Source organism: Anas platyrhynchos, chromosome 7 (genome assembly GCF_047663525.1).
Source record: "Anas platyrhynchos isolate ZD024472 breed Pekin duck chromosome 7, IASCAAS_PekinDuck_T2T, whole genome shotgun sequence".
Classification (NCBI taxonomy): Eukaryota; Metazoa; Chordata; class Aves; order Anseriformes; family Anatidae; genus Anas; species Anas platyrhynchos.
The window spans coordinates 11,127,801-11,385,440 of NC_092593.1; the positions used below are offsets into that span (position 1 = coordinate 11,127,801).

At 39.1% G+C, this 257,640-nt stretch overlaps 6 protein-coding genes and 1 long non-coding RNA gene across 24 annotated transcripts; 2 read left to right on the forward strand and 5 right to left on the reverse strand.

Annotated features, from left to right (window-relative positions):
• Positions 1 to 254: 254 nt before the first annotated feature.
• On the forward strand, positions 255 to 50,774 carry R3HDM1 (R3H domain containing 1). Of its 15 annotated transcripts, none has more exons than XM_027461238.3 (27): positions 255 to 393; positions 1,268 to 1,478; positions 8,532 to 8,573; positions 9,027 to 9,116; positions 14,593 to 14,707; positions 16,914 to 16,992; positions 18,511 to 18,570; positions 18,660 to 18,800; positions 21,325 to 21,433; positions 21,533 to 21,628; positions 23,072 to 23,109; positions 23,192 to 23,242; positions 23,385 to 23,611; positions 26,217 to 26,471; positions 29,814 to 29,968; positions 31,487 to 31,588; positions 34,075 to 34,335; positions 35,092 to 35,212; positions 39,247 to 39,401; positions 39,956 to 40,104; positions 41,619 to 41,722; positions 42,302 to 42,469; positions 45,502 to 45,671; positions 45,896 to 46,046; positions 47,472 to 47,554; positions 48,353 to 48,437; positions 49,349 to 50,774. In XM_027461238.3, the coding sequence occupies exons 2-27, from the start codon at positions 1,308 to 1,310 to the stop codon at positions 49,708 to 49,710; spliced, it is 3,540 nt and encodes a 1,179-aa protein (XP_027317039.1). In that variant the 5' UTR covers positions 255 to 393; positions 1,268 to 1,307; the 3' UTR covers positions 49,711 to 50,774. The 15 variants fall into 15 exon arrangements, with proteins under 15 accessions (XP_027317039.1, XP_027317040.1, XP_071896826.1 ...); XM_027461239.3 differs by having other exon boundaries at positions 31,487 to 31,585; XM_072040725.1 differs by lacking the exon at positions 42,302 to 42,469.
• On the reverse strand, positions 50,219 to 56,873 carry LOC106017335 (uncharacterized). Its single transcript, XR_003498321.3, has 2 exons — positions 56,729 to 56,873; positions 50,219 to 56,506 (listed from the first exon to the last, which is right to left on the reverse strand). It is a non-coding gene; the product is annotated as an uncharacterized lncRNA (long non-coding RNA).
• An 85-nt stretch (positions 56,874 to 56,958) lies between these two features.
• UBXN4 (UBX domain protein 4) lies at positions 56,959 to 69,330 on the forward strand. Of its 2 annotated transcripts, none has more exons than XM_027461256.3 (13): positions 56,959 to 57,117; positions 60,597 to 60,699; positions 61,591 to 61,619; positions 62,249 to 62,367; positions 62,872 to 63,040; positions 63,473 to 63,575; positions 64,885 to 64,939; positions 65,089 to 65,253; positions 66,043 to 66,170; positions 66,934 to 67,036; positions 67,396 to 67,527; positions 67,847 to 68,055; positions 68,703 to 69,330. In XM_027461256.3, the coding sequence occupies exons 1-13, from the start codon at positions 57,036 to 57,038 to the stop codon at positions 68,839 to 68,841; spliced, it is 1,536 nt and encodes a 511-aa protein (XP_027317057.2). In that variant the 5' UTR covers positions 56,959 to 57,035; the 3' UTR covers positions 68,842 to 69,330. The 2 variants fall into 2 exon arrangements, with proteins under 2 accessions (XP_027317057.2, XP_027317058.2); XM_027461257.3 differs by having other exon boundaries at positions 67,985 to 68,055.
• A 469-nt stretch (positions 69,331 to 69,799) lies between these two features.
• Positions 69,800 to 91,026, reverse strand: LCT (lactase). 3 transcript variants are annotated; one of them, XM_072040718.1, is made up of 18 exons: positions 89,454 to 91,026; positions 89,186 to 89,354; positions 86,874 to 86,953; positions 85,495 to 85,578; positions 84,075 to 84,177; positions 83,647 to 83,722; positions 82,593 to 83,280; positions 81,694 to 82,339; positions 79,252 to 80,811; positions 78,665 to 78,933; positions 77,940 to 78,230; positions 76,476 to 76,674; positions 76,047 to 76,249; positions 75,597 to 75,706; positions 73,478 to 73,612; positions 72,234 to 72,457; positions 71,211 to 71,447; positions 69,800 to 70,518 (listed from the first exon to the last, which is right to left on the reverse strand). In XM_072040718.1, exons 3-18 carry the CDS (start codon positions 86,925 to 86,927, stop codon positions 70,307 to 70,309), a joined length of 5,091 nt encoding a protein of 1,696 aa, XP_071896819.1. In that variant the 5' UTR covers positions 86,928 to 86,953; positions 89,186 to 89,354; positions 89,454 to 91,026; the 3' UTR covers positions 69,800 to 70,306. The 3 variants fall into 3 exon arrangements, with proteins under 3 accessions (XP_071896819.1, XP_071896821.1, XP_021128627.4); XM_072040720.1 differs by having other exon boundaries at positions 89,186 to 91,026; XM_021272952.4 differs by lacking the exons at positions 89,186 to 89,354; positions 89,454 to 91,026 and adding an exon at positions 88,094 to 89,140.
• A 701-nt stretch (positions 91,027 to 91,727) lies between these two features.
• On the reverse strand, positions 91,728 to 104,421 carry MCM6 (minichromosome maintenance complex component 6). Its single transcript, XM_038182593.2, has 17 exons — positions 104,263 to 104,421; positions 103,048 to 103,194; positions 102,758 to 102,868; positions 102,008 to 102,257; positions 101,126 to 101,291; positions 100,898 to 101,043; positions 99,909 to 100,059; positions 99,119 to 99,260; positions 97,991 to 98,132; positions 97,740 to 97,847; positions 96,956 to 97,111; positions 95,773 to 95,901; positions 94,628 to 94,789; positions 93,917 to 94,052; positions 93,479 to 93,646; positions 92,978 to 93,117; positions 91,728 to 92,258 (listed from the first exon to the last, which is right to left on the reverse strand). The coding sequence occupies exons 1-17, from the start codon at positions 104,370 to 104,372 to the stop codon at positions 92,145 to 92,147; spliced, it is 2,478 nt and encodes an 825-aa protein (XP_038038521.2). The 5' UTR covers positions 104,373 to 104,421; the 3' UTR covers positions 91,728 to 92,144.
• A 5,666-nt stretch (positions 104,422 to 110,087) lies between these two features.
• DARS1 (aspartyl-tRNA synthetase 1) lies at positions 110,088 to 149,625 on the reverse strand. Its single transcript, XM_027461333.2, has 16 exons — positions 149,470 to 149,625; positions 148,329 to 148,386; positions 142,928 to 143,020; positions 137,849 to 137,951; positions 129,777 to 129,879; positions 128,553 to 128,633; positions 128,053 to 128,112; positions 120,164 to 120,275; positions 118,050 to 118,184; positions 116,746 to 116,893; positions 115,602 to 115,748; positions 114,556 to 114,598; positions 113,827 to 113,907; positions 113,056 to 113,167; positions 112,103 to 112,174; positions 110,088 to 110,712 (listed from the first exon to the last, which is right to left on the reverse strand). Exons 1-16 carry the CDS (start codon positions 149,545 to 149,547, stop codon positions 110,621 to 110,623), a joined length of 1,518 nt encoding a protein of 505 aa, XP_027317134.1. The 5' UTR covers positions 149,548 to 149,625; the 3' UTR covers positions 110,088 to 110,620.
• A 42,216-nt stretch (positions 149,626 to 191,841) lies between these two features.
• On the reverse strand, positions 191,842 to 194,402 carry CXCR4 (C-X-C motif chemokine receptor 4). Its single transcript, XM_027461870.3, has 2 exons — positions 194,256 to 194,402; positions 191,842 to 193,448 (listed from the first exon to the last, which is right to left on the reverse strand). The coding sequence occupies exons 1-2, from the start codon at positions 194,292 to 194,294 to the stop codon at positions 192,387 to 192,389; spliced, it is 1,101 nt and encodes a 366-aa protein (XP_027317671.1). The 5' UTR covers positions 194,295 to 194,402; the 3' UTR covers positions 191,842 to 192,386.
• Between the last annotated feature and the right edge of the window lie 63,238 nt (positions 194,403 to 257,640).

Genomic DNA, 257,640 nt, shown 5'->3' on the forward strand with positions numbered 1-257,640 from the left:
CCTGATGAAAAGTATAGCTGCTGCTAGCTAAAGCAAGTCATATGAGAAATGCAGATTTATTGTGTTTTTGTTTTGTTTTCTTTTTTCTTAAAATGAATTCACGTTTCTGGGTTGGTTCCCTCCTCCCAAATATAATTATCATGTATTTCCTTTGTTGATTTTAAAAATCTGTTTGTTTATTTAGGCATTTGAAAGGGATGTTCTTCCTAATTCAAGACAACATAGTTCTGTTCAAGACTCTACACTGGGGATAAGGACATGGGACTCCTCCTGGCAGATTCCAGATGGTTCATTACAACTGACATCTTGGTTGACAACTGTGAAAAGGAACTTTGGATTATTTTATTTTATTTTTGTGGTAGACCACAATCCCCAAACTGTAGAACACATCAGGTAATAAATCAGATGTTTGCTTAGACTCTTCTATACTCTCATTTTATTTTTTTCCCTATAAAAGACTTTAAGCATGCAGAACTTACTCTGTTTCTTTAAAAACAAAAATAAATAAAAAATGGATAATTCTTGGTTTTACATATTACACTGCAACTGAGTCATGGGAATAAGTTGTATTTTGTATTTATTAGGGAAAACTAAGATGGTTCTGTTATTAGCTTGAATCATTAGAGTTCTCTGAATTTATTATAAATTATTGTTATCAGTAATTATTGATAATGGTCATTATTATAATTGCCAAAGCTGTTTCTGTCTTTATTGCTTCTGAGAGTGCTTAATTTTATCAGGACCAGTTTCATTACGTATCTTATGTAAGAGAGTTCCTGTGTTCAGTACTTGCCCATTTGTTATTGGCAACCAGGAAACTTAAAATGATTTAATGAAACTTAATGTATTTGCACTCCTCGTGCATTGTCATTTATCTGTTTTTTCTCAACCCTTTCAAAGTAAATCTACCTGTAATTCCTTCTTCATTTCAAATGAGAAAATCTATCCCTGTTTCTGTTAGAACCTAATTTGATTTGGAGCATTGAAATGTTCAAGCATTTATTTTTAAATACAGAAGGGAAAATCTGCAAGTGTTATCCCACAGTGTAGTTGTTTAGTTCTCTCATATAGATATGTGGTTATATGCCTCTTGATAGAAGTGGTGAAAAGATGATGATCACTCCTCCCCTCCGATATGAGAAATGAGAAATACAGGAGTGCAAATCTTCATGGTAGTGAAATCATTTCTATTTTGGATAGCTGTTTAAATATGTGCATTTATTTAATTTAAAAATACTCAGTGATCCCCTTTTTCTTTGTCCTAAAGGTTCCATATTTCTTGTAGAATTTTAAAATAATCTTTACTAATGAGGATGTCTGATATTCTTACTGTAAAAGATGAAACTGATGCAATGAAGGGTTCAGAAGCTGAATTTAAAGATACAGAACCAGATGAAAACCTTATAAAATCAGGAAGTCAGGAGCAGATCCAAGCGGAAAAGGATGAAAATTGTCCTGATAGCAAAAACAATATGCCGGTAAGAAGCTTTTCACTTCATTTGTCACTAATATATCTTGTTAAATGAGTCTTTGTCATGTTCTTCTTTTTGTCATGGTCCTCTTACATGTTATTTTGGTATTGGCTGGGAAAATTTTGCCCTTTTTTTGGAATCAAGTAGGATGATTGTTTCTTCCTTTGCCTCACTTCTTTGTTTATACTCATGTATATTTATATTTATATTCATGAGGGTCAGTCATTTTTAATTGTTTGAGTTGTGTAAGTGGTTTTCATGGGAAAGCCAAATTGTCCGTTACATATGTTCTCCGAAGTGCACATGTGAAGTTGAGTCAAATCTTCTCCTACCTTAGCAGAACAGGGGAAAAACTTAGCACTCAAATCACCTTTTGGTTATTGCTGAATCTTGACCAAGTTTCAGAGACTGTGCTGCACTGGCAATACTCTATCTAGTAATAATATGGTTTGGTCAAGGCACTAAAATGGTGAGTGTTGTTCCTCAGCACAGCTGCACGGAGTAGTGGTAATCAGTATAGAGCTCTCAAGCTACAAATGGGCTCAGGTGTAACTCTTAGAGCAGAGCTGTACTGTGCAAGGCTAAAGTAAGCAGATGTAGGTAATGTAAATCCTCAGGTATCAGAGGAATCAAGCCAGCAGAGCTGCTAAGGCCAGTGGGTTCAGGTCCTGCCCTAGATAGCAGAAAGTCCAGCCTTCCTCCCTGCATCAATGGTGGAGTAGAATGGGGACTTACTGTCCTGTCTTGGCTGCTAGTGAGTACTCCCATAGCTTCCCTTTCCTTCAGTTCTCCACCTCTTGTCAGTTTTGGTATGTAATCTATCAGGTGGGAAAGCTTAGGCTGTCCTCTTGCATACCTGAAGGAGCTGATACACATAAACATACGGTCTTTGGAGATGTACCTACAAAAAAATACAGTATCAGATTTCAAGTGAGATGGGTAGTGGGGAAATGCTGTGGAAACGTCTTGTGTTAGGGGGAAGCACAGCAGTGTTTGTAACACCAGTTCAGTAGGTATGGTGGCATGTTTGATACCTCTGAGATTCAGCTATGCTGCATTTATGTGTAAGAGCCCTGAAAGAAGGGCGTCTTGTGTGGCACAAACTGGTGAACTCCTGGCCGAGGCTGCCCATGCTCGCTGGGGACAGTAAGCACCTGAGGTGAACTTGAGGAAGGCAACTGAAATTTTCTGCCATAACTTGGGAAAAGGGGCAGATTTCTAAGAAGGCTTGGAAGAAATTAACTTCCTGTAGTTTTTTTTTAAATCTGTGGGTTATGAATAAAAAATCTCCTGATAAAAATCATGACTGGGATATGGGGTATGCCAGTATTCTCTTGTGGGTTGCAAAACCAGGACAGTGGCTTATTAGATTCTTGTTATTGAGAATTGAGTAAAACGTTCTTTGGGGAGTAGTTTTGCTCATGACTAGCAATTCAATATTCTGCTGAGTGAAGTAAACTCTGTTTGCTAGGTTAAATTGCTTCCAAATAAATCTTGTCGACCACTATAATAACAATACAGTTTTACTCTTTAATATCTGCTGGCTTTATTAAAGTTGGCATCAGCGTAAATGGATAATTTTTATGGAAAGCAAATCCTTAAAATGAAATACTTCTCCTGTAACATATGAGAAATAACTGCTGCTGAAACATTGGTGGATGTTAGAACTGAGCTGATATTCTCTTTAATCAATGGAATATCCCAGTAGTCAACATTTAGAAATGTTTTTAAGGTTTATTTTCCTACAGTTCAGTAACTTAGAAGAAACTCATTCACATTTTCTCATTCAACAACTATTAGTGTAGAAACTTATGAGACTCAGGTGGCAAATCTGCCTTCCTGCAAACAAGTGTTCCTGTCCAGAGAAATGAAGCTGTCAGTGGCTATGAGCTTTGGCTCTGGCTTGTTTGACAGGGGTTTTTGGTTGGTTGGTTTTGGTCTTGTGTGGGAGTAATATCTGGTGGCTGAAATAATTATCTAGCACGCACCCTAGGAACTGTACAACTGTGTAATGAAGGCTTCTTGATGCAGGCAGCTTTGCTGTCTTTTTCATCTAGTGTTGATGTGAACGTTGTGTCTAGGAGTGTCCATCAGAACCAGAGTGCTGCCATTACATGAGTAGTGTAATTAAAAACTGTGGTCTGAGAAGGTGGATTTCCAGAGCAGGAGGTAGACAGCTGTTTATGAAGAAAGTTGTTCATGTAAGGCCTTTGCAACTGCACATAAACCACGTCAGTGAGTTAATGTTACTTGCAATATGATCGCTGGTAGTGCAAACACACATGACATATACTTGCTTTGGAAGTTGCTATTTAATTTCTCTAAAGTCAAGTAAGAAACTAGCTTTGATTGCTCCTCTGTCTAAACCTAGCGGGTTTGAATTCAGATATGCTTCTGAATCTTTGCAGTCGAGTAACTAACTGATTGTTATGTTTTGAAATACAAGATTGCTTTCATATGTTGTGCACTAGTCCCCACTTTGCTGTTGTGTATAGTGTGAATGAGAAAAATGTCTCAGTGTATGGGCAACTTTCACAGTCCTTTTAAGTAGTGGGAAAGTACATTAATTGATACAGGGGCTATTAGGGACCATTTTTTAATTGTCATGGTTTAAAATTGCCATCAAGTAACACTTAAATGGCACTGGAAATCAGTGGCACGCATGAAAAGTACTTGTAGAGGAGTGCGTTGTCAGTACTATGGAGGTGTTTTGGTGGTGGTGTTTTTTTGTTGTTGTGGGGTGGGGTTTCTATGACAGCTTTTTATTCATGCTAAGAATATTTATTTTTTTAAAGAAAATATTTAACGCCTCTCTACTAATTCATGCTGGCTATTCTAGAAAAGGCAGGCTAGTACTTACCCCACAGTCCATGCACTGTGGAGTAGGGTGGGGAGAAGAACGTTAATCTTAATTGCCATCATCTCTGCAATTAAAAAAAAAATCACTGCTATGTGGATAGAAGGTCCTTAGTGGATGGTGATAACCAAGGCAGTAGAAGACTGGGAGAAAGCAAGCTGCACATTACCGTGCTGCAGTAAAGACACTTGCAAACTAGAAAATAAAAGGAAAAAAAACTCACCAAGTGATAGAGGCTGATGCATGAATGCAAGACTTGCGTGCATTCGTTGTTTGATAGGAGCAAGGTAAATGTTGTATTAAGTAGGTGTAATTCTGGTTTTGATTTATACTAATTAAGCAGATACCTAGTTTCTCCAAGGGACTAGGCTGAAATGTTTGTTCTTAACAACTGGACGTGCTTCTTGACATGTTTCTTCCCTTCATACTAGGACGAATCTTTGTTTTCTTTCTCTGTTCCACAGCTGAGCTCTGTGAGGCCTTTCTTTGCCTCCTCCTCAGCTATTCTGATCTTGTCAAAATTTATGTACTTGTTTCCAAAATACACAACTTTAGTAATTTTTAATAGACAGATTCTGATCAGCTTCTTTTAAACTGTAGAAAATGCTTCTGCATCCAGTAGGGAAGCTATTTTTCTAGTTATATTCCTAAGTCGTCCTCTGCTGTGTCACGGAAAATTGCTGTCACCACTCACTAGTGCAGGAACGCGAGTAACCATACACCATGCTGGTTTTTCCTTCAGCATTATACAAGCTAACTATGGTTGTTAGAACTGTAGCCCTTATCTGAATTTAAAACTGAAGCCTAGTTTAGTAAAACGATGGAAAACTGCAAGGCCTTAGAGTGCTCTTTTCAGGTCTGCCATGTCATGCCTGACCTCTGAAATGTCCCAATAGTAATGCAAAAATCTGTGTAGTACCTTTTCACAAGGCTTTTCTTGCTTCTGAATTTGTATTCTTGTGCCTGAGCTGCTTGTTTGGGCAGCACAGCGGTGGTAGAAGAAGGGATGTAAATGTTCCAGATCTTTACTTTGTAGTTAATATACATGATCTGTGGGGTAATTAGGAAAAAAGAACAGGGAAATACTTCCATTAAAACCTGGATATATAGGGTTGTATGTGTTCAGTAAACTATCTTAACGTCCACTTTATTTTGTTGATTGCATTGTATTAATTAGATGGAAGTGAAACACAGTAGTTTGTCTCAAAAAAAAAAAAAAAAAAAACTTTTAAGGCAAAAAACAGGTCATTGTTTTCATTATGCAAATTTTTTGCAACACTTGCTTTTAAAGTGTCTTGATATTGTGCCTGTAGCAACTTTAAATGGAGCATAAATATATTTTTAATGTAGCTTTTATTAACAGTATTTTCTCATGTCAGTAAAACTCTGAGAGCTGCAGTTACAAAGAAGTTGCTTAACTTGCACTCGCTATGGACTGTATATTCTAAAATAGCTAGGAATTGTCTTTACAATTAGGAACATAAAGGTGTAGCATAGGAACAAAGCAAATGCAGAAATCAGTACTAAAATTCCAGGTGAAGTTGGTGCCTATCCCACAGAGTTTGAGCTGGACGCAGAGGCTTGTATTGCAGGCTTGGATATCTTTAGTCATACGGGAAGGCAAACAATTGAGGCTGGCAAAGAATTGATTTACAAGGCATAAGAAAGTTGTTGTCGCCAGTTAACAGATGTTAATGATGGATCTGATGACGCTCATCTCATGTGCAGCTCTGAGGTTTGATTCATTTCAATCATGGGAGATTGACAGGTCCCTAAAAATTGGGAACGCTCCCTCCTACAATGCCCCTGCCCCTGACTGTCCCCAGTGTTATTGCTATCGGATTGGTCCCTAAAAATTTTCAGGTGTTTATGAAATTGAGCACCAGAGTATTCAAATACTTCTGTTTGCTACCCTGAATACCTTATCTTATTCCTCATGGGCTGCAAACACCTAACTTCAAGAAATCTGAAATGCGGTGTGACTGACAGTGTCAGCTTAGTTGGCTTTTCCGCCTGGAACCAAAACTCTAATTCTGCAAGCGAAATGAAAGGTGATGGGAATGTACTGTCAACCATAGCCTATTGTGGCTGAATTCTGAAAAACATACTCATTTTAAGCATTGCTACAAATATTTTGGGTTTGATACCAGCTTATCTCAATTTTAGTATATCAATTTAATTTTGAGATTTTCTGCACTTTATCTGGCATAACCAAATACACTTTACTTTGGCTGCTGTGGATTCCTGAGACTTTACTGCGTTGAGGTAAGGTGAGGAGGAGATCTGTGCTTTGTATAGAACTGCTTTCCAGCAACTTTCTCTACTCTTTTTCTTTCCTTTAAATTATTTTCCTAAAAGTAATGGAATATGTGTCTTCAGTAAATCATAGAAGTCTATTTGGCTAGTTTAAAATGTTCTGCATAACTAAGTTGACTTTATTTTTTTCCATGTAAATGGTGGATCCAGGGTGTTTGCTTCATTAGACTGTTTTTAGTTATGTACCGGATTCAAAGCTTCCAAAATTTTCCAAGACGTAAACAATTTCTTGAGTAGGTTCTTCTGCATGTTGTTTTGATAGTCAACTGAGGATCCCACTAGCATTGTTGATTGATTTTATGTTTATACTGCTTGATTTGAACCTACCTAAGATAATTGATGCTGCATTAATTGATAGCAGCTGGGAAATCATCCAGTTCTTGAAAGCTCATTAGCTTGGCATAATGCAAACTTTGCCAAGGATATACAAATGCCAGCTTTCAGTAAACAGGGCATGCTTTCGGCATAGGTTCAGGGGATTGATTGATTGAGGAGGAAAAAATGACTTTCAGATACCAATACATTTTCATCTTTGTATTGTTCCAGGTATGTGAAAAGTTGAACTGACTTTGCTCAGAATCTCAGCAAGCTTTTTTTTTTTTTTAAAAAAAAAAAAAGAAGAAAAAATCTATCTCTATATATAGATATCAGTTCAGTCAGTTTTCAGCACAGCTATTTAAAATCCTGTTACACAGTGAAATGAATAATATTTAAATGAGCTTCTCAGTGAAGCTGGGTCAACATCCGAAAAAAGATACTTGATACTTGAGGAAAATGAGAGAGAGCTGTTCTTCTGCCTTGACATGGCTGAACCCTTCAATTTAGGTTAGCAGTTTTTTAACAACATGTATTTCCTGCAAGAAATTAGGAGCAGATGTCTATCAAGTGCCTTGTGTATGAGCTATGGGCAGAGTTTCCTTTCTTCATGTAGTTTTCAGACTGGGTTTTTGTTTAGTTTGCTTCTGGCAGGATTCCCCTTTCATAAAGGAGCGAATGTTGTCCATTAAACAACACTTGAAACTGTATTTCCAATGTTAGCTTTCACTTACAAGTATTAGGCTTGTGCTCACTAAAATTGATTCTGGTAAAGGCTTGTGTATCCATCAGTTTTAGTTCTGTAGTGAAACCAGTGCTTTCATTATCTTGTGCCACTCGAAATGCCTCCATACCTGTGCAGGTATCACAGGGGTGCATTTTAACCATGGAGTTAAAAACCTGACAAACTCTCAAATATACATTTCAATCATGCATGCTGCAAGTTTGTGATTAATAGTTTCTTTAAAAAAAAGTAAATGGGAAAAGGTTTCTGGGTAGATGAAGATCATATCTGTGCACAGTAAGTTACCTTTGACCAGCAGCTTTTTCTAAAGTTGTTTTTTATAGCTCCTAATCATCTTCTATATTTTAATATGAATCAAATACATTTAAATTGTTAGTATTGATTGCCTTGTAGAGGCAATGTGTTTGTGCTTTGTGTTTTTTTTCCCTTCTTTGCCCGTTTTCATCATTTTTTTTAGGTAGGTTTCAGGAAATAGGAAGAAAATTTAAAGCCAGTCATGTTGCCAAGGAAATTAGGACATGATAATTTTAAACATAGGAGCGGACAGAGTAAACAGCCTGGATCTTACTGACCAAGAACAATGCTTACTTCCTGTTAAATTTCTGTACTATCTATTGCTGATAAATGAAAGAGATTTTCAAGGACAAGCACAATGAAAAAGAGAGCATATAATCCTTCAGCCAAAAGCACCTGCTGTTCCTTTCACAGACTTAACCGCCATGTCAGTAATAACTGTTAAAACTTTCTCTGTTAAGCAGTCTTTTGCATTACTAAAGTTGAAGTCCTAAGTGTAATATAAACCTTTTCTGTTGTGCCCATCATCCAGCGGCCAGTGCAGTCTTTTGGACAGACAGCCAAAAGGTCGAAGGTACGGTAGCCTTGTGTGCTGGCATGCTAAGGAAGCCCTTCATGCTTGGTGAAGCCTTGTTACTTTGTGAAAAGTGCCTTTAGTTTCATCCTTTATTTTTTTGGCAATGAAGCTTTGTTTTCTTCTGTTGGATTTTTGTCTTGCCTAGTTGTCTGCTTTTGTGGTTTGCCTTTATATTTTTGGTGGCTTTTTATTGTTATGGAGAGCAGCACTTTCCCAACGATTTTATTTACTTTTCATTAGATGTGCGCTATTGTGCTGACAGTGCCTTCAAAAGCTGCAATTGCTTGGGTAATTTTTTCCTAAAGGAAATAATTTGTTCTTTTGAAAACATTAAAAATGCAGTTCTCAGCCAATTTGTTTTACATAACATGAATGGAAAAATAACGGCTTATGGTATACTTATATAATATTTATAAGCCATAGTTTTTAATTTTACATACTTTCCTTTAGTCAAACACAAAGTTAAAGTTAGTTCGGAGCCTTGCTGTATGTGAAGAATATCCACCACCTCCTACAGCTGAAATATCACAGGACTTCCAGGTAAAAGTCACATTACTGAAGTTTCTAAAACAATTTAAAATAACTTACTGTTCAAAAGAAGTTATTTTGGGTACTCTTTAAATATGCAGACACCATATGATTATGATTATTTTTGATACAGTTTTAACAGAGGTGGTAATATCTGGCGAAGAGTCTGCTACTGTGGTTTTCTGAAGTATTATGGTTGATATCTGGGGAACAGAAAAAGGGGGGCTTGGTTAGTTGTTTCAGCTTTCTGGTGTTACAGTGCACTTGGCAGTTGCAAACTGCTTAATGCTGTGTGGCATCATTAAGACAAATGTGTTAATATGCGGCATAATTTAACAACTTTTCATATCTAAAGATGTAAATGGTTGTAAGTTTTGGTGTTTGTAAATTTGGTGATGGAATTTCTGCATGTTATTCATTATTGCTGGTTAACGCATGCCTGAGGTATGCCTGGAGACTAATCTGTTAAGATTTTTTAACATACTCAAAGAAATTCCTAAATAACGGGCAAAATATGTAAAATGGGTTTAGAGAATTTTCAATCTAACTTTCCTGATTTTGCTTTTATAGAAGCCTGTATCTTTAGAGTGAAATGCTGTTACTAGCTTTAGTTTGGGCCATGGAAGAGAGGCACTGAAATGATTTTCATGCTGCTCTTGTTTTCACTCCTAACAAAAGTGAAATGATTCTTAGTGGCTTTCTTGTGAAGCATGTTGAAATATTTTACTGTTATCTGAAAAGCTTCTGAATGGTCTTCTTGTGAGAAGTCTCGCTTTCCTTAACGAGCAGAAGGAACCATAGAATAGCAGACAGTGAGGGTTTATTGCTGTGGGACTACTAATTCAGTTTTGGGGAGGAAAGGAGGTTGAAAACTCAAACGAGTTAAATCTTATGAAGAATGAACTGTCAAGTATCTAGGTTTTGGTCTTCGGAAAACTGAAAAATGTGTTGCTGTTTTTTCCTCAGTCCTGCACTAATACGTGTATACTTACTGATACTTGAACAGTTCACAGGAGAAATTTTAGAACTGGGCCTGCTAATTTAATAAAAATCCAAGTCTGGTACAGCACATGGTGTAAGAATTTAAAAGCCAACAGAAAAATTCATGCCATTTACCGTGATTTATATTCCTGTTGCAGTGTTTCCCATCAGATTACCCAAACTAAGAGATCTAATTCTGGCTTAGTTGTTCAGGCTTGAAGTGGTAGGGCTTTGCTGCATCAGGCATTGTATCTGAGTACAAGAGGAGAGAATCCTAATTTGATGAACTATTCATCCACAGCACATTTTAAATGTAAGTCAGGAGGATTTTTAGAACTCCAGCACTACATGACACCTTGTATTTAATGGTTTAATATCACAGCCTTATTATAAGCATGCTCTGCAGGTGGCATTTGTTGCAGTGCCCTAGGGGAGTCTCTCCTTAGCTGCACGTACTGCTGAGTGCTTCTTGAAAGCAATTAGTGCAGCAGCAGAAGAGATGTAAAGGCCAATTCTACAGAACGAACTGAATTGTGGGATAATCTAAGTTTGTACAGAATGAATGTCATAAATGAGACTGTATATTAGAAAGAAAACTAGATCAGGCTGCAAATTTTCTTTAGAAACAGTAATCTAGAAAAAAATGGTTTAGGGATCCCAGTAACTATGCAAATGATGGAGAGAACAAATTGAATTCTGCTTTGAATAGAGAGAGATGCATGTTAGGAGGAGAGTCAGAAGTGGGAATTTGTTGCAATTCCTGGTGCTGCAGTGCACATCTTAATGGCCGTAGGTCTTGTGTGACCTTCTAAAACAACACAGACAATTTCTTCAACTGCTTGCTTCCTTTCCCAAGGATTTTTTTGGGAACTGTGGAAGGCAGCAATCTGCAGGTGGGTGCCTCGAGCCCCACGCTGGAAGCATGCTATGCGTGGGAGGTGATGGGCTGTATGGCACAGCCCTCCCTGGCAGCATTGGAATAGTGTGCGAGTGCCTCCCCTTGCTGGAAAAGTCACTGCTCCGTTGTGGCAGTGAGACTGCAGCTGAAACACAGCTTTCCTTTTTCTGTTTGCACTTAAAATAGACTTTAAGCCTTAGGAAGAATAAAATTCAGGATAGAGTTGCTGATAATCCTTAAAGAGTCCTGATTTTTGGTCTGTAGAAAGCAGGAACTGGTGTGAGTGTTGGAATAACTGTAGTCTTGCCTGTTCACAGTCACCCCTTCCACACGGCTGTGCCGCAGCTCTTTGCAGGGTGTAAAGCTCCTCGATGTATCCAGGTACAGAAGTAGTTCTGCAAGCCACTCTGCCACTGCTGCCTGTCTCTCCTCAGAAGGCTGCAGCGGAGGAGGTGATGGCCCAGACAAATCACCTCTGGAAGATCATTTTATTTTCTGAAATACTTGTTTATATTTTCTGGAGCAATTGTAACATGGGAGAAGATGCTCTTTGTTACTGAGAAACCAGAGAGCTCATAAGCGTTTCGCCTTAGTTGTTGAAAAGCACTAGCAGCCCTTTAAGTAAACGGTGCTGTCGAAGTGTGAGCTTGTCAATTTATTGCTTGAAGAAAACCAGAACTGATTTATTTGATCTTTTATTTTTGCAAATATGCTAACTCTTTATTCTTTTGCCGTCCTTTGTCTAAATTTAGGTGCTGGAATTTTTCCGCTTCTGTGTGCTCTGATACGAAGTACAAACATTAGCCAAAGTGTGATCAATTTCAGCCCTGATTGAGAAAGGGCTGGTTTCTTGTGAATGAGCTGTTACTGATATTAACAAGTAAACCGATCTTTGCAAGATTGAACTTTAATATAATAAAACAGCCCAAAGGGAAAGAAAAAAAATAATAATAAAAAAAAAACAACCGGCGTCTGCAACGTCAGTGAGTTTATATTGACTTGGGTAAATTCAGATTACTGGTAAAGCAACCCAGGATGGGTTACCTTTACCCAACCTAGGACCTTTGATTAATCCTTCAGTTATGCTTCCCAATGTTCTTATACTACTTTTTTTTTTTTTTTTCCAAGTGTATTAAACTGGAGGGATTTTCAGATTTTGATGGTTCTGGTTTGGAGGTTTTTGCTTTACTGTTTGGCTACTTTTTTTTTTTTTCCCCAAAATTTGGTGACAATTCGTGCTGCTGCAACAAGGAATTCAGGTAGGAAGGTGATTTGTGTTACCAAAAAGAGTCTGTTAAATTAGTATGTGCTAGCAGAGACCAGCTATCACCAGGGTGGGATTAAAAAGAATTTTAAGGAAAAGAAGCTAAAATATTTTTCAGCAGCTTTGCCATGAAGTAGGTCATGTTTAATTAGATGCTACATTTTTATAGCATGAAATCACAAGAAAGTGCCCTTTGGTACACAGTTCTGTATCACACTTTGAAGTCGAATTGATGCTAGCAGAATTGGCTGCTCAGATGGCTCTTCCTTTTTTAGCACTTGGTGGGGAAAGAAGTATGAAAATGATTGCTTGCTGAAGCCCTTTGACTAAACTATTGCTGCATGCTTTTTTTTTTTTTTTGTCCTCTGGGTAGGTTTAGAGCATGTAGCCAATCAATCTCTTTCCTAATAAAGGAAAATCTGAATCAGACTCTGTAAAAAAAAAAAAAACTTAATTTACTAATAGATTTATAGAACATTGAAAAGTGGAGAAAAACATGTCACATTGGTGGATGAGAGTCAGAATTAATTTCTTAATAGCTCATGCACTGTGCTTCTTTTATTCTTTTTCAAATAGAAGTTACGTAGCTACTAGGTGAACAGTCAGCATGTAATGCACTATATAGTGAAAAACAATTTGCTTATGTTTATATGTATGAGGTAAGGAATGCAAAGTTTTGTTTTGGAATCTTTAAGGTTTTCAGCCAAGTGAATTCTCAAGACCAGTAAAGAAGCATGCTAACGAGTTCATTAGTTGTGAAAGATAATGTTTTTATCAGGCTTGAATATAGATAACCTCATAGAAGCTGAGAAGTCTTCACACTTACAGTGCTGTTTTGCAGGGTGCTGATGGATTAATAACTTTAATTAGAACATTTTTTGGGGGGGAACATGTCATAATGAAAGGGAGAGCTGGTAGTTTTCTCAGCTAAGCTTTTTCGCTTATTTGAAACAGTTTTAACTCCGCAAACTTATTCAAACAGACTTTTAACCATAGCCTCCTTAGTGCAGGGCTCCTATGGCTCAGATCGGAAGAAACCAAGGTGGCAAGCAGTTTATGCTAGCTAGGGCAGGGAGGAGCTTTAGTACAGGTTATGTAGAGATGTGTTTGCAGGTGAAGCAGTCTTCAGCCTTGGCTTTAATTGTCAGATCAAGTCTGTGGTATAAGACATCAGGAGAAGCTTACAGCAGGTGCCTCGATGTGGGTAAGCATGGGCTTGAAGGAAGAGTGAGGACTTGAGTGGGAAAGGATTTGGTGCAGGAGTCAGGAGTGGTAGGGAAACCTGGATATGGGGCAGGTCTGAGCCTTGGGCTGGGAGGGATGGGATGTTCACGCATAGGGGCGATGACAGCATCTCGAGTTGGCTTCTGGGGGAACAGAAGTGATGTCTGAGGGACTTCCATATACAAGGAATGGGGGAGTGTTACTATGGGACTTTGCCACCCTTCTTCTTAGCATCACTCCGACACAGGATTTTTCTCCATTTCTCTCTACTCCCTCTCGTTTTGCTGTCTGAAATATGATAGTCCTTTGTTCTAACAGTCCTGTTGAAGACAAAAGAGGCATGAAGAACAAAATGACTCTTGCCTACTAATTAGGGAACCATTTTGTCACTTTATTTTAAAAGGGAAAGGCTTTTTTTTCTGTATTTGGAAAACAGGGTTCATGATACTTCACTGACTTGTGTAGAAAAGTGGATTTTTGAGATGATTGCACACAAAGCTACTCTGTCAAAATATACAAAAAGATAAAGCTAAGCCTTGATGACGGTAAGGTCTGCACATTTTGCCTTGGTGTATTATTGTACTGTATTTTTTTTTCTTTTTTTGCAAGTCTGATAATGCTGGTCAGTCTTAGAAATCGCAACATTTTTTTTACTCTTTTTCCTTGATATAAACCAAATCAAAACTTGAACCCAGCTGTTACAGTCGAAAACTGTGAGTAATGAAGGGAAAAAAAAAAAAAGCATTGTGGATGATGTGTTACCTTAAAAAAAAAAAAAAAGTAAATGTATAAAATTTGCGCACCTGAAAAACTGGGACATTTTCATGCTTGTCTCAAGGTAGTTTAGAGTCATTTTGAAAAAGCATTCAGGGCTTGGAAGCGTGTGTGTGAATTCAAAAATGTGTACATTACTTTCCATGTCTTCTGTGTAGTTGTTGATTCACTGATAAATAATTCCATTTTGTTTGCATAAAGTATATGTGTGATCAGAAAAAATATGAGGACAGTTATTTTCCTTGTTAGCTCTTCATTTTTGCAGGTGATATAGTACAGAACAGTTTTCCTGCAGATCTGTATTATTTGAAATAATTTCCATGATGACTGACTTTTACTTTTGACAGGAGAAAATTCAAATCCAGTTGTCACATTGTTTTGAAAAAGAAGAAAAGCCTGCAAAAGATGAAACGGAAAAGGAAAAGTCCAGTGATAAATTACCCAGAAAAATGTTATCAAGAGGTTTGCTATCTGCTTTTAATTTGTATTTTTAGATCACACTTTCTATAAAATCTGTTAATGACCTCAAGTGACCTTGTCTTTGGGAAAAGTGTTAGAATGTTTTTAATGTAAAAAGTGTTTTCTTAAGACTAAAAATTTTTTTGTGGGTGTGTGAGCTGCAGTGAATTTTTGTGCATGTTAATATTTCACTGTATATTGTGTACCTGAATATATGATAGTCCAGACTTGCATGTGGAAGATAATTTGCAGAGCTAAATTACTCATTTCGCTATGTCAAAGTAGTATGCATAGATACAGGTAGTAATATCCAGAGAGTAGTATCTGTATTATATGGATAGAGATGAAAAAATGGCATGTACAGATGGAGTTGTCACCTGGTGAAAAGTCAGGCCCCCTTTTCTCTGTCTTTTGTTAGCTTAAATTTAAATAAAAGATTTTTATAGTTAGCACCTGTCCAGATGTGACAAGCTCAAATCTTATCCAGCTTTTTAGTATACCTGTTGGTGAAATTAATTATCTGTCTGCATACCAGCAAATACTTAAGTGTCATCAAATGGCCTAATCCCTGTGTTAATCAGATAGTAGGTTATGTCCTGGGTATAGAAAGAATCTGGAATTCATTCATTTTAATTTGGAGTGGAACTGCCAGGTGTAACAACAGAAGACTGTCTCTGTCCATGTTGTCTAATGCTTTGTGTATTGTATCAGAACTAACTTGCCTAACCTTTAAAGTACATTCCCACCTTCTGAAATTTAAAAAAAAAAAAAAAAAAAAAAAGACAGCAAAGGCTAAGTAATGTTGAAGAGTTGAGAGCTGAGTGACAAAACGTCTAAGCTGTTGTAAATACACCCAGCATAACCTGTGGAGGTTAATTGCTCTCTAATTTAAGACATGTCAAAATATATTGTGATGGAATTTAAACATCAATCTTCCAGTAATTACTTAATTATTGTTCACTTGGCAAATTAAGAAAACGAAGGTAAATAATTATACAAGTTTTTTCTTTTTTTTTTTTTTTTTTTTTTACCAGGCATGCCTCTTTTTCTTCTTCCTCTTTGGAATCAAAAGTAATCACAAAAGATAAATGCTCAGACTTGCTTGGTTTCATTTCTATTCTCTTGACAATGCTAGGGCAGGATTGATAGTGTACTGAGCTCTGCAGAGCTCAAGGAACTCACTGTCATTCTTCTTTAGGGAACTAGAGGTTCCCTGTCCTCAGATGGACTTGGAGTCTCTCCAGGAACAATTTCAGTCTCATTTGTGAAAATCAAACACTTTAGTCACCCTGTTTCCCACTACGCCAAGAGACTGAGCTCTCTTGGCACTGTTGCTTGTAATAAAAAAAAAAAAGCATAGATTCTGCATCCACTGAATCTTTCCTTCTTTGTGCAGTAGTCCCCTCAATCATTGCTAATAAAAGCTAATTTGCGAGGATTGTACTTCATACTAACCACAGAAAGACCTGGAACAGCAAGGCATAAGTCTGAAGTGTGCATAAATTAAGAGGTTGGCGCTTGAGTAGTTCTTGGAAGAAACCTAGTTCCAAAGGTTATTAAAGCATCTCTAGCTTTTAATTCTGGGATACAGAACTCTGGAAGGTGCTGGTGTAAGGAAAGACTTGGTGTTAGAAGTATTTCTTTCAGTGACACAATGTAACCTGGAAACACTTGTTCCAAGTCAGACCTTTGTGGGACTTCTCTGAAAATTTTCAAATATCATGTTGTGAAAAGAAGACCAACTGAACATGGATTTTTAGTAGTGCAGAACAACAATAATGGTGATTAAACTGTTAGATACCAACTTACAGTATTTCTTTGGGCAGCATCCAGTAATTCTGGACATCAGCTAGTGGTCCACAGAAGTGCATACAACAGTGCAGTGGAGAAAACTTGGGGGGTTGATGGGAATGACACGACTCAAGGTGATATGCTGCTTCAAAATGTATAGCAGTTTGTTAATAGATTGACAGCATTACTGGAGCTTTTGCCTTCTGTATTACACTTCAGTGGGAGAATTGGGGAGGTCATACTGGGTTTTCTGTTTTTGTTTTTTTTTATTTGAGCCTTTTCTTTGGAAAATGAAAGTATCCAGTTTAGAATAACATGCCTATTAGTTCTGATCCATAAATAATATGTTCAGCAATAATTGAGGAAAAATACTTTTTTTTGCAAAGTGTAATTGTGCTCTCTTCCCCCCTACCCTTAGATTCCAGCCAAGAATACACAGATTCCACTGGTATAGATCTTCATGAATTTTTAGTAAATACGTTAAAAAACAATCCCAGGTAAGCATCATTAAGCTTAACTTTGTTCTTCTGTTTTGTTGTTACCTGAAGTATAACACCACATTTTGTTCTGTTCTTTTTGTTTTTTTATCTTTCCTCTTCACTGACATGTAGCGCTAGACATTTATTTAGGATGAATTTTTGTTATGGAGGCTATCTGAAACACCAGTCCACGGTAATTTGTGTGTTATGTGAATGCAGGTTCAGGACACTGAACTGTTTTAAATGGTATTCATGTTTAATAAACAAATAAGGAGTTCAGATAGAGTTTTAGAGTCTCTTCTGTATTTAGTTCTAAAACTTATACTTGTTTAGCATCTACTTGTTAGGTACCAAACTACCTTTTACTTTTGTCTGCCTTTTAGTGAATTTCTAGACAAAGGAGTTTCTTTTAAGCTGTACTATATAAACCATAGATCAGTATACATTCAGTCTGCACATCAGAAACCAAATCTGACCTTATCCAAGTCCATCATTTAGCAAGAGTTGACATAATTTGGTTGCTTTGAGGTTTGGAGTGCATTGTCTTGTTTGTTCTTTTCCTAAACAGGGTTTAATACTAGGTCTGTGGCTGTACATACAAGGCAAGAAATAAACTTGCTGTAGTTGCGCTGCTATCGCAAAAAACTATTCCACTGCTATTTGTTACTCGTGCATATTATAGTTAGCATTTCCCATGTGATAATGTATTGGGATTCTGCTTTATTGAAAAAAAATTTTTGAAGAGGCTATCATAAGTGTCCAACAGCTTTTAGTCCTATAGAGTAAAATTAGGAAGCACAGACCTGTGCTAGACTCATACTTTGGCCATATTGGAAGTCATAAATCTTCACAGTGAAAATAAGAATCGCAGATGAAGACCTACTGTAGGCCTTTATTCTTGCAATATCTGAGAAGCTTAGTTATCTGATGCATGCAAATTATCAGCTGTGGGACAGTTAATTTTATTATATGTTAATGATTTACTGAAATTGGCATAAGCGTTTTTAAGATACTATTTTATAGTGTTTCAGCTAATGTTCCTTTCAGTCAGCTTGAGTTTTAGCTTTTTCATATTATCTTAACATCTCAACACATAGTAATTTATGCTGGTTTTTAACCACTTAAAGTGCCCTGCTTACGGTGTATCTCGATGATCCTGTGATGTGTTTCACAATCCAAGGGTCAGTTCAGACCTCTGCAAATCTCTGCTAATGAGAACAAACCTGGTCACACTTTCCCTTCTTTCTGAGTCTTGCCAATGATTGTGCTTTCTATTGGGCAGAGATTACTTGGAGAGTCTTTGTACTCTTATTTCTGAGATAAAAACAGCTCGTTTTAGTAGGTGGGTTCAATAAAATACAGCTTAGTGAAAAATGAATAGTTTCTCCTAAAAATCCTGCATTTTGAGATTCGGTGGTCCTATTTAGAGTCTTCAATCATCGCTTGATCACAGATGTTATCTGTGTATTCTTAAGGTGAATACAGCTGCAGTTATTGGAGTGTCTCATATGTGAGCTGCTGTGTTTTTATTTTCAGGGACAGAATGATGCTGCTGAAATTAGAACAGGAAATTTTAGATTTCATTGGTAATAATGAGTAAGTACTGTATTCTTATAGGAGAAAAAAAAAAAAAAACTGAAGAGCGTTCCTGTTTATTTAATAAAGCTACTATTCCTCTCTTCCAGAGTTCCAAGAAAAAAGTTTCCCCCAATGACATCTTACCATAGAATGCTGTTGCACAGGGTAGCTGCTTATTTTGGATTAGAGCACAACGTGGACCAGAGTGGGAAGTCAGTCATAGTAAATAAAACTAGCAATACAAGAATGTAAGTGTAAACGTCTTGAAAAAAAAATTCTTGGTACACAGATTAAACACCTGGGATGTGCAGTGATGCTGCATCTGTAGCAGTAGAAGTTTGTCTATTCATTGGGAAGCATGCAGCAAGGAGAAAGGTGTTTCTGAGATCTTCACTGTTTATGCTCCAGATAATGTGATCTGCTTCACATTTAAACATTCAGGGAGGAAAAAATATGCTATCTGTAGATCAAGGTTTTGTTGCTTTTCTTTCAGAGATGCTTTGTGAACTGTGTTTCCATAAAATATGAATTTATATCAACCATTTGTCTGTTTAAAGATTTACACCAGCTTCAAGCACATTTTTTTTTCCTTTTGGGAAGCAAAACAGCCCTTAGAACATGGCCGCTTTATAACAGGGTGAACATAGGGGAACAGACTTGGAGACCTGGCTACAAGATAGATACTGTAGAAATATATATATATATATATATATATATATATATATATATATATATATATATATATATAACAAGATAGGTACTATAAAAATCTAATGGGAAAATTCAGGCATTGAAATCTGTTGCTAGACTAATGTTGCCTTCAAGTCACGAGCCTTACAAAGTAAACGTAGCAAGGAAGACAGACATCTCATTAGTGGAAGTGTCAGCCAGGTTAACTGCTCATGGCGTGCTAGTTTGCTGTGACAGCTGGGGAGTTCTTGGAGAAACTGTTAGAAAAATCTGTGTTTAAAAATACAAGCATGGGGGTCACAGCATCTCCAAAACTCAAGTAGTTGACACTTTCATTCCAAGGACCTAGCTATTCTGTCTTCTGTGCTTGTTCTGTCTCCTGTTCTTTCTCAGAAAGATGAAGGATTAATGTGTTTGGTATGATAAAGTTTTGTGTTACCTAGTTTCTGGTTTTAGCTTTGCATGACATTTTAAGTACTGTGATATGAGCATGGAAACAGGAGTTCACAGCTCCTGCATTCTAATCCCAGCCTCTATAGACTACCCATAGTTTTGGAGGAACAAAATCTAATTATCCGCCCTCATTTTAGAGTCAGCAGAACTAAAATAATATACCACATTGAAATTTCAATTAAGTAGATAGTTTCCTCCTCAGAAGTTTTTAGAAAAACATGTAGAGCCTAAATATATGTTAAATAATTTATGTATTCATGTATGTGTTTCTGCTTTGGCTATAAATTCTCTATTGGAATATAATTATAAAGCCATGCATTTCAATCTGTTGCCTTAGCATCTACCATCATCCCTAGGCTGAAGATTCACACATTCAAGTGTGGAATAAGAACTATTAAAAGATGAATTAATTTTTTTCTAAACTGTATTAAAATAGCCGATTGCCTCTGGAAGCCCCCTGTAGGTGTAGTTACTAATTAGCAGGCATTTCATCTAACCCGCAGACATTAAGAGTCTTAATGTTTTCAGTATTCTTATTTTAAATCACTTTGGATATAAAATAAGAATTTAGAAAGAAAACCTTGGAGATCTGCTCCATGTTGAATAAAACCAAACTTACCTTTTCCTCATAGGCAGATTCCCGGCTCCAGCGCCGATCAGTGATGTTACTGACATCAACAACCCAGTGCGTACTGGCACGTCTCAGTGGAGTGGGAAGTTGGTGATTGCAGGGCAGTAAATTCAGGGACCTTTAAAAGAAAGAGGTAAGACAGTCTAAAGGTTCTCTGAAATGCCTGCTAATTATGTTTGGGCATCCAGTATCTAATAGTTAGGCTTGGCTGTTGTACAGAAGAAGATCTCCTGATTTTATATATATGCCCTGAGTAGCGAAGAGTAAACAGAAGAGTATACATATGTCTTGTTTTTTAATAGGCAAATTCTTCCTGGTTATCTGAGATTATCTCTTACAATAGTAGTAGTTTTATTGTCTAGGTATTTGTTATCCAAAATTGGTGACAAGATTGCAAAATACTGTGTTTTCTTTCCCAATGTAGATGAAGTACCGAAAGAATATATATAATTTGTTGCTTCATCCTCTCACTATGGTCTTGTGAAGCTCTTGCTTTCCTGCATTTTTGTATCATTCTTCTCTTGCTTATTTCTCCTTAATTTTGTTTTAGAATCTTCTAAGTTTCAGTGCTTTCTTCTCTCTATATCTCTTTATCTTCTGTTTTCCCTTGAAATGAACTGAGGTATTACAACTGTAGCAGAAAAAAAAACCTTTCTTCACTTCTGTGCCTGCCCAATATCCATTGCATGGCACCAGTCTGGATTCAAGAACACGTCTGGTTCCCCAAGGGCATGGTTGCTTGCCACCTTAATTGGAAACTGGAGCAAAAGTTTTGGAGGAGGAGGAGATTTAAAAGCAGGTTTGTTATGTTTCAGGAACAGGAGTTGTTAGGTGTATTCAACAGTGTGTATTTTTGGTACCTTTTCATTGTTTAGACAACCAAAATCAATCACTTCTGTTAAACAATTAAATATATTGAATGCATTTCAGTTGGTTCCACTGTGTATAGTGTATGTTTACAAGCCCATAAATCTTCTCTTTCTAACAACTTTTCATAGACCTGACCAAAAGTTTTGTGAGCATATAAAGGATGAGAAGGGTGATGATTTTCAGAAGCGGTACATCCTTAAAAGAGATAACTCTAGTTTAGACAAAGATGACAACCAGGTAAATCCATATTGGTTATTTTTCCCTTCAATTTGTTATATTTGATTGTGTATTTATACTATTTTCACGTAGAAGTTGACACTTTATCACTTAATTTAGATGAGAATACGATTAAAAGATGACAGAAGAAGTAAATCAATAGAAGAACGTGAAGAAGAATACCAGAGGGCTAGAGAAAGAATATTTGCACAAGATGTATGTATCAAAGAAAATCTTAATGTACAAATACTTCATACATATATATATATGCGTGTGCTTCTGGTTTTTGTTAAGAGGTGCTTCCTTCCAGGAAACTTTCTATATCTGAAGAGGGCTGAGCAGATAAGAATCATTAATGTGGTTTGAGTGAGTTTTAAATGATATCGAAGTCACAGAAAAATCTTTCTTTAACCATTATTGCATGAATCCCGGGCAACCTTCAGGAATGATTTTGGTGAATTATTTAGCATTATCTACTTCAATGCAAAAGCTTGCCCCTTACTGAAATTTAAGTTTAGTTCTGGTAATGCAGTGTAACTCAGAGCAATATTTTTTGTTTGCTTGTTTATTTTAAATAACTTTTTCTCACTTGTGTCTATTTCAAATGCACCTTATGACTAATCACAGTAAAATGATTTGAATTCTCACACGTGAAAAATGAGTCAGAAATCTGGAAGTCCAGTCTCTTGACTGGAGGTAACAAGTAGGATAAAAATTCTGCACCTGTAGTTTAGTTAATAGGTTTGTGGTGTTGATGATGTGCAAGCCATAAAAATATACTAAGCTGTTCCACACTGTCATATGATGACATTTTGTAAACTACAGTTCAACTTTACATTTTTTTTCCAAGTAATATGTATTTTAAATAATACTGACTGAAATAAGAAATGCGTCTTGAAAAAAGTTACTTTTAATAATCTACTTTTCCTGACATTTTCTGTAGCTTTCCTACATCCAAAACCAGATTCGTATTCTGAAGAAAGTGTAATGAGCTCTGTGAGGCTAATTGGCTATATTCAAATATGTTCCAAAAATGTTTTTTTGTTCACCCTACTTACAAAAGGATAGACTTCTAGTTTTAAAATGACATTTTTCATACTCGTTTACCATATGTTGTACTCTTAGAAAGCTTTTTACCTTATCTTAGAAGTCATTAAGGACAATGCAATTAAGTTATTAAGAGCCTTTTTGATCATATATTCTCTTTCCTTTTAACTGTATCCGTGTTTGTACCTAATGAGTTCGGAAAAGTTACTGCAGTAGCCAGTAGTATTGATTCATGCTTTCAAGAAGAAGAAAGGGCACCAAGGTCTTGTTAGCAGACTTGTGCAGACGTCAACTGGAAGTTGCATAAGGGAGGAAAGGCCCCCTGTAAAGAACTGTAACTTTAGAATAGTTATAATGCTATCTTACTCGTATCAGTGTTTTTCTGAAGTTAACTTTTATTTCTTGTGCATAGGTGGTCTTACATTGTTTCTTCCCCATAACGTGGAATTACTCACCAAAAAGGTTGTTTTCAAGCAGCTTAATATATAGAGAGGGTTATAAAAGTCCATACATAATATAAAAGGTTTTAAATTGCACCTTGTTTTGTTACTGTGCCACAGTAGGGGTTCCAGATGCCATTAATGTAATTTCTACACTTTTTTTGCCACTCAGTCCCTGTGTTCCCAAGAGAATTATTTCACTGATAAAAGGTAAGAGAATTTGCAGTTCAATTCTGTTTTGTTTTTCTGTTTTCTTAATAAATATTAAGCTATCTTATTAAAATGTCAACAGAATCCAGGAGGAAGAAACTAATAGTACACAACAAAGACGACAGATATTTAGGTATTTGATGCATTCTTTAAAAAAAAATAAAATCCCAAAGTATTCTGCATGCATTTCACCTTTTTCTTTCTTCTTTTTTTTTTTTCTTTTCCCTTATTTTGCAATTGATGCTTGTGCTAAAAGTTTAGTTTATAACTTACAGAGTCAATAAGGAAACATCAGGGAGATCAGCCAACAGCCATCAGAGCAGTACTGAGAATGAGCTGAAGTATTGTGAACCCCGTCCCTGGAGCAGCACCGACTCTGATAGTTCCATCCGCAATCTGAAGCCAGCTGTAACGAAAGCCAGCAGCTTCAGTGGGATATCAGTTCTGACAAGAGGAGATAGCTCTGGAAGCAGCAAAAGCACAGGCAGGCTGTCTAAGACAGGTATTACAAAATCTGTACAACTACATAGTTCCATAGCAGTGAAGTACCTGATGGTTTGAGACGTGATGAATATTGCAGACATGTGCATAAGTAGTGGCCTCAGTCTTGTAGGTGCTCCGTGCATACAACTCCCTCTGGACGCAGTGGGTGCTGCATACATAGAATGACTACAGACCTAGGCCTATAGTGCAAAACTGCCTCGGAGAACTAGAATTCAGGTTACAAATTAAATGAAGGCTTTTGACTTTGGAAGTAGAACTTAAAAATGCATTACAGGTGGCTTTAAATTAAGCTAAATGCATTTCATCTGATACAAAGGATTTGAAAGGACTTACCAACATAAGTACTTTATATGAAATAAAAACATATTTGGAGTTAAACTCTAGTTTCAGTGGGGCAAAGCTGCTTTGTGCAGCCTGAGGAAACTGTGCTGCTATCCTACTAGCTAGGAAAAAACAGCATTAAAACCTATGATCTATTAATTATATCTGTTGTGGTATCTTTCAATGCCATTGTCAGAATTTAAGTGAATATGTCTAAAAAGTTTACTTAATTCTTAAACTGCTGAAAAAAATCAAAAGAGACGAACAAAGTGTACTGTTTAATTGTAAGATTCAGAAATTTTGGGGTAAAATACTAATTTTATAAGGTTTTGGATTTCAAAGGTGTGCTAATATGTAACTGATGTCAAAACAATCTCAGAAAATATGGGTACAATTCTGTAGATCAGAAATGAAATTTGGTAAATATTTCTGTTCTGAATGCTAAAGTGATTTGACACAATAAATGAGCTTGGTTGTGGAGAATTTTGAGGCCTGAAGGGGATAGGAGGGTGACAGATGTTCTACTTGCGAATTTGAAGTAGAACTTCAAAAAAGCAGAATGTTTTCTTGTCTGTATTGTGCTTGGCTTTGCTATTATTTATAAAACTGATTTCTAAGTAGAAACCATTTAAGTTTTTGCTTTCCCTGAAACCACCACTACCTCACAGGTACATGGCCACACTTCTGTATCTTAATGCAGTAAAGATTGTTTGTCTACTGTGTACTTGTATAAAAATGTATTCCAAGAGTACTTCTACTGATGTTTCAAAACATGTATGTTCGTATAAATCTTTTTTCTAAATTGCAAGAAGGTAAATGAATTCTTAAAATGTTGCTGGAAACATTATTTTGGCATTTGGAGAGTTAACGCTCCGAGTTCAGGATGCCTGTGTTGATGCTTCACTGCAGCTACAGGTGGTGGTGATTTAGCATGTGTTGGGGTTGTTTCTGTTTGTTCATTTTGATAAAGGGTGTAATTGGCTTTAATTATGATAGCATTAGCCAAATTTCTCTGTATAATCTAGAAGTGGATATGTTTGTAAACAAATCGAATCAAAGTAACGGGTCAAGCAAGGCTTGTTTAACAGAGCTGGGATATGCTGTTCTGCCCAATTTACAATTGATAGCTTTGTATTTCACTTCATCTAGCAGTAGAACAAAGGCTAACAGGCAGCATCAGCAAATGCTTTGAGCTGTACTAATTTTTCATACTAACAAAATGGTTGCAATTAGAACTCGTTGTGAAGGACTTAAAGGACATGACTTAAAATAGTAGATAAATTTCATCACAGCCCTGTTTGAGTCTTGCTTTCTCTTCTAGATTGTATAGAGGCTGCTAATAAAGAGCTCTTCAATATTTTGTTTCCAAGTCCTGCAAGTATCATAGCAAAGACTTACTAAAGAATATGTTAAACGGTATGCTTAGAGACTGTGCAGTTCTGTAGAACACCTCATATTGGACTTCTGGATTATTGCTTTTGGCTGCATGCATTGGCTTTCAGAAAGCTCAGGGTCTGGTTCTCCACTGCCTTGCAATGTTTATAGCTATTCATATCTGTAAAATAATTGCTTTCAGTAAGCTCTTTTATATTCCTTTCAAACTTTGAATTGTTGCTTTAGACTATTTTTAAAACTACCATATTACCTTAACTTATTTCCAGCTCCATTCCCAACGTGAGCCTGAAAATTGGGGTGACGTGGGGGAACAACAACAAAAAAAAGGGGTGTGTTGGGGGGGTTTTAGTATTCTGCAATTTGTCCAGCAGGTGAGACAGATCTGACATCTAGTAGGCACAGAAAAGTGGTCATTGCTTGCATGCAGGCTGTGTCTATGTAGCACATAAATTTATGGCCTGTGCACATGCAATCAATCCTTTGAGCCTGCATGTGCAGAGCTCTGGTGTATCCAGACCCTTGGGTACATCAACACGTATGTGTGCATCATCTGGGAATAGCAACTAGTTCTGTGAATTGTGGAAGAACTGCACCATAGCACATGTGCACACATACAGGGACATACTATCTGTCCAGAAATCAGGTCTAGAGATGATCACTTCTCAGTGCAAAGCAGTGCTGAATTGACCCTTGGTTTACAGAAAGAGTCTTGTAATGGCATTCCAGGGGAGATAAAGGGGGACTTCATTGGAAGGGCACTGTTTGCTAATGTATTTATGCTAAGCTTTAAGGGTAAGCGCTTATGAAGCATATACATATATGTATATAAAGTGAGTGTGATGTTTCTGTCTCTAGGTAAAAACAATTTCTCATTACTCCTTTCCTAGGTTCAGAGTCTTCTAGTAGTGTAGGGTCATCCACGGGTTCTCTTTCTCACACCCAGCAGCCTCTTCCACTGCCAGCTCTAAGCCAGCCTTCTCATGGCACGCCTGCCGTCTATCCAACTGTCAGCACTAGTAACTCTCTTTCCTTTGATGGTGGCATAAATGGGCAAGTGGCACCTACTAGCACTAGCTTCTTTTTGCTTCCCTTGGAAGCGGCAGGCATACCACCTGGCAGTATTCTGATCAACCCGCAAACAGGTTGGTACCGCTCGCGGATGTTCTTGTTACAGTTGAGAACCTGGGCAAAAGTGTGCGAGTGTTTACGTGAGACTTAATTTCAGTATTGTTCTTTTTATTTTTTGGTGTGTGTATCTGTTCAGTGTACTAATTTTAAAAAGAGAGCATGAGTCTTGGATAAAAGGGATAAGTAAACTCACTTGGGTTTTGATATTAAGAGTTTTAATTTATACATACTATCTTAATGGTGACTAGCACAAACTATGAAAATACTATGATTATTATCCAGAACACAGAATAATTAAAATTCTTTTTTTTTTTTTTTTTTTTTTTGTGGGGAGATGGAAAAGTCTTTTTTCCAGTGCTAGTATAAAAGTTGCGGGGAGGGGAGAGCTCCTGAGCAAGTATTCACATTGACTTGAAGGAATCTATCATCCTTCATTTTGTTTGTCACAACATACATTCTTTCTCTGTGTACTCATGACGCTGACTTAATACAAGAGAAAGAAATGAGGATGAGATTACATGCTATTTTTAAACTTCTGTTTCAGTTTAAAACAAGATTTAAATCACTGTTGCTGTATTTGGCCAATACTGATATTTTCAATAAGCAGTGGGAGAATGATACTTCATTGTGTAGATGCAGAGATGTGTAACTACTTGTCTGGATTTAAAAAAACAAAACAAACAAAAAAAAAACCTTGGTTGTAGAAATTAAGAAATCCTGAAATTTTTATTTTTACCTTTTTTGTGCAACCCATCTTTATCATTACACTAAAATTAAAATATAATCATAGTCTAAAGATTTGTTTTGCTTGTAGACAAGGAAATGCTTTAGGATCTCTCCCATCACTTTGTAGATACGCTTTATTGTATTTGAATATAATTGCATGTACTTTTTAACTAACTTTTTCTCACTAGTGCTGCTAAAATAATTATTAAATTTCTCTCCTGAAACTAAATAGTTTTATATTCTATTTTTCTTCTTTTTTTATGTAACTTGGTTGCCATTCTTACATATGAAACTAGAGAATCTTTTTTAGTTAATGATTCTGACTATTGGGAGGCCACCTAAGGGCTCTTAAAAGCTTCTAAACAAATAGTTAAAGCTGGTCCTGCTAGAAGCTATATGTAGCATATCATCTTCCTAGATAGCTGTTGAATTTGGAGGGGGGTGTATTTGCTGTCTTATATCCAGCTTCTGGACATAGCACTACTGACTTAGCTTTTCTGGTCCTGATGGATTTGTTGCACAGCTTATTTGTGAATTTTCCGTTGTGTGAAGACAAATGTGACTAGTGATAAAGTTTTGCTAGAGCAATAAATTCTAGCATTTGTGTATGCTAGAGTATTCTGTGGCTTACATCAATACGAAGAATGCTGGCTGTCATTTTTATGTTATGAGTTTATAGCATGACCATGCTGAAGTCTTTGGAGTTACCAAACAACAAAACAGATAACTGCAGGTATAGCAGGCAGGACGCTGTCAGTTAGAAAGTAGCGGCATCTAAAAGATGACACAGCTTAAGCAGTGATTCTTTTTTTTGAGTCATCCTAATTTGACTTATATGTCATCGCTTTGCATGTGATATTAGTTTCACTTTCTTCCTCCTGTAGTGTCGGTCGTTTTCCCAGTGACGTTGATGAGGCTTCCACATACAGCAGTGAGGAAGGGCAGAGAAAAGTAATTGTAAAAGAGTTTTCATCTGCAAACATTCCTTTTACTCACACCCTCCTCAGTAAAGGCAGCAGGATTGTAGAACTGACTGTTCAATGTTCATTTAAATTAGCTTGACTTTCAAGTTGTGGTGATTCTTATATTTTATTTATTTTTAATGTATTTAGACCAGCCATTAATGTTCTTTCATAATAGAAGATTATCTTAATATCTGACTGTGTAGCAGAAGCTCAAGCGCAATTCCAGAGCGAGGAGAATCTAGGTTCAGCTAAACTTTTGATTTCTAATGTAGTGGCATCATCACATTCTGTAACTGTTCATTTGGCTTTACTGTTCCAAATGACAGTCAGGGTTCAAAACCCATAGATGAGTTTGTCAGCGCTTCTGACAGAAGATCTCATAGGCATAGGTCAAAGGACTTGTTCTTAGCAATTGAGGACCATGCTTGAGAAAAGTCAGTTCTTACTCGGTCGCTACAGGAAACATGCTCCAGGGATTGCTAGTTAAGTGGTAGAAAGAAATCCCGTTCCTTATTTACATGAATATTCACGATTCTAGAACGTTAGAGAGGAATCCATTAAGCTATATTGAATATAGCTTCACCACCTGCAGTGTGTCTGTGCTGCTTACTTTTTGTAGCTGTGCACATGCTTCTCCTGTCTCGCATCAGCTGCCTCAGTCCTGTCTCCAATAACTTCTGGGTTGGCCACTTGCTTTGAAATGGGATGGGATGAAGAGGTCTGAGGGAACATTACAGTCTGCTTTTAACAGGACCTGGGATAGGATGCAAAGGCTTTAGTCTCAGCTTATGCCTCTGGAAAGAATCCCACAAAGGAAAATATTTATATTGGAGGAGGGGAAAATTTACAGGAGTCTTTGGACCTTCTTAAGCATCAAAATGAGCCAAGGCAAGCCACGTGTCATTAAGCAGCTAGACCGAAACACAGGCCCTTGCTGACTAATCTGTTGTTCCTTTAGTTCTTTTTTTTTCCTCCGACCCAGACAACCAAATTAATCACTGTTTGCTTACAATTTACTTTTAAATAGTTTATTTTTAAGAAGTTTTGCAGTAGTCCAACGCTGTAGTCTATGCTGAAGATGCAGACTATTAAATAGGAGAATCATTGCTTATTTTATTGAAGAGCCAGTTCATCTATGAATAGGGGAAGAGAGTACTTCAATCTTACTAAGTAGCAGTTATAAGAGTACAATTGCAGCTACCGTTTTATATATATTTTATAAAAATGTTTGCCTTTAAGATGTCCAGTGTTCAAACTGATTAAAGAAGATTCATTTAATTGTCTTTTTAAAAGGTTTTTAAAACAGTGTTTTTATTAGGGGTTTATTACTCTTGAGTTTTTTTAGTCTACTTAATAAAAATGAATTTTTAGCAGGGTATGACAAATATTTATGAGTGATCACTAAGTAAAGACTGGGTTTCTTTGTTTACTTTAAACACATGTCTTAGCTGCATGAAGTTTGGCAGTTAAGGCCCTTTTAATCATGGCAATTCTAAACGTAGTTGTGGGGATTTGGCATAAATCTTGCATGAAATGGTGTGGCTTTGTTTTTAAATTGTATTAATTGATTCGTTTTGCTTACTGTAAACACATTTGTCTTCATTTTCTCCAAACTTGGTTAATACAGCTGCCTGTCTCTGGTTGTGTTCTTTTTCAACTTCCCAGGTCAGCCGTTCCTCAATCCAGATGGCACTCCTGTTGTCTACAATCCTCCTATGCCTCAGCAGCCCGTTAGGACCCAAGTGCCTGGACCTCCACAACAGCCACCTCTTCCCCCACCACCTCAGCAACAGCCAGCAGCTAATCACATCCTCTCACAGGTGCACATGTCAAACACATGCTGCTTGTTCTGATGATTGATGCTGTCATATTGCTGTCTGATAATCAGGGATTAGTAGGGCTGCTCTGGTGACGCGTATGTTAAAAGCAGCAGCAATGGCTGCAGAGATGAGTGGGGCTGGGCTTCTTCCCCACAACCCTCAGAACTATCAGTTCTCCCAATAACTGAATGTCGTAGGCAGCCTTTTCTTATAAAAACAGAAAACTAAAGAAAAAATAGTGAAAATGTTACGGTATCAAGAATATAGCATGCCTAGATTGCTCTGGAAAAGGAGTTCTGCCTTCATCCCGTGTCACACTTAGTCACACACACACACAAACACCCCTAGCATACAGTCACATAGTCAGCAAACTGGGTAGGGAGTTAATCCAGTTGAAATCTCTTTTCATTAAGGTTATTTTTCAGTCTGATGAATTCCTGGGCCATACTGTACAAGCAGTACGGTGGCACAAAAGAGGTGGTTTAGGACTGGTGGGTATGAATGCCTCTTTGGTAGTACCTTGGCTTACCCTACTTAGAAAACCCTGTGCTGAAGAAAAACCCCATGCTGAAGAACAGGCTTTTTTATTTTTCTCATCTTGCACAAGAGGAATTTGGTAAAATAAGCCAGATTAAAGATGACTCAGCCCTTGAAGAAGAAAAGAAAAGTGAGCAATGTGTTATAGGCAGGAGAAAGTAGAGTTCTACCTCTTTTTGCAGCAGCTATTTCAAGCACCAAGGTATTGGCTATAGTCCCCTGTGGTGTTTTCAAATTGTTCTCAAGTTTTGTCAGAAAGTTATTTATAGAACTTTATCTGGCTTTATCCTTGTCCATTTTCCTTGGCTTAAATCTTCTGTTCAGGCTACCTGCATGTGACACAGTAATGATGGGCTGTTTTTGAAACAGGTTCGTTTATACAATTTCTCTCTGTCTGATCTACAAAAGCGTGCAGTATTTGTAGTTTTCTTCGCAAATCCTTTACCACTTCTATAATTGCTTTCTCAATGGCTGCTGGAGTTAAACCTGCTCAAAATATTATTAGCAATGATAGATCTCTGATGTTTAAATAACCCCAATGCATACAAAATATTTCAGTGTTGTTGGATAAAGGAAAGTAATACGTTCTAATCTGTGGTTAGTACTAGATTCATTCTGTATTGAGATGCTTTAAAATAACTTGTATTTAGAATGCATGTGCAGTTCTTATTTATAATTTCAAAAGAATCTCTCTCTCAAATAGTATATGCTAAATAGAAGCAATTTGACTTATTTGTTATACATAAGCTCAGAAATAAAGCAAATGCATTTCTGCTGGGATACAGATATTGAAAATTACGTTTATTTTAATTCTGTTCAGTCTTCAGCTTGATTTAATTGGGGAGAAAATGTATCCCTTCCCTCTCTGGTAATGACTGGAGCACGGTTGCTTTTTTTTTTTTTTTCCTATTACAAAAGACTTTGTTTTCACTTCTCTTACTCCTAATGTTAACCATGTTTCTAAACCTGTTATTTCTTCAGCCTATCCGGCCTCTGCAGCCTTCTTCCCAGCCTGTTCAGTACTCTGCAGTCTCTTATCCACCCCCGCTCCTGCCAGTCTCCTCTACCCAGCAATATTCTGTGGTATTATATCTTCTGTTCATTTCCTCTCTGCATGGGTTAATCTTTAGTGGGTGCTGACCTTTGGTTGGGTTGTTTGTAAGTGGTGTCTGATACCAGTGTAATGACTGGCTGGCTTCTTAATCGCAGTAAAATATTACCTGAGTGGTTGAAAATAGTTCCTGAGGTTTTACCCTCTAAATTTCAAGCTCAACAGAAATACATACAATTGGACTATTCCTATATACTTGTATTAATTGATTTATTTTTTTTTTTTTCCTTTGTAGAGGGGAAGCTTTTTCAAAGTTTTGTTAGCCAGTCAATCAATACCTTCTATGTCTTTCAATTAACTTTTCTCCATCCTTTCTTCTTGTTGCTATGTCTGCTCTCTCTTCTGCTGACCCCTAATCTCTTTTCAGGGATCACATGTACGGTGTTGTTGTTTTTGTGGTTATATTTTCTAGCCTCTTTGCCAGAACTTTAACACTCCCAGTTCATGAGCATCCAGTATTAAATAGATGGAAGCTGGAAACAAAAAAATTAATATTCACTAAGAATCTTAACACCAAGACAAAATGAAGCCTAGGAAAGAAGAAAAGTTACCCAAAACAGAATATAAACTGGGGTTTGGGTCAAAAATTAGGCTTCCCAGCTTTCCATGCAGCTCTACATGTTATACAATAGCTATTTCAATATGTATTCAGAGTATTTTGTTACTGGTTTTGGTATTAATCAGAAACATTGTCTAGTAATAAATATAGATCTGAATTCAATAGGCTGCATATAATTAAAACTGTATTATAAGTGTTATCTGTACTTTAGATATACAATCCTAAAAAGGAATTGCACCTCACAAAGGGTGTATTGTTTTTAGCAGTGTTGTTTCTCATGGTATTTTAGAGTTTGAATACATGTGAATTGCATTGAAAATAACTTAACCATTCTCATCTCATTAACTGAGAAGGTAATTAACCAATGTGAACTTCCTACGCAGTTTTAGCATATGAATAAATTGCTGCCTGTGGCAGCTAGTTCAAACATAGCTTAGGTTTCTGTGCTGTAATTTGCAATCATTGTTAGGCATACGTTTCTTAAAACAATGAAACTTCCCCAGGTTTATAATAGTTTCAAACCATTTCATGTTCAGGAAATGAGTTGAAGTACTAATTGTGCTGTCAGCTTCAAAAATGTATTTCTACTTATGGCAACTTACATAATGTAGGGAAAAGGAATGATGGTCTAGGCTCGTAATCTAAATTGAACACCTTCATAGTTGGTAGCAGGAAAGTTTGCTTTATCCATGTCTGGCAATAGTGTTTCAATGGTTGATCATACTTGTACTGTACCTGTTGTTGTGGGAAGAATTGACCAGATCAGAATTAACTTGTATTCAGTGTATAACATAAATAAACTTGCGGTGGTGCTTTAGCCATTTGTAAAAGTAATATTTAATCAGAACTAAATATCAGGATCTCTTCTCTTAACTAGATATTATGGGGAGCAGAATGTAAAATCCAGTGTAGAGAAGTATTATGGTTGCATTAATAGGCCTTATCTCAAAATGAAGTGACAACGACAAGTTAAATAGTTGATACAATGAAAATAAGTCTTTTTAAGATGTAAAGGTATTCTAAATAAAGTTTTAAGTGCAAATTCACATTTCTAGTATTTAACTTCATCAAACAATGTGAATATAGATCCATAAAAGACAGAGGTTGAACTTAGATTTTGTCAATTAACTCATATTTCGTCATGTTGTCTTCAAATTTTTGAGTTTCTTCACATTTGGATTTTACTTGTGAACCTTCATTTTTAACAAAAGATAATTTATTAGAGATCACTTCTTATTTTCAGAATGCTGGTAATCCATTTGATGCTGAATTGCTTGAAAAGAAAAATGCTTGGGGTTACAGGAAGAGGAGTTTCATATTCCATGGGACTCCTGCAGTGCTCAGTGCTGTCAGTACCATAGTTTCAGATGTTAATAAAATACAGATAATGGGTAGCCGCTAGAATAGATTTTTGCAGCTGTTGGAAGGATTGTTGTTTTTTTAGCATGACAAGTATGTAGTATAATACCAAGCTAGACAAATGTCTCTTGTTATCCAGGATTAGAGCCTCATTAACTGAAAATTAAAAATTACTTTAACAATACTGTTGCCTTCTGCTGTCTTAACTGCGGGTTAATGTTATTACTCAGGCTTTGGAGTCCAATCAGAAAATAAATTGAATTCTTACAATAAGTAGATAGAGGCAGATGTGGAGTGAGTAAAGTCTCTCAACATGGATGTTCTTTCCCACTGTCAGCCCTGAAGATAATTTGCTGCTGTGTTCTATCATGTGCCATCATCCTTCCTCTTGCTGTTTGGCTGATGTTGTAATTTGAGACATTCCTATATGAAAATTTTACTTACTGAGCTATTTGTCTTTCACTTACTGTGATATACTTACTTTATTTTGAGTACCTGTGAATGTAATTTTTGCTTTTTTTTTTTTTTTAACAACTACAGCAAGACAACCTAGGATCACAATTTAGCCATATGAGTCTTGCCCGTCAGCCACCTGCTGATCCAGCTGAACCTCATACCACTATGTTCCAGTCCACTGTAGTCCTTCAGCCCCCACAGCAGTCTGGTTATATCATCGCAGCTGCTCCACCTCCACCACCCTCTGGCCAACCAGTTTCTACTCAAGGCTACTCTACGTCTAGCCACCCTGTCAGCCAGCAAGTGCTCCAGCAGCAGGGATATATGCAGCAACCTGTGCCACAGGTACAATGGTTCTGTTTCCAGTCTACCAAAAGCTAAAATTAAAATATGATGATGCAGTTCCATTAATGGGCTTTTTATATGCTGTGGGGCTCCCTGTTAATTTGTGGCTGTGTGCATTTTTTTTTCTCGTTTGTGTTTTGAAATGAATGACCTTGGTTTACTTGAGGAGGAATAATCACTCAGATTTGTCTATTTAGCTAGTTAAATAAAAACAAACAAAAACCATAAATATCAGAGCACTGTGTTACTGGTAGTGACATTTTAAAACTAGCAAATGTGGATTTTGTACATCCTTGTGTTCTCCATTGTTTTCTAGTGTCTCAGATGTTTCCTTATGCAAATTGATCCAAAGATCCTGAATCTGCTCCCATCTCCCCTCCAACCTTCTCCATGGTTCCACCACGTAGTTATTGCAGTTTAAAAGTAGCAGTGCATTACTTTCCTCTGGCATTGGCTAAAATGACATGTATTGTCACCAGAGACTGCTAAAAACAGTTCATGAAAATAGTGCTGATGTAGGGGAATTTAGTGTTTTGGAACTTATTTCTTCTACAATGAAAGTACAAGAAATCAGCTGTTAAAAGAGAGACTTTATATAATACAGAGTAAGTATTTTTATTTGCTAAAGCATTTAACATTAGTTGCACCATTAAAGTTTTGCACCTCTTTTATTGTGTGCACCTCTTTTTGTGTTTATGTGTATGCCTGCTACAAACTTGCAGGTAGTACATCTCTTTAATTGTCATTTGTCTTTAGATGCCAGCTTGTTATTGTACACCCAATCAGTACTCGCACTCCAGCCAACAGTATCGACCTGTTTCTGTCCATTACAACACGCAGCAAAACCAACCATTGGCACAGCCTGGACAGCAGACAGGTTTGTTGAACTTAATTCAGCATTTTGAATACCTTGGGTGTGTTTTTTCCTGTTTTAAAGTGAATAAATAACTTTAAATGACGTAACGCTGCAGAGATACACCTTATCACCTTATCTCTTGTTTTGAAGCTTTGGTTACTAATTTTAGATGTGGCATGAAAACACTGCTATGCAGACCATGTTGGTAATACTGTCATTTATTTTTAAATGCAGTTGAAAATAATATAGAGTAATTTTTTTGTCCTTTGACTAAAGGTATCTGGATATTGAACGGTATATATCATGAGACTTAAGTGGCTAGAATTAGTTTTCTGATCCTCCTATTTCGGTAAAGGCTTCTCTAGTGTTTTGACTTACCTTCCTATGAATGTTATCAAGCTTTGTCTGTTCCCCTGCTTTCCTGTTGTCTTTTTTTCCTTTTGAATTAAGTATAGCCATCATATTCTAATAGCCTTCATACTTACAAATATTGTTGCAACTTCTTCAGTAAGGTTTGGATTCCTAAAGCAAATTTATTTCTGAGTAGTATCTTAACTCATAGTAAAAACTTTCAGAAGTAGCTAGTGACATATGAAGGCAGAGAACATTTTGGCTGAGTCCCTTAAAAATCAGGGATTTAGTGTCATTCAGAAAGAAGGATTCATTTATTTGCACCTCCCGCCCCCCAAATCTGAGTTTAAAAGCATGGGGTGATGTGCATCAGCATTAAGATGCAAAGGGAGGAATCAGTTGCTATTATGTAAGCAAATTTGGTGCTTGTGTGTTTTCAACTGTTGATGCTTTACTTGAATTTCACCGTCTGTAACATGGACGGGTGAAAAGTAGCAGCCACAAAAATCTATTTCTGGCCTAGAAGAAATAAATATAATAACGGGAGAAAGATAGCTGTGCAGACAACTCTTACTGCTTTGATAAAGTACCTTGTGCCTCTATTCCCAATATCAAGGGATCTTGTTAGGGTAGTGAAAGGATGGTCCAGCCAATAATTCAATTCCACTCATTCCTGCTTGGTTACTTGGTGTGTGGATAGCACTAATGGTAAAGAAAAACATTTTACTAGGAACCAATTGCTACCTTGCCATTGCTGGCTCTCATTTACTGCTTTATAGACAACTCCGAATCTCCATTCTGGACATTAAAAAGGTTTCACCTTGTAGTTTTTGTTCTGCAAACTGCTTATGAGATTGTATGTTTTGTAATTACCTCTCGTGGGTTTATTTTAAACATTTGTACTGAGCTAACACAAAGCTACATCTGAAATGGTTGATGCTTACTAGCGATGGCTGGTGGTGAGCTGAAGGACAGCATGCTACTTGGCTAACGTGGCAATGAGTCCTTTGGGCTGGGGCCCTTCCAACTGCGGATATTCTGGGATTCTGGCTCTGCTCAAGAGTGAGAACAAACAAATCACATGTTACATAAAAACCAGGGGTTTTACTCATTTTGTAAAGCAGTTGCTAACTCTGAAATTGCTTTCCAAACACAAAGTTAAGTGAAAGATGACAGCTTCTGAGAGCGTGGCACCTGAAGCCACGTTTGGTTTAACATTATGAGCTGGCCTGACTTTGAGCTGTTGAATTCGGGGCCGTAACACTGTCTGAGAGGTTTACATTTCTCACAGTGAACCGGTCTCTTTTTCAGCTGCTTCCTAGCTTCCTTGCTAAAGGGGTTTCACCTGTAATATTTAGTTGTCTGTTTTTTTTGTTTGTTTGTTTTCCCACTTCTGTTTTAAATGCTTTGCCCAAAACAGAGGTATTCCATGTCCTCATGATCGTGAGGGCCAACTGACCAAAAGACCTAACTGTAGGTTGATTAAAAGTCTTATCTGAACAGCAGTTACTGTAGGAACATCAGCTGAAGTTCAACTAGCTTCTGCTACAAAACTGCCAATCATCACTGTCACAGTAATAATAGCTCTATTTGTAATAGATACCGAGCCTTATTCAGAGCTGGTTAACCAGGTTATTTTACTTTCTTGTTCTTGAATAAAAGCCATTTTTCACTCTTAACATGTTATTCAGAAATGTATTTCTATATCCTGTGGGTTAATTCCTCTTATATTAAGTAATTACTTTATGGAAATACCAAGAAATATGCTTCTTTTTGTAGCTGCTGCTTTTTGTAGCTGCTGTTCTGGAATATTTCTTGGTAATGAGGCAGTCTGCTCAGGCAGGTGCGGGTTTTCTTTTTCTGCTGAGTGTTGCATTTCTGTCATACCACTTTCTATGCAGAGGTGAAACTGGGAAACTAAAAATAGAGCATTCTTCAGAATTCTGTGGGGAACCTTCTTGGCACTCAATTTATATTGTTCCAGTTCTCTCCGCTTGCAAAATTGATTATGTCTGTCGCTGAAAGAGTCAGGAAAAAAAGCTGAAAAATATTCTCAGCGATGTTACAGTGGCGGGGAAGTGAGGGCTTTAGATTGCAGATGTAGTAATTGTATCTGTTGTATACTGCAGCTTTGCATTCTATTGCTTTTTAGGTGCCATAGATCACTTGGTAACAAAGCACATTTAAATATTTTGTTTGTTACAGATGAGAGATGGATTTTTCTATGCAGTCCAAGCTCAGTTATTAAAAATTGTAACTACTGACCTATTTGAGCAGGCATGGTTGTGAAGTTACATAGTACTCTGAAAATATTTATAGTGTCTTCTGTGTTTCTAATGAATAGCTCTCTTGGTTTTAACGAACTGAACCTTCTTCCCTTTAATTTTCTCCAGCATTATTTGGTGATGTTAACAGGCGTTGTTAGTCTTCATTGTTGCAATTTCTGTAAGAGAGATAGCCAGCTGAGACTTAATTCATAATGTTCATTGTACCTTGGATGTATGTAATCAGTGAATGTCTCTGGGTTTTGTTGTTTTTTTTTTTTAAAAAGAAAAGTGTTTGTTAACTGAATAATTATTTTCTAAATAGACCAAGCAATTTTTAAACATAATTTAAAAAAAAAAATCCATGTGACTTTTTGCAGCTGTATTGCTTTAGCAAATACATAGTTCCATATCAAGCCAGGGAGCATGGGGAATGTCAGATTCCTTGGAATATCAATGTGTCCAAGTAATACAGGACTCCTCTTGCCATTGGTCCTTCTGACAAGCCCAGATTTTTACTCTACAGTGGTAACTGGCATAGTCTCAGAAGCACAGTTAGTTATGGTTTTGTTGCTGATGTGGTAAGTATTTAAGCACATAACCTGTATGATGGAATAGGACAAAAAGAACTCATGTCCTGCATGTGTTTTGATCATTACCTGTAACAGGTACCTACTATATGCTTAAAAAAAAGTGGGAACAAGGCTGGAGCGTAATAAACGCTCAGGTGCCATTTCCTGTTTGGCACTCATGCTTGTTTTTTCTTCTTTTTTTCATTATTTATTTATATTTTTTTTATTTAGGACATTTTTGAAAGACAGCAAAGGGTGCCAGCTTAAGCAGTAATAAAGCGTTGCGGAGGCACTACAGTGGGGTGAATATGAAAAATCAGTTTGGTTTTGGTTATTGTTTTTTAAAGGACTTGCACAAGTGCATTGCACAGTGTGCTTCAGCCTTGACTCATAGGTGAGATACTTTCATCGTGGGGCACCTGAGATGCTAGCAGAATTTATCATAACCAGAATTTCAAAGCTGAAGTATTATAAACAGCCTTGTTTATAATAATAGACAATGAATTGTTTTTGACATTATTTAGCATGGTTTTTTCAAATGCTTTCAGCTTTCACCAATCAAATCAAGGTGTCAACGCATGTAACTCAGTAGAGTGCAAAGAAATATTGCAAGCATGTGAGTGCAGCCTTGCAGACAGTATGTGTGGTATGTAATGGTGGGGCCAGGTGGTTGTAAATGAATGAAATCTGTTGATTTTTTAATGTGGGCTTCTTTTTATATGCATGGTAAGTTCAACTCTTAAGAAGTTGCCAGATGTAAAAAGCCATTGGAAAATGCCACACATACTTTTTCATACAGGCAGCTCTGTATAAAATGTCTTACATTTAGACAGTACTTCCAAAGTAATATTTAAATGTATAATTTCAGGTTACCAAGTTTTGCCTAACCAGCAGCAAAACTACCAGGGGTTAGTTGGAGTTCAGCAGTCTCAGAATCAGAATCTAGTCAGTGGCCAACACAACAATGTTGGGAATCAAATTCAAGGTGTGATTGTTCCATATCCTTCAGTGCCATCGTATCAGGTGGGTAATTTACTCATAACTTTCCAGTCACTCTTCTGTACTGTTGAGTGATCTTTTTTATTGAAGTGCATTGCTTTGTAAATGCAGGAAAGCTGCAAGTACATTTTAAAGGTGACTTGGAGGAGAGAGATTTAAAATAAATAAATAAATGATTGAAGCATGAAGCAGACCTATCACAAATTGACAGATTTTATCCCTCTTGAATACTAAGTGCTGCATTAATTGTGGTTCAGAGGATAGGGAAGAAAAAGCTTGTAAGAATTCCACCCACTCCACTCCTTAACTATTGTAGAGAAATTCTTTTGTTAATTTATGGAGTCCCTTGGATGCAAAATATCCATTTTTAGGGAAGAAGGTAAAAACTTTTGTTTTATAAAGCACTGTTATTTCAACTCGTGTTATCACTAGTGTTCTGGATTTAGAGAATTCTGGTAGATCTTTGTTGTTTTGTTAAAAAAAAAAATTTTGATAAAAAATCTTAAAGTAGGTGATGGTCAAGAAGCAGAAGGAAAAATTTTCTGCACAAGAAGGTCTTAACGTGTTCTCAATTTTAGGTTTCGGTGCCTCAAGGTTCCCAGGCAGTGCCCCAGCAGACATATCAACAGCCTGTAATAATTCCCGGTCAGTCAAATCAAGGATTGCCCACAACAGGAATGCCAGTTTACTACAGTGTCATTCCATCAGGTCAACAGAATAACTTAAGGTTGGTTATTTGATTTCTCAGCAACCAGGTTTAATTGCCTTGTAGTAACTGATAGGATCTGCTACATTACTGCATGTATATTTTAAAGGTAGACTTAAAAACACTTTATTAGCTGTTTTTTTCTCTTATGCAATTCAGTTTTTGTGTCACTGCTGCATGGCTTTGTCTACTTAAATTAATCTGAGTTCTTGTTCTTTGTACTCAAACGGTTCTTAACCTTTTCTGTAGTTATGTTTGAGGCTCAGTGAATTCACCTGTAGACGTAATCCCAGATTTGTTTTGTAAATCAGTTTTATTGCTTATTCCCTTGCATCATTTACAATGGCCATCTCTATCAAACAGGGTAACTTCTGTTTGGAATTCAAAGCAGACTAGCAGCTAAGGACAGCGTCTTGCCTTTATTGCAGTAATAGGTCGTAATACATTTCAACAGAGAGGTGGAATACTGTTCTGCAGGAACTGAATAGTCTCAAACCTGTGGGTCACCACTGAGAACTATAATCATTAGACAGACGAGAAGCTGTGTGAGGCAATACATCCCACGCAGATTGAAAACTGAAACAGGTTGCTTTCTGAGTTTGGTTTGTTTCAATGGCATCTTTAAATTAAAATCATATACTTGACACATGGGACAAAGGATGGGAAAATTTTCATGTGAAGTTACAGGTGAAAATGGATTCCCAGTGGAGGCTTAAAAAGATTGTCCCTCCTTTTTTCCACAGTTTGGAGTTATAAAAACTTATTTCTCATTCCCTCAGAACATTCAGTTCATCTGTTGATGAAAACTTCAACTTTATGCTGAAGTACCAGATGCTGTAGACAACATCCTGCTTATAGTCCACCAACCTGATGTTCTGCCTCTGGCAGAATGATCAGTTACTGTTACGATAGAATCTGTTACTTACCTGTTTTTGCCCTTAATGCCATAAAAAATACCTGGCATAAATAAACTTTGTTCTTTTCTTAAGTATTACAAATGCAAGGCTGTTTCTTTCCTTGAGTCTTCTTCCATGACCAGGTGTTTTTCTGATTTGGTGAAGCCGCAGTAAGGCAACCCCTGCAGACATCTGTTTAGGCTGTGTTACTCTGCACTGAAGCATCTGAAATCCTTGTGGCAGGTTCTGTGGTGGCCATTTAACCAAGACCTAGTTACGGTTAATTAAGACAATGAATTGCCATTTTTCCATATTCTATGCATCTTTATACCTATACAGTTCTCTTTGCACAAAGGTAGTACATCAAAATATTAAATTAGTACTGTTTTTGATATACGCAGACTGTAAGTTATGGCCAAGGAAGAGCTGTGAAACTTCTGTCGTCTTCAGAAGCAGATTCCTGGGTGGGGAATAGCGGGGAATATTGCTGATTGAAGTTAACGGGGAATATTGCTGATTGAAGTTAGCAATACCCCAGTAACTTGCCGTCTGTGTAGACAGCAAACACAATGGTTATGATTAAATAAATACATGACATAAACCTCTGGTAGTCATGTTTGTTTTTTATTGTTATTATAGTTCATCAGTAGGATATTTGCAGCCTCCTGGATCAGAGCAGATACAGTTTCCTAGAACATCATCACCATGTAACTCACAGCAGCTTCAAGGACAGCAATGTGCAGGTTGGAGGATTGAAGTGTGTTTTTGTGTGTGTGTGTTGTGGTTTTGTTTGTTAGTTTGTGTTGTTTGTTTTTGTTTTTTTTGAAAGACTTATAAGTTTCTAACAATTATTATGCTGGGTGATTGCATAAGGGTTTAATTTAGAATTAACTATTGTATTGTATTTCCTTCTGTATACTATGTTTAAAATTATATTGCAAGCAGATTAACTTCACATCTTAATTTATCACTGAGAGCCCTCAAGTTACTTTCTTAGAATTTAGTCCTGTATGGCATAATGGCTTGCAAGTCAGCTTTTGAATTGAGACAGACATGGGAACAATGCTTTCTCACCCAAATGACTTTCATCTTTTCCTCAATTATGGGAGCTATGTGGGTCTGATTGATTTATTTATTTTTGGAGTTCCTGAGAAGAGGCTAAAAATTGTAATCATTCTGGGTCTGGACTGAGACGAGTAGTCACTTTTTTTTTTTTTTTTACTGTTGAAAGGGGAAATGTAATACTCATAAGTTGTGTGGTGCATTCTGTTTTCCTGTTTGTTTTTTTCTGTTAGCCTTATTTACTGCTTCTGCTTTCATAGTTTATAGCAACCATTCAAGTCAGAAGCCATCACCTCCTACATTATTGCCACCTTCATCAAAGTCAAAGCCGCAACAGGCTGCTTCCATTGTGCACTACAGCATAGTGTCTCCACCCTCATCATGTAAAAGTTCACCCACTGGTCTTTCCATCATGCAGCCAATAAAAGGTATATTTTATTGGGATTTTCATCTACACCATTCTGTCTAGACATCTGTTGTAAATGGTCAGACTGATTTTATGGCTCCCTGCTAGAACAGTTGTGACTTGAATGAATACTTTTTTCTTAATTCTTCGTCTAAATTGCTATCATTGTAACATTAAAAATTACAACTTTTGAACTGAAATGAAACAAAAGCCAACCTCACGTGGGCAGCTTGGAGGCAGCCTTCTTCAACAGAGAAGATTGTCACATAGCAGAAGCATTTAAATCAGGTTTGGAGTGTTTCAGTCTTTTAGGTAATTTTTAAAAGGCATATAAATAGCAGCTTCAGTGGCGTGTGAAAACACCAGTGATACAGAGCTTGTCTTATGCGTGAAACGTTTGTAAATATTAACATCCAAACACTTAAAACCTCTGAATTTCCAAACACAATTATCATAAAATTGGGCTGGTCAGGAGGTTAAGAGTATAAAGTAGCCTTCAAACCAGAGGTTATAGATCAATCATAGCGAGTGGTACTGTCCTTATTTCACTGCTGATGTTTGATGCATCAGAGAGATTTGGTTGGCAAAAAAGGGAGTAATCTCAAACATTGCTATCTCAGTATTTTTCAGGCAAGTAATAGATTAAACAACTAGGTCAGTGTCCTAGTTTCCAGTATAGATGTGATGGTTCTTACAAACTTATAAGATACTTTTAGAGCCTGTTTATTAGTAAATAGGTAACATCCAGTTAAGTGGCAGGATAGCTGTTCACAGCAGTTCTGGTTTTGTTTCCAGTTCTTCAACACTTCAAATTTGTTTGGATGTAGTTCTAGAAGACTGTCATTTCAGGATGTCCAAAATCAGTCTAGCCCTACTTGGTTCTACCCTTACCTTGGTAGTTTTGGTTTTATGCCATTTTGAAGGCCTGATTCAAAGCTGTTGAACTGTGATTAATACAAGTTTGGGGAAGGGGAGAGCCTCTGTGACAGAGAACAAGTACCGAGTGAATAAAGAAAAGCATGCGCTCCAGCTACAGTGATACTGAGATGATACCTCAAGGTGATTGAGGTGAGGACATATGCAGACAAGCAGCTGAGTGGTAGATTTGTAGAAGACCAGACTCCCAATCTGGGAGATTTTTCAGGGGTTTCTTCTGTGTTTTTTCTTCTCATGCATTTTGATAATTGAAGTGAAGTGTCTACAAACAGCTATGCTATCGATGACGCTTTATTTCAAGCATGCTTGTTTAGGCAAAGATTTCCATTTGTTTTCACTTACTGAAATGCTGTAGAAGTAGAAAGAACCAGCATTTGGGGGATTTATGGAGGGTGTTTTTTTTGTAGTTTAAGTAGAATTTACAGATTGTGACACATTTTAGAAATGATGCTATTGATAATTCTGAAATACAAGCGTGTTTTTGTTGGGCATTCTTATTGAACAGAGATGAGACAAAAGAGTTGTATGCCAAGTGTTGCAGAATAATATAAAATATAGTATTTTAAGACAGTAAGATGTAAATATACCATTTTAATGTTTATAAATATATGCATAAAAATTAAATAATATAAATATAAATATATGCATAAAAATGAAATATTTTTTAATGTGTAAAACAGTGTGTACATAGATGTTTGCTTGGTACACCTCAGGTTTATGTATAGGGTTTACATAAGCTTATGGCTTGGCCACTTGGAAAGTGTTGTGGGGTGTGTTGTTCTGATTGTGTAGCAGATACCTGTAAGTAGATGTATGTTTTCTTTTGCCATGCAACAAAATAGAACAATTCGCAATGTGGCTCTTACAGGAACACTCAAATTTATATCCACTAAAATTGGTGAGGTAATCTGATGATTACATCTAAGTCTGTAATACCTGGGTAGAACGTTTTTGCCATTAAAAAGATTGTAAATGGAATATAGATGCGAAAGTACTGCTTGTATCACTTTATTTTGATAAAAATCAGTATAATAAGTATTTCAGAATACAGTTTAGAAAAGCTAATATAGTTTTATTATTGAATTTGTTATTTTATGTTACTTGGTTTGCATTTCAAAGGAGTCAGATTGTTTTCACTGCCCCTACGGTCCAAAAAGAAACAATAGTACATATAAAATGCATTTAAAAAAAAATCCATATCTGACTTACTGTTCCTAACTGATGCTACAACATAGGCGGTGAGTTGAGAAGATTGTAGATCCCATCTTTATAGGTGAATGATTAAATGCAGTTTCAATCACATATTTTAATCATTGTTTCAAATAAATTATGTAAGCAGTGGGTAGAGGAAAAAAGGAAACTGAAAACAACCATTTTCACATGAACATGATATTATATAAATTACCTGGGAAAGGGACAGGTCAACAGGGGGAGGGCCAGTTTTCTCTCTGGAAACCTCTCATCACAACTCTTACACAAAACTGTAAGGAACAGCATCAGCTGTTTGGCCATTCTCTAACTGGAGTTTGTGTAGCTACCACAGTGGCAAAGTGGTACAGGATGTGGGGATCAGCTTGCAGTCTCTGCGCAGAAGAACAATCTCAGTTATGTAAAAATCCATTGTAAAATTTGTAAATGAGGGTAATTTTGCCTCGGACTGAAGATTAATTAGGTCTTTCTAATGTATGGTATAATATCAGATAAAACATCTGGCGTATCTTGTAAACTAACTAGGTAAACTGTTTTTAAATGATGTATATTTTTCTTGATAGGATTGTTCTTCAATGCATTACTCTGACAGTAACTGCAATGAATGTTGAGTAATTTCAACTACCATTAAATAGAATTTATTTCAAAAATATTCTCAATAATGAGTTTCATTGGTTCCATTTATCTTTTATAGTTCTGGGAAGCCTTCTCAAGTTAGTCTAGTGCACGTTTATCTGATAGTGGAAATATAATTGTTCAGAAGATACTTGTCCTAGTTTTCTGTAATTGAGCAGCTTATTTAGCAAGATATCCATTATGCTATTTCTCTTTTTTCACATTTTTTCTTGTAAAATAAAAATTTAAATATATGATAAGCTAACTGTATTCTACCAATTTCTTGTCTTGCAGCAGTAGCAGCACCACCAGGTGGAGGAGTAGTAATGATGCAGCTAAATATACCTAACAATCCTCAGCCTCGGAACCATTCACCTCCACAGTGGAAACAGAATAAATACTACTGTGATCATCAAAGGGGGCAGAAGTCCGCAGAACTTAGCACTTTAGACAGTGCTGCACAGGTATGAGCTTTTGGATTTATTTTCCAGCATGACTTATTTGCATAAATTGCACCTTTGCATGTCATTTTGTGTTGGTTTTCTTTCTCCCCAAAAGTGCTTTTGGGGAATAAAATCTGTTCTGATGGTATTTAATATACCAATTTTAATTTTGCTTCCAGCGTTTGAATGCTGTAGATGTCATTGCTCACCTAGATACTTTCTAAAACACTAACTTGTTTATCCAGTTGCAGCATAGTCCTCAAGTAGGTAGTCCCGTCACCTCACCGGCCCAATCACCAGCACCAGCTCAGCTATCAAACATGAAGAACATCCGTCCCACATTAACACCTCTTTCTATTGTGCCCCAGTTTTCTAGACCTTTCGTCCCTGGACAAGGTATATTTTTAGTTAACTAAAATATTTCTGTGGTTTTATTTTCAATAAATGTTTTAAAATACAAGCTATATAAGGATTTTGTGACGAACTGTGGCTCACTTGAGTAGTCTTGCTGCTGAAGCAGGATCATCAAAACTGCCCACCTTGCATCATGTACAATTTGGCCTTATCACTCTGCACTGGTATCATTCCCCATATTCTCAAACGCCTCAATCTTTTGTTGTTGGACCTTCTTTAACTCACTAGCTTTCTCTCATGAGAAATTGCCCACTGTAGAATTGAAAATATTAATACAATGTTTGATATAATTTAGTTTCAAGTTTTAACCATAAATCAAGAACTCTACATCTATTTACAAAAGGCATAATTTTAGAGCTACAAAGATAAATCATGTGGGACAAACTGACCTTAACACATTGGGTGGTAATGGTATCTTTTGGAGAAAAGGACACAGAAATGTCACGTTAAGATGAATGTTCTACCAAACTCATTTACTCGTTGATGATGCAATGAATCAAACCACTGCCTAAGTGCAAATTCTTCATTCCTTTTAGAAAAACTAGCATGATAGAAGAAAAATCCTTGTAGAATAATTTCATTCATTCCTCTGCTGCCATGTTATCGTAAAACAGAAAATAGGGAATTTTCACTGAGATGTGATTAAAAATTGGAAAAACAAATGATAAATCCTGTGTCAGTGACCAAGGATGCCCATTATGTTTGGACATCTGCAATTGCCAAACTTGAAATCAGTGGGTCTTACTTTATAGAAAAATTGCATTAAAGTAAAACAAAACTTAGAGAAAAATCTGTTAGGTCTTCCTTACTGATAGAGAAGACCTTATTTTCCTTTGTTTGCCTTTGTCTTACCTTCTGCATGATCTTTACACTATTGCTTTGTGTTCCATTCCTCTTGTAAAAAAAAAAAAAAAAAAATCCAGGTTGCCTGTTGTAAGTCGTGTCCCTCAACTTTCTTAATCTTCTGTGATTTATTAAAAATTTATGTTCACCGATCTTGTGGCTCCTTGGCGCAAAAAGGATATACAGATGTACCTGGCACTAGATTACCAGGAATATAGGGATATTACCATGGAAATGGTTAAACTGTTACACTGAGAGCAGCCTCATTAAGCTCATTTTGATGTGACAGGATTTAGAGAAGACTGCTTTGAAGGGGAAAAAAAATAGTACATTTTCCCGTGGAACTCTGAAATACAAGAGAGCCTTAGGCTTGTAGCCTTCCACCTTGTGATCAGTAAGACTTATTTATATGCATTTACTTAACTGCCAAATCTTATTTTCTTAGCTTAGCTAAATACACTGCTTTGTGAAGTCATTCTGATTTCTCTTTGGTGTAAGAGAATTTGGAGAGAGTTTTTATATTACAGAAAAAAAAAAAGCTTTCTAATTACCTTTCTCTTTAAGGAGATGCCAGATACCCATTGCTCGGCCAGCCCCTGCAATACAATCCACCATCTTTGTTACGTGGACAAGTAGCAAGCCAACAGGTATTAAAGACAACACTCTCCTGGAAACACTGAAGAAAACAGTTCAGGACTACAGTTATAATAACCATGAACAGGAGAATATATCATTGCATTAGAAAAGTAACTGATTGGAAAGCACGTGCTTTCCAATAACTGTTTTTATTCTGTGTTGATCCTTCCCATTGTTCCTGTTGCAAAAATATAGAGAAGCATCATGAAATGTAGCTTTTCTTTTGAAACGAAATTCCAACCTACAAAAGATAGAAGCCCAGTGTAGAATATGGATTCTTTTGGAGGCAGTTTGCCAGCAGTTCCAAAAATTGGAGAGAGACTGTTTCTGTAAATTATTGTTTTATTTGAATAAGTTTTTTAAAAATAGAAAATACATACGGGTCTTTCTAAGCAAAGGGTGTCTTTGTTTCTTACAAGAAAGCCAAAATATTAAGAGTTGGCAAAGCTCACAAGTCTTGCCATCTATTTAATTTCTGGGACAGACATAGACCCTCTCCCTTGCTCAGTTCTACCTGAGATCAGCCAGAAGGTGTGTTGGGTTTGGGGGCGGGGATGGATTTTTTTTCCAAGAAGGGTTGAGGTGATTTTTCGTCATTTGCTTCCTTTCTTCTGAAGGATTGAATGCCCCTGACTGCAGGATTGCTAAACTCCATGACTAAAATCAGACATGGAAATCTTTTCTATACCGCAGTAGCACAGGTTACTTTTCAGACATTCTTCTGCATCATTTTTCACTGAGCTAACCCAGATATTTCAAATTACTGATGCGCTGTCATTAAAGTACATCATTTATATCCATCTCTCCAGTGTCAGCCTGGAAACAGACACGGAAACAGGGGGAAGAAACCAGCAAAGAAGGCTGCTTCAACAGATCTTGGTGCGGGAGAACCAGGTATAGAATTGCTGACTGACACAGTCCTCCAGCAGAATAAATTGTGGTGACAGGCTAGGGATGTAATGAGAAAAGCACAGGTGAGAAAAGGGCCAGAATGAAATGTAACTGGGCAGAAATGGGCATGGCAAACCATGGAAACAAAGATGGACAGAAGACTTGATTAGGAGAGAGAGGAAAGATAATGAGAGAGAGAGAGGAATGAGAAAAGCGTAGTTTTGAAAGCTGGAGAAAAGACTAGAGAAGACCAGGACTGGACAGTACTAAAAGGAAAAGCAAGTTTACTGGATTCAAGCCAAGTCCAAAACCCTTCTCCCATAATATTTTAGTAAACGTGTACCCCTGCTTCCTCTTACTTCTGTGAAATGCAAAATCATACCTAAACCAGAAAAAAGTTAATACTTAGTTTTTTCCTTCTAATAAAAATAAATCCATGAATTTTGAGAACACGCTAGGAGATCTGCAGGTTGGGTCTTCGGAGTTGGTAAAGATGTCATCCAAATAAAACCTGACATCAGCTGTTCTCCCATCTTTACTGGAAATTACTTGTGTTGCAAGTGTTACCTACCATCAGCTCTTTGCAGAAAATTACTGATAAATCAGTTCTTTCTAACCATTTTCTGGAGAAGATTCTGAAAGCAGAGAGACTAGCTGTTTAGCACAGTGATGTGTGAAGAGCGTCAGGTGGTAGAGTGAGTGTTCAAATCTACTGCAAAATTTGGTGTGGATTCCCTGCCCCACTCTTCTGAGGGGCCTCTTTGTATCCTCAGCTTTTCTGTGACAGCAGAATGCCCCTCAAGTTTCATGGCATCAGGCAGTTGGAGATGTGAGATGAAATAACTCACTTTCCGCTGTGTGATGTACATTTCAATACAACTGCCGATTTTGATTCCATCTTTTTCTTGTTTCAGTTGTGGGAAAAGTTCTAGAAATAACTGAACTGCCAGAAGGCATAACTCGTATGGAAGCAGAGAAACTATTCGGAGAACTTTTAAAAGTTGGTGCCAAGATTCGGTGGCTAAGGGATTCGCAGTGTCTGCAGACGCAGCAGCACCGTCGTTACTGTGGCAGCGGGGATAGCAATGTGAACACTGAGCCATCCAAACCCAGTGACTTGGCCTCCACGTACACGGTTCTAGCTACGTTCCCTACGATGTCAGCTGCTCAGAACGCATTGAAGAAACAAAATAGTACCTCAGTGAACAAGTTCAGGCTGAGAACGAGCAAGAAGCACTACGACTTTCACATTCTGGAAAGGGCTAGTTCTCAGTAGCAGTTCTATCAGTGGACACTCAGCCTTTACTACTTCATGTCCTCCTCTCCTCGATTGGCTTGATGTTACGGGGTTTCTGCTCTCTTTAGAGAGACTCCTGGGATGTTTTGTCATGTGACATTAACCATTGAAGAATAACCCAGTGATCCAGCGAGATGAAGAAAAAAAAATAAAGAGTTGATCCCAGACAATAGCAAGGAATCACCTTTGAGAAAAGGCAGCTTTCTATAAGGAATGCCGCTGAGATGCCCCCTACTTTTATAATAGTTTTGTTTTATATTTTTGAATTCTTGTATCAGATCCAAAGTTCTATTGTACAGCAAACATTCATAAAATCCCACGTCCAGATTTGTATTTTATAATCCCTTTTCACAGCCAGCACGCAGCTGTCCATTCCAAAGCAGGAGCCTGAGGATTGGTGGAGGGGAAAAGAGAACCATGTCCAAGGAATTACTCTCATTTTCTAGCGAAGTACCCCAAATCTTCAAATTAACCTGTTCCTTTCCCCTTGTGTTTTTTTTGTTTTGTTTTGTTGTTTTTTTTTTAAAGGAAAAAAATATAATTTTAGTAACTAGCTAACTCCTTAGATGGTGGTTTTCTTTTGAGATTCATTCAAGCAATGTCAAAAGAAATCAGAAGTTGGTTGTAACCTTGAAGGATTTGCTTCTGATCCAACAAGTTTAATAAGTATTTAAGGGGGAATATGAATAGATTACAAAGAATGTTCACTGAATCACATTTTAATATTTCTTTTTAGCAAAAAGGTGAAGAAACTAAATTGTCTTCACAAGTGACAAAATGTTTGCACTTTAATTGTGTTCCCACCAGTATGAATCTCTTTCTCTTCCTTTTCACGCTAAGATAATTGTATTTGATAAGTGCTGGAAACCTTTTTAATGGTTTAAGTTTTCATCATTTGCAGATGCTCACTGGACATTAAAGATTAATTGCACATAAAAATGAAACAAACATTTTTTTTTTCAATTTGTGTAATTTGCAAGGCTGTACAATGTGTGCTGATGCAAGCCTTTTTCAGTTCAAGAAAATAAATGTTTACAAACAAACTTTTTCAGTGCACTTGTTTAAACTTCTAGGATTCTTCTGAAACCTGGATGAACGCATCGATGGTTTGGATCCTTTAATGTGAGAAAATAACTTGTTAATAACATAAACACTAGAATTTCTCAAAGAACCGCTCTCTCTGTTCCTCTTCTTGAAGCATTTATTTATGTCAGCCTCCTTGTTTTTTTTGGGTTTTTTTTTGTTTTTTTTTTTGTTTTTAAGTGTTTCCCTATATAAGTAAAACTAGGAAGAAATTGATCAGGGACCATGAGGTGCTGCTCCTGTTTTTGTTTTTTATTATTCTTAGCATGGGCACTGACTTGCTGCATAGACAAGTAATAACTTGTTCCCTTCCTTTACAGCTGTAGTTCTGTAAAACATTCATTTGTAATTTCCATAAGTGGAAACTTGAGGTAAATGTTATATTATAAAAATACATTTTACAGAGGGAAAGAATTTAGAGGCATTAATTTTCACCATGTTTTGAAAACTCTACCACTCAACAACCAAATGTAAACATGTGAAGTGGTAGTAACAGTCCTGTGCATGCTCAAATCATTCATGTGATAGATCAATTTTCTTCTACGTATTTTTGATTAGTCTGGGAATGATGCAGCCTAACGAACGAGGCATGTGGGACTTGACCCTGCAAAATGCCATAGTGACAGGTATTTACATGGCTGAGGGTACACTTACGCTTGGATGTTCTCCTGAAGTAGAGGGAAAATGTTCAACTTCAAGCCCTTAGCCAAAAGACAGATTTACTTATCAACAGATAAGCAGATCCACTTTGCTAAGTCCGTTTCACTAAAAGGATGGATGTTTCTTGGCATTCAAGTTCATTTGTTACTACTTGAATGAAGAGTCATGCCTGAGAGGACGTATTTCTTCCTCCTGAGGTGGGAGTGCTGTAGCACTCAGTGCCTCTATCACCCCCAAGTTACGCGGATTACAATATTCCGCTCCTCTCAGCAGCCCAGAGGTGGTAACACAACCACTGCACAGGCTACATCACTGCTTCTTGTCAATTCTCCAGCACTAGCTCAAGATTACTGTTTTACTCCCGTGAAAGTAGTTAACAAATTAAATGTCTGTACTGACGGGTGTTGAAACAAAGAAAGGCAGCTGCTTCCTGTGGCTAAACATTTCCAGGACATTGTTCCATAAATGTAGAAGAGGAATGTATAACGGAGACTTTTCATCTATTCTGAATGACCTAAGACCAGAGCTAAGCGTAACATTAAATCTAGGTATTTCCAAAGGATGCTGCATGACTCGCTTCATTTAATAAACTTTCCCCGTAATAACCAAAGAGAAGAAAACAAAGAGGAGAGAGGTAAGCATGGAGAATGTGAGCGAGGCAAACAAAAGGAGGAGAGGAACAAGTCTCAGCCAATATTTCTTAACAAGTATGTTGTAAATTTGAGTGAAAGTTCCTCCAGAAGAAAAAAAGCATTTAGTAAGTCAGTTTTATTCTAATCCTGAATGACTCTTATCTACAGTTAGTTTCCCCTTTCTGGGCATGCTTTCTTTCCTGTTAAGTAGGGGCCGTTAAAGTTTTTGATCTGGGTATGCTGATGTGTACTTCATTGATTAACACCCCTGAAGTCCTATTAATTATAAAGGTCTCTGATGTCTAAAATGGGCACAAACTAACATATTTCCACTTTACAGTCTTTTGTTCATTCCAGCTGTTGTGCCATTTCATACTGTCTCTAGTAACTGGCCAGGGTTCATCAGACATCAGCTCTCAAACTTGTTGAACCAAGACCAGCCCCACTCTCCTGGCTTTTACACTTCTGCCCCTTCTGGTTCCCTAAAACACCCAAGTCTAGGGACTGCACAAAAACCCTGAAACTAGGTTTATTCCATGGGTTTGGATCACGTTCTACAAAGCAAATGACTGTACTTCATGGCTTGAAATAGACGCTATATATAAAACTCGCTTTCTCAAGTGTGCTCAGCTAATCCAGAACCAGCCTATTTGAGCTTCCTGTCATTCCACAGTGAAGCTATTTTAAAAGTAAGTAACAGCCAACAGAATTAAACAGGGACTCGAACTGTTGCAGTGGTTTAAGGCTTTTTATTTGTCTGTGAGCATGTCTTAACTGTTGAAGGTGAGGAAAAAGCACTGGAAGAATAACCAGAAAACACAAGCTCATCTGGCTATTACCTACCCCCCAAGTGGTAAGGCTACTACTCGAGTAAGCTTTTATTAATGCAGTAACATTACTGTATAAAATGCATCCCTGAACTGTGGACAGATTCAATGTTATTTGTGATAGTACAACGAAAATGATTGCTTAAAATCAAGAAAACAAGCAAACCCCATCCTTTAGGAACAGTGAAAAAACAATGGGCATGAGGTTGGACTCAGGAAGATCTCCTCACAGCACTGCAGAGCTGCCAAACTGCCCTTGTGTGCTTCACGTTTCATTAAGTCTGGAGTGGTATAAAATTAAAAAACCAGTACGCTGCACCTTACCTAAAACAAATCTTACCCTGAGCAAATCTAACCCATTTTAATCTGAAAGTCTTTTCTTTTGCTCACACATGTAGAAGATGACTGTAAAAAGTAGTGGAACATCATCTACAAAGAAAGGACTTCAGCACTGTTGTGTACTAGCAACTGAAGACTACAGAACTTGGGTGCTCCTACCTGTGACTGTCCCTGATCTCAGAAGCCCATCCCTTACATTTCAAGGTCCAGATGAGGACGGTGGCACAGAGATGGGAGTTTAGTTCTGTTGAAGCATGAGAAGAATCATTTAGTATTGAATAAGGCACTTTGATACGCAGCTTGCCTTTCCCAGCAAAACCAGTTTTGTTGTCCTGTATTAGTCAAACTGCTCTATACCCCTTTCCTATCCAGTAATGCAAGCCCTTTCCCTCTGAAGGTAGAATAAAGTCACGTTCTCATGCTTTAACACTCATTTGTGCCTTAAAATTGCACATCCAGCACGTTGTTTTGAGTTGATCCTGTAGTAGCTTGTTTGGATGTCTGAAAGGGAGTCAAAATTGCAACTAACTTCTATGAAGATCTAATTTAGCTCCATGAATTTATTTTTCCCTAAAAAAAAAAAAAGTGGCATGGGCTGCAATTTCATGTATTTAGCCCTGAGGCAAGGAACACTTGCATGAAGTTTTAGAGGAAATTGATCAAACCGCTTTTATGCCAAGGGTCATGACAAATTATTGTAGCTCAAAAAGGACAGCCTTCAATCCCTTTGGTTCTTCTACAGTCCAGTCTTGTGCCATCTCTTATAACATCACTGATGAGGTACCTCTATTCAAAGTGTTGGTTCTGCTCACATTTAAAGTGTTCTGGGTTTGGGTATTTCCGGTTAGTGATGTCGATAAGCGTAAAAACAGTGCACAATGTTAATGTTACTTCATTTTGGAAGTCTTAATTCCTGTGTGTAGTTGAGAACACTTAAAAGGGTCCAGTTTCCAAAACCTGAACATTAAGTCTCTTTAAGCTATCTTATTCTGGAACCGAAGAGCAAAGTCACTATTCACAGCTGAAAATTTTAGATGTAAGGTCCAATGTAAATGAGGAAGTCTCTTGGTTGCCTTGAAAATGATGCAGTTGTGTTGTTACCGTAACACGTACGAGCCTCCCTTTGGTTCAATGTCTACCTTCTGTGTTTAGGCTTGTAGGGCTGGAGTTGGGACCTGTCTGGCAGCCCCTTGTTAGCAAGGCTTATTTTTTATCCTGCTTGTAACTACTTGACTGCTTTGCAATGCTAGCAGATATTGTCAAAATTTGTCAGGTTGAAAGCGGGTCTTGCTTAAGAGATGATTAAGAAGCATTAAAAATTGGTACAGGGCACAAAGACTTTACCATTTGCTGCTTTTTTAATGTTAATTTTCAGTCTTACTGTTAAAGCAGACAAGCCTAGTCATCATATGGGCTGCATGCAACTGTAATGAACTGTTTCTGCACTTCTGAAGAGAAATTTGAATGTCAGATAAGACTAGTGCTGTAAACCAAAGAGCTCTGTAGGAAAACCTGTATGTTGCTGACACTTGTTTGCTTTTAAAACTGGTTAAAAATATAAAAATAAACTGTGCTGCTGTGTATAATTTTTAACAGTGAAGTTTATTCTTAATTCAGATCCCATGCCCCAGTTAACTGCAAATCGGAGTTAGACTAAGTTATGATGATAAACCGTGCTGACAGCAGTGAAACCTCTCAGACATAGGCGCAGCAGAGGTAGAAGTGCTAGAAGATGGCTGCAGCATGCACTGGTTTCAACCCTAAACGATCTGCTACATTTGTTTTCCTAAAATCACTTGACAGCTAACTTAAAGAAAATCTATACATATCTATTTATAAAAATGGACTAATGCACATCATGCACAATTTACATAGGACCTCAGACGGAACTTGAAATGGGGACACTGGCATTCTCCTTCTTTCTAACACCTAACTTGTAACTTTTTTGCACTAGTTATAAGATTAGTTAGGGAGATGGGTATGCAGCACAGCCTTGCCCTTCTGATGGTTTCCAAATTAGTTACTCTAAGAAATAGCACCATTAAGTGTGCTATGATAGCCTCCAGTATTGGTTTATAGATATGAGGAAGTGCACCACAGCTTGTCTTGTTTAGTCAAATTATTTGCCTTTTAACCTGGCTTAAATTGATACTTTGAACTGTTAATGAACCACTGATTAGCATCAAGTGACAGTGCAATTAAAAATAATTCACTAATAAAAATATTTTCCTGTACAAAGTCAATCTGCAGTGTTGTTCTGTTGTTGTTGCTGCTGCTATTTATTGCTTGGTGTTGTGTTTTTTTTTTGAGGGGGTCGTGATTCACCAATCTCTTAAAATGTAAATGAGTCTCTTGCATTGTTTCCCATACTAATTGCCAAATTCAAGCTTTGTGTATTTTATCTTAAACTAGCTGAAGTTTCCCCAAGAGCAACAGATGTGATTTCCATCAAATTTGGATCAGTATGTTCTGAAAAGTTTCAGACTTGCAATACCAAATGCTCTGGAGGTGGACTGTGAAGCTACCTCACACATTACGCAATGTTGCCATTACAAGTGATTTGGGAAGCAGGCTGGATGTGAGAGAAGCCTTTCCAAATCACTTTAAAGAAAGGCTCAGGAAGGTTCCCTAATCCACATGTGGCATTTTTTTCCTTTAGGGTTCTTATTTGTCCCCACCTAGTGTCTGAGGTGGTGCAACCCGCCCAACTCCATCCCTCTGCCCTGCACTACAAATGCTCCCTATGCATGGAGCGTTCTGCTGCTCCTCAGGGACACCTGCTCAAGGGGCTCTCAGATTAATTAGTTATACCTGCAGAGACACGTGCAACTGCAGCAACTCAATGGCCCCACGGTTAGAGAATTATACTTGTTACATTTTAATTATTTGAAAATTCTAATACTTCTTCAAGATGTAAAGATTGTCCGCTCTCACAAAAGTCACCTATCCAGTCATTAGTAAGCCTTTCACTTTTATGTTTAAACAAAATTCCTTTCTTGAAGTGGTATAAAAATTTTTGAGAATCATGTTTGCAAAACAATTTCCCAAACGAGTGGTGTTCAGCACCTCTTACCCTTCTTGTGCAACTCAGCTTCTAACTGGAGGTTCCAAACGCAGGGTGGGTGATTAATGCAAACTGCAGCTGCCGGGAACGCCATGAGGATGAGCACAGCAACGTATCACACGTCTGCATCGAGCTCATGATGCTTGTACACGTTACACCCTAACCTCTGCCTTTACACGAAGATACATAACAGGGATGAACAAAAAGTCATCTCTAAAAAATGTGTATTGTTTACATTGCTACCACCCCCCCCACCTCCCACTAACCCTGTCCCCAGGCGCCAGCCCCAGCCCCTCCTCCAGCACCCCGAGGGGCGGTGACCCCCCCCTCCCTGGGCAACCCGTCCCAGCGCCTGGCTGCTTTCTGAGGAGAAATATCTCCTCATTTCCAACCTGAGCCTCCCTGGCGCACCCTGGGGCTGTTCCCTGTGGCCCCATCGCTCACACAGCGCGCAGTTCCCCCACTTTCCCCTCAGGGTCCCCCCGCGCTCCCTCCCCCCCTCATCCCGCAGCCCCCTCCCTGCCCCCAGCCCCCAAGATGGCGCCCGCCCCTTCCCCTCCCCTCCCCTCCCCTCAGGAGGCGGCTCCGGGCGCGCGCACGCGGGGGGCCCTTGGAGGCTGTTGGGAGGGGGCGGGGCCGCGCGCATGCGCCCCGGGGGCGGCGGCGGCGGCGGGCCGGGAGCGGGGCCGTGCGGGCGCCATGTTGTGGTTCGGCGGCTCCATCCCCGCCGCCATCGCCGCGGCCAAGCAGCGCGGCGCCGTCTTCGTCGTCGTCGTCTCAGGTACCGGGGGGCAGCGGGGGACAGCGGGGAGGGGCTCGGCTGGGCTCGGCTCGGCGCTGCCCGGCACGGCCCGGCCCGGCGCGTTGTGCTGTGTCAGGGCCGGGCGCTGCGCCCCCGCCTCGGCTCCGTGAGGGGACGGCGGCGCCGCGCGGAGCCCCCCCAGAGCCCTCACGGAGCCCTCACAGAGCCCGCCCGGCGCTGAGGCGGCTCCGCGGGTGCCCCCGGGGCACGGAGCCTTCGGATCCTTGGAGGTGTTCGGTGGCGCCTCAGTGTCCGGGGCTGCCCGGGGCTGCCCGGGGCTCGGTGGGTGGCTGAGCAGCGAGCGTCGCGGCTGGCTCCTGGTGTCTCTGCGGAGCTGCGGCTCCGCGCAGAGCGGGCCCCGTCCCTCAGGTGCGGCTGGCCGGGTTGTGCTTGCAGGGCCTTGGTGTAAACAACGCAAGGATGTGCGTGTTGGGCTCTGGGAGCCCTGCTCGAAGGGTGCCGGGGGCCAGCACACTGCCGGCAGCGGCGGGGGTTGTGGCTCAGGTGGATCCACGCTGGAAACCTCACGCGTGGCCACGGGCAGAGAGGAGAAGCGCTGGGGGCAGCTTTCTGTGCAGGACACGCTCTGTGCTTTGGTTTTGTGCACTTTGCCCAGTAATCTCCATCTGGAGAAAACGTTAATAAAGGGGAACAGTTAGCAAGAGAAATGACAGCTATAAATCAGTTGTGGTTTTAGGGTGGCCACTGTGATGGACGGTTACTAGAGCCAGTCTTGATGGAAAGTGCTGAAGCCCGTTGGGCTCGCTTCATTTGCTCTGGTTCCTGCCACCATCTGTCTGCGCCTCTCATCCTGCTCCCTGCACTTCTCTAAACAAGTGGTGCAAAATGAAGAACTGGATTGTTCGTTCTGATTCTAGAATAATTTTTAGCCAAGCAAGAAATAACATAGCTGTTTACCTTAATGATGAGGAGGTGCTGTGTGAGACTGCAGTTGCATGTTGTTCAGCCAGTTTTTATTGTTAACATTTTTGTTTGCAGCTGTAATCCTAACACTTGTAGTTTACTTTTTAAACCTTCACGGCATGGTTCTGATGATGCAGTTGTGTGAGTGTGTTAAAGATCCCATCTCATGAACACCCTGAGTACCTTGGAAGAGGTTCTGCAGATGATTTTCTTGCCTTCAGGGTTAGAAGACTCCTTTAATGGTTTGAGTTACTTCATCTGAAGTTGTGTGGTTTTGGTGTGTTTCTTTTTTTAATGGAACTTCTTCAGATGCCTCCTCTGTGCTGACTGAGGTGTTTGAGATTGTTGTTACCAAAAGTTTGACATGTTCTGATAACAAAAATACCAGGCCACTCATAACCAGTGCGTTTTCAGAAGTGGAAGAGGAAGGGGAAAGTGTAGAAAGGACTTCAAGCTAGAATGTTTGTTTTTAGAAACATTTGTGGAAATGGTTTTGCTTATAACTTTATTTGTAGTTGATTATTTTTTGTAACAGAACCCAGATTTGCAATCCCAAGTTATTTGTTAGTGTTTTCTATCCAAGCTGTATCAAAGTGCTTTTCAAGCTGGCTGTGTGGGATGCCGCGAGGAGGAGGAGGTGAGCAGCTCAGCGCTCCAGCCCATGGAGCGGGCAGTCCTTACCCCTAGTGGGTAGTTACGAAACGGTGAACGGTTTGTGTGAAGTCAGCTGGGCTTGTTGTCTTCTGTAAGGGAAACATTTTTCCCTGATGACTGTGTGCTACGCGAGCTGTAACTTAGGACGTCGTGAATTTTGTCAAGTCCTGTTGAGCTCAGCCTCTAGACTTCTCTGATGCTTTTTGTGCTTCGTTTCCAGGATGTTGTTACTGCTACAAAACCGTGACAGATGAACCTTAACCCGCAAATGGGACAAGGTTATTAAATCAAAAAGCTACACGAGTGTTTTTTCTGTGGGTAGTCACAACATTAAACCGTGCTCCCTGACATTCAGGCCTGCAATACATGAGTTACCAGCATTTTTGTTCCCGGGGCATATCTCTGAGATGTGCTGTGAGTGATCTCCAACCTGCTTTTGTCTTTCAACATTCTTTCTCCAACTGCAGCAGTTGTTGGGATGGACAAGTTGCGTTAGGCAAGCACTGAGATATTTTTAGTAGCCTAATCGGATGAGCACATGTGCTCCGAAGAAGTGCGTGCAGTGCAGGGGCTGCCTGTCCCTGAGCATTTGGGAACGGGGAGGAGGCTGTGGCGCTCTCGGCACGGCAGCTGCATCCATAGGCCACAGTGGGAAGCGCTGCAGCCACAGGAGAACGAAGGGCTGCTGTGTAAGTCATCCTAGTTAGTAACTCGGGATGTGCAGAGTAAGAGCAATAGAGCCGAGTACTTCCTTAGCATCTACAGTCCTTCCAGTGAAAAGCCACGTTTCCAAAATCGGTGTATTTTAGATGCCTTTCTTGCTGAGCAGCGTTATGGCCAGCCAGTTGTAGCCTTGAGGGAGCAGGGCTTCACCGGGGAGCTGCGCAGAAAGCTCTGATCTTTAACGAGTGAAAAGCACTGCATGAAATAGCAATTGGGATGAAACAAACAAACCGTTTGTTGTTGAATAATGGACTTGTGCTGGAAGCCAACGTGTGACTCAATTCTTCATCAAGAGCACAGGCAATCCCAAGCTGCGAGGAAGTACTAGAAATGAAAGATAAACAAAAGCTTGTAGGTTGGTTCGCTTGTGGAAAAATAACAAACTCATCTGAATGTATTTATTAACCCAAGTCCTCACTAAACAGGTGCTTGGGAAGGTAAAAGGATGACTGGCATTGTTTCACCTGGTTAAAATAACGTCCCGAGTGTGCGTCACCAAAACACTTTCACTTTTCCTGGCTTATGTAGCTCTCCTACTGCCGATCTGGTTCTGGTGGGTTCCTGACTCCTTTTAAACAAAATAAATGGATTTTTTAACATTATTAAACTCCGAAGCGCTGTTTGCTGAATTATGTTTTCCACGGGGTGAGAAGTGCAGTTCTATCTCTGTTAGCAGCTGTTGCACCAACGCGTACTTATATTTGTAAGGACTGGTGAGCAAAGGATGGTAGGTGAAGGCTAGCGCTGGGGAGGCACAGTGTTTTGATGACTGCTGCGAGCGCTCTGTGCGTGTTTGGAGCGTACACCAAAGCAGAATGTTAAAGCATGAACGTATTCCTGTAACATGAAAACAAGGCCCGTCACAAGTTGGGCAGTGAGGTGATGCCACCGAGCTGATCTCCAGACTCGCTGTCAGATCCAGTCCCTTGATCTCTCCTCCGTCAGTGTGTCCAGTCCCTTCTGTCCATCCAGTGCATCAGCTGGAGTGAATTGCCTTCAGATTATAGTAAAAAAAAAATCAACCCATTTGAAAATGATTGTGAGAGACTTTTGCAAAGCTGATTTCAAGTGGCTGAAGCAAAGCTTAAATCAGCTTAAATCGGGCTGGAGGCATTTGCTTGTGGCACGGTTTGCTTCATGTGTGCTGCATTTTGCAGGTGAAGATGAACAATCTACTGAGATGGCTGCGAGGTGGGAAGATGAGAAGGTGACCGAGGCTGCTTCAGATGGTTTTGTTGCTATTAAAATTGACACCAAAAGGTTTGATCCTATTCTCATTCTGTTTCTTACATGATCTTCCTTTGATGATGATGAAAGTAGGAGGCTTTTGAAGTCCTGTCCCTGATTTGAAAGTAGTCTAAATAACATGTTCCAGAGCATGAGTGAGTTTGGTGCTGCTGGAGCCTATGGAGTCAGAGAAAATTCAAAATTCCCAGGTTTCCTGTTATAGTGTGCAGAATATTCACTGTATTTTTCCTACTGAATTTCAGTTTTAGAATACTAGAGTTTTAGAATATAGTAAAGAATATTTGAGGATGTCCTTCATCAACAGAAAAGGATAGCAAAAAAAAAAAAAAAAAAAACAAGCCAAGAAAAAAAAAGGAATAAAAATGCAAGTACTTACAAGGCAATTCTTGGTTTGCCAAGCTACATCATGAATTTGAAAATTCTTAGGAATTCATTAAGATAGGTCTGTAAGGCCCTGGAGAAAAAATGCTTCTGTCTTGTGACACGCAGTGCAGAAGCAGTAATATTCCTGGATGAGTTACTCAGTTTTGTTAGTATGAGCACCCCAGTTCTTGTGCAGAAAACACGTTGACATTTCCAAAAGTTGCATTATTTTGGAATGCTCTATAGGCATTTTAGAAGAATTTGTCTTATTTGCACACAGTACACTTGATGTCTTTTTCTTGAATTGCTTCTTAGAATTACTTCCATAAATAATAATCTGTAGTCAACTGTGACAAGCAGGGATTGTCACCATGTCAACACTTATGCAAAATGTTAATGAGAAGATGTGTTTTTTAGTGTTCTCTCAAGTATTTAAATAGTTTTGTGTGTGGTGGTAGGACAGTTATTTTTATGTTGAAAGACTTAAAGTTGTTGCAAAGTGATTGCTTCTCCTAAACATGCATCTTTTCTTTCAAACAGTGAAGCATGCCTGCAGTTTTCTCAAATTTGTATCCTTTGAAAACAATTTAGATACTGCATTATGATCATAGCTAATTGAAATCCAGAAGATAATAATGTTCTTAAGACAAATAATTACAGGCAATGTTATTAAAGGTACTTCTGAGTGCAGAAAAACGTGTAATAAGATGTGTAGTTCAGAATTGCAGAGGAGGAGGAACAAGTGGGTTGGGTTCTGCCAGATACATAGGTATGAGGTTAGGTAGGTTGCTGTTTGTAGCTCAGAAATGCTGTGGGATGCTGAGAAAGGGAGAGCTGTACCTTGGCGTGCATCATCATGGTATTGTAAAGATTTCGGTAGTATCTACATTAGAAGTCATCTCACTTCAAAACAAAGTCTTTCAGCTTCAAAGTGTAGTTGGTTGGCTACGCGTGTGTTGGAGTAATTTATTTTGGCTCAGACCATTTCAAGGAAAAGAAGAAATACCAATCAGTTGTACGTAGTGTTTTCCAGCATATTTGGTAGCTCCTTTTTTCTTTCTCCTCTGGCACTTAATACTAGTAGCAGGTGGAAATAGAGTATTGGGCTAGAGGATGCTGTGGGGAGGACTTCTGCTTTTGCTTTAAATGTCACTCTATAAATTTTTGTTGTTTGTTCCCCTTAACTGTAGCTGTGCAGATCCTGTAGTGTGTGTTCCATCCAGTTTTTTTATAGGAGACAATGGAATCCCTCTGGAAGTAATTGCTGGCAGTGTTTCTGTAGAAGAGCTCGTTACCAGAATCCATAAAGTCAAACAGGTAACGCTGGCTGGCAGGCTAGAGCTGTCACACAGATACGCATGCGTGTTCAAGACAGGCCCTTAGCGTGCACCTTGCTGAAGTCTGAATTACTGGGTTTATATCCCTCCAGCAACAAACTCAGCAAATTTTAAATTCAATACAAAAGCTGAACAGGTTTGAAAGCACTGTGCAGAAGTGCTGCGCTATGTTGTGTTGTTTCACAGATTATATTTTTATATTGATTTGTGTAACACCTACAGAAATGAAGTATATCAAGAACCCTAAACTGGAACGTGTGATGTACTACAAGCATAGGTAGTTTTTATCACTTTGATTTCAATTGTGAGACTACAGTTAGGAAAAAAAATTAATATTCTGTGTCACACTGAACAATATAGGATAATTATAGTTTTATATTTTAAATAAGAGTGATTCTCCAAAAATAATTCAGTAGCCTTGGCTTTCGAACCTGAGGAAAACACCTGAAGTTTCATAGTCTGGCTTTTCACCCCAATTTCCTAGATGCATGCAGAAAAAGGGCAACCTCTGGAAAATCCTGGTCAGTCATCTGCTCCGTGTCCCTCATCTCAATCTGATGGTGCTCCAGAAAACGTGCAATCCACAGCAGCAGGGTTCTGTGACTCTGCTGAGTCTGTTACGTCAGAGACAGTAAGGCCTTCTGCTGCTAACGGTTAGTATTGTTACCAAAATTATACCTGATTTGCTTGGAAATGGCTTTCCTTGTCTTACAGTGTTATATGTTACGTAAAAGACAGAATGGACTTGCTGAGGAAAAACTTGAGTATAGGAGATGCTTCTTACAGGACTTGTCATTCTCCTCCTGTTGTAACACGAGAGGCGTGCCCCGTTTACCCATTTATAACACAACACAACCTGTGTGTGCTGTCTTGCAATAACATTCGGTAAAAGAGGTTTCTCTAGGTTAGTAACCTGAACCAAGAGGGGGGGAATGGCACAAAGAGTTTAAACAGCAGAATTTCTTATCTTCTTGAGATGTTCTAGCTGCTGCCAGTTATGGCTAATAATGAGCGTTTGATAATACTTCTGTGCTAAGAGGCATGCCTTTTCTCTTGTGCGTTACCTTCTTGTAAATCACTTGAAGATGGAGCAAATTCAGGTCAAGCAAGCCAGGAAGCTGCTCAGTCTTCAGATGCACAAGCGAGTGGTGCTCAGCCCGCGAATGACCTTGCACTCAAAGTAGAAAGGTAACTCTTCTTTTGTAGCCTTTCAGTGTACTGTATTTGTTTCTCGGGAGGCACTTCTGGATCAGACAGGCTCAGTTACAGGATTTTGGTGCTGATTCTGCTGTCATCCAGGCATTTATGTGGCCTTATTTTTGTTTGGATGTTTGAGATAGTAGTAAGGTTGATACAAAACCCAACTTTTAAATTAATTTCTTGTATACTCTGAAAGAAGAGGGTGATCTGGAAAAACTATTATTGTCACTACTTTGATACAACTTTGCAATTATTTTGATAGAACTTGAATTCAGACTGTTTTGAAGGAGTTAAAACACTGAAGGGAAAGTATATGTAAGACAGATACTGTTTATAATATCCTACCTAAAACCAGTAACACATATGTAGTAAATATATTTTAGTAGCATAAATCATCCTATTTTTAAAACTTCATACTTAATTTCCATGTTATTCCAAAGAAGTTGGACAGTGAGCGTAATTTTACCTGTAACAGCTCAGAAAATGCACTGGCAAGACTGATAAGAAAGTCAGTGTTTTTATGTAGATACTGTCATTCCTTTTTTAAACCTGTATTAATCTTAAATTGTACCATATTTGCATACACCTAAAGCATTTCTTCTGGGCAGAAGAAAAGAGAAGACTGTGTGGTAGTTCCCATTTTCTTTTAAAATGACAAAACGACAGCTACTGTACAAACAAAAAAGTTTCTCCTTTTATCAGACTGCTCGTATTATTTGGTCATATCTGTTCCCAGACTTGAAATATGTTGCACCTCAGTATGTTTTTGGAAATCAGTCCTCATTTTAAGGCATCTTTCTGGAGAAATGAGACACATGTGCATCTGTATTACAGCTGAGTGCTATGTAATATTTTTTCTCCAGTTTAGGAAGTGATGTGCAGAAGAAACCCGACACGTTACATAGTTAAGAACAGATTGAGACTTGCTTGGTGTTTCTTCTACCACAGGTCATAAATAGTATTGCTTATTGTATGTTCTAAAAGTTGATTCAACAATAAGAATATGTGATATTATTCATTTTCTGAGCGGAAGAGGATAGAAGGAATGTGATAGAACTACCATTCAAAAACTGGAAGCTAGGGGGTGGATCCCAACCTCATGGTTTTATGGACTGCACAGCCACATGTGGATGGATCATTACCCTTTACACTAGGGGTTAGCAATGTGTTCCTGTTTCTGTTCATTTTCATGTGTTTCCTTCTTCTGTGTTTGCAAATGCATCATCAAAATTAAAAAAAATAGTAATAACAGTAGATACTGTGATTTTAAGACTTTTCACTTTGTTTGTAAATTTAGGATAACAAAAAAGCTTGAAGAAAGGCGAGAAGAGAAAAGGAAAGAAGAAGAACAGGTAACACAAAAATGTAAAATTGCTTGCAGTATTTATTTAGATACCTGTATTTGAATAAATGCTTAATTCCCGTTAAAAAAAAAATATGTTTCAGTCTTGTCTAAGGCAATTTTGTGGTCCTGTTTTTATTGTCTCTGTTCTTTATGCAGAAAGAAATTAAGAAAGAAATCGAACGGAGAAAAACCGGTAAAGAAATGCTAGAGTACAAAAGACGGCAAGAAGAAGAATTGACAAAACGGATGTTAGAGGAAAGGAACAGAGAAAAGGCAGAAGAGAAGGCAGCTAGAGAGCGTATAAGACAACAGATTGCAATGGTAAAATTTTGTGTTTTGAAGGGTAGCTTGCTGCTTCTCTCTCTTGCAAGGGCCAACAGCATACTAAAAAAGTAAACTTTCTTGTTAGGAGAAACATTGAAAGATCTTATTTTTTTTCTGTTTGGAATCCCGTGGCCTTGGGTGATAACAATCTGCATTTGTGGTTTTATAGTAGCACTTGTGGTGTATAAAATGAAGCTTCTGCTTTCATATTCATGATGATATCTATCAGAATGAGCATACCAACTTGTCTTCTACATTGTTGGAGCCAAGTGGTGGATTATCATTAAATATTAAAATAAAAAAAATACACAATTTAACTGAGATCGGAAACAGAAACACAGGGAGTACTTCATTGTGGAGCATGCCAAGGAATGCTGGCTTCCAAGTGGCGGGGGTTATTTTTTGTTTTAAATTTGTATCTACACACAAACATCTATATATACAAGCATTTCACAACATCTGAAATTCCACCTCATTTCTAAGTTTTGGCCTAGAAAACAGCAGCACTGCAACTTGTAAGATTTTTTTTCCCTTTCTCTTCCCTGGAATGTTAAACTTCCATGGGAAGACCATCTGTTAACTACGTGGATGAAGTGACTCATTGCAAAGCGTGTGTCATCTCGTCTAACGATGGGCTCATGAAGTTTGGCAGTGAGCACAGCTCTGCAGCCTGACTGTCTCTCCTACTTGTATCAGTGCCGTTGGGTTTGCAGTACAGGTTGTGCTTTAGTGAGAGTTAAGCTACGGTTTATGGTAAAAATGAAGTTTTGTTTGGTCTTTCCAAAGGATCGTGCTGAGAGAGCGGCTCGCTTTGCAAAATCCAAGGAAGAAGCAGAAGCTGCAAAAGCTGCAGCTCTTCAGGCTAAACAGGCTGAGCTGGAGGCCAGAAAAGAAGCATCTCAAAAGGAACGAAGGTGAGTTGTTGGAAAGAAAGCAGAAGTGTATGTTTTTGGGAAAAGGTTTAAAAAAAAAGTTTATATAAGCTTTAGGAAATTAAATAGTATATCCTAATCTGTTATTTGATGCTAGGTTGGAATGTTTAGTGACATGAAAAGTAGCTTTCTCTTGCAATGGTTACTGACAGCTATCTACGTGAATGTTACGTTCTCTGATAACTTGCATTGGTTAAACATTTCTAATCGTGGTGCTCACCTCCTTTTCTTGCATGTTTAGTAGGGAAGAGCTTTTTCTGTCTGAGCCTTGATTTGAATGCCATGCACAATGGGCTGGGTAGGGAGCTGGATAAGGTGACTGTGTCCGAACCATGCCCGAGTGCATGGTACAGGCCCAGTTGTGCAGCTGTGCGTGGAGTTGGCTTGGAGCTGTGCTGATGATGGACCTCAGACAGAAATGCTGGGCCTTAGCTAGCTGAGAATAGTTATTTGCCAAGCCAGCCTAAGTGAGGCTACACAAAATATTGTGTGGTTTGTATTTCTTCCATGTATTTACTAAATTCTGCATATCAACGTAAGCATCCTCTCTGAATATCGGTGGGTTTTGGATTCTGATAAAAATGCAGAGGAGATGCATTGTGATACGTAAGCAGGATCCAAATTCGTAAACCATCGACACTGCCCTAAGTAGGATGACTGTTCCCCCCCACGTGACTACTGCCCAGCTAAAGCCCCAGGAGCGGCTGTCTGTAAGTGCTGACTGACCGTGGTGCATGTCCCGCAGCCTGGTAGCCAGGATTCAGTTCCGCCTGCCAGATGGGTCTTCGTTCACTAACCAGTTCCCCTCCGAAGCACGGCTGGAAGAGGCAAGGCAGTTTGCTGCACAGGTAAGTCAGTGTCTCATGTTGATGCATGCTGATTAGTGTGGTGTAGCAGCACCTAGTCAGTAAGTGTGGTGGGATTGCCACCAGCTGCTTGCCTTTTTCTTTGTATGAAGCAGGTTTGGTTAGCACCCTTTTCTGCTGCCACCAGCTGCCTTTGTGTAACTGGTGAGCTGCAAGATACGAGAAATTCTCCATTTCTTCAGGTGGACAGCGTTGTCATTTTGATAAAAAAACAAAACAAAAACAACAACAACAACAAAAAAAACTCCTTGTCAGTAAAGCGAGGGGTGCTCAATTGGCAACTCGGTGATTGTTAGGAAGTGAGCAGTTAGAAATAAAGTGTTTTATTCATATTTTCACAGACGGTTGGTAATGCTTATGGCAATTTTTCGCTGGCGACAATGTTTCCCAGAAGGGAATTTACCAAAGAAGATTATGGAAAGAAATTACTGGAGCTAGAGCTGGTACCCAGCGCTTCAGTGGTGCTGCTGCCGGTAGGTGCTGGGGTTTGGTTGGTTTGTTCTTCACTTACCCCCAAGCAGTGACACTGTTGCTGTCTAGCTGCTTTTAGTCAGCCGTTAAAACATTCAGCTTGAATTTTGGTCGTTCCTTTGTCTAAGATAGCCTAATCAAGACTATAAAAAGGACTTTTTTCTGAGATGGATAGGTGGTGGCATAGGGATTTTTTTAATGTGTAACCAAAGGGGTTCTTTTCTCGTATCTACTGAAAAGCTTCTAAATTCGGTATGAAGTACTCTGTCTAAACGAGTAGCGCTTTAATACCTGAGAAGCTTGCTCTGTGTTCACGTCCAGGCGGGAAGACCGGCTACTTCGGTTGTTCAGGCTTCAGGTGGTGATCTGTGGAAGTTCTTGGGCACAATACTTTATCCCCTCTTAGCAGTCTGGAGATTTATTAGCAATTTCCTGTTTACAAGTCCACCTCCCTCACAGTCTGCTGCGAGAACCGCGCATCAGCAAGACCATTCAAATCCTTCAAAGCCCAGCAACAGTGAGCAAAGCAGGTAATCAAAACTGTTTTGGGTGGCCGTTTCTCAAAATACTTCTTAGAAAGATTTTTGTCTTATGTTGGAGAACTGCATGCCTGTCCTCCTCGAACTGCTGCTCTGTCCTGGCCTTTTCTGGCCACCATCCTTCCTATGGATGGTGGATAAACTGGTGGCTAGTAAACTGCACTGCAGCCCTGCTGAGGGTATCTTGATTTTTACGTGTGTGATTAATCCAACGCTTTACTGTTTGCTTTGATTTCCAACTACAGAGCAGAAAAAAAGCATTGTCTTGCAGTCATTTATGACTAGGGAGTTCAACTGTAGCTACAGGTGTGAGCACCATCACTTGAAAGATGAGATTGGATTTTCAACATTTTTATGTTGTTACAGTGTGGTTGTACACAAAACACAAGCAGAGCAGCTCAGCTGTTGCATGTGAAGCAGCCATGTATTACCTCATCCTTTCCAAGGAAAAGGAGATTCTGTCAGTTTGTCTGACTCCTAAGTGCCACATTTTCAGCTGGGGAGAGCTTCCCTGTGAGCCAAAGGGCTGAAGAAGCTTGTTCTGGGGGAGAAGAGAAGGAGGAGGCCTTGCTTGCACAAGAGAAGCCAATGCAGTAACTAGGGGAAAGTGTCAAACTTCACTGTCATTTGTACCCTAGGCAAACAGTCAGGAAACGAGTCATGGAGAAGCGAGGGGAAGACTTCAAAAAAGAAGGCAAAATCTATAGACTGAGGACTCAAGATGACGGAGAAGATGAAAACAACACTTGGAATGGAAATTCTACACAACAAATGTAGTTTTGAGTAACTGCAGTAACTACTGTCTGGCTTTCTTTTTTTCTCTCCTTAATTGATCTAAGTCAACTACAGCTTCTGGACAAGTGGGGCTTATTTCACACCAAGTGAGTTACTTAATTCTTATTCCTGCAGGGGAGGATGGAATAAATTTGCCTAAGTCAGAGAAATGAAGGGGGTGGCGCTGAGGCTTAGAAGGCAAGTTAAGACTGAAAATCTACATCAGCTTTCATAATCAATACCCTACTGCCCTTAGGAAGGCACTTTTTAATCTTTAAATATTCTGCTACATAAATTTAAGGGTCAGATATATTAATATAAAGGTTGTGAGAGGGGAATGACTGGTTAAAATGAGGTTTTCAGAAGCACTATAAGTAGCAAATCAGGTAACTAATTTATGTTTAACTTTTTTCTTGCTTCTGCAACTGCAAGCAAAACCTTGTAGTTTTTAATTCCCCAAGCACTCAATAAAATATTTTCCAGAAAACATAACTGTCATTTCTTGTAACATTCCTCTGAAGTACTGGAGTCACAACCAAGTAAACAGCTAGGCTTAGGCACTAAAACTTAAAATACAGTGAGCAATCTTTTTCATAGAATCATAAAGGTTGGAAAAAGACCTTCAAGCTTTTTGTTGCAGTTTAAAAGATCTTACTTGGGAGTTGTTCCTGTTGAAATCTGGTCAAATGTGTATGAAAAATTGTTACATCCAGGAGATGGCACAGAGAGAAAGTAAGTACTTTCTTCTTTCTCGCATAAAATAGAAATATTGCTGGAAAGAGGGGCTGTAATAGAAGAATGGGGAAACTTACTTTGGAAGTAGGAACAAAGCTTTCCTCTGTGGAATTGTGCATTTATATTTTTTGTACGGCCCTAAACATCACAGGTGTTCTGTGCTGCTTCAGCCTTCTATTTAAAGATGCTTCAGTGAAGTATCACTACAAATGCGAAGGCAGAGGGCTAGGCCAATTTTCATTTTTTAATAATTTATGATAAAATTCAAAAAGAGGAATAGAAAAACCCATGCTGTACAGTGTCTGTGAGAACAATATCCTCCTCCACCTGTTCTTACCAGCCCTACCTTGTCTTTGGACCATTAAGGTTCAGTAGAGCTTCATGGGAATTCTCTCAGATGCCTTGAAGAGACCAGCAGGACACCAGGGAAGGTGACGAAGGCGAACAGATGAACGGTCAGGTTCAAAGTTCTTGCACGACTAGGAACAAGCTATTTTAGTTCTGATGTGAAGAAATCAAATCAGTAACAGCTGGGAAGAAGTCAATTAACAGAACATTTTTTGCTTCATATTTTAACGAACAACAAAAAGACGAAACGCTATCTCTAAGGCTTCCTTCCCCTCATTAAGGTGCAGTAGTACGAGCGCTCTATCGTTCTTTCTGCTGCAGTAGAATACAATGTGATAGGGTTTCATTGTTTCAGTCCATTCCCCATATTTAATCCGATTGAACTTCACATTTTACTGAGTTCCATGGGTGATTGTTTACGGGATTTTTTGGATAATGTTCCATATTTATAAGCAAGAAGAGCCAGGCCCAGTGCTCCAACTCCAGAAAGAGCAAAAAGCACGTACAGCGCGATTTCGGCACTGTGTGACGTTAAGTCCAAGCCCAGGAAGCGCACATTGTCAGCCAGTTCCACTGTCGTGGGGACCGTCGGGGTCGCTGTGCAGGGGAAGACAACAAGAATTAGTACCCAGCCTGTTGTGAACTTACTCATGTATGTGTGCATCACTTCTTCCTTCCTCTGCAGGAGGCTCAGTGGTGCTGGGCAGGGCCCTGGCTGTAGCTGTAGGTCTTTGGGATCAGGGACTGACAACTCCAGCTCAGGGGAAAGGCACAACCCAGGGTTAAGAGAGAGCTCTTGAGGCCAGAGGAGGGGCAAGTGTTCCCTGGCAGTCATGGCTAATAAAAACAAACCTCTGAACAGCCCCAACTGACAAGTTAACATACTTAACCCAGAGAACACAAACAATGGAAGTATTTCCAATGTTTCTTAGAATGCAGTCAAAATTGTTTTTTAAAAAATACTGCAGGACTACTAGATGGGCGTGACTGGGGATACATTTTGTGAATCAGAAAAGAGTAGAATGGCCCAACTCTTTGCTGTATTTTCAGTACAGGCACATAGCTGGGTGCTACCACAACATCCTTTAAAGTTATTCTGGCTTTGCAAACAGAAGTGACCTAATTCCACACGGCTACCTTTAGTCCTAACAGAGGCTGACTGTCAGGCAGTTTGCTGCCAAAACCCTTAAAAATAATATTGTAAAAATAGCTGGTGTCTTTTAGGACTACAGTTTATAGAAGGTGTCTGGGTTTAGCATCAGACGCATGATTTCTGCTGCATCACTCACCTTCCGGCTCCGGTTCCAGACAGGGATGTGGGCCTGCCGCTGGATCTGGAAACCCGTTGCAGCTTATGATCTGCGAGTAGTACCTGGCGGAGGCCTTGGGGAGCCGCGGCAGGCTGGGGTCTGTGTAGTTGACGTGGTAGAAGCCAAACTTCTCATCAAAGCCCACGGCCCACTCGAAGTTGTCCATCAGCGTCCAGGCCGTGTAGCCTCGCAGGTCGACATCGTCCAGCACAACAGCTGCTCAGGAGCACACACAGCAGGGGGCTGAGCAGGCAGGCAGCACGGAGCTGCCCCTCAGCCCGCAGCGCTATGAACAGGGCACCACACAAAAATGCAGCTGGGTGCAATGAACCTATTGCCAACCCAGCCTCGGGGGGGGCTCACCACCTCCCTGTCCCCACCTCTGGCACGTGCTGCTCTGAGGTGGTTCAACAGCCAAGTTACACCTAGCCACTGACCAGGGCAGCTCTGTCAGCCCTGGAGACTGCTCCTCTCTCCTCCCAAAATCAAAGCTTTCATTCAGTACACAAAGGTCTAAGTACAGAGAGAAGAACTTAACAACACACCATGGGTGTTCAAACAAGTGTTCATGGGGCCCTCGCTGCTAAAAGGCAGTAAACAAGTGTGTTGGGAACACCTGGCAGTCAGCTCCCCTATGGCAAGGCAGCAAAACTGACCACAGCTGTAACTGAAACCAGGTCCCTGTGTGTTTGTTCTGAGTAAGGTGCTATTTATAGAACCAGCAGCAAAGAACCCTCTCTTGCCAGATGCAGCTGTACAAGGAATCTGCCCTCCCTTATCCCACTCTACTAACCCCATGGTTTGCTCTGCCTCTGCTTCATCTTTCCCTGCACGAGTCTCCACACACCCAAAGGCTCGCAGCTGCAGACCCAGAGTTAACCCCATGCGTACGTGTAGTTGACAAATGTGTCGCCAGTGGCCTTTCAGCTCTGTACAGCTCACTTTGTACGTGCCAGGCTTGTTGGGAGACACCACTAATCAGCTTTAAATAGTCACTCTTACCTTTCAGTGCTTCGTTAATGTAGTTCCGATGGTAATGTATCCGCCAGGTGTCATTGAGATCTGTGTCTCCCCGTTCCGATACCCCATTTTCAGTCACATAAATGGGAAGGTCACCGTACTCTTCCTTTATCCACCTCAGGAGCTTTCGGAAGCCAAAGGGCGTCACCTTGAGCCAGAAGGACCCCGAGTTCAGCCAGGTGCGGTCGGTTACTGAAGCGACACCCCTGTGGAGGAGGACACTGATCACAGTCCTGTCCCTGGTGCCTGGCCCCGTGTCACTGCTCACCTGAGAAGTGACTGTGGCAGGGTGGGAAGAGCACAGAGCTCTGGGGAGGTAAAGAGCTACTGATGCTCACAAACCTCGAGAAAACACCTCATACTTCACTTTAGAAATTACATTCTGCCTTCATTGGCAGTCACTGAGGGTGTGCTGTGTGCCCAACTCATGAGCCTGCCCCATCTTTGCATTTAAAGCAATTTCTACTTTCAACCTCTGATCCACAACACAGTGACTGAGCACACATCTCTGCAGGAATGCAGGACAGATCCCAGCATCCACCAAGGGACACAGCTCAAGGGCAGTGCTGCGGCAGCAAAGGGCAAGGGGAGGTTACCCCAATTCCACTCTTTTGTGAAAATAGCTCAGAAAACAGCCAATCATGATCATGATCACCCTCATGAGTGATCCCACAATTGCGTTAATTCTCAGCAGAAAAACTCAATAAGCTCCTATCATTTACCTTTTGTAACTTGGGAGAGAAATCAATGTGTCAAAAAGCTTGATTTACATATATTTAAGAAGTGATTTAACTACTTAGGCTTTAAATTTAAGCTAAACTAATGTGCAGAGAGAGCCAACAACTGTTTAACAGTAAATACAGTAGTACCCACAAACCAGGAAAATCTCCCTCTTCAAACTACGGACTGGGGGAAGGAAATACAATAAATACTCTTGAGAGCTGATACCAGGTGGGAGGAGACTCAGAAGAGCTGATTCCTTCCTTTTAGTAGATGCTCTAATTTTTCTTGTTCTGTTTTAACCATTCATTTTGGGTCATAAAGAAGGGGCTTTTGTGAAAATAATAGCATCACGGGTATTGTTTGGGGATATTTTCCCTAGTATTGGTTATAAGAGCCTAATAAATCTCTCATGGCTTTATGTGCTGTTAGTTTATATTGCTTAGTTGGCCCAGGCTCCAGGCACGCACATTTGACTTGACCAGTAGCGTACATTTATATCTTACCTGTCAGAGTCGTATGACAGGATCCCAGTAGAATAATTAAAGTTGTATGCTAAAACCGTAGTGTAGTGATTTAGACCGAAGTAGTCATATGTGCCTTTAATTCTTTGCTTTTCACTTTCAGTGAATTCTGGAAGTCTGCAACAGAAAACAGAGAAAAAGCATAAACCCATAGAAATGCAGCTCTTTTCAGGATTTCCCCTTCTTTTGTTTCTACCCCTCCCTCGGTCCCGGTGGCTAACTAAATGAAGCTTTTGCTAGAACTCAGGCAATTCACGTTGCCTGATGTAGAGTTCCCCAGGAGAGGAGCGGACCTTCCACTGACTGGAAGCGAAACCCTGCATGGTTCACACTCAAATAAAAGGTAGTGACAGAAACACAACCTCAGCACAGAGCTGCTGACAGCCACGGGGCTCCACGACCCACTAACACCTGCTCTAGAGCAGACAACAGAACTAAAGACAAGGCTGTTCTTTACCAGTCCTGCTGTTTTCTTTTGCTGTGCTTGAGCTCAGAAGTACCTTGGAGTCAGAGAAGTCAGAAACTTTCCCTAAGAGCACCTGTAACACTGACGTGACTTCGTCCCTGTATCCCTTTATTCTGGGACCCAGAAAGGTTAAACTGGCACAGGGTTTGTCTTCACTGAAGCAGTTTGTGGGCTGTAACACCGAGGTGTTGAAAAGCACAAAGGAATGATGAAGGAAAGTAGCTAACGTGTTTATAGGTGCATTTGCATGGGGCAAGAGGCTTTCAAGTAAAGATATAAAGTGGCTTTCAGCAGGAGTCAGAGCAGTGCTGAAAAGAAACAACACAAACAAGCTCTACAGCTGAGAAAATCAGATGAGGTGGGAGGCACTTCTGTACTGGTGACCTGGGGACCTACTCCATGTTCAGCTGGATCACCCAGAAGGGAGCTGGAACAATGTGGCCATGGCCAAGGCCCCCAGCCGTGAAGAAACGCAGAGCACAGGAGAAGCGCAGCAGAGAGCTGCACCCTGATCTTCTTGGAGGAAGACGGGAAAACCCAGAAGAAACTGGTAACTAGCCCGGGTGAGGGGAGCTCTGCTAGTTAATCCCCAAAGCACTTGGTTCCCTCCAAAAGGGAGGCCTCAGAGAACCTTTGGGATCTCAGCTCTACATGATCACTGCTGTGGTGAGAGAGCAAGAAACAGTCAGGAACATCCAGGGTGCCCTGGAGCAAGGGAGAGTTTTCAGTTCTCTTTTAGCCAGAAAAGAGAGAAAATTCTTTTGGGAATTCAGTCCCTAGGCAACCACTGCTCAACGTGCACTCCTGGCAATTCGGTGATGCTTGAGAGTTCGCTCTTAGGCTGAGGACAGGACTTCTTCCCCAGACAGAGACACTTGCACACTTCAACTCATAAGGCAACACACAGTGACTGTGCTCTTATTTGTGGTAGCAACCACCACAGAAGAAATAACATTTTAAAAAATGCTCAAGAATTCAAATATTTTAGGCGCATAAAAACAAGATTTAAGTCTTGAAGAGCCCTGTCTTTGCTGCAGAGCACACACCAACTCTTCTGTCACCTCCCTCATTTCAGAACAAGGGGTCTTATCAGAAAGGACTGATCAGTAATACCCCCACACCTAACATACCCCCAAGAAATTGTTATTAGAGTCAAGAGGGAGAAAGAAAAAGTGCTTTCCTGGTACGAGTCTAGAAAGAGAGAAAAAAGGAAAAACATTCACACTGCAACACGGATAGTGAAATAGGGTTACACATAATTAACTGGAATGGCAAACTAGAAATGTAATTCGGAGGCACCGATGAGTTCAGTACATCATTTTATGAACGATTAAAGCACATTTATCACTGTCAGGCAAATCACAGCATCTAATGCGGATCATTCATTACCTCATTCTGAGCTGCCAACCTAGTACCCCACAGGTTGGAGCTTAGAGAGAGATTTATTCATATTAGTAAATTTAGTTTGCAAGAGAGGTAAAGACAAGGACCAGAAAAAACAAACAGTTTTCCCGTTGAGGGGACAGATTTTTACCGCACCATTTCACCAGAATCCTTCCACTTAACAGCACCATCAGAAAAGCAGGTTTCAGCACAGCAGGGAACATGAGAGCACCTGTGTGCCTGTGCTCTTACCGAGACTGCTTCAGACCCTGAGCCAGGCTGCGCTCCCGAATCCTTGTTTTCATCACTTCGTTGTAATCACCGTTTTTGAAAATGGGGTGAGCAAACCAACCTATGAGAAACTAACCCAGGAAATAAGTTTAAATTAGGTATAAAAACAAGGGCCTTCACCATTCCTCTCCATTTGCTGCTTTTACACGTAGTACCAGATTTATAATGAACAAGCACAAAGAGATACGCAGGGATGTCCATGTAACGACAACAAATTGAATAAGCTGGAACTGCAGTCATATTTTGTCTCAGTTCCACTGCATTCTCAACCAGCTGCCAGAAGAAGGTGGTGTATTAGAGAAGCAAGGAAATGTATCTGAGATGCCAGCCTGGGCTCTGGGCAGCTCCAGATGCCAACCTGAACACTCCGCGAGCAGCCAGGAGAGCTGGGGCTGCCTGCGTGCCTCCTACCTGCAGGTAGCGCCTGGCAGCATCCCAGTCCTCCTGTTTGTGGGGGTTCCTCGGCTCTGTCCAGTCCGAGTTGATGGTGATGGAGATCAATCCTCCCTGTTTGGGCCGGTACGTCTCATTGTACAGGTGCCAGGCTTCTGCATGGGCCTTTATCAGGTTGTGCCCCACTATGTAAGGGGCTCGCCCCGGCCTAACAGAGATTCCTGCAGAGACAGCGACAGCTCAGGTGCTGGAGCAGCCATCCCCAGCTTCCCCTTTTGCTTCCTCCCAGGTAAACACATCCAGGACACCCAGAGCTGCCCTCCTCTGAGAGAAATAAACCAGCTGCCTGCTATTAAATGCAATGTGCAGCACCTGGGGCCCTGAGGCCCAGCCCAGGGCTGAGATACTGCCTCAGCAAAGCTTTGAAACCGTGCTCAGCAGCCTCACCTGGAGCAGCTGTCCCAAAGCCATAGCCGAGATATGCCGTGTTGTAGGGTTCATTGAGGGTGATCCAGAACTTCACCTTATCTCCCAGCCTCTGGAAAAGCAGCTCGGCGTATTCCTTAAACCTCTGAACTATGGTATCGTTCTCCCACCCGCCAACGTTCTGCAGCGCCTGTGGGAGGTCCCAGTGGTAGATGGTCACCTGTGGGGAGCGAGCAGAGAAAGGGCTCAGCCAGTCATTCCTTCCCTTCAGGGATAGGGACAACAAACCAGCCTCATTTCCAAGCATAAACCCTGCTGGGATCTGCAGCTAGAAAAAGGCTGTTTTCTTCTTCATTTCAATAGAGTAGGAACTTGGCAAAACCATGAACAAATGAGTAAAACAGTTCTACACAACAAGAACATCTGTAATTATCTCTTACACTTGCTCATCCCACCTGTAAGTAGGTACATTTTTGTAGCTTATTTATAACTTTATAATTTATTTATAACTTTAGAATTAATTTATAACTATACACTTTGTATAACTTATTCTTCTCCCAAGAACACATCCAAATCGTGTTAAATACCAAATTCCTATAAAATTCATTAATCTCTGTAAAAAAATTCCCATTAGGAGGGACTGTTCCATTTCAGTGACACTAATCCTACAACTTATTGACATATTAACCAAATATGTGACAAATGTGTCAGTGACATATTAACCAAAGCACTCCCAGCAAGGAACCCAAACACTCTAACTTAGGACCAGAGTCCAAGCTGACAGAAAGCCTTCAGGGCTAAGCAAGGAGTTTCTTAATGAGCTATAACTCAAAAAGCAAGTGCCTAGTAAGCAGGAACAAGGGCCAGCAGTGCAGAAGGCACATAAAAGCACCGCTTGGGCTTTTAGGAAAAAAGAAAGGCCAAAGCCCTCCCAATTCTGCAAGTCCACTGCAAGAAAAAAGCTCTGAGAAAACTTGGGTGGGCTGCTGAGAAGCTGCACAGTGTCAGAAGCACAGAACAACCTCCTTGCCTCGCCCTCCCCAGATGAGCACCTTTTCTAGAGTGGTTTGGGGGGACCCAGCCAGCAGTGGGGAGGCAACAGGTTGGTGGGACTTGGGAAACAGCAGGGTGTTTGGTAACAGCCAGCAGTAAGGCTACTGTGATCTCCTGGGTAGTAATTGTGAATGTATCCCTAAATTCCTAGCACATTTAGCTGTTCAAAAAACATGTTTACACAATGAAAAAAAATTCTCTGTGAAGGAGGGAGTAGACTTAAACACACACCCGTGCTCTGAGTGTCAGACTTGGGTTCTGCTACTGGCCTACACATCAACGGGTCTTAACGGGTCTTGAACAGCCTGGGAAGTTTGTAAGGAGTGAGGGTTTCCCGCATGGGGATCAGAACACAGGGATAAACTATCTAATCTTTCAACATCAGGATAATTCTCAGCTCCTGCACTCCTGGATTTCCACGTTCACAGTTACCTGCGGCATTATGTTGGCTGCCAGAAGTGCGTCAATCAGCCTTTCGTAGTAGTTCAGTCCCGCTTCATTGACGTAGCTGGTGGTCCCGTCTGGGAGAACACGGGACCAGGAGATGGAAAAGCGGTAGTGAGACACCTTGAGGTTTTTCAGCATTTCCACATCCTCCTCAATCTTGTGGTAGCTGTCACAAGCCACATCCCCATTGTCATTATTGCTGATTTTCAGGGGAGTGTGAGAAAACTGGTCCCAAATGCTAAGTCCTTTCCCGTCTGCTCTCCATGCTCCCTCAATCTGTAATTGAAGATGGAGGAGGGAACGGAGAAATCATTAACAACACCAGATTTACATCTTGGCCCAGCAAAGAATTCAGCCTTTTGGCCTTTGTGGCACCACATGATCTGTTGTAACATTGGCTGCACCAAACTAGTAAGAGCTCTTGGGCCCCATAGCACAGAAGTTTTACTGAAGTGCAGTGTCACAGGGGAGGTGTTGTGGCAGTTCAACCCGCTGCTCGGTGTTTGCTGGTTCCTGTGAAGCCCATGCTGCTATCTCAATTCCTGTGGTATAACCACGCCATTAGAAGGGAAGAACTTGGAGATAAGTCAGGCAGTTTTTACAGCAACCCCCAATTACCGTAGAACCTAATGTCACAGAAGCTGTGGATGTCTCATCCAAAATGAATTAACGGCCACCGGTACCCCAAGAGTCAGCCCTCATTTCCTAACCTGGTACGCTGCTGTCGCTACACTCCACCAGAAGTTCTTTGGAAACTCCCCGTAGAAAAACTCATCCTCCTTGGGCAGCGGGATGCCGTTATTGCGGATGATTTCTGCGTAGTACACAGCCGAGCGCTTTGGGGTTCTTGGTCTGTTGGGATCATCAAAATCAACCTGGTGCAGCCCAAATCTTGAATCATAGCCATTCAACCACTCGAAGTTATCCATAAAAGACCAAGCATTGTATCCTCGCAGATTAACACCGTCGAGCTTGTAAGCTGAAAGACCAGAAGCAACAGAAGAGCATCAGTAATACATCGCGCATTGAAGGAACCACAAGGAAGTCACTGGCAAACACACACACACTGCCAGCTTCACAAAGCTGACTGGCACTAGACCAGAAAAATCATGAAAGACCTCACAGTCAGAGGATACAAATGGCCATGCAAAGGAGAGCATAAAAAATCACCGTTTATGTTGCATTCAGGATGTTCAAAGACTGCTAACAGCTGCTTTTAAAAACCACCTGTCAGGGGAAGATGTGATGGAGAATCTAGAGGAGTCACCAGACAGAGAACAAAAGCAAAGGTTTGTACCTTTTAAAGCTTCATCAATGTATGTTTTGTGGTAAAGGATCCTGGTGTGGTCATCAACATCCGAGCTGCTATTTATCCCCACCCCATTCTCAATGATGTATATCGGGGGATTGCCATACTCCTCCTTGATCCAGTTCAGCACCCTCCTCAGCCCCCAGGCCACAGCCTTATGTTCAGAAAGTGCTGAGGAAGGCCAGGAGCTGTCAATACTTGTCGAAACTTCCTGGTCGTGCTCGTAAGAGTAGGGCTTCAGAGGGGTCGTTTTATGGGTTACGATTTTGGAAGTGTAGGTGTTGAAGTAGAAGACATCTGCTGTGCCCCGGATGTAGTCACGCTCCTCAGCTGTGAAAACGGGTAGGCGGGATGATGGCAGGTTCTGCAGTTCGCTCCTGTTCCCAACTTTCCACTTCATGACCTCAGGATAGTCCCCGTTTTTGAAGATTGGGTGGGTAAACCACCCCACCAAGAACTGCAAGTACCTGTCTGCAGCTTCCAGGTCCCTGGGGTCACTCGGTGTCTTCGGTTCAGCCCAGTCAATGTTGGGACACAGAGAAATGACCCCTCCCTGGCTTGCTCTGTATTTGTCGTCGTACGTGTGGTACACCCTGGCGTGAGCTTTCAGCAAGATGTGTCCCACCTTGTAGGGAGTGCTCCCGGGGTCTTTGACGTTGGGTGGGAATGCCCCCAGGCCGTAGCCAACCCATGCAATGACTTGGGGTTCGTTGAATGTGATCCAGAACTTCACTCTGTCCCCAAAGGTCTGGAAACAGAAGTCTGCAAAACTATCAAAGAGTTCAATCAGCAAAGTGCTCTCCCAGCCACCGATGTCCTGGAGAGCCTGGGGCAGGTCCCAGTGGTAGAGGGTGACGATTGGTGTGATGTTGTTTGACACCAGCCCGTCAATGAGGCGGTTGTAGTAGTCAACTCCATGTCTATTTATTGAGTCGTTCCTTCCAGTGGGGAAAATTCGAGGCCAGGACAGAGAGAAACGGTAGTTTTTTACCCCTAAGGCTCTCAGCAGGTAAATATCTTCCTCCAGCTTGTTGTAGCTATCGCAAGCTACATCGCCAGTGTCGTTGTTAACTATATTCCCTGGCACATGGGTGAAGTTATCCCAGATGCTGGGCCCTTTGCCATCAGCATCCCAGCCTCCCTCTATCTGGTATGCAGAAGAAGACACACCCCACAGAAAGTCCTCCGGGAACGTCCCATAAAAGTACATGTCCCTTTCAAAGTCTGTTTGAGATGAAAACTTCTGCCAGACAACCTTGGACTTGGAGGGAACTTCTGATGCTGGTAAATTTGGCAACTTTGACGGCACGGGTAGGTCAAACATCACCGGCGCAGGGAGTCTGTTTGAGACTTGGGGTGGGAAACCATTCTTTTCAATAACGCTGGCATAGAAATAAGCGGATGCCTTGGGAGTCCTTGCTCTGTTGCTGTCTTCAAAATTCACATGATGTAGCCCGAATTTTTGGCTGTACCCCACCGGGCCTTCAAAACCATCAATCAGTGATCGAGCAATGTATGACTGGACGTCAACCGTGTCTAGTTTCACCGCTGCCACAGAAACAGCACAAGACTGTTAGTCAACAGGACATTTTCTGAACACATCATCGCCTAACACAAGCACTACAGCAGAGGGTAACGGGGCGATAGCCAAACAATTGGGAATGGACTTCCAGGGAAAACAAAACAAAACAATTAGAACACCTGGCAAGAAGAGCAGTCAGCACTGCCATAGGAGCTGGTCAAAAGCTGAGTGATTAAAATGCATCAGAAGAGAAATATTTGAGTACAGGATTCTTGTGCCCCTCATAGCTCTTGTATGTCTGTTGGGAACTAGGTAAAGAAGATCAAAAGCTCTATACTGATCACCGACATACTTAATACAACATATTTAATAAAGTTTTCTGATGCTATTGATTTGTGTATCTGAAGAGAGGAACAGTAAAATCTCTATTTGAAGTCTCAGATCTATAGTTGTCCAGAACTTCAGTCACAAGCATTATTTTTTGCATCACTTGGATACAGTTTGCAAAGATACAGTCATACCTTGAACTTTACTCAAAATATTTGAGACCCAAACATCTCCCTAAAAATTCTAACCCTCAGTGGTGCAGGACGCTGTCAGTTATATCTGCCTTGTCAGTGAAGACTTCATTCAGTCCTGATCTATGAGATCTCTGTAGGTAAGGGCCTGCCTGCAGTCAGGTTATCTTCAGGAGAGCTGAAATAACGAACATTGTTCTCACAGAGAATGGCTTTAGGATCCAGGCTGTATTTGTCTGCATGTATGAAAGACCTGTTGCATGACCTAAACAATGGGGAGTTCCATAGCCCCACACAAATGGTGATGTTTTAAAGTTAATCATGGCGGAAGAGATGGATTAACCAGTTGCCTTTACTTAAAATTAAAAAAAAACAAAAACAAATCCGTACCTTTCAGAGCCTCATTGATGTACCGGCGGAAATAATCCACTCGCAGAGTGTCATTAATATGATCCCCTATGGGCTCTGTGGGCACACCGTTTCCTGCTATGTAAATTGGGATCTTTGCCCTGGTGTATTCCTGGGACACAAACTTCAGCAACCTTCTTAATCCCCAGGGGACCACGTGGATCCAAGCAGAGGCAGTCTTTGGCCACGCAGGATCCACATGCAAGGAGAAGTTCCCGATGCTCTCGTAGCCTGGTGCGCAGGTCCCATTAGTCACGGCACTAACCAGGTAGGAGGTGTAATGGGAAAGACCAAAAAAGTCTGCGGTCCCATTCACCCAGGCTTTCTCCTCCTCCGTAAACACAGGCAGCTGTGCAACTGTCGTGGAGCACTGCTGGTTTACCTGCTGGATCTGAGCCTTCAGGACGTCTGGGTAATCACCGTTAACAAATATGGGGTGAGCAAACCAGCCGAGCATGAACTGCAGGTACCGCTCCGATGCACTCACATCCTCGGAGCTGGTTGGAGTCTTGGGTTCAGCCCAATCTGAGTTCAGCACCAGCCCCACTTTTCCCTGTTGCTGAGAACGGTACCTGTCGTTGTACAGGTGCCAGACCTTGGCGTGAGCCTTGAGAATTGTGTGAGCCACCTGGGGGCAGAGAGCAGAGGGATGGCTGTGTGTCACACTGCTTTGTGGGGTTTGGATTAAGCGTAAGAATCTGGCTGATTTCAGAATGGAAAATAAAAGCTAATATCCATGAACTACCCCATTTCCTGGGGAGTATCAAAAATCCAACAGGCAGATAACTGTCTCAGAGGCCTCATTAGGCTTGCACATAGTTAAAAGTACAGAATCAGAGAACAACACAAGAATGGCAGCTGCAGGATTCCTGCATCCCTACCTTGTAAGATGCGACTCCTGGGTCAGCGATTCCTGGAGGATGCTCGCCGGTGCCGTAGCCAGCATAGCTGATAACCCAAGGCTCGTGGAAAGTAATCCAGAGCTTGACCCGATCCCCAAAAGTGGCAAAGCAGAAGTCTGCGTAGTCCACAAAAGCATCTATGATGCTGTCATTCTGCCAGCCACCAAGAACCTGGAGAGCTTGTGGGAGGTCCCAGTGGAACAGAGTCACCATGGGCTCAATGTTAGCATCCAGCAACCTGTCAATTAACCGGCTGTAATAATCCACGCCCTTGGAGCTGATGGTCTCATTGGTGCCAGTGGGGAAAATTCTAGGCCAGGATATAGAAAATTTGTACAGCTGGGGATGAAGACCCCTCAGCAAGTAAACATCATAGCTGGTTTTATAGTAGCTGTCACACGCCACGTCTGTTGTCTGGTTCATGTAGACATGGCCTTCATGCCCAAACCGATCCCAGATGCTCTCTCCTTTCCCATCCTCTGCCCAAGCTCCTTCAATATTAAAGGCACCCGTGGAGGCGCCCCAGAGGAAACCGCTCGGGAAAACATCTTGCAGAAAAGAATCCCTCTCCAATTCAGACTGGCTAGCAAACATTTCCCAAACTGTTTGATAGGAGGAGCGAGGGGTGAGAACTGCATCTGGGTTCTCCTGTAGAGTACTGGCTTTGCTGAAAACAGAATAAAAAGGAATTACAATCTCCAAGGTAGATGCCAATGCCAAAGAACTTGCAAACAAGGAGGATAAAAGAGTTGTTTGCTTCCCACTCAGCTTATTTGCCACTTAAGGTACAGTCCTTTTGTAATCTGATCAATCCAATCTCCTGCCACCCCACTGGCAGATGAAGGCATCTCTGGGGGCACAATGAGCTTCTCTCCTAGGACAGATGTTATTTTATGTACTTAATTCCTTTCAAGTCCTTTCAGCAACTATCAGCAGATTTTACCACCAAAACTGTCATATATCTGCCTAGCGTATTTGTCCCTAGAGGACACCTCTTTATTACAGTATCTGATTTAAGGGAGAAAAACTGTACCTTAAAACACGAGATGAGAAGTCCAATAGTTCACTCACATCATACCCAATTGTACGTGCTTTTTCTTTATTAAGAGCTGAAAACACACAATAAGCGATGGGCTTAGTCACAAATGAGATGACAGACTGCATGACACCACTTGAACATATAGTTACACCTTTTGAAATAAGAGTATATTTGTGGGTTTTTTTGTTTGTTTGTTTTTAAATAAGTAATAATAGCTCTTTTTTCTCAAATCCAGTATGTTAGATTTACATTTTTATACTTTTTATATGCTTTAGATATATATTTTTATATTCCAAGAGGGTTATGAAAGAAGCTATGAAATTATTTTGCCTAATAGCAGCGGTCTGGACAGGACAATTCTATAGTTTCCCATTCAGAGCCTAAATACAAAACTCTACCACTCCTTGAAATAGGTCACTCACCTGTGACGATGGCAGCTACTCGTATGAATGGATTCTCTTCCAGGGAACCACAGTCAAGGAATTTTAGAGTGAAAATCAAGATCTCTATGTCCTTCCAGAGATTCTGCAAAAACAAAATTATAACAAAGAACTGTATGAAAATAAACAATGGCCAGCTAGTAAAACCCTGTTCTTGGCATCTGTTCTTTTAACACAGAACAGGAAACATCTAGAAGTCTGAGAATTAGCAATAACGTTCTTCAGAATTAAATTCATAAAACAGAGTAAGCATTAAATACCATCCCCCACTTTGATCCAAAAAAGCCCAATGCAAATCAAAGCATAAACCCCAGACACTTTTAGTTTGACCTCCCTTTGAAAAGCTCCGAAGTAGTATCTTGCTGTCAATGTTTGAACCACTCCAGCATGCAACCCTAGAGCTAATGAGTCAAATAGCTCCTTATTCTGCTCATCGGGTGCTGCATGACTTTCTTACGTATTTTAAGAATGCAATTCACACTCAGATGTATAATATCAGGTACTAGCCTATAACATCACTGCCATTATTGCTGCTATGTGATCTAATCCTTTCACAAATTTGTCCTAATTAATGTTTCTAGCATTGCCTTTACTGATGAGGACTTGTGAGTTTTGGTATTATAGTTGCAGAACCAGTGCTAGAATAAAATAAGATCTTTTTGTGTAAAGGTATTAGCCAAATCATATATCATATCTTTAGGATGTGATAGAGGTTTTCCAGTCCTGGACAGAAGAATTATACCTGTTCAGTTACTAATGCATCAATAATGATCGCTGACCAAAAACATTGTCAACACTTTTAAACACCTGTCTTTAAGTCAGAAAAACAACGGGGAAGTTACAGTGAGCTGTATGCAGCTGTTTCGTAGTGTAGCTGCTGCCTGAGCTCTCACAGCAATCAGAACTGTTTAGACACGCATCAAGAAACACAAGCGTTCCAGAGATGCTCTGTGGGGAGTCTCCTCTTCTTGCAGCACACTTCTGGCCAGGCCAACACTTTATCATTTACAGGGAATAAGCGACCTGCCACAAATACACGAAGCAAAGAGAGTTAAGGTAGAGCCTGGCATACTCCTTTTCAGGCTGCTATTACCTATGCTGCATGATCCTGAGGCGTGGCATATAATCTCTGTGCTCGTTTGTGCAGACACGTGGACTACATATACCTCAATGCTGAAGGATTTAAGACAGTAAATTAATGGTCAATTACTTTGAATACAGTTTAAAGTCCTGTACCTGATCTCTTTGCAAAATAACGTGTTATAGATGGTCTATGAGGTTCAGCAGAATTCTAAGAACAGCGATGGATTTGTTCTATCTGTTCTCCTCTATTACTAGAACTTCAATTCCCCAAGGTAGCCATGAAGTGAAATGCTCATTTGCACACTGTTCATAATGGTACCTGGAATTCACTCATTTGCATGTAGAAATCTGTTTCTTTTCCACAACTGTACTGAAGGTTGAGAGATAGAAAGTCTACCGAATCCTGGAAACAAGAAAAGGAAGAGAATCATCCTGGAGATTTATTTTTTTTTTGCAGGTATTCTGTTCAAAATATAAAATTGTTAAATGTTAGATACAGGTACATTGCTGAAGTAACAAGCCACACAGCTATGTGGGACAATACAATGAGTACAAACTGGGTGGTGTATGGAGAGATGTCTGTCCTAAACAACAATACTAAATTTTGAAGAATTAAATGAAGTTGTAAGAACATTTTGTGCATTTAATATTCCTGAATTACAACTGATTTTTTAAATCAGTAAGATTGGTTACTCAGAGACTAACCAGGCAGAGAAACCTTTATCAGCATGTGGTTCAGGGAGGCTTTATCAATAATCCTCTGCAGGAAGTCCACTTCAGGAATCTTTAACCGTTGCACGCTACCAATGCTACTCCGCTAAAGGTCATTATATTCAAGGGAATAGATAGTATTCTTTTATTAAACCAGCTGCTGAAGTAGGCATAAAAAATTGATAAGCTTCCAGTTTATTTTTCAGTCCAAGGTTGTTTTTGTTTTTTTGTTTTTTTTTTTCAGTTTAGTCAGCTCATTTAGTACTTCTTTCCTCCCCATACAAACCACACCTTGCTTATATCGCTGAAATGTCATGCCTGCGTCACCACTTATCCTATCATTGAATTTTGAAGGACTGTGAATATAAGCCAAAAACCTGCACTGGCATTTGTTCACTGCATCCCATGTCAACGTTATCTAGGTGAAAAGAAGTACTGATAGAGGGTTTGGTCTTTACACAAAGGATGTCATCATCTTTGTAGAAAATAGGTTTTCCTCATATTGTGCTACCCCTGTACAACTAGACCACTTGTATCAGAGCTCAGGCTGTGCTTTAACATATTAACTACTATTTTTAAAAAGATACTGAAAAAAAAAAAAAGTTTTTTTTTAATTGGTTGATCATTAAGTAGACTTGTGAATAAAAGAGCAATGGGTATACATTATTTAAGCATGTATGTTGCTAAAATTGCCAATTATGAAATATGTTCCCATATATTTTTACCACTGCTCACTAGCCAAGAAGGTATGTTGAAGCATTTTTTTTAAATATTTCAACATGTGGTTGAAGTATTTTAAGAGTACTTCAAAGCTTTTACAAAAAAGCTTCATGATTGAACTGATCAAAAAAAATAGATTTTACCCTATTGGTCAGTTTGCTGAAATTGTATTTAACTTGCAATAGGCCACTTGATCTTGTGCATACAAATCAAGTGAAATGAAATAAAATGAAAATAATTTTGGAAATCATTCCATTAAGGTGTTACCTGAAGAGAAACTGAAAGCAGCTCTGATGAAGCACTATCCAAGCCATGATCCATTCCTAAAGCAATGGACAGCTTTCCACCTTGAAGAAAAGGAGACAATCTATTAGTAGTGCATTAAGTACAGATGAAGAATTTTGGGTTGCTGTAGTTACTTTAAAATCAGTTGGAACTTTTTGAATTTGTGGATTATCAGTCAGTGCCCTAGATAGCTGATTTCAGAACATCCATTATTTTATCAATAGAGAGTTGCAGAAGGTAGAAATTCAAAGGCAGAGCCCAAAGAGTCTTTTTCAGTGAATCTTTAAGATGTTCATGAGGAGCAATAACAATGTTGTTTGCAGGATCTGAATAAGACCTGAATACAGCCATCCAACAGGAACCGTTCCACTCCATGGATAATAATAATAATAATTCTCATGCCTTTGTGGTTTTTCTATGGTGGTTTATTTTTAAATACCCATTCTGTGCTGGACCACAGAGGGAAAAAAAAAAAAAAAAAAAAGACAGAAACAGAGACAGCCCCAAAACAAACGAACAAAACCCCACAAAATATAAGGAAAGTACGTGAATACAAAACCTGCAAACTGACAGTAGAACATGGCACTGGCACAGGCTGCCCCAATAGGCATGGCTGCCCCATCCCTGGCAGTGCCCAAGACCAGGCTGGATGAGTCTTTGGGCAACCTGGGCTGGTGGGAGGTGTCCCTGCCCAGGGCAGGGGGACTGGAACTGGATGAGCTTGAAGGTCCTTTCCAACCCAAACTATTCTATGAGGCCTGTGTTCTGAAGCTACTACCATCTACAAAATAGCTTGATCGTTAGAGCTTTGTTAACGTACACACATATTAATTTAAAAAAAAAAAAAAAAAAAAAAAAGATATTTTATTTTCCTTTTAGGTTAAAAGTAACTATTTCTTGTTGGTTTACTTGACACACTGCATTTCAGTTAAATGAGAAATTATATATAAATACACACACAGAGATACATGCCTACATTCTCCACAACTACTTTGGATATCAAGTAAAATGGAATTACCAGGAATCATAAAAAAAAATATCAAAATAAGGTATTTGAAGGAACCTGTTACTCAAGTATTCCTATGCAATTCTGAGACCACTGACAGCACATTCAGAGATTACATGTAGCAGTTGCCATTTAATCTCATTACAAACTATTTTGTGAAAAGGTCATACACAAAAATCCCTCTGCCTATTCTTACCTGCCAGTGAGTATTTCTCGTGGTAGACACTATAGGCTCTCTCATGAGCAGCAGCAAGAGCCTGGACACGGAGCTGGGGCTCATCGTAAGGCAGGCTTTTCAAGACCTCTGGCAGGTCACTGAAAGTGAGCCACACATCAACCAGACCCCCAAAAACATTGAAACTAAACTCTGCATAGTCCACAAAAAGGTCAGCAAAAGCGTTGGTTTTGTTGCCTGCAGCCTGTGTGGCCACATTGCCAGGGATGTGCTTGTGATGCAGAACTACCACCGGCCTGAGGTTTGCAGCAACCAGCGTCTTGAGCAACTGCTGGTAGCACTGCACTTGAGCTTCGTCTGGCTTTCTGGCATCCCCCTTGGGAAGAATGCGCTCCCACGGCAAAAAGATTTTGTAATGCGTCACCCCAACCTCATGAAGGTGGGAAAAGTACTGGGGCAGCTCGGAAGTCGCAGGATCTTGTTGGCAAGGGTAATCGCTGGCTTCAGCCACAGCAGGGCCTGGAGCTTCTTTGGTTAGGATGTGGTTTTGCAGCTGGAGTCTATGTATAAACTCCCTGGGTAGAGGTCCAGCAATGGCCACAGAGATCTGAGCTAACTCCCCATTGATCCCAAAGCTGGGACAGGCTAACATGAAAAAGACAACTATCCTATAAACCAGCTCCATTTCTGGATCTGCTTCGCAAAGTTAGTCCATCCTATTTATATTATAGTAGAAGTAATATTTAACCAAAATTATCTATTACACAGATAAGCCTTCCCAGAACCAGCTGACACTCAAATGATAACAAATCAGGACTTTCAGTTAACAGACGAACAACTGAATAAATAGATGAATATCTTTTTATGATAAACAGATCTGTCAAGCAATAATTTGGAGAAAGGTCATGGGGAAACACTGGGTTCATTTTCTGCAACATGCAGGTTTCCCTTTATACTTGAACATAAATTGACACTCGCTGACACCACTTCCATTTCAGAGGAAGAGAAAGTAAGTAGACAATGCTTTTCATCTCCTTGCCTTTTTTTTGTTTTGGTTTGGTTTAAAAGCAATTCTAGCACAGTTCTGGATGCAAAAATAACAAAACCAATTACCTGCTTTGATGGGGCTGGGTGCCACCAACCACTCAGGTGAGCAGAAGGGGAGGGAGGCTCATTTTGTTCTGTTCTTGGGTTCGTGAAGGAAATCTGAGAGGTGGCATCTTACCCCCTTGGAAAAGTGGTTGTTACATGAATTCAGGCAGCAGCAACATGTGTTCCCATTCTAATAATATCAGGAAATTCAAATAATATAATATTATTGCTTTCCAAAGTACTCCCTCCTTCAGCCTTGAGAAGGCATGCACTCACACAGATCGCCTACCTAGGTTGCTGCAGGAGGAGATAATTCTACTTTTCTACATCCAAATACAGCAAAATGGAAGAGCTGAGAACATTTGCCTGGAACTGCCGTCTGTGCTGCCTAAGTGCAGAACATGTTTAAATTAACTAAATAAAATCCTACATAAACTATATTGAAACCATATTGAAAAGTCAGTCCCATTTTTTGTCTAAAATACCAATAGTTTTTGTCTAAAATACCGATAGAATCATTTGGGCAATATATGTTCTCAAGCAATCTTTTCTTTGTTATTTAAGTCATAGTAGAAACTCTCTCAGCTTCTGCTGTTACTCCCAACAGCCAACCTCCTTGCTTATACAAGGACTGACTATTTGATTCTCAGCCAACTATTTTATATTAAGAAGCCTTGAAAAGCTTCCTGAAACATTGTGCTTGCTGTTCTGAAAGCATAAGTACTTTTTTTTTTTTTTTTTCCTCTAGTGGATTTGACAAGCTTGACTAGGAACTTTACAGCACCACCTGCTGCTGATTTCTCAGTACAGCCGTGTTAATTCCAGAAAGAGAAGACCCCTCTCAACCTATGGAACTTATAGACCTGTGGGGAAAAGAAGTAGAAAAAAAACACTTACTTTCTCCTTACAAGATTAATACAATTATTACAAGCATTAATAAGCATTAATACAAATGCTTATTAACAAAGATCAGAATAGGGGAAGAAGGAACATATAATGAAGAACAAATATTTCTTTCCCTGTCCTTATTTTAAAAGTAAGTTATGAACAATATAGAATGAAATAAGACTTGTTGCAGGTGGGTAGTTCTTTTTAATGCAATGAAGCATTTGCCAAGATGCAGTTTATGAAAAATATTAGCAGAGCAACATTACTGCATATAGAATTAATGCCCGCTAGTTTGAGTTCACAAGATTAATCTGTTGATGCGAGCAGGCATCCAATTCAATTGGATTGATTTCAAATTTTAATAAAAACTACTGAGGACTGTGAATGAATGATTAAATAAATAAGAATTACTAATCAAATGTAAACTAACAAAAAGACTTCCAAAACCCATAGATAAGTATCACCTCCAGTACAGCTCAAAGAATTCCTGATGTAGAACTCCTAACATGACAGTTCTCCATGTGAAAGGCTGCTAACTGGATACATCATGGAAAGGAATGAGAACATTCCCAGTCTCGGCAAATGCAGGATGGTGTGCTGGAAAAGAAACTAAGGCATTAATCCCAGAGGATACATCAAAAAAAAACAAAAAAAAAAACAAAAAAACAAAAAAACACTGCACCTTAAGAAAATATTTACCCCTCAGAAGTGCATGAGAAGTACTCTGTTCCCTTGGGGTGACAGCATTGTTCTGAAATCCTGCTAACATTCAGACTGGAGTTAGTTATTTCCTTATCCACCATGAGTTGAAACAAACAAGGAAATGGTCACAAAATCAGCTTAGAATGTTTTCTTTCAGCTCAAATTTTGTTCTCTTTTGGTACCCTATTGAACTACCAACAAATTCCTAGGACGTTAAAGGGCAAAGCTTGGCCTTGCAGTAACACTCAAACAGACCCAAATGTTTACTGCAGCTTTTAGCATTCCAAAAGGATCCAACAAAAAAAGGCCTTATTAAAACATACAGTGCCTGATACATTTGGCCATTGCTTTACTGCTCTAGTTTGAAAAGTTAAATTGCCAAGTAACTTAGTCTAGTCATTATTTTAGAATGCAGAAACTTCAGTTAAATTGGAAATTCAGATATTTCTATGTTCAAGTATTTGTATGTACAAATACTTACAAATATTCAAGTATTTGTAATTCTTAATAAATAATTTAATATTCCCATACTGTACAGGACTGAAGAGACTCATAGGAATTTAGGCAAAATTTTCTTATAGAATTATCTATAAGCAAGTTTACTAATATACACTTTAAAATCCCTCACAAATGATGGCACTTTTCAATTCACTTACAAGTCAAGATACTCCTCAAGCTGGGGGGGTGCCATCCTGACTTAATGCTTTGCTTTGAACTTGACTATTTTTAATTTTCTATTTTAAATATGCAACAGGAGCATACACATCCTTATTACATCTGAAAAGAAAGAGAAGCAATCGGTTTTTCATCATCTATTACTGGAATTCTTAAAAACAATGCCTGTCATATGGGAAATTTAATCTTTCTTAAGACATGAGGCGTTTAGATCACTGACTTTTCAGTTTCAAAGCACAGGCATAGAAACAACATCCCCACATACCAGAACCAACAAATCCACCCCCAGAGATCTCCAGACATTTAATGATATTTTATTTATGTTATTAAGAAAAACATTTAAAATCTACAGTATAAAAAATTTACCAAATACAATAAGAACAATGAATAGAACAAAATTCCCCCCCTTTAAAACCAAAGCATCTACGTAGCTTGATGCTAAAAAGAGCTGTTGAGTGACCCTCCTCTGCATCTGGACGATGGCAGTGAAAACAGAATTAAAAATGAAACTAATACATGGCACTTTAAAAAATTTTCAGGTATGCTCAGTGTCTACAATCAATCATATATTATTAATTGCATATTGATGCGTTACACAGTAAAGCATTCATATGAATCAGATAGCTATGTAACAACCATTGCAAGAATGCAGAAAAGAATGCGTTTTCCAACACGTAACTAGTCTGAGTCTGTTCTACAACCCAGATCTCTGCCTTTAGTCTTCCAGCAGATAGTTTGGGTTGACAACCAGGTATGGGTCTTCATCAAAAGTCTCCTCTTCTCTGGAACCCCTCAGGCCTGACTGAGACAGCTCTATCAGAATGTGGTCCTGCAACAGACAAGAAAATTGTATTCAGACAAGAATGAAAAGGACTGTTTTGTTTGTCCTTTTTTAAAAAGAATCTCCTTTTTTCTGCTGGTAGCACCTCTAATTAACAAATTATTCAACCCTTTTAGCTGTCAACTCCCTCTTTAATAGGTTCCTAATTACCACTGAAGGTAATTGTTGAAATCTCCTATATGTAGTATGCTTTCTGGGAATACGTCATTCTAGTGTTTTTATACTTTTAAAATTGAGAAGTATTCCATCTCTTTCCTACTTTGACATTTTTTTCTTACAAAAATCCCCAAATGTGAAACAAGTAACTTCAGAGCATGTACTGGATCCTGGGAAGTAACGATTTCTACTTCAGAGAAATATTTTAAGACACTCTAAAACCTAAAGTAAGTAAAATGTTTTGTTAATATTTGTGTGCTAATAAAACTGAAACTACAAAAATACAGAAAAATAGCACTTATGCTTCTATAAATAAACAGTAGAAAATATAATAGCAGTTTAAACTTGTACTAATACACACCTCTAATTTATTTCAGTGTTTTCTCTGAGATGAATTTTAACAGTTATTAAACAAAGATGGCATTATGCTGCATCAGTCAATGACATAGAAACACAAAACACATTTCTCAAATTAGAGAAATCTATTAAAAATGAGTTATTGTACCATATATTAAAACCCTTTTTCACTATCCACACATTTTTATACATACATAACGTGTAAGTCGGTGAATGACTCTCTCTATGATCTTCTTTTTATTTATTAGCTCTTCTTCAGATTCTATTTCAGATTCAATTTCCTTTAGATACCAATTAATAAGTTCACTCTTCTTTAATGACGAATCGTCCTCTTCTGCAAACGGAAAGCATTAAAAAAATGATTACAATACCATTCCACATAATTTGCATAAACATAGCAGCAGTAAGATAATTTTCAAACCATAAAAGAAAAGGGTATCTATGTTAACATTTGTAACGTTGAAAAGATAAACACACAATAGCTCTCTTGTGCTTCTTAAAACACCATGCTTTGCACAGGAGACTGCTTTATCATGGTTTAATTGGAGTATAAATGTTTAACACAGAAACGTTTAACAAATACCACTGAAAAATGCAAACCTTCTAAGTTTCAGGTGAATTTGTTTTAATGAAGAGCCAGTTCACACACGTTGACACAACTCAGTCTGCCATATTTTTAACAAACAAATCCTTACCTTCCTCTGCTTTCCTGAGGTGCAGCACAAGAAGATTAGAAATTCGTCGGTATTCAGAGAAGCCCAGCCTAAGAGAAGCTTTTGGTGCACCATCCTTGTTCGTGTCCTCAGAATGGCCATTGATCCCATTCACAAGGCCATTAACCCCAGCTGGAGGTTCTGCTGCACCTGTTTGGACACGTGCTTAGCTTTAACTCTACAACATAGTGTAACTGGCTAATAATCTGACCCACTAAAAAGTGTGGCACTGACCAACCTAGGCAAGTGGAGCCTACAAAAAAGCTGAAGAAACAGGAGTTAGTAGCAGGAATAAAGATTCCTAGACAGTGTTAGAAGAGAAATAGGTGGGAAACTGAAGAGAAGTGTATACTCAAAAAGGGTAAGCTATAAAGACTGGAGGTACTTTCCCCTTTGAAAAGCTCTCTACAAATAATTTACCATTGACTCCATCTTGGTCTTCTTGATCCTCCATTTGCTGTTCATCTTCTTGGTCTAAATTGATGTCAGGAGTCTCAACTCTAATGATGGATTTATTTAAAAGCCTGAAAGCCTCCTTCACATGCTTTGGGTGAACCTGGGGAAGATTTTAAAAAACGTGAATTACATAGGCATGGTGGCTCTTCTGGTATTAAAGGTTTCTTTCTCCAATAGTTCCAGTTCACCCCTGATTCTGACAGTCTCTCTACCCATCTCAGCTAATTAATCATAAGCAGTAAAGACCCCACAAGTCAAATTACATTCTACTACAGGTATTCTGCAACATAAGGTTACAGAAGGAATAAACAACCTGATGAACCTTTTAGACTTTAGTTATCACGTGGTGTCAGTAAAGATTTTTTACTTATACCAAGAATATTTTGAAGAAGGATCAGTGGAACAAGAAACACGAAAGAAATGGGTCTAAAACAATATAATAAAAAAAGGTTATAATTAATGAGACTCTCCTCTGGAACTGAAGTGAAAAAACTGGACAAATCTTCCTTACTTCAGCCTTTAGCTAAAAGCCATCAGTTTCTTTGTAAGTTGTGTTTAATTAAAAAATAACCCACCTCCTCACTTATGGGATTTAAATATGCACAATACCATAGTCACATAGAAAAGCCAGAGCTGCCACAACATTTCTATAAACCTTCATGAAAAACCTGATACCTCATCACAGCAGTGCATACGGGCCATAGCTTCAGAGAGCCGAATCATGCTTTCCAGCTGCCGCACTGTGATTCTCCAAGATGACTTTGTCACTCCAGAGCCATCGCGCTGCCGTAGCCGTTTATACTGCTCCACTATAAAGTCCTCAGACTCCTTGGATATCTTTGTGACATAAGATAGTAAGACAGTTTGCCATGTTAAAAGCATTCAAGTTTATGCTTCTTGAATCATATTAGCAGTTTCCAAACTTTTCTGTGAAATATTTAATTCTATTACACTTACCATACATAAATACAATGGACAATCGTAACAGAATTACATTGTAATAATGGTTATAGTAACAGTTACATAGTAAGTACATTGACTCATCAATTATCTTACAGCAAATTTTTTATTAATTTGTTTTTCTGTTCTAGACTTGCTTCTAGGCATAATTAAGGCCTGTCTCTATGATTGTTCTACATGCAAACACACACACACACAAGTATATGCTCAAGAATACTAACACCAAGTACAGCTTTGTGTGCGTGCTTTTTATTAGCTTTTGTCTATCTGCACATACACAGATCCAACTGGAAAACAAACTTCCCACCACATAGAAATGAAATGGAAGTTTGCAGAACTCTGTAAAGGGAGGGTGTCCTCTCCTCCCATTTGAGAAGAATGACATTAGAATAATTTCCAACAGAGCTAGAAAACAGCACATCCAAAAAGCTACTTGGGTAGACCACAAAAATCTGTACTTAGAGCAGTTTCACATGTTCTGTGTTTTACCGTAACAAGAGCAAAGAAATATTGAGGAACACCACCCTTTTAAAATAAAGACAAACAATCTGCTTGATTAAGCAAGAGGTCAATAAAATACGAATATCTCTGTATTCATGTATCAAATAACCCATGCTCTTGAGGTAAGAGATTAAGGTCACTGATTATAGCATAATCTCATCTGGGCTGTCTGGACTTCTGGAGTGGAAAAAAAAAAAAAAGAAAGAGTGCATGGCTCCAAAATACATTATGTTTCTAGATAACAACTGAGTTTAGTGCTCCTCTCGTGAGGAGCATTTGTCTGAAGAAAGCAAGCTACAGAGTGACTAATCCTTTGGACTTTCTCACACAGATTAATTTATACAAAAAGGCAGTATTACCTTGGGTTTAAACTGTCTTGCAAACAGCAGATACCTTCTGATATCGTCTAATGAATACACACGATCAACAGATTCTTCTACTCTGGCATGCAGATCCACTATACGTCTGGCAATGGCATAATCTGTAACCTGGAATAATATTGCTCTGTTAGATCACTTTTGCAACACCAGCCAAACGTCAGAGCAACAGCTGTATTCTTCTTCCCATCCCCTTCCCTCACTTGCACTCGTCACGGCTGAGCTACTCTTTCCAGAAGCAAGACATTGCCAGAAGACCCAGGAGAATGCCCTGGAAGGTTTCAATACAAGGACGCAGCAGAGAAGGCATGAAAGGCAATTTTAGGATTTACAACTTCTGGTATTCTCCTGGGCTACAAATTAGCCATAGAACAGGCAGAAAGCAGCACTTTGCAGCGTGGGAACTGCTGGCTTTCTTTACAACCTACTCTCTCTTTCAATAGTCCCTTCTCAATTAGATAATGATGCTGAGCAAAACATCTGAAAGAACTGTACTGAGACACCATGAATCTCTGCATCTTTTATACTCTCGAGGCAAATGCCACATAGACAGGTGGTAGCAGTCTTAGCCTTAGTGACTAGCAATTTGTAAAACTGACTAATGTTGTTACGTTTGCAGGTCAAATCACCACAAGTATCCTTGTATTCATCAGTGTGTTCAAATTTGTACTGCCAGCTTTTTAACTTCGCAGACAGAGAATAAAAGCAGAAGCAAGAGGCTCTCATGAGATCAGTTTCACCTAAAATTGCAGAGGGACACAGAGATGGTCAGAGGGCAGGAGCACATTATGTGTGAGGAGCGACAGAGCTGCATGAGTTCAGCCTGTAAAGAAACAAGTGCCTCATTGGCAAGATGTAATGGGGCTAGATTGTTCCTGAAAGTACAAATTAACAAGAGGCAACTGACACAAATTGAACCATGTGAAATTCTGATTAGATATAACTTCTTTTTTTTTTTTTTTTTTAATATAAAAAGCAGAGTTGTCAAACATTGCCATAGCAGCCTAAAGAAACTGAAGAATCTCCATCTGTGAAGATGCTCAAAATTTGCCAGGTCAAGGTCTTGGCAACCTGCTCTTAATGATCTGCTCTGAGCAAGAGGTTAGACTAGAGGCGTCCAGAGGTCTTTTCTGATGTAAATTATTCTACAATTGCTCAAAATTACCTCATTACATTCATCCACAAGAATGAAGAAGAGATCAAACCGAGACATGATGGGAGCAGATAAGTTTATATTCTGTTTCAATGACTTGGATCTATCATAGCGCCCACCAACTGGGTTTGCTGCAGCTAAAATGGAGGTCCTGGCATTCAAGGTAGCCTGACAAAAAAAAAAAAAAAAAAAAAAAGAAAAGAAAAGAAAAAGAAGTCATGACTTGCTAAACCAACTTATTGCAACTCCAAAAGATCCGCATGAAGTCTTTTATACAGAATTGCAATGATTATATTACAACAACAGCTCCTCAAGAGTCCAAACTCTTCTAACCAGTCCTTTAATCCAGCTCCAGTATTCTATTCTGCTCAGATACTTAATTTAATGATTAAATTTTTGACATTGCAATTTAATGATTAAATTTTTGACATTGTCATACAGCTACCACCAATACTGAAATAAGCCTTTAAAACTGTTACACAGTGCATATATACAAATCGTTCCGCAAGTGAAAAAATCTACACCATTTGAGGGTTACGTCAGGGTTTGAATTTCCCCATACTCATTCCCATTTTCTGTTCCTTCCCACTACTGTCTCTTTTTCCCCTTCAGTACAGTTTCCAATTATTTATGAGCAAGTGGCATGAAAACTTTGCAGATAAGTGATCTCTCTCTGCCACAGCAAGGCAGCTGCAGAGCTGACATCAAAGTCTGAGAGATGATGTTGGATCAGTGTGTGCCACAAACACTCACACAGTCATGGAGACTACACAGCCAAAGGAATAGCACAAGGTACCTTTACTCCGGCTTTAGTAATGGATATTGTCTGCTGCTCCATTGCTTCATGGATGGCAACTTGATCCCGCAAGTCCATTTTGTCAAATTCATCAATGCAACATACACCCTGCAGCAGAAGAACAAAAAATAACAAGTTACTCAAATTCAATCACATTTGGAGCAAAAGCATTTTTAAGACAGTTTGGGGCCTTTTGTCATTAATCAAAACCATTCTAGGGGTGCAGAAACTTCTCTAGTTCCTGTACTCACATTATCTGCCAACATCAGTGCTCCAGCTTCAATTACAAACTCATGTGACTCTTCATCTTTTACAACAGCTGCTGTTAGACCAGCAGCACTGGAGGCTTTTCCGCTGGTGTATACAGCGCGAGGACTGAATTCATCCACGTGCCTATTGAAAGTGAGAAACTGTGTTATACAAACTTAAAAAGACAGACTGAGACCTGCAGAAACAAGACAACTTTAATGCATGACTGCTTTCAAGCCCTAGGGCCAGGACTTATTCCTTCCTTCTGGAAGCAGTTAACATTTAGTTAGGTCCTCCTATCTGTAATGATATTTGAGCGAGCCTTGGGAACTAAACCTTATCTAACTGCAGTCTGTAACAGGTCTGTTATTCACTCTTGGTTATACCAGCAGAAAAAATAATCCAGACCTCCTCCCACAGTTTTCTGCTGACTTCACAAGCTTAGGCAGCTCCTCACAGGTCAGGTAGAAGTCAGCACAAAGGAACAGCACAAGGCTGCACAGCAGGAAGCAGCTATGCTGACCACAGGCAGTCAAAGGCAACTTTTGTGGTGCCTCCACATTTCTGAGATGCAGTAGACCTCAGCCTCACAGAGAGTGATCCAGAGGTAAAAGAGCATCATGAGAAAAAAAAACATATTAAATAGAACTTGAGGTTAAAAAAAAAAAGCATTATAGCTTGAATGTGTACCATTAGATATACTTATTTCATAATTATTGTTCAGGCTTAATAGCTGTCTGGTTGATCGGTATTGGGACCTACCAGTTTAGACTACGCTAAAGCAGAGGGGAAAAAAAAAAATCACTATTTTATCCATCTCTAATATTTTAAGATATTCAATGTTACATTTTTAACATTCAATGACTTTCAAAAACATAAAAACTTGTACTTTCATAATTATCTGAAAAACAACAACCACCTCTTAAATTAATTCTTTTTTATTACCTTATGGACCAGTTGAATTTACTTCAGCCCAAATAATTCAACCACATCCAAATTATTCCTGGAAAATTTTCTCTACCATTTTACTTCCCTTACCTCTGTTTAACGTAGGAAAGGCAGAGTAATACATTCATAGCTCTAGTCACACTGGACAATATTTAAATACTGAATTTTAAAGAGAAACTTACTTTAGAAATTGACTCTTGGCTGTACTTGGATCGCCAACAACACAAACATTGATGTCCCCACGCAAAGAAGTGCCTTCAGAAGTGGTCTTAGGGACTCCTCCAAAAAGCATCAGCAGGACCCCCCGTTTCACTTCATCATTACCTACCCAAGAAAGGACACTCAACATGCAACACCATGTATTTTAAGAAAATTTTAGCCCACTGGAAGAATTTTAGAGCACTTAGGCACATCAACTCAGAATTACTTATTTACTAAACATCCCCTAGAAGCCTATTTATGTTCTTGATACAGTTTCAGGGAAGAATAACTCGAAAGGCAACTGAGTTCCTTTACACTAGGGTGGCTCCAAATATGGACAAAATTCAGCTGATCAAACTTTTCAGACATAACCAACATAAGTTCTCAAACCAGTTCCAAGCCAGAAGCAACACCAGACATATGCACACACATCCACGCACAACAGCATATGGATTTGGAACTCTTAAATCTTTCAAAGGATGCCCATATAAAATAAAGCTCATATCCAACTGTCAGCTGTAGGGTTAAGTGGCAGATCACCACAGAGCAAAACCATTTTGACTTCCATTACAACCCTTACTAATTTAACAAATGAAGTCTTTGGGAATTAGGTCTTCCTTTTCTAGCAAAACCAATTCTGGAAGGAAGAGTTTGAGATAGTTGGTACTGGGCTTTCATGAATTCCCAAAATGGTACTACAAAGATATTAATAAGAACTAATATTTTCACAGGGGAAATCTCCTTTCTCTGAAGCAACAACTGGACTCTTACCATGGATAGTGGGGAAGAGGCTGGTACACAGATTGTGATAAAGGTTCTTATCTTGGCTCATTTCAAACACCTTCTCCCACTCTTTCACGGTCATTTGGTTTTTGATGCTTTCTGCAGTCTGTTCTTCATCTCGGAGCTCTTTTCCACCAAACTAAACAAGGAAATTAAAAAAAATAAATAACCATGACAAATGTGATTACTACTGAATGCGAGTACTGCAGACAGGAGCTTATACAAACTCTTATGCACTCTAAGCTGAGTAGAACACATTCAGAAAGACTAGCCTTAGGCTAAGGAAGCTCATCACCTGGTATCTTTAAAACAAACAAACAGAAAAACACACAAACAATTCTGTAGCAGGAAAATTGAGTCTAAGCTCAGTTAACAATAAAAAAAACAACAGGGATGCTTGTCTAGAGAGTAAAAAGAGAGCAAAAATAGTACAGCTTCCTTTGGCTAAAATTTGCCTTTTTAAGTATTCTTCAACCAGAATTTCCATGGCCTTTTATTACTCTGAAATGAGGCAGGAAATTATATCCTAAAATATAGCACCACACTAAAACCCAGTCACATTCAGTGTTACTTATTATGTGGTAATAACATCCCAAAATTTAATATGATAAAATAGAGGGAACATGAAGGTTAGCTTTTTTCCCCTGGAACAATATGAATCAATAGGATTTTCTGGAGGAAAAGCAAATACTGGAGAAATGTATGAAATTTGAATGAAATAAATGAATCATTTAGCTTTTTAGAATAGATGAAATTGGCAAACTCCAATTTCATATCCATGAAAATTGCTATGAACAATAAAGACAAGATAAGAACTTGATACGTAAACTCAATCAGAATATGAGGGCAGTTAAATGCAAAGAAAGGTGGTACACGCACCTCTTTATAGCTTTACCTATCCTCACCCCCCTAATTTGAGGTGAAAACACAGTGGAAATCTTCAGTACTCTTGGATCTATTTTTCTCTGTAGACTCACCCGTGGATTTGTTGGTGCGACGTAACAGGCTAGAAAGACTAGTTTATAGGACAGTTCTCTGACTCCAAGGGCACGAAGTCCTCGGATGCCTTCGGTTTCGTAGCCCTCTGTCCCGCTCAGCCGGGAGCTGGTTTCCGCGCGCACTCCTGCCATGAGAAGGAAGAGTCAGCAGCCGCCAGAACAAGCTGCGGGGATGTCACACGGAGGTCAGGAGCAGCAGCAACAAACCTGGTGTTGAGAGCTGAGCCACATCAGGCACGACAATCAGTGATCCTGTGAAGTCACATTTGTCACCTGCCTGGGCAGACTCCACTGCTTCTGCACGCAAGATCACCTCCACGCTGCGAGGAATGCTGCCTCGCGGCAGCTCAGCCTGTGTCTCCTGAATGCGGACCTGAGGAGGTACAGAACATCAAGTGCTCAGGATGTCACCGAATTTCAAACTGTTTTTAAAGCTAAAATAGCTTAAAAAATAAATACAGGAAGTGGCATTTGCTGACTGCCATCCATATCAATCATGAAACTATTTTTTTTAATGAAATAAAATCACACTTTACTAATCAGTATCTAAGGAGTGTTAGGGAAACTTAGAGTATACACAAGAGCCACAGTGATAATTCTGAAGTTAAGGACAAGTATTTGGGCAAGTTAGAGTCCAGTTAACGTGACTGACAAAGCATTATTGTGGAATAGCATGTGCTGAGGATTTGGCAGAGTAAACCTGTCTAGAACAAAACACTGCTGATACTAAATAGCCCTGCTGATATCCCTTTTCATACTTGCATGAAATAATTACACACGATGTACCTGTGACAGGAGACTGACAATGGCTCAAATACATGAGTTTTCAGTGACTTGTTTACACACCAAGTCATGCAATAAAAATGCTTTGATTCTATGCATAATTTCCCATGCTTACACAAAAGTCTTCCACAGACAGAAAGAAATTATTTGCAGAAACTCCAGTGCCTTGAGATCTCTTTTTGAGGTTGACAGAACCAAAATCAACCACCTCTGATATGCAGAAGTACAAACAACACCTTGCAGCTACCACTAGAACACAGGAATGTCATCTTTTGTTGTCACTCTGCCCCAACCTCCCCGCTGTACCTTTTGGAAGTCAACAAATCTTGATTTGTTTGTGTCCAGCAGGAATCTCCTTCTGTTGGCACAGACTGGGTTTCTGCAGATGTTTGGCTGCGTGTATTTAAATTGCTGTTCCACATCTTTTATCACTGTCTGACAGTCCAGGCACAGGAAGGTTCCACTTACAAGCTCAGGATGAACTGGGTGGGTACGTACCACCTGTCCACTGATACGCATCAGAGAGCCAATTTTCGCCGATGTCAGTTCTCGAATTCTGTTTAAAATGGAAATTAATCGGGCTTAAATTCTTAGTAGGGTTGCCATTTCTAGGCCAAAGGTACTACCCAATCAGTAGCTACATAGTTTCATTCAATCTGTGACTAGAGAACAGTTGTAATAGCCAAAGAAAACAAGGTTTCTATTTTCCCATTTCCTGATTTTACTTAAAATTTTAGATTAATACTAAAGGCCAAACCTATGCAAAGGTTACTTCATTGGTACTTCAAAAGCAACACACTATCTACACCAGCTTTGCAAACAGAGAGGTTACATTAGTTTGCAGAACACTATGAACGTCAGTATTTAAGAGCCTTTCCAGTCTAACTTTTGTATGATTCACAAATGAAAAACTGTTTCAAAGATCAGCCCTAAGATCAGGCAGCTTCTTCACAATTGTACTGGTAAACTGTATGTTTTATTCTGATAATCAAAAACGTTTTCAGTATCCTTTGACACTTTTTTCCAGTACTAAAAACACATAAGGAATCATCTTACTTGTGCCTGGTAGGCAGATCTTGGAAGGCAACATAGAAATCCTTGTTTGAGGGAATATTTCCATGGTCTCTGGCAAAAGTCTTTACTGCTCGGCAAAGGTAAGGATAAACCCTGAAATACAAAAAATAATAAAGTAGTAATTATGAAACCATTAAGCAATAAACTTCGATCCAGTAAAACTAATTATATGTAAGGGTTTACAGAATACAGAAAGCAAATAACCTCAGGTAAGACTTTATAGGCCTGAGATGGCAGCACAGGTCAGCCCTCATGTAACCTCTACATTTTACCTGTAAAATTCCTCCTGAACAGTGGTAGAGAGCTGCTGATTGAACTGCTCCAAATCCACAAAGCTGACGATCAGCGTGTTCCGCTCTGGCCGAATCAGTTCTTCAGCATCACGCAGGTATTTGACTTCCCCATCACTGTTCTGGAACCTGAAAGTGAGCACGATTCAGGAAAATGTTTGACAGTTATACATCAGGCAGCAGCAAAAAACTTCTGCTGTCACGGGACGAGAAAAGGATGATGTGTGCTGGGGAGTGTGCAAGGAAACGATGGTGCCCCCCATCCCCTTGCAAACAACTTTTCCAGTGATGCTTTTCCTTCTGTCCCCATTCCACAGACGCCTTGCAAACACACGGATCTGCTTCTTGCCCTACTGCTCTCCTACGCAGCCTCCTAGCTGTGGTCTAACCATGACCTGCAGCAGTAAGACAGGCTTTGTTCCCTTAGGATCAGGTGAACAGCTTTCTTGGGACATGGTGCTTAGGGACATGGTTTAGAAGGGTGACAGTGGTGGCAGGGGGACAGTTGACTAGATGATCTTGGAGGTCTTTTCCAACCTTATTCACCCAATCACAGAATGGCTGAGGTTGGAAGGGACCTCTGAAACTCATCTAGTCCAACTTCCCTACCTAGGATAGCTTAGAGCACATTGTGCAGGATGGCATCCAGGGAGAGTTTGAATATATATAAGATATCCAAAAACATCTGGAGATGTTTCTACAGAGAAAGACTCCACAACCTCATTGGGCAGCCTGTCCCAGTGCTGCCACCCTCACCGTAAAGAAACGCCCCCTCATATTGAGCCAGAACTTCCTGTGCTTCTGTTTGTGCCCGCTGTCCTGTCACCGGGCACAACTGAAAAGAGGCTGGTCCCTCCCCCTTGACAGCCTCCCCTCTGGTATTAATATATATATGTGTATATATATTATATAAATTATATATATATAGATGAGGTCTCCCCTCAGCCTATTGTCTTCCAGGCTAACCAGGCCCAACACTCAATGATCTGGGCTCTGTGATCGTTGTTCGCTGCAGGAGGCCCCCTCCAAAGCCCAAACCCCACACAGTTCCCCCGAGGAGCCCCCGGAGCACCCAAATCCCCACACGAAGGCTGCCCAGGGAGCTCCCCACAGGCCGAGCCCTCCCCACTGCCCCTCAGCGCCCCCTCCCTCAGCCCTGCCCGCCCGCCGCCGCCGCCCCAGCCCGGCGCCACTCACTCCTCCAGGAAGGCCAGGAACAGCTTCTGGCACTTCTCGGCCACCTCATCCCGCAGCTGCTGAGGCGCCGCCGCTGCCGCCCCGCCGCCCGCCGCCGCCGCCAGGTCCATGGCGACCGCCGTCCCCTCAGCCCACTCAGCCCCGGCCCCGCCCCGCCGCCTTTCCCGCCTCGGCCCCGCCAGCCAATCAGCGGCCGCCGCCGCGCCGGGCCCCGGCCCCTCACGGGGATTTTCGCGCCAAACGCCTCAGGGAGGAGGGGCCTCGGCGCCACGCTGCCGGCCGCCATCTCGGCCCGCCCGCCGCCATCTTGGGCCGCCCGCAGCCATGGCGGCTGTCGGGAGGGAGGGAGGGAGGGATGGCGGCGGGCACCCGGCGTTGTCCCAAGCCGGCTGCAGCGGCTGAGGGGCACCTGGTGGCAGGGACAGCTGCCAGCAGGGAGAGCTTTAATATCTGGGAAGAAGTGGTCGCAGGTGCGATGCCACCTGCAGAAACATCCATCTGCCAGAGTCTTGTCATGAAGGCAGCCAGGGGCTGGCTTCTTGCACTTCTAAAACTTCAAAACCTTTAAAAAATAAAACCCAAAATCATGAGCTTCCTGCAGTGGTGTTCCCTTATGTTGCAGTGCCCTTACCATGCAGCACACGGAGCCTTGTCTTTGCAATATGGCAAAGGAAGGTATTCTTAGATTTCCTTTCAAATGGTTTGCATGCAGTCCATAAATACCATACTTTGTGAGACCTTACAAGCAAAAATGGGCACAAAAGCAAGTTGGTTGTCAGGCTTATATCAGTAGAAATCATAATTCACCTATAATAATTATTTCTCGAGTTTTCATAATTTTTCTTTACCAAAACGAGTCTGCTGCCACTCTACACAGACAGTGATAATACTAACAAGGAACAGTAAATAATTAAAAGATAGCAAGTTAACTGTATAGTCTAGATACAGCTATCAAGAAAACATGCCTTTTTCTTCTCAGCTCTTTTCCTGAGTTTGTGTATCTATAGTTTAAGCCTCTTTTTTTATCATGTTGTCATCATCTGTTGCTTTTGTCATTTTTGCCTCATTTTTTTTCTTAGTCTTTAGTTTTCTTCCATCTCTCTCCCAGAGCCTCTCATTTTCTGGACTCCTAAACAAACAAACAAAAACAAAAGCAACAACAAAAATCACTCTATTTTTCCAGAGTTTTTGTTTTCAGTCTCTTTTTCAAGTCTCTCCTTAAAAAAGAAAGAAAGAGTCTCCTCTCTTTTTTTTCAGACTCCCTTTTCTCCAGGTGCCCTTTTCAGAGTCTGTTTGGGAAACAAAGAGAAAGATAGGAAAAAAGTGTCATTCCCTGTCCCATGAGTTCATGGGGCATTTTTTTTCAGTCTCTTTGAGGAAAAAAAAATGTGGAAAAAAAGGTTTCCCCATGCTCTTTCTTTCCGACAGAATCTTTTTTTTTTTTAAAAAAAAACACAGAGCTGTTTTTCCCAGTCTCCATTTAAAAAAAAAAAAAGAGACTCTAGGATTTGTTTTCAAGAGCTGCATTTCTTTTTTTTTCCCCCCTAGAGCTGCACCTTTCCCTGCCTCACTGTGTTTTTCCGGAGCCTCTCCCTATTCAGTCTCTTTTCAGTCTTTATTTTCTAGTCATCCCCTTCCACAGTTTATTTTTCCAGTCTCCCCTCCCCTGGTCTCTCTTTTTCTATGGGACTCTCTGGAAAAAGGTGGGTAATCTTTTTTTCCCAGTCTCCCTTTAAAAATGACACCACCACCAAAAAAAAAATTATATCTTTTTCAGTCTCTTCGTACATGCTTTTTACCCCATGGTCTTTCTTTTTGCCCTGTGCTCTTATTTATTTATTCCCCGAGGCTTTTTGGGGAGGAGGAGAAAAAAATAGCCCAGTGCATGTGTTAGAGGACTCCATGTTTCAGTTTTTGCTTACGTACCTGAGGCATGACCGCTGGTTAAGTGTGAACAGCCAAAATACCGAAGTGCTGAAGTGTTGGTGGTTAACACCGAAAGGTCCCCAGGTTGCCCTACAGCGAGTGCACAAGCGGTGTATGTAGAGGAGTGTCCTGCTGCAGGTGAGTCACTCTGGCTGGAACACAGTGGCTCTTTGCTGTGGTTTACCAGCAGAAACCAACCTATTTGTGCTCTTGTACATGCCTTGTATGAGAAAATCGGCACTGTGTTGTACAGGACCTCTGTTCCCTCTCATCTTCACACTTCTAACCCTTTTAAACAGTGGGATGGGGGAAACCACACACAACCCACAACTGAGACCAGAGTCTGAAAGACTCCTCAAGTTTTATTTGGAAACTGAAACACGCAAGGCTTAGCATCTTCCCTCAAAAAGATCCTGTGAGAGCAGCCTATCAGTTTCATTTAATCTTCCTTCTATTATCAGGAAAGCCTTAAGGGACAAAGGATGGTGAAGTTACTGGCACAATCAGTATGTGAATGAAGCACTTTGCCTTTTACATCAAGTAATATCTGATTAAACTTACGCAGCTCCTGCATGAATGTGAGTCAAAAGAACAAATCGTTTCAAGCTTCACAAGTCTGCAAGAATATCAGTGGTTTTTTGTTGTTTTATTTTTAAAGCAACTTGAAAGCATCTATAAATCATCACAGTGATGCAAGATTTTGAGTCAGCTAATAAGATTAAAGTAAGGGAACTCTTTGAACTCCTTACAGATGATGAGCATCATCTCAGAAAAGGCCCTTGGTGTCTAGTGGAACAAATATGTTTAGAGCTTCTCTGTTACAGACAGTTATGGATTTGGGGAATACCACTAAAATAGAAGTCATCAATAAAAGGAAAAGGCTGAAGCGAAAAGGTGAAATCAGAGGTAGATTAAAACAGACACTTGTTCATCATTTTTGCTTGCTCTTAATCTCTAGGTCATTAACAGTACTTCCCTCATATCTATAGACAGACTCTTAGAAGTATAAACACAAAGCAGGCAACAGATTCTGTATTGCCCACATATTTATTATTTTATCTTTTCACTGTAAGCTGTGCTTCAGTGAGTTCAGTGATTTTCCTTCACAATGAAGTTCCTTCACTAATAGGAAACTGTAAAAGAACAAGCTTAGCAACTTTTGTAATCGTGGGTGGAACCAAATCAATGCCTATTTTGTACGTACATAAATAAAAAAATGGAGATCAGCACTTAGAGGGAAAAAACAGTGGCTAAAGTAGGCACGTCCGAGCAGACTACTGCTCCGGTTGCTGTCAAGCGATTCCCCAGAAACAGCAGATGGGCCAAGGACACCTCTCCTCTTTTGGATACTTATACAATGGATGTCTGTCCATGTGAGTTCCAACTCCACACCTAGCACTACAGAAGGACTGTGCCAGTTTGTAATAGGTTTACACCTCTAACAGGCCTGGAAACATAGCCTGGGCAAGAGGCTGGATTTCTGGAGTGACAGTGGGATCACAGCTGTTGTCTGTGTTGGAAACTGAGGTGAGCTGGACGGGAAACAAGTGGCAAAAGCATCCTATTGTGGCCAGTTTAGAGGCCCCACATATCCTTGGCACTATCCCAAGAGGGTAGTTCAAGGACCCAAAGGGGTATGAGTGTGCCTTTGGTATAGCTGCTATAGATGCAAACAAGAATAATCAGCTGCCTACCTCATCCAGCCTTGAGAAGGATCCTTCTGCTGCAGGGTTGCTGCGTGTCAAGAACCAAAGCGGGTACCAATTGCCCCCACGATGGTGCACCAGCATCACACCAGCAACGCACAGCCACTGGCAATCAGTCCTGCACTTGACTTCCAGAAAACTAGCCTGAGTCCTCACTCCTGGTGGGCAGATTCAGACACAGATGGGTTTTCACAGGAAAATATTGTAGTTAAACTGCAGTAGTAAACTAAGGCTTTCTGGTGTTAGCTGATAACCAAAGACTCCCTGGCTATCCCTTACTATTATCATTTTTATTCCTAAGTATTTAAAAAGTTGTACCATAATTATTATTATCTTCATCTGTACATCATCAATGAAAAAAGTTACAGCCAGAAATAGTGCAAATAAACGACTACACAGGTTTTCCAGAACTATCAAACCACAATTGCTACATATCAAAACACGACGTAGTTCTGAATTACGATTTGGAGAGTTTTAACCAAATTCTAACACTGTGCAGCACTGATGTATCCTGTTTAAATGACATCCAGGACAAATGCATTTTTGCATTTTGATTTATGATCATAATTATTCTCAGTTAGCTATGAAAAATTGCATTAAAAAATTCTGCATACAAAGGAATCAGGGCCTCCAGCCAAATTCGAGTTCTTTTGCAGCTACTGTGAATAAATCAAACTAAAACATGAGCTTGAATAACTCTTAACAGAACTGGGATAAGCACAGTTGTTACAGGAGCATTTGTACAAAACTTGCTGCTGCATCTAGAGCAATGGACTTAATCTTCAGAACATTTTTTTTTGTTGGCATGAAATGTAAGCCAGTAATTTTGCTTAGTATTAAGAGGAAGTGCTTCCAATCTGGAATACATTACCAACTCTGGATTAAATAAAGTAATTAAATTAATTCCAGTTGGCTTAGCTGAATAAACAACTGTTTTGAAACTTGGATTCATCAGTAGTAAGTCTGTGAAGATAAGCTGTACTTATAAGCCACTTAGCTTTGTAAAGTACAACTGGGTACACTGTAACATTTTAAATGAAAGTAAATGATTTGGGGAAGATTCCATAGTAAATTAATTGCAGAACACTTACAAGCAAAGCTGTAAAATGTGTTATTCTTTGAATTGTGTGACTTCTAAACAAAGTTTAACTTTTACATTTCCAGTACTTTACCAAACTGACCTTTAGTATTCCTAAAATGATTGTTTTATAATGGAGAACTTGTCACAAAACATGAAAATTAAGTCTTGTTCAATGGCAGCTGCAAAAGATGATTTGCCCTTTTGTGAAATTCTACACAACTTATACACAGCCTCAGTGACCTTTCTGTAGCATAACCGATATATGACTTCTCTGACATTTAAAAATCAAGGTAGCAACAGTAACACAGACTGTCTGAACTACACCTCCTACGGAAAACTCTTTAGCATGGAAAATGTTAAGGAAAAATTAAGTCAGGAGTCACAGATATGTATGAAAATCAGACTAACTGTATTGTAGTGCCCAGGCATGGAATGGAATCCTTTGTTCTTTGGCGTCGATGCTTAAACACTTTAAATTTGAAAAACAACCTTTGGATAAAGTACATAAAATGAAGTTCCAAGTGGTTCCTCACAAAATGCAGGGCGTATCTTTGGGGTTGGGAGGAGGAAGAGAAGTAGGTTTACACGCCACTGCAAAATGAGGAGATTCAAGGAGGTGATTCGTTTGAGAAAAGGGATGTTGAGAATTTTAGAAGTACTCTGACTCAGAGAAACACCCAATTTCTCTAGATGTACAACTTTCAAACAGTTTGTGGCATTTATAGATGGAAAAAAATAAGATAGGTTTGCTTACATTATTTCCTTTTGTTTCATTGGCAATAGATATATGAAATCCTCATTGATTTACTTAGTTGTCATAGGGGCATGCAAACACGTGACCTGTTCTCAAACTCACCATCCTTTCATTTTCTGAGAATATTATATATCCATCATGCATCCCATGAATGTATATAACCTCCTATCCAGTCTCAAACAGTAACAAAATAAAGAATGGGCATGACTTCTATACAACTTAAAAAAAAAAATACAAAAAATAAATTTAAACTTTAGACAGTTATTACATCAGGGTTTTTTTTGTTTGTTTCAAAAACAACATTAACGATTCATGATTATCTTGTGAGGATATAAAGCAAAAACCAGAAAGACAGATATCGTATCTAATTTATTTTGAGAGATTTATTGCGATCTGTTAAGATTTTTTGTTAAGAATGTTCCACTTCTCACCTGCTTTCTCTACCTAACACTCATGTAAATTAACAATTGGCTGGTTTCCTCCTGCTTTTTGAATTGCAAACATCCAGCTATTTCAGCTTTGAGCCACTTCTGTACTCCAGAATATTAAATCTTAGTGACATGAGTTAAAAATGCAGATTTTTTTTATTGCATAATTTATTTAAATGTTTAGAAACTTGATACAATTTAATGTGACACTAGAACGCTAGCTCAAAGTATCACATTTTCATTAAAAATGTGCAGTTGCCAATACAAAGTCTTGATCTGTTAAAATATTTTTTTAAATAAATACCAAAGGATAAAAAAAATTATTGTGGCACTTTAGCAAATGAGATGATCTTCTTTTATTGCATATTATAATGCTTAGATCAATACAGGTTCATCAGTAGCAACAGATATGCTCACAATCATATTCTCAGGGCAAATCACCTCAAATTTTCAGAAGCTCTTATTAGGGTGTCAGTCGTTTGGGATCCCGTGGGAACATGGAGGTCTGACGAACATTATGCAGCCCTAGGTACAACATAGTTACTCTTTCTAGCCCTGCAACAAATGAAAAGAACACACATCAGTATAGTAAGTCTTTTCTTCAAAACCCTTAAGAAGTACTTTATAGCTACAGCCAGCTTCACGTAGTAGTGTTACCAAAGACTAATGTCTTCAATAGCATGGTCTAGACAGTGGTGGACTTGTCAGTACTAGGTTAAAAGTTGGACTAGATGATCTTAGATAATAAATACTTCACTGGTCATTGTGTTCTTTCTTCCTGAAACCTTAAGAGGTTTGTGCATACTGAAAAACGTGTAAAGACGTCCACATCCATGGGGCTAGATATGCACCCCAGCCACACTGACATGAAACCCAGATGCCTACTCGTATTCACACGCTGCTCCCCCTGTGTTACAGTTTCCAGCTAAAACAACTAGAGAACAGTGATCATTCTCACAGCATCTTTGGATTGGCAGATACTTGGGCCTGGCCTCTGGGATGTGTGATGAGGAGCATTTACACTGCAGAAAAGACACAGCTTCAGCCTCCTCAATATCAGTTGTGACTGGCCTAAATGATTGGGGATTGTTTATAAATGCTGATGATCACTGATGCTAACATCTTTTAAGTATTTCAAAACAGCTGTCCCAAATGCATATTGCATTTCAACGCATTTACTAAAGGCATACTTAGGAGGTTGTTCTCTTAACGTGCCAGGAATATATTAAGCATACCTTACCACAGTGAGGCAAACGCAGAAAGACTGAATCAAAGAACTCACTGTGCATATTGCTCAGGACCTAACAAAGTATCTTATTTCTACATGCATAAAGAGATTTCATTCTGCTAATGAAAGCAGTGTCTATAAGTGAAAATTGTTATCATTAAGATATGAAAAAACTCTTTGTTCATTTTAGTATGTAAAATGCTCACAACCAAGACAGGAAGGCTGTAGACATCAATACCTTTGCAGAAACTATTAGCATCAGCCGAAGTTAATCAGTAACATTCAGTCAAATTGCAGTGAATAAAGACAGAAGCAATCACTTGCTTCTTTTCACTGCACAACAGCTTCATCAAATGCATTGAGATACCAGTGGCTTCTGGTATTAGTAGACTGTGATATATCCATACATAATGCAGTATTTTCTTGCCTCCTTACATTTTTCTCTTTGGTAAAATTCAAAGGTGACCTGCTAGGCTAATAAATCAGTGTATTTTCTCTTGTGATCACCTACCTTTTAAATTTGGCACACTCTGCCATTATTTTTTGCCATTACATCTTACTGTTTACCTTCTCTCCTTAAATTCCTCAGGATAAACATTTCCACACATTTTGCTAACAAGACTACTACCATGAATTTTATATTGAACCCTGACAGAGACTAAACAGCTTAAGTTAAGGTCAGGCTAACACAGAATATAATAAAATAAACATACTTACCTATACCACCACCAGCATGTGGAGGTGCACCAAACCGAAAGGAATCGATATATGCCTTTATTTTCTCCAGATCTAGGCAAGAAAAAGGCGCATTTGGCTTGGGGTTCATTAAACAGGTGAGAAACATATAAGTGACTAGGGGACTGCAAACAAAACAAAAAATCTACCAAGGTGACTTAAAAACTAACAGTGTGGTTTCACTCATAAAGTGCAAATAAATTACCCAGCAACGTCTACAAGTTATGCCCGTAGCAATTTTATTCTATTACTGTTAATAATTTAAATCAGGGAACTGAGTAAGAGCTAAGCTTGTCATAATTTATGGAAACTAGTGAATTCCTGAATAAACTGCAATGAGAAAGTAATGATTTAATAACTGTTTTTCTCTCATGCTACAGTGAGAGATACTCCTTTTTTGCTAGTATCTTCTTGACATTTCACTTCACTATCCACTGAAAGCATAATTTCAATCTACACTTTACATTCCCGATCTCTACCTAATTTACTCTTCTACCCTTTTACTATTAGTCAGCTTTGTCCTTAAATTTCATCACTTATTGCTTATTTGCTCTCAGTTCAAGATATAAAAAAGGGACAACCAACCACTCTGCTGGAGTACTCCACAAGAAGTCTGTGAGAGTACAGAATGAGACTTGTTTGCCTACCCTCCTTCTATTGAAGGTATTTCCTGTGTTACATCCTCTCTAAAGCCCTTGGAAACAATTCCTTTTCATCAAGGTGTTGCTGGGAAACTAATTAGTTTCTTAATACCACCACTCTAGATTAAAATGGTTGAATAATTAGATGGATCAACATTATGCATGAAACAGTGTTGTGATTTTAGCATTACCACCACATATTAAATTCTGCCCCAAATTCTTCCTCTAAACAAAGCTAATCCAATCACAATTTATAATCTTTTAAACTGAGCTTTAAGTTGTTTATCTTGTTACCAATGCCGTGATGCTGAGCTCTTTCTGTCAGCAGCTGAGGATCGTGAATTCTCTGAGCTCCAGACAAAATCTCTTCTCCCCTCATGAACATATCGTAAGAGTTAGAGTTTTTCTGGAAAGACAAAGATTAGTTTATTTCCCATCTAAAGTTGCTTCATCCTTAGGTGGCAAATACACACATCTCAGTAACTTCACTTAGATACCCAAAGCTATGTAGTAACAGCACAATGTATGTGGGTCTGCCCTGGAATTAGAGTATATTTTCTCCCTTCATTAGTTTGGAGTCGATTGAAAAGAACAAAAGTTCATCCACACACACTTTGAAAAAGACATTGCATTTGCAGGCAGTAATCCAAGCAAAAGATGCTGTAAACATATTTACTCTGGATTCTGGAATAAACTGGGGAATTTTCTATCAATGTAAAAAAGTGGATTTCTGTTGAAATGTCTGTTGCCCTCAAAGAATGTTTTTGTCTCTTTTTAGCGATGGAGGAACTGGAGATCTCTTCTAGTGGCCGTGGAGATCTCTTCAGTAAAGCTCCTCCAATTTCAGCTATATATATGTATTTCTTTCTCGTATGTTTTCACTGGTGAAGGGCAACTGTAAACACTTTATGGGCCACACACATCTGACCTACTCTTGTTACTACAATTTCAATTACAACAGCAGATCATATAAAAATACTTTATCTATTCTGTCAAGTTATCCCTATACAGAGTAATTTCAACTTCAAGAAACCCCCACAGACATCGACAAAGAACTTTACTTACAGGGTTTACTGGGTCTGGCATTGTGTAAAAAGGCCTCACAGCAAGAGGGTATTTGTCAAGTATATAGAAGTCTGTGTCATACTGAAAGATGATGATTTTCAGAAGTTAGCAAAAGTGAAAACAAAGTGAAGAACAATTTAATACTACACACAGTCAGTGAACCTTTGAAATCTTAAAAAAAAAATTCCATTAACTTTGCATAAGTTTGACAGTATTATCTTCAAAAATCAGTTGTCAATAAAAGTAGTATATTATTTATCCATGTCCCAATACTACTTCTATCATGAACTTAAGAATTTTTAGCAGCAAAACATCTTGCCAAAGTAATAGCCCCCTCTCCCAAGATCTCACTTTTCTTCCTGAAGAACTTAGAATCCGTTCTGCTGGTTTTTAATTATCCTAATAAACATTTTTTCAGAAGTACTATCCTGTTTGGTATGTTCAACATAAATAGTAAAATATTGAAAATGGTTTGGAATATATTATTAATAAAGACAAAGCTGTTGGTAGATTAAAATGGCAAAAACAAAATGGTAATGCAGTCAGACAATTAGGAAATGCTTATGCAAATCACAAATCCTTCACAACTTCTGCATGTTGATACTGTTTTCTTAATCAGTGTGTAAGAAATTAAGTTACACGAAGTAGCCATTTATATGTACCCAGTGATTCCATTATATCAGGCTTCAGATTCAATGACAAACATATTTATTCTAAAATAATCATTACCTTTTCCTTTACCAGGCGTCCCAGGAGCTTTTCATTAGGTGTGCTGAAAAAGATTATCATCATTATCATTAAGTGATTTAAACTTTTACTGATTATATACTTCATAAAGCTAAAAAGATTAAGCTACAGGTTTGCTGCAGTCTGTCCTTCAGAAAATGTATTCTTTGTTTCTGTGTGTTTTGGATTGTACAAACAAATTTCAGAAATCAAGTACATTTATTTCTGTTCCTAAGTACTTCGTATGGGTCCCAGGAGTCCCTTAAATTAACTGATACCTAACAATATTCTTGTTCTTATTATAGCTACTTTCTAGTCACTGTATTCATATTACTGAATACTTGTGTAATCTGTTTTATATGGGCATATATCTTGTGCAATGATTTCTTTTCAGACACAGTGAGAAATGCTGTAAGCAGCTAGCGAGGAAATTATTTTGCTATAGCAAGGTCTTACAACTGAAATGTCTTTGACACAAAGTTCCTTTAATTGTAATATCACATATTATCCTAATGGTTCCGGATATATTATTGGAAAGAACAGAAATGTTTTATCATAGTAAGCATCTTCAGAAATATCTATATATAATCAGTTAATTAAAACCATCTTTCAAGCCAATCAATGGGAATGCAATCAACTGCTTAACCATTTTCCTCAGGGGTGGAAAAAGGAAATGGGAAGGCATTACCGAAAAGACAGACCTTAAGACTGAAGAATCTTTTTGATTAACCCTATCCAAATACATACGTCAATTCACATGAAGGACTGCAATTGTTATATAAAAAAAGCACTTCTTCTAACCTTAGAAGGTTCAAGTTCCTCTCACTTCATGTTGTAACTTTTGTTTTTTTAAATCTCAGAGTTTATATGTATAGCCTACAGTAAGAGAAAGGACTACTCCCATATCCATTCCTTTATTTGTCAAGTGATCTGGATATAAATGCTGTTTATTCCTCTCAAACTTTGCAGTTCCTTCTTGAGGGCTCAGTTGCACAGTACAGGATTTAAACCTTAACTTCAACTGACACATTTGGGCATTGCCAAAGTACCTCAGGTCATCTTCATCACCCATCTCAACACCAGCCTCCCTAAGCATGGCCACACCTTCACGGTATTCCAGTCTCAGAGTTGGCTCCAAGAACTTAAATGGCTCACATGGGAACTGTTTGTTCACCGTCTGAATTTCAGTTTGGAATCTACACAGAAGAAAACAAGAATAGACACAAAATACAAAATAATTATGAAGCGTATCTAATAATGATTTTTCATTGACCATACAAGAAGAATACAAGTCTGCCACAAGAGGTCCCTCTTGCAACATAAAAAACTTTTTTAAAGCATCTTCCTGGAGAAATTCTGTATAATCCCAATGAGACATTTCACATAATGTTTCACAAATGTTTCACATGCAATCCAATGATATACGTGTTAATATTTTACTATTACTTCTGTTTTACTCCTTTTGTAAGAAATAATTGACTAGGTCAAATTTTCACAGTTAATACATCTAGAAACCAACCCTTTCATTTGTAATCTTTAGCAGAGTTCTCCTTTGATTTAAGTAATACCCTATTTCAAATATAAAAGAGAAATTTCTTTCTAGACTGATGAAAAGATTTGCATTTCTTCTGGCAAAATAGTCTAACTTGTAAGCAAATGAAAACCACTTCCTAAACTTCTGGCCTGGCTTTTTAATGAGTTAGACTATGAATAATGGAAACTAGTTTTTGTTGCTGTCATGGCAAAGACGTGGGCTGTTACAATAAATTTTATTCAGGAAAGCCACCTTAAACAGTTAATATTGATCTTAATTTCAAAACAGAACAATCAGTCTACCTGTGGTGGAACAACAGGAAGCATATTTTACATTAATGATAGATCATTTGTATTAGAAAGCCCATTCAGCAATGAACAGCAAGTTTTTGTGGCACAAACTGGCATACTGTAGGAAATTCAAGTTTAGCTAAAAACAGACAATGTACTGGCCTATAGTTTTAGCAAACTTTTGAAGTCAAGTACAAAGAAATGGTTAAGAGCAAAACAACAGTGTTTGAAGTTCTCTTGTTGTAAATCAGGTTACTAGTGATTGATTCTCTGACAGGCTGAGGACAAAATGCTTACCCATTTGATAACACAGTGCAAGAGATTTCAAACAAATGAAGTTGCTCATGAAATGGAAAATGTTCTCATTACCTCTCCTGAAGTCCCTTGAATATCTGCACCATGGTATCTGCAATCTCATCTACCACTTCATGATAGTGATAGTTAAAAGCCATTTCAATATCCAGACCAACAAACTCGGTCAGGTGTCTGTGTGTATTGGAGTCCTCAGCTCTAAAAACTGTAAAATTAAACAGAAATTCTAACTGACCTGAAATTGTAATTCTGTTTTGAAAAAATAACAGACAATCAAACACATCAGTAATTGGACCACAGACAATGCTGTCTCCAGACACAACAATTTTTACTGAGAAACAAGAAGAAAACTAGCTGCCTCAAAGCATCATTTCTAACAACAGTGACAGCATTATTGTAGCTGTGGTGGTCAAAGGATGCAAGACAGACAAGACTTGCAGAGAGGTAGTACCTCTTGTCACACTAACAGACAGAAGTGGGAAAAACAGACGAGCCTTCAGGCACACACAATTCTCAGATTTAAAAACTACCTTTTTCACAGGAAACATACTTGTATGTGTGAATGTATGATTTTTTTTTTCAGGTATATGAGTCTGATATATAAACATGCCTTCCTAAAAAACATGACCCGTGTTAGTAATTAATGAGACATTTAAGGTCTTTTGAATTACTTGCTTTTTTTTTTTTTTTTCAGTTTTACATGCTGTTATTGATTTGTTTTCCAGCATTTTCACTTTACATATCTTTAAACCTGTCTTTGAGGTCTTAGCAAAAGATGCTTTATTGCCACCTGATAGGCAACATCCTATCAGCTTATGAGAAAGTCAGAGTATGAGACAAGAAAATATTAAATTTGGATTATTTACTGACAGCCCAGTTACAAGTACACATTTTCAAAACAACGCTGTTTGGTACATATACAAGAGCAAGGGATAAGTACTTGTTAATATGCAATCTGAAGTACATAAAACTTAGCTTGCCTATTTTAGCTGCTTGCTACTGGGCAACTAAAGCATGCTTAATAGCAAACTATGGCTTCAGTAATTGCAGTGTTCTTCCAAGTTCTCCATCATACTATTAGCTTCCAGTGCAACTCTATTCTTTCTCCCCAGAAAACAGCAGACACTGGAGAAGACAATTCCATCTGTATTTCAGCATCTTTGTTATACTTCCAGCAACCTCCCCGTCAACTTTATTCTCATTTGTCACCCCAACTGAAATTTGTGTTTGGTGTGTGAAACCATATTAAGTGAAAGCATTCAAGACTTTCAAGTTATGTGATATCTTACTTGTAACTGCTAAAAGCCATCACTGCAAACGTTATATTATAGATAAGCCAATGAATTTCTTATGTTTCTTACCTGGCCCAACACAGAAAACTTTTTCAAAGTCAGCACATATACACATCTGCTTGTACAGCTGGGGGGACTGAGCCAGGTAGGCACTGCTTTTGAAGTATGATACAGTAAACACATTGGCTCCTCCTTCACTGGCAGCTGAAAAGCAAATGCTTAATCATTAAAATAAAAATGTAAAAAAAAAAAAAAGGTAAACTGATAGCCATACATTTAAAGATAAGCAGATTTTTGTACAAAGCATGTAAAGAGGAAAAAGATAGGCTTTCTTAATGCTAAGGGAAGCTTTGCAGCTCAGGACTGTCAGACATTGTCTTGCAAATCTGCAAATTGAGTTGAGAGAGTTTAATATGTTACTATTCCCAGCTGTCCCTCACCCTCACCTTTTAGTGAGGATGGCAGAGAACGTATGCTCATACCACACCACATCTACTTGCAGCCCAACATTTTTGTAGAAACCAATCTTTATCAGCGATGCAAGCTTCAAAGACAGTTAACTGCAGAGGCCGAGATCTGAGGCACATCCTGTTTTGCCAGGACCGTCCTTTCTAACAGAGGACCGGGCAAATGTCTGAGTTGTCTGAAGGCACTAATATTATCTCAGAGCCCAAACTAGATTTACCAGAGGACATCTGCCAAAGGTATAAAGCTATCTCTCTCTGAGAGAATTATCACAGGAAGTTACCAGGAGAACGCTAGCCAAGAACATGTGCATTTGAACCCCTAATTGTGAAGTGCCTACCAAAACTGAGTCAATTTCCATTTCCCAGTTACAGCTTCCTACCATACTGACAGAAGTGCATCAGAGAATAACATTACTTAATAGTCTTTGAAGATTCTTATGTTAAGATAACACTAAACAAAGTGCTAATTACTATTATTACTAGCCTTTCCACTATAATTAATCTTCTTCTTTCATCACCACTACTCCCACTGAAATAGTTTCAGTGACTCGTTATTTTTGAATACAGGTAACCTTTTAAATCTCAAATCTTAAAACAACTTGATATGTAGCTTCAAAGTTTAGTAAGGACTGCATTGATTTAACTTAGTTATTTTTTAAAAACATCATGTCATTCAAACAATAGGATGCATGCTTGCTTGCTTGCTTTCAATGGTACATTGCACAGTAAGAATAGCACACTTCCTCAAAGGTCCTAGGTAAATAAACTGGCTGCCTGGGAGTCTTTAACACTTCATGATATTCATCTGTCTCTGTAGGAAAAGTTATCCTATTTTCAATGATACTTTCCATATTGTAAGAATAGTTGCTTGAATGAATTTTCTTAAAAAGTCCTGGTTTCATCTCAATCAAGAGCTGTCTTCAAAAATATAAATACAGAGGTGTAAAACTCAGTAGGCAAAAGGAATGCATACAATGAGCACATACAATGAGAATAATACAAACATTCTGCCCTCCAGTAATGTTTTACATGTCTTAGTGACATCAATAACATCTAAAAGCACACCAATAAGATTGAAGAAAAAACATCCACCTGTAAATCAGGGATTTTGACAATATAACAGATCAGCAACAGAATCAGAAGCAAAATCAACACAGCCAGACTTTTAGTCAGGCTAAAACCTTTGGACCATACTAACAGGAAAACGATACTACCAATCCTCCATCCAGCCATCTGTTCATCGGTACAGAAGTGACACACTTTATACAGTGGCATCATGTTATACCATGGTGTGTTAGTTGTAGCTTCTTTATGATGCAAGCTGCTTTTAGTCTAATTTAGAATTTTTTATTTCAATACTGGGAATGGAATTTTAGACTCAACACTAAGAACACTGATCTGAAGACCAATGTATATGATCAGGCATCCATATTTAAACAAATTAAAACTTTAAAGGTACTGCCAAATACCTAAGTCAGGTATATACAGAATTTGTCTTATCAAACTTTTAGCATCCAAAGACAGGAGAAGAACAAAGAACAACTTCCATACTTCCTTTGTTTGTTAGGTTGTCTAAATTTGTTTGTTTGTTATCTAAATGAGAAATACAATTTTATTTTTTTGTTAATAGAGTAGTTACCAAATTTTTAGCAGAGAGGTACACTGAGCAAATATAAAGGAAGCAGATCTATAGCTCCTGGATCAAATATACAGTACCTGAAATGATTTTGGGAGTCTGAATTTCCACAAATCCTTTGCGAATGAGAGTTTCTCTGAAAAGCTGACAAATACCAGACTGAAGGCAGAAAACTGCCTGACTGGTGGAGGTCTATAAAGAGAAGATAAAATAAAGAATCCTAAGTTAGTTTAATTTTCCCAACTCTGTTGCTTTTTCTGGACAGCTGTCAGGACAATATAAACTACATTTATTCTCTTAGGAACAGTAGGCTGTTGTATTTGCTTAAACAGAGAAAAGTGCAGTTTAGTAATTATTTAATACACAAGAAGAAATAGTAATGGAAACAACAGAAACTCCTCATTTCAGTTTACAGCATATTCTGTTATAAAGGAGGCATTATGGTCAATTCAACATTTAAACACTGATTTATAAGTTATGCTTCTGCAAATAAAGGTTTTATGGTAAAAAATTGAATAAAAACACTAAACTTATTAAAAAGCTTTCAGCACACTGAGCTAGAACAGTTGCAGCAATATACCATGCATGATAAGAGCAAAGCCCTTACTTACATAAGGTCAAAATGTTTGTGCCTACTAAAGACTACAGAATACATGTTTGTCACGTAAAACCAGTCACGTGCTAACCACATATGACACAGGCACAAAAACATCCTCAAAAGAAGGTCTGAACCCCCAACAGCATTTAACAGTCCACGTAGCATCTGATCACATGAACTGCAGTTTTTCTGTCCTTTCCAAGTTTACTTCAGAAGTACATTTAGCTGAAAACCTGAACTGATCAGCTTCTACTTGTTTATGCACATGACACAGGTAAGCCACTTATCTGGTTAACAAATATCTACACTAAACGTTCTTTGAACACTCATGGGTTTTAGTGTGAAGAAAAAAAAAATCCCTTAGCAAATGCTCAAAGCACTGCAGCACGTCAGCACTGAACCCGTATCTGATTTTGTGCTTGCAGCATTTAAGAACTGGCAGTTAGCAGCCTACAAGCGTAGACAGAACCTAACGAATTCCTGCAAACAACTTAGAAAACATTTCTTTACGACAACCTGCGTCACAGCACTGTTTACTTCTCCTTTCTGCAAGGTACCCTACTTGTCAGTTAGGGTAAGGAGAGCCTTGTGGGCTTTTTCACATGACTCCTACCAAACCACAAAACAAAAGAACGCAGTCAAAACAAAATACATAAGCACCCAAATTTAGACAGTCAGTTAGTGGATATGTTGAAATAAATCTACATTTATCATCTCTGGGAGATGAAGACAGCACCTAACTGAAAAACTGAAAGAAAACTGTAATAATACTGCATATTTGTAGTAATTTGGAGTTATCTGCAATTTTAGCAGACTGGTATCTCAGGAGTGTAAGGGGCTGAGCCTAGTCAATAATTGCTAGCAGCTCTCGCTGTCTGATAGCATTAACCACAGCCACTACTCCCACTGCTTTCAAAATGAAGGAAATGAGGTTTTGAGCAACAGTTACAAAAGTACCCTCAAACTTTTTCACCTTTTTTCCACGGGTCTCCCAGAGTCAGACATATGCTAGGACCAGAAAGGTAGCCCAAGCTGGGTGTGTAATTTATGGTAGCGTTATATCAAAGCACCCAAATGATTCAAAGGGATATAATAAATACACATTTTACATATGCGTATATCTATTTAACTATCTCCTATTTAGAAGCTGAAAGAGATTTTACAAGAGATTACAACCCAAACAGTCACATTTGGGTTTACCAATACAGTTTTCGATAAAGCAGACAAACTTTAAAAAAGTAAGAAACAAAACGTGCAACAATTACTTAAGACAGGTCATCAACGACGACTCCTCTATCCTTCTTATGAACCAGCACCAGCTCCGTGCCAGAGCAGGTAGGAATAGTACTAAGGTATACACTCTCAGGAAAAAGAGAAATGGTGATGTGCTAAGCCCAATCTGAGAGCAATTACTTGCTCTGAAGCCTAGAGGTGTGCACAAAAACACAGCTGGTAAATAGCTGACACACCTCTACTAACAATACTTTGCCAGGTAGTAACAACCCTTTGCCTTAGTGAGGACGCAGAGCAAAGACACTGCCTTCCCAATCCCACCTGTAATGATAAACTATCTTCAAAAATAATGCTTATGAAAACAGCCAAATTCACTGGTCTGGACACACTGAAGCTTTTACTTTAACTATAGACCAAGAAAAGAACAAGCAGCAATTCTCCACACCTCAAATTACATCTGACAAGACCACTCTTCTTACTACCAAAGGTAGCTGACCTTCAGTGCTCATTCATTCAGAGACTGCCAGAAGGGTAACTGTTGAGTATATGATCCTGCAGTCAGTCTCCTTGCAAGAATTAAACAGGCCAAGAAGACATTTGAGATAAATTCCTAAAGAACTGCATCTATCAACACGCAGTGGAGTCAAATGGATGACCTCAAACTACAACTTTCCAAAGATTTTAAATATGTGTCTACACAAAGCAATTTTTTTGGATCCAATTATGTCCTCTGCACTGGAATGTTTGGGAAAAAAAGAGACTAAATTTATCTGAAGAAAATAATTCATGCTGTTGTCTTGAACTGAGACACTGGTATGTGTGTTATGACGTCTGGTTATACTGGTAGGTAACAGTTCCCATTTGAGATACCACACTTAGCTGCAAACATAACAATCTGAAGGCAGAGACAGCTGTCAAAGCGAATCGATTTTTACCTTTGTCTCAAACAACATTTCACTATGGCATTCTTTTCCTGTGGTGTTTACTCTAATACAAACTCTTCCCCTTGTATACTGGGAAATTCTTATCTGAGACAATGACAAAGACAGTAAATGATCCTTCAAGTGTGAAGCAGAAACTGAAACAAACTTATGCCACTTAAATGTTGTTGCTGTTAACAGTGTTGATGTTTAAACTTGGTCAGCAGAATTTATTTCACAAGAAAATTTGTTATTTCTAATAATCAAAGCAGAAAAGATGTTTAGCTAACAATAGCTTACAGTTGGACCAGATGATCTTGGAGGTCTCTTCCAACCTTAATGATTCTATGAGTGCTGAAATACAAGTTTTCATCATAACTTCACTGTGTTTAGTATTTAAATGCTATAAAGGGAAATGGTATTAGAACAGAGTAGTTTAACACTGTACAACTATAAAAACAATTATCAAATTCTATTTAACACAATCTGCAGCATTAAAATAATTGCAGTTATGTAAGTCAGAGATGAATATGTTTCAGAAGAATCGAGGGCAGTTAACACCTTACATGATTGTATCTCCAAGAGGTGTGACTGAGGCATAGATGTGCAAAGCTGTGAATTTTTTTTTTACGCACATCAGCCACAGAATTTGTTCTGCACTTTTTACATTTTTGTTTGCCTGCTGTAGCTACCTATCTTCTATCACAATCACTAATACATACTGTGGGCTAAACAAAAAGGGAAAATAATGTCAACTATTGCTTCAAATAACATACATTATTTTAAATAAGGTAGATAATTTCCCAAATCCTTTATCTTATATGTGAGGAATAAAGTTTTTGCTAGGAAACCAGGATTATTTTGCTAGGAAACCAGGATTAAAAGATTGTTACTTAAGGTAAATCCTAAGTGGTCGAAATCAATTGTTTCATTCAGATTCAGTATCAGTTTATAGTACAACAGAAAGATATGAATGTGAAGTTTGCCTAAGAGACTGGGAGTGTGTTATGTCATCACAGCCAAATCACTACACACAATAAAACAAGCTGTATATCAGGTTGTTCATTATAGCTTGAAGTCAGTCAGGAAAACTACAGCTTTTGCAATGAGTAAATTGAATTCAACACAATGAAATCAAGCTTAAAGTAATCAAGTATTTTGAAAAACCAAACTACATTAAGATCTATGAACCGCACTATCACATAACAGTCTGACATCCATAAACTACTAAACATACAGGTTTAATGGTTATGCACTACCCTGAGCAGTTTAAACAAGATAATATTGACTCTAAAAGGACTATGCTTTGGTCTCAGTGAGCTGTGCATTAGCAGACATAATTATAGCATCAGGACCACTAAATGCATATAATTCAAGCCAAATGCAGACAGATACCATAAAGATAAAAACGCTGCTGGACATCAAAAAATAAGCCAGAGCAAGGACATCAGTCAGGACACTGTTAAAACCCAATGAACCTGAATTGGTTTTTAATTCAGAGCAAGACATACTAAGAAGCAAAATCCAAAAAAACAGTGTTTCACTTGATGCCTTGTCTTTATTGCTTTTTGCTTACCACTAATCTTCATGAAATGTCTGTTTAACAATTTCTGTAGGTGTTCTTACATATATGATAAGTCACTGAATACTGCAGTCAAACTTTAGCACAGCAGAAAGTAGAGATTTAAAAATACCATCAGTGCTCCAGTTTACTTTTTTGACTTGTTCCAAGAAGGAGCTATAAAGGAAATGTATACAGAATCAAATACTTGAACTCCATTAAGATATCATGAAAAACGGATACTTAGGTCAGCAGCAGTTTCCTCACAGTCACCTGTGGCTAAGTTAAAGGATATCTGATCTGTACAAGGACTCCTCTTCATTCACACCATCTCTCTTGACACTAGACCCTCAGTTTTTCTAACTCTAAAATTATGGGATCTGTATTTTATGAGTTAACTCATCAGGAAGAGTCTACCTAAGTCATCATTCCTTGGAAAGCTGTTGTTTGTTGTTGTGGTTTTTTTTTGAAAACCAGCTCCTTTCATTTATGCAAGCTTCACAGCTCCTCTTCATCATTATTTCATCCCACCCAAAGAATTTACCGTTAATCACTACTTAAGATTAGATAAATCACTACTAAAGTAATTTAAAGATTGTATTAAATGGACAAATGTAATTTTAGTTCCATGCTAAGGATTTTTTTAGTCCATGTCTAGCCAAGGTACATGCATTTAGTTTAAATCTTCAGTTTCTTAAATCAGTATCTTTATTTTTTATATTCAATGACCTCCTTCTTCCTTAAAAAATTGGGGCGCTAAGGAAACCAGAACTAGATGGCACGTCTGTGGTTGGACTTCCTCCCGCACCTGCAAGCACAGATCATCACAGCATCTCCATCAGAAAACTGTTCTGTTAACACTTCTTCCCTGGCGCCCATGATTTGGTTGATACTAGAAAGAAGAGGTATGGAGGAACAAAGTAGCTAGCAATGATTTCAGATACCCCTGTGAGCTTTTAATACATCATGCCTAATCCTCCTTAGAATGTAACTTACGCAGTGCATTTGAAACACTGGGGGCTCTCTGAAGTCCCACTTGTACTACAGCTTCAGTCTATGAAACCAAATCACTGAAAATCAATTACTACTTGTCAGGAATTTTTTTTTTCTTTTAAAGTTATTTTGAAGGATAAACTGACTTCTTTTCCTTGCTTGTGTGCATACAGTACTTTGAATGTGCACATATATATTAGTACCTCTGTTCTCACTGGGATTTTCCCTTTCTGCATTAAACACTTTTTCTGCTTATTCAGCTCTCCCCTTAAAAAAAAAAAAAAAAAAAAAGTAACACATAAATACTTCTAATCCTCTTTTGCACAAGCATAGCTCCTGCAGAACAGAGAAAGCAAACATATGATCAGGCATGAGCCTACCCAAAATAACCTTTGTTCTGAAACAAAGAATGAAATAAGCAACAGAAGACACAAAAATGTGACACAGGCAGACACGGGAACTTTTTCTACACGTAGAAGGAAGGCAGAATAGATAACTAAGCCTAATCAAGGGGAAGCTGTGGCCAGGTTACATCCAGCCACAGGAACAAGCAGAGAACAAGACATATATAAGGCTCTGAAATTTAATATTTCATCCTTCCATCAGTTTAGTAAAAATTTAATCTGAATTCCCTTTTAGCATGAAAAGAAACAGCTGTTTAGCACCTTTATCCAGTAGCTGTTGGAAATGTGGAGAAAAATGACTTCTACAGAAGACAGAGTTAAGGTTCAGACCTCAAAATGAGGGGCCAAACAGTAATTGCTGAATAAATGGGATACTGACGATGGTTAGGCTGTACCATATAATATATGTTATATATATTATATGTACCATATAATATATGTACCATATAATCATAGAATCATTAAGGTTAGAAGAGACCTTCAAGATAATCTGGTCCAAACATCACCCTACTACCAACAGCACCCACTAAGCCATGTCCCCCAAACATCAGAATTGTCTACAATCATATAATTTAGAAAAGAAGGATCCACTTAGGTCAGAAGTTGTACCCTCCAAGTAGACTGGTGACAACTTATTTATTGGCAGATACATCAGAAGTATTTGGAGAGTCCTGCTGGACTACTGGCTATGTCTAGGGATGGAAGAATTTTAGCCCATCTCTTTGTTTCATCTCTTGTATTTACTCTGGCATTACAGTCTTCCTTCTTTTTCCATTACTAGATACCTTCTCAGGTTTTACTCCACAGATGCTCTCACCTGACTTACAGTTTTCATGCCATTATTTTCAGCTATTATTTTCATGTTATATCCATTTGTATTACTTCTCTCTTCTTTTCAGGGTTCAAAGCTCTTTTCAGTTTATCATACAGGTATTTCATTCATTTAAAGAGTTTTCTTAAGTTTCTCTGGCCTGTTATTCAGCATTTTTCTGCATCATCAGAAGCTCAAGTGAAACTTTACTTTTTAAGATCCCAGAGTTCTACCTTCAATTTAGAAAACTGCCTTACCATCACCATGATGTGATGATCCTTTAAATATTTCTCACTAGTACAGAATTCTTTTTGTGAAAGACTTAAAACAAAGACAAAAAAAAAAATATATAATGAGATACTAAATATCCTGAAAAGTAATTACAAATTGAAGTTGCTAAGTATCACACATGATAAGGTCAGGTGAAAAGCCATTAGCATTGATCCAAATAAAACAATTTGCACAAGTAGTTTTAGTTGCTGAAATAGAGATCGTATGTTCAAATGCTTTAAACACCTCAGTCCCAGAACTTTTCTACATTTTCCAATAAATAAATGACTTTTTTATTTCCCAGGCCCATGGATTGGTTTACTGAGAAGCTACCATAATCCTAATTTTGAAGGCAGTACTAGAAACACCATAAAAACAAGCTAAGCACACTCATCAGTCAATGAAAAGCTAATTAAAATTGTATCATGGAGAGCCAAGTATGAGAAAAACAAACGTGACCAGAAAAAGTCACATCAACAGGGCTGCAGTTAGTTAATTATGCATTCAGTGTTGCTATTTTTAATTTTTAAAGAACAGTTCTGCAATTTTTTTTATTGCTGATCAGAAACAGTAAGTATTTGGGAAGTATATTAACTAGCAGAAAGCTGCAAAGAAAAGTATTCCAGATAGAAAAAAAAAATGGGTAAACTGTGGAAGAAACAAACAATGAGACTGGTGTGACAGCCTGCTACAATTTCACTTGCAAGAGATGGATTACAGCACCTCAGCTATATGTTAAGTTCAAAATTTCCATCCTGTATTTCAAAACAGAGCTCTTACTACACTTTCGGGTACTATACTTGAGAAGAAATGTCTCCAAATTGTCTTTATTCAGTCACCTTTGACTAAAAAAAAAAAAAACGAACTGCTGTAGATGGCCACATGCCAAATTCTAAATGTTCACCTTTAAACGACTAGTAAGTGATTCTCTCATGAATGTCAGGAAAGTTGCTTCTTTTTTTTTTTTTTCTGTTGTTTGCATGTCCATATGTAGATGAAACTGAGTCCTCACAATGTCACTCACAAATTGAAAAACACGTTTAGTTTAGTAAAAAATTGTTTAGTTTTCCCTCTGGCCAACAAAACATTTCCATCAAATCCACTGCTTTATTACTTCATGGATATGAGTGGTGTGGACAATCAATGCTTGCAGGTAAGCACATAAAGCATATTGCTTACCCTCAGATCAATGACTCTGTTGTCCAGTCTTGTGTCTTGGTTTACAGTAGCTCTTCCATCCTAAACAGTTGTGCAAAAAATACATAATTAATATACACACCTAAAAAAGATTAGTAGAGAAAAACATCTTTTGGTTAAAAAAAAAAACAACAGGGTTACTTCTGAATTCAGAACTTCCAGATCAGTCTGAAGATCATACAATAAACTGCCAGTGTAGCAAGGCTTAAGGTATAACTTCCCAGTGGTCACATACAGAAACCAGCTAAGAGGATCAACAACACAAACACAAGACTTCAAGCCCTCTGGTTTTGTTTTTCTACTGCAGTTCAGTAGAGAAGAAATCTATAGAAATTTCTAACATAGTTCTGGAGAAATATAAGGGAAGTAAAATGCAAGCCTAACAAAACCCCAAAAGCACTGCACAAAGCAAATGCCAGGCTTTCATGCCTTTCTTCAATTACAGATATAGGAAAACATATTTGAAGATGCAAAGTTTTCACCTCCTCGCCTTCCACTTCTGGACGAACAGCATCATCCAGCTGTAAGGGGAGTCGGGGTTCAGCTAAACTGATCACATAGATCTGAAAGTGAAAGAAGAACAAAAATAACATGAATTTCAGCTCACAAAAGGAGGTGTGATTTACAAAAGGATATTTTTGGCATAAACATGAAACAGTGTTTGCATAGGCTGTTAGCTGGAAGACTGTGATTTTATTCATATAGCCAAGATACACGGGTGCATTCTCACAATAATACTCAAAGTGCTTAAATCTGATTTTCCTTTGGAAAGATTTTTTTTCCCAGGGAGTAAAAAAAAACCACTGAGTTGAACAAGTACACACTGCCTACAGGACAAGCCTAATGTCAGGTATGGAACTACAAGATTTCACAGTTTTAGGTTCAGCTTGCAGCCAGATCATCTCATTCTCTCTGTTGTTAAAGTACTGTTTTACTTACCACCTAACTGGAGCTGAAAGAGCCATTTCAGACTGGTAATTCATTTGACTGAAAAAGCACAGGCAGAGAAAGGCACCTTGACATACAGGCTAGTCATAGGTGCATGATTTCCATAATGCTGTTAACTTAAATTTACCTTACTACTACAACTATAATAGCTATTGTACTCTACTGTTGAAGTGACTGTGTTTCAGTAGTACTGTAAATATACAGTTTATATATTGGCTGAAAACCTTTAGATGAAGAATATACTGCATAAAGGTTTAAATACACATTCTATTTAAATAAACCATAAAGCTACGCTTCCTCCAGCCCTATGGAACAAGCTATGGAAAATTTAGATTTCAAGAGCTCCCCTATTGTTAAGCCAGTACTTTACTTTAGCTGAGAGTTATATATTTCCACTCCATTTCACTAAGGGGAAGATTGTAACTCCCTGATATAGAAGAAACTTCTGTCTTGCATTACAGTACTTGCTGCAGTTAAGAATCAAAACAAAATGACAAGCACTCTTAGCCAAATTGTTCCAGTGAGATTCTCTATTTTACTTGTTAGTGTACTTCAAGTGGCAGGTAAAAATCAAATCTTTTAAAAACAGGAATGTTTCATGTTTATGTACTATATATTGAAGTTCGTAGTTTAAAGCAGTATATTTCTCTGGTATTGGACTGCTTACTTACAAGGTTTATAAATGTAAAAAGACAGACTAGATAGGACAGATAATTTCTCTACCAATTAACCAGCGCTCAGTTTTCTCAAAAAATTACCCTTTGAACGTGCAGCTCAACGTCTTGCTGAGTACAACCTCCGATTTTCTGATGTGCTTTCCTCACAACGCCTTCTACATCCACAATGCTCTCTTTGTTGATGCTGTCAATAAAGATAGTAGGCTTACTAAATTTCATTGCACACTGCACCAGATTCAGTATACTTTGCACAAGGATGTTTATGTACTGTATGAACTGCTGCAACAACAAAACAGTTAAGGATTTAAATAGTTCTTTATTATATATAATCGCTTAATAATAAAGGATGTCACTGAAGTATTCCCAGCCACAACAAACTCAAACTGGGATGGAAGACTTGGGAGGGAAAGAATTATAATTAAGCTCAGCGATTGCTCATTCTTTGTGTGTGTATACATTAAGTGACAAGTTGCATAGTTCTTTTTCTAGGCCACATACACTCTTGCATGTGTCAGTTGATGCAATTATCTGAAAGATGGGTCTTGAGCAGCAGAACAACAGACTGAAAGGAAGTCCTAGATCTGGAAGGGAAAATCAAACTGATTGAGCTTGTTTAAACTAGATGACTTGTTACTGAAAGATGCAAGATGCTTGTACGCCATTTCTTTAAGACAGAGGACATCTTAATTGCTCTCCATTAACAGTCACTAATAGTATACTAAAACACTATATACTATCTTGAAAATCTTCCAATGATATGATGGAAAGTATGTGTGCTAAGCAATCAGTAACAAAAGCCTCAAGAGCGACAGATGAAAAACAATTCCTACGAATGGTTTTCATTTAGGTACTTAAATATTGGACTTTAAGCCAATTACTTTCTACATGTAATTTCATCCCTACTGGAAATACATCTTTACTTTGAGTCTTTGGCAGCCTGAGTACAAAAAGCAAAATATCTGAAAATACTTATCCTCTTTTTGAAAAATAACTGTTACCATTAACTTTATCTTTCACTTCTCAAGCACTTTTGAGATGATTGGAAAGCGCTTTAACTCATCACTTGACCACGTAAGCCCTCAGAAAGCAAGCAGGTAGTAGACCCATAATTTGACTTCAAATGAGTTGAGCAAGGATGTCGTTAGACAAGTGGGCCACTACTGACTTTGGGAAATCAAACATCAATTAGCAATCTTCAGGTTTACGAGGTCAGCTCACTAGTTAGCAAGACTCCTCCCCACACCCCAGAAATCCCCAAAACAATAAATCCTCTAACTTAACTAAATGGCAAAAGGTTGGGTTAATGAGAAATATTTTACTGTACAAAACTGAGGGGCAATAACCCCCACCCAGTTAAAGGAGAGGACACAGTGCAAGCAGATACAAGCTACTGCTGATGGTAACTACAGTCCTAATCACTTGCATCTGCATCAGTTTATCTAGCACTGCCCAGAGTCAGCCTAAGAGAGGTGAACAAAATCTAGATATTCTAGACAGACAGTCTTTTTGTACAGCTACAGTAAAGCCACATGAGAAACTCATTAGGATTAAAAATTCTCTTTTTAGAAATATGTATGTTTGGAACTAGTCATCCTCTCACATGAATTACCCAGCTAAACAAAGAAGTTTCTCTTTTTAGTTGATGATGGGAACTTGGCCTTCTTCTCTGACAAAGCCCAAGTGCTATGACCCAGAAGCAACGGAGATGCAAAACAGTACATGTTGCAGAGTATGACTACTCCCTTGTCCTGCTTTCTACTATTCCGGAAGCATCCACACAAGCCCTAGGAGAAGCTAGATGGATCTTTGGTCTACAAACTGTTTTATGTTATGAAGTTAAGTTCAAAATCTAAGTTATTTGAAGTTATTAAAATTATTAAGTTTTTAATTAAAAAAATAAGTTATCCAACAGATTTTTTGAATAAAAGTGATCAAAGTTTTTAAAAATCTATTGAAGTTGAAGTAACAGTGGGCAATTCAAGCACTAAAATTCTCAAAACTTAACAGCATCACTAGAAATGTATCAGAAGTGGCTAAAAAAAAGAAAAAAAAATCAGCATTTTAGCATTTCAGCATTCAACTATTTCTTTGATGGCAATACTTTCAGGTGATAGAACTCATTGGCAGCTGCTCTAAAAGTTATACAGACCATGGTGCTTTATATGCCTAACCATTAGGTAATTCCATTTCCTATTTAATATTCCTGAATAGTGTGCTTTTTTGTTTTATTTATATTTTGAAAGAGCTACAGTTGCCAAAATCAGTATAACGAACAAATGACTGCATTTGTACAAAGCAAAGGCCAGCAGTAGGCTTTAAATCAGAATTCATTAAGTAAAGGTTGAGCATCCATTCATCTCAAATACTGAAGATGAGACAACAAATTCAGCACATAGTAATGACAGTAAGCGCCTACAAAGAGTTTGCTCTCTTACAAATGGTTTTGTTTAAAACTACTGAAAAAAAATAAGGCAGGAATACATCACTTCGAATGCAAAAGACAACACGAAGATAAGAAATGCACAGAGAATGCCTCATGGTAAAACAGTACTAGCTATAACTACAAATTCCACCTACTTTTCCAATAAGTGAAAGTTTAAAAGAAAACAAGCTGTACTCTTCTGCTAACTTTCTCCCCCCGCCCCAAAACAGTTCTCTTCTAATTCTCCTGCTTCCTTTTTCACATCAACATTTTGTCAAATGCCCAGAAAAATACTACTAATGACACCAGCAGCAGTGTATTAATTGAAATTATAATTTTCTAGTCTGCTGAATAAAACCCCTCCCACTAATAATTGCTAATGAGAATGCTTTTAGTGCATCGAAGCAAATTCTACATGTTGCAAAAAAGAAAATAATAGTTAATGTGTTTTATGACTCAAACCACTGATCCTATGGCAGCAAACCAGTATTAAAGAAGTCATTACAGAGCTATGCTCAGAATGTGCCCAGAATTCACAACACACGAAAGTCTAAAAGTTTAAAAATACAGGAAGAAACTGACTTTTACATCACTGCAACCGTAATATCACTTTGCAAACTTGCAAAACAACTCCAAAACTTTGCAGTTGTGATTAAGTGTGCTTTCACTTTTTTTCCCCTCTCTCTCTGAACTAGAACTACAATTGAAACGATGTATTTCTTGGTCTGGAACACACTTTAAAAACTGTGACATCCCTTAGTCCCTAATTTTTTTGTAACTTCATGATGCCTTTGAACTCAGTTCCTACCTATGTAAATACCTGTATCCAAATACATATCTGATTTGGTATGCAAGTAAAAGCTCATGCTTTGAGTTCTATTTGAACTGAATTCAGCAAAATCTAGTGCTGGTGAAGCCTAAAGCTCCTAATGTAGTTCATCAAATGTAAACTACAGAAACCTAGAAGATGCTGTTTTCGTCCTAACAGTTAATTCCAAGGATGTTACTGAAATGGTAATTTCAGTTCAAATTAGAACAAAAAAGATGCTTTAGTTAAATGGTGGTAACTACAGCAAAATCTTCAAAGCGTTCCCCACAACATCAGCCCTAAACCATCTCAGTAACTTTTTGATAGAATTCCCATGAGTAACAAAAAACAATCAAGCCAAACCAAAGTGAACAAAGAGCAGAAAAACACCAAAGCTATCACCATTTCCATTAAAGACAACAATATTTCTATCTCTAACTAAAATTGCAAAGGACCAGAAAATAAATTGGTATGCATGAAGAAGACAGATGATACCTTTATGTTGCTTAACCCTGAATAAAATTATCGTAGTGACAGACTCAAAGCCCAAAGCTAAAAACTTCCTCTGTATATCAAAATTTTATTGTAATATTTCTTCCCCAAAATCAAGACTAATTATTAAAATGTCCATTAGATGCCTTATGTAGCTTTTAATTATCTGTGTGCCTGTTAGCCAAGACTTTCTCTTCTAACCACAGGATTGCATTATTGCAGTCTGTATGACAACACCTTTCATCAACAGCTTCGTGTTGCAAGCTGAACCCCATGTGGGCCCCTCTACTTGAATCATAGAATTTTCTTGATCAAAAGTCTAAAAAATTAGAAGAAACTTGATTATACTTTATTAAATCTTAAAACATTAAATATTTTTTATAAAACAATCATCAGTTGTCATTTATGTCAATATCAGAGAAAGCTGGGTATAAAAAAAAATACTTTAAAAATTCACTTTGTAGTTGAAAGCATGCACAGGTAGATTTAAACCCATCAGACTGGGTTTAATTTAAATTTTACCTACTCTTGGATAAACTAGACAGGTTTCTTCAGCCTCAAAGGAAAGCAGATTTACCTGACTGCATGACTTCATCTTGCAGCTTCATCAGCAACCTTTTCTCATTTGACATATATTAAGAAATAAAGACAACAAGAGGACAAAATATTCCAGAAATCATCTGACTGACAACTATTTTATTCTTCTTTTCCAAAACTCACAAGATCTTCTAGCATAGTAGGGAAGAGACCTGCATGAACTCCTGTTAAGTTGGTTATCTATGATGATCTCAATATCCTAATTACATACATTTTTCAGTATTAATCCTGAACATACACAAAATCTGAACTAATGTTCACAAAGGGACAAATTCAAATGGAGGAGTATTAGAGTGATTACTCCAAATAAGCCCTGGTTACTATATATCCTGTAGCAGTAATCTAGTCACCAGTTTACCATTCCAATTGCTGTGCCATCAGCAAAAGTAACCACTGTGATTTCAATTTTCCCTGGTATTACCAAGTCATGTAGCCAATCAAGTTAAGTATACTTTTCTACGATCTAAGTTTAATCCTAAAAGTTTACCCATCACATTTTTGTTTTTTCTTATGTTTTATCTCTTTTCTAGATTTTCGTTCTCTAGCCTGCCACAGAGAGCCATGTACTTTCTGAGAGAGGGCAAACTGTTTCAGCAGCTAAATTAGGATCTGGTAACCACCTCCCTCAGCTGCTACATCATATCACCGCTATTTCTGGATTAATGCCAGTAGTGGGGTAAAGCCCAGTGCTGGTTTAAAAAAAAGAAAAAAAAAAAGAAAACCAAAAGTGATCACACCCAGTACATTCTGGAGAAAAAAAAAAAAAAAAAACAAAACAAAAAAACAAAACAAAAAAAAAAAACAAGTTGATAAATTACTAATTTCACCACTGGGCACCTTTGCTGTCTGAAAGACTGAAAGAGACAACTGCCTCTGTAATTCCTTGCAGGAATGTGCAGAGGTTTTCTTTGATGAAGGACCTTATAGGGAACTCCATGGCTGCCAACCTTTACGGACACTACACTGCCAGCTCTGTATTTTTTAAGAGATCAACTAGAAACTTTTTACAGTTAACCTCAAAGAAATCTCTTTTAAAACCTGAGAGAAATCAGTGTGAAAAGTATCTTTCAATAAACATAACTCACATTGCTATGATCATGGAGAGGTTCAGTATACGAATATTATGTTACTATACGTATATTCATATTACATTCTGTGGTTTCTAGACCACAGAAGGTTATGAAAGTTTTGTTCCCATGTGCCAATATCTAAAAGAGGAACTGGTTTGTTTATTATTTATGAAAATTTGTACAGAAATTGCTCACAATTTAACCAACCTTTATCTTAACCTCTCCTTAAAATTCATGACCTGTAATTTCACAAGCTGTTTTAAAGAAAGTTTTGGAGCTGCTACCAAAATGAGAAAGCAGCACATGTAAACTAACGTTTACCTACTGCCAATGAGAAAAGTTTAGTTTACATTGAAATTGAGATGTAAGTTATTAAATATTTTCTTCAATAAATGTGTATTTCCTCAGTTAATGTTTAGGAAACAAGAGGAGATGATGAAAAAGACACCAAGAAAGGCAGAGAAACAATATAGTTATTTTTAGACATCTGAGACCAGCTTCATCTGCTAATAATAATGGCATTATTCCACAGCCCATGAAAACAAGCAGGAAAATGACTGAAGACAAGGCACGTACTGTCACTGTGCTTCAGGTGTCACTGACGTGGTGACCACAAGTGCACTTGGAAGTCAGGGAACAGCAGCCTCTGAAGGATAAGAGGCAGCTGCAATGACGGTAGACAGAATTGTAGAACAAGATAAAACACTGGAAAAACTGAGAGTGTAGGAGGATATTAATGAAATAGGTTTGTTGGTGGGAAGGAATCCTAAGATGATTGCACTAATAGTGTTTAAAAATAAAGTAACTCTGCAAAACAAAACCCAGGATGGTTGTAGTACTGAAAGCTGTATCAAAGCACATTATAGTCAGCATACAGGCATTTCAGAAGCACAAATGAGTACAATATGCATGCTATAAAGTCTGAAGTATCAGGATTTGGACATAAAATACTACCATAAAAGGGAACAGATTGAAAAGTCAAAACACAGTATAAACATGAATTTGGCTACTCAGGGGAAATCAGGTCTGTCACATCAACAAAAGTGGGGAGATGAAAGGGAATTGGAAAGAAATTAAAGGATATGGTTCCATCTGATTTAACAGCTCACTGCTGCCAGAAGATAAAGGAGCTTTGCCCTCTGCTCTTTCCAGATACCACCTCTTGGTAGCTCTGCACCTCCAGGACCTACTTTAAATCACTACCCTAACAGAAAAATAGCCTAGTATAAAAGATCAGTAAGTCTACAAAGGGTCGTGGAAGGCTTACAAGTGGCAGTCAGCTCACAGAAGAGTAAGGACCAACTTCCTTTACGCAAGCTCCTACCACAGAGCTCTGCTACTCATGAAACAAATCTAAGACATTCAGTCGTGGAGCCAAGAAACATGAAGAAAAATTGAAGAAACAGATATTGAAGAAAACTGGAGGATAGGAGAGTATCACTACTATAAAATTGTTTCACTGCTCTGTAGTGCAACTTTGTTGAGAGAGCACCAGCAGACTGTTAGTGGGTTACAAGGAGAGGAAGTGGGGAACCAAGAGATTGTGCACTCAATTCTTTTCAAAGCTTCTAAGTGCTGGAGAGAAAAAACTACTTCATGAAGAAACGGAACACTCTGGCTCATGAACACCTGTAAACAGCATGCTTTGCACTGGCACTGCCAACTCTAAGCACCGCCAAACAACAAACACTGCTGGTTCTGTTCTCCCGTTGCCTTGAACCTCAATCAGCAGAGGCATTATCCTAACCTTCTTAACTTGGCTTCTGCAAGTCTATACTATAATGAATCCCTCCTCTCCCTGACATATTGAAGGTTGAAGGCTGTGGCACTCTTGCAGCTAATTAGTGGGGGCTCCCTTCCCAGGCACAAGAGTAGTGCCAAGAACTACACAGAAGCAACTCGAGTACCACATGTTAAACATACTACCGCACCGAACTGATCCACATTTCTGTTTGTGAGTAAGTAGTTATACATGACTAAAAAATGACTAAAAAGCTCTATTATAAAAACACCATTGTCATATGAACATATTTAGTAATGGACAACCTGAAAGCACAATCCTGAAGCAAGAAGTAGGGTGAACATTGTTTTTTGTTTTTGTTTTTTGTTGTTTGTTTTTTTTTTTAATATAATTAAGAATAAAACAAACCAATTAACTGAATTTAGATTGTTTCAAACTTTTTTTTTTTTTTTTTTTAATTAGCAAGTCTAAATATTACTGCAAGTAAAACCAGAATATTTTTGAAAAGTAACTCAACCTCCTCTCAACTTTTTGGGCCAAAAAAAAAAGGCGTGCAAATAAGATTAATTCAGGGCATAGAAACAACTCTTAATTTCAGCTCAGTAAGACGCTTGTAATGTGGAGCTTCTTTGCACCAGTTCTAGCAATATAATGTTACCACACTGCAAATCTTGTAGAAGAAAAACCTTTAACACGTGCAGACACACACAAACATCACACAAAATGAAGTGCCCCACTAAGCTCGGCTTGCCAGACTTTTTGTTAGCCAGCTTGAAAGTAAATGTAGGTTGTCTATGGCGAGAGAATGCTGCTTCAGCAGTTCAGAATGAATTTCAAGCCTGTTCTCTATTTTATCTTTTGTCAGTGTAATGTATTCAATGCAATAGTGAACTGACAATTTAAATAACTACATTTTAAAACAAACGAAGCATTGATGTTAATGTGTGAAAATGGTCCCAACCCCTGGGAGTCCTGGTTCCCACCATTGTTTACTCTGACAACAGGATATAATTGCTTACTTACTTGGCAGCAAACTTTACCATCTGCTTGCTCGCATGCTGTCCCACAGCCACAAGAGCCTGGATATTAAACTGCTGCTGACGCAGGACTAAGAAACACTGCTTCCCTGAATACAAAGAAAAACAACGCAGGTGTATTAAGGACAAGTTACTCGATAGCTTTGTGAATGAGAAAAATGCTTTACTGTTTTGATATTAAGCTGAGCTCTTAAGGGGGAGACGGGAGGTGGAAGTTTCCCTCTCCCTCTCCCTGTCTAAATAGCTAGATCTAACTACGTTCAGCTCTGCAAGTACACACACCAAACTTGAGATAAATCAAGTAATTCTGACTTACAGAACCTGTGAACAGACACTTTCTTAAAGTACCAATAAGCCTTCCAAGATAAGTAATATTTAGACAGAACAAACTGCAATTCATAACTTTTTGAATATCAAGTGTTCTTCAACTGTAAGAAGAAATCATACTTGTTGCCTCAGTCACAACTGCTTTAAGTATACATTATTTTAAAATAAGTTCTTCTCTTCTAAAATGTACTTCATCACTTCTAAAATTAAAGGCATAGAGCTTATTTGAAAAATGTACTCTGAGAGAAATGGGCTTGATTTTGCACCACAAGGGTCTATACCAACAATGTTCATTCTATAATACACCACACACTCAGAATGAACGGGAACAAAAGGAGTATTGATTCTGATAAATGACAAGAACCTAAAAGACCCAAATAAAAATTCCTGCAAGAGCAATTTATTCATGAACAGCTTAGGGAAAAAGAAGTTAATAGGACGTAATAGTAATTTACAAAGAATAAAATGCACTTTGTTGACTTTTAAAATGGATATTTCCAAGTCAACAAAACTCCTTTAATTTGTTCAAGTGACAGTTACAATCATTTCATATTTCTGTTCACATCTCTAATAAATATTCATTACTTAACTTACATTTAAGGAAACATGGTGATTTTAAACGTTTCTTCAGAGAGAGAATACTGACAACAAATACTCACAGTTGCACAATGACAAAATGCATCAATACTTTTTCAGTTCCAAATTCTGACTCATAACATGACATTTCCATTAAAATTGTGAGAATAAGGAGCTAGCTTTGTTAGAGCTACTTCCCAATTACTGCTGCCTTACACTAGAAAACATTCAAAACAACATATATCCAATGTGAACAGTGATACCAAAAAGACAGTTGTGGTTTTCACTTGTGATTATGTAGATTACAATTTGACACATAGCTGCAGATGATTTACATGATATTAGACAATCATGATAGATGTACATCATGACATACAATGTCAGAAATAAAATCAAACACATAAAACAACTAAAATGCTATTAAACATAACAATTACGTGAAATACCTTTATCCTGTGATTGTGATTTCAAAAAAGTGCAATAAAAATAACTGCATATTTTCAGGAGAAAAAAAAAAAAAAGCATACAACTATTTCCATATTCCAGAGGCTGCAATATCTTAAGAAAGCTAATATAGTAAGGATTTACATTTTTCCTACAAGCAAACATTAACCCATAGATTTAAATTAGAAAAGTACAGGCTTCATAAATTAAATACAGCCTTCAGCAATATATATGCCTGTGTTTCAGCAAGTTGACAAACTAATTAAAGTACAATTTTTCCATAGGACATTATGTGCTAAGGGTTTTTTGGACGAGCTAGGCTTATCTCTCATCTTTAACATCTCAATATTTCTTACTTAGTCTTGTATTTGATACAGTATTTCATTGAAAACAGTATTTTTCTCTGGGATCTCAGTCACAAAGAAGTTAAGGAAGTATGATGGAGATTCTGCAACAGAATATTAGGTGTTCAAACAAAAATACACAGCTGAAGACAGCAACAATGTCACTCAACTTGGATAAAGTTAAGGAAAAGCAAGTGAAACAAATGAGGAAACTTGTTTGGCAGTTGTATTTAAACCCAAGACTGTAAGTCTGATCGATATTTGCATTTCAAAAGGACTCAAATCTTGTCATGAGTAATGGTAGTTGTTTCTATGATAAAAGAAAATGGTTTGTAGAATATAATCATTTCTAATCACATGGAAGATAAGTGATGAAACAAACCTCACTGATAGAAATAATTAAAACATCGGAGTTACAAAAATTGTAGTAGGAAACAACTTTTCCCCAAAGAACCTAATGCGTGCAAAATAAAGTACCAAACAGATGAGGCATAACCAAATCTAGTTCACGATTAGATGCCGTTCCAGATCAAGAGACGGGAAAAAAGGAAGCATTAGAGTGTGAAAAAAAATAGGATTATAGGATGCTCTCCATGTGTTTCAAAATCTTTACATGGTATTTCAGTGAAAAGAGTAAGACCAACTTTAATTATTCAACAACAATAAACTATTTTAAGCTTCTATAAAATAAACCAATATTGTGTCCTATACACGAAGACCTAAACAGATAAAGAGTTTCAAAAGAAAATTTGGTTAAAAAAGTTTGATAGTTTATTGGTAGAAACTTTTAGTCACTGAACAAATAAGAATACATCACACAGAATTCCATCAAAATGTAGCATGGAAAACCAAACAGGAATGGATGTCCTTTCTTAGAAATACCAAATGACACGAGACCTTTTGAAAGAAAAGGATGCAAGCAAGAACTTTGCATAAACTGTGAAAATTTGTTTGTCATACAAATTAATATACCGTTAGTTACAGACATCTATCAGCAAAGGAAAAAAACACTTTTTAAAAAATAAAATTTGGTCCACTTGCACTTCATGGTCGTCTTATTTTCAGACATACTATTTTGATGTTTTATAAAAGCTTTGCATCCATAAAACAAAAACAAGTTCCAGCCTTCCATGCCACTGAAGTCCCAGCTGCCTGGCAGAACCCAGACTGATTTCCCAACTGCTGTTCAATGATAAACGCAATCAGTAGCTTAGGCTGGCTTTAAAATAAAGCCAGAAATAACATTTCATCTATGATAAAAAACACAGGGCCTCAAGCACTTTAATTTTAGTGCAACTCACAGAAATTCCCAACACCCCATTCTTTACACATCTTTCAGTTAATTTCCATTGGACTTCATGAGTGGCTCGCTGTATGAGACAGCTGGATTTTGCAGTTGTTCACATTCATTTATTTGGTTTATTGGTCAGAACCAGACAGGGTTAAGTAAAGGCTATGTTGGTTATTTAGAAGTCAAATCCAAGCTTCTAAGAAAAATAAAGCTATTTTTGTGCAAGATTTTCCTGTTTCCTGCAAGATTTTCCTCTCCGTAACGGTAGGAATAGCGCCACAGTGTGTGTGGGAAAGGCTAACATTACTTTTTATTCTTAAACATTTGCTTTTGTTGTAAGATTCTTTCCTCCAAAGCTTAAGTAAACAAGCATACAGTATTCCCTAAGAGCATTCCCTGAACGTCAGAATTGTTCTGTCTTGTCAGTCTAAGAATGGGAACAAGAAGCACAATCAATAAATTGAGAACACTCTGTGTCCATAATCGATTCCTTTGCTTTTATTCTTCAGGTTGCACTAAGAGTTTTGAAAATAGACATTATTATTTCATGAAGAAACACGGTCTCTCCTGAGGTCAAAGGTGAAGGGTGAAAAGCAACAGCTTCCTGGAAGTTAATGTTGCCATGTTACATGTTGTTGTGACTGAAGTAAATGTATGTTTCATATTAGTTATCTTATATAAAATACATCAAGTAATAAACAACAATTCCATTTTGGTTTAGAGGTTTGTGTAAGACATTTGTCTTTAGTACAGTAAACACTGTTAGTAATCTGAACTTTTCCTCTACTTACAAAATAAAAAGCCATGAGGATACTCATGTTTGTATACTAACATTTAAATTAGATCATGTCTCCTGCCTGAATAATTCCAAGTTGTAATGACTGAGGTTTTCACAGCTTTTGGGGTTACACAATTTCTGTAACTAGCAAAGAACAACTTCCATGTTATACCATACCACAAAACTACTGAGGAAATCACACAGGTCATCCTAAATGTAAGATTCTAATATACATTAAAACATATGTGATACATATATATTTACATTGAGCTCCTTATCTTAACTAACAGCATTACAGACAATCATCAGATGACTTTTTTTTTTTTTTTTAAGAAAAGAAAATGAATCCCAAAAAAAAGAGAAAATAATCTACACTCTGTGACAATAGTCTGCACTGGATTTTCATCCCTAATTATTTGTATTATTCCCAGTTCTACAACTACTGCTAAGCTTCATTTGTGAAGATAATTTCTTTATGATCTTTTCTTTCAACTCTTGGGAAGACAACATATTTGTATCTCGCTACAGAGCTGCCAAACATAACTGAAACCAGTACAACAGTTGTCAGGATCTGATGTCAACTGAAAAGGCCAAAGCCTGTTTAAGTTTGCATATGGCAAACTGATCTCCAGAGAGAACTTCTGATTCTAGTGAAAAAACATGGCTGTCAGACAGCCAACTGTGACAGCCCACACTATGCAGAACCCACAAAAGGATTCTCCTCTACCTTATATCCAAACTGAAATAATTAGATACAGACAACCAAAAGAAATAAATCTGTAATTTTAATACATATTTTTGTTTCCTATCAAAGAAAAGGTACAGTAAAACTATTCATACGCAGCAGAATAAATACGGCTGGCCTGACAACTGACGTATTTAAAGTATTTTTTTTTCCACAGAGCCTTTAAATTGGTTCATCTCAACACCCCCAAAGAGCTCCCCCAAAGCAGAATGACCATAATTTTTTACAATTATTATTTACAGTTGTCCACACAGTATTTTGTAATGTGATAAAAACAAAAATTACTTTTACAACAGTGTAATAATAATACCTGATTTTCTGCTCAGCTGAAAATGAAATGTCCTCTTCACCTTTCAGGAGAAGAGGAGTGGAAAATAGAGTAAGCCAATTGAAGTGCACACTGAGTAACCAAGTGGCAAAGTTTTCTTATATGCAAGACATAATTAACAAATAGTATTTGCTTTGCTTCCTTTTACTGAAAAATCATGAAACCAAAATAAATGTCCAGTTTATATCAACAAAATGAGAAAATAAAAATCAGATCCCTGGAGGCATCTCACCTTTAGCTCTGCTCGTATGAATTCTGCCACGAACCCAAACCACCTCATCAGCCTTCTCCTCTGTCAAGTCTTTTATTCGAACCAAAACTCGATCTGCATTACAGAAAAATAACACATTTTAGAATTGTTTTTTGGAAGGAAAACATTTTTCATTTAAACTCCAGATACATTTTCTATCACTGCTAAAATTTACAATAAATCCAAAATACTATTTTGTGTACCTACAGCATAATAGAAGTTTGTACTGAAAACACACAGGATCCTGTTTCGTTTCTCTGTGAATAACACTTAATCAAGGAGTTTTAAATTGTCTCAAGCTTAACGTTTGACTTAACACAGCAGGGTCAGACTCCCCTAAAACAAAAGCAAGACTTATTGTAGTTTGTGGATGGCAAACCCAGAATGACTACATTATTTTGGTAGGACTTCACTCTGCTGCACGGCAAACCTGGACTTACAAGCCTGGATTTCTGCTCACTAAGGGATCCCTGCCTTGCTCCACCATACAAGATGGACACTGGTATGTTGAACGTATGGCTCAAAGGAGACATTGCTGTTCTCTTTCTATACATTAGCAGGGTGAATATCGCTGTAAAATAATCATTATTTTAAATAAAATGAATCTACAAACAAATGTGCACTGAAAATTAAAGGAATATTTAATGCAGGGTTAATAAAGGGTAGAATTTGGGTAATAAAAAAAGTTAAAGAAAAATATTTCTAAACAAATCAGGACTTCATAGTTTGTATGCAATTAAAACTACTGATTATACAAGAAGATCTTTTTCATGGGAAATACACAACAAATTCCCTCTGTCATCACAGACTTCTCCCATGTTGCAAAACATTAAATTCACCAAGACTCTTCAACTAGTCTAAGACTAAGGCTTCTCTTCCCAACAGAACTTTTTCAAAGTTTGTCTAATACAGCTTACCATCTGCCATTCTGGACTCCTTCCTTCTGTCCCTGAATATTAGTCACAGCTTGCCCTGAAATCCTATTATTCTGCACTGGACTGGTATTCTGAACTCTGCAAATATGAAAGGGGGTGGTAGTGTTTAAATGTTTTGTATGCCCTTATGCTCAGGGTAACATTTTTTTCTTCATAGACGCGCATCAAAGTAAGAACAGAATGAAAGTGCATATAGAAACATGATACAAAATTGGCTTGAATACATTTGTAAGTGTGTGCATGTGCACCTGCACTAGGGAAGGGAGAAAGGGGAGTAAAGATGTTATTGCTTGCCAGCAACCCCTGTTGTTCAAACCTCATCAGTACTATAGGAAACAAGCAACCAGCATAAACTATAAGCTTTAGTACTTCTAAGAGTTTGGTATTTAAGAGTTTTACAGTTAAAATGACCTCAGTCAACTTAAAACTGTATTACTAGAAACCCAAAATATTTTCCAGGCACAATTATAAAGACAAAATGAGGTGTTACTCGTTTTATGGATCCTTAGTGTTTCAAGAACATTACATAAATATTTCTTTAAAATCTTTTTGATACATAATGGTCCATATTTCACCAAGATGAAATGACACCTTTAGTGCAAAATATATATATATATATATTATATATATACACACATATAATTACTAAAAACTATTTCAACTTCCATAAAGAGGGTAACAAAACAATATCTAAAAACAGGCACAATTAAGTGATTTTTTCAGCAGTAGACACAGCAACTTTCCCATCACTGTTTCCATATATGCCCCAAATCCACTCTTCTTTCATCTTGCTTCTAAAATGCTGGTAGTTCACAGTGGTCTCAATGCTTGTTAGTTCATGGCAATGTCTATGCTTGTTAGCATAAGCAATCATTTATCTTTGTCACTCATTTTCTCTTGTCCAGCCAACATATTGTAGCTCCTATTTTCCTTCTGTATTCTCACCTATCATTTCACATGGAATTCCTTTCAGTTCATTTCTATCTTTTCCATGATAAAAATGAAGCTTCTTGTTCTCACCTTTGCGGTTCTCCCACCATACTCTCCAGCCTACCATCTATTTGTTTTTTCGCAAATGCAAGCTATACTTACATTTTGTTTTCTTGCCTCTTCTTGCTGCATAAACACTTACAGATAATATTGCAAAAATAAAAGACATTTCAGATTGTGCTACAGTTGCAGCAAAGACAAGGGATACAGATTAAAGATCAGACAAAACACTCCTTAATTAAGTCTGAATTTACATGGCCAGCACCCATTCAATATACATGTTATTTTACCTTCATTGCTATTTAAAATTGTATTTAAGGAGAACCTGATTCTATTTTTTTTATTTCGTTTCCTTCATGTATAGCACAACCTCTTCTTTTCAACATACTAAATAAGGATTATCTTTCTTGCAGAACTCTACCATTTTTTAAGCATGGGAGGAGAGAATAAAAATCCAAAAAGCTATATGGGTCGTATAAGTCAAAATCACTTTTACATACCCTTTCTTCTAGGTTTGTCTAACTTACATCACTGAATTTTGAAAGGGCAATAAATATTTCTGGTATCGCTGTGAAGTGCCATCATTACAATGTTGGATAAATTTGAAAAAACGAAGAAAGTGGAAGTTTAATAATAATAAACTAAAAGCCAAAAGCAGTTTAAGATGAAAGCAGCTTCCAGAGAGAGGAGGTGAAACCAACAGGTCTGAACAGACAAAAAGGGAAAGGCAAATGGAGTTTACTAGTAATCATAGCCGCGAGCTGGCAGGAAGGACTGTAAAGACATGAAGTAATGGGAGGTAAGCACACCACACAGGCAGGGCAGCCAACACTAGCACAAAAAAAGACTGAGGTGGGCCAAGTATGAAGGCACAGGTGTGGGTGTGTGAATACAGTGGAGTAGGGCAGAATATCTCTGCATAAACTTTGTGATCAAGTGAAAGACCTTTTGTTTTGCCTGGAGAAGAACTAGAATCTCTGAGTGCAGTGAAATGACAATAAGCTATTCCCTTGGAGAAAATAATTTGCTCCAATCCACCTAAACATTTTAGCTTCCCATGTCCAGCCAGTGTCCTCAGCTCAGTGCAGCTACTACATCAAGCCTAAAACCAACCGTACCACAGGCATCAAACTGAGCTCCGGCCCACACCTGTGCTCTTGGCTCCAGTTCCCAGACCGTACGCCAATCTGCACACACCACCCAGACCTCATTATTCTGACTTAGACATGGCACCTATCCACATGGACTTGAGAAAGAAATTAAATACTGCACAAACAGATGGAAAACCCGCATTCATGGCACCCCATGCCCCATGCAGTAGTTCCTTCAAGACAGTCAATGCGACCAGAATACTTCAGAGAAAAGCATATGTGTGCTACTGATGTTGAATGATGACTACACGCTCCCATGAGTCCTTTGATAAGAGCTTTCCCTGGCAGGAACTTCTTTTAATTGAAAGTGCATCAATCTACAGGAAGGCATTGGGCTGATCTTGAGATCTTTTATTACAGACATTTTGTTTTTTATTGTTACCCGATTTGGTGTTCTGGGTAGCAGCTTTCTAACGAATAGAACAGCAGGAGTGGATGTAGGGTTTATTTTATGTCCGATGGAAACCCTACTAAATCTTGTCCATGCATTGGCTGAGACTTTTTTTTAAATGATTGAGGGGACAACAACCCAACCTACAGCACTCTGCCCTTTTCACATCGTTTCCCATAGCTTTTACCATTTGCCTTCTCAACATATTTTTTCTCCAGAGTATTTTTGAGTGTTTCTTTTGAGTATGAGACAGCTGGCAGGGTAGACTTCCTCCAAGACAGTAGGACTCGATCCGCCATCCAAGCCTGCAGCTGGGGCTCCCACAGAGCTGTTGATAGAGGGTGTGAAACTGGCACAGGGGACAAAGCCTGCACAAGCTCTGCTGAGCCAAACGCCATCGCAGAGAGTGCAGGGTGAGGAGCTCCAACTGCGTGATCCTTCAGCCTACAGTCAGCAGTGCAGTTTAACTAGTCAGCTGCTACCTCTGAGAAGGTGGCTTTTTCTTGTCATTACACCCTTTGAGTTATGGCTGCACAGCATGCAAGGCTGGATGGCTGTGCTGCTGCCTCTTCCAGCACTCATCACACCCCCAGCCAGCTTCTTTTACTTTGTTAAGCTGGCTAAACAACTTGATATTGTTCACAATTAAACATGTTGAAATGGAGCACAAGACCAGTGCAGCCAGCAGCTGGGCTGGCTAACATCGTGACAGAATTTCAACTTTAGTCCTGTTTCTTTGGCAGCTAATGCATATTTTATTCAATAATGACTGTAGATACCGTCTCTGGTGATTTTCTTGTCCTGACATTTTTTTTGCATAATGTTCCCCTTCAGTTGTTTGCAAACTATGATTGTTTTTGTGGCCGCTCCTCTTCCCTACATTCTGCATTTCCTTTCCTAAGGGAAGTCAACCCAAACAACCATCCAGAGGAGAGAAAAGTTACCTAGTCAGAGAAGATGTACTTTTTTTTTTTTCATTCCACTATGAAAAAGTTACAAGTAGCCAGTCTGTTACCTTCCCTCATTCCTGTTTCATAAGCTAAATCATGTGAAGATTGATATTTCTTGGGATGCTGATCTGGGACACTGTTCTCTAGCTGAAATGTCTTCCTGAATCCCAATTCTGTACCAGTACGAAATGAGGATTTCTGAGTACACAGCAGTGTGAACAACAATAAGAACTATAAATATTTATATATCCTACTCAGAGAGAGCTGTTGCAGCAAAACATAGCAGAACTTACTCAAAAAAGACCCCAACCACCCGACACCTCAGGAGTTGGTATATTAGAAATAACAATAATTGAATACAAGAAAGTCAAACTTGCAGTGACAAACCGTAAAAAACTGACAGGCAGCACAGGGCAAGGTCCAGGCGAGCGCTAAGATTGTAATTCCATAATCTCCCTGGACCCTGCTCTGATATCCAACTATTATCGCGATTTTCTTTTCTTCTGTCCAATCAGATTTTCTTCTGTTCCAATTTATGTCCATGACCTCCTGTCTGATTGCCACACACTTTCAAGAGTCTGGCTTTATCTTCTCTATACCCCCCCATAAAGTAACCTTAGATAGTGACAAGATCATCCCTCAGCTGCTTCTCCTCCATGCTGCACAAGCCCATTTCCATCAGCCCCTCCTCGGGGATCCTGTGCTCCTTCCCCTGCCCAGGCTGTCAGGGCTCCATCAGACTGGCTCCACAGATCAGTGTCTTCCTTGCACTGGAGAGCTCAAATCTGGACACAGCACTTCAAATGCAGTCTCACAAGCACCAAAGATATTCAGATAAAGAAGAGCAGCAGAATCTGAATGAAAAAGTTTGGTAAATGATTTTTCAAACAAGTACTGAAAATATGCAGTACGTAACTTGCCCTCTTTGGCCTTTTTCAATTGTTTTTTTTTTGTTTTTAAACTGACCTGGTTTCTCCTGGGATTGTATCATTGATGACACTCCATATCTTTCCTTGGCATAATCCTAAAAAGGAGGTGAAAATATATATCAAAGAAGTACACACAAAATGACAAATAAAATCATTAGTTAACTGAGATAATATAGAACAATTAGCTGTAACACTGAAGTGAAAAAAGTGTGTTTCAGACTGACAGATGCACAAGCAAAATAATTGTGCCCTGTGAAAGAAAAAAATTCAACACCACACACGATAGGATCACTCTGCTACACAGAAGTTAGTATAAATGCCTCTACAAAGAGTTCACTCCTGAAAATATATTTAATTCCCACAGAAGCAGATCCATTGCTAACTATTTCCTTCCGAAATTCAGGTCCCCTGAGAAAAACAAGACTGTATGCCAGTATGGCAGCCAAAGCAAGCCTGACTAACAAAATCTGTTAGGTAAGGCATGGGGATGGGGCCTTTTCTTTAAAACGATGACACTTCTACATAGTTTCCCAACTAAGCCCATTCATTTACAAACAAGAAATAAAATTTGTTTTATATTATTACACTGAGCAAATGAATGAGCTCACACTAAACACTTTAGATGGGGGGGGTCCTGGTTTCTCAACTTTTGAGGAATCGTGGCCAACATACCAAATTTTACAGAAGCCACCTGTAGTGAGAACTCATTGCTGATGCACACTTGGCCTTTCCAAAGAAAGCCAGTGTGACATGACGTTACAACAAAATGAACTGCTGCTCGTTATGGCCACGTTTTTCCTCCCCGAACAAACCCTGGCCTACAACACTCCAGCAGGGCTCTGAGGCGTTCAAGCACAAGCCCCAGCCTCCAGCCGGGCCGGCAGGAGCCAGCTGTGCCCCTGCTGAAGCAGCCTGGCGCTGAGCTGGCCCGGGTACTTGGCAGGGCCCGGGACGGGGCAGGGGCTGGGGCTGGGGCTGGGGCCTCCTTCAGCGCCCCCCACCCCAAAAACCCCTCAGGGGACGCTGCGGCCTCGCTGCCACCTCCCCACACCCCTCCCCTAGGCCGGCCCCGCGCTAGGCCGGGCGCTCTCCTTTCCCCCTTTCGGGGCCCGGCAGCCCCAACAAGGCGGCCATAACGCCTCCCATCCCCTCCTCTCTCCCTCCCGGCGGAGACCCACATCGGCCGCCGGCTGCTCCCCGTTCTCCGGGCGGCGATCGCGCTCCGGGCCCTGCCCGCGGCCGGCGGCGCTCGGCATCCTGCGGCCCCTCACGGTCCCTCACGGCCAACTCTCGCGAGATCTCCGCCAGCCCTTGCTACCGGTGCAACTCTCGCGAGACTTGAGCTTGGCGGCTCGGAGGGCGGGACTGCTCGCCTCAGAGCTGCCCGTGGGCAGCAGGGGCAGGGGGTGGGCGACGCCTCAGCGCCCCTGTGGGGGCGCCCCATTTTTCCGCAGAACGCCCCATTTTTCCGCAAAACGCCCCATTTCGATTGCTGCTGGCCCCACAGGGCTTGTCCTGCCTCACGACCCAGCCCGTTGTCACTTGGGGGTGACGCGTGGCGCTGAGATGCTGTGGCATGCAGCCTGGTGCCAGCAGGCTGGTGCCAACCAATGCATGATTTTGGTGTCTCATAAATAAAATTGAGTCACCAGTGCCTGCCCCGAGTTTCCTCTCTTCCTCTGGATCCTGCAGTTTATTATTAGCTAGCTAAAACCCAAAAGTAGCCCTGGTAATTTGGGGAGAATGAGCATTAGAGAAAATCCAGGTGTTTCCCTCCAGCTGGGTGCCTAAATCAATGTGGTAGTATTGAGGCTGGGCCTTGCTGCAGGTGGCAACTTTCAAATACCCAAAATCAAAGTTGCGAGCAGCTGTTGAGTCCTGTGGCCACAGTTTGTTTATTTTATGCAGGACAAGAAGAGGGAGTTAGCTGTCCTGATTTAAATTGCAGTTTTGAGTTCTCACATTTGACTAACTAATCCCTCTTGCGGTATCGATTAGAGTTCTTCATTTCCTGTCCTACAGTTGTTTATTTTACGGCGTTTTGTTCTGCATTAGTTCAGCGTCTTTTCTGGTGGGAATCCCCTCGCAAAGTTCCCCTTCTGCCTCTGTCTCACAGAATTACGCACTTCACCACCAAAAGACCACACAGCTTTCACAAAATCCTTTCTTCTCATGTGAAACGCTGTTTCAAGCTATTAAGATCCAGTAACAGAAAGGACAAATCATGGTTTTCATACCTTCTTACCAAGAGACACAAAGTTCTGGTGGTAGGGTATCGAGTACTCTATTTAACAGTAATGTAACGGTAATAAACCACGTGGATTTCTTGCAGCACGCCAGTTGTGTCTTTTCTGTTACCTGTCGCCTAGATCACAAGGCTGAAGAGAGCCGCTGCTGAATCTTAACTAACAGGCAGATGCAAATCTGGTGCCTCACCGCTGAGCAGGCAGTACCATCTGCGTGACCGAGCGCTCTGTGATTCTCAGCATTTCATTGGCTTTGCTGCAAAATTCAATAAAAACAAACCAACCCTGTAAGCCTTGTTTTTATGCTGGGAGCCTTCCAGTAGAGAAGAGCATAATGAGTATTTCCTCTGTGGGCAACTAACCTGAAGGCGGTTCTGAAGGAAAATCCCCTTTTAACATAATGGGGGTGTTAACTGAAGATGAAATATGGCCGCTCAGGGGGCACTCTAGTTAATTACTCCATTGCCAAATTACCAGGAACATTTTCCAGAATTCATCCTCTCAGGCCATTTGTCTGGAATACCTTTGCCTTGCAGTGGCAGAAACAGGTTTTTAGAACAAAACTCTACAAGAGACTGAAAACAGACAAATAAAACAATTGAAGAAAAGTTTCACTGACAACAGTTACTTCATATTTGGTTAAAACCCGCACAATTCTGAAGCAATCTGGGTCTGCAGCAGAAATGCCTTTTGCCACATCCATCTCACCGGACTTGTTATGACTCTCCTGTGAAGAGCACAAAACGCTGCGTGAGGATGCTGCAGCTCATCTGCTGCACCTCCTGTCTCGCTGCAGCGCTACCACCAACTGCTTAATTGGGGCAGTACCTGCAGCCAGCCGAGGAGTGGAAAGTGAGAGGAAAAAGCCGCTGCTGGGCCCAGGGGGAGGCGGAGGGCTGGGAGCTGGGAGCCTGGCGGCCGCCAGCAGCATCCCGGGGGCCATGGCGAGGATTTCCAAATGGAGGTGACATCAGCCACAGCCAATCCTGCGGCCCCGGGGGTGCAGCTGGATGGGAGCCACAGTCCACTTAGGTAACAAGACATGACATACCATGTGCTAATGCTAAATAATTTATCCCTCAGGCATACAGCGAATTGCACAGCCAAGCTGAGGCCTGGTCAACAGTTTGTAGTTTAAATTAAAGCTGCCTTTTCTGTCTTAAAGGGAGAGAGAAGCTTGTCAAGTGTTGGGATCAATGGTGAGATGCAGAAATACTCCTCCTCCTCCTCCTCCTCCTTCTCCTTCCCCTCCTCCTCCTCTCCTCTCTTCTCCATCACTATAAATACCGATATTTGATATATCCTTGAAACTTAGGCATTAGCACCTGCAGTATCCTAAACTGAAGCTACTGGTCATATGTACATGTATATCCATCTTAAAAACATTACATAGGTGTTTCCATAGCAGAGTCTCTCTCTAGGAATCCAGTGGCATTTGTCTCTGTGTAGGCTGAAGATCACCCTCTGTACTGGATGGTTTGAGCTAGCAGTGAACAGAGGCTGGATGTGATGTTAACCACAGCATTTCTTTGCCTGCTGGTGGCTGCTGGCACTTGTAGTGTAGTCTTTCCAGCTCAATGATCCAGCTAAGCAGGGCCTAACCTTTGACATATTTCTGTTAAAATATAGTGCTGCTTTTTCTTAAGGGCTGGGTACCGCATCACGCTAAACTGAAGCCATGAGGAGTTGGAGGTAGACAGCACCTTCCACTGTCTATGCTTATGTAGCACTTCACAAAAATGATTGCTCAAATATTCTTTAATCTTCCACTTTAGTGTTGATCAAGAAATGGATGGTTAAATATACACTGTGTTGATGGGAAGGAGATAGGAATTGCATTTAAGTTATTTAGCATATGAAATTAAAAGGGCTTCTGGCTTATGGAATAAGTGAGATTATATTTACCTAGACTACATATTTGGCTAGATAAAACCTGGAGAGTTAAAAGGAGCATGTGGAAAAAAATACAAACCAAATTGGTAGAGTCTCTGAAAGGTCTTCAGGGAATTCAGCTTTACTGCCACAATAGTACACTTTCTAGTATGCAATTACTCGTTGTCATGGAAAGGGATTTTGAAGATTTCTCTTCTTCTGGATGCTGCAAAGCATACTTAATTTAAGTAAGAGGTCACATTTGATTTTTTCCTTTCCATATTAATTTATATATTTAGGTTCTTGTGTAAACCTCATCAGTCCATTAGCCAAGTTCCTCTTAGATAACAAAAAGGGAAAAATACTGGAAAAAAAAATCAGCAGCTAAAAAATAAACATGTTATTTATTTTCTAAGTTAAGTAAGTTCATAGTTCACTGTGATAGAGAAAGCTCTCCTATTTATAATTTTCATCCTTGGCAAAAATGCATAATTTTTTTTTAATTGATCATTCTGTTTATACTCCAACATTTGTGCAATGAGTAACAAAGGCTTTGCATCTAAATCCAAGTAGGAACAGAATTTGGCAAATCTAATTCCTTCCTGGATTTTCGCAGCTCTACTTCCTTTAGGAAGTTTTTAGTCAATGGGAAACAAAGGCTTATTGAAAGGATTAAAGTTACAACTATTCCCTTTGTTTTAGAGGTTCAATCATGGTCTTCCTCTAGTAAACAACATTTGCAATTAATAAGACTTCTAAAAAAACAGGAACTTTGGGGAAGTACGTGATTATGATAAGCAGCAGGATTTCTTTTAACAGAACTCTATACAAAGGTGTAGTCCTTTTAAGTTGGGACAATGATAAACAATTGAGTTTCTCAATGCATTTTGAAAGTGTTCCTTCTGATAAACACAAGACAACATGCTCTGCAGTCGGGGATGGGCAATATATTTAAATAGGATAAATCTTGTCAATGGTTTATTGTGTCCCAAAATGATTTTAAATAGCTGCAAACAACTCACATTTCATATCATGCATAAACCCAGTAATCGTGTCTTACACAATGAAGCATCTATGCCCATTGGATATACAGCACTGCATATATTTATGAACTATTACCCATAAATTGTTTATTGTTTCCTTTATGTGATGCTTGAAAAAGGCATTTGGATAGCCGTTATCTGTGCATGAATAAGAACACATGGAATATTTAATCTTTATAATTTATCTTTTGCTGGGTTTATGTCATGAAATATCTTATGAATATTTTTATGTTTATGTCAGCTCTATTTTTCCTCCTCGCTTTGTGTATATTCCCAAGGAGTAGTCTCCTGACAGAGGGAAACTGAGGGATATGCTGTGACTTTGTGGACAGCCCTCCCTGGAGGGCAGTGTGGAGCTGCAGGATGACTGGGAATGAGCGTGCCAGGAGACATTTCATGAACAGCTCATCTATTGTTCTGACCCAAGTGTCCAATTCTTTTTCTGGGGTGGCTTACGTCCAAAGGGTGCTGAAAACAGTAAGCTGGAGAATAAAGGAACAGCAATTCTAAGTGGCCCCTGAAGTGCAAGCTCATTGTTATTTCTCAAATGCCATTTCTCATTTACAAAAAGCATATTAAGCCATTGTCCTTCTGATAATATTTTTTACACTTTTATCTCACACACAGGCAGATTTCTTCTATCAGAATTTTTGAGTAAGTGTTCTGGTGCACTTGCTAACTTCTAACCCAGAATCAGCTTCTGGTGAAGCTGTAAATCTTTAGAAACAGAAGGTTTTAATGGGAATCCTGACTTGGGACTTTCACCGTCAGGAACAATGCTCCGTTATCAGCAAAAAGTGAGTCAGGCACCAACACAAAATCTGTCTTTGAGATCATCCATTAAGAGTAAATGTTCTTTGTTGCTGTCTAAAACAAACAAGAAGCAGTGACGAGTCATCTAAGTGATTAAATGCGACACAGGGGACGCTAAATACTGTTTCTCAGACATTTTCCTATAGCAATCATGAGCTATTTTTTAAACAAAGTATGTTATTGGTTAAGGCTGCTGCAACAGACATTCTGCGTGTATACATTGAAACAGACTGTGAAGACAGTCACATGGAAATTCGTAAGTTAGAGTACATGGACAGACTGATTCTTAGAGGAAATAAGTGTTAGCATGAGAACAACAGCTGAACTAAAATCCCATAAGCCAGGAAAAACAGCTACACAATTACACTAACAGGTGGTTGGTTTCAAAACAAATTTCAAGGTCTGACAGCTCTGTGCACCTGCTTTGGGCTGATTTCTTTTAAGGACTTAGATTTGGCATGAACCATTGATAAAAACCATAATTCTTTGTGTCTGAGAAAAGTCATAATTACCATATAGTGATGATAAACTTCTAAAGCTTGCTAAAATAGTACTTAGCCAAAAGGTAATGTGTGTCATTGTGCACACTCTGTCATTATAGCTCAAGCTTTTCTCTACCAGAGAGCTTCAGGCAAACACCATTAGGATCAAACCTCTCCTTCTGTAAACTGAGATAATTCCATCTCACTGGGGTGGTGTGATTTGAATTAGGTATGACTTCAGCCTTTTCTTTCACCCTCATAAGAAAAATCACTTTTGATGGGGGATTTAGACAAAGATATTCATCAAATTTGGTTTTAAAGGATGTACTCTGTTCGAAATTTCTTCTAATTGCAAACATTTTGCTGGGGAGGTTTTTCTGTTTGCTTATCTTTGTTCTCAGGTTATAGGTAATTTTTTTCTGAGTTTTGGAGAAAAGAGGGATTGTCATTTTTGTGTTGGGGAAAAAGGAGAATGTGCTTTTATTGTTTAAATTTCATGGTTGTTACTTACAGGAGGTCCTTTATGGATGGTTCACACGTGTCGGGAAGAAACAGTAGAGATCTTAAATTTGATCAGAGCAGGTTCACAAATGTAGTGTTTTAGGTTGAAGTTAATTACTTTCTATGGCATTGAATTTTATGTTTTCAGAACAATCTGAATACCTAGAATTCAAGCCTGCAAGCATACATTGCCAAGTTTATCACATCTCTGTAAGATCTGGGCTTCATTTTGAGCACCTCATGTTGCAAGCCTAAACCGTTATGTTTTCACGTGAGGCAATCTCGACTTCTGGAAATATTTTGTTAGTTTCTTCCACGGGGAGAAGGAAGAAAATGATACCAATTAGCAGGTCTGAGCAACCTGTGTGGTTAACTGAAACACATACCTATATAGTACAGTTCTGGGGCACCACTATGGGCTGTATGCTCTGCAAACTGCAGCTCCTACTCGCTGCTATTCTTCCTCTCCCCCTTGTCTGGTGAGCAGAACTTGCAGACACTCATAGGCTTCATGGTGTTTAGGATTGTAGGGAGTGCACACAGAACTCCTAGGTTAGTTCTTTATTCGACTGTAGGTGTTTCCCCTTTACATTTAGCTGGTTTTATAGGTGATGAACTGATGAGGATATGGAGGATATTCACAGCCGATAGCAGAGAAACAGATAAACAGGGCGATTAACGTGTCACATCTCATCTCCTTTTTACAAATGAACATATAAATCTCGTATGATAATTGGTTTTGTTTTAACTGTCCTTCATTCAGAATGACTCAAAACTTCACCTGTTGTCAGAATGTGTTGGGTTTTTTTTTGTTCTAAAGATACTGTTTTCCAGACCTTGATAGACTCATCTTTTTTGGATAGTTGAGAACATTCCTGTTAATTTGTGCTTGGCTGCTACCTATGATTTAACTCTGTGGTCATCAAGATTTGCCTGTTATTTTTTCATATTTTTATAGTTACATATCAGATTACATGATCTATGGACTTGCAGCCATCTGACTGGAAAATAAGACTCATTAATAAAGACTGAGATGCCCTTTTCTTTGGGTCATAGCACAGATGCTAGCACAAAGGCAACACCTCAGCTGCCTTCCTGGAAGAAGAACAGTTAGCAAAGCTGAGCATTAGGTTCAAGAACTGAGTGCAGGGTTTTATCATTTGGAGGACTGAGATACAGAAAGAAAAAAAAAATCCAGAGATCATGTGGATGAAGAATCTGGGAATCTGCAGATTTTCCATAATGAATATTTAATGGCAAGCCAGGGCCTGCAGCCTTTTCTACCAGTACAACCAGTAGAGGCTGTCTGTGCAGAGTGCTCTTACAGAAAAAGCACTTTCTCTTAGAGTACTTTCTCCTAAAGAAAGCAGGCTACCACATTGCTCTTGTGGTAACTTGCTTGCCTTTACACCAAAACTCAATGTGAAACCATGCCTCAGACTGAGCTACTGGTGTAGATGCACCCCTGTTCATTTCAGACGGGATCATCCAGCTGAGCAAAGTTCTTCAGTTTAAGCTAACCTGGCTGACCTTACTTGAAACAGAGCAGGAAACCCTCTGAAGAGCAGGCAGCATAGGTAAGGATTAGTGATTTCCACTAAGTGTGGCACGATGAACAACTGAGAAAGAGCCAGTGGGCAGTATCTCGTACAGTACGGCTGTTTGCAAAGGCAGGCTTGTCTACAGTGTGAATCATTCCGAGAAGATGTGAAACTCAGGGTTTGTTTTTTGTATTTGGAGACTACCACTCTGCTGTCTGCACTGTCGTGACTAGCAGTGCCTCAGCCAACTTGAGAGCTGTGTTGTATCTGCAGACTCCTAACTGCTATGGGGGGATCCTTTGGCAGGTTGTTAGAATGTGGCTGTAAGCTTTTCAGAAGCTCAGGACAGATCAGGACGTAGCTTTGAATGCTTATCTCAGAGACCTGAGTGCTGACAAGTGCTCAGATTTTAAACGGAAAGATTTGACCCACTTTGGGAAGGAAGGACAAATAGAACTGCAAGTAGGAAGCTCACCTTTAATAGCATGTGAACAATTTCTTAGCAAGCTTTACAATTGCTTTGTTTCTTCCTCTTCCAGTGCTATAAACATGCCTAGCTGAAAGAAGACCTTAGAAAACAACTCAAGGAAGCTATGAAGACTGTTGGGAAGGAAAAGAAGCCAACTGGACCGGTTAGTGTTAAACACAACCTCTAATAGTTGTATAGTGACACACAGTCTCAGAGAAGAGGTGTGGTCAACATGCTGGAGGGAAGGGATGGCATCCAGAGGGACCTGGGCAGGCTGAGAGCTGGGCCTGTGCAAACCTCATGAGGATCAACAAAGCCAAATGCAAGTCCCTGCATCTGGGCTGGGGCAATCCCAAGCACAGACACAGGCTGGGTGGATTGAGAGCAGCCCTGAGGAGAAAGACCCAGGGCTTTTGGTTGATGAGGCCTGGTAACGTGGCCTGGTAACATGCACTTGCAGCCTGGAAAGCCTTTTTCTTTCTTTTATTTTGAGATAGTGCAGAGCCCACAGCATTGTCTTTGGGGACATTACTACATTTTTTAAACAAGCAATGGATGTTGGTAATACGGGCACAGCTTCCCTGCTTGAATCTTCACCTGGTGTTGTCAGTAGTTTGTAAGTGTTGCAGCAAGCCCTTCTTAACAAGAACCAGAAATATAGATATGAAACAAATAAATGAAGGTAAATCTAGTTTTTTTCTTTTTATTTATTTATTTTTTTTTTTAATGGGGTGTTGCTGAAACATTGTTTGACTTTCTGTTCTAGTCATTTAAGGTAATGCTGGGATTTGCAATTTAAAGCAGTTTTCACAGGTAAGTTCTAAGAGGGTGCACTAGGCACTAATAATGGAAGCTTTTAATGTGGAGTGATTTCTCCACTCTCCTCAGTAATTTCAGATTACATTTTTTGAACTGGTACAATGAAGCAAGTGGGGGCATTCTCATACATAAAACTCCGTTTTTAATGCATGATAATAGGCTGGATTCTGTTTGCAGTCTTCATATAGGCCTGGTAAATAGACAGCTGCTTAATCTAACATTGAACAGGATAAGATTTTAGTGCATCCATTTTTCCCTTGCAGTTTAGTGACTTGGCTTTCTCTCATTTTTCTCATTTTGGACACAATAACCACAGCAAGCACATTTGTCCAGGAACTGGGAAATACATCTTATTTATGTAATGTCAAAATTCTGAACCTCTTGCTTAGGAGGCTGTACTGTGAAGAATGTTGAATTGTTAGTAGCGTGTCATATTTTATATCTGAAGATTCAAGGAGATGGGGTAATATTGACAAGTCATAGATTAAAACTATGAGTGAAAGCAAGTTTGTAGGTACCAAATCTAACTCTTCCTGGTTTGTGATGTGTAAGAAAGGTGTTGGATCTAGGTGGTATGGTTGATGAATGCAGGTGTCTGTAATTTGAAGTGACCATCATGCTCTTCCAGAGTACCTATTACCACGGTCACTGTAACATTACGTAGTGTCCTTGATCCCTGTTCTTTGCTTAATGGTGCATGAGTGGAAACACCATGCAATGCCTTTGTTGTCCAGGGTGGTCTGGGCAAGCCCTTGCACTGTGTGCAGTGCTCAGTGGGAGGACTGGATGTTTCCTGACCCTAACTGCTTTGCTTTCCCTTTTGTTCCTCCACTGTGCAGCCTGCATCGCTCTCCATGATGCATTAAGTCTTGCTTGCAGGCAGATTTTGCCGTTTGGTACCTGTCAAAGAATGGCACTGGGGGCAGGTGTCCCTCTGTCACTGTGTCCTACCTCGTGCAACAGTATTTAATCTCTCTTCCTCAGATTTTCACTGCCTCCTATTTGAAATCTTAGAGGCAACTCTGATATAAATCAAAAGACATTTTCTTTTCTTTTTACATCTTCAAAAGCCCAATTCTCCTTGCATAGACTAACTCCCATTTGTAAATAGTAACTCTGCCTCTGTGGTTGGTTAAGTTATTGAACTACACTTCTCGTTTTAGACTTCATTTTTATTTTCAGAAAAGCAATCTATGACTCTTTACGTTAGGAATGAAGGGGAGGTTTTACTGGAACATTTTGCAAGCTGAAATGATTCTGACATTAAAAAAGAAATTCTCATCTCTGTTAAAGGTTTGGCTACATTTAGGAAATGGTTTTATCCACAATAATTTATCTCAAATTTGAGGGAAATTTGAATTCTAAAGAGACACCATATGAGATGAAATATATTATGCATGCACAGCAGGAACAAAAGGAAATGGCTCTGTGTGAAGGATAGCAAAACTGAGGAGACAGGAAGGAGGAGAATGCAGTTTTTGCAAAAGGAATATGAAACAAGCAAGCAAACCATTTTGTGTAATCCATGTAGCAAAACAGAGAAATAAATGCAGCAAACAAGACAGGATTAAGAAAATATAGTTATTTATACTCAGTGAGCTGATCGATCTGGAATTGTCTTTTTATGTCATAGACTCTCTTGTACTTTGAAACCAATTTGAAGTACACTAAACAAGAAAAAAGAAAAATGCCTAACAAGCTAGTTTTGACTTCGGATGTTTGAGCTGTGAAATGCTTTTGTTTATTTATTTGTTTGTGATGTTATCTACAAATGGTGACTGATTTCTTCCTGTACAATATCCATTCACTGCAACTAAAGAGAGGGATGGGACATTCAACCTTTGTCTTTGGAAGAAGAGACTAAGTTGTGCATGCAAAGAGAACAAGTTATCTCTATTATTGTTGTAGTTGTCCCAGTGTTTCTATACCAAACTCTCAATCTTTGCAAGTCATAAATGCCATATAACTTCTTCTGGAGTAGGCTGAATTACATTTCAAACGACTTGCTCAGAGAGAGCATTACCCATGTCTTCTCAGATACAGCATTGCTATCTCAAAAGCTTTTTTGGTTGGTTCCATGTTCAGGACAGGTTTTCTTTGCAATATGCTGCTTCAAACTTATTATGATTCATAATCATTAGTGAAAAGCAACTTCATAAGGCAGTTCAACATTTAAAGTATCACAGTGCAAACTTAGAAGAGGTCTCAGTACTGCAAAAATACTTCTTAGTCTTCACTGCAATTACAAAAAAGAAAAAGATTTAAAAGATTTATGCATGTTGTTCCCATTTGATTTATCTCAAGCCATGCTCTTATCATGAATTCTGTAGCTTTCTTCCTTTCTGCTTTGTTTGCCACGAGCCATTTTCTGCTTAGGTGGTTAATTTTAAGTTTTCTTTGGAAGGGCTCGTGCTCTGACTTTGTGTCTAGAAAGCAGTGGCGTTAAACTGAACAGAGTGCAGCCTGGAAGTGCTTGGAATCCAACTGCTTCCAGTAACATAGGGATGGCTCCTATAAACATGACATGACCTCTGAAGACAGAAATGGAAAGATCTGTTTATGAACGGGAAGAGAAACTTTCTGTCTAGAGTAACTGATTTAAAATTAATGTCTCTATTTCCTAAACCACCTCCAAAGGAGATCAGAATGATGCTTAGGGTTTAGTTCAGCTATTAGAATTAGTGGTTTAGTTAGCTGTAGCTTTCCACTGAATAACAAAAAATGTATATGATAAATTTATAAAATGATTCTCTTCTTCTTTTTTTTTTTTTTTTTTTTTTCTCCTTCATTGTGCTTTTTTCCTATTATCTATTGTTTTTTCCCCTTCTCTCTTCTCTTTTGTCTCTTTCTAGAAATTCCTCTCTTCATTTTCTGGGTTTGTTTCTCAGTAATGCTTCATTTCTAGCAATTGGCAAAAGTTCTCAATGAAGGCTATATTTTTTCTTTTAATATAATATTTCCTTTCCCCTTTATTGACTTTATATGTTTTAGTCAGATTGGAGAGCTGTTGCATTTAACTACAGACAGCATTAGTGAAGATCCATGTGTGCACAAGTGAGAGCAGAATTGGCTCAAAGTCTACTTCAAAAGGAAATTGAGTAGGATCCTGCAATCCCTACCTGTTTCCCTTTCCAACAGCAATGAGCTGAATCAGAAGGAAACTAATGAATTCTGGTCGATTTCCTTCAGCACACCAAAGCTCTTTAAACACCTACTGAAGAAGGGAAATGAAGTAGGATTAGTCCATTTCCCTTTGAAGCCAGCTGTGTGTTCACAGTGCGAGCACTGGAACGTTATTTCACTTGCCACTTTCTGGCTGGGGGCCAAACTCCAGTATCATCTTGAATTGATGCAGGGGCTGAAAACATGTAGGGTAACACAGGCTGCTTCCGAGCAGTGAGTCACAAACTGATACCTGTATGGCAAATCAACTTGTGCTGCTATTCTTCAGTTCTTTACCTCTTTTACAGGGGATTACCTCCTTTTTTCTTTAGCTTTGTCGTGGCCACAAGCTATTTTGGGGCCTTATTTTCTTTTTTAGATTCCCTTTAGGTTTTCCCCTTCAAATGGGAGTGTGAATTTTTAATGTAGTGCTAAGACATTTTGTTGTTTCTTTAGTGCTATTAAGTTGTGTTTCATCTTGTGTGTTTGGGAAGGAAGGATATTTGAGGAACTGTATACTGCAGTATACGTGTGACTCATGCAAGTACTATTGTTCTGCATGTGTATAGGACTTTTCTCTCCAGAAAGTCTCGAACCATGTTGTAAATAATACAATGATTTCATAGCACATGAAACTATCAGGGACTGCAATTCTTTTTTTTTGCTCCCAAAGGACAAGACTTCACTTTTGCCACTGCATTTGCTTTTAGAGTTCCAGAACAGTGGCTACCATGCAGCTCAACAGTTCTGATCCTTTGTGTAGGACATAAGCAAAAGGTAAGGAAAAAATAAGCAGAATCACGTTCAGAGCAATATACACATAAAGTACACTGGAATGGAAGTGGCTGCGGTCGTGTAATTACTGTGTCATAGTCGTGAAGGGAAGAATTGGAACATTTGGGCTGGGACTGCTCTTCTACAGAGAGCTCTTGGATCTCTGTGTCCTCATAGAGTCTTTCTTAATTGTAATGTGTCCACAGACATTGGCCTCGGCCTTGTCTATTACAGAGCATCTGCCATGTCCGTGTTTTTCCATGCCACAGTGGTTCTTGCCTGTTTAGTTACGGCACATTTCTGAAAGGTGCAAACTAAGCTGACAAATGCGCTGCCCTGATGGCATAAATGAGCCTGCAGCAGGCGTTCACTGGCATGGCAGTGTCAGCTGGAGGTTACACACATTTTTCACGGTTTGTGTTGATGTAGCTATGCTGGCAGAAATTTGTACCGTAGTGCTGACTCAAGGGATCAGGGGATGAAGATTCTTGGCTGCCCTTAAAGTAGATGTATACTAACCAAATTAGGGATTTGTAGATTAGGACTGGGACTTCAGCCTTGGTCCAGAGGTGAGAGGAGGATCGGTGGAATACCCAGAGCCCCAGAGCAATATCAGACTGTGTCAGGCTGAATTCAGCACAGCTTCTCTCTGAGTTTCACATTGGCTTGCAGGTTGAGGGAGCTGCTGAGTTGGTAACAGAACTGACAAAAGGCAACAAATGTAGGCAACCTTCATATTAAAACCATGCTAACAATAAATATAAAGAAACTAGCAATAAATCTAAGGAAATTGGCTTGTTATTCTGACTGCAGTTTTTTACCTAATAATACTGTCTCTAATAGACAGTGATGAATTACAGGAGCAGAGCTGAGTTCAGACCTCAAAATCTGAATGTGTATGGCCTTGGCTTTTAAGCAGATTAGGCCGTCCAAACCTAAATCCATGTATAAAACAGTCATCTCTCTTCAGGCTGTGGAAAAACCAAAGGAATTTCTTAGTTTGCTGGGCTTTGTTCTCAGGAAGGCCCAGTGAAAGGAGGGAAAATGAGAAAGGCTACGCTCACATTCCTAAAGAGGCCTTAAAAAAGAAAAAAACACCCAGGAGATAAAGAGTCAGGTAGGAAACGATGAATGGCCTTGAGAATTTGCATGCAAAACCGCCCTTAAAGGAGACCTACAGGAAAGCTCAGCAAACCCCTGTGAGTGCTGTTACCTCGGCCAGAAGCTAAGGGAAAGCTCGGTACTCTGCAAAGCCCAGCGAGCAGCACTAAATGCATGTGCACTGATTAGACATGCATGACTTCTGGGGGCCCTGAGATGGAAGGGGATGCGCCCCGTCAGGGGAGCGGGAAAAAAAAAACAAACAACAACAAAAAAGCACAGATAATTCAGTCCTCCCCAGCCCTCCACTGTGGAGATGTTCCCTTTTGTAGTCTGTACAAGAGAGGTAGAAATTAGGCCACAGCATCACTGGAGCAGCCGGGCAGGCTCTGTCTGTGCAGCAGCAGCATGTGCTTCTTTTCAGGGAGTTGCGTGGCAACGAAATGCTGTCCGCCTGGGTAGCTGCAGGAGCCCATTGAAAGCCAGGGAAGGCCAAGAGGGAAGGAGAGAAAGGGAAAAAAAGGAGCAGGGGGGGAGTGAGCTCACCAGTTCAGACAGTTCTGGCAGCAAAGTGAGGCCGCCAGGCATGAAAGAGGGGAGGCAAAGTGGGAAAAGGGAGAAAAGCCAGGGCTATTCAAGAGTAAATCTCTCCAGAGATGTCTCATTTTATTTCGTAGGCAGAGAGGGAGGTAATGTCACTGGTTTTATAGAACGTGTGAGGAGGGTCACACCCACAGGATATATTACTTCTTACATGTTAAATATGCATCTGAAAATCAGAAAATGCTTGTGGAAAGCTGGATTTGCACACACAGCCTTACTGTGGGTGGTGAAAGGCATCCTCCACCGCAGCCGTGTGCCTTGCGTGGCACTGGGGGGCTTTCAGGCCACGACACTCGGCTGCCACCAGCCCAGCGGGACAGGACATGTGAGCCCCTGCCCTGACGTCACTGAGCGCTGGGCTGGGAGCAGAGCCATTATAGTGACCAACAATCAGACAGCACCGCCGTGCCAAGGGACTGACTTCTGGTAGTGTGGGAACTGCTTAAATATCACTTCATCTGGGAATTTAAAGAACCTAAGGGAGTCAAGTGTTCAGCTCTCGCTGAATTTCAATTGCATATCTCCCAGGGAAAATTAATGAGCTGAGTCCTAAGAAACCTTGCTGTTTGAAGAGGAGCCTGCATTTATTGTTTGTTGCCCAGTTCTGTTTTCCCCCTCATTCGTAGATGCAGGGCATTCATTTTCACATGCAGAAAGATTTATCAGAAATTTCAGTTAGTGACAGTTCAGAAATTTGGAGTCCTTGCTGTTCTGGAACAAACTTTTAAAATATTTCCAATTAAATCCTATTGTCAGAGTTGTGAAATAAATAGTTGTGTAGACTGACACCCTGACCACTTTGAGAGTTAGCAACTCACTGAACTAGGTGGTTAGATCTTCTAAAAGTCAAGATTAAAATCATTGGATGAGAGCTGAGTCAGCCTTCACTGCAGGCTATTGCAGGATGCTTTCCTAGAGAAAACTCAAGACCTAGAGAAAATATTGGAATTATTTAAATATCCAAACAGGAAATGCTGCATTAAATCAGACCAGTATTCCATCTGACACGAAGTCAATTTTTGACAGCTACCAGAAACGCAGGGAAGTATATTACGAGTAATTTTGAAAAGGATTGCCTGTAAAGGGAATCTCTTTCAAACCGTAACATGTTGCTCGTAGGATTATGTTTTTAAATATAAAGCTTAAAGAAAATATATATTAATACGATCAGTCATTGTAAGAACTCCAGAAGAGCTGCAGGGTCCCTACAGACAAATGCATCTGTTGTAAGTCTGAATTATTTTTCTGTGGTGAACAATTTCTGAGATGCATTCTGCCAGGAGCTCTGCTCACCCTAAGTTGTTCAGTCCTTGGGTTTCCTCTAGGTATGTACAGGAATCCAGCAGCTAGCATGAATTTGCTTAATACATTTAAATTAGGAAAGGGACTGCACAGTTCTTATTGTGCATGAGACCGATGAGATGTTAGGGATCAGACATACCCTCCAGGAGCGTGGATGTGGTGTCCTACTATCCTGGTGTGTGCGGGGCACTCTTCAGCAGCATCCAACCGCATTCGAATTTCGGGAATGATACCAACAGCCTCAGATCTTTTCTCACTTACATGGTTGGTTGATGTTTTATGGTGAAAGCTGAGAGTAGGAAGCTCTCTTTGCAAAACATACCCAAAGAAGGAGGCATAATATTTCAATTATGTCTGAAAAATTCTGTCATTTGAGGTAACAAACGTATACAATTACACTTTCACACAGAGTGAGATGTAAAGGAAGCTGCAATAAAATAAAATAAAATGTAGATAAAGGAAACAATTTTGTCTCCTTTGGAAACCAGAATGTAAATTACTGGTTGTCTTTTTAATATTTTTTGTTGCCTTTTAATAAGCGTTGTGATTTTTTTCCAAACAAGGTAGAATGTCTGGGGAGAATTAACCACCTAGATAACAAGTGGTTGTAACAGTTGGAGCTGTAGCATTTAGGGCACTGAAAGAAGCAAAACTTTTTGGATCAAACATCCTATGTGCTGCTGCACCTATGACATTCATACTTTAATTCAAAAGCGCAGACATCTGGGGTATTTTTTTGATTCTCCGTTGCGGCTGTCATCAAGCATATCATTCGTATTATTCGCAGTTCACTAGGTTGTGCAAGAAGAAACAATTTTTCTTCCAAAGCCCAGGAAATGAGCCATGTTGATTGTTCATCAGGGAATAAAACTGAAGTTTAGCCTTGTGTTTGACTGCAAGAGGATTTTCTGTAATCAAAAGCTATGTATCCACTCTGTGCCTGAAAGTAAGACCAGAATTTCCCAGGTTTTCCAGGATATGTGAATATTTCAGCCATTCTGATACAATAGTGCTGGGCTCAGCCTTTACTTTTCTCTTATCAGATTTGCCATACCCTACAATACAATAAACGCCCACACAAAAAACAATGTTAAAATAAGGTTAAGGTGAGGACATAGACTCACAAAGGAAGGAAGTTCTGAAATACTGTTTTCATTAAAATCTTCACTCAACAAGCAGAGTGTTATCAAAAGATGAAGGGTCTGTGGCTGAGAAGAACTAAAACTATCCTAAATTTTTTACTGCTGTGGTATGAGCTTTATTGTACAAAATGATTGTTCGGTGATCTGCTCCAGCTTGATAATCCCATCCACTATCAAAGTGAATAAAAAGTTATTACAGTAGATTAGTTGCGATACTCACTGCTGTACATTTTTATGCACTCGTAGTTGTTTTTTTTTTTTTTCTTTGATGTCTAGAGACAACACTGAAAGCTGAAAGCCTATGTGCAATGCTGAAATCATCCGCCTTTTACAAACTTCCTCTGATCATCCTGTTATGTATTTTAAGGTCAGAAATGCCAGCTTGAGTACCTGAATTGAAGGCTGCGCCTTCTGTGCATATTACTAATTGTCAATTGATAGTCTAAGTTTTACGTACCCGCGCCAAGCTGTTTGATTTTGTCCAGACATGGATTTCCAAGTACAGTTACTCAGTTTCACTCGGATATCAGAAAAAAGTCTTTGATACAAATCTCATTCACTTTGATGTGGTTTTCAGAGATTTCACAAATAAGATTTGACACCCAGATTTATTATTTTTTTCTTGACTCCCTCTTCTACTTGCCTCCATTTTGGCATGGTATCAATCCTCCATATAATTTAAAAATCACCTCAAATTATGGAATTTCATGGAATAATTTAATGAATTTCATGCTGTCTTGTCTGAGATTACTTTACTGGAAAGCCACAGTGTATTTTAATTAGAATACCATATTCCAGGGGTGCAATACTATCAGAAAGATGTCAGTATCCTCAGTAGATTTTTTCCCTGCGGTATTTGCTAGCAAGAAATTCAATTTTTAAATTAAATTGCTATAATCTGTAAGTATATTGTGATGATAAAATAGAATCAGCTGGTAATAAATAAATGTCAAGCAAAAGCTACACTTTGCTAATTCCAATAATGGAGGAAGCCATAATGACCATACTAGCATCACTAAGTCACACCTTTTGCAAATATTCTCTGCCTTCAAGTAAATTAAAATATGTAGTATTCATTCATCTGTTCAGCACAGGAAGAGCTGTGAGCAGTTTTTCTGAAGGTTTGAGCACACTTCAGAAGACCTGGGTGTTAACAGAGGATCAGTGAGGAGCACAGCAGTGCTCAGGACCCTGCTGTGGTTGCTGCTACTTCTGAAGTCTCTTTAAACAGTAAATCCAATTCTGATGCTTTCTGATTGCCTGGCTACAAGCATGAAGTTATGAACACCTTTTGCAGCATGATTTATACGCAAAGTAACATACCAAACTAATCTCCAGTTTAGATACATGATTTATTACCATATTAAAGATTAAGGTCCTATTATTGTGCATACAGATAATTAATAAACACTCTTAGGTCAAAGGAGACAAAAATTTCCAAAGTGTTTATATTTAACTGCACTTTCGTATAGGAAACAAAATGTTAAATGTGTTGAAACAAGCTCTGAGGATTTTCTTGTTGGTGTAAGTCATTCTTGGATGCCTTTATTCTGAAAAAAAAAAAATGTCCATACATAGACAGTTGTGTTTTTAAGTAGCTATTTTACTTCAAACAAATATACCTTATTTGTACGAGCAAGTTTAGGCAAGGCCTTAGCTTTTGTCAGGATTCCATTGTATAATATGCAGGTTTTTATTGCAAGATAAAGTTATGGAAAGCTACAGTCCAAAGCAGAACACATTCAGTTAAAGAATTCTGTTGAAATTCTGAGGTTTAATGTACGTTTGTAATCCTGAACTCAAAATACTGCTGCTCTGAGGAGTTACATATTTTTTTCTCATTCTATTATTAATCTTTTTTCTGCTGTTGGATTATTTTTTTTGTTTCTTTCTCATTCCCCACAATTTTTAAACTTTTCTTCTTGGTGTTAAACAACAAAATCAATGAATTAGTGGAAAAATAATGAGGTAAAAATGATCTGGTTTTCAGCCATTGTGAGCATTTTAGTGCTCATGAATTATTATTTTTTTTTTTTAAATGAACAGAATCAACTGTTGAGATATGGCTATCAGACTAAGACCAATTCTGATGTCATTTATTTTGTATTTAGGTATAGATTCCTTATTGTCTGTTTTGTCACAGATAACTTGTTGAACTGTGATGTTCCCCAGCTGGGGACTGGCCAGTGTAAGAATATCTATGGATCAATGGTTCAGGTTTTCGTTCCTTTTTTTTTTTTTTCCCCCCCCTAGAATTTAATCAATTTACTCTCTCAAGTTTTCCTCTAACTTTTTCTCAGCTGTGCTGATCATTTAGGGAATGATCATTGTGTATTTAGGGTTGTCCAATACAATACATGTTTTCACATTTAGTTTGCTATAAAATTTACATGTGTTTGGCAATGCTGTGTCAAATGGGAGTAAATGCTACAGAGGTGGCCCTTGCTTAACCCAGTATTTTGTGTTATCCAAAGAATAACTTCAAAGCTGATTATTTTACCAAGAGGCACCACACAGGGCAACCCTTTGATTCTCTTCTTTTACTGCTCATGAGCTTTGATAAAACAAATTAAAATAAAATTTCTCAAAGACTTCTTCTTTATATTTTTAGTTGCCCCAATAAAAAGGATCACCTCCACATTCTTGGGTGTGCTGTAAAGTGCTTTTCTGTTGAACTACTTTGATTACCATTTGCACATTCCTTAGTTTAAAGGAAAAAAGAAGGCTTTATAACATGGAGCCTGTTTTACACAGCCCTGTCATTGTGTTTACATGTTTCAATACTGCATCTGTTTATTCCCTTTTTTCTTTTCTCTGAGGACAATATAAGATGATTTTGGCTTAAGTGAAATCATGTTCTTCTTCTTCACCTATGTTATAAAAACCCTGTCACATTTGAAAGTGTCATCATGATTGAAATTGTATTGAGAATTTAATAGATATGAGCAGATGGGTTCCCAGCCTCAATCCCTGTACTTGGTTGTAGTGAAAGATGTGTACTGCTGAGAAACCAGCCTTTAAGTAATGACTATACCATATGTCGTAAAGAAACACATCAAGGTTCGGCAAACTGTTTTTAAAAAATACTGCATATCATTCAAACTCTTATTTTAAGATTACCAGAGTTATCTCCAAGCACAGAACAAGTAATTTAAATCGAGCGCTTTAGTAGCACTCATTAGTGTTTAACCTGATACAGCTATGTGGATAATTGAGAAAGACTTAGAAAATTGCTGTATCAAACAGTCTTTTGGCAAATCATTTAACTGGGCAGTCTTGAAGTTTTGTTTGATATGTGAGAATGTAGCCATCTCACACTGTTTTTATTATGAATGCAGGAAGTAATGGTTATTAGGGCCTGGGAATCCCGTTAAAACATATCCTTGAATTAACATGTTACCACTGACAGTAGACTTTCTCTGTCAGCGAAGGAAAGAGCTTGAAATATTCAAGTATTAGAAGCCTTCAAAAAGCAAAAAGTACAGTAAAAAATAACATCCTTATAAGTGAAATAAAGGATGAGGTCAACAATCTGTCTTTTAGTGCATTGCAACTACACACTTAACATGTGAACTCAATTTCAAATAATTTGAAGCAGCAAATAGGAGAATATTAAGTCAAGTCTTGTATGAAGAAGTAGTATCTTTTACTGGACAAACTGATTTAACTGAAATAACAACTAAACTTTCTGGGGAATTACCTCTTAGACTTCAAGTAAAGCAACTCTGAAATACATTGTTTTGTCTAGTAAAGATATTAGCTATACATATACAGCTTAAATCATTTATATGCACATAGTTGCAGCATCATTGCTACTAGATATATAACGTATTTGTGAAAAGAGTTTTTTGTTTCCTAATTAGTCCCCATTTTGCTTTACAAAGTGATTGATTCCTTTCTGGGGCAAACTCAGATACAACACAAGGAGTGCAGAGCTGACAGCAGTGCCATGTACCATGCGATCCCAGCTAGAAGTGGTATGCTTTGAGCTGGAGATCCTTAGACAAGGCTTGCATGGAATTGTTGTCAGGGTCCATTAGATGTGTTTCAAATTTGTAGACACAGGGTTTGCTAGAGACTGTGCCTGCAGACTCCTTTTGTCATCTACAGCTGAGCATTTATCCTCTGAGGCTGAACCATTGATAACTTGATATCGTTTGAGGTCATATTTTATGATTTCTCATAGGGAAAACACCAATTAATATTTGGTCTTTTGAACCCCATTCTGAAACCTTTAGTAAGTTCTTAAGTTTTATTTCTGTGTAAGACTAATGGTGCGGTCTGGCAACCTTTTCAGATAGATTGAAGATTGACTCCCCTGCTTAGGCTGAATGAGAAGTTGTGTTGAATCATGAAATCTAGAGGGATCACGCTGTCTGTACAGTCTGTGCATTCTTGCTAACTCTCAAGGGATTCTTTAGATTTTATCACTGCTTACTTCACTATTTAAACCAATGTAACTTCTAGAGTATAAATACAGTTATTCTTTTATCTGTGACTTTGTAAGGCTTTGGAACAGGCTGCCTAAGGAAGTAGCTGAGTCCCATCCCTAGAGGTCTTCAAAAGAGGTGTAGCTGTGATGCTTAGGGGCATGGTCCAGTGGTAGACTTGGCAGTGCTGGATTAATGGGTGGACTTGATGGTCTTGGTCTTTTCCAGTCTAAGTGGATTAGCAGGAAATTACAAACTGCATTCTGTTTGGGAACAATTACTTTGATAATTTAAATTACTTAATCATGTGAATCTATTAAACAGTTTGAGAGAAGAAAAAAAAAAGTGGCAAGTATTGCTGTGGCACAGGGAGAGATGGAAAAGTCATTAGGCACTGGGAGACTGAAGGATTGTGGTGGAAAACTGGAACAAAGGGAAAGCTTGGAAGCAACTACTTAGAAGCAACTACTACAGAGAAAAAAACTAATCTACTGAGATAAAGAGTTCAGTATAAACAGCCCCCCAACTATGCTCTTCCAAAGCAATCCTTTGTGGTTCCTTGTGGTTTGTGTCAGGACAGAATTTCTCCACCAATATCCCTGCCAGACAGTGATTTACTATCTTTAATGTAATCATCCTCACATTTGTATTTAAAGTAAGTAGGCTCTTTCTTTGTTCTTGCATTTCCTTAAATTGAATGTTTTCTCTCTCTTAAGTGTGACACACTCGTTCTTTTATTTGGTGAGGCAATCAAAGCAACTCTGACAGATTGCATAGCATTGTCTCTAATCAAATGAAAGCAGATAACTCTGTAGTTTGAAAGTGAAACCCAGCAGCAGTTGCAATGAAAACAAATCTCATTAAGTGTAACTATTTTTCCTATTTATATTGCCTTGTTTTTTGTCTGCTTGCAAATTGCCGTTTCTTTCTTCTTCTGTTGTAGTTCTAACAAACCAAAAAGAAACTAAACGTGCTTTGATTGTATTTACAACAGCATCCAAAAATTCATTGCCTCTCATATTGTATGTAAGGTGCAATTTTTTTGTAAACACTCAATTATATGAACTTTATAGATAGTTTGTTCTTTGGCAATATCAATATTCCTTCTTTCACAACAAATGTGTCTGAAATGCTTTCAAAGGAAGATATCTTACAAAATTTCTAAAGAAGACATGGTTGGAGTCCTACTGAAGTGTTTCTTTTAACGTATGATTCCCAAACAAGAGTTGTTTATTAAATGCCTTTGTTTGTGTATACATTTTATTTTTAGTATTGATGAATGTAAATGTTTACAAAGTTTCCCTTTTTGCCTGTGAATTGTCCTACCAAAATATTATACACTTCTGCTGTGAAACACAGGACAAGGCTGATGGTTAGCATTGGTCATTTGTTACTGCAAAAATCTCACTGAAGATGTACTTCTGAGAAGGTGTATCTTACATTTCTACTAATACTTTTAATACTAGATTTTTATTATGGAATTGATAGAAGGACAAATATTCATTTAATATAATCAAATATGTATCATAATAAAAAACAAAATACCCAAGATGGTTTTCAAAGTGGCACTTGTAATCACTTGTGAATGCAAGCATGAAGGCAAACATTGGCAGGCAGCATGTTTGCATATGCAAAACCAGGAATTTGTGTGTTCTAAACCTATGTGTGCCTGAAAAATGTTGAATATGTAGATATGCAAGTAGATAATTTGAAAGTACAATTCCTCATGTAGCTGGGTACTTCTAGTACAAGCAAGAGCTGAGGACAGTAACAATTGTGTAGTTTTAATTAATTTCTGTGAAAATAAAAGGATTGTGTATTTAATTGCAATGTAACATTGGATAATGAATGTACTTAGTTTACAGTAGATGTTTAAGGATGGGAGAGCTAAGGTTTTTGTATGCTTACTTAAAAAATTAGTTCTTCTGGATGAGCTGGAATCTTCTGAATCAGGCAATGAGTAAGCTATGAGTTTCCTTAATGATAACAGTTTTATAAAAGGTAAAAAGGATACCACAGTATTCCTCCATGATTCTACACAGTGAAACATAAATTTATATAAGCAAGTGTATAATTTAAAGGAGGGCATAGAGAAATGTTTATGACAAAACATGCAGAAAATTTTGACACAAAAAATGCTGAAAAAACATTGTCTTAAGAGTTTGGAAGGGAAGGGACTGCACCAGGGAAAAGATATTATAAGGTAGAATACTTTTGTGCTCTGGAAGGTTAAGGAGGAAAAGGACAAAAGAGAGTAGGATAGTGAATGATTATTTGTAAATCAGGCTATGTAGTTAAGATGGCATGGCTTCATTACTAGTAAACAGAAAAATTGAGAATCAAAACTACCGTGATTTTAAATGGGGCATGGAGATGACACTTAGACATTTGGTGCTTTTGAAAAAGAACTGATGATGAATTGAAATTAAAGAAAACTCCTAAATACTGGTGTTTTCCATTCACAGAATCACAGCATGGTTGATGCTGGAAGGGTTCTCTGCAGACTGCCTAGTCCAAAGGTCCTGCTCAAAACAGGGACAGCTACAGCAGGTTGTCCAGGGCTGTGTCCAGCTGGGTTTTCAGTTTCTCCAAAGACTGAGCTTCTGTAACTTCCCTGGGCTCTGTGTTCCATCTTTTACCACCTTCACAGGGAAAAAAAAAAAATCTTCTTATAGTTATAGTTAAATGGAATTTCCTATATTTCCATTTGTTCCCATAAAGAAACTAGACTAAACTAGAGCTAAACACATCGACAGTCATAAACATTGTATTTTCAGTAAGGAACAATTAATTATTTTTTTTCCTATACTGGATTATATTGGATTTTGAACTAAAAATTCCTTTTTGCATATCCGTATGTAGAAGACTTTGACTGTTAGAGGAAAATCTGCAAAAAGTCAAGTAACACGTTATGAATTACATGGCATTGCAAGTCCAGTTTTGGAGTTAGGGAAATGTAAATCTCTTCACAGTTTTAAATTAGAGACCAAAATAGACACTCAGACATGAAATCTGTGCATATTAGCAATATGCACTATTCCTTCCTCAATGTGGGTATTCAATTGGCTGGAAGAAGTTACTGAAAGAGGAAGAAAATCTCATTGTATTTTCACATATCAAGTTTAGTAGACTGTCTAATTATATCTTGCTTGACTGTCAGCGGAAAAAAGCACTTGGGTAATCTTTTCCAAGACCATAATAAAAAAAAGTAAAGAAAAAAACAGCAATACTATTTTGTACAGTTGTTTTTTTTTTGTTGGTTTTTTTTTTTTTTTTTTTTTTTTTTTTTTTGGTCTTTATTCTGCTTGCTGTTATACTGATGATAGTGATGTTGCCATTTTAGGCACTTCCATTTTTTTTATTTTCTTTTTTTTTTTTTTAATTATAGCATTGTACTAAAATATCTCATTTTCTGCCATATCCTTTTTGCTCTACCCACTCTCAGTTTCTCATGTGTAACTGCTTTTACTAGGACAATCCCATGACTGTTCAAATTCTAACAAATACCTTCATGGAATTTTGAAAGGATACATTTATTGTCTGCTCCTGAGATGTTATTGCTTTATGTATGTTATCTCATGCCATGTATTTAAAGTATTGACCACTTTTCCACTAACTTGCTTAAGTCTGTACACTCCACAGCTGTTTTCCTCACAGTAGGCCTTCGAAATAAAGTATCTGCTCATACAGTCTAGGAGTTACGAATTACTCTTATATCAATGAAAATGAGTTTTATGGTATTTATCTTCTAGTATCAAGAAGAAGAAAAGAGGCTAGGTTGCCATCTTAGACTTTAACTAAATGCTTCTAATTTCAAATTCAATTTCAGGATGGTGATGTTGGCCATGAATTATTTCAAGGGGTAAAGTCTTTTTTTTCTCTTCTTAATCTACTTCCACATTGTAAACAATTTCATAGGAAATGTCTTCGCTTGGTTGCAGCCCAGCATTTCTGTTTGCATAGGATTGTACAGTTTAATCACTTTCTGTTACCCTGAGGATCAATATCAAAGGTTCTTGCAGTGGCAGTTGCTCATACCACCTATGCATTTTACATCAATGTAAAAATAGCATTTGATCCCTTCTTCTCTGCCTATAAAAGTTCTGTTATTGAAACTGGTTTGTTCAATGCCACGATTCTTGACCTCTCAAGAACCCCAGACACATTGCTGTGCAACTTGTGCTGCTGAGGTCTGATGAATTAAATGAGAGCTGAGGAGCAATTCTCCGAGTCCTTTTCCAGGAGTTGTGGGTACTGTGAAAGCGATCTCCTTGCCTTGAGGACCTAAAAGAAGAGCCACTCTTTCTGTGGCAGACTAGGACTGTCTTTTTGGTTCTTGTTATGTGTATTCCAGAGTGCTTACCTCTGGGAGGTAAGGCTGTGACCAGGTCTGAGCATGCTCTGCCAGTGCTATGGAGGCAAAAAAAAGGCCCCTGCTCTTTTGAACACCTGTTTTTTACACAAACAATGTGAAGAAGTACTTGGGCAGTAGGTGTGGAAGGAAATAAATTCCACTTATTAGAGGCTGAGGAGTAGGAGGCCAAGTTCATAGACAAGGTGACTTGCTTATGTACATGTAGGCTTGTTCTTCTTTCACTTTGTCCCACTTGTATAAAACCTTGTCGTGTTCAAAAATAATTTGAATGGAAGAATGTGGTAATGTCTTCAGCACTTCTCAACTCATTGCCTTTGTTTGTGTGTTATCTCTAATCTCACTCGTAGGTGAGATGTTGTCACAGTTTTGACTTTTATATGCAAACCAGCTAACTAAAGACATGCTTTCCTTTTTCCATTAATATGCTAACATTTTCAGTTTTCACACTTACAAGTGTAACTGATTGTTTCTAAGGCCTTGATTGCAAACTCTAAACAGCATCTAATCTCCATAATTTTAGGAAAACTGTAAGAATAACTAGAATTTTTCATGCTGCTCAAGTAAAATATTTTTGAGGCAAGTGTAATGTACCTGTCATGACTGAAGATTGAAGTACATTTTCTCCTGATGTAAAATGCCTTTTGTCTCTGTAACTTTGGACTTGCCATTACTCTTCATATTGTCCTTTGTTTTCACCTTCAACACTGAAACAGTGGAATTTATTCTTTCACACCGGTCTTTTCCCACTGGGTTCTTCTTATTGATTGGGCTGCCTGTTATCATCCCTGTGCTCCTAGCTATGGACACTGCACACTCCCATAGTCTGTAGCTGTGTATTAATCTCAGCTGTGATTTGTAATGGTGGTTTTCTGCACGTTCCTAAATTGTTGAGAATACATTTTTAGAAATGTCTGTTGGTTGAGGGTACATATCTGGACATTTCTGAAGTTACTGTGCTGAAAGTGAGACACAGTTGCAGAATCTGAACAGTTCAAATTAAAAATAATAATAATAATAAAACATTCTTGTTGTCCAAAGTAGGAGGGCAGCAGTCACCCACAGTCTCACTGAAGAAATACAGTTCTGCCACCATTCGCAGCTTCATTAGCTTTCCATCTAGGGCCAAATCTGAGGCAGAACTGTCTTCCTGCTTTGCATTTTCTCATGAAGTGGTTTCTTCCTCTCTCACAGAACTCACACACTTGTTGCTCACTTTATGTTGCTCACTTAAAAAAAAAAAAAAAAAAAAAAAAAAAGTTATATTAAAAAAATAGCTCTCTGTGGTGAAGCTCCCTTTTTTTGGACTTACAATGTTGTACACTTTCAATACATTTCTCTCTTCCAGCACATGCCTTTTCCTCCTGGTTGTTCCTACAAAAAGCTGGGTTGTCAGAACTGTAATGTATGAGAATTTAGACATCCTTCTGGTTTCCATAAGACTTTTCAAACACCAAAAATTGAACATAAGAACAACTTCACTGTCTTAGACCAAAGTAATGTCTAAGTCAGTGACTCATCATCTTTCCTCTGGCCAGCGTTGGAGTATGGGAAAGAGTATAAGAAGACAGTAAGTTTACAGAGATATTTCCTCAGTATGTTCTTCCAGCCTCCAGTGATCTTCAGACTAGGAATTTCTGGAGACAAATATAGCCTCTCTGCATTAATTGCCTGTATTTTCTCTTATTAATTTTTTGCTATCCCTTTTTGCATACCTATAAACTTACAGCAGCTTTTAGTTCTACAGATTAACTATGGAGTATGAAGCTATACCTCCTTGTAATAGCCTGAATCTGATGCCTTTTAGTTTTTTTGTCGGCCTGTTTGTACACTCTGTCATCTGTTTTTATCTTCTTCGTATTGCAAAAATTACTTAATCTATCTATCTGTCTAGGTGCTGAGAACTCCTGTGTATTTTGTTGTTCCTCATTTATTATTTGTTCCATACCTGTGGTGCACATAAACATCTGTGATGAATAGGAATCATGGTGGTGGCATCTTGCTAGGCTGAACAGCAAACTAAATAGAATCTAGTCATCAATCTGGAACATTAGCCAAGTATTTAAGCTTTCAAAACGTTACTACATATTTCCATGCCTAATTTCAGATACTGTAGGCCTTGGGAAATGGCAGAGCCAACAGTAACCTGAGCCCTTACAGCTCTCATTTATTCTGTAGTGACAGACAGCGAATACTGCCGGAGAACAGGTCACGTGTATATCTCAAACCTGGCACTCCAGTTGTGGATCCCAGAAGAGATGTTTTTTAAAAATTTGAGTCTTTAAACTTTTAGCCTTTAGTCCTTTAATTTACCAAGCCTTAGGTTCAGTTTATCAATTCAGCGTTCAACTTCCAACAGATGCATTGAGGCAGAGATCAGGTATGCAGATAATACAAATGCTGCTGTTAACATTCTCATAGCTCCAAACCTTCCAGTCTGCCTACCTGCCTGAGTGGGGTTACTTACCACTTACCATTTCTTTCCTTCATTAATGGCTTTAGCCATTAACCTCCCTTCTCTTAGCTGCTGAGTTAGCTCTTTTGGCCTAGCACTAGTTAGCTTCTTGACCAAGCAGTTTGTTAATCAATGCCACAAGGCAGATTGTCTGCTGTTGTCTTTATAAGCTGTTCCCTTGATTGCATGTGCATATAATGTAAAGCAATTGGTAGTAATTATGTAAGATAGAAGCTGTCCCCAAATGAAATTTGTTACACAGGAGCATAAACAGGGGGGAGGATGTGCTTTCTTTAAGGGATCTGTTCACAGGAAAATGAGTTTGTCACGTAGACTGCAGCAGGGTAAGCACGCAGGTGCCATCCGGTGCTGCTGGGAGGATGCTTGACTCACTCAGTACTCAAGAGCAGTGTGTGAGTAACTGCAGCATGAAGTTAGGAGAAAGAAAAAGAGAAAATCACAGAAAGTTATTAATTGGGAAGGACTTTTTGCCTTGAATCTTTGTTTTTTTTTTGAAAGCTTTGCTCTTGCCTCCCAGTTTCTGGTTACAGGAGCAGGTAGTTGCCATAGAACAAATAAGGTAAATAATGGAATCAGTAGTTTGATAAATTCACAATATTCACTTCCCATAACTAAGGCAACTGAAAAGGTTTTAGCTTATAAATAAAAAAAGCTTTCTGCAGATTAAACTTCAGAAGCTGTACACAGGCAGCTTCAGAATAACCACCAGCAGAGGTGCCAGCAACCGAATCAGATATCGCTGCTGGGAAAAAATGCATTCCTGAGTTTGACATCTGGGTCCTGCAGCTGGAGTGACTAGAAGAAGAAAGGGAAACAGTACAGACTGTCATCAAAAGGAGGTAGTGTTGCCAAGTGAGCATGGAAATTACATACAGATGCCACTTTTTTTTTCCTTAAGACAAATAGCTCAACTATACAAAAAAACAACAGCAACAACATCCAAAGATGTGCTTAGAAGTGCCTGATGGGTAAATGAGCTTTGCTTTTTTTTTTTTTTTTTTTTTTTTTTTGTAAATACAATTGGAGATGTTAGATTTTGAAGTCAAATTTATAGTTGTATACATTTTAACATTTGAACAAACATGCTCAAAAGCATATATTATTTTTTTTTATGTATATGAAGGCAAAGAACAAACAGGGTATATTACAATTTTCTGAGTAACTCGTTGTTTTAGTTTTCCAGCCTGATACTTCACTTGCAATATATCACTCTTGCTCAGCACATCACTTAAACCACACAGGCCCCACTGTAACGATTCTTCTGAAAAGCTCCAACTATCTGAAAGAAAAATTAATCATAATTACTTAGGTAGCTGTGATAACGGTAGAAAAGAATGGAGACAGCCAGGGTGCAAGAGACCGTGTGTCATGATCCAAAGCTTATCCACTAGCAGTCTCTGCTGATTTTAGCAGGTTTGCATAAGGTTCTAATCTGATCTTCTTCACTTCTTTTTAAGAGCATAAGTGAAGCTATGGTAACTGGGATAACTGAGTATTATAAGATTTGCTAGACAGAAGCATTGTACTTTAGTTCTGCCTTTTCTTTTATTAGATTTCAGGAAAGCTGTACTTGCAATGAACCCTTCTGTTGTGTCCCAAAAGCTTAATTATTAGTGATTATAGGGGGAAAAAGTTATAATAGGATACATTTAATGCATATAATATTCCATATGCCTTGCTTTTACTTCTGAATGATATATCTGAATTGATAACTGTGTAAGCCTGTATATAAACACACTGAAATCGGTTATTGGACAGAATACTATTTTCCATTTCTTTGTGGCTAGAATTAGTGTCATTTATTTGTTATTATTAATGTCAGTTAGTGTCATAAATGATTTTATTTAAAAGTATTTTTGTTGTTGTTGAAAATTTAATATATTTTATGTTACTACATCTCTTTAGCTTACATATTAAGCAAGCTCCTTTTCCTGTCATTGTTTCAGCCAAAACACAACTTTCCTAGAACCATACCTAGCATCTCAAAAGAGAAATAATCTGTTTTCACAAACAAAATGAGAACAGAAATCTAGACTTTAAAGTGCTTTAGAAGTTGTTTGGCTGATCAATATGATTCCTTCTGGGGAAGACAGATAATGAGATATATCCACTAACCCATATGTAGTGCTGTGTGTTGAACAGTCCCTTCTGTGAATACAAAGAAAAAAAAAAAGTGTACCCTTTGTTGAAGAAGTGCTGTGCAGTGAGGGCAATAAGAAAAGTAAGAGCATAAACACTCACCGGGGGTGCTCTGATTACCAAAATACTAGCGCAAGCTCTAAGTACACTGTGACTAGAGAAGACGCAAAAAAAATGCTACAGAAATGGAGAAGAAAAAGAAAGAAGATTGTTTTCCTCTGAATTTTATTAATGGGATAAAGAGCTAGTTCTCATTGGGATCCAAAAGTAATCTGTCTTGAAAACTGTTGAAAGCCATCCCATCCATTAAGTGTTAACCATCTTGAAATACATTCGAAGTCTAAATCTATTGTACAATTGAAAGATATCCGTATACTGGAATCAATTATACCCTGTTGATAACCTCTGGGTAACGTAGAGGTCCTAATGATCCCTCTTTGTTTACAAAGGTGGTCCCAGGGAAGTGATGTCCTTAGTGGTGCGCTCGTTCTGTATCAGTGTACAGGTTGTACAGACACCAGGTACATCAAATTAGGCATCTTCTAAAGTAATAAAGCAACCTTAATCAGTAACTGTGTCATTGCCATGGTACCTGATTTTAGAAATAGAATATTTTTAAGACTTATCTTTTTCCATTACCAGACTTTCAGCATCTGAAAGGAGATTTCAGACTAAATTACTGAGTGATTGCTGTGGGAATGCTTATTTGGAGAGTAAGCAATTGCATAGGTCCTGATGAAATTCGGACTACTGATGTACTTGAGGAAAGGTAATGTAGTTTGGCAGCTAAATATCTTCACTGAAGGACACTTTACATAATATACTACAATTTGAAAGGAAAAAAGCTTGCATCCAAATCAATCCTATACAAACAAGACCCTTTCTTGTTTAGTGTGCATTATAACTTGCTGTCTTGGTGCTATCTGAAGCAGCATCAATGGGTCTTGCTACCATTTGGGAAACCTGTGTGTATTTCAGTCACACATTGTTCTTGCAGGATTTCCTTAGGCTAAGCTGCAGAAGTGAAAGAGCTCCATTTAAGAGAGTTTGTGAATAACTAGGAAATGAGCATCAAACTAGGCATTATCTGAAGATGTTTGTTAACATGCAGGATGTTCCTTAAGGCCTCTATCTTGAATGAGAAGAGTGTTTATTCAGGATTGCTTTTTCAAAAAGCAAGAGTTCTTTTGCATGCATGTCACTATGGACCCTACTCAGGCAAAGAACTCTGTTTGATGCACTTGGCACAGGTCTACTTCTCTAGTTTCCTTGGATATACTGCTATATGCAGCCTCGTTTGGAAGATTATACCTTTTCAGTAGTGAGAATGGGCACAATTATTACCTTGAATGCTTGCTGATAAACTGCTCCTTTTCTATTGTAAAGTCCTGACTTAAATCATGAATAAAAACTGTGGATCTCTACTGAGGGATCTCTAGAGGGGAAAAAATTTTGTGGAGCAAAGGCTCAGTACTTTACTAGAAGACCAGCTGTGACCTTTCCCTTTACCTTGATAAAATCCTACTTTTCATATACAGCTACAAGAAGAAATACCTTTGTATAGATAGCAGGCTCTACTTTCTAAAGGGTGTTAAAGAAAGTGATTTTTTATTGTACAGTGGAATGAGAAGCAGCTGGAGAAGCAAGTTTTAGAAAGTTTCCAAGTCAGAAGTACCAGCAAGGAGATAAATGGAATTAAAGTTTTTCTAACAAAATACAAGATTATGACCCAAAGTATAATCAGTTGGATTTGTGCGCATGTGTCAATGTGCTTGTATATATGAATGAGGAAGACAAACAATTTATCTTTCCAGGAGAATGTTCTTAAGGCCTTGCCTACAAAGTCTATACTGATGAAATAACATCTAGGTGGCTACACTTCTATAACTTTCTGTAATATTGACAGAGTTTCAGAAGCAGTCTAAGGATCAACCTTCAGACTGTGAAATCATTAAACTGTGAAAGCCACCCGCTAAAAAGTTAAGAAGGCATGAAGTATATCCTTGTTAATTCAAAGACAAAAGGATCCGTTCGTACATTCAGTCGTGTGCTCTTTGTATAAGCATTATCCTTATCTCTAGGGAGGCAAAGACTTAAAAGAATATACATACTATATTCATGCTTATCTAATTAATTTTCAGAGAGACTCCTAACTCAGCAGACAGTTTTTGTATATCAAAGTCAAAGGTCCTAACATATGCCAGCCTTCCTACACAGATGTTCTACATTTGATATCTAATAAATAATTAAGCACTGGCTTCAGTAAACCTACGCAGAATATAGATTTGGCTCATTTAATATTTGGAAAGCTACTTATTTTTTGACAAACAACATTCATTTAGATACAGTCATTTGAATAAGTCAAGGTGAGTTTGTTGACAAGATCACTTTGAAGGCTCTGTCAGTTTATGTTAATTAAGTGCAAAATCACGCTGGAATACTGAATACATTAACCATTTTCTACTTCGTGCCCGCTGACTTGTAAACCTTGAATTATTAGTTTTTTTACTTCAGATGGTTTTATTAATTGCCTACTTTGGGTGGAATGAGATCTCTTAAAAATGAGAAGAGCACAAGCTCTCCAGTTACAGTCTTCTCAGGTTCTTTAGCAGCAAAGCCATCGCGCACAGCGTACGGCACTACCTGCAGCTCAAGAGCAACAATAGAAGCGTGGCTGGAGCGTGGCTCCACCGCGTGTGATCTAATTTCTCATCCTTTTGGAGTCGTAAACAATTAACTGTTTCTCTTCCATAAACCCTGAGTAGTTATTGTAATGTAATGGAACAAAAACAAAGCATCTGGAAAGAAAAGAATTATAATTAAATTACCCTTTCCAATTAGAGAAAATGGTGGGCCTTTCGCTTGGTTTAGAGTTATAATAATCATTTGTAATCTCATTTAAAGGGGCTTATGGTTGCATTCATAAAACTGGGAGACATTAGGATTGACATGACCTCTTAGGTATCTAAAGAAATTATAGGCCTAGAGAGGTAGGCATATATCATTAACTCCTGAGCCGACAGCATTTATTATTTCTACTGACCTTTGGTTAGATTAAATGCAGTCATCAGAAAATAATTCCATTTCAAGTAGCTGAGAATTATTAACGGGTTTTGCTGATTCAGTGTACATCAGCGGCCTAAGAGCTTGTTAGGATGAGCTGTCCATTCACCTATGGAAAAGAAAGGAGAAAAAAAATGTAGCTATTTTATGTCTGGTGTACAGCTTGGATTATTGGTGTATGAATATTATCTGCAGCTCTAGTTTTAACCAACTAGAGAGTGGGAGAGTTCTGCAGTGGTCTAGACTCCATTTGCTAGATTTACAAGAGAAATTTAGGTTTCTACAGATTGGATGCTTTGAACATAAAACTTAAAAGGCTGTTGTTGAATTGCAGCAGATCTAAGTACCGAAACATCTACTGCTGCTTCTGAACAGAACCGCTTCGTACTTGATAGCGCTGAATGGCAAAGTCTGAGCTGCCAAGCCCCTAGCAGAAGTCATAACCAAAGCACTTCCCAGCTTGTTTCAAGGACAGCATTTGCTCCTAGAGGTGCTTTTATAAATGAACACCTAATCCTATATAAAACATTGAAGAGGAGAAGGACATGGGTGCAAAAGCTCAGGTTTCCTTGCATGCTCTCCTGGGAGTGTGCCTAATCACCACTGTGTTTCAATACCCTGTTCCACATCATGTAGGTTTACCCTCGTTTTGCTTGCAGGCTGTGGCTTGTGCCTCATCATTTTCTCCAGTATTTGCCATTTGTAAGTTTAGGCAGCACCCTTCTCTGCACAATACCCTTTTAAAATCCAATTTGTGCATATCTGTTTCATGTATTTTATAGGAAGGGTGTCCTGAAGTTGTGAATTCTGATGGCATGATTGCACCACAGTCAGAGTGGTAAAGATTCATTACCAGGAGCCAGACAAGCAAGTGAGCTGATGAGGGCTGACTCTTCTGATGCACAACAGCAAATGATCTTAAAAATTGCAAAGCACAGGGATAGGTTCACTTTCTTTAAATGGATCTAATTGCCCCCTTTCTTCAGTAAACGAAATAATTCACATTGGTGTATTTCTTTGGTTGTATAAGCTGCGTGGTGCATAGACAAACTGGTGTCTGTACATGATGCTGGTGTGTTAGCAAGCTTTTAAATCAAGTTGTTATTTCTGACTAAAGATTGTGCAGGTGAGATACAACTACATAATTTCTTCTTGAGAAACAGGTGGCAGCACTTAAAATCCTGCCTTCAGTAACTGTCCTTGCTGAAGATTTCACAATAGCAGGGATAACTGGCTACCTGCATCAATTTTGTGTAAATGCTGCAGGATGGTAATTACAACTAGTTTGCAAAAATGTCCATAATCATTTACCAGTTTCCTACTGGAACAGAGCTGAAGGTGGATTTTGATAAATAGGAGGAGGGGTGGGTAAACCACTTGTTTTCTTGTAATGCTTTTTATTAAAAGTTTTAAGTAAGTTTGTATAAGATGATGCATCAGATTGGTTGCTTTTAGAGGGCATAATAGGTCCTAGTTCGGAAAGCAACTGAAAGAGCACATGTAGGGTGATGCATGTGGTACTAGCAAAAGGATTTTAAAATGGATTAGCTTTAGAAACTGGATTTATTCTACAAAGATACAAAAATCTTTGTTCTGAGTGTTAATTGTTACTGGAACTGCTGAATGAATGAAGAGGATCTCTTTCAAACACCTGGGTAGCAGAGTGGTTCTTAAATATCACAGACAAAGGATCTCGCGTCCTTCATCTGTCACAGTTTTTATTAGGGAGTGTCCACAAAGTGCCTGATGAAGAGGTGAAGTTTCATACCCATTAGCTTGTAGGAAGAAGCAAGAGGGAGCAGATTCAAGAATTCATGGCTCTGTAGTTTATTTATTCTCTGGACTCAACTATAGTTAGATGGGTGCACACTACACTCATGCATTCAGGCTCTCCCCTTCATTACAGAGTAGTAGGAGAGACGTACAGCTCCACACATTTACACCATACAATCCGAACATATTTAATTTGGCTTCAGCATAACCAGGCTGACTGCTTTTCTTCAGTGGAACTAAATTCAGGTTTGAGGCAGATATTTAATGTTTTCTTCCTGAGCATACTTCACACCAAGAGGCAATTTCTTCTTTCCGTGATCGATAGGATAATTAAAAGTAGAGAGAGTCACAGCATAATACTTAAGGTAAATTCTTGGCGTTTTTCTTAATAGGAAGCCCTGTTAAAATTTAGTGGCTCTGTTAAACAGTGGACAGGCTCTCTACCTTTCAAGGAATCTGCTTTTAAAAAATATACATCACATTCAGAAAGTCCTGTGGACTATATATGAATGTAGATTTAGAGTTTGCGTTAACAAATGGCTACATTCAATCTGATGAGTGATATAAGTTATAATCAAGAACGTGATTCATCACACTATTACAGATCTCTTTAGTTTAAAATACCCTCACTTATTTGAGCCTTGTTTCAGGGAGAAGTCTGCTGTCAGGTAGTAAGCGGGAATCATGGTTTGGTTACAGAGGAAGCAGGGCTCACCTCCCTTAGGCAGGGGCATCTGTTCTCTCTGCGCCTTTTCAGCCTCTTGCCCTCTACCTGAGAACCGTTTTATGTTTGTTTAACACTTTGGGTGTTTACTCAGGGAAGTTTTGACAAGATAGCTAAACCAGTCTTAACAACTTGCTGCTCCCAAAAGGCAGGATCCCACTTCCCTCCCAGCTCCCAGGTGCCTTGTTCCACCCTCACTCACAAATGCTCTGGCTTTTGATGCTTTAGTGAGCTAATTCAGATCTATTCACTTTATTTTGCTGGTTTCTTTTCGTGGGTGGAGGGTTTCACAAAACATAGGGAACCGAGAGCTCATTGCCATTGAAAGAAAAAGTTCAGCAAGTCTGCGTCACCGCTTTTCTTTCTTCCTGATCCATGTGCCTGGCAGCTTACTTTTTTATCATGGATGTAGCCAGCCCTCTTTGTGAGTTAACTTCATTAAAATGGCATAAAATAAATTAGAAAAAAAAAAAAGATGCTATCTATTTAGTCAATGAAATCTGTTCAAAAGACAGTGTGAGTGATTCTATAGATAATTCATGGCAGGATATAGGCTCACAGGACTAAGAATTGGAGAGTACTGAAGATACGAAATGAAAGGATTCGAAGACAAAGGGAGTGAAGGAGGTTGGAGACCTTCCCATCAGAGCAAACTATTAGATTGCTTCAAACTCCTGCGAAAACCAGTCTTCAGCAGCTGAACTGGCTTGCCAAGAGTCACATGTGCTGCAGGGGTAATAGTAAATGAGAGCAGGAAGGGCACTGTGAGGTGTGAGAAAATCCTTTCTGGCCCTGCTGACTATTAGATCAGCCCAGTTGCTGCATGTCAGTGCATCGTGAGGGCCCAGCTCCATGCAGGATAGCACCGTCAGAGAAAATTTACCCAGTTGAAACACTGCAGTGAGATGTGGGAGAAAGACAGCAAGCAAGGGCACTGGGGGACAGGGCTGACCTGGAAGGCCATGAAAAGGAAGGTAGTCAAAAGTAAGGGCTGAGGACAGCAGGAATTCATTAGATCTACTTTGCTGTCAGGTTAAATCTAACATGAAACTATGCCCTTGTACAATAATCCCTTCGTCCCCATTATTCATGTTAGAGACTCTAGCTTCTGTTACTGATACATCCCTGTACTGAGCTCCAGCAGTGCACTCAACACTTGTATGATAGATGCAATTCCTTCCCCAAGGAGCAGGAAGAATAGATTGCAGGCTTGTGATGAACCCAGTTTTGACAGGACTCATCTATTGCCGTCACATTAAAAGGTGCTTATTGAAAAACAGAATTACTGTCTTGCTTTTCACTGTTTTAGAGACAGTTGATCTAGGGAAACTGAGGCCCCAGTCTGGGCTTCTGCTAGCAAACATACCAACATTTATCTCCTTGGTGAACTCATATAGACTGACTTGGCAGAAAAAGCATTTTGAAAGATACTTTAAATACCTGATATTTTCCCCAAGAAAAAATAAAATAAAATATTAGCCTACAAGGGAGCAGAGCTGAAGAGGAGGGATAGGCATAAGAAAGGTGACAGGTGGAATGTCCAGTAAAAGGCTGAGTGGCTGGGAGAGGAAAATAAAGAAAGATATTCTTTGAACTTTTCAGGTTTATTTTTGGCTGTTGAGGACTGTTCTGCTCACTTTTGGCAAGCTGACACATTAGGAATTCTGCCAGTGATTATTATTGCTGGTCAGCCCTATTGCCGCCTTGCAGAGCGCATCAGTAAGGAGAGCAAACTCAGGGGCAGCTGGTGGTCATGTAGCCGTCTTGGCAGCAGTGATGGCACCAACACACGGGTGAGGGATCCCCCAGCCGGGCTTACCCAGCCCTCTCCTGGGGAAGATCTGCCACATCAGGGAGTGCTGAGTAGAAATCAAGGAGGTAAACAAATGTTGCTGTGTTTGCGCTTTACGAAACTTGAGAATAAAAACAATCTTTGAGTTAAAACTTTGCATATGATGTAGAAGTAATTTATCTTTTTGGCTAAAGGAAAGCAGATGTTGGAAGGGAAATGCATGTGAGGACATAGAAACTTGTGAAGGCTGCATTTTTATTTTGAACAGTTTCTCTTTACTTTTTCTTACTTGTCTAGGTTATGGTGTGTAGTCCTAACAGAATGGAACCACTGCAAATTCTATAAAGTTATATTTCTAAAGGAAAAGTCAAGTAGAATAGAAGTTGTAAGAAGGGGATAGTAGAAACAAAACAAAACAGCCCAACATCTCCTCACGATGTATCCCTTCACAAAATCCCTAATAATTTCTGCTCAGTTTGACAAGTTTGTGTGGTAAGAATCTGTTCTGGTGTGAATTCCAAAAGATAAGGATATTGAAAATGTTGACCTATTTCTTTCAAACATTATGCCACTACAGACAAATTATTATCAGACTGTTGATAGCTGGGTATGCAAAGCTTGCATGCCTCTAGTAAGAGAAAGCCTTTTTGCTGAAAATTTATTTCTGTTAGGCTCACCAGAACAATTCCACCTGCTCCATACTGGAAGATCTAATTTCTTGTAGGTCTCTGGCTGCAGCTGAAATCAGAGGAACTCATAATCTTCATTTGTAATTGATTTGGGCTAGAAGGGCATACTCTTTAAGAAGCATAATTCTTTAGGTACTCTGACCTCTGAGTTCAGCAGGAGCTTGTCACTGAAGCCTCCTGCCCTTTTAAAAAAGTAGTAATTTTAATTAATATCGTCTCTATCTGCAATGAGTCCGGACTTCTTGGAAAGTCAGTAGTAGCTTTCCTGGAGCCTGGATGACTTGTATCAGCAATTGAAAAAGGTCCTTATAATCTACATTGTCATCCATATGTAAATTTATTTGTATCTTCTGTCTAAAGTGAGCACAAAGTGTGCTACAACTACTATTAAAATTTAGTTTCAAAACCAATAAGCATAGCATTATTTTCTCCATGTCTTGTTAGTACTAGAATGATAGGAAGATAGTAACAGCATTGATGTTGAAACAAATGGTCTTTAAACTTCATCCTGATAAAGAATAAATATTTTCAGGGAAAATTAAAACAATAACAGAAGATTTGTTGAATAAAGAGAAAAGATTTTAAGAATCTGTGCCTCCCTTACAAGAAATAATCCCAGTGCTCATAGAATTTCAATTGACATGTGATTTATGACTGTGAAAAAGAGTCTATCGCTCTTTCAAAACATAAAGTGAGGGAGTGGCATCCTTTGAGCAAAAACTCTGGTGCCCTATCTGCTTAAGTGTTTCCTAAGTTTCAGCACTATGAGAATATGAGAATGCTCCATTGTTAGGGGATTCTGGAGGCATGCCTGGATCAAGGAAGTGCTTCCTCGTCATGCTGTTTCCTTTCCCAAACAATATAAAAAATGGCCTTTTCAGCCAAACATCTAGAGGTGGTCACTTTGTACATTGTCCAACTAGAGCTCAACCATCATGAGATAAACCATTCATTTGTATGAATGGCTCCATGTTATGTCTGCGACTTCCTTTTTATTTTCATGGTGATTTTGTTTTGATTTATGTATATGCATAGGAGTTGAACCCCCTGTACAATGACTGCGTCATAGGACCAGCCAAGAAAAAACAAGACACGCCACCTCTATAGCCTGCATACATTAGCTCTGACACCCTCACAACCACTCGGCTTCTCCCATCCTCCTCAAATGGGGACTCCACACAACCTGATCAGGAGGAGTGCAAATACACCATACAAATAACGGGTTATTGTGTAATTTTATCCCACTGCTTGAAGTAGTCTAACTTTACCTCCAAACAGCATTTCAGATGAAGCAAAAGTAAGTTCATACATCTGTTCCTTTCTTGGTTTAGACTCGCCTGATCCAAAGGATTTCTAACTAATCTTAAGCACTCACCAGGCGTGCATTATAGTATTAGGTGAATATCCACGTTTCAGTCCAGGCACTGCTGCCGGCACATTGCATCAGCCATAGAAGGCAAATTCTGAATTCTGTAGAGAGTCTTTGTAAATAAATTATAATGTCTTTGTAAATACATTCTTTTTTTTTTTTTTTTTTTTTTTTTAATTTACGACATAACTTTTAAGATGTGAAAGCATTTTAACTGTTTTGTAAACAGTCCTCATGTCTGTTTTCTATATCTCAGGTTGCATATTTAAAGTAGTTGAGCTTTGTTTTACACCAAATAAGTGCTGAGATTATGTATTTTGTATGTCTTAAAGAAAAAAAATCGTAACATTATTCTCTATGCTAGACAGGAAAAAATTGGAAAAGACTTGGAAAAGCTCCTTGGAAACTTTGGAAAGTTCTCCATGTATGTGGACTTGTTTGCTGTATATATTTCATAGTTATGGCTTTTCACCTGTGTGACTGAATTTACACTTTGAGAAATACATTTACAAGAAATACTTTTGATTCACAAAGGCATAAAAACAGTCATGCCCTCAACAAAAATCTGCTTACAGGCAATGTGGCTGTAAAAGGGAATTAATTGATTTTTATTTTTTTTTAACCAACTTAGTATATTTGTAGAAGCTTTGAGTGAAATTTGTTTGTTGAAACAGAGGTAAAAATGTTGTTGAAATCAGAGGTAAAAGGACAGAATTGGAATCATGCTTTCTTATTGTTTCCTCATGGCAACTTTATTCAATTTGCAAATATGTTCTCTATTACCCCTACAGATATATTCGTATTTATTGATGGATAAAGTTGTTTAAAAATGCATGGCTTTTGACTCATGTCTTTGCTGGAGCCAAACCCCAGTAATCTTTTTAAAGACATCCTTCTGTCCGTAGTGTCACTAATTCTACTGAGAACAATGGCAGTGTTATAAAACTAATGTAGGTCTCATCTCTCCGTGACTCGGGTTCTGTTTTAATATGGGTTTTCTACACATATGCTTTCTGTTGATTGTTTAAAGTGTCCTTTTGGTGGTCTTTGGCAGTAACATGGACTGCTGGGATTATTCCGGCTTGCACCCTCTTTCCTGCTAACTCTGCAAGAGGTAACAGTTGGCTGACTGTGAAGTATAATGGGAATAATCTAAGTTAATGCTAGAGGGCTCTAAACATTTCCTCAACAAATAAGCAGTGATGTGTTGATAGCCAGTAAGTATTTTATAAGTGCAATTAAGTCACAGTGATTGATTGGGCTGGGGTGGAAATCAGAATCTTTTAGAACAACAAATTCTTCATGGGGAAATGCTCACTAAATTAAGAAAACACACAAATGAACAACAAAAATAAACCATTGAAGAAGTTCTGCTCCCATGTCACATTTTCCTCGTTTCTCAACTCTGTGAGGAGAAATTTGATGAAAACAAGACCTTTTGTTTCGTGAGATTGCATCATTTTCTGTTGTTAGTTTATGTTATGCCAAGTGAAGTTACACATTTGAGTTTAATTGATCCAAAAGGTTAGTTACTAAAAGGGGGGGACCTGCTTCCTCTCTTTTTACCTCTTCCTCTTACTTTTCTCTCCCTGTGCCTGGCTCCAGGTTACAGGGTCTTGCCCTTTCCTAATGCTTTTTGGACACCTTGTTGAGCTAATTCAGTTCACTAAACTGCTAATTTTTCCTGCCATGTTAGCTTTGTGCTGATTCGGCAAACTGAGTCAGCTCAACACAGAATCAGATGACTATTGCAAAAAGTCATTGGAAGCATGCAGGATGCAGCCAAGGTGCTGCAGCTTCCTGACTGAAGAGCAGGGGAGGCGAAAGCAGAAAGGTCTTGCATTTATGAAAATATCTAAAATAAAACATACAATTTAATATATGGTTTAACATGGTGAGACATACATTCAGTTACTGTGTTTATGAAAAGACATTTTTTCTTGGTTATATCACTAAATAACCATGTTGTTCATTTCACTTAAGTTCTATGTGACATAGCGTTGTTTATTTTTTGCCTTTTCAGAAGACTACCGAACTGTTAACCATTTAGGAACTGTTAACTATTTAGATAAGTAGAAGTTGTTTGTTTTTAGTGTAAGAACATACAAATATTCCCCATGACACTTTCCTCTTGTGTATTTATTACTTTTGAACACACTCTAACATGAAGACATGGCTAACTTAGAGAAGATTAGTTATTGGAAATTCTATAGTGTGGCTAGTTCCTACTAAAAAAGTCAAAAAATCCATTATGTACTTGTTTTTTAAAAGAAAATCAACAGGGTTATATAAAGAAAATGTGGATGTAGATGGGACAGGGAAGGCTCTGTAGAGACAAATACCTTCCACAGTAGACATAATCCAAGGACTTTAGTTCAAACAAGGTCAAATAATAAAATGTCTTTCATTCAGCTACTTTTGATTATTGTTAGCATGTGAAACTAAACTTAGAATAGTACAAGGCAGAAAAAGAGTATCATTGACTTTATATGTATGGCATGAAGGTTAGTCACATGCAGTACTCAGTTTGACACTTCAGAGGCTGTGAGCATTAGCAAGTGCTTGACTAGATGGCTCTTCATTTGTGGATGTTTTGCTCTCAATCTCTGTTTAATGATAGTTTAAGTCATTCTAAAGATGTTAACCGGGAGTAAATGCATTCTGGTTAAGAAAAACAAAACCCAACAACCGATCTCGAACTCACAGGTGTCAACTGAACAATCAGTATACTGAAACTCGTTTTCCCCCTATTCATCTAAGAGCCATGCAGTTTTCAAAATTATTGTGCAGTGAGTATTGTACTTAAAAGCATTGAGAAGCACATTTAACCTGAAATAAAAATACCACTCAAAATAACTTTTTGTCATATACTTTTATTTACCTCGAACAGAAAAGTTTGCAAACCATCAACTACTGAGAGAATGGGGAAAAAAAACCTAGCATGTAACAGAGGCGGCTTTGGTTATAAGTGCCATTTCTACAGCAGAGTTAAGCTATTGTAAACCAAACATCTCGTAGTAAGGTAAAAATCTCCAGCAAAAAGTTTTCCTTTTTTAAGAATTTAACAGCAACACTGAAAACATTTACATATAAACAACAGAGAAATATTTTCTAAACTTTTAACAGCCACTTGCTACAATCCAGAAGTGTTTAGTTCACATATCTATACAAACAAACAAGCACTAAAACTTTTGTGAACTAGCCACTTGTCCACAGGACCTGCCTAGACAGTTTATCATCAATACGAAAGTTTTATATAAATAAGTCAATTAAACTCCACAGAGACTAAAAGAAACAATAAAAAAATCCAACTGTAAATAAATCTGTACATTAAGGTCAGTCTCATTCTTGAGCAACTTTTAAAGTGTCTCTTTATAAAATGATGGCAAGGGGCAGTGTTAGCTGGAATGGAAACTCGATGACTCTGACTCTGTAGAAACAGAAGAATGTCCCCCACGTTTGCTTTTTGAAAGAATCTTGAGGCTTGATCCTCTGCTAACTGATGTCAAGGCGTTTTGTGCTGATGTCTTGAATTTGGCACCCAGGAAGGCATAGAGAATCGGATTCAGGCAGCAATGGAAGAATGCTAGGGCTTCTGTAATGGAGATCCATTTATGCACGATCGTCTCCAAGCTGCAGCGATGTCTGATGACTCCAAGCAAGATGAATGTATCTATGCTGATGCCAATGTAATACGGCAGCCAGCAGGCAAAGAAGGCGAGGATGAGGATGACTGTTGTCTTCAAGGCTTTGCGCTTCTGGTGGCCTTTTGAATGTGACAGCTTGGATATTATAATACAGTAGCATGTCAGGATTATCAGACCAGGCAAGACAAGTCCTACCAAGATATGCTGAAATCTGAACGAAATCAGCCAGTTCTCATGAGGGTATATGCGATCACACAGATACTTTCCTTCTACTTCACTAGTACTGGCAAAAATTATATCAGGCACTGTCAGAAGCACGGCGGGTAGCCACACGCCTACATACACCACCTTCTCAGCCAACAGCTTTCGTGGGCGCTGGCTGTTGGTGGCATGGACTATTGCCAGGTAACGATCTAAACTTATGAAGGCCAGAATCAAGACACTGCTATAGAGGTTGACTGTGTAAATGACGTGAACTGCCTTACAGAGCACATTCCCAAAGTACCAGCTTATCGCCGCATCCACAGACCAGAACGGCAAGGTGATGACGAAAAGGAGGTCAGCCACAGAGAGGTGCAGCCTGTATTTATCAGTCATGCTCCTCTGCTTCTTCTGGTAGCCCATAACAACAATAACCAATCCATTCCCGATTATTCCCGTTAGGAAGATGATGGAGTAGATAGTCGGCAAGAAGATCCGGTTGAAATCAGCGTTTTCATGCTGGAAGCAGGGCTCTCCGTAGTCTCCGTAGTCACCTGAGCCGATCTCATCCGTGCCATTATCAGAAAATTCGATGATCAGCCCAGAGGACAGCTGAAAAAAAAAAAAGAATTAAAATTAGACATTAGCACTTTAGAAAGGTTCAGTCTATGCAACGTGCTATATGATGTGTTAGGACACTCAGCAGTGTCCATCACCACAAAGCGGCAAACTTTTTGAAGACCAAAATACCTGATGTATATAGATGCATAAAGCATTCAGCAAATAGGAGCTAGCTAAGAAGAACTTGCTTTGTCCTCCTCTGAGCAGTTAAGCCCTTGTAACCGAGGACGGGATGGAAGGGCAAGGGCTCGCTAAGGGCTCCCCGTGAGCCTGCCTCCCCTCGGGACACCTCGGCGCTACCTCCACGCCGAGCGCACACGGGAGCCGCAGCGCGGTGGCACCGGGACGGGCCCTCGGAGCGCCGCGGAGGGGCCGGGGCCGGGTACCCGTGCGGCGGAGCCAGCCGAGGGGCTCCCCCTGGGCGCCGTGCCTGAGGCGAGCGGTGGAAAAAGGAAGCGAAATTCTGGCGAGGGCACGAAAAGCGCGCCCGGAAACCACCAACGGTCCGGGCACGGCGCTGAGGGGCGGCGGGGCGCTGGGGCGGCCACCTGGCCCCTCGCAGCCCCGTCGGGGGGCGGCAGGCGGCGAAGCCCGGGGGCACCCAGCGCTACGGGGGCAGCACCCGCAGCCGGAGCCCCAAAGGGAAGATGCCGGGACCCTCACGGAGCCCCAGGGCAGCGCGGACAGAGGCGCCAACCCTCCCCTGCTTCGCGTCGCCCCCCTTGGGCTCACAGAGCACAGAGCGGAGCCAGAGCACACCCTCAGCCCCTCCGTGCGCTGCTGCCCCCCGGCACTTACATCCAGGCTGTCGAGGCTGGCGTCCATGCTCCGAGCCATGCTGAGCTCTCTTCTAGCAGCCGCCCCGGCGGGACGCGGCCCTTTATCAGTTCCCTACCGCCCCCCCCCGCCCCGGGGGCAGCCCCCGCCTGGCTCCTCCCCGACGGGTGGCACCGGGGCCCGGCCTCGGGCCGCCCTTTGTCCGCCTGGGGGCGGCTGGCGGGGCGCTCAGCCCTCCGGGGGGGGCTGTCCGCATCGGGGAGAGTCCCCCCTCAGGGGTCCCGGGCAGCCGGGGTCCCCCCGCAGCCCCTCGCAGCCCGGGGTTGGGGTCGGGAGGCAGGGCAGGAGCTGCAGGTGCCCGGCATCTCGGGGCTTGGGGGCAGCGGGGCACCGCGGGCGGTGCGAGTGCTGAGGAGACAATGGGGTGAAGTGGAACAATAGGAAACGGGACGAGAATAAAACGAGCCGCCAACTTCAGCGAACATCAGGGATTTTCTAAAAATAGTGAAAACCCGTTTCTTTATTTTTATTTATTTGCCCGCTAATATCAGGAACTGCTCATCTCCAGCCTCGAGGCGAGGAAATTACCTTTTTAAAGGTGAGGGCTGAGCATCCTCGGTTCTGACCTGTTTCTGGTACTTGGATAGTCTAAAACAAAAGAGAAAAAAAAACTAAAACTGTGGATACAGGATAAAAATAGCAGTCATAAAATAGGTTTGCAAGGAAAAACTAAGCCAAATAAAAATAAAAGAGAATCATGAATTCCCTTTACAGGTATCCCTAGGGACTCAGTGCTGTTGATACTCATGCAGGTAGACTAATTTGCAGAAATGTTTTCACTAGTTTTGATGAGAGTAGTTTTCTTTCTTTTTCCCATGATTTCACAACTCACAGCATGGTGAGTAATTACACTGGGAATGATTGATTCAGCTATATGGATTTAGTCTTTACAGTTGGAATTTGGGAAGAAGAGAAGAAGAGGGGAGAAGGGCATTCTGTATGTAATAACAATGTGCTCAGATTACACTGGCAGTCTCAAGGGATGAATAAAGTGAAAGTCTGTCAAAAACTTTATTCTTAAATCCTCCTCTTGCCAGTTTGCTTGGCCTGAGTTAGCTACCAGTTTTAGATATAAAGATTATTTGCAGGTATTTGACAAGAGCTACTCTCCGACTATTCCCCTAATAACTCTAGAACTTCTTATGCACTCTCATGTTTATGACTAGTATAGAAAGATCGAATCACAGGATGGTGTGGGTTGGAAGGGGCCTTGAGGAGGTTGATCCAGAACAACCTCCCTGCCATGGGCAGCGACACCTCCCACCAGCCCAGGTTGCCCAAAGCCCCATTCAGCCTGGCCTGAAATGCTTCCAGCGATGGGGCAGCCACAGCTTCTCTGGGCAGCCTGTGCCAGTGCCTCACTACCTAATATCTAATCTAAATCTACCTTTTCTAGTCTAAATCCATTACTCCTTGTCCTATCACTATACTCATTGATGAAAGAGTTCCTCTCCTGCATGCTTGTGGGCCCCCTTTAGGTACTGTCAGGCTGCTGCTTATATTTCCTTTTGTTAAAAATATGGTATGTAAGGTATGAACCTTAATGTCATTATGTACTTTAACTGGATCATAATTTTATAGACATTCAGATTTTGTTAGAAGCTCTGGAATATCACATGTAAGTTGCTCTAAAGGCAGACTTTAATTGATTACAACTCCAGAATTAACAGTCTTCAGAAAACTCAATATCTACTTTGAGTTTATGTCTGGAAAAATGTAAGAGAGGCACCATACCAGAACTCTGTAGAAATAAAAACTCTTCTACTGAATCCCGATTTTAAGATACTAGACCTAGCCTTAGTTTGCGATATTTCTACCCTTCTGAACTCCTTTGAGAAAAAAAAAAAAGTATGACAAAATTATAAATATTGCCATTTTCTCTTTATTTTCTGTAGAACCTATGATGCATTCACTACTTTGTACAAATGGGAAAATACATGCCCTGAGTAATCTGCCATTCGATGACCAGGCAGAGAAATGGGCAATAAAATGAGATGAGGGATTTTCATATAGGGATGAGTGGGATCACTTCTGTATAATCATCTTTTACTTTTTCTTGTATGGAGGATACCCAGCTGGCGGCACCAGGAATTGCTGTGCAGTTTGCAGCAAGGGTGTGCTTTTTGAAAGGCTCTCCAGCCTACTGAACTTGCAAACATGTGAACCAGCTTTTCAGACATAGTTGTGTTGAATAGGTACTAAAAAATGGATTGGGACATGGAAGAATATATCCTACCTTGCCAGAAGTTCCTGTGGTGGCTGATGCATTTTTATGGAGAATGTATTCTCATCTGGGAGGGGCACAGAAGATTCAGCACCGCTCCTTCTCTGGGTATGCAGTGCAGGGCATTAAAATATAACCGTAATGCAGATGGTTTGTGTTCAGTGGTAGAGGATGAAAAAAAAAAAATGGTACACGAACTCTAGAGCGATTTGACAAGTCTGAGGACTGGTTGGCTGTTTATTGGGGTGCATGGCATGGATTGCATTAACGCGTGAGGTATCCATATGCACAGTACTGAAGGTGTAGTTACAGTGCAAGTAGCCAAGTGTTATCATCGCACCTTGGTTTTGCCATGCAGGTAGGCCCATAACAGAAAAGGATATTACCTGGAGATTGATTTAATTAATTAACAGGATAGCAGGCAGTGACCCAGACAGTTATTTGTGTTCACAGATAACATAAGAAATTCGGAAGTGGTGAATAATCTAGTTCCATGGATTGGCTCTGAAGCGTAGCAGTGCTGAATGGTGGTAAATTCGGGGATTGATACCCTATCTGACGAGACGTCACTGAAACGTGTTGGGATGAAGGTCCTCTGAAGCTAGCAGTCACACTGCTAGTTTGTTATCTACAACCCCTTTTGTTTCTCCTATCAGAAAATCCATGTGAAAACTTCCTTTGTTGCTTGGAGGACCATCGAGGGCAAGTTAATGATTCCCAAAGTGATAAAAGAAGGGGGCCGTTTCTGCAGAGCATGTAATTCAGAGAGTTAGCTACAAATCTTCTTAAGACGCAGTTAGCAAATAGCAATTTTCAAGCTTGTTTTGCATTACATGTTTTTCTGGTCCATGAATTACTGTGAAAATCAGACACTTCCTAACCCATGTAATATGCATTTTGTTTCTGAAAGTGTGCCCCCTGAGATGCAAAATTTTACATGTTCTTACACTATTAAGCTAACAAAACAATTCCCCAAGTTGTGAATCATTAACCTATTTTTTGTCTTCTAAAAAGAAACATAAAGTGCTGCTCGTGCATGAGCAAAAAAATTTGTAAGAAGTCTTTCCAGAGGGAAAAGTACCCTTTAGATCCAGTATCCATAGAAGCCGAAAAATAAATGGCATTTTGTTTGACTATGTTAAATGACTTACTTGATTTGAAGTCTTCACAAGTGTCTTTAGCAAAACAAACTTGCAGCTAATAAAAGGTTGATGACAACATTGTCTTTTGGTGACAGCTAACACAAAGGAGATAGGATCCCTGATTTATGTAAAACCGAAATGCCACCATAGTGTAATAATTACAGTGATATATTAATAAGCTGTTCTTTACTTTTGAGGATTAATGGAGCTATCCTTTCAAGATACATAAATGACTGTGTCTTAAAAATACAAGCTCAGCAGCACGGCTGAAATTACTGCAGTATGTAGTAGGGAGTGAATAACTTTCAATCATTCCCTGTTTTTCCCTGTACATGTCAACCCCTGTACTGCAGGGCTTCTCAAAGCGAGGGGAAGTATCTTTTGAAAGAATAACAGAAAATGTGCTCAGGATTCGAGAGACATCAGCCTTGAGTAGTGGGCTGTTCTAATCTAAAACTACTCCAGGGAACTGATATTTTGGACTCGCTGGCCACTAGATGAAAAGTGCTTTCCTTACAAACCTCAGATGTTTATTGCCATACACCAGATTGACTTCTTGACAAATGGGTCTTCAAGTGGCCTGAAGTTGTATACATACAGAGGAAAGGGATATCTACTGCTCCTTCCATCTGATCCTTCTGCTGGAGTGGGAAAGGGATCAATCTTCCTCCCGTTAGAACGGCTGCAGACGGTTTGTCGGGGTTGGGTTTCAGCTAATGGCTCGTGCTTCTCCGAGCTCCCGTCTCCGTTTCTCCTCGCCCTGCCAGGGCTGTGGAGCAGCAAAGCCCTCCGACTGCTCCCCTGCTCCTGGAGGGAGGACGTCAGCCCGGCCATTCATTTCAAAGCACAAAATTAGAACCAGGACATATTCGATTGGTAGCACGTTACACTGTACATGGGAAGAAACCTTGTGCGGCAGGAATGATGCTTGAATATTGGAACGAAATTAAACGAAAAGCCTTACGTCAGGAAAAGGTGACGGAAGTGTTATGTACACTGGCATAAAAGACAGATTTCTTTATGGTTCCTTGCTTTTAACAAGGAGCATTTATTTTGTTGCTTTCAAGTATAGCCACGAGGCCAAGATGTCTAAAGTCAGCACAGAAAACTCGCAGCAGAAGTGAAAAAAAAGTGCTGTCCTCTAAAAGGAACCATAGTCACCCCTCTGTTTTAATCCCACCTCCATCACCGGCCTGCGGCAAATCACTTAACCCTTCTGACTGTGCTCACCCAACTGTAAAATGGGGATAACAATACCTACTTACCTACCTCAGAGGAGAGTTGCAGGGATTAATTGGTGATGTTTGCGAGGCACTTTGAAGACAGAAAGTGCTTATTTTAGAGCCTGTCAAAATTATTGGTGACACTGATCAGCTAAAATTCAAAGGGGACCAAACCCATTAAAGTTCTGATCTTCTTCCTCCATTTGGCGGTGTTTATGGGTTAGCAAATCTCACTGCATGGGGATAGTTTATTGTTTGTTTGGAAGCAGAGAAGACTAAAAAGATGCTTTGAACAACTTTGTTAATCCTTTTTACAAACATGTCTTCGTTTGCATCTCACTGAAGCTGAAGGTTTTATGTTTGATGACGCTGGAGCAGAGCACGTCTGGAGTCATGGTAAAGTGATTTTTTTTCCAGAATTGTGCTCAGATCAGAATTATGAAAACAAAGTAACTATCCTAAGTCACTTCTTTACTATAACCAGCTAAGATTTGGGCTTTGCCAGCATTCAGATACATTTCTGTTTAGCTATGAGATGGGTTTCTTGTGATGTTATTTTATGCTGGAAAATTCCATTAGAGACTTGCTTGCAGTTGTTTGGGTTATTAAGGACAGTGCTTGTTTCTGTGGACCCGTGCTAAGAGCATGCTAAATTCCTGTCTTAAAAACACATATGCTTAGAAAATAATATGTGTAATATATAATTAATCTAGTTAGATTTTCATGGATACGGGTATGCACTATTGTAATTTTGGGATTTCTTTGTACCCAGTTTTTCAGGTACAGTTTTATCTAGGCCTGTGCAGTGCCACTCCTACCAGCACATGGCTACTTGGGGAATAATAGAGAGTACGGCCATGAGCAGCTGTATCTAGCTTAGCATCCAACCTGACTTTGTGACTCAAAGTAGGTCCACCAGACCATGTACCTCTGCTACCAGCAGTGCCCAGAGGTACCTGGATCAAAATACATCCGCTCATGTTTGCATACATTCAAACTGTTTGCTGGATGCAATGGGAACAGTGTTTTGACATTGTTTTTCCATCCCAACAGTTTTGGATCAATCTTTTGTTGAAATGGTGTCTCTGGACCCACGTGCTTAGGTTATAGTGATGTATGCTACTATGTACCATGTTTTCTTTATCATTTTCAAACACTTATTTTAATTGCTTCTTTGGAAGTGGAAGTGGCTACTGATTTTTCACATGTTCTGAGCTTCTGAGTTTTCTGAAATAGTTGATTTAGCTCATTTGCCCAGTTGTTTTGTGTCTGGAAAGTGGCACTGAAAGCAGAATTAGGAGCAACAACCCTTCCTGTTTAGCTCAGTTTTGCAGGCTGAAGCACACAAATGAAATGGTTTTATTGCAACAGCTTTGAAGGAAAGTCTGTGCATATGGGTGCTGAGCCTCAGCTTGGATTCTTGGTTTTGAATCTGTGTGCCAGGGATTGCTCCTGTCTGTGCTTCCTCTCAAAGCTGGCGACCAAATCTGCTGTTCAGCAGGGAGGTCAGCCAAATCCAGCGATGTGCATTTTCAGTGTTCTTTCTTTTGGGTCTGTTTTTCCACTTAGTGCCCTGAAAATTCACTCCAGAATCCCAAACATTTCTGTTCTGCTGAAGCCAGGATTGCCGTATGCCATGACTGGAAAGCCTTTGAGGCGCTGCCTTTTTTTTAGCAGGAGATGCAGGAGTAAGCCTGGGCTTACATTTCTGAGTCAGTGTTTCCTCCTTTGGTAGTAAAATCAATCCCATTTATTCAGCGACTGTCTGTCAATTTGATGTCTGTTGAAAACATGGCTCAACATTCCTAAAACAACCAAAGAATCTCCACTAAATGTTGCCAGATTTTCAGTGCTGCAGAGTCAAGGCCCTCTGTGTACAGTCCTTGCTTACATACATGAGTAAGTACAGCCTGCTGTGTTTATTGTCAAATATAAGGATATTGACAGCTGCTGGAGTCTTTCTGGCAGCTGCGTTCCTTTCTCTGATCATTAACTGTCAGCGAAGTGAGCGTGATGCTGCACCTGTATTATATAGAACTGACTGGGTTTGATTGGTGATATTTACTCTTTGCAGAAAGCAACATTTCTATAAATGTAGTGGCACTCCTGGAGTTTTCTGACTCTGATGAAAATGCTCTCTCGAACATCTGATAGGTAAGATTTGGGGCCTAATCTTTATAAATAACCACCGAGGTCACACAGTATGATTTCATCTCTGTCATTAGGTGGCCAGCCTCTGTAAAAGCAGGAGATCTGCTTGACTGGGATGTTGAACCTCTGTTTTTGATTTACTGGGGAGGTAAATCCAATTTTCAGGATATCTCTTACTGCATCGAGAGCGTTCCAGCCCCCTGATATGAAGAGCTAATCTCTTACCATTGGACTTGCTAAACTTTCAGCTTGCTGGCTCAAATTCATTTTGTAATGAGGCAAAAGGCAGCTTTGCCTGGGCAAACCCGATGCTGAACCAGGCATCATTCCATGTAATTTCACATGATGGACAGAATGAAGCCTTTACAAACACCAGGGCATGTGCTCTGACTGACCTGACAATAGCATGCTAGTGCCTGATCCAGATCAGATCTATACAGGTGGGTGATTCAGCTACAGTCTGTCAGTAGTAGCTGTTGAGCCATCACCTCTAGAAGTGAAGATGAGGCAGAATCCTTAAGGAGCATGCAAAAGAGAACACGAGCATCCTAGAAAATATAGGGCATTAGAAATTCCTTCCCATCTTTTCTTCTTTTTTACAAGAAAGAGAACTGCATTTGGCTTGTACATATGTCTTAATGTGAAGTATCTGCGTTCCTCCCTGTGAGGGTGAGGGGAACTTACTGCTGGAGCTTTGGGCAGCTCGTTTTTCACTGCCTCATCAGATTATTGCAGACACAGAAGAAGCATTTAGAAAATCAGTTGTTATGAATATTTGTTCATGTCTGCATGTTTGTTCATGCTTCGGTATATCTGGTTATGCATAAGTGCATCAGCATAGATTTAAAAAGAAATCTCCCCCAAACACACACATAAACAGAAAACAGGTGAGTAAGTGTCAGTGAAGAAGTAAGAAAAAAATGCCATTCAGGCAGAGTTTGGACAGGGTTTAGCTGCATCGCTGCCTCCCAAGGCATAACTGAACAGAGTTACAGGGAGCACAGAAGCTTCAATGCTCAGCAGAGACGGGTCCAATTTAGCTTAATTTGCACTTCCAACTTTTCCCATTAAAAGTTGTACCCTGCAGTTATTCTCCTTCATTCATGAGCTCAGTACAGCTGAGAATGTGCAGAAAGCCTGGTTTTGAAATGGTCACTTTATAAATGAACTTATTATTCCAGGAATTTGCCATTATCTCAATAGAAGGTTCTAGATTTCTGAGGTTATTTTTCAGCACTGGGTGAATATTGTGAAAAACATACAAGAGGGGAATTCTAAAAATATTTGTAGGTTACAGTCTGTGTTCAGGACGGTCTGTACTAAGTGCTATTTTATCTTTTTGTTGAAGCTATAAAAACAGGAAGAAGCCTTGCTACTTTTGAGGACCCTGATAAATGTCTCTACCTGTCTTCTTCTAGAAAGATCTCTTCAGGTGCCAAGCAAGGGTCACTGTAACCATGGATACTTATACTCCTCTTTCCCCTTGGGTTTCTGTGAAAAACTTGGTATGATGCCCAGTTTAAACCACACTTTGTGTTAGGTAATCATAGGCTCAGTCTGTTCTTGGTATTGTGGTTTTAAGTTTTCAACGGTTGCTCTGTGGTTTGAAAGCTGTGTTTTTTATTCCCCCTTCTTTTCTAAGCAAAGAAGATGTTAAAGCAAAGCTACTTGATAACAATTATTCCACCAAAATAAAGTCTTTTTGGGAAGGATTGATTGTCGTGTGGTTTAAAACTGAAACCAAACCAAGAAACCACTTTACTGGAGCACGATGTTCAATGCAAAATCTGCAGCATTTTACTGGGTTTGGAAAGAGGCTTTTCAATTCCTGGCATCTGTCAAAATGCACTTAGGAATTCAAAAAGATGATCTGTTTTTAACCTGTACGATAAAAGTCAGTCGTAGAAAGATTTGTTAATGTATTTTACTGAAAAGTGGAATACTTATTTTCCACAAAGCAGTCTGCCAATCCTCCTCTGCTGCTTGGATATAGGTTTACAAAGGATCTAAGTCTGGTTGAAGGAGCAGTGCCATACAGAGGGGAGAAACTAATTATAGATTCTTTTCACCTTTCAACAACCTCAGGGGTGTTGAATAAGGGGACAAAGGCAAGGGTATCTAATGTGAATGAGTATATAGAAGTGGAAACTGCCCTACTGGATGTGGAAAAAAGCTCAAGAAGTGCCACGTGATCAGATCAGAAGAACCTTATCAGCTCCATCAGATTCTAAAATAACCATGTTAGATGAGAGGTCTTGAAACGGTTTTGACAAATCTGTCAAAACCAAAACAAAGTCATGTGACATTTGAATAGCAAACACGAGACCGACATTGAAAAAGAACAGCACGGGCTAGTATCACTCGGGTTGTCTTATTAGCATGCAGAGCTTTAGAACAAGCTGTGGTGGGAAGAATATTTATAGGTGTGGAAGTAAATAGAAAACAAAGCAAGAAGGCTATAGAGTTTATAAAGGTATATTGTAGTAGGACTACTTAATAGCTTACTTTGGTAACTCATTTTCTAGGCAAAGGAAATAGAGGAAGGTTCCACTTGTCTGAACTTTAGTAAAGCATTTCGTATGATGCTATTTGAGTGTTTACTACCTTAGTTTGTTAAGCTAGAGTATGTGGGAATTAGTACAATATATCTAATAAGGAAGTTTCTAAATGGGAAATTACAATGGTGACACTTAGAAGGAAACAGTAAAGTGCAGGAAGGTAATCACTAGAGCTCTTAAAGGTTTGATATTAGACGCAGTTATACTTACTATTTTCCATTAACTTTGGGACAAGAAGTAGTAAGCTGCTGAAATTCACTAGCAGTAGAAAATTAGGTGTCACTGTTAAAAACTGGGATAACCTCTGGCATGGCAGAAGGGAGGAAAACATAAATATATCAGCCAGTGGCAGGCTAAGTCTGAACCACCAACTCTGTATAGCTGAGAAAAAGATGTCCTTGATTATTGAATGTAGCAAATAGGGTGTAGTGAAAGAGAGAAAGACATAGTATCACTGCCATACAGTGAACTGGAAAGGTGTCTTCTGAAATACTTTTTACAATTCTGAACAAGAAAAATGAAGTCAAATGGAATGGAACCAGGGAAGGACTATTGTCATAAAGTGTGGAATGGAGAACTTCTGTTGTGAGAAGAGACAGAGAGCTTTTCTTCCTTTGTTCACAAAATGAAGGTAGAAGGGGCCAACGAAGCACGATGGTAAGATCCTGAAAAGGAAAAGAAATACTTGAACCAGTATTAGCACACAAATAACTGGATGTAATATCATGATGAACACATTATGTAAAAAGATGAAAACGTTTTGAACTATCAGAGGAACAAGCTTTAGAAACAGTTTCTTAAGAAAAGAAAATTTTAAGATGGAGCAAAGTAGTTCACTGCTTTGACAAATTTACTGGGACTTATTGAGCCAAGTTCAGTCTTGTTATCCTAGGTTTTTTGAAATTTTGTTCCTTTGAGAGCTGCTCTGTCTGTGAATGATAAAATATCACATAACCGATGACCAAAGAATATCAGCATTTGTATAACTTCTATACTACACATTTTGTTTAATTCAAAAGACTTCACACCCCTATTTTTTTAGGATTTAGTTGCTAATAGGGTAGCAAAATCAATTTTATGGGAGATGGAGATAACTGTTGAGAAAGTACCCTTCTGGTGCCTAAAGGCAAAGTTGTATTGAGTAGTTCCTAAAATCCTGATTTTGCTCTAAGAGAGAAGCAATTTTCAGCCACAAATGTCAGATTCTCATGTATAAGCCATGAATCCATGCCAGAGTTGGTGAGCAGGTCTCCACTGACCAACACAGCAACTGTACTGCTTGTATCCGATGTTAGTGCCTGTGACTTGAAAACAGAGATTTTAGCGTAGCACATAAAATCGGTCTTGTTTATCACAAAATCAATCACAATAATTAATTCAGCAGTGCCTGACTGGCTGTGGAAGAGCCATTATTCTAGAGAAGCTTAAAGAAGAGCCAGTCATAAACAAACTGTTAGTCTTTGAATAATTCTAAGAACAAACGATTCAAGTGTTACGAACAAAGAGACAGAAGGGCCTTTTCATCATCTGTCTGTCTTATTGCCAGTGGAAGGTGGTTTCCTATAAGACAGGTAGCAATCAAAGGCAAGAAAGGGCAAGTAAGAGCAATCTGTAAACATACAGAGCCAGAATCTAGGGGTTAGGAGCAGGTCAGTGCCTGACATGGTAAACGCAAAGTTTAATTGTATTCTTTGACTTCGATTTTCAAATTAGTGCCCCAAAGAAGGAGAGGCTGCAGTCTCAACAGGAGATAAAGTGAGTGTTGCTTGGCATTAAGTTAGATATTAGTGACTATGACCACAACCACAAATCCACTGGACAGTTGGCTTTGTTAATTTTTGGACTGGTAGCTTGGAGGTTACCAGAATATGTTTTTTATTATTTTTATTTTTTATTTTTTATTATGAAATGTTCTGTAGAATTTGAATGTGAGTTTGTGTCTATTCTTATAAATGGGATGTACACAATGAAATAGAAATAATGTGTTAATGAACAGGTTGTCTCTACTCTAGGTAATGTCTAGTTGATTACAAAGCAAAACCTGTGCAACTTACCCTCCCATCAGGGACAGATAGACAAGAAATGACTGAGTGTTTAACTGGCCTCATGCCTATTCTTTGGACTGAAGTCCCTGAAAAAACTTAAGTTCGGAGCAACAAAGATCTGGTGATTTTGCCTGTGATACTTTGTAATCTATGTTACATGGAAACCACTTACCATTAGGGTAAATTCCTTCTCACAGGGAGAAGTTGTTTTATTTCACATGTGAGGAAGGTCCACAGTATAAAACTAAAAAAGGCAATTAACTTAGTGATTATGGATAAAAGGATAAAATGTAAAAATAAAACTGTTTATACAACGCCTGTACATGTAATACCAAAACAAAGGCTTAGGTACAATCATCCTAGAAAAGCTTGTGTAACAGAAGATACACATGAAATAATCACAGAATGTTTTGAAACACAGAATAGTTTGGGTTGGAAGGGACCTTAAAGCCCATCCAGTTCCAACCCCCTGCCCTGGGCAGGAACACCTCCCACCAAGCACAGGCTGCCCAAAACCCCATCCAGCCTGGCCTTGGACACCTCCAGAGATGGGGCAGCCACAGCTTCTCTGGGCAGGCTGTGCCAGGGCCTCACCACCCTCGGAGTAAAGAACTTCTTCCTCATATATAATCCAAATCTACTGTTTTTTTTAGTTTAAAGCCCTTACTCCATGTCCTGTCACTGCACCCCCTGACAAAGAGTCCCTCCCCAGCTTTCCCGTACATCCCTTTTAGGTACTGGAAGGCTGCTGTAAGGTCTGCCTGGGGCTTTCTCTGCCCCAGGATGAACAACCCCAGCTCTCTCAGCTTCTCTTCATAGGAGAGGTGCTCCAGCATCATCTTCGAGGTGCTCCTCTTGGCTCATTCTAATATGTACATGGAAGGATCAACATCGTAATAGAAAGATCAATATCAACTCGTTTATTTACTTGCAAGTGCTAGTAACAGAGGTGTGATGTCTCTAGAAGCCAGTCTAACTCTTGCATGTGGATTTTCATAAAAGTTATGTGGTGAAATATGAAAAGAACATGGGACTGAGCAAAACCTGGCTCCTGGTGTTGTTCTCAAGGTAGAGAACTTGCCTTGAAGTTAATGCTCTTTATTTGTGGGATGAAGGTTGCTTTGGCTGCTTTGGATAAAGTTAGGCTTCGGATAAAGGTAGGGTAAGCAGTGAAGAGAGAGAAAAGTAGCAAAGAAGGAAAGATGAACAATAAGTTCAGAAGAAGCAAACAAATAGGAAGAGACAGAGTTGGGTCACTGGGGGACAAGAACAAGAAAAGATGGTGACATATGGAGCTGATAGACCTTGTAGAAAAACAACCTTATCCTGATGGGTAGGAAGAGGTGAAGATTTCTCAGTAAAGGAGCAGGTCTGTCTGAATTGCTGCAGGCTGAGCAGAATGATAAATGGGAATGCAAAGGGAAATGGGGGCCTCAGGGAAAATTTGTCCTAGCTCAGTAAGGACAAGGATAGTACCAGATTCACAGAGACTTATCTATCATCCAAGGAAAAAAGACAAGGGATGGTATAGGAAATGATGGCCTTCTATAAATTTCCGTGTGAAATAGTTTGGGTACCAAAAGACAAACACAAAATTGTTTTATAATACATTTTGGTGCATTTGTGCTTGTGTGTACTCTAACAAGAAAGGAATGTTGTGATCTGGAAGTGTGAGGCTGGGGAAAACCCGTATTATTCCTAGTGCAAGTAAAGCACAACGAGTAGAAGTCAAACATAGATCCCATTATAATTTCTGACTGTCTGTTAATAGGAAGTCTCTTTATCTGTTTGTCCACATTGTTATTATTAAAATTTCCCTTTTGCTACAATTAGATAGGAGATCTTCTGGATTATTCTTCTGGTTTCTGGCATAAAAACTGAAACATACCCATGCAAGCACATGTGCACACATCCATGCACACATTTTCTGAGCTTGGAACTGTGAAATGATGTGTGAAAGGGCTTTCTTTTTAATAGTGGGCAACTTGTAGCATGTTCCCCACCGTATGACATGACAAAGATCCTCAGAGGACCAAAATAATCACCATAACAGCTCACCAAAACAGCATTTATCTGGTTGGATTACACGAATTCCATACGTGGAGGACATTATTTTTTGTAGAGTTGTACTATAACAGCTCCGAGGGTCCCACCAGTCTTGTTCCTCACCGTGAGGACCTACCTACAGAATAAAAAGAGTTTATTTAGTTCTTTCCCTGCAGTAGTCAACAGGGTGCCATTTAGGTCGAAGTGTAAGATGGGGCCACTTGTCCATTAGGAAGTGGAATGAAACCACTAATTCATTTTATGTAGACTACAAAACAGCTGCCAGACAGTAATAATTTTCAGTCAGTGCTGACCTGGGGTAGATTTAACAAGTGACCTAGAAATGAAAAGCTTGGAAGGCAACTGCAAATCCCCCGAGTTACTTTAAAAGGCATGCTTCTGAAAGATTTAGAAATGTATAATTCAGTAAGGAACAGACAGTGTGTTTTAACTAATATGCTTGTATTTTTCTAGGTTGGATTATTTTTTGCTTGATACCATCATTTGTAATGAATGTAAAATCCTACATCATAAGAATAGTAATGTTTTGTAGCAACTTAGCATGAAGTTAAATTAACTCATGAACAGAAAAGAGATAAGGAATCAAACTCTTAAAGTACATATTTGCATTTATGGAAATGAGTGGAATTGCTAAGTGCATTTGGAAATCAGCAAGATGCTTCTTCAGTTGTCCCTGACAGGGGAGGTACCCGGGGCTGCATAACGAGACAGATGCAGGGCAAAGGCATGGGTAAAAAAGATGGACACTTAGGTTTTCACCAAACATGAATAATGGGGCTAAATTAGAAAATAATGAATGGCCTGGAGAAAACAGAGGAGGAGCTTATTGTCATCTAATTTACAAGACTAAAATAAGGGGACAGTCAATGAACTTAAAATAGTGGTGACCTATTGCTCTTTTGGCTGAGGGAGCCAGGCAGCTGGCGTGCCTGAGTCGCAGCAGCAGAGCAAGGTCACTGCCCAGCCATGCTGTGTGTGTGCACACTCTCGGAAGCTGCATCTGCTGAATTTTCTGCAGGACAAGCGGGTAAACATGAGCCCACTGCCACTGCTAGCTCTCACGCTGCCTGTCGCTGCGTCCGCTTGAGAATTCACAGGGATCTGGATTAATTGTTCTAGTACAGAGCAGCCACTCCTGTCTGCCCTCTTTTCCTTCTTGTCAATATCAGCTGGTTATATTAGATGTCTCTGGTGTGAAAAAGGAGAAAATGAGGGGTTAGTTGGTATCCAAGAGCAGACAGCCCCCTCTGGAAGACTCACCTTGTCTGTAGCGTGCTCGCTACACATGCTCTCCAGGTGAAAATGCTACAAGACTTGAGACTCAGAGAACTGACCTGCTGGGCTGCCTGTGGGCTGCAGCTGATCTCTGATACAAAATATGGGAAGTTCAAATGTAGGAATTGGAAATATTTTTTCCCCATACTGTGAAATTTCAACTGAAATTCTGCTACAAGAATTTTCAGATCATTGAAGCTAAAAATATACAGGGATTTCAGGAAGGAAAAATGCTTTTATCTCCCTTTTAGGGTAAAAAGTGGTGGATGACTATTCATGATTTTTTTTTTTTTTTTTTTTTTTTTTGTAGGGTTAATTTTCTATTTGCTGCTGTTTTTGTACCCTGAACTGATTCATTGTGGAATCGGATCCCATGCAAGGGAAGTGGTGGGATCATATTGCTAGGATCAAGACTGACATCAGTGGGACAAGGCATTACATCTTCTTACCAGTAATGCGAAAATGCATTTTTAGATATCTGTGAAAAATATAGTGTCTGGCATGGAGGAAAGGCAAAACATTTATCAACTGTGTTTTTTTTTTAGTTTTTTCTTTTCTTTTCTTTTTTTAATGCTGGCCACTGTCAAATGAAGGATACTGTGTAATATGTGCTAGGGTCTAACACAGTGGGGAAACACTCATATTTCTAATGACATAGAGCACAACATTGTAATTTACTTGGAGAAGGAACTACACTCTAATCCTTGCTAACACAGAACTTGTCAGCTGGGACTCCATATTAATGGCTCTACCTTTCGTGCCCTGGATGTCTGCAGGCAAGTCATTTAACCACCAGCTTAATGCTTTTTAAAAAAAGATAACATTGTGTGTACTTGAATCCAAGAGAACCTTGAGCATTAGATGATCTCATATGGGTAGGATTTGGAAAGATGCATGATAAATTAATGTTTCTTATTTTTATTTTTTAAAATCTTTGGTTTCGATCTGTTGATAAAGGTGACCTCAGCTTACCTTACATTGACTGTGACCACACAGTGCCCAAGTGCAGAGGAAAAACATTTGGTGTGAGCTGCTTGGCCTTCTCTTGCAGATGCAGAGTTGCCTTACATTACTTCACATTTACTACAGGGCATTACTTTCCAATGGCTGACCATGTACACCTTTTACCTCTACTAAATCAAGGTGATCTGTTGTTGTATTCCATGTCTGTCATGGCACTATCTACTCTACTACAGTTTCTGAAACTGTAATGTGTGCAAAGTATTTTCCTTTTGCTGCCAGCAAGAAATTTCGGGTGGTGTTTTTTTGTGAGGCTGATGGAAACACTGCATTTTGCAGCTTTCTCCATGGATGCTGAGGTTGTTGACCTCTATTGAGAGAGTTTGTGGGATAGCAGCTGAGCCATTTTTGTCTTCTGCACACCTACATTTTGCTCTTGATGTTGACAGTTTCATAGTTTCAGTAGGATAGAGCTGTCATCAAGGGAAGTTGAGATCACACAGCATGAAATGGTCCCTCATTTAAAAGACACTGAAGGAGAGTTTTGGACATGGAGAACAAATAATTTGACCTTACTGAGAGCCCACAGTGAGATGAATGAAGGGGACTGAACATGTAGATTATGATGGTCTTACAGTGGTTTGCTCTGGATTGAAGACAATGTTTCTGTGGCATATTTCACAATCACATATAGCTACAAAACCTTGGGCTCCTCAGATCATTAGTGCAGGAATTTCTATAGTAAATTTCTAATCCACTGGTAAAGAACTCTTCTACTATTGATCAAAGGAATAAAAGGGTTTTACTACCCAGGAATTCATAGATGGGAAAAACCATACCTATTACTTAGGTTTGTATTTTGGTTTTAGTATAGAACTGCTGCAATCCAAATTGAAATGGCTTTACCTGGGTTTAGAAGGAATGTATGCCTGGACTAAGCTAACAAGGTAGGGGGAAATAAGTTTGTAGTTTATGCAGAAAATCCCTTGTTTGCAGTACATGTACAAACTGAATGACCTCGGTATTAATGGTGCCCATCTATAGGTGCCTGCAAAGCGAATTATCTGTCAGTTGGAAAAATTCTGAGGCTTCTCCTCAACAAGAAACATGTGATATTCTCTCAAACATACAAACAAATTCACAAATAATGAGGCCCAATACACAGAATACAGCTTTGCACAGGGAGAATTTGCAACAGGCACAAGCTGACAGAAAAATACAGAAGTGTATCTCAGCCATCCAGGGTTACTGCTATGCATGCATTTAACCACTGATTTTCCAAAACCAGTGAGCACTCAGGGAAAGTACTAAGAAATCTTGACTTCTAATTCACTTGTGAAAATTGTAACTAGTTCTGGTATATTGCTACTAGTTAAGTACAGGGTGACAAAATATTTAAATAGTTCCTTTAAATAAATGTCTTGGATCAAATAAGATCTTTATGTGTTTGTGGTTATATTTAGAATGCTTAATGAGTGCTAGGTGCAGAAGAGATTATATTTAAACAGAGAGTACCTTGAGGAAATTTCGGGGTGTGAATTAATATACTCCGTAAAACTCAATTTTACAGTTTCTGGTAAATTATCTTGCCATGGATAGTAAGGAATTCAGAACTCAATTTAATGAACTCATCCCATAAACTGTGCTAGTGTCTCTTCTCTTAAACCCTGGAAATTAAGGAACATCAAAACAATGAGTTCTGATAATCCTCCCCAGTAAGGCTTAAATTCCTGCAGTGAGCCCTTTGCTGAAGTAGCTGCTGTGTAACAATGAGCCTCATACAAAGGCTCCCCAGGGCAGGAAGATAGGCAGGATGCAGGCTTGAAAGTTTGCTGGCCCAGTCGAGATTTTTTATAGCCTTGGGCTAGGCAGCACCAGTTAATTGGGGGAGCTGTTTAACTGACTCTCCGCTAGACAATGTTTCTCTATCTGTGTTTAACCTCAAGCTCTTGGCTATACCAGCTGGCATCGCTGCAGCGCTTCTAAAACAGTTAGAAAGCTGAAATCAGGGGATCAGTCTTGCAGGTATGAGTATGTCTCAATAGAATGAAAGCAAAGAAGTGATATGGAGCTTTTGTGTAACCTTCCTTTTCCTCTTGCTACAGCTTGATTTCTTTGCAGAGCAATAGCTGCCTACTACTGCCTGCTCAACGCTGCATCTCCACAATAACCCCCCTGTTCCTCCTCCTGTTCCTCCCCCAGTCCCTCATCCTGAAAAATCCCCACCAACTTACATTTCATTCTGAAAGAAGAAACTGCACACATTAGACTCAAACATTTTCCTAGCTTCCAGTAACTAGCAAATACATCAGTATTGTTAAATGGATTTTTATAGAGAACTGGGACCCACCGGCGAGTTGTTTTGTTTATGTGCCTCTTGTCATGTAGTGCATGGCCCTTTTTGTGTTTGTGTCTCTCAGAGGTCTATAAGAACCCCCCAGCATGCGGAATTTATAAGCATCTTTTGTAATGCTGAGTGCTTTATTTGAAAGCTCACACTACTTATGACCAGTGACCATTTTATGATCACTGCAACTTGAATAAAATAAAGAACCAGACAGAAGGCATGGCTCTTATCTTACACTTCTAATTTAAGAGATTGTAATTCAAATTGTGATTGAGAGTGCAGAGTTAAAATGGAAAAGAAAAGAAAAAAACAAAGCACAGGAAGAGTAACATCTTACAACAAAATAGATAGTATACATGAATCAGAAATGATTTGGGTTTTATAAACATACAAGCTAATCATTCCGATCTTTAAAATAATTTTGTTTTCTTGTTGCATTGCAGAAGATGGAGATTTGATCCATCAAGATGCCCCAGATGGCAGTCCTGCTTCTGTGGTACATGGTATCTGACTCAACCAAAAGGCCAGTGGTGACACCAACTGATCCCAAACCTCCTGCACATAACCCTGGCACCCCTTCTGCTTCTTACCTCGAGACTTTGTTGAATTGTATGAAAACTGATTTGGGCATATGCCTTGAGCTATTTCTTGGTATAATTTATTCAAAAAAAATACTCATACTATACAATACTCATACACTGTTTATCTGAGCAATAGTAGAAGCAAATTTCAAACAAAAAGCTCTCTGTCAGACAAATCTGTTAAAATAACATTTTCCCTTTCCAAAAAGCTGCTTTTATGCCTCTGTTTTTCAAAGGCATAATAGGCATCTACTCAAAGCCAATCTGTTCCTTATGGGAACAGATCCAGCTCAGGCTTCTCACTGTGTAATGTCTTCCTGCTGCTCTTACCTGGGAACGTTTTGAACCACACTACATTTCTGTATGGACATAAGAGATAGTGAGAGCTCCAACCTCTTCATTTTTACTCTCAGAGTTGACAGAAGAGTTGAATGGTTTAATTGATCCACTTGCTTGGGTTCCAGCAAAATGTCAGTGATTAATATATTCTGCAAAGCTAACTAGCATAAGAGCTAATGCTTTTGTTAATGTTGCTTGCAGCCTGAAAGGGTTGGTATTTAAGTTACAGTTCTTTCAGTGTGGTCACCAGCAGCACAGACAATCTCACGCAGCCCACTTGACTTGTCTGTGAGATATGTCCCCAGACATCTTAGCATCAAACCCAAGTGAGTGCAGTGCCAATAAGAGCATGGCAGTTCAAGCAGCTTTTAAGGAGTGGGTGCTCTCCTTTAGGTTGCTAGGCTGATTAGGAAGAAGTAACTCAAGTCCAGAGAACTTGAATTGCACGCCAAGGCACACTTAAAACCGCGTTTGATAAGAGTACTTGCACAGCACAGTATACAATAAATGCAAGCTCCACAAGGAAATCTTTCTTTTTTTTTCTCATTTAAAAAAGAAGAAATTAAGTTCCAAAGGTCACACTGATGCTTACATAACTGAAACTTTTGTAAAATTTTGAGTTTTGCAAAAATATCTGCATGTTTAACAAAACCTCCCGTTTGCAGTAAATTCTGGGGGGGTTAGGACCAATGGTACTGCTATTCTGGTTTTTGTCTTGTGAAAACATTACTGTATATATATTTTTTAAAATGCTCAGGATAACTCAGCTTGCATAGATGGTGGATATAATATAGCTTTGGCTTTTTCTGACTTGGTCATGTTGACTATACAGCATTAATTTTTAACCCACACAAGGCTGTTTACATTTAACCTTACATTTAACGTACGGTCTAGGAAGCATGGTCTTTTTTCTATGATCTATAATATTCATGGTTGGAACAGGTATTCAGTGCTTCACAGAAACCATTGCATTAACAAACAGGATAGCCAGCATCTTCATTGTGACAACAAGAATAATGATGCATTAATAGAGAATGAAACATACATTTTGTATATCAAGAAAATTTAAATAGTTAACTGTATAGCTGTTTCAGCTACAAACATATAATGGGATGGAAATAATACTTATTGAAGCAGTTAAGAGATTTCAGATATTGCAGGCCCAACATGTACGAACTCTGAGTAAGAACCTACATTCCAGCAACATTTCCTATTGCAAGATTTCCAAGATTTTGATGAGAGTTCAGAACAAAAGCTGTTCTGTTCCTCCTGGGGTTTACGTCACCAGTTGTCTTATTATTCTTGATACTTTGCCAATCATATTGTAAGCTTTGAGAAAGGGATGAAAAAGCAGCTTTTCTCCTATAAAGAGCTTCAAACTTCAAAATCTTATTACTGCGACTATTAATTGCAGAAGAGGACAGGCTGAAATGCCAGCTGTAGAATACAGTAGAGGTACCGCTGACAACATTTTTATGTGGTTCCACATAATGGCATTTCTGTACGGTGACCTTAAGGTTATAAATGTTCCCATGAATGTTAGTTTTTTAATGGATAGAAGTAATGCAATGACAGGACGACAGGAAGATGGGATTGGAAACAAATCTAATATGACAAGCAATCTTCATTTGTTAGTTTTCTCTCATAATCTGTCATTTTGGAAATCTTTACAAAATTATAATTATTTTTAACACCTTTTAATGCAAATGTATTTGCTTCAGTCCTTTGCAACAGCCTCAAACATTAAAGCAATTCACAGAGGTACAGTCTTCTATGCATTAACTGTGTTCAAACAGAGTATGCCTAGGGGACAAAATCCAAGGAAGAAACTGCAGCTGTTTCTTTAGTGGGATGTACTTTAGTGCGTGTATCTGTGGAATAGCTTTGTCTTGAGAGAAATGCATTATTTGTATTTGTATTTGCATTTTATTGTGCTTATAAATACCCTTTAACACAAACTTTACCATGCTACAGAATAATTTAGCTGGGAAACTTGTTTCCAGCTCTTCATCTGCATTTAAAAATTCAATTTCTAAACTAGTCCTGCAGTCTCTTTGCCAGGACATGTCCCCAGAACATTTTCCTGAGGAGCAACAGGGACTTTCTCCACAGATGCACGTATCAAGCCAAAGAGGCTACCAAGAAAAGCAGCAAGATTCCCTAGCAGCCAAATGTGTGCACACTGCACACATTTATTTTTAGTCTTATGGGTAAATCACATGCCTTCTGAAATATTTGTCACATAAAACATTGATCCCCTAGCTGAATGGTGAAGAGATGCAAGTGTCTTTAGAACTTTCCCTTCACTCGTAGTTTAGCTTCTGTTTTCTGTGCTACTGGACTGATTGGGCACTCTTGATCTATCCACAAGCCTTTGTTTGAGTTTTCCAAAGGTTGAATTTCTCAGGATCTTGCCAGGTTGTTTATGGACTCAGTATTTTCTTCAGAGGTATTTCTTGCAGCCATTTACTGACTTTTTCATTTAATCGGGCCTTCTATTTAAAGAGTCATTGGTAAAGACTCCACTGATTTCTTCCATTTTTAAAATCATCTTTTTAGGCCATTTCTGATAGCTTTATTTATTAAGGCAAAATTGCCTGTGCAGATTCTCAATACAAAGTGAGTAATTTTGGATTCAGCTATATTTCTTAACTAAAGGCTTCAGAATTGTATTTATTATCATTCATCACACTGGTCTTGATTGTCCTATAAGGTCCCAATTTGTAACAAAAAACGATATATCAGAAGTTCAAATCCATGTATACAGAAGTTCAAATCCATGCATATTATAGCTTTTCAACTTCATTTGATGCATAGTCTTCAGCAACAACTGAAGTGGAAAAGCTTTCAGTGATTTTGACTCCTATGCAAGGTACTTGTTCTCAAATTTTCTGCATACAATCATTTAGAATTTTTAATATTAATATTATATTATTTGAGACATTGTTGAAATGTTAACATTCTTACCCTGAAAACTATCAAATATAACAAATGAACTTTCACTCAGTTTATGGCAGATTTCTTTGTTTGGTTGTTGGTACTGTTCAGAGACAAAATGAAACTGAAAGCTGGCTCATGGGAGAAGCAGTCATGCATGTGGAGTCGAATCTTTTTTTCCCAGGACCTAAAGCAAAAACATACTTAAGGCCTGAACAATGAAGATAATTTTCCCCAAGAAAATTTCTAAGGATAGCTGAGATAGCCCCTACACCACTAACAAAAATGTATATACAGCCTTGGCCAGAGATACCATTGCATCCACTTTCTAATATATGACAAATTGTTGTTTGTTTGTTTGTTTGTTTTCATTCTTATTCTCTCTCTGCATATGTATTTATAGCTTTTTTGTTTTGTTTTGTTTTTCTCTGAAGACTGTCTTTTCTACTAACATGTAACAAGATCCATCTAAATTAAGGAGAAGAGATTTTGATAATTATACAGGATAGAATGTTGTACTTTCTGATATACCAAATGCACAAAGGCATCCCCAAAAATTGAACAAATCTCAGTGGGGAGCCCCACCAGTACTCACAAGGCTGATGTTTTCATAGCTGATCGTAAAATCGTGTAAATCAGACCACAGAAGTATTAAGATGATTTTAAGGATAACTGAGGTCTTGATACTATACTTTCCAAATTTTTCCACTGTTATATAAAATACCAGAAGCAAGCAATGAAATTGGTTTATTACCACAATAAATTAACCTAAAAGAAGGACTTAGAAACCATGGGTCTGAATCATAATGTTGGTATTAATGGTGCAGGAAGGCAGTGTTCCTTGTGTAATAGTGCAAGTTTCTAAAATATGAAATGTCATGCTTGCTATATATTTCATAGATGGGAGACAAATGGAACTACATAGCATGAAATATTAGGGACTAACAGAATTTGGTACAAGCATTTTGTAAAATTATAAAGGTTAAAAAATGTAATCGCAGTAGATAAGATTAATCATAATTAAATCTAGGGAAAATGAGGTATTTGCAGAGTTTATTTCATTGTATTGACCTTCTTTTTATCATACATTACTTAAAATGTGCTGTTGAGGACTGGCAGAGGGCATGTTGCAGCATACGATCAAAGGGAAAGGTTTTGCTTTAAGACCTTATCCAGTGGGGAAAATGTGTATTAATGGTATTGAACTCTTCTGTAGCATTTTACTTGTATGTCTCAAAATGCTCTGAGAAGAAAACTATTATCTCCTTTTTACAGATTACAAGATGAAGCCACAGAGAGTTACCTAACAGTGTCATACTGAAGATTATGAAGTCAGGAGCAGAACTGAGAGGAAACTCTAGATCTCTTTAACTCCATCCCAGCAGAAGAGAAAAGGTACCAACCTATTTACATATTTCTAAGTGGCTATGTTAACTATCCCCAAAGTAATTTCAGTTGTCTCTTGACAACTAGCATCTTTTCTGTTGTTCATTTCGATAGGAATGATTATAATAGTACAATTAACTGTGGAATATTTTAGTTAAGCAATAAGACAGGTTGCAGTTGTATTAAGTTTCATAAGAAGTCTTTAAAGGATTTCTGTATGGGGTCAAGTAAACCTCCTCCTCCTCCCCTTTTTATTATACTTACTCTTTGTTTGGGTAGTGTCTGTAATGTTCTGGGCAATTTCCCAACATAAAAGAAGGCAATATTTCCTTCCCTAAGAGGTTACATGATAAAAAAAACAGGCAAAAAGATAAAGAGTAGAAAAGGTCAAAATAGAAACCGCTAGTGTTCTAACATCTTGTCACGTTTAGTGAGTTTATTGAGTCACTGAGTAACCTCCAAGGACACCAGTCTGGCCATGATCAACCTGAAAGAAGGATCATCCCATTTTTAATTATTTGCATGCAAATGACTGTTGCCCATTCTTAGGATAGTTCTCTTATTTGCCCTAGCTGTTGATTTGAGAGGGTAATGAGCAAAAACCATGCATTTAAATAAGGTTTAGGCATGCAGCTCCTACTGATGATGAACCACTCTCATCTGGTTCTCTGTGCATAGCATCTCAATATATGATTACATATATTGTGTGATTTTTTTTTAAGTGTGAATGGGTGCTAAAGTATTAAAAATACAAATCAGTACAAAGAGGTAAAACCACGCTTTCAAGCAGATAGTTAGGAACCCAGCTTATAATAATACTACAAAAGGTTAACATGTTAAGAAATCACATATATTACAGAGATCAGTAATGGGACATATCACATTTTGCCTATGGCTTTTAAGTCCTCAATTCAAATCAAGTTTAGGACTTTACCAACCAAACGTTATCATTTGATTGCTTTTCACAAATCTTATATCAAAGACATTTACTTGTCGTAAGTTGCTTGTCTCATGAAAACTATGACTGCAATAAAATCTTGTTTTAGTAGACTTCACAGATGCTGTTAACTTACTCTTGACTAGATTTGGACACTTGGTAACTGTAATAACTATTTTTTGGGGATTCTGCCTGCATATACACCACATGTAGATGGGCTACCATCCTTATAAGCACTATATTTAGATCAGAAAGCTGTATATTTATAATATGCAAGCATCAGAACAGGGATAACAAAATACAGTGATTCAGTTTCTGATCTTGATGGTTTTTGGAAGTTCAAAAGTCAACCAAGTATTTTGATATTATTAATTCATATATTTACGATGGTGTTAATTATCCATATTACCCGTAAGTTCTCTAATATAAACATTGCATATGTTTACATATGTATATCACATACCTCTTGATAATGGTATAAGGTATTAAAAGCAACCATTTTTTTCCACATTATTCCTTTGTTGTATCTTTAGCTCCCACAAAAGGTACACTTTCTCTTGTTACAACACACACTAGATAGATAAAATCAGAACCAGCAAGAAATAAACATCAGAAAGGAACAGTATGCTTATTATCACAATACCGCACAGATAAAATCTAACAAACAAGAAGGCTGGAAGAGGGGAAAGAAGATCTTTCTAATTGCTTTACAAGTAGGGTTAGATACCAGATCAACGAATTCCAGCTCAATAAATTACAAAATAAAAACCCCATTGCAATGTTAAAAATGCGTAACAATTTAAAACAGTCAGGTAAGAAAAATAGTAAAGAAAAGTGTAAAGGAAAATGACATTGTAATGATTTTCTTTGAATTATGTTTCTCGTGTAAGCTGAGTACTTGTAAATTTGAAATGCATTTCTCAAAATGAGTCTCTTGCTATAATTTGTTTCATTTTAACTGTTCACTTCTTGTACGTTAGGATCTGTGTAGACTGGGGGTTTTTTGAAGCTGGGATAAAAATGGTTCTTTTGAAATACTGTAATTACCTGTAACAGACTTCCAGTTTTTCTGTACTGTCTCACTTCTTGCTTAGATACTAATATGTATACATATATATATTTTTTTTCCAAATTTCTCTATGTGTAACAGAGAGGTTTCAAAATCAATTTGTGTGAGAGTTAACTGTAAATTGTCATGGAAGGAGCTGCTCTCAACTCTTTAGAAAATGGCTAAAACCTAAGTATTTTCAGTGTTAGTTTTCAGTAGGATCAGTGAGCTGATCTTGTTTATCCTTCGCCTGTATGATCTCTAGAGCCCGCACAAGGGAAGTGGTGGGAACACGCAGCTGGAGATAAAAGGAAGTTGGATTGCCCTGTTCGGGAGCAGTGCAGTCTCAGATCAGCTTAAATTGACTGTGAAATCTCACTTTTAGGAGAGGGGGAGATTTGCTGATTTACAGAGTGAGAACATTTGCCCTATGATTTCTGCCTTGCATAGGCTTAACTTTACATTAACTTTGCTGAAGAGAGTAGATTTAAAATAGCGGGAAAGTGCTAGGAATATTTTTAAAGCCAGGAAGATGGCTATATCCCTCACAAGAAACAACTAAATTTGCACAAATTTGGTATGTTAAGCAGCTTTTTGATTCCTTTCATTCCCGCCTGTATATGTCTCCTACTCGTGCCCGGGCCGACAGCCGCGTCCCTTCCCAGAGCAGCGCGCCGTGATGGAGCCTGGCATGAGGTGCTTCCCTCTGACCCAGTCCTGGGTCCCTTGGGAGCTGTCAGCCTTGGGTGCCCCTGCACAGCATCTCCCCATGGCCATGCGACCCATGACCCATGGGCCTGGCCATGGTCCCAGCCTGGCTGCGGCCTTCACTGTGTGTATGCCGGTGCTCTGGGCTCCCAGCGGTGAGGTAGGCCCCAACTGGTGCCTTTAAATAATGAGAATTACCACAAAGTGCCTTCCTGCTGCTGTTCAAAAGTATCTTGAGACCCATGTGGATCACATACTATCCGTCGGGTTGATTTTGGCATCTCATGCTTCTTCTGGGGAGATCTGTTTTCACAGTAATTTTGTGTGAAACTAAATGCATATTTATTGCATTTATTAAATGTGCCCAAAATTACTGCTGGCCAGTCGATAACTACCTGCTACAACTATTTCTAGGGGGAAATAAATCAAATTGATACGTAGGCAATGTGTTTGGTCAGTAAAGTTTAATATTTAATGAAATTATTGAAGTATTCTTACTGTAGTATTGGTTTTGTTATTAAAAGTTACTGTTGGAAGCATATTTTATCCTGTTTTAATTGCCTTTCTCTTTACATCCAAAATTAATTTGTATACTTTGTCTTAGAAAATATCTTGTACAACACAGGTATTTTGCAGAGACATCTAGTTTGAATAGTCTGAGATGGTTTTTTCTTTGTTTCTGGATGGGGGAAAATTCTTTGTCTGTCACTCATCTTCGAAACAGAAGCAACACTTCAGTGAGAGTGTCCCGTCACCTTCTCCTGTCTCCTTTTGTTTATCTGACACCTTCGTGAGACATTTGGAACCCTCCAGCTCCATATAAAACATTTGCTTGGCAGGTGAGGCCTCCTCTTTCTTTGATGGATAGAGCACATGTGAAGAAGAGTTGGACACATCTGACTGCGTCCTATATTCCTGAGGATCTTCACTCTTCTGTTTAATTACTTAAAAAAATTAATCTCCCTTTCCTTGAAAAAACATGAACCTCCAAGCTCTGTCTACTGGAAGTGTTTCAATTTTAAATTAGAGCAAAATATCATACTGCTGCGGTTGCTAAATGCTTAGTACCTCACATTTCTGCTCATTGTCTCTGTCTCCTGAGCAGTGTTTGCTGGGATTTGGAGCCAGTTGTGGTGTGCTTTGTGCTGTGCATATGCCTAGGAATAGTCTGATCCAAATTATGCCATTTCAGATATAGCAGCAGAAGCAAGAACACTGCTGTTTTCTGTGGTTAACAGAGATTAGTTTTTGAATGTTTACACAGTCTCATTATGGGAAAGGACACAGAGAGAAATAAAATGAGGAAGAATGTTTTAGGTCCAAAACTTCAGGCACATACATGCCTTTGGATGTCTATTCAAGTTACATAACAGAAAAATGTGGACAGAGCTGCTTGATACATTAAAATTGCCACCAGATATTTTCATCATGATTTATACAAATATACATCTAAAACTCCACTGCTGTTGTTCAGTGCACTGAAAAGTAGCTGTTCTCATTATTTTGTGCAGGCAAATCCATAGCTGGCCTCTTGCAAATCACATTCTTCTACTATGAAGACTTAGATTTTGCCCAAGACTGTTCTTCAAGCTACATGTAGTCCTGTTTCATGGAGAGCAGCATTTTGAGAGACTGGGAACATATCAGTAAAACACACCAAGAGTGTGTTTGCACATCTGCTAGTTATTGAATTGCTCCATTTGGCCAAGTGATGGACAGGCATGTTTTCAGAGTTTGAAGATGCTGGGTTCAAATCATTCTGTCTCTTGGAAAAAAACGTTGTGATTCTCCTGGAGGATCTCAAAATGGGTTGTGTCTGCCATGTTAGCACTGTCCTGAGGAGAGAGCTTTCTTCCAGGGGTTTGCAGATGCCAAGACGTGGGTGGTGAGGTGAGTCAACTGAGTGCCAGTGACATTTTCTTGCCACTAAACGGCCCAAAGCCCGCAGTGGGAAGTAATTACCAGTGGTTTGACAGAGTTCTCTGCTGCACCTACTGATGTTATGGCTTGAAATTTGAGCTTGGTGTTAAGATGGAATCTGTTTTGATAGTCTGCATATTAGACATTGCTAAATAACACTTGTGGTTTTTTCAAAATACCAGAAAAGCTGACAGCTACCAGGGGTGTAAAGTAAGTGTACATAAATATGTCTGCATGTTTGTGTGCAAATTACAAGGCAAAAGCTGGTCCTTAACAATGTGATAATACTGAATCACATCTAAGCCACCCTATTAGTGTATGGGAGAAAAACAAAGTTTTATATAGAACATATAGAATATTTATAGAATATTGTGTGCAAGGACCACAAACCTGTAACTTTAAAGAAAATAGAGCTAGAATCCCCTATCTGTGTACCTATCAGTACTGAAGCAACACTCTGCACTGTACTGTTGATGCAAAGTTACTCTTGAATTACATGTTCTATGTACTTAGCTTGTACAGATCTCTAGAATTACAAATGCATTATTAGAAATTGCTGATAGTATGGGAATAGAACTAGAATTCCTAATTTAGGTGGCAAAAAACTATTTTGTTCCCTGAAACAATGTTTAGTAGTCACATCAAGCACAATTAAACACAGGGGAAAACTATTGTTTTCCCTTCCTAAACATTTACAACCTCTTTATACCAAACCAGGTAAAGTACAGAACATTCTGTATAAATTCTCACTGATCTTATCAGGGACACACACTAGGCATATTTGAGTGATTCTGTAAACCTTAACTATGAAGAGGAAAGATAAGTTTGGGGAGAAGAATGAGCAAATTGAAATTGCAAATTCAGGAAACAGTATTGCAACTTAAATTACTTGAGTGAGGAAACAAATTGAAGCTGTGTCACAATTCTGGTTGCAAAATCTAAAAACACCAAACATTAGTAAAAATATGCCAGTCATTAAGGCCATTTATCCATTTTGCTAATTCTTTTCTCTTTCTTTCTTCCTTTTATTTATTTATTTATTTATTTTTTCCCCAAGACTGTACACATTTTTTACTGTAAGTGGAATTGTGTGGAAGGAAGGTTTAAAACGCTGTCTTTTTAGAAACCTTTTAGAAAAGGTTTACAGAAACCACAGAAACTCTACTAATGACATTTAGTGAAGAATGCAAAGCCAGCATTTTACTAGGCTAAACTAACCTGGACTGAATGGTTTCCTGAGATATTTTCCAGCATGTTCATTTACCTTAACATTGTACAACACATGTAGTAATATCCTAGGATGACCAAATTCTGCCCCTAGATCTTCAATTTGTTTCCTACTTTAAGCTTAACTTGAACACTTGGAGCAGTAAAGTGACTGCTTGTCTTTGAATATCCAATTTAAGAATGCCATGTTTGGTTTTCAGAGATTTACACATCTACATTTTCAATGGAGATCAACGTACATGCAGGTAGAAGTTTATCTCACAGCCTGAACTGGCTCACTATTGCCCTGTGTTTCTCTCCACACTGTTGCATCACAGGACAGTGCAGTCAGTAGTTGTCCTACCAAAGCAAAAGTAAACAGTGGCAGTAAAACTGACTTTGAAAAACAGGTCCATTATCTTAAGAGCAGCATATAAAGTTTCAGAATGCAAAATGTTAGATGGTCTCCAAAATGGAGACCCTGGCCTATGGGCTCCATAATTTGTCATTTACAAAATCCTGATGACGAAGGTAACTTCACTGGTTATTATTGTAGTTCTTGCATTTCCTTGAAGTGCTTTGACATCTATTGTGAATCAAATTGCTAGTAATGATGGTGGCTTGTGACAACGGCCTCTGGGTAATACTGTAACTGTTAGCAGAAAGCAAGCTTTTAGAAAGCTCCTGGATTCGTGTGGTTTACAGTGCTGGTAGCTGTCAGGTAAATTAACAGTACTTTTCTAGGGTTTCAAACACTAAAACCTTTTTTTACACAGAAAGTGCCAACACAAAGATGAAAAGAGGTATTTGATAAAGAGAAAGCCTTTTATTTTTTAAACTGCTGTATTTTATTTCAGTCTTTTCTGTTTACATTTTCCTATTCTATTATGTTGCAATTTAAAAGAGTATATCCACATACTTAAATAGAAATGAGTTCAACAAGACATATCAAACATGTACATGCTGAAGCCCATTGATTTCAGCAGATCATTAGTGCATGCATAAGCTGAGCATTGACTTGGTTCAGAGTTTGGGAAAGGTTGCCTCTCCTTTAAAAGGTATAGTGTGTTTTCAGACTCATTGTAATAAATACGGCAAGGGAGTAAACAGGAGAAGTTGGAATGTAAAAAGGCAAACAAGATGAAAAGGGAACTTCAGCAAAAAAGTCCTCCAAGCAAGTTTGTGGGAAATACCAATGTTGTTTCTGCGGTAAAATACTGTATTAGATCAGCTGTGATCTACTGCAGACGTGTGACAACAAACATCTAACCTTCCCAGAAAATTCTGTGCCTGCAAGCTATAGCTGCTTTAGATTTGCAGAAAGTGTTTTATGTAGCATATATGTAGGATGCTGTCAATATTAACCCCTTTTTCTCCATAGGTATAATGAGGAGAATAGTTGGTCTTGGAGAGACAGAGGCACTTTTCTGGGCAGAAGGCTATGGGACAGATCATAGCAAATGAAAGGTGGCTGTAAAACACAAGGATGCAGAGGAGTCAAAAAATGGAGCTGGAATACAAAGCTAGTGATTAGACAGATGACCTTGGCAGGAGTCTAGGGACACATGATATTCCCAGAGAAATTAAATGTAAATGAAATAAAATTAAAAGTTCCCATTATTTTCTGCAGAGTGGAAGTAGGAGAATTTTAGGGTAACTGCTGCAACCCTGGTGCAGAATTGAGCTCCTGCTTTTAGGGATCTGCAGAAATTTTGATCATAGCTCTGGCACCCACCAGTTGCTCCAATGTGAATCCCACAGGACTCCCATGGCTTCAGCAGCATTACTCCTGACCTGCGGGGCTGGCATCCATGCCAGGTGTTAGACTTTCCTCTGTAATGGTTCATTCTGTCCCTAAAATGAAAAATGCAGTCAGCTGTAGGCAGATAAACTTGCCTGTACATGTTTTGTGCAGAAGCTGGGTCCCCAGAAGGCAACAACAGCAGACCAAGTGTAGCTGTTGGGGAAACCATTGGGGAGTTCTTCTGCGAACAGGATGTGATATATTTCTGGATGTGGGCTGTAAAGGCTTGCTATGAGCCCAGGGAAGGCTCTAGAGATCAAAAGCATTGAGAAGCAGGTCACTAGAGAAGTAAAAAGGGCTTTAAGAGAGAGTGTCAGAGGACCAGAAAAAAAGTGCCCAACAGAGCAGGGAGTATAGCAGCATCCTGGAGCTGCGAGGGAGCTGAGATCAAGGTTTTGGGAAGCAAAGAGTAACAGTATTCAAAACTCAGGGCTTTTGAATGGACTAGTTAAACGAACCTCAGGGAGTTAGCATCCTGCTAGAGTTAGTGTTCAGTTTATTGTGTGCATCCAGTGTTTATGAAAATGTATATGGATGGAGTTAGCTCCTTGGAACGCTGTTGGTAATTTATTCTTTGCTCTGATTTTCTATAAACGTTTATATTATCAGGTCTTTTATATTTTATACCTCACAATGCCTTTTGGCTTTGCCAAATGTATCTCAGAGGAACTTTATTATTTTTGTATTGTTTGTGGTATGAGCATGAACTTTGACTTCCTGCCTTCCAATTTAGTTTGGTGTCTAGCTTTTTGCTGTCTGGGTCACTCATGTTACAGCTGGAGCTTCCTGTTTTCAAACCCGTAGCAGCCAACCATGTAAACCTGAGGGTCAGCGCGTTCAGAAATGATGCATGATTCCAGTCACTTGTTTGCTGAAATAAATTAGATTTACGTAATGAAAGCTGTCAGGTGCTGTATCAATCTTCTGCACTAGTCAAAGTACTTCCTTATTTACAATTCGTGTTTCTTGATGCGCAACTCGGCCACTTAAAAATACTCACATTATTTCTCTGGGAGGAAAACGCCGTTCAGACACAACTCCCACTGAATTCTGGTGGCCCAATGCAAAAAGTTTATAGCTGTGGAAGTTTCATTTGGAGGCAAAGGCTGTAAAGGTGCGTAAAATCTTGGGTGAAATAATAATACATTTGCATACTCTGCACACCAGCAAGAAAGGCTGCCCACCTGTGTATGTGTGCTGTTCCCTCTGCCTGGAAGTGAAAAGGAGAGTGAAGGGGCATTCCCAATCCCACATTATCCTGAAATCCAGGACTTCCAAGAGAGATTTTGTTAGGAAGTAGGAAATGTGTGTCCTGACTCTAAAAAGAAAATTCATAGTTTCTGTAAGGATGACTCCGATGGGTCAGCGTGAGCTCCCCAGAGCCATTTCTGCCACAGTGCCAGGCTGGTTGGCACTGTAAAGAAACAACCCCAACAGGTGGCTCTTCTGGAGATTTTTTCACTTTGTCCTATGCTGAGGATTCTGGATGACAAGGAATGTTGCTTCTCTCTGCTGCGAGCGCTGGAGTTTCTCAAGGTAGCTTTCTGTTGCTGTTATTTCTGAAATACCAGCAGCAGTGCCAGCCACAAGTGCAAGCTTCCCCTCCCTTACCCATAAGCCTTCAAAGAATCATGAGATTCGCTTAAATCATGAGAATTTGAAGCTGCCATACGTATGAAGTTCTTTTTACTTGACTTCTTGTTTTTGCGTCTTCGGGATACACCCAAGTCACACTGGCAAGCTTTCCTCCAAAAAGGTCACATGCTGACCCTGCATTACATCAGCTGAGGCCTGAAGAAAAACAGAAAGCAATACTTTAAGTGCCATAAAATCTGGAGAGTTAGCAAGGGTGTAGCAGATGGAGCACACTCAAAACTGGCCTGCTCTTCCTTTTCTGCGTCAACATGAACTCCAAGGAACTTTAATTAAACCCGAGGTGTGTTTATTCTGCAGCAAAAGAAAGTACATATTCATCTGTTCTGTGCTGCTTGATTAATTAGCTCCCCAGAAGAGATTATTGCTCATTTAAAATGAAAAAGCATTTGGAATATTTAGGTGTTATTTTTATTTATAATTAAGGAACCCTTGCAGAGCTATAACAATGTAAAATGACCTCCTATGCATTGAAATTACATTTAATCTGCAGCAATATATTAAGAATAGTTCCCACTGAATTTTCCGTCTGTTTATTTTGTTTTTGGTCACAGCTGAGGAGTTGCCTCTGTTTGGCAAACAGAATAACTATTTTGCCTGAGCAAAACAGGCAAACCTTCTTCATAGCTGAGATATTCATTGCTAATACAAAGTGTCTCCTAATCAGTGCACTTGTCTCTATTGTGTTTTCTAAAAATGAATTTATTTGATAGTTATATGTCTTGAATTGCAGCACAAATGCAGACTGTCAAAGCAAATGTTGTACTCGGTTTGTGAGTAGTACTAATGGAAAAAGCTGAGTGCAGATGACCTTGAGGGGAATCGGAGAATTAACATTTTCTTTTACTTCATGTTCATTTAATATGAATGAGAGCTTTGTGCATCTCTGAGTTGGCCATTGCCGTCTTGAACCTTGAGTTTTATGTTTGTATATTCATAACTTCTGAATTCCACCAGCTTTCTTATGAGTTCACTTTGTGAAGAGATAATGAAGTTGAAATTTATCAGGTAACTTCTAAGAAGAGTTTGCTGGAGGCAGGATATTCCCACGTCACAGTTCTCCATGAGTGACAGTGGCAGTGGCTTGTTCCGCAGGCTCCCATGTTACCCTCACCCCTGGAGGCTCTTCCCACCATGCATTAAGCCGTGTGCATGATATCTGTTATGCAGGGCTCATTTGCTCTCTCAGCATGTTCCCTGGGAGAAAGCATGCACATAAGTGTACTTATCTGTCAAGCTTTTAATGCATAGCCAGATGCACATATCCATACACATGCATACACAAATACAAAGAGAAATGCAGACGTACATGCAGTGATCTTCTTTTTTTTTTTTTTCTTTTTTTTTTCTTTTTTTAAAGAGAAAATAAAGTCAGACAACTGCACCAGAAACATGGAGAATATAAGAATATAACACATTTTCCATCTTGATGGAATTCAGTCTGGAGGCCTGTATCAGAAATTCCTAGTATTCTTGCTCTGGTACAGATGAATAGCATCATCATCACGATAAAGCTCTGAGATTTCTGAGCAACAAAGTTGCCAACCACAGTCATTATCCTAAAGGTGTATAAAATAATTTATACAACTTGCTAGCACTGTGGGGAGCACCATACGATTAAAATGAATGATCTTGAACCTTATTCTTCATTCTGCAGGCTGCCGTGGTAGGACACATTTAATACATTCATGAGAGTCTGTGGTTCAGAGAACACGTGTTGCTGTGCTTCAAGCAGTTAGCATTTCCTGAGGGTTAGTGCCTTCATGCTCGTGCTGGTAGGTGACAAAGAGCAGCTTCTCAGGTCTGATCCTAGAGGAGGATCACATAGGGTGTATTTATATTTAGTGCACTGGAGGCGTTTGTTTTAGCTGTTGGTTTTCTGTGCCTGTGTTTGAGTGATGCAGCCTACAGCCTCTGTGCTACTGATGTGCAGGAAGTAGTTCTCACCTGCTGGAAACCAAGGTTAAGCTGCACACCAAGCCCCATGTCGGCTGTAGAGAGCACCACTTAATGTGGGTGCAAGCTAGCTCCTCAAGAGGAAAGTGCATCTTCTCTGAGGATGGTCCTCCACCAGTTTGCTCTCTCCATGTTCAGGGTTTTATTAGTAACAGCAGCATCATGGTGATGATAGGATTGATAAATTTAGGGCAGACTACAGTCCAGCTTATCAGTAGGTGCTGAAATGCTTGGAAGTCATTGTCTTTCAGCAGCTTTTTAAGGAATATTTACTTAATATTTGTCAGAATCAAAGGTCTGACAGAGTCAAGGTGATAAAAGCTGGATGGACCAAAATGTCTCTTTTTAGTGCATAGGATGAGGTGAGGCTTACATTGCTATGGGATACACATAACTGTCATATCCCATAAAAGAAGTTCTTGTTCTAAGATGGGAAAGTGTGTAACTTGTCCATGTTCAGCTGGCACTATTGCTATGTGAGACATTAAACAGTGATAGAGGAGCAACCAGTACAGCATTCAGGTAGTTACCAAGGCTGACGTTACCAATGAACAAATTAGTAGGCCCTCATCTATGCTATTGGATCGTATGCATATTCCTTTAGATGTATTCAGCAACAGTTGTACCAGGAATGTTCTTTAATTTAAATTAAGATTAATAATTAATTAATTGCATAAAATATACCTTAGTTCTCAGCTTACTGCAGAACTTGCATCAATGGTAAGGTAGCATTGAATTCCCTATCACCCTTTTATTTTGGAACTATAGTGATCTCCCATGCAAGTTAGATTTCAGCCATTTTCCAAATAAAGTTCAAAATTATTAGCTTAGAAAAGATGCTCAAGAAATTAGAACCCTCAAGCTGCAGTGATCGTGTCCTAATGCTCCCACCTTACTACAGGAGAAATTATGTATGCTACTCATTTTCCCTTCAGGAATGCTCAGTAACCTGTACAAGCTCTTTAACTCTGACAAGAGGGTTCAGGTGTATCTCTGGTGATTATTAGAAGCATCAAGTCTTACTTGTAATTAAGCTAGATTAGGCTTCTCCCGTGTTGCAGCTCTATGCTAGTAGTGGTGCAGCTTCTCCACACACCGAGTGAACAAAAGCACGAGCTCCAGTGGCTGCAGGAAATGTTCTGTGGTTAAATAATTCTCTTTGTTTCTCTCTTCAGAGATTAGAGATAAAAACAATTAAAACAATTAAAAAAACAAACAAACAAAAAACAGAAACTTTCCTTATTTCTTAGATAACCACAAGAAAGAGAATGGGCAGATATTTGAAGAGGATAAGAAATGAACAGCACTAGATAGTACCCAGTATTGGGTATTGATTTCAAGTTATTTTAAATCTAACTTTTGACCACAGAAAGCCCGCTGCTGGCTGAATTTGTACGTAAGACATTCTCAACAAACTTCCTCATATTCAGCTCATGTGAGAAGGGAAAACAGCTGGAACCCACGCGGTCTACTGAGCAGACAAATCCTGAGTGCCAGAGCTGGGCAGGATCCTGGATTTCATCTGGGCTCCGGGTTCTGACTCACTACGTGACCCCGAGAAAATCACTTGACCTCCTTGGTCTTCTGCCAGCTCAGATGGAAAATTAGGTAAAAAGCAAAGACTGTAGTGGAAATTTGGTTCTGTAACTGAGCTGAGTAAATGAAATGAAATGAGTAAACGTACAGGTGTTTCCCTGCACTTACACTGTTGATACCAATGGGAGCCATAGCAGGATTCAAACAAAGGACAGAAAACAACAAATGTTTGGCATTTTTTTCTGGCTGAGTATGGTCTTTCATAACACGTAGCTCCTCACTGGAAGCAACCTCTAACAAATAAATTAAAATACAGCTGCTTGGTGTGCTGTGATGGTGCTGTCCATAAGGAACGTGGCTTCCATAGTCAAGGGCATTTTTTCCACTTTTACTTCTCCTTGGTCCATGGCTTTGGGTCCTCTAGTCCTGCCTTGAGTAGATGAACACTCAAAGTGAATATAACACTGTAAAAGGTTATACGATTGGGGAGAAAAGGCTCGGGCCGCCAGAATATTGGGGCGTCCTTCCCGCATCTATCTACTGCTGGGTCTCTGGTTTTGTCTTAGCTGTCTGTACAGGATTTGCAATGAGACACGCTGTTATATGTGGAAGGCAGAGGTACTTGGAGAGCCTAAGATCAAATACCCAATGGAGGAAAAAAAAAGATTTTTTGGGGGGTTGAAAAAATGAGTTATTTGTAAATGTGTGATGAAAGCAATAGCTGTGATGATGCTCAGATTTGGTTTTAGTGTTTTTAGGAGGGAATGTGGAAGAAAGACATGGTACAACCAAAAAAGAGAATAAAGTAGATGCTAAAGCCTGAGCGTGAATTGAAAACAGATAAAAGGAAAATATTTTATTCTTTCTCCACCCATGTTCCCAAAGCTCCTTTAAAAAACTGACCTTCTGGAAAAACCTGTTACATTTCTGATTACATCACAGGCCACTTGATCAAACCTGTTATGATGTCATCGTAGCCACCAAATTAAGGCCTCGTTACTCACAATGCTTTTATAACTTTCATTAGGTAAACTGTGACATCAGAAGCTGTAAGCACTGACCCTAATTTTGGTTGACCTTACTCTAAGAATTCAAGAGTGACTGAGTTAGTTCCAGTTTTATTGCATTGTTTTATTTTTATTGCCATGCTATGGAAAACATGTTCATATTACTGAAATCCATCTGAGAGAGATCTTATTACTTGAAAAAAATTTTTTTTTTTGATCTTTATACTTCAAAGGTAACCCTTTTCACGTCTACAGTTGGTTTAGGGCCTGCCAGATGAATGCCGTTTTTGTACTTGTTTTCTAAGAACGGCTGTCAGAAAACCTCGTCTTCCTCAATGCTCTTCAGTTTACCCATTTTTTGTTTTTCTTTTTAAAATTGTATAACTATATCTTAATTATATTTCTTTTCCACTGGTGCAAAGCAAACTCTGGCCACTGATGCCTTATAACCGGGGGCAAGAGAATTTTATTTGCATTGTTACTGCCTGGCACATTTTCCCTATTTCACATTAAAAAAATATTTTCTCATGTATTTTTTTCCAGTTATTATGTAAGCCTGAAATTACTCTGAGTCTTTTGGCTCTGAACATCTGTAATGTCTTGGGTGGACTTCAGCCTGACGCAAAGTACCTGCAGTATGGGCAAGATAAAATCTGAACCTCGAACTAAATCCTATCCTGTGTAAACTCCAGTCTTTGAAATGGAAGTAAAACTTTAATCTGAGCGTCTGAGAGGAGTGTTTGAAAACAGGACCGAGAGCTGAATTTCGTGGACTTATCCTGTCTTGCTGATTTGAATTGTCCTCTAGTTACACTGAAGTTATTTTGATGAGGGTAGTAAAGGAAACTGTTTCTGATTCAGTCTGATTCACCATGCCCAGACTTCTTTCTCATGACTGATTCAACAAAACACCATTTATTGTGTGCGCCTGTTACTATGGTTACCAGAAACACCAAGCATCAATGAAACTGATTAGAAATTGTGATTCTTTATATTCAGAAACATATCTTTTGTGTGCAGACTTTCTTATGAGTTGCAATTCATGAGTTAGCTTTGGGAAAGCAGTCTCTGAATTTGCTCCCACAAATCCGTATGGACATAGGTGCACACCAGTAATTTGTATGTGCAAATTAGCATTTTCTGAAGAAGCAAACAAAGGCAAATCATTTGTGTAAGACGTGGATCTGGGAAGCCCGAGTTCTTTCCCAGATTCAAAGACAAACATCTTGTTTGCCCTTGGACCTTGTCACATAAAGAATTTTTTTTTAAGGGTCTGTAAATTTGGGCACTTCTGTTTTCAGGCACAATAGGTACCTTTGGCCTGTGGTTTTTTTTTTTTTGTTTTTCTTTTTTCAGACTTTCTGTATATCTGTGATTTTAATTGTTGCCTGTGAGAAACTTTAGTTGTTTCCAACTCTGAAAATCATGTCTTAAGCAAAAATATGTTTGTTTGCTTTTCCAATATAAATCAAGGTGAAAAAGCCTAAATTCTCTGTTTTTATGTAGAAGCCCACTGTGCAAAACATTTTTTCACTTCCTTTTTGTGGACCACTGATGGGATTAATTTTAAAATAAGAAATAAGTTGCTGTTTCCTTCTACTAATAGGTTCCAATTACTAGGTTTTTTAGTGCTATTATTTTTTTTGAACAAGACACATAAATAATGAGACTATTTACATTTATGAATGAAGATTATACAAAATAGAAGTCATTTGACAGGAAGATTGCAGCAAGATTAATCTAACTTTAACAACGAATCTAGCTTGGCCTGAATCAATTGTGTGAAAGAGAGAAGCAGCTTTGATCTTGCCTTGTGTATCAATGCTGAAGAAACCTAGTCAAGGGAATTCTGCTGTTCCTCTAAGTGCACCTGCTTAGGCCTTTGAAGAGGATGCAAAACATAAACAAAGATGCAAAACATGCACATAAGTTGTCTTTGCACTTACTAAGTTGTCTTTGCACTTACTCTTTTACCTGTGAAAGGATGTTTCCTTGCATCTTCTCCATGCTTAGAATGAGATTCCATCATTTTTCCCTCCCTTTACACCAATGCTTCAGGTTCAGCTCCTAATGCCTTAGCCCTTATAAACTCCTTGTAGACAAATTCAGAGGTGTTAAGTATGCAAGTTGTCTGGCTAGACAGTAATAGGGAAAAGCTTAACATTAAAAAGTCTGAAACGTTATTGTAGTGGGTTCAGTATGAGCTGTCTGGAAGGTTGTGTGGTTCTTTTTTTTTTTTTTTTTTTTTTTTCATGAAGAGATCAGAAGTGAGCTAGCATGAAGAATGATTTCTCCTGGCCATGGGCCATGGGAAGGTTATGGGTAGGGCAGTGTAGGTAGGATTAGGTTTGGCTTGATGATTTATTTTTAGTTTGAAATTAATACCACTTTTCTGTTACATCACTCAGTTGCAGTCCATGACAGATTGGAAGAATCCATGGCCATTTGAACTGCTTATAATACATGTATTTCAACATTTACCACTGAAACCCTGTAGGTCATTGTTTTTGTTTTTTTTTTTTTTTTTTGTTTGTTTGTTTGTTTGTTTTTTAATGAGAATTGATTAAAATAAAAACCTTCCCTTCCCTTCCCTTCCCTTCCCTTCCCTTCCCTTCCCTTCCCTTCCCTTCCCTTCCCTTCCCTTCCCTTCCCTTCCCTTCCCTTCCCTTCCCTTCCCTTCCCTTCCCTTCCCTTCCCTTCCCTTCCCTTCCCTTCCCTTCCCTTCCCTTCCCTTCCCTTCCCTTCCCTTCCCTTCCCTTCCCTTCCCTTCCCTTCCCTTCCCTTCCCTTCCCTTCCCTTCCCTTCCCTTCCCTTCCCTTCCCTTCCCTTCCCTTCCCTTCCCTTCCCTTCCCTTCCCTTCCCTTCCCTTCCCTTCCCTTCCCTTCCCTTCCCTTCCCTTCCCTTCCCTTCCCTTCCCTTCCCTTCCCTTCCCTTCCCTTCCTTCTTCCTTCTTCCCTTCTTTGGACAGACTCCAAAAAATACATCAGGAAATCCAATGCCAAAAAAGACTAAACTACTGTCAGGATAAGATTTTTACTAATATTCAATTAGAACATAAAAAGGGTGCACAAACTAGACATTTTTTATTTTACCGTATTACAGATAAAATGCTGACCTACCAGCCATGTCAATCAGACACTAAGCTTTCTGAAAGAATTCCATTTGACTTTAATTGTTGTGTAACAGATTTGTATCCGAGGCTTTATTTAAAATAAAACTTGAGAATTTGACACCCATGCATTTTTGTTCCAATCAACTTATAACAGAAATGTTTAGTACTCCTTAACTATAGAGCTGATGAAAAGTGATGAAGGATTGTTAAACACACATTGGGACTCAAGGAGGCAAAGTAAAAAAAAATATATATTTATTTTATTTTATTATTTTAAAGAAAATTATCCAAAATATGGTTGAAGAGCCAATAGTAGAAATTAGGACTCCTGACTCTGATCAGCACCACAATTTTGTAAGCTACTGCCTCATTCTTGTATTCCATGGAAATGTTAACTTCACTAAAAACTCTTACAAGAACAAACTTGTATTTGCCAATATTCCTTTTCTATTAATAGCTATGGATTAAACAAACAAATGAACAACAAAGCAATAACAAGTTACAGAATATTCTTTATCAACATCTCTATGGTTAATCTGTCTGTCCCCAAAGATGGTGAAAGCTGGAGGGACTTCCAGGTAGCAGCCTATCACTTGTGTGGCTGTCCAGACAGTGGCATCCCGAGTAGGACAAATTCCTCTATTCCTCTAGTGAATAAAAATTGCAGAGTTGCGAATGAGATATTAGAGGACAGTGCTAAAATGAAGAAAGTGTGTAGCGAGGTGGGTTTAGATTAGGTAGGAAAAATTGCTTAATTCTGGTGTAGCAGCAGCAATAGTTGTATAAGAATGGAAGTGGGATGCTGGCTAAGATTATAAGGAGTAACAAGCAGTATTACATGATTCTTAGGAACAAGGGATGGCTGAACAGTCACGTCATGGTGGAAATCCTGAAATCCACTGAAAACAGGTCAGATTTAATGGTGCCGCTAATGTGTCCAGCTTCTGCTGGTAGCACAAAAAGGTTTTTCTACAGGTTGACTATTCCCTCTGTGCCTTTCTCCACTGTACTGTACCGAAGCCCAAGCACAGGTTGGGATTTTCGTGTTAGTGGCAGCTGACTGCACTGACAGGTATGAGATATTGCCCACAAAGATATAGGGAGAGATTTATCTTGTAAAGCAAATTCTGACCATTTTATATAAAAATCTTCCTCTGCCAAAGGGCTGTTTAAACTCCAAAGCCAATCAGTACTGACAAACAAGTGGTCTTTAGTAGACAGCAATTAAGGAGTTGGGGGTTTTCTCTAAAAGGGAGAGTCCTTTGCAGTAAAATAGGTGCCATGAAAGTGACAAAGTGATTATGTGGCCTCTTTGGTGTTGAAAGGGAATGCTAGTCAGGCTGGCTCCGAGCCCAGCAGGCGGGTTCCCCACCTGCATGGTGCCTGGGCCATGTGGCTGCCCCTGGGAACAAAAGGAACGGGATGGGGCCGCCAGGCAAGGCCTGGGCAGAAAGAGAGGCAAACTCTGCTTTAAGGAGAAGGTTTGGGACTAGGGTGGAAAAAGGGAAACTCAGAATCGTCAGAGGGAATTGCAAATAGAAGTAGATGAAGAAAAATTAAAGATTGTGTTCACTGGCTGGTCGTCTGTCTCTCAAAAGAAACCACTCTCAAGTTGACCAGGCCCAACTGGTCAGGACAATGAGAATTCACTGACTGAAACACAAATCTTTCTTGTCATTAATGCTTGCCTATTTTTTATTAACTTGTTCCTATGTCCTGTGCTTGTGGGACAGTTACAGGATGTACATCCAATAGTGGTAGATGGTGAGGAACAGAAAGAGGTGTGTGATGGACTGTGGAGCCATGTCCTTCTTGCTATAAATACTCTCATCTAATTTGTTTTGGCCTCTTCGGGTCATTTTTAATTCTGTTCACTTTTGTTCATATTACTTTAGTCTTCCTCTTCTCATTTATTTATTTTTTATATTCTAGCTAAGACAAGGAATGATAGAGGCCTGAATATCTGATCTATTTGCTGTTGGACTTAGAGATGAACAAGAGCCCTACTAAGTTATAAACTATAATGAACAGTTTGGAGTTTTATGCTCTAGTTTAGCCTGCCTTGTTTGATTCCCTATGATTCTGCTTTTCTGTTTCACGCCTCTGTCTTCTCTTCCCATTAATTTCTGTTTCTCCCCTTTTGCTGCTCTTGTTGTGATAATGATTTCTGTACGGGGGATGGCTGTCCACCAGGAACTGGTCTCAGCCCCCCATTTTACTTCTCAGCTGCCCAGTTGTAGTGACCTTCAATCACTAGTGACCTGGATCCCGTTCACACCTTTGACCTGAGCCCTACAGCTTTTGCTGTAACAGGCTCCGATTAGCTGCTGACAGGGGCAGGAAGGAGAAACCACGAAGGCTGTGTTGTGAAATGGAGCCTGACCTTCCATTCACTACAGTCAGTGATTCCTGGGGAATCAGGATTGGGTCCAAAGTCTTGAAAGAAGCTTAAGCTATTTAAATCTTTGTGTCAGAAACAGAAATTACATTCTTGGCTCTCTAAATTACAGCTTTTGCAAGGCCAATGCTGCTTTTTATTCTCCCTTGCCATAGTGTCTTGGTTATGAATTCATCACATTTGAGACCCTAAAATACAGAGTCAAACAATGCCACTTACAATGATCCAGAGTCCTCATTACCTTCCTTCTTTATCTATGGGCAGCTAGTCTTGCATACAATCTTTCAAACAATTTTTACTGAAAGCCATGAAAACTGCTGGAATGGTGCTTTGCCTCTGCTATACAAAGTATGGGTTTTAATAGGCATGGGTCAAAAACAAATTGACTTTTTAGAAGGAAACAGTCTGCTCCTCAAAAACTATTAAGGATTCTGTCATCTGGAATATCCCTATCCTGTTGACCTTATTTACAGATTTCAAGAAAAATACAGCATCATAACATTGATGTATAGACCCTGTAGCATTCAATTTCTTTAAAGGATGCCTCCATATGAAATAAGGATGCTGGTCATGAATGCATGCATGCTGAGGCAATACTAATGAGACTAAGCACTGTGGAATATATTGCACACAAAGGCTTTTTTAAAACGTAGTCATACACTTTGGAAATAAAGCAATTTGGCATCTTACCATGGCTACAAATGAGATAGTGCTATGGGAGGGGGAGTTGGGTAATAAAAGTGACAGTTGTGGAGTGTTATTGACAGCTTTTTTTGTAATTGCAGACGGGGCTTGCATTTATCCACATTGTCCAAGCTCTGGTTTTCTTTATGAGTAAAACACAACCATAGGATGGTAACATTTCATTTGGTCTGTTGGAATAATACTTCATTGTAAGCAATTAAAAACAACTTTTATTATTTTATTCTTTTTATTACTATAACCATGCTCATAAACATAATGCTCACACTCCAAGAACCATGCACAGTGAGTAAATAAAACAGTGCAGGGATTACACAAGTTGAAGGAACAGTTTGTGGGCAACAAAAATTGCTGGATTTTCTGAGAGGTAAAGAGAGAGCAGGCTCCGTTAGGGGCATGGGTCTGCACAGTGGAAAGTAAAGGAAAAGGAATGGTGTAAGGAAGACAAATAAAGGAAGGGAATTGTAAGAGCTATTAGTGAGGACCCATGCTGAGGGGAGGAGAAAGTGATGGAGGCTATAGGAAATAATGAGCAAAGAAAAAAGAAAACACAGTAGAAATAAAGGAATTTGTTTCTGGCTACCCAGATGTCCCAGTGTTGGGTGTTTTGGATATGATGTTTATCTGGCTGTTCTCTGGACTCTGTCATAGCGCTCTCAGACATATGGTTTAATTTGTAGGTAGTCCTGTACGGAGCCAGGAGTTGGACTCAATGATCCTTGTGGGTTCCTTCCAACTCGGGATATTCTGTGATTCTGTAATTCTACATTGTGCATGGCGAGGGGAAGCGCTGCCTGCTCACTGCCCTGCAGGTCTGCGCTGGATTGCTGCCTGAGAGCTGGAAGCAACTGGGTCCAGTATGGGGTACTGTAGTGTTGTCCTTTCTGGTAACAGACTCACAGCAGTAGCAGAGGGCAGAGCACTGATACATCCTTCTCTGATCATGGCTGTTTGCAGGAATCCAAGTCATGGGTAAAGATGAAAAAATTCCAGCTCAGGTAGTTACGGTGAAGTGTTTACACCAAAGCGTGAAGATAGACATTACAAATGTGTTTTAATTAGTGTAAGTACAGATATTTTTTTCAAATCTACCCTAGGCTTCACAACCCTAAACTCATATTGTATAGCAAGGTGTTGCACAGCACAGCCCTTGTTTAAAAAAAATCTTTTATTAATTCATTAAGCTCTCACTTTCAGTAGATATATCTACGCTTGTAGCAGTAAGGAAATTAAACAAACACATCTGATTTACCTTCTGGGCTGGTTTGAATATTTTGCATAATTTAGGTATTATATCTAATATGCATTTGTGTGGAATTGCAAATATTTCAAATATTGGGCTTTGTTTGCTTTGTTGTTGTCGCTTTTCCCTTCAAACTGAGCATAATTTCACAGCAGTGACAGTAAATGTCGCTGTGCCAGTTAGACTGCTAGCAGTGAGGGTCCATTAAACCCCGGTGATCATACATTCAGATGGAGCAGACTTAGCACAAGGAATGACTGCTGGCCAAAGAAAATTAGGTTTATAAGTCTGAATTTGATCGGGGAAACAACTGTGCATGGATTACTGGATGGGGGCACAAATCACCTATTGAAATGTATTAGGGAGTTATGGAGCAAAGGGGGATTCATAGGTAGGAAATAGAGGAAAAGGCAAGACAGAGAAATGAAAGAAAATGGCTGAGCACCGACAGTGGGCATTGGATTGAGCCTTCACTGATTAGATGTCACAATTTAGAGGCAAGAGATCAGAATTCCTTAAGGATTTGGAGTGAACTCTAAGGAAGATTCATGAGGGGTGAAAATGCTGAGCTTTGAAACATGAGTAATAATGTATTGTTTCGTCCAGGGCTGCAAAGGGCAGCTGCTCTTGGGAACCTCTGCAAGAGGATTTATCTGCAGCAAACAGTCCTGGGATTCCTGGGCCTACTCCTGATTAGGACTGGTAAACTGAGAACCTGTGGTCCAAAAGATCAATCAAACAACCAGCATTTACGGATGCTTAGGCAAATTTAAACGCACATGGGGGAAGCCTAGTTAAAGTGGATCTGCCAGCCTTGTGACTTCTCCTTTTGTTTTGAGTGTCTCCAACTTCTCTCCTGTCTCTGTCTTCTTATTTAAGCAAATTTAGGATGAGAGCCTGGAATGGCTGGAAGTATTTATTCTGCTAATGTTTCCTGTCATTTCAGTGAACTCTATACTTGTCTGGGATGCTTTAATACCATTGGTGACCTTTGGGTCACAATACAATGGAAAATGTAAAATGATAATATTTATGAATGGGAACATATGACCATATTCAACATATCTGCATGTCATTAACAAAATGAAAGTAAAATACTAAGATGGTTATCATATTATCTTTCACAATATCTATTTTCTCTTTTAAGTTGAAATGTAGATGATTTTTATTTTTTTTATTTTTTTATTTTTTTTACTCAGGTATCAGTCAGTAAAAGCTGTGCAGTCTGTAAAAGTTATAACTTGCAAAGAAAACAATTTGTCAATGTGACATTACTTATCATAATTCATCATTCAGATGCACAAGGGCTCACATACAAATACATTCCAAGTGTTTTCTAACAAAATAAAATAAAATAAAATAAAATAAAATAAAATAAAATAAAATAAAATAAAATAAAATAAAATAAAATAAAATAAAATAAAATACAGCTGCATTTCTGTGATAAAAAGAATTGTTCTTTGCCTGTGAGGATAAAGTTATCAGGAATAAAAGACCTCTAGACTGAGTGTTCATTTTGCTTTCACAACCTTGCCCATTTTGTGTCTGGTATGTAGGAATTTATAGTAAGCATCGCACACACTTTTAGCCTGCATTTTTTGTATGATCAATAGATCAGACTCAAATGATATTAGTGGCTTAGAGTCAGCAATTCAGTTTAATAGACAAGTTATGAAATTATGCACCACCTTATAGGCTTTTAAAACAATGTTAAAAATCAATTTAATGTTTGGCAAACAGTCAGTGTAGCTCTGTCAATACGGAGTGACATACTGAGGTCATACAGTAACAAATTCTGCTCTCAGCTAGTTGTATAATGAAAAAATAACACCGTTAACATCAGTGGGGTGACTAACTTTACAACAGTGTATAATGGGCAGGATGTGACTTATAGGAAGAGTCTCTTCACACCGGAGTTGAACCAGGTTCCTGACATAAATTACTGACATGAATTAGATTTGGACTGTTGGGTAGAGGCCAACCATTTTTGCTCACAAACAGTCTAACCAGCCTATCTCTACATCAACTTATGGATGCTGATTATATATACTGATATATTGAGTTAGTTCATCATTCAGCTAACATATGAAAAAAAATCACGTCCTGTACAGCATTACTTAGTGAAAATTTGACATGTGAGCCTCATTTGTCTCTTCCAATTTGTACATGACAATGAAAATCCCTATATACTAGTGTACTCTGTGCAGCATAAATACTATTTCCTAGGAAAGAAGCAAATCCTGCGACAAATCTGTTTTCTCTAAGCATTGTGTTGACATGTCATGGTCAGCATATTTTAAGCAGATACAATTATCTCCTTTTCCAGTCATGTGAGTTTGATTCTCCCCCTCGTAACATTTGTGCTTTTCTATTTACATCAGTAGCGCCAACTTCTAAGGGAGTTCATGTGTGCAGCTAACTTATACTTTAAGATGAAAGCTATCTTTCTGAGCTAAGTAAAGTTTGGGTAGGACTGCCAGCCATTCTCAACTTCTGCAAACACAGAATGTGTGCAGGAGACATACTGCTTGTTAGAGGATTTCATCTTGAAGGCTTGATTGTTTTTCAGTGAATTTCTACATCTGATAAAGGATTTTGAGTTTGAAAATTTCCAGTTCTTTTTTTTTTTTTTTTTTTTCATCTGAAGAGTTTTAACAGTTAGCAGATGGAAACTTCAAGGGCTGTAGCTAACTAGTGCCATTTTTATTTTTATTTTTTAAAAATAAATAAGTTAAACCTATGATAATTATGATAATTGCAACACATCATATGAAATTATGTTTATGGGAGCTAATTTATCTTAATCACTTGTAACAGAAGGCACTTTGTTGAGAGGATTGTGGGACTTCAAAACAAGTGATTTCACCTTCAGCCATGTAAGGGAGAAAACAACTAAGTTCCATGTTTCTGGTATAGTTTTCTCCAAGACTGTAAACTAAATTATTATTACTATTACTGCAGCACATTTATGTATTATAATTTTATGTCAAGAAGCAGCAAAGGACAGTGATTACTTAAGGGAAGGGGAGCCTGGTGCCAAGGGTTACCTCAGGCAGCACCCTCACTAATCCAGGCACAGCACCACAGGGTCAGACCATGGTGTCAAGGCAGATGCTGGTAACAGGGTCCATCAACAACACCAGACAAGGCAAGAGATAAATAGGGTCCAGGGTCTATCCAGGGAGCCCCAACAAGGATGACTGAAGACAGCGCCAAGGACAGGACTGCAAACAAAGTCACAACATGGGCCCAAAGTCCAACTAGGAGATGAGGTCTGGAGGCAAGATGTAATATCCATCCATCCATCCATCCATCCATCCATCCATCCATCCATCCATCCATGCATCCACGCAACTAGAGCCACGGTGCAGCTCTGAGGTCTGGCCAGAAGGCAGGCCTGGGAGCAAGCACGCCTACAAAATAGCCTGGGCAAGGGCTGAAAGCCTGGATGGCATGGAGCCCTTGGGCCCAGGGGCAGGGCTGGGTGCCCCATGGGCAGGGCTGGGAGCCCCAGGTGAGGCTGATGAGGAACATTAAGGCCCATGAGTGGCTTAAGGCCTCTGGCAGTTCAGAAAAGATAGTCTTTTCAGTGAAGAGCTTAGTCTGTAAATATGAGATAAATATGAGAAGTTAAAAAAATGCACATTTCAGTTTCTCAATGTGATCTAGTAGTACAGGTTATCCCTGGCTTTGCAGAGGCAAAATTAAGTAATCATTTAGCCAGTGTTTTAAATGTTTTTCATAAAATAAATCACAATGTAAGAGGGGAGTTGAGAGAACTTGAAAGCCTATAGTGATATTTTAAAATTGTGTAGCCATAATATGTGATCACTACCAAAGCACAGAAAAAAAATGTCAGAGGTCGAGACTGCTCTGTAGTACTTTTTTGAATACTGTGCATTAACCTTATATTACTGGGGTTTTGAATGCATTAACGTTTGTGTAAAAGGCAGCAGTGAGAAGACAAAGCAGCAGGACAAAAAAAAAAAAAAAAAAAAAAAAAAGAAATTATTGCTGAGAAGGGTGTTATCTTGAGTGCACACTTGAGAGCTATTGAGGAACAATGTTTGAACCATTGGTTTTCAGAACTTCGTGGTAACCTGCTGCAGAGTTCACAGTGTGGTTTTATCTGGGAAGGGCAAAACCCCCAGAGTGGCGAAGAGCACCTTCCTTGTGCCTTGGGGTCCTGAGGGAGAGCAGGGCCTGGAAGCGCCGGGCTTAGCAGGTGATGGAGGGAGGCTGTGGCAACGGCAAGGAAGAAACGTGGCCAGCTTTCCAGAATCTAATTTCTTTAATAACTGCTTGGAGTTTAGAGTTAAATAATGAATGTTTTGACTTCTGGGAGCTGTTTGTCAATGTATGTATTTGTCAGTATGCCGTGGACTCTGAAGTGGAAATAACCGGGCAGTGCAACTGACCTACTGCACGCATCGCTGAGTCCCGCTCAGCTGAACGTGTCGGGCTGAATGATGATATCTATCCAAAATATCAGTTTTCTATTTATACTAGTTTAGTAAATCAGTGCTGGGTAAAGTTACAGTACGGGTAAGAAGGACGAGCAGTAGCACGAATGGGAAGGTAATAACTGCCTCGTGCCTAGCAGATCCGCTTCCAAGTAAATCCTTCAGCAAAAACATTTTTATTCTCTGCCGTTGTGTTCCAAATGTAAATGGTATAATGAATCCTTCAATATGCATTACAGTGTTCATATGCTTTCTAGTTTTTCTATTGCAAACGTTAGAGATGAGAAGAAGTTAACTGCACATTTTTTCTGCTAAATACTTTGTTACCACGCACAGGGCCTGTTTGGGCCTAAGTTTGTAATTATTTCCCATATAATTTCCACACCGAACTATAGTACTACATTGCAACTACGTGAACAGTAGTGACTAGGAGTGTCAGGAGCACTCACATGAGATTTATGGCCTGTAAAATAAGCTGTTATCAAGTGAAATGAGTTGAACTGCACAGGAAACACTGAAGGTACAGATCCACGCTGTAAGTAGGCTGTGCAGTCATCATACTGCTGGGCTGCATGCTCATTTCTACCTGTAAATTTGGACAAGATAATGCTACTATTTCATTTACAAGAAGTGCTGTACAGGCCTGTCTACTGAGAAGCTCTTTTGATATATGGTATAGATAAGTCAGTTCAGAAGAGAAGCAGATTTTAGCTATGAATTACACTATTGATATTTCAAGAAAAGTCAGGTTTGGAGCTTACTAGGAGAAGGAGTCCTCATTTTCAAAGTTATTCACTTAGAAACAAGCAGCCAGTGAGTTTCTTTGTCACAGAAGAGTGGAGTATAGGATTTAGGGGCCTCCGGTATAGCTTCACATACATGGTGGAGAGTTCTCTTCTGCCTGGCTCCAGTGCATGTGAAGCACTGATATTCCTCCTATCAGGGAGAGATGGATAAGTTTGTCAGAAGGTACTGCAGCTTTATATTTGTGCAGCCATTGCATAGTAGAGGGTAAAAGTTTCATTCAGCTTGTTCCTGGATTCAGTCTTCACCCATTTGCTACCAATTTCAGCAGTCCTTACTGTGCAGATGTGGCAGGTATGGTGATGAAACCTCCACAGGCTTTGCCCAAGATTTCCCCTGAATTGAAACTCAGGAAAAGATCTGTTTTCAGACTCCTAGCATGAAGGACAAAGGCAGCAGTGTGCCAGCCAAGTGAATCATTGCATGAGAGGTTGGTTATATTTGGAGTTTTGCTATCCCATTGAAGTGGGAACAGGAGCCTTTGTCAAAGTCTGCCACTCCAATGCATGGGGAGGCCGATGAAATATTTCTCCTGGCTAAAAATGGACCAAATGTTTGGAATAAAGGAAACGGTAGCCTAGAAGGCAAATTTCCATGGCTTTCAAGCTATACATGAGTTGTTTGCAGTTTCTTCTTGTTTACTTAACTGGTATTTCCAAATGTCTCTCTTTGTTGATTTCTGGCATTGAAATATGAGTAGGGGCATGACAATAGAAAGTGAAAAGGCACATTCCCCAGTTTTTGGGTACATTATTCCATGAATCTCTTTTGTCGTTGCACATGACCAATTGACCTTTGAAACTGTGTCAGAAATAACTCCACATCTTGATGGATGACACTGACCTTAATAACAATAACAAAAAGAGAGGGAAAAATGCAGTCCCTTTTCTCTGTAATCACCATGGACTGCTGGCTGTCAGGCTCAGACTTTCCTTATTGTTCTTCTCATTTACAAGCCAGACAGCGTTACAATGGTTTTTACTTATTGGCTGGTACAAGAGCTAATGTGAAGATGGGTAGTGTGAGTGCAGCAGCCAGAACTTCATGGCATTAAGAGTGAGGGAAAAGAACTTAAGAGCCGACCTTAAATATGTGGCAGCGACTTTGCAAACAAGACTCCTATGCTCTCCTATGCTCTGTTTTTTTTTTTTTTTTTTTTTTTTTTTGTTTTTTTTTTTCGGAGGTGGAATAGTTTTAAATACTGTTTACACATAGCAGCATTCACAAATGAAGATATTTTTGCCTCTGGGTAACACCCAATATATGTGTTATCATTGAGAGTGCATTCCATTAAGAAACAGACCTGGATGAGATTCTTGTGGACAGATTGAGGAATGTTTCCTTTGTATTCCTGACTGAAACTGAATAATAGGATTTACCTGATACAGAGAGCAGGCCTTCTTGCTTAAAAGAAGAGACAAAGCAAGAATGGGAACAGAAACTTTTTTATCAATTCAAGGAGGGGGAAAAAATAAATAGAATTGTCTCAGCTTCTGTAATGCTTCTGTGCTGATATGGCAAGATAAAAACTGCTTGCTAGCATTAAAAAAAAAAAAAATCTTCCATGCAACTATTGAGTTGAAAATGCCATCATTTAAAAATGTTAAAAATTATTAAATAAAAAAAAAAGTAGTTGATGAGAGAATGTCTGGAGGTAATGAGAGGAGTGCTATATTGCTTTGATAGATCTTTTGTCCCTCCAGGTTTAGGAAGCAGAGAATGTTCCCGTTACACAATTCACTAAACTCGTCTAAAGCAGTGAGCCCAACATGGTGAGCCTTTCCCCTGGCCTTCAACAAAGGCCATTGTGAAGCTATTCGATCGGCTCCTTTTCCAGATTTCATGCCCATTAAAGCATCAATTACCTCTGACATTTCTATCAGCCTTCTATTAAGTTTGCACTTAGTAAGTTTCCAGAAATTACGAGCAAATTAATCCAAACATTAATCAGATTGCAGAGGGAATAATCTTAAAGAGGAGGGAAATGCTCAGTATAATTTATGATAATAGATTTTTAAATTAATTGCTTCCTTTAGTTAATAATTTGTTCTCTTGTGAATACGTACTTGATATTACACTGGAAGCAGTTGTTTTTCTGACTTGATCAATTAGTTAATGTTTACACAGCACTTTGAAGATGTAAAGCACTCTGTAAATGCAGACCTGCTGTAGATCAGTCAGTAGCCTACCAGGCTCATAGCTCCCTTCATGTATTTAACAACCGTTGAGTTGCTTTTAGCCTTCCTGAGAAAGGTGTTTCTTCTTTCTTTTTCATATTTTTAGAGGGCCTTTGGTTGTGTTGGTGGTTTTTCAGTTGCAGGGCTTCTTTTTTTGTACCAATACTGAATAAACCTCTTCATTGCACTGAAGAGCCCCAGGAGGAAGACAAGCTAAAGTCCTATTTCTTGTGTGCGATGCTCTGCTTATTGCTTCACTTAACAGATTTAAAAGCCCTCTGGACCTGAAATCAATAAGATCGGAAATGGAATAAATTAGTTGTGTTTACTCTGTTTATTTTCCTCCCCATGTATGACTGAATACCTGTCTCTTAATACGGGGACAGGGATGCAGCTCAGCGAATTTCAGAACTATTTGAATTTTGAAATAAGGATTAATCGAATTGAAATAAACACTGGGTTTTCAAAGGGGCTTGTTTGGGGATGCGCAGCAGGGGACGTTCTGCATTGTATGCTGAAGTCAAGTTAGATGTGGAGACACACAATGGGTAAGTGGTTAAGCTTCAGCTGAATTTAGGGGCTTGAAATACTTGGAGCTGGTTGGAGTCGGGCTGTTTGCAGGGGAGCTCTCGGGTACTAATCCCGTCATTCCTAACAAAGAGATGTAGATGTTGAAATGCAATGCTTGTTTTGCTCTCAGTCTTTTTTTTATTTAACCCTACAAATATGTCAGCCCGTTGCCGAGGTTTTATATGGCAAAATACCCTGTGCATCACATCCCTATTGTTCTTTCAGGACAAAATGGAAACTAAGCAAAAAACCAGGAAAGTGAGAACAGGCATATTGCAGACACAGACACCTAAGAAATTGTGATTAATACTACTCACCAGTTTTATAACGCTTTTGTCTAGTGGCACTGGCCTGGAACAAACAATAACAAACCAACCATAATGTAACATCCCCTGAGAGCCATTTGGATCATGCAGGAGCTCGAAAGCTGACAGCATGAGCCGGTGAAAACTGTTCTAATTACTTGTTAAGAGAGACTCTGAAACCTGGCAAAGGAATCTGTGCTGAGTGCCACAAATGGTGCAGCAGTGCCACCACCTGCAAGAAGGAGAGACTCTGAAGGGAGGGGAGAAAGCCGAGAGGATAATTAAAATAAAGGAAAACAAAGGTCTGAGCTTAAAATCTAACCGAAATCTCACTGCAGCCATGCCTAACGAGGCCAGCCCTTGGCTTTTCTCCCAATAATAAGTTTGTTTGCATTTCCAGCACTAAGCACTAAGTTCAAGACAGAGAATTTATGATGTGCATGTGAAACCTGAGCAGCAGAGAAGAGAAACCTTTCCTGCTATGGTTTCCTTCCTTGCCTGTGGAGTGGGACGGTGCAATGTAGGCTGACTTTTTCCCCGAGATCCTCCTAGAGCTTGATGCTCCTGTTGCATGCCTCCCGCTTTCCTGTTGGTCTTTGCACAGGTGGATTGCAGACGTACTGGGATGTGGAGAGGTGAGAAGGAACTTCAGGCATTTCACGCTTCCCTGCTAGGTGTTGGCATAGGTGCTTCATTTTCTTCTCTTAGTTCAATGGCTACATATCTTTACATTGGTTTCATGTGGTGTGATGTCTGGGTGACAATACAAGATGGTAAGAAGTATGCTTACCAAGGAAATAAGTTTTCCGAGGGTAGTGATGAAGCAACCTTGCCTTGAATTTCTTATCTATTAAAAGAGATACTTCTCTGGTGTAAGGGTTCGTAGTCTGTAGCATACCTGACAGGTCGCCTTCACAGCCTTACGTACATCAGGGCCAAAAAAAAAAAAAAAAAAAAAAAAGATTCAAAGAAAAATAACTGCTGCTTTCTGATGGCAGCCTCTCCCTCCACAGTGTACCAGGGACTATTACTGCTTTATGTTAAATGACAAAGATTGAACATTCATATAGGAAAAGCCCAAACTTATTAAGGAAATCTTGAATGCTATGGTTATGTGTAGTAAGGCAAAATGCCACAGAAAGAGGCAAAAGCTGTCTGTGTTAAATTGTAAATTAAAGGCTTAGAGGAGTTGGGTATTTCATCCTTAGCTGATTTGAAAGGCCTAAATGTTGCAGATCCTGAAGACAAAGCAAGACTGAAATATGGCACGTAAATAAATCTACCAAATTTTTAACCAGAAATCATTACAAATTTTCTGTGTTTAAAATGATTTTGCATTCAGACTTTAAGGCTCTATTGCTACTGCTACTCCTCTGCAATACTTATGTCTGAGCTGGAATTGTGAACTCCAAGCAGCTGAGGATGTGTCTTCATTAGGAGCATTGTGTTCAATTTAGTATCAGCTAGGTGGATTCAACTTACTTGATAACTTTTTGTTGGTTATACAGCATTCAAGCAAACCTACTCAAGCACAATGCACTAATGTTATCAAAAGCAACTTGCTGATGATCTGCTGGTTGCAGTCAATGCTATCTCAATTATTTCAGGTTTCTACTGTCATTGGTAAACAGTTTTCTAATAAACACTGTCTCCAAAAAAGTAAAGAAAAAGTTTCCCAGCTGGGAAACAGGTTGCTGGAGTGTTTACTGGCAGCGTGAATGATGAAAAAGCTGAACAGGTACACACCAGAGAGCTAAGATTTGCTGGGAGCCTGTAGAAACAAATCAGAAAAAAGAGCCCCACTCTCTTGAGGTGAGTGTAAGAGGGAGCCTTCCTGTTTGTTTTTTCCCAAACAAGGAGGAAGCCCTGAGCTTTATTTTCCTATATCTTGTTTAGCCACCTTGATTAGCGTCTATATTCAGGCTCCTTAATGGATAGTGTATTATATAGGTTGTTTGAGGTTAAGTAACAATGGGGAACATGGCTAGCACAGTTTCCCATGTCTCTAAATATAAACACAATAAGAATCCTGTTAAGACAATGAAGCAAGATAGAAACAGGCTTGCTGCTCTAGCGCGTAGGCTCTTTTTCTTGTTTTCTGGCCATTATGTAAACTGACATTCTGGTTTTCCCATTTGAGAGCAGACCTCTGCCTTATCATCATCACAGCAGATGTGCCCAGAGAATGTTTACCAATAAGGAAAGAGGCATTGCCGTTGTCTGGGTTGTTATTTCCTACAACAAAGAATAGAGGAGTTGGGATGAAGGAGGAGGACGGAAGGCAGCCGGTGTTGAAACGCTACAGGGACAGTGTTAGCGGGGACCCTGATGTGCAGCGAGGAGCAGAGCTGTCACACAGCTACCAGCTTCATTCAGAAGTGTGGGTCTGCGGAAAAAGTGTTAACTGCCACCGAAATCTGTGTGCACGCATCCATGCCCACAAGCACAAGGTTGCTGTGTCTTTTTGAAGGCATCTGTGCAAGCTCCAACCCCCAACTGAAGTTACATCAGATCAAACCCTCCCATGCAAATGCGCCACCTGTGTGAAGTGCATTTCAAACCACACATGCCACATCTTCTCTGTCAGCTTCATTTCATTCTGTGCTATATTAGTAATACAACCTTGATACAAAGCTCATGTATCAGTAAGGCCAACTGGTATTTTGCATAGATAGGGGAAAAGTTATTCTAGAAAACTGAATGTCTCTGCAAAAATAGAAAATGCCTGCTTGGGAGCAAAATCAAATTCAGGTATGAACAAAGCAGGATATAACAGCTTCTAGGCACGAGAAATACTTATACAGTGATGGTAAAACTCCAGGCATTAAGTGTTCATGAATACCTGTGAGTTCAATGAAGACAAAAAAGTTATGAGATTGAGCTCAGCATCAGACCTGAACTTTTCCCCCTGTTCAGGTAAAAGATTTCCTTTTGCCCAAAGCGGCTGTGACTGCTAAACAACAACTTCTAAGAGCCATGAAGTATTCAGGCCTGGGTTTTTAGGTTGCATATGTCCAAAAAAAAAAAAAAAAAAAAGATAAATATATTTTGATACTTACTTGTATATTGCTTATGTAAGTGAATTCCATTAACCACCAGACATCCCTTCTAAGCAGACATAGCCTTAAGCTGTCACTTGACTTGTAGCTCTATCGTTTCCCCATCTGCAAACTAGGAATGATGGTTTTCCCTAATGAAGTGTTATGAGAAGGCTTTAACTCATATTGATGAAGATCTTAGCATGGGCAGTTAAAAAGTGTAAGGAGTTGAGAGATGGTTTTGCAAGCATTACAAAAAATGGGTGCCTTCATGCTGCTTGTTTTGTAGTGAATCAAAAGGCTCTTTAAATTTTTGCAGTGGGAATAATAGGCACAGAGTTCAGGTCTCACTTATCTGGCTAAAAGGAATAAAAGCCAGAGGAAAAAAGTGAAATACCGACCCTGTTAACAAGTAAATATAAAGTGTCAGGACTTCGAGTCATTCTGATTTCTCCAAGCTATAGATGTTAAAAACCCAGTAGTGCCTGCATCGGAGTGAAAATGCACCAAGTTCCGTGTTCAATAAAAACAGCTTCATTCTCCCTGCTGTAGCTGATGAAGACGTGCTCAGCTGTAGCCTGGTGCAGGTACAACCAAAAGCAGAATTTGTGTTTTTCCGGCTGTTTGAAAAGCTTTAGCCCCCAAGACAAAGTGTCACCATCTGTGAGTGAAGGTCTCGGCAGCTGTATTCAGGGCGGTCATTCAGTTTGCATTATTATAACTTCACCCTCTGTGTTCATCCCTTTGTGACACTTTGGAGATGCCATAGATATGGAAAGCAAGGGCACAAGGTTAGTTCTTCTGCACTGGAGTCAACACACATAATATATTTTGACCTCCTGGGATTTTGTGGAGTGGTTCATTAGTGCAGTGGAACTTATTTGAGGCTCTAAGCTTTTTTCTTCCAGGTGTTTGTCTCTCTAATTATCTTTTTTTTTTTTTTTTTTTTTTTTTTTTTTAATCAGAAATACTTATTACTAGAAAGCTGTAGGGTTAATAATCCTGGAATTTTTGAAGTAGTCTTTTGTATAAATGTTATGGCACATTTTATAGGTACTGAAACATCATAGTCCCGTAGTGAAAAAAAATCAATATTTCTCCATCATACTTTAAAGACTAATTCCCTGGAGTAATCTCTTATTCTCTACTAGTTTATTCTAAACAAAATTGATTTTTTTTTTTTTTCTGGGAGATTAAAACATGCCTTGAAGATTGTCAGTGATTTTGTTGTGTAGGCCTTTATTAATAGACTCCCCGCAGCTTAATTCTGTTTATATAAGTTGAAAACAATAAAAAGAGTTGACAGTTTTGTCAGTTGTGTTTGCTCAAAAAATATTAAAAAATAAAATAATAATAAAAAAAGGAAACGCAGACACCTCCTCCCCCTGATGTAGCAAACGACATTGCTGTAAACAGACTTCAACGAAGTGTTTAGGAAGATCTGACTCATTAGAGTGGGCTGTTGGGTTTATCTATGAAATGTTAAATCATGAAGAAAGTGAGCTATAGGTCTTGGTGTGTGCTTTGTTAGCCAGGAGATGATTGTTTATCATGATCAACAATAACTGACGTAGGAGTCTGTTCACAGAGATATATCCTACTGTGCTCTTTGTCGGTGAATGTAGCGGTAGCGAGGTTTCGCTGTGGTGTGACAGGCTCAGACATCAGACAAGTGCAAGGATGTACTGTAAGTGGCTTGTGGGCAGAAGCTTCCTGTATAGAGATACTGAAACTGGTACGTTTACTTTGGAGGAAAAAAAAAAAAAGTGCATTCTTCCTTTAATAAGCTGCATTTTTCATTGATAGAACTTGGCTCGTGGATGTGCCTGCCAACAGGTAGCAGCTGCCTTTGAAGGTTAAAGTAAACCTTGCATTATTGCTTAACAAAATGCAGTGTTTAAATAGTTGCCAACAGTGGAAATTTACAGTTCCCAGACAGATTGCCTTAAAAGTCAGAGGAGCTGAGATCTAGGTGCTAATGCCGAGACATTAGTTCTAACCATGGTTATCTTCCAGGAACTGAGAAACCACTTTGCAAGTGATCAGAGAACCTCCTCAGGATTGCATTAGTCAGCCTCTCTCTTAATTTGCTTTATTTTAGGAACCGAATGAACTATGGCTCTCTCCCATGGCAGAGTGTCAAAAGGTTTTATTACGATTAAAGCAGGATGAAAGCAAAATTTTTGTTGAAGATAATTTCACAGATACGATTTGAGCTTCCCTAAATTTCCTTCAGTTTAGTTGTGATGCGGGACAGGCTACCATGGCTGAGTTCTGCCCCCAGGTAGTCACCAAAAATGTCATACCAAAAGATTCCAACATGTCATAGTTAATTGGCTTGCATTTACTTCAAACACCAGCCAGTTTTACTGTAGACCTATCCTGTACATACGCTTTTCACTGAATGGGTTCAAAATTTGGAATTTTTACTTAAATCCCTTTCAGCAACACATTTTCTTTAGCACGGATAAGAATAATGAGCTACTTCTTTGTGAAACAAAATCACAATATACCTTCCCTATCTGTTCACTGAACTTGAGCAGGAAAAGTCTGGACCTGTGCTCAGCATTGAGCCCATATGTATTCCTACTGGTTTGAGGTTATATTGCTCTTAAATTTCATCAAATAATGCCCTGAAACTTATGTTGGCCTTTAAATTGTTGTAAATCAGAGACATCAAAGACTGATAAACTGGTAGAGTAGCCCAAATAATGACAGAAGTACCTTGGAGGATTTGATCCAAATTTTAAATTTGAACTCTGGAAAGATCGGATCTAAACTCTCTGTTGTGGTCCCATCCTTTGCCCCTAAGCATTTCTATGTTTTATTTAGGAAAGAATTTCTGACGGAATAGAAACACAATGAAAGATCAGATTCACTAAAGAAGAAAGATAGGACCATATTTTATGTGTGGTTTTTGTCCAAAATGTTGTGAAATATGGATTAACTAGAACCCAAATCTCTTGAACCTCAGGAACCACCTTACTGTTCACCAGAACAAATTAAGGACCTAGACAAATTTATAGGAAGAGTAGCAGACATAACAGCAGATACTGCTTAGAAGCAATACTTCAGAGGTTTTGCTCTGTTGAATAAAACTGTTGGAATAAAACTTCTGAAGTATCACCAATTCATTTGTAAAAACGTTGTGTTCAATTTCAGTGTGACATGTTTTCATATTTTTTCTATAAAAAATCATGAAAGCAATCCATAATTCATGTAGGCAAAAGATTATTTAGAACACTTCTTAGAAGAACGTGTTACAAATTGATGTATCGGGAGTGGGTAACTTAATTAATTCTTTGTCACAGAAATGAACAATATTGAAACCAGTTATTGGCTGGCCTGCAGACTGGTGTGACAGTTTGTGGATGTGAACCAGGCAAGGAATCCAAAGCAAAATTATAGGTTGGAAAGTACAAAACTAGAAGAAGAAAATGAGCTAAGGAAGAGTGTTTCAGGACAGCCCTGAGGTCCCTGTGTTGGGAACAGACGGAAGAAGTGAGCTGTCCTATCTTCCCTTGGTCAAAATTTAAAAAGTTTTGAACTTTAGTTATCTCTTGTGCTTTCAGCTTGATATGGGAATTATCTTCAAAGTAGTTATCTGAAGTTTTCTATCTGGAGAGAAAAAAAAGAAAAAAAAAAAACAACTTTAAAGGAATACTAAATACAACTCAAAGCAGTAGAAATCTACTAACTGTTGAATAAAAAATTGTCCTTTTATCTATAAATAGGTTATTGATTCAGATACAGCAACATCACAGTGTGGGTGGAAGAAGAGCTCCGGAAGAATTGATCATCTCAGAGAGGAAAAAAGAAAATTATTTTTACCCCCGGGAATGATATTTAATTTTGTCTGGTCTTTTAAAGCATATTTATTTGACAGTATTTCTGTTCGGTTAATTATAATTCCAGAAACATGCTGTTATAAATTATTTGCAATATGTGTTCTTCAGATTTCATTTGTCACCCTCTGAAAATGTATTGAACTAATAACGAATGGGCACTCCGATCCCATAAATAGAAATAGTTGGAGTCAGAAATACTTAGCTTCCAATCCATATTTTGGAGAATTTGTTGAATTCCTTGGAGTGTTCTGATCTAGCTACTATGTACAATGCCATGGATATTCTTTCTGTGACAATGGAGATCATTATAAGCAGCAAGATTAATTTGTGGGAGAAAGAAGAGAAAGCTGATGCTAAGGCCTGATGCTTTAGGGAAAACAAAACAGAAAGAGGTGATCAGTTAGAGACATTTTCTTATGATAGCTGTAGTCTCTAGTGTCCTGTAGTGTGATTGCTGTCATTTAAGAAGTATGCATCATGTTAGAATAAAAGGTAGAATAAAAACATTCTTGCTATTTCACTGGCTATTTTAATACTTACACTCAGTGTCTTTTGTTGAAATGCTGAATGTCAACAATTCAAGTTTCAAATTGTGTGAAGTTAAAATTTCAACAATTTTGTATTTTGTCATTATATTTTTTTTGAGAAATACTCTGCTGCTTAGCTGTTAAAGAAGAAACTGAACCCATCTGCTGGTCTTCTAAAAGAGATAATCTTCTGTGTAGCAAGAAATATTGGGAATAAATGTAATAGTGTTGAATATTTCCAGTCAACACAGAGATACTATTTTTTTGTTATAAAAGTTCTGAAAACAAGCTGCAAGAACTAGATTACATTGGAAGGGGGTGGGGTGGGGGGTGGGGGGAAGGAATGGTGGGGAGCTTAAGTCCAGTATATTCTGTGAAAACAAGCTGATGTTCCTTATGTATTGGGTTAAATGAAGCGTAACATAAATGAAGTTAGAGAGCAACTAAAGGAAAAATTGCTTGCAATAGGAGAAAATCAAAACAGAAATTTTAAGCAAAAATAGACGGAAGAAACATTAAGATCCTTTGTAAAATTATACAACTTATTTGTGACATATTTTTCTGAAATATAATCAGTGTTGTTTGAGTCTGGCCTTCTTCTCAGGAAAATGAGTTCTAGCAGTAGGGAAAAAAGTGGAAACCAGTGATGGTTTGAGTCAGTTGCGAACCTCCTCATTAAGTTAAATAATACCATCTTCAAAACTCATCCAATACCAACATCTCAGGTCAACAATTTCTTTTCAGTCCATTTCAGTGTCATCTCCATTTTACCCAGTTTCTTAATCACCTGGTATCATCCATATATTCATATTACTAATTTCCTACATAGCGTTGTTTGAAGGCTGTTGCTGAAATCCACATGCTGTTCACAGATTTTAAAAGTAGATCAGAGTGAATGTGCTAAAAGAGGATAATTACTAATGCTAAGGAATCTCTTGTATACCTATGATATAGGATACTGAAAGCCTTTGGGAAAGGCTGAACTCCTTCAATATCTGTTGGCATCAGCCTGCAGGAGACAACCAGCAGTATATATATAGCATAATTAAATTCTAGGGCCGTGTTGATTCTTCAGATTATTGCCAGGGAACTTTTCCAGCTGCTGAGAAAAGGTTGAGAGAGTGCTTAAATTAGTGTATATTTGATATATACGTGCTTCTTAGGTTTTGTGGAAGGTTAGTTGGGTCATGTTATTATTTTACAGAACGTGTTTTGAAATGATACATCTATGAGACAACTAAATTAAAAACGTACTTGCTATGCCCTATTTTTAGTATAAACGGGGTAAAAATAATTCAAGTTACCGGTGAATGAATTTAATCTTTTCAGACCTTTGTAAAGCAACAGAATAATAATCACGGGCCTCGTTCTGTTAGTTGTTATTCCATTGTTTTCAGTCTTGTAGCGTTGTTCATACACTGAGGCATCGTGCTTACAGACGGATAATCATTTTCAAATAAATGCTTCAGGCAAATGGTTGATGGAGTGCTGCCATCTCTTGGTTATGCAAATTATATGTTGCAAGATATTCAGCACTTTTCTTAGATGGGAATGCCCGCCCTAAATGTCTGTTTGTTATGTGAAGGCTGACGCTCAGCTCTAATACTCGACATGTTTGCAGACATTTTGCATTTAATTTGTCCAGCAATGTTATCAGTGATATTTGAGAGACATTGAGGTTGTCCTTCCTATTTAAGATGGCCAGGGTGGATGCTGTTGAGAAAGTGGTTTAATAGTGGCAAAGGCATTAAAATGACAAGTGTGTGGTCCCCTGTTCTGTAGCTGGCAGTGACAAGGAGAGGCCGTGCAGGCGTATTGCAGCCCAGCAAATATAGTGCTGCCCTTGTCGGTTGGCACAAAAGCCCCAAAGGCTTTGGCTGAGCTAATGACCACAGACTCAGGACTTGAGCCGTGCTTGGCCTGGCGTGTGCTTTAGTTTGTTATTGCTGTAACAGCATTCTCTAGCAAGCAGGTGTCTGTTACATAAAGTGTTTCAGCTTTTGTTTAGCTTTGTACAATTGAGTGCTAATGTTTACAGTTACACAAATGTCTGTAACTAATAGATGGTAATGACAAGTAGTCTTTAGTGTGGAGTGAATTATCTAAGAGCCTACAATAAAACACAGCAGAGAGAAGTATGGGCAGGGGACTGTAGCAGAGGCCTTGGGAGGGGCCCGGGGTGATACCAGAGGCCCCAGGTGTGACAGGCCCATGTGACTGGTCATCCCATGAATGCAACTTAGCACTCACTTGAAATGTTGAAGCATTGCTCTAAAATGCCAACAGTAATGAGAACTCAGTCAGCATCTCAGGCACCTTTGTCCCTGTGGTGCTGCTGGTTGCTCCAAATGCTCAGGAGCCTCGACCCACCCCAAGAATTTCAACGTGCAGCTGCTCACCTACTGGCAACTCTTGGCTTCTCCAAGCCCCGCTCCACCTCATAAAGCTACAAAGCTCTTCTTGATGGTACGTTTGTCATGAGGGTTTCTTGTGAGAGCAGTAGATAAACATAACGCTATGTGCTGATTAAACGATACACCCTGAGTTTTAACTGCCCCAATCCAAAGGAAGAAAGCTGTGCATCTCCTTTACATGCCAGTTCCTTATACGTTGTATTATGAATTCTCCTACTGGTTATTATCTTCTGATAATGCAGTTTGTGATTAGCTATTTATCTGTGCACTAAACGTCCAGAAAATTCCAGTGATTAGTAGCAGTTTCTTCAGTTGGTGATAGGCATCTTCAAATTCTACAGTTAGGTATTTCCTCATCTGTACATCTTCACATACCATAGATACATCAAGTAGATTTTTATTAGTCCTGTGATAATTTACAGGCATCCTGCTTGGTGACCTTATCAGCCACACTGTGGAGTTTTCCATTGTTTCAGTTGTGTTCAGATCTAATAGATATCACGTCTTTCAGGCCTCTGTAGCCTTTCAGTGGTTGCCTGCGAAATGTTCCCATCTGAGCTCCACCTACAACTTTTATTTGTCACGTGCAAGGCTTTCAGAGGTGATCTCTTTTGGAAGAGTTTTAGTTCTGAGGTGTGAAATGTCAATTTCATTACTGTGGCTATGTGCAAATAGGCAGTGTTTACATGAATACTCGTTACTTCTATATAATAAACATGACTGTCATTCTGGTTT

Bases quoted from the DNA above. Each gene is read 5' to 3' on its own strand.
- DARS1 (XM_027461333.2), bottom strand. From the start codon at position 149,547: ATGCCGAGCGCCGCCGGCCGCGGGCAGGGCCCGGAGCGCGATCGCCGC. The intron at 129,880-137,848 runs GTAAGTAAGCAA...CTTTATTGACAG, and splicing joins ATGGTAAAGTTTGCTGCCAA to CATCAACAAAGAGAGCATTG. The intron at 120,276-128,052 runs GTAAGCAATATG...TTCTCTTTATAG, and splicing joins ACAGAGTCATTGATCTGAGG to ACCTCCACCAGTCAGGCAGT.
- R3HDM1 (XM_027461238.3), top strand. From the start codon at position 1,308: ATGAGGATGTCTGATATTCTTACTGTAAAAGATGAAACTGATGCAATG. The intron at 29,969-31,486 runs GTGCACATGTCA...TTATTTCTTCAG, and splicing joins CTAATCACATCCTCTCACAG to CCTATCCGGCCTCTGCAGCC. The intron at 45,672-45,895 runs GTATGAGCTTTT...TTGTTTATCCAG, and splicing joins CTTTAGACAGTGCTGCACAG to TTGCAGCATAGTCCTCAAGT.
- MCM6 (XM_038182593.2), bottom strand. From the start codon at position 104,372: ATGGACCTGGCGGCGGCGGCGGGCGGCGGGGCGGCAGCGGCGGCGCCT. The intron at 102,258-102,757 runs GTAAGATGATTC...CATTTTAAACAG, and splicing joins GATCTGCCTACCAGGCACAA to AATTCGAGAACTGACATCGG. The intron at 98,133-99,118 runs GTAAGTTTCTCT...CACTTTCAATAG, and splicing joins GCCAAGAGTCAATTTCTAAA to GCACGTGGATGAATTCAGTC.
- UBXN4 (XM_027461256.3), top strand. From the start codon at position 57,036: ATGTTGTGGTTCGGCGGCTCCATCCCCGCCGCCATCGCCGCGGCCAAG. The intron at 62,368-62,871 runs GTAACGCTGGCT...CCAATTTCCTAG, and splicing joins GAATCCATAAAGTCAAACAG to ATGCATGCAGAAAAAGGGCA. The intron at 67,037-67,395 runs GTAAGTCAGTGT...ATATTTTCACAG, and splicing joins CAAGGCAGTTTGCTGCACAG to ACGGTTGGTAATGCTTATGG.
- LCT (XM_021272952.4), bottom strand. From the start codon at position 88,757: ATGGAGCTGGTTTATAGGATAGTTGTCTTTTTCATGTTAGCCTGTCCC. The intron at 76,250-76,475 runs GTGAGGCTGCTG...CTGTCTCTGCAG, and splicing joins CTTTGGGACAGCTGCTCCAG to GAATCTCTGTTAGGCCGGGG. The intron at 72,458-73,477 runs GTAAGATATAAA...CCTCCTCCACAG, and splicing joins CTGTCATACGACTCTGACAG to GGGTGTCGCTTCAGTAACCG.
- CXCR4 (XM_027461870.3), bottom strand. From the start codon at position 194,294: ATGGCTCGGAGCATGGACGCCAGCCTCGACAGCCTGGAT. The intron at 193,449-194,255 runs GTAAGTGCCGGG...TTTTTTTTTCAG, and splicing joins CCAGCCTCGACAGCCTGGAT to CTGTCCTCTGGGCTGATCAT.